Genomic DNA, 288,358 nt, shown 5'->3' with positions numbered 1-288,358 from the left:
TGTTTCGTAACCCTGGGCGTGAACTCCGCTCTGCTCGCGGAGTTTGCAGAGTTTTCCGCACTCCGCGTTACGCGGAAATCGCGGAGTTCCAACAAACTCTGCTGAACGTTGCGGAGCAGAGTTTTTTTCCTTGCTTGCGTTCGCCAATGTCATGTTACGAGCAAGGAAAATCCACCTCCTGGCGAGATTGTTCCTCATTTGCGATCGTCAACATCAAGTAGGGGAGCGCAAGCGTGGAAAAAAAAACTCCCGGCGAGATTTCTCAACGCGGGGGGTCAGATTTCTCATTGCGAGTGGTCGCGTATGTTCACAACCGCTCGCGTTGAGAAACTGTCCATTCGCATTGGGAAAGCTGCAGCTTGAGTAAAAATCTACTCAAGTGACACAAAGGAAAGCAGCGCCCGCTTGCGCTGTGCATGGTGCTGTTCGCAATGATTGCACAGTGATTGCACAGTGCGGACAAGCATCCGGCACCACAAATCACTGGAAACAGCATTTGTCTATCGCACTCTGCCGCTTGCGGAGTTCCGCGTAGCGCAGCAGAGTTTTTTTTCCACTTCGAGGAGTTCTGCATAGCAGAACTCTGCGAACTCCACCCAGGGTTAGTGTTTAGTTAATAGATGTTTTATTGGCTCTGGTAAATAGAAAGAAATGTAAACAGAGTTTTATATGCTTTGCAATATGTGCAGTAAACCACACCTGCTGTAGTTCATTTTGTAACTAGTATGGTCCTTCTGGAATGTGTTGTGAAGTTGTGACCTACTGGTTCTAGTGGGCTTCTATGGAGAATCTGCAAAAGGTGTATGGCTGTTAAAGAAACAGTAATTCATTTTTATAAATTGGAGAGGTTCAGGTTCATGTTTTTATAAGGTAGGTAAGATTCACTAGTGTAGTATAGTGATAGAAATATAAAAGTATTAAGGGAAGTAGGTTTTTTGACACCTGGCTTTTTTCTCGCAAATTAATTGCGATCATCGCAATTACGTCGTGATTATTGACACAAAGGCTTGAATTTTGGGCTACCTCTAGTGCTTTAAATGAAAGGGGTGGAGCTATGGGCAGCACAAAGGGATCTGGCCAGAGGCACACATTTAATATGATTGAGATTTAATTGGTGTGCAGATGTGCAGAATGATTCGAAAGCGTTTCTGGTATTTTGATTATTCCATTTCCCTTATATGTAAAAAAGGGTACATTTATTATTAAAGCGGGGTTCTCATGGTGCAACACCCAGATCACATATGACTTTTGCAGAAGATATTTTCCTCAAAATATTTTGGAAAGGTTTAACTATGGTTAACCCTCTTATCTCATTGCCACTTAGCAGACATCACCAAGCGCCTCCTAGATGGCATAGCTTTGCCTCAAAGCTCCTTACCTGCTGTAAAGTCGGATTCCCTCTTTCTGGAGTCGGGCAAGCTGCTGAAAGCTTGAGCCAGGATGCCTGGCTCTGGCTCAGTTCCTGGTCCTCTTGCACCCCTCAAGACAAAAATGAACTAAACTGTGATAGTGCATGTGCCTGCTAACCAAACTCTCATCTCATGTGCAAATAATAATAACAAAATAGTGACCTTAATTGCAATACAGAAGAGAAAGAAAGATGAAGCCTTCTAGAGGCTAAATCACACAATGTGAAAGCAGAAATTCTGGGATCAATCACAGCTTCCCCAAAAGACCAAATTGTGTGATCGCAGACAAATATTTTATCTTACCAACCTCCTTTTTCTTCATTAGCACATATGATAGTATATTCAAATTCTCAAGTTCAAGTTGTGTGTTGTACAATCACATCTTGTTTTAGATTTAATATACTATAATGTTGCTTCATTCATGAAAAGAAAATAGGCTATATACGATATACACCTGAAAAGTGACTTGCCTCCTAGATCACTAATGGCATTGTCCTCATGGAGGCAGCACAAACTCCTCTCAAAGCTGTGATATAAGCTTATGCACCAAGGTGAAAGGCTTCCACTTGAAAAAAATACACTTTTATTTCAATGGTAATGTTTTATGGGCTTGATTTATGTATGAGCTCTTAAGGCCAAGCCAGACTTCCTGGTTCGGCTCTGACTGGGCTCCCCTTGTTAATTTGTTGGTTCACCCACCTCTAACCCTCCCAGAGCCCCTCCTTTAACCCAAGAGAAAACGGCCTGTAAAAAACAAAATACAATCGTGTTGAAACACTGCGGAGAGAGTAGATCCACACTGCAGAGAGTGTGGCCTTGTACTTGCCACAAGCGCACTCTTTCAAGTGCGCTTCAAGTGCAGAGTGTGGTAATACAGGGTTTGTCAGGCTTGCAACTATACAACTGCTATGTTGGACACTGCAGACAATAGTCACTCATGCAAGAACAGGCACAGGGTCACAGAAGCATTCTTGCACGCAGACATTCACTACATGTATTTTAGAAGGGCTTGCATTTGCTGCTGCCCACATTACTTAACCTTGATTCTCACGTGCTGTGCTACAGCATCACTATTGCAACCTTCCGCCTCAGTCTGGTTGCAAACAAGTGCTGCTGTACTCTGCTGTGCCGGCAGAAAGCCTTCTCTTCGATTTCACAAGAGTCACAAGATCTGTCTTTTAGCAGGCCCTGCTCAAACAGCTACAGTGCTATGGACTCCACAGAGCCTGAGTGGACACTGTGTCAGTAATCACAGTGTGAGTCGGTCCCCTCCCAAACTTCCTGCCAGCTCTGGTTGAATGCCTTCTGAAAGCCACTCAATTAGCACATTGTGAGATTAGCACTCGATCAGAGTGCTTCACGAAAACGGATCCACTAGTTGTCATCTGTGTTGCACTTCTTTTTATAAATGTCAATTTCACTGAACTTGGCTTAGTGCCCCATGAGTACCGGTACTCTTTTTGGACAAAGAGAAGATCCGGCACTCAAGCACCGAAAATTTAGAAGTGCCGGTACACAGTACCGGTGAGTAACGGCCCGTTTAAAGCACTGGCTACCTCCAAACAGGAGTGAAAGAGTTAATAGGCAGTAACCATTCAGAAATGCAGTTACAAGACTGAAATATGAAAGCAATATCTATAAATGCTGACTTTAGTAGTATCAGACAATCCAAAGTTCAGAAGGTTACCATCTATGGTTGCTATGTATGAGAGTGGCGTGCCATTCTTAAGCTAAGATTTTACAAACACTAAAAATATTGGGCCCGATTCACAGAACTAACTTAAGACAAAATCCTAAACTTACTACCATTTTGGTATTCACAGAAGGCACTTACTCATTTTGGTATTCACAGAAGGCACTTACTCATTTCGGTATTCACAGAAGTTAGGAGTCCTAACTTTAGGACTCCTAAATGCCTTCTGTGAATACCGAAAGTCTTAAAATTAGGATTTTTCTCAGTTTAGTAGTAGTATAGTTAGGACTCCTAACTTTAGGACTCCTAAATGCCTTCTGTGAATACCGAAAGTCTTAAAATTAGGATTTTTCTGAATTTAGTAGTCCTAAGTTTAGACTTATATATATAAAATCCAATGCTCACTCGTCACTACAAATGAGCCCGACATATGCTGGGGTTGACAACAGGATTTATTCCACAATTAACAGCACGGGTTATGCCTTCAAACTGGAAACGTTTTGGCAGACGCGTTTCAGCGGTAGTGCTTTCCTCAGTGCCGGTTCCCAAGTCGAATCTCTCACCTGGCGGTCGTTAATAAATCTTGTGACGCTCTCATGGCCACACCCAATGAAATGCTGGTGCCCCGCCTCGACTTGTAGTCTGCAGTTCCCTCGTGTTCACCGGGGCCAATTGCATGCTGGTCGTTGGAGTTCGCTGCGAAGACCCGTAAAGTGAAGGGCCTCCAAACACCAGGTGGTGTCCCAACAATGTGGCTTACCGAGCTCCAAAAACTTGCAGCTTCTGGTCCCAATGTTGAATTAATGGTGTTGCTGGAACCTGGTGTAACTCCTGTAGCAAATGCTACATCCTCACTCCCGATGTGGTCACAGTCAGTACTGATGATCCTCAAAGGGGGGCACCGCGCTGTACTTGAAAATACGAAATCCAAAGTTTTTGCTGAATGCGCGATGCACCTGACCGTGAGGGCATGCCGGTAGCCAGTGTCAGCAATACTGGCTTCACATAAAATCCAATGCTCACTCGTCACTACAAATGAGCCCGACATATGCTGGGGTTGACAACAGGATTTATTCCACAATTAACAGCACGGGTTATGCCTTCAAACTGGAAACGTTTTGGCAGACGCGTTTCAGCGGTAGTGCTTTCCTCAGTGCCGGTTCCCAAGTCGAATCTCTCACCTGGCGGTCGTTAATAAATCTTGTGACGCTCTCATGGCCACACCCAATGAAATGCTGGTGCCCCGCCTCGACTTGTAGTCTGCAGTTCCCTCGTGTTCACCGGGGCCAATTGCATGCTGGTCGTTGGAGTTCGCTGCGAAGACCCGTAAAGTGAAGGGCCTCCAAACACCAGGTGGTGTCCCAACAATGTGGCTTACCGAGCTCCAAAAACTTGACTGGGCTCTGTGCAATAATCATTTTATGTTCGGCAATGACCTATATTCCCAAAAGAGAGGAGTCGCCATGGGAGCTTGCATCTCCCCCAGTTATGCCTGTCTTCATGTTGGCTGGTGGGAGGAGCAGGTTCTCATGGGGACACATGCGGAAATATTCAATTCACAGATTGTCACATGGCTCAGGTTCATTGATGATGTTTTTATGGTCTGGAATGGGGATCTTTCTAGTGTAATGAATTTTATTGAGATTTTAAACAGTAATATTTTTAATCTCAAATTCACGTCGCACGTAGATCACAATTCAGTTGAGTTTCTTGATACTAGAGTCATGATTGTTAACAACAAAATTGAGACAACCCTGTATAGGAAACCCACTGCTGGCAATTCCATTCTGCACGCCAGCAGTGCCCATCCGCAGCATCTGATAAGAAGTATCCCCTATGGGGAACTCCTCCGCATAAAGCGTATCTGTAGTACATCTGAGGAGAGAACTAGATGCTCGGAGGAGGCTATAACAAGGATGAAGGAAAGAGGGTACACTGAAAGAATTCTGAGGGAGGCCTATGATAAAGTACAATCCATGCCCAGAGATACTTTACTAATTGATAAGTCCAGCATCCCCATTATCAATGTACCTGATCTGGTGGTGGATGATCCCATTTTGGACGTACCACGTTTAATTACTACTTACAGTAGGCAACACATTAGAATAAGGTCTATTGTTTCAAAAAATTGGCCCATTCTACTTACTGATGGTGTACTGGCCCCAATATTACCTTCTAAACCTGTGATCACATACAGAAGGGCTAAAAAAATGAAGGGGAAACTTATGGGATCCAATAGGGACAAACCTGCTAACAGCACATGGCTTAAACCTAAAAATGGATTCTTTAAATGTACAAGCTGCAGGGCATGCAAATTCGGTCAAAACACCACCGAATATCGTGTACCCTTTAGCCCCACTGTAAGACAAATCAAGGGCCACTACACATGCAAGTCAGAATTCGTGGTTTACGTCCTAAACTGCACATGTGGGTTAAACTATATTGGCAGTACAAAACTCCAAGCCCACACCAGAATCCTTCAGCACCTAAGAGCAATTGTCAACAATGACTCAAGCTACCCCGTAGCGCGACATTTTAAAAAGTATCACAACAATGACCTGAATTGTCTCAAGTACTTTGTTATTGACCATATTCCTGCACAACGCAGAGGGGGCAATAGAGAAAAATCGTTAAGACAGCTCGAAACAAGGTACATCCTTGAGTTCGACAGTAAGGCCCCCACAGGACTCAACAATTCTGAGGACTTGTACAATTGTATATGATAGTATCAGATTATCTTTACGTGAATATACACATATACATCCTTTCAGACCAAAATCTGAATGAGTCAAATGAGACATCCATCGACATCTGTTTTGTGTTTGGTCACCTGTTCCTTGATTTTAGTCTCCTTTATGCTATTTCAAATTTTAACCATATATAGTTGGCAAAACAAGGAAGTAACATTACTTATTACTGTCCAAACATTACAATGAGGGTTTATAATTGATGAACCATTTACTAATTTTAAATGCGTATTTGTTTCTTGTTTTTTGGTTCTTTTTCTCCTGCCTCTTCCCGCCTTCTGTTTGGTTACTTTTGTCAGTCTACTGCCATCTCAACTGTCGCCCATATTCTTGCTGGAACCGATGTTTGCAACATCTTCAATGGGAAATACACCCAATGTAGCCTCTACAAAGTCCATAAGCCATCATATGTTTGGGAACGTCGCGACTGAAGAAATTCACATCACAATTTTGATGCAGACGCCAATTAACCAATCCCTACAATTTGAAATTGGACTTTGATTTTGGACTCATTTGATATCGAGGCCGGGACATTCCATGAATTTCCATTGCCAGACACATGTAGGTTCCTTTGTCGTGTTCTCCTATTCTATCACTTTGACACATTTTGCACTTGTTTTAAAAATCAGGATTCACATGAACGATATATTGTCATTAGGCTTTGAATTTCTATTTTTTGCTTGTCAATTATTGAACCTTGTACCCATGATCATTTGTAAATTAGGTTGAGAGTTCTTTCTTTGCTGATCAGTGTGGATATAATCATTGCGTATTTTGCACATAAACATCTTGATATTTGTTTTATAAGCGATTAAATTCGAGGGCTTTTATTAAATGTATTTTATACTTTTAAATAGTTTTATAGCTACCCTCTATTTATAATTAAATATCCTATGCAACTATTTGCAGTTTACACTTTTCAGCATATTTTGCACATAATTTGCATTTTGCACTTCGACCTATGCACTTTAAATACCCAGTATTTGCACCTTATTACCGATCATGTATTTGTACACCTCCATCAGGCTATATTATGACAAACAAATCACGAGTATCTCTTCCATATCGTTCAACACCAATCATCACGTGACTTTAAAATGCTGTATAAAAGGATGTTCAGTATGGTTGTTACTTTATGTGATCAAGGCCACCTGGTGGCCGAAACGCGTAATGACATGCCTCGCCGTTACTAACCTTGAATAAATCTTTATGAAGCACGTCTGGTGTCCGTGTGCTTTTCCTCCTCGCCCGCTGGGAAGTGGAAGGATGCGCTTGATATTCATATATATATATATATATTACCTACTGGCGGTCGCCAGTAGGTAGTTATAGTTAGGACCACGTTTCCATAGGAAAACCTCAACATTCTATTTTGAATAACTTTGGCGCCGGTCGACGAATCCTCGCGAATTTCTCAAAATAGGTGGGGCGCTACGCTCCGCTCCTACCCTGAAAGTCTCGGGGGGATTCGTCAAGCGGGGGCTGAGATAAAAGGGGGGTCCCAAAACGCGTTTTTCCCATGCATTTTTCCATAGGACCTTTAGAACGAGCTACAGCCCGAACGGCTGAACAGAATTACTAGAAATTTGGCAGAGAGGTAGTCCCTAGGTCAAGGAAGTGCCTTTTGTAGGTTTGGTGTAAATCTGTTCAGTAGATTCTGAGAAAATAGCCTTTAAATCAATATATATATCTGAGCCCGCTTACGGTACGCTTACCGTACGCTTACCGTACGCTTACCGTAAGCTTACGGTGGCGTGCGCGAGCGCGATTCTGATTGGCTCTTAGATCTTAGTAAACATTCGAATCGGCCGAAACCAGGAAGCGGCGTCCGCCATTTTGTCTCTCGCACTGAGTGTTGTTTATCAAACATGATGGCCAAAAACATGTTACGGGGCTGTTTTGACAACTCCCTCCCACATAGTCATGTTGAGGGAGTCCCCAAACATCCCCCAAGAGCAAAAACGGTTTTATTTTTTTTTCGGCAATTTCGCGGGGTACGCTTACCGTAAGCTTACCGTACGCTTACGGTAAAAAAATAAAAATAAAAAAAACACTATCCACACTTACCCCACCCCCTGTGCTTTTGGTGGCCGCAGGCCACCAAATGTGCAGGGCTTATTAATAGAGAAAAAAAACGTAATTTTGGCAACATGAAATTATAAAATCGAAATAAAAAAACCACTATCCACATTGACCTCACCCCCTGTGCTTTTGGTGGCCGAAGGCCACCAAATGTACAGGGCTTATTAAAGTTGATAAAAACCGTGCACGGAACGAACTGCGTTAAGTGGGCGCGCACGCCACAAATGGCGTAAAGTAACTTAGCATTTAAAAAACCGTACAAATTCACTGAAAAAACCATAGGTTTCACACACGTTATAGTTAGGAAATAGCATTTAAAAAACCTTGCTAATTCACTGAAAAAACCATAGGTTTCACACATGTTATAGTTAGCTGGACATTTTACTGATAAAAAACCAATGAAATTCCCCCGTTATAGTTACTGTAGGCAACTATAACTCACGCGACCGTAATCCTCTGCTGATGACATATGTGTCTTTATGAAAAAAAAATATTTGTAATATATGTATAGCTAAAATTTAATGGAAGAAGATATGGGCAAATAAGTGTCTAAATACAGTATTAGCATCAGCAGAGGATTGCGGTCGCGTGAGTTATAGTTGCCTACAGTAACTATAACGGGGGAATTTCATTGGTTTTTTATCAGTAAAATGTCCAGCTAACTATAACATGTGTGAAACCTATGGTTTTTTCAGTGAATATATATATATATATATATATATATATATATATATGATTAATGCTAACCTGCAAAATACTTACGTTTTCGTGGTATAGGCATGCGTGGTAAAGGTATATGTGTGACAACATTTTGCTTGGTAAAGTCATATGCCTTGTTAGGAATGCATGGTAATATTATTGCTTGGTAATGGCCACATTGTAAAGGCTGGTTCCCATTTAAAGGGCTACTTAAGTGGGTGGCATAATCACTCCTGCAGACCCACTAATAGCATTTAATTAGAGGTCATGGGTACAGGCAATGCCACGTTGCTAGAAGTTTATAAATAAATTAGATATGCCATTTGGGTATAAGCCAATGTTACCATGTTTAGAGGAAACAGCGCAAGCACTTTAGCAGTGGTTAGCAGTGGTAAAGTGTATAGAGTCCCAGGGCCAGTGAAAACAAAGTCAGTAAAAATGGAGGGTGAAGGCAAAATGTTTGGGGTAAGACCTCCCTAAGGCTTACAGGTCAAACAGTTACAATAGGTCTTTGTTTGTTGCTGAGAACTTTTAGATTAGCTAGCCAAATTGAATTTTGGCTGTGGATATGCAGTGTATGATAATGGGACATTGTCTATCTAACTGTTGCTAACTTCAAAGTCACATGGCTGTGTAATTCATTGTCCAACCATGGGAAACTAGGAAGTCTATCTGCTCCCAGAGAACCTCGTCTTCAAATTGGACACAACCAGGGAATTGTTGGGGAAAAGCTTCCAGAATTTTGAATTACTTATTAATTGCATGTTCCTTAGAATAGGTAAATAGATCCTCTCTTGAGTTTGAGGAGAGAAGACCTTTCTCTAACTCTGCTAATTTCATCTGCCTGGGGCATTGAGCTTTATGCTTGAGTTCTCGTTTCCTTGCACTGAACCTTAATTTGGTTCTCCAGCGCTGAGACCTTCTCTTTTGAACTCCCCCTTTCCATTTTCAATTCTTTAATTAGAATTGGGAAATTCCTTTATGGAACCAAGTTGCATTATATTTTGTGTACTCTACATAGTTATATTTTTCAATATGCAAATTCAGATTGCGCAATTTTATATTTCTTCATGCTTTTTGGATAAATAGATTTACTAATTGGTTGATTATTAAATTTACTAATATGTGCTAATTAAACCTTCATGCTTTGGACACCATCCTCTCTGTCATTATTGTGGAGCTGAATTGGTTTCACTGTCATTGAAATGTGTTGCTGATGCTCTATCCTTTCATATGCTTCATGTTGACAACCAAATGTACATACGACCAGTGGAGACTCCTTTACAATGACTGCACTAGAACTATGAGATACAAGGAGATCTACCACGTCATGTAGATGCCATCAGACTCGATTCAGACAGGAGACGTCTGATTTTTAAAGCCAAAAATAGTTTTAATTTAGCTTTGTACTGCCACACACTATGCCCCATTCAATTCAAGTCAGTGGGGAATATAAATCTTAACCTCTTGATTACTTTTTCAAAATCTCCATCATTCCTTTTTCCAAATGGTAGCACATATGTGTATGCGGTGTTTGTATAGTGCAAATCAAGCTGAAAGGCAGCGGAGGGTTGTGTACGGTCAAGAGAAAGAAACAGTCACTATTGTTCACAACTTTTCCAAAAATGATATTCATCAGGAGAGTCATTTCCATCTCTGTAAAGGGAACTTTCTGCCATACCAGAGCTGGTCAAAGTTACTGAGACTTTGGGCTTTAAATATTTAGAATGTCCCACAATGTGCTATACATTTCCAAGATTGGAAATGACTATCCTGAAAAATGGATCTTAAACTACCACTAGTTCTGTGACCTATGGACACATTGTATCCAGCCCTGGACATGTATTTAAGAAGGCAGTGCATTCTTGTAGTTGCAGTAGTGTTACTTCAAATGAACAACACTGTACTGGCTACTATTCCCATAGAAACCAGCACTTCAGGTGATGGTCCTCTGGGAGTTGTCATCATTTTTTATTAGTATTCTTGTTAAATATATCAACACAATAAGAAGTTATGGATTTTTTTCTGTAAAGAGGTGCTGCGCGCAGCCTCCACATCAGTCCTAGAGAGCATATCTGCCTTCACATGCGTTTCTACACCATCCAAGCACATGCTACTTAGGCATTCTGTGGGACTTTACACACACATATAAAGCCCAGGACTAAATATCATGTGTTCACTTTGCATGGTGCCACTTGGTAACTCTACCTAAAGTAAACCAATGATCCAAATTGTCCACCACAGGTTCACTCCTGGTACATCTGTGACCAACTGATGGTGTTTGAAGAGTCTCACAAATATCACCCTCAATTTTGTGTTGAAAGGTTGACAGAAATATTTATTTCATTATAAAATCAAGAATGTAAAGACTAAAGTGTAAAACTTGAAATGGGTGAGTTTCTCATGCATGGACCTGGGAAACTTGACAGCTGCACTTCATTGGTTTCTTACATGAATAACCAGGGTTCAAAGTGTTTGAGACTCCTGCTGACGAGTCACCTGCTTCCCCAACAGTAATGTCTATCATTTAGTTTTAAAAGGACAAGACCTTTCAACTAAGAAAAAAGTGAGGTAATTAAACATCTAAGTGCAGACTCTAAATATTCAAAAATGTAGGTTTCAGGATCTTAAAAACACTTAAGGCCCGATTAAGGTTAGGCCTGGAAAAAGTTGCGCTATTTACTGTACCCAGGGCTCCAGTCGGGGTACCACGCGGGTGGACGGCGCCCCCCCACTTATTTTACCAGGAGCTCGATAACCGGGGCAAATGGAGCCACACATTCACACTTTGGCCTCTCTGGGGCGAGATCGGAGCTCATTCAGAACGCTGCTCACGCGCTGGCTTCTCTGATGCAATCGCATCTAAGGGGTGAGCGAGGGGAGGCAATGAGTCTGATGGTGCAAGCCACCTTTTGTAACGTCTCTTCTTGTCGTGAGGTCAGAGTCCCCCCATTTCTTTTTTTAGGACTTGTGCCCTAACTGTACCCAATATAATTGTGATTCTCATATTACCATGACTAGAGAATCTTGATTTCATTATAGACATGGAGGCTGACATTATGCATTATTCCTTTAATGCAGTCCAAGCAGCCGCTTACATCACAATATTAAAAGGTTCCAGAATAGAACAATAGCAACACATGAAAGGCATGAGCCATCAACAATCTGACTCTTTTAAATGTGGAGGAAAATAAGTTGATGAAACTTAAAACATCAAAACGATCTTCTGATGAGCAGGATGAAGGAGAAGGAAGAATGAAGGTAAAACCAAAGGCCAGATGACACAAAGTTAAGGAGCGTTACCTGAAAAGAGAAAGAAGTAAATATCTCTTGAATGTAAAAAATAGTGTCAAGCTTATCAAGCTAAAAGGAACAAGATATGAAACAAGTACTGTCAATAAAAAAGTACAGTAATAAACTAACAAAAACAGCATTAAATCATTGTTAAACCACCAATGGGTGGGATAGGAGGGATAATGTCAGCCTCCGTGTCTTTAATGAAATCCAGATTCTCTAGTCATGGTAATATGAGAATCGCAATTTCATTGCAAGAACGGAGGCTACATTATGCATGTTGGCAGCTTTGTAAAACAACATCAGACATATGTTCAATAGGCTCGCAATAATAACGAGCAAAGGTGCTAGCATTTGACCAGTCCGTAGCTTTGAGAATGTCGTCCAACTTACCTCCAGACCAGAGAGATTGACTGGCCATAGCACCCCTCTAAGGGAGTGAGTTTGAAATTCTTTAAGTCAATACCTGCTAAACTCATAACAGTCTTAACCCATCTAGCAATAGAGGTCGAGGTTATGCCTTTGTGGGGATTAACAAAGGAAAGTAATTGGTTAACATCCTGAGGGCGAAGAGCAAACATTCTGCGATCATACTTTCTCATGCAGTCCACAACGCAAAGTTTTGGACATAAATCAAAACGTGGGTAAAAGATTGAATCAGACATAGTCTTTGTTCTTCTATAAATCTCAAATTTGACTCCGAACATGTTATAAGATCTATTCGTAATCTCCAGGGCTTTGACATCAGAGACCCTTCTGCATGAGATTAGGCATAGTAGAGTAGCCACCTTAACGGAAAGGTTTTTTTCTATTGAGGAGAGTATTAACAGGCCAGTTGTTGAAAAGATCAAGGATTAGTTTGACATCCCAAAGACTTTCATATTTAGGTTTAGGAGGTCTTCTTAAACGAATGCTTTTCATCACTCTACAAACAGTGACATTTTTACCTACCGTTTTACCATTGACAAGGACATGACCAGCAGAAATAGCCGATCAATAGCAATTGATAGTTCTATAACTGAGGCCTTTATCAAATTGTTTAACAAGGAAGTTAACTATGTCAACGATAGGAGCTTCCCAGGAATCCAGGTTCCTTTCCAGGCACCAAGGTACCCACATTCTCCATATGTTGTTATATCTGTAGTGAGTGCCTGGGGCCCAAGACTCTCTGAGGAGAGTTGCAGCCGTCGCCGAAAGTCCTGAGATGTCATTGGATCTCCTGACACTCCCCAGGCAAGAAGGGATAAATTCCCACTCAGAATTAGGGGCTGGACTCCTCCGTCTACGTCTGCAAGAAGATTCTCTAGGGTAGGAATTAAGAGGGGGGGTGTTGCAAGCTAGTTCTAGAGTGGTGGGGAACCATGCTTGGGATGGCCAAAAGGGAGTTTTTAGGACAAGGAAGCACTGATCCTGTCTCACTATCTGAAGAACTCTCTGAATCATTGCAAAGAGAGGGAATGCGTATACCTTGTCTCCTTTCCAAGATTATGGTAAGGCGTTGACTGCTAGAGCACCCGGGTCGGGCATCCAGCTGAAGTTGTTCTCCAGTTAATAGGTTAGTCTGCTCACAAATAAGTCTATCTCTAGAGGGCCCCAGATCATGTTTATGGTACTGAACACGGAAACATTCAGTTTCTAATTGCTGTGATCTAACAGGAATCTTGAGTTCCAGTCTGCAGAGAAGTTCGATTTCCCCGGAAGGTATTCCGTTTTGAGAGCGATCTTGTGTTCCAGACAGAACATCCAAAGTTTCTTTGTTAGATTCGAGAGGTCCGCAGATTTGGTGCCTCCCAGACGATTTATATAGGCTACCGCTGACATGTTGTCCATCTTTAGAATGACGGACCGCCCCTGGAGAGTGTTTGAAGCTCATGAGGGCGTAAAGCCCAGCTGTTAGTTCTAAATAATTTATGAGGTGAGATGATTTCTCTTGTGACCAGATACCACCAGTGTTCTGATTGAGAAGGCAAGCTCCCCAGCCATGAAGGCTCGCATCTGATTCTAAAACAAACTCTGGTTTTGAACCAAAGATTGCTTTTCCGTTCCACGTGTCTAGGTTCTCGAGCCACCAGGCTAGTTCCGATTGGCTTCTTGATCCAGACAGATCCGATCTCCGTACCATAGGCCAGAACTTAGGGCTCTCGCCTTTACCCTTTGTAGGGCCCGATAATTGAGGGAACCGGGAAAGATGGCTTAGATGGAGGAGGAGAGGAGACCCAGAAGTCTGGCTAGCTCTCTCAGAGATAAGTCTTGCTGTTTCAGGACGTGTCTTATTTCCTTCCTGATTTTGCTAATCTTTTTGAAAGGTAGTAAAAGGAGACATTTCAATGTGTCTACTGTGAAACCTAGGAACTCCAGAGATCTGGAAGGGGACAGAATTGATTTTTCTTTGTTTATGATGAATCCTAAACTTTCTAGGAGATCTATCACAGTCTTCAGGTCTTTGGCTAGTTGTGAAGGATCTTGAGACATTATAAGAATGTCGTCTAAGTAAATGATTAAACGAATGCCCCTTATTCTTAGAGATGAGACAACAGCTCTCATGACCTTGGTGAAGCACCAAGGGGCAGAGGAGAGTCCGAAGGGGAGAACCTGAAATTGGTAAAGGTGATTTTCCAGACAAATTGAAGAAAGGGTTGGTGGGATTTGGCCATAGGAATGGTGAAGTAAGCATCCTTTAGGTCCACTTTGACTAGCCAGTCTCCCTCTAGAAGCAAATCCCTCAAGAGATGGATGCCCTCCATCTTGAAGTGTCTGTAAACCAAATATTTGTTTAGTTCTCTTAAGTTTATGACAGGCCTCCAACCTTTGTCTTTCTTTTTTACAAGAAAGAGTGTGCTTATAAATCTTAAAGTTTCTAATGGTACCTCTATTATAGCTCCTTTCTGAAGCATAGAGGAGATCTCCTCCTCTATTATTTTTTGTTGCTCTGGAGAGAGAGGCATGTCTCTCGGGAAAGAAGTTTGTAAAGGTATGTGAGTCAAATCTATCCTAAACCCATTGACAGTGTTTAAGAACCAAGGATCTTGAGTGATCAATCTCCAATTGTGAAGGAAGTATTTGAGTCTGCCACCCACTTTTTGGGGGAAAGAAGGAGAAGAGAGAGGGGAGAGGGGAGAGAGTTCTCACTTGCAGGGTTGTTTGAGATGAAGGTTCCACGGGATCTAAATCCTATGATGCGTTGGCCTCTAATTCTCAGGGGTAAAATTGAGGCACGTTGTACTGCTGATACCCTCTTCCAAAACCACAGAATCTTGGAAATGGCCTTTGATTGAAGTGGCCGGAAGAGAGGCCACGTCTTCTGGCACGCCCAAAAAGGTTAGGATTGAAAACTCTGCGCATATTTTGCTGGGCCTTGTCCAGGGCGGTGAAAGTGGAGACATATTTCCCCAAGGATTTAATGAGGTCTTCTCCAAAGAGTAAACCTTTTGGGTTTTGCGAGGGTTCTTTATCCGCCATGTCAGTTAGTTTTGGATTTATTTTAGTCAAAACGACTCTTTGTCTTTCTGCGTTAATGCTAGCGTTGGCATTACCCAGTAGAATTAATGCTCTCTGGCTCCACCCCCTGATGAGATTGGTGTTGAGAGGGGTGCCATTGATGTGGCTGTCTTCTGCGGAATATAGGATTCTGACTAATGGTCCCAGTACGTCGAGAAGACAGTCTTGGCACCCTTTCAGGGATTTTTCCATCCCTTTTCTTGTATCACTTCCAAGTTTTTATAGGAATTTAATGAGTTCAGGGTCCAAATTGGGGGTATAGCAGCTTTTATCCTCAGTAGAAGGTCTAGAGCATTCAGCTCTAAGGATGTTACGAGTGTCCCTTTCTAAGAGGTTTCTTATCCATTTTTTAATGAATTTTGCGACGTGGTCCTGAGGGAACCACACGGAACTGGGTTTTCATATTTAATGGGGAAAACATTTCTTCTCCTAAGGGGGCAAGGATAATGTCCTTAGAGGATGATGGGAGTTCCTCTTATGGATTGTAAAATTCTTGATCATCTTCATCAAGATCAAGGACATACTCATCAGGTGTGTCTGAGGATTCTATATCATTAGATTAGTTCTCTCCCATATTGTAAAGAGCATTATGATATTTTGCGCCGCTAGGGACACCCAGATGTTTCGTGCCGCTAAGGACACCCAGATAAGTCGTGCCGCTAGGGACACCTTGGGAGTTCGAAGTGCGGGGACCTCCATTAGTAGTTGAAGAGCTAAGACCTCCCTGAATTGATGAGGTGCTTGGACCTCGTATATTGCTCTTATCAATGTTTTTACTTTTCTTAAGTCTTTTACCCCTTAATTCAGTGATCTTGTCAGAGTAGGGGTTTGGGATTTCTGAGATTTCGTCCTCCTCAGGGAGTGGCCTTTTGGAGGACATGATCTGAATAAAGGTCTCAAACATGCAGGACCTCAATTCCTTATAAAGGATTTTTTGCAGGGCTTCGTTGTCTATGTTAGGAGTAGTGGCAGAAGACTTGTCTGAGTCAGAGTCAGACATGGTATATAGGAAATGTTAACTTGTAAAAAGTGGTAAAGCCCTTTAATGAAAGATAATTAGGGAGGATTTCCCTTAATAGTGACAAGGTTTATGGATGAAGGAAAGTCAAGAGAATAATTCCTCTCTTATTTTAATGAATTTTGTTATAGAATGTTGAAAAGGCCAGTTATATGAGGATTTCCTGCTAAAACCCCTTTTTTTTTTGATGAATAAGTTTGTAAAATAATAACTACTTACGGATGAAATCCGAAATAATAAAAGGTAGCGATGCACAGCCGTGTTGGAGTGCGCAGCCTGCATCGGTGGAAAGAGGTGAAAAACTGGAGTTAAATGAAGACATTAGGTAAGCTCATAATGGTATGAGGAAGTAGAAAAAGGATGAAATTGAAGAATAATCGTTTACACAAAAAACAAAATATTAAGGTTCGATTAAACATCTAAAAATCTTGAAATATATTCAAACATTAGAAATAGACATAAGCTGAAAGAAAAGGCAGGTTAATCTGGTCAGTCACGCAAGGATGGGACTTGGGAAGGGGGTGCAGGTAGATCTCCGTAAATTGGAGATCATTATAGAGGCAGAAGGAAGGGGGGGTGGGGTTAAGCCACACACAAGGGAACTTGAAAATAGAAATAAAAATGAATAATGATAATGAAGGAAAATGAACTTATCTGCTTGGAGCCGCATTTAAAAAAGGCAGATTGTTGATGGCTCATGCCTTTCATGTGTTGCTATTGTTCTATTCTGGAACCTTTTAATATTGTGATGTAAGCGGCTGCTTAGACTGCATTAAAGGAAAAATGCATAATGTAGTCTCCGTTCTTGTAATGAAATCTGCCACAGCTGGGATGACTATATCGGTTGCAATAAATAGCATCTTATTACTGCCCTAGAAATGGGACAGAACATTCAAATGTTTATGCTTATTGCACCAAAATTCGCATATCCTGTTTTTATCAGGTATGTTTTCTCCAGCATATTTCAGTAGGTTTTGCCTGCCGAAATTTAGGCAAGGGGCCAGGCTTATCACACGGCTTGCATTGCGATACCAAGGGCTACCATTCAGATTGCACTTGGTCAAGCCAACTGTAATGTGGGTCTACAACTCACATACACTAACTGTTTCTGCATACCTTTTCCAGGCAAACATAAGGGTGATATTTGCAAATGTCGCGCGAACACCATCGACAGAAAGTAAAAGTACCAGAGTTTCCTCCCATAGTGGGAATTTTGGCAAAATCATGCATTTTAAACTAGGATTTGTTTGTAAATATTAAATATTAAGAAATGGATGGCCTTGATCAACATGTGTCCATCAATTACAGTCTACAATGTACATAGCATACAATTTATTTATCCTTTATATGTAGCATGTCCAACAGAAAGGGACATCATTTGGGGGTCACCAGGGGTTGCAGCTGCAACTGTTGGTTGCTCCCTTGCGACTCCTGGCAATGATCTTGGGACTGTTGGCAACCTGAGGGGGAAAAGACAGTACCAGGAAGAGGAATAGGGACATTTTACTGAGAAAAATGTCAATGAGGTACAGAAGAACAAGTTAGTTAACTTCGGTAACGCCTTATCTGGTAGAGACTATATCTAGCCGCGGATTCCTTACCTTTGAATTTCCCAGGCGTCAGACTAGATCTAGAAGATTTTTTATGACCAGTACCCCTGTGCGCCAATAGGCGCACCAAATAAGGCATTATGGAAGATAAGTAACTTGTTCATCTGATAGAGACTTCTAGCAGTGGATTTCTTAACTTTGAATAGATACTTAAGCAATACCATCCCCTGTGGTGGGTCTGCGGACCAATTCCACAGAAGGAAGTACTGTAGGACCGAACTGACAAAGTGCACATCCCTACCGACCTGACTGTCCAGATAGTAATGTTTGGTAAAATTGTGCAGCCCACGCTGCTGACTGGCAGATGTCCAGGACCAGAACTCCACATGCTAACGCAGTGGTCGCAGCTTTAGCTCTGGTGAAATGAGCTCGCTTGGAGGAATTCCTATAAGTTGCTATCAGGACTCTCATGCGCCATTGTGAATTCTCACGTGGAAATGACATTGTAGTTCCTTGGGCTCATGGACAGATATACTTGGCTTGGAGGTTCTCACCTGACCTACTTTTGATTACAAATTGATTTTGCTTGTCGCTCCCAACAATTGTCTTTTGTCCTGATGATGACTTAATGAATCAATAAGGTCATAACGCAGTTGACGTCTTCCTTTGGCAAATTAAAGAAGAAGTATATGCAGAATTTTGTTCTTATTATCAACCAGACTTATTTTTGTATTTGTTTTACCTCTGCCATTGTCTTTCATTTACACTGTGAATTGTATTTTTAATTGTTTTGTGCAACTCTGTAAGGGATGTATGATGCGAGATCGCAAACGTTTACATCGCATCCCTTTACATCGGTGTCTTCATATCGCATGCACACGTACAACGCAGTCTTTCACCACGCAAACCATTACTTAGCGTACGCATTCAAAGATATGCAAAACACATTTACAACGCACACAAACACTCCGCATGGTTTAGCATTGCGATTTTTCCCCAAATACCCCCCAACATAAAACACACTCGCCTAAAGCCTAAAAAAGTACCCTACACTTCCCTAAACCCTAAGGCCTAACCCCTAATACACTACGCAAGACACACTGCCCTAAACCCTAAGCACTACACTGTCAGCACAATCCCCAGCCACTGCCCTAAACCCTAAACACTAATCTCCAGACACTGCCCTAATCCCTAAACACTACACTGTCTTCACAATCCCCAGCCACTGCCCTAAACCCTAAACACTGCTCTAAACCCTAATGTCCAGACACTGCCCTAAACCCTAATCTCCACACACTGCCCTAAACCCTAAACTTTAAGCCCCCTTACCTTTTTCTCCTCACGTCGACCCGGTGCTCTTCCACCTCTTCCCCGGTGCTTGTCCGTGCCGCCTGCCTCGTGTCCATTACACCACATACGATCTAAAAGCGTATGCGTGGTGAATGCGCATGCGGTGTAATGGTGCGCGGCGTAATGGTCTGCGTCCTTACGTCGCTTGCGTTGTAACGCTTGCAGCGTAAATGCATGCGACCTAACGCATGCGTTGCAATGGATGTCTCCCCTCTGTGAGCACTAATTATATATTGTATGTTGTATTTTTGTATTATTTATGTTTTTATGAACATTTTGCAATGACAAATGATTTTTCAAACAACTGTTGTAGGTATCATTTCATCATTATCTTTTTTTGTCTTAACTTTTTGTCTAATTTGTATGTGGTGACAGTGTGTTTTTGTTCTTTTATACAAATAAATTCGCTGAACCATGGCAGCTGTTATATTGTTTATTGGCCCCAGGCTCTGGGAACAGGGCTGTCCCTGTTTGATGTAATCATGATCGTAAAGGGCCAGATTAGGAGGGCTGGGAGGCTGCAGTTGCCAGGGAGGTGATGGTGGGTGGACCAGACCATTGGCTACCTGACCCATGAGGTCTGTGGGCACTATGCCCTCATCCACACAAAGGCTGGGGAACATGCAGGGTTCCATGGCTGGGAGGAAATTGGCACAGCTGGAAGCCTCTTCTGTATCCTCGAAAGGAGCGAAAGGCAGATTGGTGGTGACGTGGGGATTCCAGGAGGCCCAAGTACATGGCTGTAGCCCACGAATCCTTAAAGAGTTGAAACTGACTTGTCTCTAAAGAGATGGGTGCCATCGAAGGGCATGGCCATAAGGGAAGTTTAAACTTTCCCCCAAAAGCTAGTCATCCTCAAGCAAGAGTGGCACTTCAGGTCCACTGTAGATCAAATGTCTCTGCCCAGTGAGTCAGTCATGTCCAATCCACGGTGAATTGTGAACTTTGCTGCGTCTCTCCCATCAGTAACAGCCTGGGAGAGGATGGCACGTGACTCCTCAGGGGTCTGTGGCAGCACTTGTGCAACCGTGTCCCACAGAGTGTTGGCGTACTGGCCCAAAAGACATGTGGTGTTTACAGACCACAATGCTAGGCTGGCAGAAGAAAACATTTTCTTCCCCAAAGTGTCCAGCCCTTTGGATTCCTTGTCCAGGAGTGTGGTAGGGAAAGTACCCTGGGTAGTTGAGACTTGGACCACTAAGCTCTCTGGGGTAGGGTGTTGGATGAGGAATTTTGGATCCCCTGGTGCAGAGCAATGGCGGCGGAAGATCATGCTATTCACTGCAGTGCCTGTGTTGGGTTTGGACCAGATCCCCAACAGGACATCAGTGAGGGCGTCATTGAATGGGAGTAAGGGTTCTGATGAGGAGACTCCTGGTTGCACCTCAGTCAAGATGTTGGCCTTGACTGCCACTGAGGGTAACTGAAGATCAAGGGCCTCAGCAGCCCTCGACACCACTATTGCATATCTGGCTCCCTCTTCCATAGCCACGGTAGGGTGAGCAAGCATACCAGTATCTGAAGAAGTATCCAGTCCACTGGCTTCACCCAGTTCCTCACACCAGTCCATATCAGGGTTCTCTTCATATGGCTGGTATTCTAGAGGGTCGAGCGACCCCTCCCATTCCTCCCTGAGTCCTAGCCCATGGGAATAGGGCTCAGGCTCTGATCTAGGAAGAAATGGTCCTGTCAGCATTGGAGCCGGCATTGGGCGACACCCATCTGGCTCCGAGTTGAAAATCCCAATGGGGATGATCCTGCCAGTGGGCGCTAGCGCCGCTTGATCATTGGGACCAGTGCTGGGGAAGGTTGAGATGGTACGACTGATGGCGGTCTGGATCCTAGATTGAATCCATGGGGGCCCACTGGAGCCACCGGCATAGAAGTGGATGGGGCCCCCTCCAACCCTACAGGGCCCGAAGGCTCATCAACAGGGTTGGGCCGCCCCAATATGAATATGAATATGAGCCTTATAAAGCTCTTTGAGTAGGGCAGGGATTGCTACTGCTCCTGGAAATTATGGGAGACGCAAAGTCCAACCAGGCGCAGGCCTCAAGGAACCAGCCCTTGAAAGCCAATGCTCCCTTGTCGCGTCGGCTGACAGACTAGGAGAAGGGGAAGAACACTTCAACTTCATGCTCTTCTTCTTGTACCTCTTACCTGTATGTCCCGAGGACTTGGAGTGGGACGATGTCAACTTCAGATTCCGCTAAGGATCCCGGGACCTTACCCTCCACCGGACCTCGATGGGCTGCCATGAGCTTCAGGGACCACTCCCTCAAAGCCTTTGGGTTCATGGCCTGGCAATCGGAGCATGACTTTGTGTTGTGGTCGTGCTCGAAACACCACAGACAGAAGAGGTGCGGGGCCATCACCAACATAGGCCAGTGACAGGTTCCCCGGGGCTTAAAACCTGTCTTCCTGGTTGACATATCCTACCACACTAGGAGAAATTTCTCAACAAAACGTCGAACAAATTCATTAAAGAAATGATTGAGGGGTAGCTCTTCTCCGGTTCAGCGCTGGCTGGCACAGAAAGGAATGAACTGATGTCAGGGCGCCTGTTTAGTGACTATATAGGTGCCGTGGACGTCATTTACGGCGCAGACGGCGATGCACGCGGAGCCGATTGACTCCACCTTCTGGTGCTGCTCACAAAAATCTTCCAGATCCAGTCTGACACCTGGAAAATTCAAAGGTAAGGAATCTGCAGCGAGAAGTCTCTATCAGATAACACAGGTACTGCCTTGGAAGCGGGATACTGAGATTATAGCAATTCCAACTTCCAACTATTACAATTCAGCCTGAACAGTGGAGGCATCACCTAGCAACACCCTCCTGTAGAGTTGGGGAAAAATGCTTGGATTGAGATGTACGGATGCATATGGGTCCCTATAATCAAAGCACAATGGGCGGGTGTTGTAAGTCATGACTGAAGTATTTGGCCGTGGGCCCTTATGTCAGAAGTAGTAGTGGTGAGTGCTACAGGCCAGAATTAAGGTCCCAGTATTAAAAGAATAGGGATGGATGTTCCATATGAAGCTTGAGTTGTAATAGCAGAGCTGCGTGTCAATGTATATATTGTTATAGCAGGACCAGGGCAAATTGGAGAATTGCTTGTGAGGCGCAGTGCTAACAGATCGGTGGTTATTGCTTCATGTCATGAGGCACGTGGAAGAGCTGCATATACGTTCCAATGCTCGAATAGCAGTAGGTGGGGATCAGAAGGTAAAGAGGTGTATGACAAAGCTAAATGTGGATCCCACTATTAAAGTAGTTTCTGTTTGAGGATATGGAATAACAAAGACAACCACAAGTTTATTTAATTTCAAGAAATTCCTATGGATTAACATCTGTCTGAAGCCAGCTCTTATCCATTTTATTTCTTAAAGCAGCGGTTCTTAACCTGTGGTCCGGGTACCCCTTGGAGTCAGTGACACCTGCTATGGGGTCCACAGCAGCTTAGAAAATTTAATAATATTAACAGTTTAATAAAGTAAAGAAACAAAATGTAAAATTCCCAAACCTTCTGTAAATTTCAAGGAATTTGAAATTGGGGGCTAAAAATTAAGTTGGTATCATCAGCTGATTTGTGGGAACAGTGCAAGTGCATCGAACATATTGCAGTATGGACAATAGGTGGCCTCAATTCAATTTAGAAAAACTCCAAACTTCCAATTAAAATAAAAAGGTAGACTTTTTTTTATATTTGATTGTGCATTAGATATACTATTTCATAATGTGGGTACTTGTTGAATGAATGCTTGTTTCTGTATTTTTGTATATTGTTTTGTGGTTCAAATACTAACTTAGTAGGAGTCCCTGGATCCCAATAATGATTCTGAGGGGGGTCGGTGGGGGGTCTGGTGGTTTCCAGTAATAAGATCCACTGGGATCCACAGAAGTCAAAAGATTAAGAACCACTGACTCAAAGTATATCTCTCTGGAGAGGCTGAATGGACATTAAGAGCCTAATTACGATGCGGTCGGAAACGGCTCAGACCATCAGTCAGAGCCGTTCCGACCACATTATAATATACTGGTTGGATTCCTTTCTGACTGACCCATTATGATGTAGTTGGTCGGAAAGGAATCTGAACAGGCTTTCCTACTGGCTTCCTTTGGGCTCGGAGAGCCAGTCTGCCATTTGGAAAAGGGCCAGTAATCCCAAGTGCGGCTCTTTCCGCCCTTGGGATTACGATGTCAGGTGGTGACAGCCTTTCTGTGTTGGCCTTTCCGACACAGAAAGGCTGTCGGAACTTGACTTTGGGGGCCCCTTTTTGTGCACAGCCTTCGGTTGGAGGCAAAGAGGACACCTATGGTGCCCACCTGTTGATCCCTGCACCTTGTGGCAGGCACCTTGAGGTGCCTGATACGGGGTGCAGGGATGAACTGCACCTCGCATTTTTACAATCAGAGCATGCGTTCCGGTCGGAAGGAGGCAGGGGGCATTATATTTAAGGTGTGATCATGTAAATGCAAGCCTATATGTCCCTATATTGGCATTCCCAATTGTAAACCACTATATATATTAGTGGTCAATAACATAACATGCGACCCTTGACCCTGTTATCAGGCCAGGTCACCCCCCCCACCGCGCTAGCACACCCTGCTAGTGCTGTGTCCTTGCGCCCCTGTGCCTCGCTGCTGTTGCCGCCGGTTCGATCCCTGGTGGCCCAGTGATCGTAAGCTTTGCCTCCTTCTATCTCTTTACTGTATCTACTGCTGATTGTACTGATTTATTGTATTTCCTTTTGCGTTCTGTGCCCTGCTGCGTCTGGTGTATTTATTGTATTTCCCTTTCGCGTCCTGTGCCCGTCCCACTGTAGTTTTCCCCCCGCCGTTGCTCCTTCGTTCCCACTGCTGCATCCCCTGCGGCCCCGCCCCCTGACCCCCGATTGGTCCCCGCTCCCCCTCCCAGCTGCTCCTCCCTCCCTCAACCCCTACATAATGCAGGTCGCTGCGCGCTAAGGGAGGGACCCTTGACCCTGTTTTCAGGCCAGGTCGCCCCCCCACCGCGCTAGCACACCCTGTTAGTGCTGTGTCCTTGTGCCCCTGTGCCTCGCTGCTGTTGCCGCCGGTTCGATCCCTGGTGGTCCAGTGATCGTAAGCTTTACCTCCTTCTATCTCTTTACTGTATCTACTGCTGATTGTACTGATTTATTGTATTTCCTTTTGCGTTCTGTGCCCTGCTGCGTCTGTTGTATTCATTGTATTTCCCTTTCACGTCCTGTGCCCGTCCCACTGTAGTTTTCCCCGTGCCGTTGCTCCTTCCTTCCCACCACTGCGTCCCCGCCCCCTGACCCCCGATTGGTCCCCCCTCCCCCTCCCAGCTGCTCCTCCTTTTCTCGACCCCTACATAATGCAGGCCGCTGCGCGCTAAGGAAGCGACCCTTGACCCTGTTTTCAGGCCAGGTTGCCCCCCATCGCGCTAGCACACCCTGCTAGTGCTGTGTCCTTGTGCCCCTGTGCCTCGCTGCTGCTGCCGCCGGTTCGATACCTGGTGGTCCAGTGATCGTAAGCTTTGCCTCCTTCTATCTCTTTACTGTATCTACTGCTGATTGTACTGATTTATTGTATTTCCTTTTGCGTTCTGTGCCCTGCTGCGTCTGTTGTATTTATTGTATTTCCCTTTCGCGTCCTGTGCCCGTCCCACTGTAGTTTTCCCCCCGCCGTTGCTCCTTCGTTCCCACCGCTGGGTCCCCTGCGGCCCCGCCCCCTGACCCCCGATTGGTCCCCGCTCCCCCTCCCAGCTGCTCCTCCCTCCCTCGACCCCTACATAATGCAGGCCGCTATGCGGCCGAAGGCATGCCTAAGGCAAGCCCGTCTGCGACCGTCCGCGCCCGGACCGCGCCCAGGGCCAGAACCCCAGGCCCCCACCGGAACCAAGGAACCCGACTGAAATACGACACCGCCGCCCTCAACGCACTCAACACCAGACGACCACCGGCCTGCTAACGAGCCACCCCGAAGCGCACACACGGACCCTTCACCTGCCTCACCTGCAGATTCACCTGCCTCGAACCTGCACACCACCCGCCAGACTTAACATCAGCAACAACAACCTCAAGTGCATCCTCCTCAACACACGCCCCGTCCACAAGCACACCATCGAACTCTGGGACCTCCTCGACTCAACGGCACCAGACGTCGCCTTTCTCACAGAGACCTGGATGAACGCATCCTCAGCCCCAGATATCGCCATAGCCATCCCGGACGGTTACAAGATCACCTGAAAGGACCGCACCAACCAAAACGGAGGAGGAATCGCCATCATCTACAAAAACACCATCAACATCACGACCAACGCCGAAGACACACTCTCCGCCGCTGAACACTTACATTTCCAAATTCACACTGACCCCAAGAGCACCCTAAGAGGAACACTCATCTACAGACCCGCAGGCCCGCGCACTCAATTCAGCGAAACCATCGCCGACTTCATCAGCCCACACGCCCTAGCCTCACCAGAATACATCCTCCTAGGGGACCTGAACTTCTACCTAGAAAAAAACAACGACAACAACACCACCACCCTGCTCGACAACCTGGCCAACCTTGGACTCAGGCAACTGGTGGACACACCCACCCACCTCGCCAGCCACACGCTCGACCCCATCTTCTCCACCAGCAACCACGTCGCCTTCAGCCACTCCACAGAACTACACTGGACCGGCCACAGATGCATCCACTTCACCTTCAAAAAGAATACACCCCACCGCCGCACACAACAAATCCCCCGCAGATGCTGGAGCAAAATCACCACAGACCAGCTCCTCTCATCACTGAGCCAGAACCCGCCAGCCGACCCCTCTGACCCCAACGACGCAGCCAACAACCTCGCTCAATGGATCACTAACTGCGCCGACGACCTCGCTCCACTGAAGAACCCCTCAGGCAAGACCGACAACAGAAAAACCTCATGGTTCACAGACGCCCTCAAAGAATCAAAGAAATCCTGCCAGACCCTCGAAAAAACCTGGCGCCACGATCGGACCACAGGAAACATGACAGCCCTCAAAAACGCCACCTGCAAACACCACTAGCTGATCCGCACCACCAAAAGGACATCATTCAAAGAGCGACTAGACAACAAGACCCACAACAGCAAGGAACTCTTCAGCATCGTCAAAGAGCTCTCCAACCCCAGCAACAATGACATCACACCGTCACAAGACCTCTGCAACTCCCTCGCCACATTCTTCCACCGTAAGATCGCAGATATACATGACAGCTTCGGACCCCATTCTCCGCCTCCAGCCACCGAACCAACGACCCCCACCACCACCATCAGCGCTTGGACCCCCATCAGTACTGAAGACACCACGCACGTCATGAACACCATCCACTCCGGATCCCCCTCGGACCCATGCCCCCATCACACATTCAACAAAGCCGACAACATCATCGCACCCCACCTCCGGAACGTCATAAACAACTCCTTCACGTCAGCCACCTTCCCTGAAAGCTGGAAGCACGCCGAAATCAACGCCCTTCTGAAAAAACCCACAGCGGACCCCAAAGACCTCAAGACCTTCCGCCCCATCTCTCTTCTTCCCTTCCCGGATAAAGTAATCGAGAAAACCGTCAATAAACAGCGGACTGCTTTCCTCGAGACAAACAACTCACTCGACCCATCACAGTCCGGATTTCGAGCCAACCACAGCACCGAGACCGCCCTCATCGCAGCCACCGACGACATCAGGACCCTGATGGATAACGGAGAAACAACCGCCCTCATTCTCCTAGACCTCTCGGCAGCTTTTGACACCGTCTGCCACCGCACCCTGATAACCCGCCTCTTCCACACCGGGATCCAAGGAAAGGCCCTGGAATGGATCACCTCCTTCCTCTCCGACAGAACCCAGAGAGTCCGCCTCCCTCCCTTCCGCTCAATGGCCACCAAGATCATCTGCGGCGTACCCCAAGGCTCCTCACTCAGCCCAACACTCTTCAATATCTACATGAGCCCCCTCACCGCCATCGCACGCAAACACAACATCAACATCCTCTCCTACGCCAACGACACCCAACTGATACTCTCCCTCACCAAGGACCCAGCCACCGCCAAAACCAACCTCCAGGAAGGAATGAAAGACGTCGCAGAATGGATGAAGCTCAGTCGCCTGAAGCTGAACTCAGACAAGACGGAGATCCTCATCCTCGGACATTCCCCCTCCGCCTGGGACGACTCCTGGTGGCCCACAGCACTGGGCTCCGCACCTACTCCCACTGACCACACACGTAACCTGGGATTCATCCTGGACTCCTCCCTCTCGATGACCAAGCAAGTCAACGCCGTCTCATCATCCTGCGTCAACACCCTACGCATGCTCCGAAAAATCTTCCGATGGATCCCCACCGAAACCAGAAAAATCGTCACCCAGGCCCTCGTCACCACCTTGTCACCAGCCGACTGGACTACGGAAACGCCCTCTACGCAGGAACCACAGCCAAACTTCAGAAACGACTCCAGCGCATACAGAACGCTTCCGACTCATCCACCGACATCCCCCGCCACAGCCACATATCCGCCCACCTGAGAAACCTGCACTGGCTCCCCGTCAGCAAGAGGATCACATTCAGGCTCCTCACCCACGCAAACAAAGCGCTCCATGACAAAGGACCAGAATACCTCAACAACCGCCTCTCGTTCTACACTCCCACCCGCCAGCTCCGATCAGCCGGCCTCGCCCTCGCCGACGTCCCACGGATCCAGAGAACCACCGCCAGAGGAAGATCGTTCTCCTACCTGGCCGCCAAGACATGGAACTCACTCCCCACACACCTACGAATGACCCAGGACCACCTCACCTTCAGGAAACACCTCAAGACCTGGCTATTCGAGCAGTGACAGCACCCCTCCCCTTAGCGCCTTGAGACCCTCACAGGTGAGTAGCGCGCTCTATAAATGTTTTGATTGATTGATTGATTAACATGGGCTGCCAACAGGGTACCCTCGAGATTAGATGCTCCATGATGGTACCAATAAAATAAGTCATGTTTGGTATCAAACAACATGCCTTCTCACCCCGACATGATTCTCGTGTGCTGGGTGATGTGGCATGCACCCAGAGGGCACCTTAGAGGCTATCCCCTCAAGCCCCCAGCTTTACTGCATTCTGGCTGACCAGCCTGCACTTTCCCGAGCCTGCTGTGGCCAACACAAGCTTCTGACATCCTGCCAGGCAGTGAGATCACTCCGAAGAGTCAGAGACAAAGGCTGGCAGGAAGGAGGTCACACCTCCCTTCTCCCAAAATGGCTAGTGAATTAGCATATCAGAGCATTGAGGTTCAAAGGGTACGCCGCCTCTGATATGCATCTTGGCTATCCCCCTGAGGAGAAAACAGCCCTCCCCCTGCTCCAGGCACACTTGCATGTGGGTAAGGTAGGAAATTAGCTATGCAGGAGGTGTACACCCCAGGCAGGCCGGTCACGCCTCTATCTTGGACAGTCTGGGCTGTACACCTAGAAGTGAATTCTGCCATCTTTAGGAGAGCAGAAATAGTGTGATCTGGGTAAAAGAAATGAACTACACCAGGGGCTGCTGAGACCAGAAAGCAGAGGAGATCCGAGGCGCGAAGCGCAGAAGCAGCTGCAGGTACCCCACCACTGTTTATATTCGTCGGCTGCCACTGATGATAATATTACATGGTAAGGCCACCCAGTCATACCACATAATGTTCAACTTTCCTACAGAACCTTTTTAGTTGACTGCGAGGCCAAGGGAGTCAGAATTTATAAAACAATCCAACATCTATGTAATCCATTTGGTTACACAGAGACATTTGCAAATCAAGAACATATTATAAAGGTACAGGATTACAACTAGCAAGCTGAAACATTGAAAGAGAATCAGATTCAATAGCATAAGACATGCAATGAACGCAATCACAGCAATACAGATGCTGAGAAATAGAAATTAGCGTTCATTAAAGAAACTCTGATATTCCTTCCTATACATGAATAGATTCTAAAGTTATCTAACCCAAGTACTGAATCTAAGATACAAATGAGTCATTGGTAAAAAAAAAGTCTTAAGGGAATTCAGAAATGCTGGAAGGTGTCAGCATAGTGAAAACTCCAGTAGAAGTCTTCTAAAAATGAGAATAAGTGTTCAGCATAAAGCTACATACTTGTAAGGAGCAAAGAGGTATGTACCCCTCAGAGAGAAAATAGGATCAGAATCTAAACTAACTGTGTGAGACTAATCAAACCAAGAAGTTTCAAGAACAATCCGATCTTTCCCATCATCACCAGAAACCCAATTATTCCTCCTCCCCACTCTAGGTTTTGGCAACATCCTTCGACTTTACCATCCCAACAAACTTGGACAGTCACTGCAACCTTGAGCATCTCCTTGTTTCTGATACGCAATATATAGGAGGCTTCTTCTGCTCGTTAGTTCTTCATATCCTTGCCAAGTTGTCTCTTCTCAGTCTCACTATCAATAATACAACAATACTCCTTTCTCTAGCTATGAAATCATGAAAAGACATCTGTAAATGGAAGAACACGCAAGGCAAGCATAAGTGCATTTCAAAATTAAGGCCTTTAGTCAAGGGAACTTTTGTTTGGTATTTCAATGTGCATTTTGAATATATTATTAGATATGCACATGTAACTTTACAATAAATGCAAACATGAATAAATGGGTTCAAGATTACAAATGCAATGTGCTTTAATAAATGCAGTATAACTTGAAAGACAATTGTAAATGTAAATGAGAATTACATGTTTTCACAATTAAACTAAAATGTAACCTACACACATTTATGTGTCTCTAGTTTCTATGGTGAATACATATCAATAATGCATTTAGTTCCTTAATTTCATGTTAATAAATTCAAAGCACACAATTTATATAGTGTCAGGTGAACGCGTGACGTCTAAGGGTGGAGCCTAAATTGCGCTTCTCCATTATCCACCCACTCTTGGCCTTGTTGGCATGTACTGCGATTCACCAAAATGGCACAGGCAGTGGAAGTAGAATAATGTGCCCATTTACTTTCTGTGATATCACAGGAAGTGATGTCACTTGACACTAATGGTACCTCAAGAAGTGACATCATATGACTGTTGTCTTTGATGTGATATCACAAGAAATGTCATCATGCTGCACTGAAAAACGGGACATTATAAGAGGTGACTTCATTGATCAAATACTATGTTTAATTAAGTACAACACTTAGAAATTAACTCCATTAAATATAATTAACACAAATCTAATAAAATTGTTACCAGATAATGCCAGGATTGGTGTCTTAAAAAACATTGATGAGATAAAAATGCACATGCAACTCAAGATTAAAATGCAAAGATGTTGATAAATATGGTTCTAATATGTAAAATATGTGGCAGCATCTGCTGCTACAACATGTGGTGGATCATGATCATAGTAGAATTAGACACTCTTTGCCTTTGGTGATCATATAAAGTGGTGGCACTGATGCTTTGCAGTATGCATGTATTAATTTATTTATATGTAGGGTCCAGGTTGTATACTGAGGTGAAACAGGTGGTAGCAGAAAAGGCCATGTTTTCCTGTGTCAGAGGGCTCATAAAATAAACATTATTTAGGGCCTCATTACGAGGTCAGGCGGATTTTTCTCCTCCCGACATCGTCTCGGTCAAGGGACCGACTGATACCTGGTTGTTGGTCCTGACCGACTAATTTTAGATGTGACCGAACAGTCATAGGCTGAGGAGGCCTTCGTTAGGGGTGCCTTATATATATTAAAGGCAGTGTATGTGACTGTGCAACACATGGCAAGGGCACCACAGAGTTAGAGTAGTTTGCACTGCTTCCGCAGTCTGCAATGACAGGTCTGCTGTGAGCAGGTTGCATGGGTTGCCCAGCATGGCACAAACTCTTGCTGCAGCCCTGGGGATCCCTTTGGCATCAATGCCCTGTGCACTATCAGAGTCATAACCATCAGCATTTAGAGCAAAAAGTGGGGATGAGCAAACAGAAAGGGGCACTTTCCTACAGATTAATCAGGTGAGAAATGGTAATCACTTTCCTGCATGAGCATGTCAGATGGTTAGTTACTGAAGTAAAACGGAGTTAGAGGAGCCCATTCTGAACTTGCCCATACCCAGTCTGAACCCATAAAGCCGATTTCGCGATCTGGAGGACCAACGGATTCCTCCAGTAGTTCAGGGAAGAAGTTGTGAATCAATAGGGTCACGCATTGCAATTGCTTATGTCTAGCTTGCGGTGTTTAGAGGAAGTTGTGTAGTGCGATGCTGTAATCTTTGAGTTGTTGTGTGAGTGTGGCACTCAATGCAGAGAAGTTGATGTTGTTATTGAGCTGGTCATCGCCCAAGATACTGGGATACTAATACGTTACTAGTCTAGATAACACTGGGTTGTAATTATCTACTGATTTTAGTGGCGTTAGTCGTGCGATGTCAATAGCAACACCCTTGAGATTGGGTCATATACTTTGTGTGAGTTGAAGATTTGTGGTTGGTGTAGTAGATCCTAGTGCGCAGGGAGAAGCTTCACTGATCCAGGTGATTCCTCGCTGGCTGAGGTTTCATTCATGTGTGAATTAGATAGAATAGACCAGAAAGTGTCATTTTGGACCATTTCTTATGTGGTTGAATACTATTGATGTTTTAATGGAGCAGACAAGGTTTGTTAAATTTGTGTTATTAAGCTTGCATTGCAAAATTCATGAGAATAGTAAAGGAGGGTGAGCCGCTGCAAGGAGTGAGAAAGGCTTCACAGTGTGCTGCACTGAGATTGGTCCGTTGGTGTTGATCAACTTTGCTATTGGTTGACTACGTCATAGAGTGCTGCACTGCTATTGGTTGTTGGAGCCAAATGAGAATTGTGGGTGAAGAATTATTTCCTGGTTTGAAATAAAATTCTATGTGTGATTGTTGATATTATTATCACAAAATGAAACTCCTTAAAGCTATATGGGATCTAATTAGTGGAGATGCGAGAATACCTATTCGAGAGAGAGAAAAGACATCACCCGAAGATAGACCACGTAAATATATGGCCATAAATGTGGGTCTTCTTATATGTTTTTAGATAAACCAATGGCATAAGATCAAATAGAAAGAAGGTACATTGATGTTCCCATGCTATGGTACATTCAATTTGAGAATCATTGAAAACTTAAGAAGGGTATTATATGAAATGGAGCGGCCTCCTAGACCTGCACAATGCAAAGCACTTAATGCTTGGGAGCGTGCAGCTCATGTTAGTCAAAAGGAAAATTAGCAGGGAAGAGTCGAGTGGCAGTGCGCACTTGTGCCGATGCTAGGTGGGTAGCAGAACAACAGAGGTGGGGGACTGACGTGATAAAGGGATCTAGACTATACCCTGCATTGACAGGTGAAGAATATGAGAAAGGGAAAGAAAAGAAAAAGAAGAAGGCGGAAAGGATAGGAGACACAGAGAGTGCAGATGAAGCTAGTGCTAGTGCTAGTAGCGATTATCTCTTGGATGTGTTGTTATCGGCATGACCACCACCATATAATGAGGCTCAACTCGAGGGAATGAGTGGTGAATATACCAGTGGGAACTCTGGAGTAGCTACAGCACCAGTGAATATGAGTCCTAACTTGATGGGAGAGAGTTCAGGGATTGGTATTCCTGTTAACCCCACTGTTCTGAATGCCCCGGATGTATTAACTGTTCCGGTCACTATTGGTCTCGTAGTTATTTTGTAAGAGTCTGAGTCAGCAGGAAATGTGACACTTACCTTTGACATTCTCTACTGGAATAGGTACATAAGTTAACGCTACTGGGGACAAAGGATGGGAGGAATTCCTTTAGTCTCGACTCGGGGGAATGCCCCTTGTGCTGCGAGTGCAGGTCCAACTATTAACCAGACAGGATTTATCCTCATAGGAGGGTTCACTCACAGACCAGCAAATTCTGACACTTATATTTGGAATTCAATTCCTAGTGCTAACCATGGTACAACCAGAGAAGGGATAGTGCCTAATACCCCTTTTAGGAAGCTAGCTCATATAGTATACCAAAAAGAGGTATGCTGTGAATCTAGGTATTCCTTATGAGTGGAAAGGGGCTTGCTCTAGCAATCCCAAGGTGTTCTATCTAGGGTAGTGTGGTGGAGCCGCCTTAGGCTTATCAGAGAGGAGCATTAGGCATTTGTTGTACACACAGAGTCAATAAATATTGCACACACTCAAAAAGGAGATCCATACCAATTTGAAAAAATAACAGGTATCGTGATATATATTTTGAACCCAAGAACTTCAATAAGGTAAGTACTTTTTCTTAATAGGCTTTTTACAGTTTTAGCACAGTTAACAACAGTGTATTTTTACGCGTAATGCTTTCCTATTGGAGAAAGAATATTTACTGCATACATATACCTGCAAGGTGTTTCAGTAGGACCCCTTTCGGTCATGAGAGGGTAAAGGGACAAGGACCAAAGTTCCACCAGCAGATTGGTTGTATCTGCCCTGGTGAGCACAGGTGCAGATGTGCTGGATGAGTGGGAGCGTTGCAGGCTACACTGAATGAAGAAAGGGGGGCCACCTGGAAATAGGCTGCAAGGCTAGGGACATGGGGACAAGTCCGGGAGCTCCATATATAGTGAGGGTTGCGAGGGTCCTGGGAACACGGGGGAGCACTCAGAATCTTTAGGCCCGGGCTGGGAGGCTCGGTGGAGAGTGCTTGTGGTTGGCTGGCTCTCGTGCATCGAAACACTCACTGATGTCAATCAGGACCAGTAGAGGGGACAAAAACAGGGTAGCTGGGCCACTCTTGGTGCTGGCCTCTGAAGTGCTGACGTTCCTCAGTGGCTGGTCACTGGTGACGTCTTTAGAGTCTGAACTGTACTTTCAGCAAGTGTTGGTCGCGGCATGGGTCCGGTACTCCGAGTACTGGTGCAGGAGGTTTTGTGGAGGTCCTGGTGTCCTTAGGCTTGGCAGGAAGATGGATCTGACCTCCTTGAGTGTGCTGCCCTTCTCCTGGGTGGCAAGTGCTCGGCGGACCCACTGGACAGCAATGTTTTTAAACTGGACGTTGCGGTCGGGCCTGCAGGAGAGATGCTTACTGCTGGGTGCAGTGCTGGCAACCCTCCTGGGCTTGTGGAGGATGCACAGCTGCAGGACGAGTTGAGTCTTCATAATTGTCGAGTCTGTGTGCAGGAGGCTGGATTTGGTGCTAAAATTCAACAGCAGTCTTCAGTTCTTGCAGGTTCGGCTCTTCAGTGCCCTCTTCTTCCTAGTAGTCAGTGGAATCTAAAGTTCTGGATTCAGAGAGCCCCCTAAATACTAAATTTAATGACGTTCGAATATCACTGATATATTTTAAAGTGTTGTGAATGATGTGAAGATAATTGGCATCATATCCTCGTGCCACCCCATCTGGTCAAGCCAACCCATTACCTATGGTTGTCACTGGAGGCAACTTACTGTGGTTAAACACAATAGTGGGGATCTATAGTTCTACAAACATGGTGGTAGTTATCTATAAGAATAAACACTGGGACAGTGGTGCAATATTCATCTATTGACCCGCTCCTCAAAGCCCTGGGTGAAAAAGTCAGAAATCTGCTCCTGTAAGATTACCACTACTTTTAGAGTTGAAATCTACCTTATTTTGTCTTCACAAAGAGTCCAAAAAAGACTTTGTGATAACTATGACAGTTGTAGATTTCTAATCTCAATTTAGAATTCTCACCATAATTCTGCATGTTTAAATGAAACAAAAACCTGCCTTCATGCAGGTCCATTTTTTTCTCCACGGCGGAAAAAAGCTTTCCCCGTGGAGAACCCATTTTCATTGCACACCCATGTAAATAAAAGTGTATCTGTCCAAATTCACAGCCGTAAAGGTGGTTATTCCTTCTTTTGACACAAGGGAATTAGGGTATGGTTCAGAATAGGAAACTACCCGATGTATGTGAATGTCCTCAAATGTAGAAGTTTTTCAGATGTTTATCAGGCTACGCAGGTGTCAGAGCGACTGTCAATAGTTCCCATAATTCTTAACAGGAGCAGAAGGAAGCCTTTTTACAATGCCTCTCAGAGATCCCCTCCACAACCCCTAAATAGAATTATAGGGAAGTGAAGGGCCTCTTGGGGGGGAAAGGGGATAGCGATTGAGAAGAGACTGCCTCATCTTCTTCAAAGGGTGTCTTCTACTTCTACTGCTAAATGCCTTTGCGTAGAATATTTACATAACACTGCAAAACAAATTACTTAAGGTTTAAATAAATCCCATTCTATTTTACTAGGTATTTTACTCTTCTATCTGAAACATACCCTTTAAGAGACAGGCTATTGCTCCTTTTCTGTATCTTTTATTTATATCTTTCTTTCTTTTTTGAATTGGTAATTTTCAAATAATAAGAATAATAGTACTACCTTTATTTAGCAGTAAGAAAGTCCTATTTCTTGTTCACATAAACTTCACAACTAGCAATAGCGGAATTTCTTATTTCTATGGGTATTTTAACATACTTGTAGTAAGCCTTAATTTGTAGAAACATATACCATAATTTATTCTAATTTCTTTCTTTTCTTAGGTACTTGCGCGGCTGTTCCAGATACACTGAAGGTAAGGCTTTTAGCAGAGCTTCTTTGAATTTCCCTGGAGAAGTGTGTAGCAAACTGGTAACTTCTTCTTTTCTTTAAAATTCTCCTTACTTTTACCTCACGGAAACTTCCATGTGAACCGATTCACTCCCGAGGAGTCAGAACACCACACTTCCGACAGGTGACGAAACGCAACACTATCTCTCTAACCCTGACTCTTATGCACACAAACAAGAAAACACCGCTCCTCTCCTGCCTAGACTTGGTGAAGTGCGCAGTTAGGAGGGTGTGCACAAGACTCACACTATTCTCCTGACCTCACACTCTCAGCAGGAAGGCTGGAGCGCTGGCTCTTGAACACAAGCGGTGGCCATCTTGGAAAACCGCGATCTCACTAATGCGGTCCAAGAAAGATTTTTGAACTCCTCCTGACAACGATACACACAAGGGCTTTTCCTTCTGTTCTGCGCCACTGCCCCTACTAATTGGTAAGTGCGGTCTTGTCTTTTGCCCAGATTCCTGACAGAAGGCCAACCCACCATGAAACACCAACATTTCCACCCAGAACTTTAAACTTTCCATGGCCAAAGATATTCCACACTCTTATTTGAACTGTATGAATCTTAAATTCCACAGATCTTGGGTGTATGAATCAAATGTAGAATTGAAGTTATTAAATTGATTTTTTTGCACCCCCGAGTTACATTCGGATGTGCAAAACCACTTATGAATCGGGCAACAATCAGCTATCTTCTTGTACGATGAATTGTGTACAGAAGGCAGAACTAGGTGCAAGGCACTGGATACTAATATCAATCAACAGGGGATTACATTTTTCACATTTATTGAAATAATTATGTCATGAACAAAGGTCTTGGTATTCCTGGTATATTCGCAGACACTAAAGGGTCCACATTTAATATTCAAAATTGACATTAGCCCACAATGATGGATTTGATAGTGATTATGCCAGTAAACATTTAGTACATGGTCCCTAATGTTGCCAAAAAAAAGGGCTTCTCTAAAGTGGTGCAGAACGAGGATAGTACATTCAAGTGACTGAATATCATCTGCGGTTGTTGTGTGGTTCACAAGTGGTAACACTGCTCGACCTTTCTTTGGATTGGGATTTAGTAATGATTGCCATGGGCTGAACTGAACACACTTTCTAATTCGGTTGTTAAACTGTTTCATTCAATACATTTATCACAAAGGATATTTCATTTGGTGAAAAAATCTTCCTTATCTTAGGCATTAAAATTGTCAATGTGGAAGGCTAACTGTTAGTCCATGGGGTTGATAGCTAAGGTATAGAAGAGATTTGTTTTTTCTCTGGGGCTTTCTGTAGAGAGTGGCATTAATCTACCTCTAACTTGATCTTTAAATTAGGCAGGTTGAATGCTTCATGGTTGATGATAAAAGTGAAGGTTTTATTAGAGTTTTTGGTTTTGTAGAGCGCTCAAATGCCCTAAGACGTCTTGGTGCTGCCTCGGTCTATGGATAGAACACTACACTAATTGCTGAAAAGGCAGGTTTTAAGAAAGGTTCGGAAGGTCAGGAGGTTCAGGCTGTCCTACAGCTGCAAGGGGAGAAAGTTCCACAGTTTGGCAGTTCCCAAGATAAAGCTTCTGCTTCCCTAAAAGGCTCGTTTGATCATGAGAACCACTAAATATTTAGCTGTGGAGGATCTAAGCTTTCTGGGTGTGGAATACCAGATGAATCTCTTCCTCAAATAATCAGGCCCAGAGTTGTGTAATGTCTAGCTGTGCATAAGGACTTGAATTTCATTCTTTTTTATGGGGAGCCAGTGACAACTGAAGGAAGTCAATCAAGAATTCAAATCAGCCAGAAACAAAGTGCATACACCAAAAGCTGCGCCCTTGATTTGTAAATAGAAACACCTTTGAGGATGACATGGTTTCTAGTTAAAGCCAATAACACGGGATACTATATACGCCTTTGATTCTGTAGTAGGTTGCATGCATGAATCCAGTGTAGAAGAGAAAACATGAAATGCTCACTATTGGGTATGGTGGCATAGTGTGACACTATATCAAGGGTGTCAAGCAGTGCGGTCTTGGGTCAATTATGTTAATTTTTCATGTTCCCATACAAATGAAACCATATAGAGGACAAATGGTTTAATTGAAAAGTAAAAGACAAATACTCAGCTACACCCAGAAACAATAGGTTCCACTGGTTGGTTGGGAATTTTTCTCTATATTTGCTGATGTAGTGCTTCTTCATTGAGGAGGCATCTTCAAGTATTATATTAGTCATGGCTGGATATTTTCAATTCTGTATCTAAATTATAAGCAATGGCATCCTCTATCACAATTTATTACCATTTGGCAGCAAGTTTAATAGTGGCCTGAAAGTTGCTTTTAAGTGCCAAAGGTTCATCTATCCTTGCTTTAGATTTGGTGACTGGCACATATGCAGTGCTTGGAAAATTTTCAATAAGCTTCCTAAAAGTGAGGATCTTGTTTGGAATAGCTTAAGTTTGAGGACTGAACATGACAATGGATGTAAGATGAAGGAATCTATGTTCAAAATGTAATTCATTTGTATTTAAAAAATGCACGTTGTGTATTAGTTATTTATCTTTAATGTTGTTAGGTTGAAACAGAAGCAGTTTTGGAGAGGAAAGTATACCCATAGTACCTAACCTATGTTCATTAAGTGGGTTGGTGAAGAAGGCAACTGAAGAAGAGACATCAGGCAGAGTAGTCCAGGCTGAGAAGGAAATGATGGCCTAGGGAAGCAAAGAAGAGGATCACTTGCTGGGGCACAGAAACAGGAAGTCAGTAAGGCAAGCTCCACAAAGAGGACGTGATGGAAACGATGAGTGAATCTTGAGAAATAAAGACTCTTGCGATGCAAGTGGGCAAAAATGAAGGCAACTAAATTGCAATCTCAAGCACAAAAGATCTACTCAGACAATATTTCTGCACCAGGTTAACATGGGAACATTCTTCTCCAAAATAAAGTGTGCTCAACTTACTAGCACATATAGACGAAAGAGGCGAATTAAGGGTTGTTTCTCCATTTGCATTGTATGTCAATCATTCTGCAATGTATTTCCTTATTATTACCATATAATTATCATTGGTGCTTATTTCCTTCTTCCATGCCTGTTTCACTCCTTCTCTCTTTTCTCGCCTTCTTCATTCTTTCCTTTGATGTTATCGTCTCTTTATCCATATGGTTCCTTCCATTAAACATTGCACTGTGAATCTGCCACTGAGCCATTAGGGCAGCAACTATCTGTGATGCTGATCTTGTTTGAAATGTGAGATAAAGAAGCTCCTGTTTTGCATGTACCTCATGTCTTGTGGTGCGTGATAACAGTTGGCGACCAGGAACAGAATTAAGAGACTGTTCATCATTGTAAATCCTTAGATTGGGCTGCAACAGTCTGACTCCTTTGCAAGTCCTGTGATGAAGTGGTTCCGGAGATGAGCGCCTCCCCTTCTGGGCCTGTAACTCCCTTCCCTATGATTGTTCATGTACGGTGGTGCTAGACCTGTCAGCCTTAGGGCGGTCTACCCACAAATGTTTTAGTTTCACCCCTCCTAATTTTTGCTGATTTTGTTTTTGTTGGCGTTAAAACTCTATGCACTTTACAACTGCTAACCAATGCAAAGGTGCGTGTGCTCACTCCATAAAACATGGTAAGATTGGCTTACACCTGATTGGCATATTTAATTTACTTATAAGTTCCTAGTACAATTGTAGTCCATATACACAGGGCCTGTAAATTAAATGCTACCAGTAGGCCTGCACCACTTATTGTGCCACCAACTTAAGTAGCCCCTCAAACATGTTTCAGGCCTGCCACTGCAGCCTGCTAGCAGTTTTAAACTGCCAATACGACTTGTCAAAAAGAACCCATTTGCCAGGCATAAAGCTCACTTTTTTCTACATATATGTCTCCCCTAATGTAGGCCCTAGACAGCCCCTAGGACAGGGTGCACTGTAATTAAAAAGTGGGACATGTACTTTTAAGTTTTCCATGTCCTGGTAGTGAAAAAAATCCTAAATTCATTTTTCACTACTGTGAGGACTCCTTCTCCTATAGGATAACATTGGGTTGCCATATTACATGTAATATGTGATAACTTTCAGTTGGGAGAAGGTATGAATTTCAAGTTTGGTGTCTAAAGAATTGTAATTTAAAACCCTCATTAATGTTAAAGTTGGATTTGAAGTCACAATTCTGAATATGACACTTTAGAAAGTTAGCATTTTCTTGTCCTAACCATTTGGTGCCTACAGTCTGTATTCTGGGTCACATGACTAGGTATAGCTGGCTTTTGGTCGTTGTGTATTACTTTCAGACAGTCAGACAAAGGGGGAATCGGTGATAGCAGGATGGCCCATCTCTGACTGGATAGGGGCGGTGATGTCACCTACCACACTTACACATGACAAAGACTCTATCTCACCATACCCACAAAGAGTTTTACACTAGTCTGTTGTCCCCACAGATAAAGTGGGGCCAGGGCAGGGAGTCAGGAAACACCAAACACCTCTGTAGGGGGAAAACTCTAGAATATTCTCCAACTTCAAAGTGGGTACCAGGTATAAATACTTGATTCTCAAACCCAACTCTTCAGTACACTTCTGGACCAGTGGAAGACTCACAAGAAGGACTGCTGTGAGGCTGCAAGAAGGACTCCCCTGCTACTCTGATGCCCTGGTGAATAGGACTGGACATGCATCTTGAACCAAGAACCACAAAGTGACTCCAATGGCTAGCTGACTGGCCATCTGATCAGACCCTCTGGGACAGTAAAGGCTCCAACCAACATAAACACTGCACATGGACTCTGTCTGGTGTGAGTCCTAACCTTATCCTGCCCCCACCCCCTCCCAAGTTTTGCTCCTCTAGTCCTAGACCCTTTGCAGTGGGAATAAAGGTGCTCTTCCCATCCTGCTCCTGGTGTGTTCTCATCAGAACCAACACAGCACAACGCAAACCTGACACAGCACTTTGCAGTGCCTCATCGGAACCGATGCAGTGTGATACTGCCCCGAATCAAGCTCACATTGCAGCCTGCACTGCTCATCGAAACCGACACTGTGCGATGCATCCTCGACGCGTACCTGGTAGCTTCTCATCAGAACTGACGCAGTGTGACACAGCCTTGATGTAAGCCCACATCACAGCCAACGCCGCTCATCTGAACCACCGATGTGCGATGCATCTTCGAGGAGGCCCTCACATCACTTATTGGGGCTGCTGCTGCATGGCGCAACACACCACAACTTGGATTTAAGGTACATTTCTCAGCAGGATTAGCTTGAACCATGTATCCGACTCATGCGCCATCATGGATCGGCCTGAACTTGTGACTTTGTCCAGGCCTGGCGTGACCAGTTAAACACAGTTGGCGCTTTGTGTTTTTAAGTACTATTTTAACTAAATCTTTATATTTGCATATCTCCAGTTCTACTAATTGAATTTTCGTTGGTTTGGTATCAAATCATTTATTATATTTTACTCTATTTTTCTAAATTTGTTTGGGTTTTTTTGTGCTGCGTTTTCACTTTATTACTGTTTGCGTGCTACATAAATACTTTACACATAGCCCTTAGATGAAAGTTAAGCCTGATTTCTTTTGTGGCAACCTACCAGAGGGTTAAGCTCAGGCCAATTTAGTGGTTCACCCTGATGGGGGCTGTTGCTTAAAGAGGGTGCACACAATTTCTCACAAGTGGCATCTTGAGGAGTGTTAGGAACCGCCCTATTACCACCCATTAGCATGGCATCGGATTTTCACTTAAAGGCATTGCCATTGTTTCACATTAAACTGCACAAGTCTCCATTTCATACAGAATTCCATTTTGAATTGGAACACCGTATAAGGAGAGTAGCAATTTAACAAAAACATGCATACTGTGTTGACTGACCATTTATCTCCACAGTCTGTGATCTATAACAGTTTTATTCCAAACCCCCTTGACCATCCATATGTTTTAACGATGGAGCATATTTGTTGGCACATATTGTGTAGGAGGCTGTTCCATAAGTACCATAGAGGTGCGTTCACCAAGACAGTTGCTTATACCCATTTGGAATATATTCAATTACTATTATTGCCCATATATCTTACATTCCATCAGAAATTGTGTAGCACATCTTAATGTTTCCTCTTCCTCCCATTTACTCTGTTGCCATGCAGTTTGATCAGCCAAACACATTTTTACAACATAAAGGTGTACCACCTCTCAAAAGGAAAGAATGGAAGGATGAATTTCTCATCTATTTAACTGCAATCAATGCCAATCGCATGGAATTAGGAAGAAAAAAATATCTTTTATATCTCCTGGGGTTTGAAGAGCAGGAAGTGTTCAGATCACAACCAAAGTTTGAAACTACTAGAAGAGAGAGTGATTTGGATGAGTTTGAGAAGGCAATGTTAAGATTAGAGGAACAATTCAAGCCCACTGTCAGTAAGACTCTTGAAAGGTATAATTTCTACACTAGACGCCAAAGAACAAGAGTTATGGTGAGTTTTTAACTGCCCAGACGTCTTTCTAGCTTGTGCAATTTTGGAGCCATGTCTGATGTGATGATCAGGAACCAGTTGATGGTCAATACCAACTGTAAATGTATTAAAGAACATCCATGGGCAATGTGTAACTCGCCATTAGATGAAGTGATCAAAGTCATAGAGCAATCTATGTCTTTGGTCAAAGAAGTGAAAGCGGACAGACAAAATAAGAAGACTGGTGAACTGTGATTTTACCAGTGGGAAGTCATACAAAGGAAATGCAGATAAGCAAAGGAAAAATGATGCAAAAGATTTTCGCTATAGGTGTGGAAGCAGTTGACCCGTGGTGAACTCTAAGGTTTGTCCCGCAGTCAATAAAAAAATGCAGTGTCTGCGCACGTCAGGGGCATTTCACAAAATTTTGCACAGAAATGAATAAAAATGGAAGGGGACATTTGCCCCAAGTTTCACAGAAAACACAACAGACTTGACTACTGATAAATAAAAGTTGTCCGATAATAAAATCATAGTACCAAGGGTACACATAGAGGGAGTGCAACTAACACCACACCATACCATACAATCCATATCCTGATAGTAATTGGAGTGAATGTGACATTTCTGGCAGACACAGGTATGCCCTTCAAAATCATTTTCTAAAGCAATCTTAATAACTTTTCTCGAAAAAGGTTAGAAATTTAATTAAGGGCTCTTGATGTTAGAGCATTGTCACATAATGGGTACTTACTGACAAGGACTCATTTCAAGAGCAGATCTGCCAAAATCAAGTTTTATGTAAACAAGAAAGGAGTGTGCATACTTGGTTGGAATGACTAAAGATCTCTTGAAATGACCCTAAATAAATGTGCAGCAGATCCCACGGTGGTAGTCACGGGAGAAAGTCTGTATAAGAAAATTAAAGCAAATTTCACGAAATGTTCAACAACGGTATTAGCAAATTGAGAGGGTTCACTCCACGCATAAAAATTAAAGAAAAATACAGTTCCTGTGGGACAAAAGTTGAGAATGTACCATTCAGTATCTGTAAAGAACTTCAGCTAGTCTTGGACAGTATTCAAAGTGAGGGTATCTTCAAATAGACCGAGCCTTCTGACTAGATTACACTGGTTGACTTCCAAAGAAAAGCAATGTACTTGTACGCAGTATCAGAGGTAAAAGGACCGCAGTGATCTAAATAAACACACGCTAGTGGTTGATTAGATATATGCAGCTGCGTTGGAGGTGGACGCGCAACAGAAGAAGGTTTGATCTGCTGGCAAATGTCACAATTAAGTACATAAGCCCGCGCTTGTTTATACAAACCGTACCACCAGTAACGTTGCTGCAAAAGAGAGACAGTTGCTGACACTCCAGCATGCGCAGACGCAACACCTTCGTGGGCAGCTGTTATCAGATTTGGTCTGCAGTCCGCGTTGGGAATCAATCTATCACCAACGTCGTTAATCCTCACTAATGGGACGTTATCAGGACTTAAGTGATAATGGTATCGAGAAGGGAAACCTCTAGGGAAGTTTGTCCCTGTCTCAGAAGCAGCTATAGCTGCTAAGATGTCTGCATCTATCTCAGATTTTGATCTTGTAACTGCTGCTACTAAATATGTCGCCACTGCTGTTTTAGCTGCCTCGTCAGCCAAACTGTTACCGACAGCATGGACACCAACTCGTTGGTGACCAAGAGTGTGAATTACATCCACAAGTGGCAGACTCCCTTTGAGTTCTGACACTGGAGCCCAAATCGTTTTATGCTTTACTGAGCAACCTTTGGAGTCACGAAAACCATTCATAATCCAAAAAAGTATATTGTCGTTTTAAGATTGAACACAGTAGTAAGAGTCACTCACTATAAGAGTAGTGACTCTGTGATCAGCAAACTCAAGTGCAAGCACCAGAGCACGTAGCTCCGCCAGTTGCGCGGTACAATCACCCAATGACTGCGTATGCACTGCATCAGATTTGAACTCTCCATTCACGAAAGTACCGACTACAATTGCGCAAGCCGCTGAATAAGCGTGCCTCGATCCAGTTGCGGGTTGCGCCGACCCGTCAGTGTATATGACACAATGGTATTCCTCGATAGGGCGCAATGACTGTGGAGCTGGATGAACGAATTCATACTCCAAACTCTCTTGAGTCTGCAATGCCGCGTCAAAGATGTATTCGACGTCAGGCGAAGCTAAGGAGGTCGCCCATTGTATCCACCTTGGATGCAAAGCCTTAGAATTTGGTACACTAGCTTTAGTGACTGCTTCAAGAGCAGGAAACGGTGTTACCACCAGCATGCGCTTTCCTTGTGATAGCGCTCGTTCTTTCAGGATCGCCATCTGAACTGCTGTCAAAACTTTTTCAACAGTGGAAAATCGCAGCTCAGCCGAAGTGTACAGATGAGATTTGTAAGCAATGGGGACTGTGTCACCCTCATTGAACGTTAAGTACGTGAAACCTTCCGCGCCTGGAACAATTCTAATGACCAGGTTGGTGTGGTTGTCACGAGTTTTTAGATATTTAGCTGTAAGAAGATCAGTTTGCAAAGTATATAATGCCAACGAGTGCTCTGGCAGCCAGCAAGATCTGGTATAAGTTGGTTGTATCAAGGCATAAAGGGTCTTGATACGCTGGACATAATCAGGAATGTAGGATCGACTGAAATTCAGAAAACCCAGCAAGGATTGAAGTTTTTTCAGTGTCGTAGGGATACGAAGGTTTGCGCATTTCCCAAGGAACTGCGGTGCCAAGCCTCGACCTTCATTATTGAGTTCGTACCCCAAGAACAACACTGTAAATTCAGCAATGTGCGACTTCTTAAAGTTAAACTTGTAACCGAAGTCTGCAAACATAGTCACTATGTTATCCACACGAGCAAGGTATGGAAGCAACTCGTCGTCTGTCAGATAGATGTCGTCGACATACGAGTATGCTTCCGGGTCTACCATCTCTAAGAGAGAGACCACGCGAGCGGCAAAAACTCCAGGGCTGTTTTTATAGCCCATCGGGAGCCTCTTGAACAATTTTTGTTTGCCACCCGAGGTGAATGCTGTCCACTCATAACTAAGAGGGGCCAGATTATGGCAATAAAAGCCATTGGATAAGTCGAGCGTAGTTTTGAAACGTTTTCTCACAAGACTATCTACGAGAGCCGAACTATGAGTATTTTGTACCGCACACGTCCGGCAATGTGAGTTTAAATGCCAGTAATCCAAAACTAGGCGGTACGATCCGTCAGGCTTCGTTACAGTGAATAAAGGATTATTCATGGGTGACACACATGTCTCAATCACTCCCTGATATTCCAATTGTTCAAGGATGGACGCTACGTGAGGTCTAGCCTCGCGACGCATGGGATATTGGGGTTGAGGCTGGGGATCGGATCGCAATGGAATCTCGTGATTGGGAGAACATTTATCCCAACCAACCTGATTACGATATAACGCAGGTGCAAGCACCTGTGCCCACTCCCCGGCTAACCTAGTAGACTCCTCCGTGGGCACTGCGTGCCCAAAGGAAGGAAGAATAACTTCCTCTCCCCTAGGGGCGTCCAAAATGAAAGCCGGAGGCCAATCTTTCTCCGCCAAAAGAATATCATATGTGGTGGTAAGATTATCCCAAAAAACCACTTTAATTTTGCGTTGTATGTCACCCTCAATATTAAGGACTATTTCAAATAACCTTTCTGGGGGGGCTACGCGAGTATCAGCAGTTTCAACTGTCACATAAATGTCAGTTGCTGTCGCCTCCAGAAATGGACGCAATGCTTCCCGCACTACTGTAACTTCCGCCGCGCTGTCTAGCAGCGTTAGTGCCCATGTCAGGTTCCGAAGCTGTGTCCTGACCATCTGAGGCATATCTCGCTGAGATCGCAGCAACTTTCTTTTTCTGAAACGGTGGACACGGTCTGGCAGCGTCTTCTTGCTTGCCTTTACCGTCAGTCTGGCGGGGCTGGTCTCAACCTTGAGTGCCCCGTCCTCTTCCTCGATCTCCACCACCAGAGTGCGAAGTCGATGTTTCCTGTGAAGAACGAGGAGAGCGTTGTTCAGAAACCTGAAACCTATCAGGTGACTTAATACGAGTACGATCGCGCAAATCATAAGTGTGTTCACTATACGACTGAACTGGTGAGGCAGGACGGGAAACCTGTTTCTGTTGCTGCTTCTCTTGTTTTTTGGCTCGACAACTTTGTTTAGGAAAGTTGGGCTTTTCGTCTTTTGTAGACGAACTCACCTTAGTTTGTTGCACTACATCGGGGATTTTGATGGTGGGTTTCACACCAAGGCACTATGTCCTACCATCCTATAGGCTTTTGCAATAATTTTTGCGAACTGCCTAGGCTTATCGGCATCAGCCAGAAGCTCCAGCATATTGCCAATTTGGAACTGCATGGCATCCCCTTTGAGGTTGCCCATTACCATGGAACAAACCACATCAAAACTGTCGACAAGCCTCATTCCCAACTCAATAGCTGCCTCCGCACCATGACTTTCTTGAACTTGCTTGATGACGGAGGGTAGTACAGCCATAGACGGAGTGCCGTAGCACTTCGAATATGTTGCAGCAAAGACCTTGCCCCAATTGTCGCAATCAACAAGTTCAGGGACTAGGTCTTTCGGCAAAGTAATGGTGAGTATCCTGTGTTTATCCACAGGTGTAGTGTTTGGAAACACGGCTTCTAATTGATCAAATTTTTCCGCAAGCCAGTAAGGAAATTCATCCTTACTGAGGGGGCGCTTGCCGACAACCGCGTTGACCATAACAGGGCTAATCACCACCGCGTGATGGTGATCCGCCCCGTGTCCAGCAACCGCCCCGTGTCCAGCAACCGCAGGTGCTCCCACCTGAACTGTGCATGACACATACTGCACTAAAGCCCTATGGACCGTAATCAGGGCTGTGTGTAGTGTTCGTAAATCACCCACGCCTATCGTCATGTAGCGTGGGTGTGGAGTATATCCGGCCAGTACCGGCCATGTAGCCCCTGCAATTGACAACGGGCCCATTCTCGCCGATACGACCTCATGGGGGAGGGCGCCATTAAACCAAATTGTATGCTGCCAGGCAGAAATAGGAATTTCCAGAGTCCGATATGGGGCATAAGCCGCAGGAACAGCCGAGGCTGTATATTCGTGAAACAAATTATCGTCTGTATCCACCTCCGCAAAGGTCACCCATGAGTAAAACAACTCATACGGGTAGGTGGTATCAGCACTGACCACAAAAACAACGGACATCCCGTCATCAGGTACCCCATACGCCCTCAAATGAGCGCGCAGAGGAACCCTACTATGAGCGGGAATATTAACCGCAATAAGGACTCCTTAAAGAATAACAACGATTTACACAGTAGCACTTGGGCTCAAAAATGTTAACCTTTTTAATTTTCAAGCTTGATAGAACCTTTAGTCGAAACCTAGATAGGTTAAACCGTCACTCAAGTTTTCCGGAAACGAGAGTGAGGGTAGTTGTGGACTAAAACTAGTACTACTAAAGCGTCTCAGACGTTAAGACCAAACGTTAGGTGCGCCATGTTGCAGGGATTCTGCTTTTGCACAGAACTATGCGCAGGAGACCAGGACCTCAGAGAATTGTGGTGTACCAGAAAACTCCCCTCAGAACCCAGAACCCCTTATCCGACTAGCTTAGTATCTCATTCGTTAACCTAGATCTAGCTAGGTGGTCCCAATGTATAGACAAACCAGAACAAGCGATATTTCTCAGGAGTGGTGGGAATCCGAAATACCTGTTCGTACTTATTTATTAGTCCACAACATAATAATACAGACACGGTAAAGTTAAAAGAGTTTATTTTATAAACCTCGCGTCCTAAGATGCAGTACTTTGGCTAACACTAGCAGACTAACAATACAGATCAGAATCATGAGCATTATTACAATACCATATAGAATGAAAGGAGCAATCATACTATTAATGACAGTGGTATACGGCCACACTCCTTTCACTATAATCTAATACATTATTATTATTAGACTATTAGAAGGTCTCTTAGGCTAACAGGGGGGACCCTATGCCGTCTAGATCAGCTTAGTAGAATCACATCAAAGGATCAGCTCTCACAGCATGCATCAGCTCTTCTTGTTCGAATGAATGTAAAACCAAACTGTTCTGCAATATTAAAGACGCTTGTCCTTCAAACATTGGCAGCTGTATGCATGATATGTCTAACAAGTGTCTACGATCAATCTAAACACAACACTCTGTACCTTCTAGTGACCCAGACGCGTTCTTTGCATGATGTACCGACCAAGGGCACATTTCACGGTTAAGAATGAGCAACAACAGTTTGTTATCCTGTAAGGCAAAGTCGAGTCAGCATTTTACAAAATGAATAACACATAACAACAGTGTCATGTGCAGCGCAGTAGAAACGACAAGCTTGCTTGTTAACTATGATCTTGGTTATGCTAACTTAGTGTTGTAAATAAGGCGTGGCTTAGTCCATCTCACAAGGCTATGTGTAAACCGCCGTGCCTTGAATGCTTGTATCACTGTAGACAGTCAACCATTACCCAAGGAAATGACCTCTTAACCATGTTGGATGGGGCCTCAGTTTTTTCTGTATTGGATCTGTGCAGTGCCTATCAACAGATCGAACTTGCAGAACAGTTTAGATTACTCACAGCTTGTATCACTTCATTTCGTGTGTTTCAGTACCATAGAATGCCGTTTGGCCGGGCTTCAGTGGCACCGGTATTCTAATGTGTGATGAATCACATTTTAAAAGCTTGGATGCCCACATATGCTGTTCCAAAGATGATGTGTTGGTTTTGACCAAAAACATGTAGGATTATTATGACATTCTACAAGAGGTCTGTAAGAGGCTGTCGAAATAAATGCAAATTCTTCAAGAAACAGGTTGACTATCTGTAGCATACTATATCATAGAAGTTTGTTACGCTCAAAGAGTTATCGGTGGTACCATAAAGAATGCAAGAGCTCCTGATCTCCTTTACTGAGTTATGCAAAAATTGTGGAAAAGTCATCAAACATTTTGCCATATTAATGCAACCATCTAGGAACTTCTCATAAAAGGACAATAAATTTGCATGAGGGAACTAGGAACTTCTCATGAAAGGACAATGAATTTGCATCGGGGAAAGAAGAATATGAAGTTTTTAAGTCATAAAGTATCAAAACGTCAGTGGCTCTACTCTACAACCTTTTGTATGTAGAAAACTGTGCACAATCACTGTAGATGCTAGCTCATATAGATTTAGAGCAGTACTAAGTCAAAGATCTGGTTAAAGTCAATGGACAGTAGTGTCTGCCTCAAAGACATTAAATTACATGGAGAAGCAATATTCTGTGATTGAATGCAAACTTTTGGTAGGTGTGGACAGAACCATTTTTGACATTTTATCTGGAGTAACAGAATCTCCCTTCATACCGATCACAAGTCTCTTACCCATACTTGTTCCAAGAGTATAATTTTGATGTCATGCATATACCAGGGTACACCAACCAACCAGTTGATTGTTTATCCAGATTACCACGGTGAATGTGGGATGAAAAAGTCTGAGGAAGATGAGATGCAAATGGTCATGTATATCAGTGATGCCTGTGCCGTAAGTGGAGAAGGAGTGAATGAGGTCAAGTGGCATATGGAAAACGAGAACAATGTCTGTAAATCTGTATGTGTGCAAGATGGCCTGAAATCAAAAGTTTGAGAGGCCCTCTCCATTCTTTCACAAAAGGTAGCACATGAACTTACTATTCCAATTTGTGTTTCATAATGAAAAATGTATTCTCCCAGAAGACATAAGAAATGACCTTATCAATGAAGGTCACCGTGATTTATCTGGTGGTCAGGTAAGGACATCAAGGCTGAACGTCATGCGAAAAATTGTGCCACCTGTTTGTCCACTGACAAGTCATGTAAAACCAGCATTTCTCTCATGCACAATGCTCCATGGCCCACCACACTGTGGCAGAAGATTGGGTTGGCAACATTCTTCGACTTTACCATCCAAACAAACTTGGACAGTCACTGCAACCTTGAGCATCTCCTTGTTTCTGATACGCAATATATAGGAGGCTTCTTCTGCTCGTTAGTTCTTCATATCCTTGCCAAGTTGTCTCTTCTCAGTCTCACTATCAATAATACAACAATACTCCTTTCTCTAGCTATGAAATCATGAAAAGACATCTGTAAATGGAAGAACACGCAAGGCAAGCATAAGTGCATTTCAAAATTAAGGCCTTTAGTCAAGGTAACTTTTGTTTGGTATTTCAATGTGCATTTTGAATATATTATTAGATATGCACATGTAACTTTACAATAAATGCAAACATGAATAAATGGGTTCAAGATTACAAATGCAATGTGCTTTAATAAATGCAGTATAACTTGAAACACAATTGTAAATGTAAATGAGAATTACATGTTTTCACAATTAAACTAAAATGTAACCTACACACATTTATGTGTCTCTAGTTTCTATGGTGAATACATATCAATAATGCATTTAGTTCCTTAATTTCATGTTAATAAATTCAAAGCACACAATTTATATAGTGTCAGGTGAACGCGTGACGTCTAAGGGTGGAGCCTAAATTGCGCTTCTCCATTATCCACCCACTCTTGGCCTTGTTGGCATGTACTGCGATTCACCAAAATGGCACAGGCAGTGGAAGTAGAATAATGTGCCCATTTACTTTCTGTGATATCACAGGAAGTGATGTCACTTGACACTAATGGTACCTCAAGAAGTGACATCATATGACTGTTGTCTTTGATGTGATATCACAAGAAATGTCATCATGCTGCACTGAAAAACGGGACATTATAAGAGGTGACTTCATTGATCAAATACTATGTTTAATTATGTACAACACTTAGAAATTAACTCCATTAAATATAATTAACACAAATCTAATAAAATTGTTACCAGATAATGCCAGGATTGGTGTCTTAAAAAACATTGATGAGATAAAAATGCACATGCAACTCAAGATTAAAATGCAAAGATGTTGATAAATATGGTTCTAATATGTAAAATATGTGGCAGCATCTGCTGCTACAACATGTGGTGGATCATGATCATAGTAGAATTAGACACTCTTTGCCTTTGGTGATCATATAAAGTGGTGGCACTGATGCTTTGCAGTATGCATGTATTAATTTATTTATATGTAGGGTCCAGGTTATATACTGAGGTGAAACAGGTGGTAGCAGAAAAGGCCATGTTTTCCTGTGTCAGAGGGCTCATAAAATAAACAATATTTAGGGCCTCATTACGAGGTCAGGCGGATTTTTCTCCTCCCGACATCGTCTCGGTCAAGGGACCGACCGATACCTGGTTGTTGGTCCTGACCGACTCATTTTAGATGTGACCGAACACTCATAGGCTGAGGAGGCCTTCGTTAGGGGTGCCTTATATATATTAAAGGCAATAAACCAAAAGGAACGTACGGCTGACCACTGTTAAGCACACCAGATCCAAAATCAATACACAATTTCTTAATAGGTGCAAAGACACGTCCAGAGCATGCCGTACTTGTGCTCTACTGGAAAACCAGATATACAAACTCTTTTACAAAAAGACGGTGCACCAAGGGAAAAGTCTTTTCAATAGTTCCAATTGTTGTTCTTTTATTTTCATTCAATTTTCAGAAAAATCAGACTCAGCCAACGCGTTTCGTTCTCTACGAACTTCGTCAGGGCATAGATTGTTTCTATCTCGAGTCGCCAGTGACTCGAGATAGCGCCCGTTTTTGAAAGAATGATGGAGCCTACACATTGGGCCTAAATACACAACAACAAGGTTGTTTTACTCCTACTTGCGATACATAGAAACTGAACTAAGGGTTCGAATAATATTTGGACTAGCCGGTGATACATTTACGAGAGCTTCTATATTTGGAGAGGTCACATACAATTCTATATACCACTTGGAAGACGGCTATTTTTGAAATTATGGTGGCCGTTCCTTAGAAACAATCTATGCCCTGACGAAGTTCGTAGAGAACGAAACGCGTTGGCTGAGTCTGATTTTTCTGAAAATTGAATGAAAATAAAAGAACAACAATTGGAACTATTGAAAAGACTTTTCCCTTGGTGCACCGTCTTTTTGTAAAAGAATATATTAAAGGCAGTGTATGTGACTGTGCAACACATGGCAAGGGCACCACAGAGTTAGAGTAGTTTGCACTGCTTCCGCAGTCTGCAATGACAGGTCTGCTGTGAGCAGGTTGCATGGGTTGCCCAGCATGGCACAAACTCTTGCTGCAGCCCTGGGGATCCCTTTAGCATCAATGCCCTGTGCACTATCAGAGTCATAACCATCAGCATTTGGAGCAAAAAGTGGGGATGAGCAAACAGAAAGGGGCACTTTCCTACAGATTAATCAGGTGAGAAATGGTAATCACTTTCCTGCATGAGCTTGTCAGATGGTTAGTTACTGAAGTAAAACGGAGTTAGAGGAGCCCATTCTGAACTTGCCCATACCCAGTCTGAACCCATAAAGCCGATTTCTCGATCTGGAGGACCAACGGATTTCTCCAGTAGTTCAGGGAAGAAGTTGTGAATCAATAGGGTCACGCATTGCAATTGCTTATGTCTAGCTTGCGGTGTTTAGTGGAAGTTGTGTAGTGCGATGCTGTAATCTTTGAGTTGTTGTGTGAGGGTGGCACTCAATGCAGAGAAGTTGATGTTGTTATTGAGCTGGTCATCGCCCAAGATACTGGGATACTAATAAGTTACTAGTCTAGATAACACTGGGTTGTAATTATCTACTGATTTTAGTGGCGTTAGTCGTGCGATGTCAATAGCAACACCCTTGAGATTGGGTCATATACTTTGTGTGAGTTGAAGATTTGTGGTTGGTGTAGTAGATCCTAGTGCACAGGGAGAAGCTTCACTGATCCAGGTGATTCCTCGCTGGCTGAGGTTTCATTCATGTGTGAATTAGATAGAATAGACCAGAAAGTGTCATTTTGGACCATTTCTTAAGTGCTTGAATACTATTGATGTTTTAATGGAGCAGACAAGGTTTGTTAAATTTGTGTTATTAAGCTTGCATTGCAAAATTCATGAGAATAGTAAAGGAGGGTGAGCCGCTGCAAGGAGTGAGAAAGGCTTCACAGTGTGCTGCACTGAGATTGGTCCGTTGGTGTTGATCAACTTTGCTATTGGTTGACTACGTCATAGAGTGCTGCACTGCTATTGGTTGTTGGAGCCAAATGAGAATTGTGGGTGAAGAATTATTTCCTGGTTTGAAATAAAATTCTATGTGTGATTGTTGATATTATTATCACAAAATGAAACTCCTTAAAGCTATACGGGATCTAATTAGTGGAGATGCGAGAATACCTATTCGAGAGAGAGAAAAGACATCACCCGAAGATACACCACATAAATATATGGCCATAAATGTGGGTCTTCTTATATGTTTTTAGATAAACCAATGGCATAAGATCAAATAGAAAGAAGGTATATTGATGTTCCCATGCTATGGTACATTCAATTTGAGAATCATTGAAAACTTAAGAAGGGTATTATATGAAATGGAGCGGCCTCCTAGACCTGCACAATGCAAAGCACTTAATGCTTGGGAGCGTGCAGCTCATGTTAGTCAAAAGGAAAATTATCAGGGAAGAGTCGAGTGGCAGTGCGCACTTGTGCCGATGCTAGGTGGGTAGCAGAACAACAGAGGTGGGGGACTGACGTGATAAAGGGATCTAGACTATACCATGCATTGACAGGTGAAGAATATGAGAAAGGGAAAGAAAAGAAAAAGAAGAAGGCGGAAAGGATAGGAGACACAGAGAGTGCAGATGAAGCTAGTGCTAGTGGCGATTATCTCTTGGATGTGTTGTTATCGGCATGACCACCACCATATAATGAGGCTCAACTCGAGGGAATGAGTGGTGAATATACCAGTGGGAACTCTGGAGTAGCTACAGCACCAGTGAATATGAGTCCTAACTTGATGGGAGAGAGTTCAGGGATTGGTATTCCTGTTAACCCCACTGTTCTGAATGCCCCGGATGTATCAACTGTTCCGGTCACTATTGGTCTCGTAGTTATTTTGTAAGAGTCTGAGTCAGCAGGAAATGTGACACTTACCTTTGACCTTCTCTACTGGAATAGGTACATAAGTTAACGCTACTGGGGGACAAAGGATGGGAGGAATTCCTTTAGTCTCGACTCGGGGGAATGCCCCTTGTGCTGCGAGTGCAGGTCCAACTATTAACCAGACAGGATTTATCCTCATAGGAGGGTTCACTCACAGACCAGCAAATTCTGACACTTATATTTGGAATTCAATTCCTAGTGCTAACCATGGTACAACCAGAGAAGGGATAGTGCCTAATACCCCTTTTAGGAAGCTGGCTCATATAGTATACCAAAAAGAGGTATGCTGTGAATCCAGGTATTCCTTATGAGTGGAAAGGGGCTTGCTCTAGCAATCCCAAGGTGTTCTATCTAGGGTAGTGTGGTGAAGCCGCCTTAGGCTTATCAGAGAGGAGCATTAGGCATTTGTTGTACACACAGAGTCAATAAATATTGCACACACTCAAAAAGGAGATCCATACCAATTTGAAAAAATAACAGGTATCGTAATATATATTTTGAACCCAAGAACTTCAATAAGGTAAGTACTTTTTCTTAATAGGCTTTTTACAGTTTTAGCACAGTTAACAACAGTGTATTTTTACGCGTAATGCTTTCCTATTGGAGAAAGAATATTTACTGCATACATATACCTGCAAGGTGTTTCAGTAGGACCCCTTTCGGTCATGAGAGGGTAAAGGGACAAGGACCAAAGTTCCACCAGCAGATTGGTTGTATCTGCCCTGGTGAGCACAGGTGCAGAGGTGCTGGATGAGTGAGAGCGTTGCAGGCTACACTGAATGAAGAAAGGGGGGCCACCTGGAAATAGGCTGCAAGGCTAGGGACATGGGGACAAGTCCGGGAGCTCCAAATATAGTGAGGGTTGTGAGGGTCCTGGGAACACGGTGGAGCACTCAGAATCTTTAGGCCCGGGCTGGGAGGCTCGGGTGGAGAGTGCTTGTGGTTGGCTGGCTCTCATGCATCGAAACACTCACTGATGTCAATCAGGACCAGCAGAGGGGACAAAAATAGGGTAGCTGGGCCACTCTTGGTGCTGGCCTCTGAAGTGCTGACGTTCCTCAGTGGCTGGTCACTGGTGACGTCTTTAGAGTCTGAACTGTACTTTCAACAAGTGTTAGTCGCGGCATGGGTCCGGTACTCCAAGTACTGGTGCAGGAGGTTTTGTGGAGGTCCTGGTGTCCTTAGGCTTGGCAGGAAGATGGATCTGACCTCCTTGAGTGTGCTGCCCTTCTCCTGGGTGGCAAGTGCTCGGCGGACCCACTAGACAGCAATGTTTTTAAACTGGACGTTGCGGTCGGGCCTGCAGGAGAGATGCTTACTGCTGGGTGCAGTGCTGGCAACCCTCCTGGGCTTGTGGAGGATGCACAGCTGCAGGACGAGTTGAGTCTTCATAATTGTCGAGTCTGTGTGCAGGAGGCTGGATTTGGTGCTAAAATTCAACAGCAGTCTTCAGTTCTTGCAGGTTCGCCTCTTCAGTGCCCTCTTCTTCCTAGTAGTCAGTGGAATCTAAAGTTCTGGATTCAGAGAGCCCCCTAAATACTAAATTTAATGACGTTCGAATATCACTGATATATTTTAAAGTGTTGTGAATGATGTGAAGATAATTGGCATCATATCCTCGTGCCACCCTGTTAGACCTGTCAGCCCTTTGGGTGGTCCCTCCTCATCATTATTTATTTTGTCCCACTTTTGCCTCAAACCCTGTTTGAATTTTTCCTTTTTGGGAACCACCAGACTTTTTAGTGTTGCTACAGATTCAGGGAGCCATTTTAGCTACCCCTGAAATTTCTGTCTGAGGGCCTGAAGCACAAAATGGTGGCCTCCTATGACATCACCAGCATCCACTGGAACCTACCAGCACCTTCCAGAACCTTCCAGGAGATTCCAGAACTGTGTGACAGTTGGAAACCGTTTGGAATGTTGGGAGGATAAGAGAAGCAGTTGGCAGTTGGAGCTGGCAGTTGGCACCTGACTGGTGAAGAGAGAGGAGCACAAGAGTGAAGGAGGAAGGAGTGAAGCAGCAGGGGTGGAAACTTGTGCCTGGAGTGGGGTCCATAAACCCACCCTTGATACTTGTCCCAGCTGATGGATCCCAGCCTATAGCCCTGTGTGGGAAGAAGAAAGAAGAAAACCATCCTAAGGACCTGGACAGCAGGAACAGGCCTTAGAACCAAGAAGATAACAAGATTCTGACCTGAGAGTTGGTTTCCCTGGAGCCTGGCGTCGAGTAGCCGAAGACCTGGAGCCCGAGGTGGAGAAGCGGCGCTGACTGAGGTAGCAGACGTCGTACCCGGAGCCGCCTGAGGTCATAAGAGGGCGCCGGCGGAGGTCGAGTGGAATACCAAGGGTCGAGAAGGAGGTGAACCGAGGTCGAGCGAGCGGCGTCATCGGAAGGGTGAAGTCTGCCCTCCGGAGTCGTCGGAGACCGAGGTAGAGGAGCACCGGAGGTCGGGAGTGAGGATCGCACTCCGGAGTCGCCCGGAACCTGTGAGGAGGAACACCGGAGGTCGGGGGTGAGGATCGCACCCCGGAGTCGCCGGAAGTCGACAGCGAGGTCAGACCGGCCGACGTCAACGGAGCCGAGTGCGCCATCGGACCGGAGCCGCCCGAAGTCGACATCGTGTGGAGACTGCCCGACGCCGTCGAATCGAAGGTAGAGGTCGAACCGAGGCCACCGACATCGGACCGGAACCGCCTACCGGCGCCGTCATAGAACTGACATTGTGCCGAGGCCGCCGAGACCGAACCGGAACCGCCTCACGGCGTCGACACGACTCCAGCGGCGTCGGAGCATCAGAAAAGGGCAGTAAGTGGAGTAGAGGGCGCCTTAGGCCCGGTGGAGACCTGAGAGACTACTCTAAGGGGCTAGGGAGGAGCTGAAACCCACCTGACTGTGCCTGGGGTGAACTGGGACTAACCTAGAGAGGTTCTGTGGAGAGGGAAGCCAGGGCATTGGAATTTCCCCCCTTTTTGATCTACCTCAGTTTAGGCCTCAGCCTTTGCCTCAGCCAGGGAGTAGTACCCCTCAAGCCTTTCACACCCTACAAGCTGTGCCTGGGCCAATTCAGCCCTTCAGTAGTGAAGTGTCATCTGATTCACAAAGTGTACTGTATACTTCTAATTATTTATTGGGGTTACCGTATTTATTAAGTTCTCATCTATTTATTGCTGCACTGAATTTCTAGGTCCACAGGACTTGTTGGTGTACAGTATTTATTGGGACAGTATTTATTGATACAGTATTTATTACCTCAAAGTATTTAATTGACTGTATATATTGCACTTGTATTTATGCCCTGTTATTTATAATCACCCCTATTTATTTCAGCAAACAGCCAATATTTATTTGACCTGCTATATTTAAAAATGTATATATTGTGATTGTTATTTATTTTCCCAATCAGCAACTAAGAGAAGAAAGATAAAGAAACATATTTTCATAATTTTTACGGTGTAGAGTCGTTTTTGGAACGGATGCACGCATGGTTATTGTATGGGTATATTGTATGCTTAGCACTGCGCCTGTTTCCTGACCACTCGAGCCAAGCTACCCCGTTGTGTCGGGAAGGTCCACCACCACCCTGCGGAGTGGGAGTGGGCTGTTTCCAACATAAATTGGTGTTCAGCGGTGGGATAGAGCTGTGCCTACATATACTCAACAATAACTGTGGGTAGTCCATAGGCCTACACCGGGAGTTTTCTCACAGCGGCCTTCCTAATTGTGGGTTTTTGTTTTTTCCAAATTTACTCTGGTGGTGGGAGGAGGTATTACTAAAGGTATCCCCCTGCATTGTTACTGCACAAAACCTGTCCTCTAACCTGAGTGGGCAAGATGGAGTTTGTTCTTGAAGATTTAGAAACATACACTGTGGCCCAACTCAGGGAGTTTTGCCAGCGAGAGGGGGTGTACTGTCCCCCAGGAGCAAAGAAGGGTGCACTTCAAACCAGCTTAAGGGCTTGGGGGGAGGCACGCAGGGAAGGCAAGGCTGAGGAGGAAGACAGGGATGGAGAGCCTGACCCCGAGGGGGCTGAGATGTACCAACCTGAGGTGGGGAACCTGTCAGCAGGGCCCAGGACACTTTCTAGGGGGGGCAGCCGTGCCTCTAGTGGGGGCTTATCCAGCGTGGAGTTAGCAGATCGGAGAGAGAAAAGACAGCTCACATTGGATTTAGCAAAGCTGGAGAAGGAGAAGGAGGAACAGAGGTTGGCTCATGAGACGGAGAAAGAGAGGATGGCTCATGAGATAAGACTGAAGGAGATAGAGCTTCAGATCCTCAGAATTGGGGCACCAACTGTTCCTAATGGTGGCAGCCAAATCCAAGAGTCCACCAGGGAATCCAAACCTTACCTGCCAAAGGACATTGTAGCAAGCTATGGGGCAGGTGATGACATCGCCAAATGGCTAGCAGCCTATGAGGTCTCATTGAGGGCCCATGGGGTTCCAGTGAAGTATTGGGGAGGGGGATTGTACAAATACATGCCTCCAGCTGGTAGGGATGCTTTATTGGCCCTCGAAGAGGAGGAGCAAACCCACTACCCCACCATGAAACTGGCGCTCATCAGGAAGTTTGGACTAACTCCGGAAAAGTACAGGCAGAAGTTCAGGGGTAGTCACAAACTGGGCACACAGAATTGGGTGGACTTCCTGGACTATGCAAAGAAGGCACTGGAAGGTTGGATTCAGGGCAGTGAAGTCAGGAACTACGAGGAGCTGTTTGACCTGGTATTGAAGGAACACCTACTCGAGAAATGTTTCCCTGAACTGCGGCAACACCTGGTGGATAGCAAGCTGACCAGCCCCCGGAAGCTTGCTGAGGAGGCGGACATTTGGGCTAGTACCCGGGTGTCCACAAGGGGGACTGGAGGGGATACTCAAAAGGCCGGACAGGGCGCCCCCCAAAAGAAAGAAGGAGGGGAAAAGAAAAAGGAGTTCTCCAAAGGTCCCCAAAATAACTTCCAAGGGAAGGGAACAGGATTCACCTCTAAGGCTAACCCACCCAGAAACCCTAATCCTGGCCAGAGTCAGCAGCCAAGGGTTGTCCATTGCTACGAGTGCGGTGGCGTTGGACACTATAAAGGAGATCCGAAGTGTCAGAAACGATCACCCCCTCCCACTGGAGGAAAGCCCCCCGGAGTAGCTAGTGTAGTGCTCGGGGAGGAGATGCCCTTAACTAAGGGAAGGGAGTGGGCGGGTGTCACTTTAGTGTCCCTGGGAGAACGGGAGATGGTTCCTAAGATCCAGGTGCCCGCAAATACCGCAAAGTATGGGCAGTGGATCACCATCAACGGCCAAAGAGGGGAGGCTCTGAGAGACACAGGAGCCAGTATGACTATGGTGCGTAGCCAGCTGGTGTCTCCAGAGCAGGTAATTCCCGATGTACTCCACCCAGCCGCGATGGCTGACGGCAGAACAGGTCACTATCCCGTGGCCGAGGTTCCCTTTGAATGGGGGGGGGGTTGCAGGTTCACTTCGAGTTGCCGTAAGCCCTGCCGTGCCAGTCGATTGTCTGCTGGGCAATGACATGGAGCACAACGCTTGGAAGGAGGTGGAATACCGGACTCATACCGAGATGCTGGGTACACCTGACTGGGCCTGTGTTAGCACAAGGTCCGAGACTACCCGAAGAGGGAGTTCATTCCGGCTGGAGCCTGGAACAAAGGCCCAGCCAGCTGCCAGTCAAGGGAAGAACCGAGGACAGGAGGAGCCTGCCTCGGCGTCTCCACCCCGTAGGACGGATAGGCCACCGGAGGTGGTGGACCAGGAGTCTGCGGAGGGGGACGTTACCAACCTGGAGGACTTACCCACCCCGGCCGAGTGGCACGTGGAGGGAGGCCCGTCCAGGGAGGAATTCTGCCAGGGCCAGAGGGAGTGCCCTACCCTTGAGGGGCTGAGGCGACAGGCCGAAGCCCAGGCAGCAGGGAACGTTGAAGGGAACTACAGTGTTTACTGGGAGGATGGCCTCCTCTACAGTGAACCCAAGGCACCCCTACATGGATCGTCACGAGCCTTGGTAGTCCCTCAACGTTATCGAGCCTTCCTTTTAGAGTTGGCTCACGAGATCCCCTTGGCAGGACACCTGGGGCAAGACAAGACCTTCGCCCGTCTTGTCCCACACTTTTATTGGCCTCAGATGAAAGTGTCGTCCGATACCTACTGCCGGACATGTGTGTCTTGCCAAGCCAGTGGGAAAACAGGGGTGAAGCTGAAAGCTCCCCTGGAACCACTTCCTGTCGTTAGCACCCCCTTTGAAAGGGTGGGCATCGACATTGTGGGTCCGTTAGATCCGCCAACATCAGCTGGTCACAGGTTTATCCTGGTTCTGGTGGATCATGCCACACGGTACCCAGAGGCAATACCTCTGAGGACCATAACAGCACCTGTTGTGGCAAGGGCCCTGATGGGAATCTTTACCCGAGTGGGTTTTCCCAAGGAAGTTGTGTCCGACAGGGGGACCAACTTCATGTCAGCATATATGCGGGCAATGTGGAAGGAGTGTGGAGTGACCTACCGGTTCACAACTCCTTACCACCCCCAGACCAATGGTCTGGTGGAGAGGTTTAATAAAACCTTAAAAGGCATGATCAGAAGTCTGCCTGAAAGCCTGCGGAGGAAATGGGACGTCCTCCTACCCTGTTTGCTCTTTTCTTACAGGGAAGTGCCACAGAAGGGAGTGGGCTTCAGCCCCTTCGAGCTTCTGTATGGGCACCCTGTACGCGGACCTCTTAACCTGGTGAGAGACGGATGGGAAAGAACTCCCAGGAAGCTCCCCCAGGATGTGGTGAGCTACATGCTGGCCTTCCGGAGCCAAATGGCTAAGTTGTGGAAGCAAGCTTCTGACAACTTGGAAGCCAGCCAAGCAGTAATGAAGGCGTGGTATGACCACAACGCTCACCCGGTGGAGTTGGAGCCTGGCCAGAAGGTGTGGGTGATCGAACCTGGAGAGCTTAGTGCCCTCCAGGATCGCTGGTCAGGACCCTTTGAGGTGTTGGAGAAGAAGGGTAAGGCTACCTACTTGGTGGACCTGAAGACCCCTCGTCAGCCCCTGCGGGTGCTGCATGCCAACCGCCTCAAACCCCACCACGAGAGGCCCGAAGTCATCTTGATGATGGTGACTGACGGAGGAGAGGACGTGGAAAGCGAGCCTCTCCCTGATCTGTTTGCGTCTCAGGAAAAGGATGGGTCGGTGGAGGGAGTGATTCTCTCCCCATCTCTAACTCCTGAACAGCAGGAGGACTGTCGCCAGGTCCTGGGGCAGTACTCCTCGTTGTTCTCCCTTGTCCCGGGTAGGACTCACCTGTGCGTCCATGACGTGGACACAGGAGACAGCCCACCTGTGAAGTCCAAGATCTACCGGATGTCAGACAAGGTGAAGGCCAGCATTCATAGTGAAGTCACTAAGATGCTGGAGCTAGGAGTGGTTGAACCTTCTAGCAGCCCCTGGTCCAGTCCGGTGGTGTTAGTGCCAAAAGCTGCACCACCGGGTGCCCAACCAGAACTGAGGTTCTGTGTGGACTACCGGGGACTGAATTCAGTGACAAAGACTGATGCTCATCCGATCCCTAGGGCGGATGAATTGATTGACCGGCTGGGAGCTGCCCAATATCTAAGTACCTTTGACCTTACCTCTGGGTACTGGCAGATCTCTTTGACTGATGGAGCAAGGGAAAGGTCAGCCTTCTCCACGCCCAATGGCCACTACCAGTTCTGTGTGATGCCCTTTGGGCTCAAGAACGCACCTGCCACGTTTCAGCGCCTGGTAAACCAGATCCTCACCGGAATGGAGAGTTTCTCTGCTGCTTATCTGGATGACATAGCCGTCTTCAGTAACAGCTGGGAGGATCACTTGCGTCACCTGCAAGCTGTTCTCCAGGCCCTGAGACAAGCTGGATTGACGATCAAGGCCAGCAAGTGCCAGATCGGGCAGGGGTCGGTAGTGTACCTTGGACACTTGGTGGGTAGGGGAACGGTGCAACCCCTCCAGGCGAAGATCGAGGCCATCATGGCCTGGGAACCCCCCAAGACACAGACTGAGGTCCGAGCATTTTTGGGCCTCACGGGATACTATCGCCGCTTCGTGAAGGGGTACGGTACCATCGTAGCCCCTCTCACGGAGCTTACGTCCAAGAAACAACCTCGACGGGTAGTCTGGACGGAGGCTTGTCAGCAAGCCTTTGAGAAATTGAAGAAAGCCATGTGCGAGGCCCCGGTCTTAAGGGCCCCAGACTTTTCCAAGAAGTTCATTGTCCAGACAGATGCATCAGAACATGGCATTGGGGCAGTGTTATCGCAACTCAACGAAGAGGGTCTGGATCAACCCGTGGTCTTCCTATCCAGGAGACTACTTCCCAGGGAACAGAAGTGGAGTGCAATAGAGCGTGAAGCCTTTGCAGTGGTATGGGCTCTGAAGAAGTTGCGGCCATACCTGTTTGGCTCGCACTTCCTGGTTCAGACCGACCACCGACCCCTTCGTTGGCTGATGCAAATGAAGGGGGAGAATCCCAAGTTGTTGAGGTGGTCTATTTCCCTACAGGGGATGGACTTTCAGGTGGAACATCGGCCTGGAGTGGACCACGCCAATGCAGACGGTCTCTCAAGGTATTTCCGCCTTAGTGATGAGGACTCCCAAGGGGTTGGGTAGCTCTCCCCACTTTCAGCTGGGGGGGACGCGTGTTAGACCTGTCAGCCCTTTGGGTGGTCCCTCCTCATCATTATTTATTTTGTCCCACTTTTGCCTCAAACCCTGTTTGAATTTTTCCTTTTTGGGAACCACCAGACTTTTTAGTGTTGCTACAGATTCAGGGAGCCATTTTAGCTACCCCTGAAATTTCTGTCTGAGGGCCTGAAGCACAAAATGGTGGCCTCCTATGACATCACCAGCATCCACTGGAACCTACCAGCACCTTCCAGAACCTTCCAGGAGATTCCAGAACTGTGTGACAGTTGGAAACCGTTTGGAATGTTGGGAGGATAAGAGAAGCAGTTGGCAGTTGGAGCTGGCAGTTGGCACCTGACTGGTGAAGAGAGAGGAGCACAAGAGTGAAGGAGGAAGGAGTGAAGCAGCAGGGGTGGAAACTTGTGCCTGGAGTGGGGTCCATAAACCCACCCTTGATACTTGTCCCAGCTGATGGATCCCAGCCTATAGCCCTGTGTGGGAAGAAGAAAGAAGAAAACCATCCTAAGGACCTGGACAGCAGGAACAGGCCTTAGAACCAAGAAGATAACAAGATTCTGACCTGAGAGTTGGTTTCCCTGGAGCCTGGCGTCGAGTAGCCGAAGACCTGGAGCCCGAGGTGGAGAAGCGGCGCTGACTGAGGTAGCAGACGTCGTACCCGGAGCCGCCTGAGGTCATAAGAGGGCGCCGGCGGAGGTCGAGTGGAATACCAAGGGTCGAGAAGGAGGTGAACCGAGGTCGAGCGAGCGGCGTCATCGGAAGGGTGAAGTCTGCCCTCCGGAGTCGTCGGAGACCGAGGTAGAGGAGCACCGGAGGTCGGGAGTGAGGATCGCACTCCGGAGTCGCCCGGAACCTGTGAGGAGGAACACCGGAGGTCGGGGGTGAGGATCGCACCCCGGAGTCGCCGGAAGTCGACAGCGAGGTCAGACCGGCCGACGTCAACGGAGCCGAGTGCGCCATCGGACCGGAGCCGCCCGAAGTCGACATCGTGTGGAGACTGCCCGACGCCGTCGAATCGAAGGTAGAGGTCGAACCGAGGCCACCGACATCGGACCGGAACCGCCTACCGGCGCCGTCATAGAACTGACATTGTGCCGAGGCCGCCGAGACCGAACCGGAACCGCCTCACGGCGTCGACACGACTCCAGCGGCGTCGGAGCATCAGAAAAGGGCAGTAAGTGGAGTAGAGGGCGCCTTAGGCCCGGTGGAGACCTGAGAGACTACTCTAAGGGGCTAGGGAGGAGCTGAAACCCACCTGACTGTGCCTGGGGTGAACTGGGACTAACCTAGAGAGGTTCTGTGGAGAGGGAAGCCAGGGCATTGGAATTTCCCCCCTTTTTGATCTACCTCAGTTTAGGCCTCAGCCTTTGCCTCAGCCAGGGAGTAGTACCCCTCAAGCCTTTCACACCCTACAAGCTGTGCCTGGGCCAATTCAGCCCTTCAGTAGTGAAGTGTCATCTGATTCACAAAGTGTACTGTATACTTCTAATTATTTATTGGGGTTACTGTATTTATTAAGTTCTCATCTATTTATTGCTGCACTGAATTTCTAGGTCCACAGGACTTGTTGGTGTACAGTATTTATTGGGACAGTATTTATTGATACAGTATTTATTACCTCAAAGTATTTAATTGACTGTATATATTGCACTTGTATTTATGCCCTGTTATTTATAATCACCCCTATTTATTTCAGCAAACAGCCAATATTTATTTGACCTGCTATATTTAAAAATGTATATATTGTGATTGTTATTTATTTTCCCAATCAGCAACTAAGAGAAGAAAGATAAAGAAACATATTTTCATAATTTTTACGGTGTAGAGTCGTTTTTGGAACGGATGCACGCATGGTTATTGTATGGGTATATTGTATGCTTAGCACTGCGCCTGTTTCCTGACCACTCGAGCCAAGCTACCCCGTTGTGTCGGGAAGGTCCACCACCACCCTGCGGAGTGGGAGTGGGCTGTTTCCAACACACCCCATCTGGTCAAGCCAACCCATTACCTATGGTTGTCACTGAAGGCAACTTACTGTGGTTAAACACAATAGTGGGGATCTATAGTACTACAAACATGGTGGTAGTTATCTATAAGAATAAACACTGGGACAGTGGTGCAATATTCATCTATTGACCCGCTCCTCAAAGCCCTGGGTAAAAAAGTCAGAAATCTGCTCCTGTAAGATTACCACTACTTTTAGAGTTGAAATCTACCTTATTTTGTCTTCACAAAGAGTCCAAGAAAGACTTTGTGATAACTATGACAGTTGTAGATTTCTAATCTCAATTTAGAATTCTCACCATAATTCTGCATGTTTAAATGAAACAAAAACCTGCCTTCATGCAGGTCCATTTTTTTCTCCACGGCGGAAAAAAGCTTTCCCCGTGGAGAACCCATTTTCATTGCACACCCATGTAAATAAAAGTGTATCTGTCCAAATTCACAGCCGTAAAGGTGGTTATTCCTTCTTTTGACACAAGGGAATTAGGGTATGGTTCAGAATAGGAAACTACCCGATGTATGTGAATGTCCTCAAATGTAGACGTTTTTCAGATGTTTATCAGGCTACGCAGGTGTCAGAGCGACTGTCAATAGTTCCCATAATTCTTAACAGGAGCAGAATGAAGCCTTTTTACAATGCCTCTCAGAGATCCCCTCCACAACCCCTAAATAGAATTATAGGGAAGTGAAGGGCCTCTTGGGGGGGAAAGGGGATGGGGATTGAGAAGAGACTGCCTCGTCTTCTTCAAAGGGTGTCTTCTACTTCTACTGCTAAATGCCTTTGCGTAGAATATTTACATAACACTGCAAAACAAATTACTTAAGGTTTAAATAAATCCCATTCTATTTTACTCTTCTATCTGAAACATACCCTTTAAGAGACAGGCTATTGCTCCTTTTCTGTATCTTTTATTTATATCTTTCTTTCTTTTTAGAATTGGTATTTTTCAAATAATAGGCATAATAGTACTACCTTTATTGAGCAGTAAGAAAGTCCTATTTCTTGTTCACATAAACTTCACACCACTAGCAATAGCGGAATTTCTTATTTCTATGGTTATTTTAACATACTTGTAGTAAGCCTTAATTTGTAGAAACATATACCATCATTTATTCTAATTTCTTTCTTTTCTTAGGTACTTGCGCGGCTGTTCCAGATACACTGAAGGTAAGGCTTTTAGCAGAGCTTGTTTGAATTTCCATGGAGAAGTGTGTAGCAAACTGGTAACTTCTTCTTTTCTTTAAAATTCTCCTTACTTTTACCTCACGGAAACTTCCATGTGAACTGATTCACTCCCGAGGAGTCAGAACACCACGCTTCCGACGGGTGACGAAACGCAACACTATCTCTCTAACCCTGACTCTTATGCACACAAACAAGAAAACACCGCTCCTCTCCTGCCTAGACTTGGTGAAGTGCGCAGTTAGGAGGGGGTGCACAAGACTCACACTATTCTCCTGACCTCACACTCTCAGCAGGAAGGCTGGAGCGCTGACTCAAGCGGTGGCCATCTTGGAAAACCACGATCTCACTAATGCGGTCCAAGAAAGGTTTTTGAACTCCTCCTGACAACGATACACACAAGGGCTTTTCCTTCTGTTCTGCGCCACTGCCCCTACTAATTGGTAAGTGCGGTCTTGTCTTTTGCCCCGATTCCTGACAGAAGGCCAACCCACCATGAAACACCAACATTTCCACCCGGAACTTTAAACTTTCCATGGCCAAAGACATTCCACACTCTTATTTGAACTGTATGAATCTTAAATTCCACAGATCTTGGGTGTATGAATCAAATGTAGAATTTAAGTTAATAAATTGATTTTTTTGCAGCCCCGAGTTACATTCGGATGTGCAAAACCACTTATGAATCGGGCAACAATCAGCTATCTTCTTGTACGATGAATTGTGTACAGAAGGCAAAACTAGGTGCAACGCACTGGATACTAATATCAATCAACAGGGGATTACATTTTTCACATTTATTGAAATAATTATGTCATGAACAAAGGTCTTGGTATTCCTGGTATATTCGCAGACACTAAAGGGTCCACATTTAATATTCAAAATTGACATTAGCCCACAATGATGGATTTGATAGTGATTATGCCAGTAAACATTTAGTACATGGTCCCTAATGTTGCCAAAAAAAAGGGCTTCTCTAAAGTGGTGCAGAACGAGGATAGTACATTCAAGTGACTGAATATCATCTGCGGTTGCTGTGTGGTTCACAAGTGGTAACACTGCTCGACCTTTCTTTGGATTGGGATTTAGTAATGATTGCCATGGGCTGAACTGAACACACTTTCTAATTCGGTTGTTAAACTGTTTCATTTAATACATTTATCACAAAGGATATTTCATTTGGTGAAAAAATCTTCCTTATCTTAGGCATTAAAATTGTCAATGTGGAAGGCTAACTGTTAGTCCATGGGGTTGATAGCTAAGGTATAGAAGAGATTTGTTTTTTCTCTGGGGCTTTCTGTAGAGAGTGGCATTAGTCTACCTCTAACTTGATCTTTAAATTAGGCAGGTTGAATGCTTCATGGTTGATGATAAAAGTGAAGGTTTTATTAGAGTTTTTGGTTTTGTAGAGCGCTCAAATGCCCTAAGACGTCTTGGTGCTGCCTCGGTCTATGGATAGAACACTACACTAATTGCTGAAAAGGCAGGTTTAAAGAAAGGTTCGGAAGGACAGGAGGTTCAGGCTGTCCAACAGCTGCAAGGGGAGAAAGTTCCACAGTTTGGCAGTTCCCAAGATAAAGCTTCTGCTTCCCTAAAAGGCTCGTTTGATCATGAGAACCACTAAATATTTAGCTGTGGAGGATCTAAGCTTTCTGGGTGTGGAATACCAGATGAATCTCTTCCTCAAATAATCAGGCCCAGAGTTGTGTAATGTCTAGCTGTGCATAAGGACTTGAATTTCATTCTTTTTTATGGGGAGCCAGTGACAACTGAAGGAAGTCAATCAAGAATTCAAATCAGCCAGAAACAAAGTGCATACACCAAAAGCTGCGCCCTTGATTTGTAAATAGAAACACCTTTGAGGATGACATGGTTTCTAGTTAAAGCCAATAACACCGGATACTATATACGCCTTTGATACTGTAGTAGGTTGCATGCATGAATCCAGTGTAGAAGAGAAAACATGAAATGCTCACTATTGGGTATGGTGGCATAGTGTGACACTATATCAAGGGTGTCAAGCAGTGCGGTTTTGGGTCAATTATGTTAATTTTTCATGTTCCCATACAAATGAAACCATGTAGAGGACAAATGGTTTAATTCAAAAGTTAAAGACAAATACTCAGCTACACCCAGAAACAATAGGTTCCACTGGTTGGTTGGGAATTTTTCTCTGTATTTGCTGATGTAGTGCTTCTTCATTGAGGAGGCATCTTCAAGTATTATATTAGTCATGGCTGGATATTTTCAATTCTGTATCTAAATTATAAGCAATGGCATCCTTTATCACAATTTATTACCATTTGGCAGCAAGTTTAATAGTAGCCTGAAAGTTGCTTTTAAGTGCCAAAGATTCATCTATCCTTGCTTTAGATTTGGTGACTGGCACATATGCAGTGCTTGGAAAATTTTCAATAAGCTTCCTAAAAGTGAGGATCTTGTTTGGAATAGCTTAAGTTTGAGGACTGAACATGACAATGGATGTAAGATGAAGGAATCTATGTTCAAAATGTAATTCATTTGTATTTAAAAAATGCACGTTGTGTATTAGTTATTTATCTTTAATGTTGTTAGGTTGAAACAGAAGCAGTTTTGGAGAGGAAAGTATACCCATAGTACCTAACCTATGTTCATTAAGTGGGTTGGTGAAGTAGGCAACTGAAGAAGAGACATCAGGCAGAGTAGTCCGGGCTGAGAAGGAAATGATGGCCTAGGGAAGCAAAGAAGAGGATCACTTGCTGGGGCACAGAAACAGGAAGTCAGTAAGGCAAGCTCCACAAAGAGGACGTGATGGAAACGATGAGTGATTCTTGAGAAATAAAGACTCTTGCAATGCAAGTGGGCAAAAATTAAGGCAACTAAATTGCAATCTCAAGCACAAAAGATCTACTCAGACAATATTTCTGCACCAGGTTAACATGGGAACATTCTTCTCCAAAATAAAGTGTGCTCAACTTTCTGGCACATATAGACGAAAGAGGCGAATTAAGGGTTGTTTCTCCATTTGCATTGTATGTCAATCATTCTGCAATGTATTTCCTTATTATTACCATATAATTATCATTGGTGCTTATTTCCTTCTTCCATGCCTGTTTCACTCCTTCTCTCTTTTCTCGCCTTCTTCATTCTTTCCTTTGATTTTATCCTCTCTTTATCCATATGGTTCCTTCCATTAAACATTGTACTGTGAATCTGCCACTGAGCCATTAGGGCAGCAACTATCTGTGATGCTGATCTTGTTTGAAATGTGAGATAAAGAAGCTCCTGTTTTGCATGCACCTCATGTCTTGTGGTGCGTTATAACAGTTGGCGACCAGGAACAGAATTAAGAGACTGTTCATCATTGTAAATCCTTAGATTGGGCTGCAACAGTCTGACTCCTTTGCAAGTCCTGTGATGAAGTGGTTCCGGAGATGAGCGCCTCCCCTTCTGGGCCTGTAACTCCCTTCCCTATGATTGTTCATGTACGGTGGTGCTAGACCTGTCAGCCTTAGGGCGGTCTACCCACAAATGTTTTAATTTCACCCCTCCTAATTTTTGCTGATTTCGTTTTTGTTGGCGTTAAAACTCTATGCACTTTACAACTGCTAACCAATGCAAAGGTGCTTGTGCTCACTCCATAAAACATGGTAAGATTGGCTTACACCTGATTGGCATATTTAATTTACTTATAAGTTCCTAGTACAATTGTAGTCCATATACACAGGGCCTGTAAATTAAATGCTACCAGTAGGCCTGCACCACTTATTGTGCCACCAACTTAAGTAGCCCCTCAAACATGTTTCAGGCCTGCCACTGCAGCCTGCTAGCAGTTTTAAACTGCCAATGTGACTTGTCAAAAAGAACCCATTTGCCAGGCATAAAGCTCACTGTTTTCTACATATATGTCTCCCCTAATGTAGGCCCTAGACAGCCCCTAGGACAGGGTGCACTGTAATTAAAAAGTGGGACATGTACTTTTAAGTTTTCCATGTCCTGGTAGTGAAAAAAATCCTAAATTCATTTTTCACTACTGTGAGGACTCCTTCTCCTATAGGATAACATTGGGTTGCCATATTACATGTAATATGTGATAACTTTCAGTTGGGAGAAGGTATGAATTTCAAGTTTGGTGTCTAAAGAATTGTAATTTAAAAACCTCATTAATGTTAAAGTTGGATTTGAAGTCACAATTCTGAATATGACACTTTAGAAAGTTAGCATTTTCTTGTCCTAACCATTTGGTGCCTACAGTCTGTATTCTGGGTCACATGACTAGGTATAGCTGGCTTTTGGTCGTTGTGTATTACTTTCAGACAGTCAGACAAAGGGGGAATCGGTGATAGCAGGATGGCCCATCTCTGACTGGATAGGGGCGGTGATGTCACCTACCACACTTACACATGACAAAGACTCTATCTCACCATACCCACAAAGAGTTTTACACTAGTCTGTTGTCCCCACAGATAAACTGGGGCCAGGGCAGGGAGTCAGGAAACACCAGACACCTCTGTAGGGGGAGAACTCTAGAATATTCTCCAACTTCAAAGTGGGTACCAGGTATAAATACTTGATTCTCAAACCCAACTCTTCAGTACACTTCTGGACCAGTGGAAGACTCACAAGAAGGACTGCTGTGAGGCTGCAAGAAGGACTCCCCTGCTACTCTGATGCCCTGGTGAATAGGACTGGACATGCATCTTGAACCAAGAACCACAAAGTGACTCCAATGGCTAGCAAAACAAAATTTTGCACAGAAATGAATAAAAATGGAAGGGGACATTTGCCCCAAGTTTCACAGAAAACACAACAGACTTGACTACTGATAAATAAAAGTTGTCCGATAATAAAATCATAGTACCAAGGGTACACATAGAGGGAGTACAACTAACACCACACCATACCATACCATACCATACAATCCATATCCTGATAGTAATTGGAGTGAATGTGACATTTCTGGCAGACACAGGTATGCCCTTCAAAATCATTTTCTAAAGCAATCTTAATAACTTTTCTCGAAAAAGGTTAGAAATTTAATTAAGGGCTCTTGATGTTAGAGCATTGTCACATAGTGGGTACTTACTGACAAGGACTAATTTCAAGAGCAGATCTGCCAAAATCAAGTTTTATGTAAACAAGAAAGGAGTGTGCATACTTGGTTGGAATGACTAAAGATCTCTTGAAATGACCCTAAATAAATGTGCAGCAGATCCCACGGTGGTAGTCACGGGAGAAAGTCTGTATAAGAATATTAAAGCAAATTTCATGAAATGTTCAACAACGGTATTAGCAAATTGAGAGGGTTCACTCCACGCATAAAAATTAAAGAAAAATACAGTTCCTGTGGGACAAAAGTTGAGAATGTACCATTCAGTATCTGTAAAGAACTTCAGCTAGTCTTGGACAGTATTCTAAGTGAGGGTATCTTCAAATAGACCGAGCCTTCTGACTAGATTACACTGGTTGACTTCCAAAGAAAAGCAATGGGAATTTGAGGCTATGTGTAAACCGCCGTGCCTTGAATGCTTGTATCACTGTAGACAGTCAACCATTACCCAAGGAAATGACCTCTTAATCATGTTGGATGGGACCTCAGTTTTTTCTGTATTGGATCTGTGCAGTGCCTATCAACAGATCGAACTTGCAGAACAGTTTAGATTACTCACAGCTTGTATCACTTCATTTCGTGTGTTTCAGTACCATAGAATGCAGTTTGGCCGGGCTTCAGTGGCACCGGTATTCTAATGTGTGATGAATCACATTTTAAAAGCTTGGATGCCCACATATGCTGTTCCAAAGATGATGTGTTGGTTTTGACCAAAAACATGTAGGATTATTATGACATTCTACAAGAGGTCTGTAAGAGGCTGTCGAAATAAATGCAAATTATTCAAGAAACAGGTTGACTATCTGTAGCATACTATATCATAGAAGTTTGTTACGCTCAAAGAGTTATCGGTGGTGCCATAAAGAATGCAAGAGCTCCTGATCTCCTTTACTGAGTTATGCAAAAATTGTGGAAAAGTCATCAAACATTTTGCCATATTAATGCAACCATCTAGGAACTTCTCATAAAAGGACAATAAATTTGCATGAGGGAACTAGGAACTTCTCATGAAAGGACAATGAATTTGCATCGGGGAAAGAAGAATATGAAGCTTTTTAAGTCATAAAGTATCAAAACGTCAGTGGCTCTACTCTACAACCTTTTGTATGTAGAAAACTGTGCACAATCACTGTAGATGCTAGCTCATATAGATTTAGAGCAGTACTAACTCAAAGATCTGGTTAAAGTCAATGGACAGTAGTGTCTGCTTCAAAGACATTAAATTACACGGAGAAGCAATATTCTGTGATTGAACGCAAACTTTTGGTAGGTGTGGCCAGAACCATTTTTGACATTTTATCTGGAGTAACAGAGTCTCCCTTCATACCGATCACAAGTCTCTTACCCGGAGTTGTTCCAAGAGTATAATTTTGATGTCATGCATATACCAGGGTACACCAACCAACCAGTTGATTGTTTATCCAGACTACCACGGTGAATGTGGGATGAAAAAGTCTGAGGAAGATGAGATGCAAATGGTCATGCATATCAGTGATGCCTGTGCCGTAAGTGGAGAAGGTGTGAATGAGGTCAAGTGGCATATGGAAAACAAGAACAATGTCTGTAAATCTGTATGTGTGCAAGATGGCCTGAAATCAAAAGTTTGAGAGGCCCTCTCCATTCTTTCACAAAAGGTAGCACTTGAACTTACTATTCCAATTTGTGTTTCATAATGAAAAATGTATTCTTCCAGAAGACATAAGAAATGACCTTATCAATGAAGGTCACCAAAGGCACCAAGGCATGTCATAACAGAAAACGTGATTTATCTGGTGGTCAGGTAAGGACATCAAGGCTGAACGTCATGCGAAAAATTGTGCCACCTGTTTGTCCACTGACAAGTCATGTAAAACCAGCATTTCTCTCATGCACAATGCTCCAGGGCCCACCACACTGTGGCAGAAGATTGGGTTAGACATATCCGGCACCATCAGAAATCTGCCTGTTGACATGCAATATGCTGGTGTCTTGATAGATTACAATTGTGATTGGCCAGAAGTATTGTTAACAGAAAAAGTTTCCACTAAACTTGTTATTGTGTGTCTGATGGGCATTTTCAGTTGTGAGGCATATGCAGAGTGCCTCGTGACTGATAATGAAATACAGTTTGTGTCATCAAGAATGACAGAATTTCTCACCACAAGATAAAACATCTCAGAACAGCACTGTAAGAACCCCAATGTAATGGAATGGTTGAGGAATTAAATAGGTTTCTCAAAGACAGTGTGGACATGGCTTTAAATAAAGTAGCTATCAGAAAGAGAATATGGACGTACAGAATGTCTTCCCACTCAGTCACAGCAGGTCCCTATCTTCCTATGGAGAGGCAGAAACCTATATTATCCATTTGTCCCTGGTAACTCAAATCATAATATCCTCCTTCTGGCATTAACAGTTCTAAAGAGCATACTGGAGGGGTTCTGAAGAGGGTACAACATAATCAGGGAAAATCCAAAACGGAGGTATGACGAAACACTGCAAGGTGGTAATTGGGGATTTGGTTCACATCCACACAACTAGATCAGTAAAGAAGGGAAGTAATAAGTACTACAATCCCGTCAAAGTGGTAAAGGGTAATAAGAGAAGTGTTGTCACTCAAGATGGCAAATGCAGGAATCCTAAAAGGGTGTCCAAAGTAGTCTACAACTTGTCTCCATGGTGTGATAACGCACTTACAGGAGAAGCAACTAGCGAGGAGCCAGATTAAGTGGTACCTAAGTTAAAGACTTTATCAGTCATTGAAAAGAGTTACTCAACATAATCTGAAATTTCCACTTTCTCTGACTCTACTTTTATAACCCCCAGTATGAATGAGATGGACAGTTTGCATTCAGAGACCCTTGGGTCCACAGTGCCGGCATCAGAACAGTCAGAAAAGTCCAAATCTGGAATTCCTCACTTTGAGCGACAAACGGTGGCTGAACGCACAACGTTTTCACCCCAAGCAAGACTGACATCTTCGAGGGTTGTCCAAAATGACTGATAACTTTTGTTTGATGAAGGGAAATTTGTAGTATAATTTGCATTGCATGCGGATAGTTCTGGAATGCATTTCCTTCATTCTCCCCTTTTACCTCGCCTTCTTCGTTCTTTCCTTTCCCCCTCTCTTTACCCATACAGTTCCTTTCATGGAGCTTTGTAATGTGAATCAACTGTGTAGCCGTTACAGCGGCCATTACCTGCAATACCAATCAATGAAGAAGAAGCTCCTGTTTTTCACCTCCCCCGTGTCTTGTGGTGCGTAGCAACAAGGGTCTAATGTATGACTAAGTAATTCATGTAAGTACCCGAAAAGGGTGTGGTGATAAGTATAGGTGTGTTGTAGTTAGTGTCTAGTGTATTATGCCTGCATGTTATAAGGAACCATGACACCATGGGTTCAAGGTTCTGCTGTTGGGGTTTTAAAGTCAGTTGAAAAACTGCTGGATTGCGAGGAGCTTCTCTACAGTTTTTCCAGCGCACATTACACTTTTTAATAACAACAGAGCATCTGGAGTGATCACATTACTACAAGGCACATCCAGGAACATTTTACCAGTCAACAAGGATCATATGTTGGCATATCTTTGCCCAAACACAGGATCCTGCAACAGAGGAGACAGGCAATGAGTGTCTTTTTGGGGGGGGAAGAAGGGGGGGGGAGGAGTTTGAATTTCAGGGGCTGGAAAGTGGGCAAGCTTGACATATTAGAATAACTATGTTATCAACCCGAAGTACAGGAAGTGAAGGCATGAAAATGTGGACATTTTGTTGGCTTGACAATGTGTACCTCTGAGTGGCAGAGGAATACTGTTTGGCTTTTCCATCCTTTGGAAGGCCACCCTACGCTTGGATCAGGAATGTTATGTTGGAGTGGAGGTTGAAAAAAGGTTTCTGAAGGTTAAGGGTCTCATTGATTCTAGGCTCTTCTTCAATTGCTGTTGTGTTGACTTCACCAAAATACAGAACACAAAGGCAAGTCTACTATTTATTCAGTCCTGGACAGAAGCCATTAACAATTCCTCTGCCCGGCTGCTTCTCTCCAGATGTCTCATTCTAAGAATCTATCAATACAAATACATTCTGACTACATTACATAATAATTTCTTACACTAACAGATGGAATGTGACACATAGAACATGGAACAAGAAGAGAATGGAACATCAACGTTCTTAATTATTTTTGGCAATAAGCACCTTCTGGACCGGTGTCTGTGATGTTCCATTAACAAAATGTGTTTGATTTTGGTTTCTCCCATATTCTGACTAGTGTAGTCCTCAGCAACCAGCATTTCTGTAAATGATTTATGAGTGACAAATTGGGGTCTCTTCTTTGCAGTCAACATTTTTGCAGATGGAGTAATGATGACGTAGAGCTCTCAGGAACATCGCTCCAGAGCTGGAGGATATGCCCCCAACTTTTATAATAGAACGGTCCATAGCATTTATTTGCTAATACTATTCATGAAAGTTGGACAATGAATGGTCAGGAGAGTCATGGCCATGTAGCAGGTGTACAGGCAAAGGTTTGGCAAGTATTCCCATCATTAACAATACATTGTGTTGTGTAATGGATCTTAGGACCCCGGTTCCAACTCTGCTATCATTTCGTAACAGATAGAACAATGTTTTTTGCAGGAAAAACATTTTTGAACACGTATGTAAGGTGGATGTCTACTTGAAATGGCTGGACGGCTATTTCAACAAGGTGGCTGCAGTAGTGGTGAAGCACAGAACAGGTCTGTCAAATTTTACACCTTTAGATTCTTGAACTGTAAATAAATATTGGGGAGATAGATGCATTCTGTTGGTATTTAAGCAGGAAGTCGGCATGTAGCACAAACCCTTTGTACTTTCAAAGATTGTCAACTTAGCAGAACTTGACTCTCAACAGTCAATGCACAAAACGTTCAAATTCTCAATATGACTGCCAGTGAGATTTTCTTTGCGGGAGAAGTGTGCAGAAAGTGTGCCAAAATAAGCAGAACCCAATATGGCCAGCAAAGATTCATACACTGGCTTTGGTGGCAGCCCGGTTACCACTTCCTTAAAGAAGGGAAGAGAGGTTTTTACATTGACGACATATCATAAGCGATGGGACTTGACCACAGAACAAGGGAGAGGCTGCAGGGATAAAACAGCTTCCACTCCATCCTAACCTTCATCTCAAACAACACAGAGGTTACCCATCTACCTTCTTAGCAACTATTCTGGTTCTGGACACCAGTGACCACCCCTTGCACTCCAGAACTCGTTGGGCTCGTTGACCAGAACAGCACATGTGCTTCTGAAATCTGGTTGGGAAGAGTCTGTGCCACTTGAGCACAAATTACCTTTGCTTCTCCAGCCAGAGTGAATTTGGCTCCTGACAGACCACTGTAGTGAGAATGATGCAGACTTCTCAGGTAGTGACCATGGATATAGGTAACTGCTAGTAAAGTGTGCCCTGGAAAATATTTAGGGCAGAGGGGGGCTCCTGGACTTTGGAATCATATGTCATGAAGACCTCCTTGGGAGATCTCCTACGCTTCGACCATCATGCCACGTGAATAGGTAATTATACAGTCCAATATGTCTGCGTTACTTCCATTTAGATTTTAGCATCTGAAAACATTTTTAGAAACAGGTACTTCTTTATTCGCATATAAAAAATGTTATGCGAAGTTGACCTTTTAGTTTAAAACATCTATATATATATATACAAAAGTCAGTTTTGATCTATGCTCGGTACTTAAAGACATCCTATTGCTAGAGATGTTTTATTTTCAAATTCGTCAACTGCATCGATTACATCTGGGACTGAAGAAAAGCAAGAAAATTAACAACTTTTTTAAGAAGGATAACAATGTCTCTTTCCTGATGAGGCTAGCACTTTGGGAAATACACGTTTCTTCAATTTGTTGAAGCAAGGTGATATGATTAGGTCATAGAACAGAACTTCGATAAGACTGTTGGAACGGTCCTAAAAAGTTAGGTTAAAATTTCATCTCTCTCGATCTCTGGATGCATTTGAAAACCTTTCTGCAAATAGAGGAAGCACAAGATCTACCCAGTGCAGACAGTAGTCATTGTTGGAATTCCATGAAAAATTAGCTGCAATGCAACTATGAAGTGACTTCATGAAAATATTCATCCCAATATTAGCTGAACCTCTCCACGGCCATATTAGTCAGTCCACTCTCCTTTAACCACTAGATTCTCACCATCACATCTATATGCTCCAGGCTTCACAAAAATGCTCTGCAGTCTATTAGATTTTCTGTCTCTTATAGCTAGGAAAACTGTGATCGATGCTTTTATAACTTCTAGGCTGAATTACTCAAATTCCCTTTACCTAAGACTTCCCCATAAACTCATAAGCAAACTTCAATTGGTACAGAAATAGACAGCATGACTACTACTAGCTTTCATGGGCACTGTTCAAGTTCAGCTAAATTGAAGGACTTGCACTGGTTACCAATAGGGAAGAGGATTCACATCAAAACTCTGGCTCCTATTCACAGAGCCGTCTATCTTTCTGGTCCACATTGTCTTCAAAAACTATTTAAGGTCCTCTTGCCAGCCAGACCACTGAGATGTTTCAAGACCTTCTCTATTCTTCTTCCAAACATCCATACAATACAGAGAGGAGGGTGCTCTGCAGCAGTTGCAGGAGCAAACAATATGTAACACTCATCCTATAAACTCTTCACCCACAATTTAAATAAATAAAAAAATCTTAAAACATTGATTTGTATTATTAACTAACTTCCTCAGTGTTATTGTTCTCACTCAGTTCGGCTACTTTCACCCTTCCAACCTGCTTTCTTTTTGTTAGACTATAGCGCCTTGGTGCTCTTCCTTGAGCATAAACCACTATCTACAATTCATAAATCAAATGATAGCTGAACAGGCCCTCTGAATTAAATATCTTGATTGCCTAAGGGGGAGGCTCCTCTTAAAGATCACTCTAAGCACATTCCTGACACAACTGATGCTTCATGGTCAGAGAAAAATGTGGGAAAGCTGTAAAATTCCAATATTTTAGAAAACCATTTAACTACACAGAAGAACAAGTTACTTACCTTCGGTAACGATGTATCTGGTAGAGACACAGTCTAGCTGCAGATACCCCCAGGTGCCAGTCTGGATCCGGAAATTTTTACAGCAGTACCTCTGCGCACCGGGGGACGGCGTTTGCATGGCTACGCCGGGACGTTGTCCACGGATATGATGTCAGTGGAGCCATACAAGTCCCTCCCGGCGTGCTGACGTCAGTTTTCTACTGTGAAACATTTCCACACCACAACCCGGTGCCACTGCAAAAACTATGTGAGTGTGGGAACAGTGTGCCAAAAAAGATTACAAATCTTTGAAACAACAATGGCAATAAATAATAAAGTGATGAGAAACATCTCAATGCATGTTCGAGAAAAACACTTCATACTGTAAGGGACTGGAAGGGGAGAGCAGAATACTCGCCCCTCGAACCAATCTCGCACAAGTGAAGAACCATAACGTCCTACAAGGCAAAACAGCAATGGAAATGAATGTTATGGTAAACAATAAACAGTCTGCAGCCATATAAATGTTATTACAATGGACAACAAGACTGTAGCAACATGACTTATATGGCAAGTGACAACATTTCTACAACAACAGAGAATGTGCAACAATATGCGCCATACATGACCAATTAACTATAGCACAGTCAAATAGACCCCAAACTAATGGAGAAAAAGAATCGGGGGGGGGGGGAAGGGGGAAGGACGAAAGACAGTTGAAAGAGCCAGGTCTTGAGGCTCTTCCTGAAGGTGTGCAGAGTAGGGGAGCACCTGATGTTGACTGGGAGCTTGTTCCAGGTCTTTTCTGCGACGTAGGAGAAGGCTCTTCTGCTTGCTCTGGTTCTGCGGATGCGTGGGGTCTCTGTCAGGGTGAGGTTGGTGGAGCGGAGGTTCTTTTTGGGTAAATGGAAGGAGACTCTCTCGTTTAGGTATTTGGGTCTGATGTTGTGGAGGGATTTGTAGGCATGGGTGAGTAGCTTGAAGGTTACGCTCTTCTCGATGGGGAGCCAGTGGAAGTCTCTTAGGTGCTGGGTCATGTGCTCGTGTCGAGCGGTTCGGAGGACGAGTCTGGCTGCGGTGTTTTGGATGGTCTGGAGATTGTGTAGCAAAATCTTGTTGAGTCCGGTGTAGAGGGCATTGCCGTAGTCCAGTCTGCTGGTTATGAGTGCGTGAGTGACGGTCTCTCTGCAGTCGGGGCGATCCACTTGAAGGTCTTGCAGAGGATGTGGAGGGTGTTGAAGTAGGTAGAGGCGTCGGCGTTGATCTGGTGAGTCATGGTGAGGGAGGAGTCTAGGATGATGCTGAGGTTTCAGGCGTGGTCTGATGGAGTGGGTGGGTTTTCAAGGGCGAAGGCCACCAGGTGTTGTCCCAGGTGGTTGAAGAGGGCCAAGGGACGAGGACCTCTGTCTTCTCTGAGTTGAGATTCATGGAGCAGTTGTTCATCCAGGCTGCAACGTCCTTCATTCCTTCCTGGAAGCAGAGTCTGGTGTCTTCGGGGTTCTTTGTGAGAGAGAGGATGAGATGGGTGTCGTCAGCGTAGAATACTATACTGAGTCCATGCTGTCTGACAATGGCGGCAAGCGGGCCATGTAGATCTTGAAGAGCGTGGGGCTGAGTGAGGACCCTTGGGGTACTCCGCAGTTGATCACTGTGGGTTCGGAGAGGAAGGGTGGGAGTCTGATCCTTTGGGTTCTGCTGGAGATAAAGGAGCGGATCCATTCAAGGGCGGTTCCTCGCATACCGGCGTCATGGAGTCTGGCTGCGAGGGTGAGGTGTGAAATGGTGTCGAAAGCTGTGGAGAGATCTAGTAAGATGAGGGCCGCAGTATGGCCCTGGTCGAATAGCATGCAGATGTCATCGGTGGCGGCAAGAAGGATGGTCTCGGTGATGGGGTTCCTACGAAATTCGGACTGGGAGGAGACGATGATGGTGTTCTCTTCGATTAAGGCGGTCAGCTGGGTGTTGACGAATCTCTGTGACTTTGGCTGCGAAGGGAAAGAGGGAGATGGGCCGATAGTTTTTCAGGTCCGTTGGGTCGGCCTATGGCTTCTTGAGGAGGGGCTTGACCTCTGGCCGTTTTCAGTCGTCGGGGAAGATGCTGGATTCGAAGGAGGTGTTAATGGTCCAGCCTAGTTCGGGTGCTATGGCGGTGGCGGCTCTGTGGTAGATGTGCGGTGGGCAGGGGTCCGTGGGGGCTCCTGAGTGGGTGTTCTTCATGGTTGTGGCAGTGGCTTCAGTGGTCGTGGGTTTACAGGTGAGGAGGGTGGTGTCTGGAGTTTGGTCACTGAAGTTGTCGTAGAGGGCTTTGATTTTCAGGGGGAAGTAGGAGCTGAGCTTGTTGCAGAGGTCCTGGGAAGGTGTGACGTCCGTGGCTTCGCCGGGGGGTTTGGTAAACTGCTGTATGACGTTGAAGAGTTCTTTTGCGTTACTGCCGTTGGTGTGGATTTTGTTCTTGATAAAGGTCCGCTTGGTGGCTCTTATGCGCTGGTGATATTCAGTCATGGCGTTCCTGTAGGTGTTCTGGTCTTCGGTGGTCTACCTGTTCCTCCAGAGTTTCTCGAGGCGTCTGCAGGAGCACCTGGCTTCTTGGAGGTCGGTGGTGAACCAGGCGGCCTTCTGGGGACGTTGTTTGACGGGGTGGCGGGGGGTGCGAGCTGGTTTGCGCAGCTGGAAATCCAGTGGTGTAATTCTTTGGCTGTGGAGTTGATGTCGGTCGTGGAGGAGGGGGAGTCACAGAGGAGGGTGGTGTTGAGGTGTTCCTCTGTGATATTACTCCAGTACCTTTGTGGTGGGCGCGGGCAGGTTTGGGTGCGGTGGTGGTGTTGAAGGTGAAGTGTACACAGTAGTGGTCTGCACAGAGGGGCTGCGTGGTGTGGCTGAAGTGGGTGTTTCTCCCTCCTGCGAAGATGGGGTCAGGGTGTGTCCGGCTCTGTGGGTGGTGGGGAGAGGCGCTGCTTTAGTCCGAGGTTGGCTAGGTTGTCAATACGGGTGGTGGTGTCAGGGTCACTGCAGTGGTCGAGGTGGAAGTTCTGGTCTCCGATGATAATGTAGTCCGTGGAGGCGATGGCGTGGGGTGCGACGAAGTCGGCAATGGTGGTGGCGGAAGAGGCACGAGGCCTGGGAAGTCTGTAGACGCAGGAACCACACAGCACGGTTCTGGGCCTGGTCTGGATCTGGAAGTGGAGGTTCTCTGTGTTGGAGAGGGTGTCGCTTGTGCTAGAGGTGGAGAGTCGGAGGGAGCTCTTGTGTGCGATGGCAAGTCCTCCTGGGCGGTGGGTGCAGTCGTTTCTTCGGATCTTGTATCTGTCGGGGATGGCGGTGGCGATGTCAGGGGCGGGAGGTGGTATTGGTCCAGGTTTCCATGTAGAAGGCGACATTGGCCAGACGATGTCAAGCAGGTCCCAGATCTCCATGGCGTGTTTGTGCAGGGAGCGCACGTTGAGGAGGATGCACGTCAGGGCTTCGGTGGCACTGGCGTCCGGCCACGCAGCGGCCGCCATTAAGTAGGGGAGGGGAGGGAAGCGCAGATTGGAGGTGGGAAACGGGAGCCGGCAGAGGAGAGAGGCCTCGGGGGCTGCAGCAGTGGGAGGGGTACAGAGACAGAAAACGGGCTCAAGAGAGTCAGAAAAAACACAATAACACAGCAAAGAGGCACAAAGACAGACACGGGCACAGAGAAAGAAAACAGCAAGTGGCACAAAGACAGACACAGACAACAGCGGCCAGCAGAAGAGCAAGGTTCTCCCACTGGACCACCAGGGACGAGGCGCACGCAGGAGCCTGCGGGGGGAGAGCAGATCCCTGACCAGGAGGTCAGAGGTTTTGCAGGGGGCCCACCACCCAATTATGAGAAAGGGTGGAGAAGCAACAGGTAAAACAGAATAAGACATCCTGACCTGGGGAGGATGTGAAGTAGATTAACACGCATGAAGGCAGAGACCACTGGGAGAAATACCAGTGGGTAAGAACCCAACCTAAAAAGGTCCTCGCAGAGCGGGGAGGATGGGTGGGCATCAAGGAATCTGCGGCTAGACTGTCTCTACCAGATACATCTTTACCGAAGGTAATTAACTTGTTCATCTAATAGAGACATCTAGCTGCAGATTCCTTAACTTAGAATAGATACCAAAGCTATACCCTCTTGGAGGAGGAACTGCGACTGAAACCCACCAAGTTCCAAAGAGCAGGTCAGCCCGAGGGCCTTCTGGAAGAGATGGGAGGAGGCGCTCAACCGAGTCCCAGAGGACGAAAGTAGCTCATGCATACATGCAGGACGTGTTCAAAGATTGGAGGCCCACACTTGTGGACGCAAAAACATGTCGGCCACACAACTCCAACCATCAAGACTCCCTAGTGGGTGGAAGTAACAGAGAAGAGGAGGAGAAGGGTAGGGAGGTTGAGGCTGCCTGGCGACCAGCCCTTGAGCCCTACGGTGGAGGGACAAACAGACTGGTTCATCAGGAGCCAGGCGATGTGCTATAGCACGATTCACAGGGTCCCCTGATTAGGGCCTCGCCCAAGTCCCGAAAAGGATGTCGTACAACGACTTGCCAAAAGGCAGCAAGGGCTCCACATCCATGTTGCCCCAGTGGAGCAGATCCAATAAGGGATCAGAAGAGAGACTGATGGATGCTGGACCTGTAAGATGCCACAGCTGTGCGAACAGCTCTCACAAACGCCGACTAGCCTCCGTGGCCATCCTAGGTGGCGACAATAGGTCATCAGTAGGGGACGGCAGCAGGCTAACACGTCCACCTAACGGCAGAGACTCTGTAGCCCGAGAAGGGCCAAGGGACTGCCAGCGCTCCACAAGCAGGCTAAGGAACATGTAAACATCCCGGGGGGGCCCCACAGGGGCCTCATCCTCCACAAGCAAAGGAGTAAAGGACATCATCGGCATTGATCGACGTCGAGACAGCGTCGCATCGGCTCCATGGATCGGCGCCGGACTGGCATCGACTTGACATCCACAGCGATGGGGGACTGCAGTGTGGAACGGTGTCGACTCGGGTCAAGCTTCGCAGGGAGCCCCACAGGGCTGCACTCTGACGTAGCATGTGGACTGCAGCCCTACGTCTGACCAGGAAGCACCTCTGAGCCATTTCGAATGTTGCAGCGACTCCGGAACCGGAGTCAGGGTACTCGATGGGCGCCGTACCCGCCAGCGACTTCCCAAGTTGAGTACCTACCCCTCTGTGGAGCCCGAGTGTGCGCCAGGGAGAGGGGGACGGCACAAAGATGGCCTGCAAAGCCTGAAAATAGGCATCCATCTGGGTCCTATAGTCCCAGGCCAAGGAAATGGTGGGTAGGTGGGGCTCGACTTCAGAGGGGCTGTGTCCAGTGAAGACCGGGAGCAGCGGGCCCGGACTGTGGGGGGTCAATTTCGGAGGGCCGTGTCTGGTGAAGACCAGGAACAGTGGGCCCTGACGTTACGACCACGGGAGGCCATGAATTCAGTGACTTTTTCTTGCGCTTACCTGCGGAAGATGAGGACGTCCGCAGGAACGACTCCATGACCTGCCCCGAACAGGAGGCCCAGCTGGAGATGGAGACCGGCGATGCTTGGACATCGAGCGGGAAATCCAGGCAGCCAACAATTTCATCCTATGTTCACGCAGGGACTTTGGCTTCAGCTCCACCACAGACAGATCGCGTGCGGATCCGTCGCCGACATATGCCATGTACAGGTCTATAACAACTTGAAGCCCGAAGGCATCGCACATTGTTCCCAGATGCAAAAAGGCGTAGGAAAAGGCCTGAAAAGAAAAAACGGCCAGAGGAACCGCTTCTCCTGGATCCACGTTGTAGACGCGGTAAAGAAGGAAACTGACGTCAGCGGGCCAGGAGGGACTCATATGGCTCCACTGACGTCATAGCCGTGGACCACATCGGGGCAGAGCCATGCAACGTCATCCCTCGGCACGCAGAGGTACTGCTGGAAAAATCTCCGGATCCAGACTGGCGCCTGGGAGATATTCTAAGTTAAAGAATCTGAGGCTAGATGTCTCTATCAGATAATGATAATATGGTTTGTGATGTGTTAAATAGAAAAATAAGTCCTGTGTACGAAATTGAAATGAGAAGGGGAAAAAAACAGATGAAATGCCGGAGACCTATGTTCCTGGAACCTACTCAGGCAGCTGTAAAAAGGAACTCGCAGGCTTTCTATCACCTCAATACATGTTAAGAATACACACGCAATTAAATGCTTAATGTGACGTATGCTTATGGAAGCAATTTCCTTCCATTTTATTGTTCTTGTAAATAGAGTAATTGAAGAACAATTTATTTAACTTCTGCAACTCTTTATCCGGTGGATTCTCCAGCTAACGGCAGATTACTCACATTAGAATACTTCCCAGGTGCCACACTAGGTCTGGAAAACTGTTCCATAAAGGTGCTTCGCTAGGTGAGGCTGTGTGGTTCCATAATTCTCAAGGAAGTGATGAAGCTGAGACATATACAAGCGCCACCCCGTGAACTGACATTAGTTTCTTGTCTTTTCCCTTTCAGAATAAAGGGGAATGTGCATGAACAATTGTTGGCAACAGTATGATGAAGACAAACTTGGGATCTTTTCAGTTGTTAAAAAGAACCACCCCACAGAATAGGAAGGTTGGAAGGGCGGTGAAGAATCTACAGTTAGATAGCTACCCACCAGAAAAAGCGTTACCAAAAGTATGTAACGTTCTTCTGATGGATACCTCTAACCGCAGATTACTCACCTTAGAATAGTTGCCAAAGTAATAACTCCTGAGGTGGAGGACCTGTGGACTGAGTTCAGACCACCTCACTGGACTTGGCTGTCAAGGCAGCAGTGATGGTGAACTTATGCACTGACGCCCACATCTCAGCCTGGCAGATGTCAAGAACAGGTACTACATGTTCCATTGAAATGGCATCAGCCTTAATGCTTTTGGAATGAGCTTCCAGACTTTCTGGAAGTGGTTTCTTGTTTAGTACATAGCAGATCTCTTAATGCAGAGGACTATCGACCTTGACAAGGTCCTCTTCTGCATAGGTTCCCTTGTTTTGCTCCAGATAACCCCACATAGGAGGACCTTAACTTGGTTTTTACGTTTCTCATGTGTACGATGCATGGCTGCTCGCTGCATCTACTGACCTTGAAGACAGTCTTCCTCATTGCAATTACATCAGCTCATTGCATTAGTGAACTTCAAGCCCTCAGATGCAGAGCAGATTTGCATGATCAGTATATGCCAGACCAATTATCACTGAAGTTAAGTAACTTGTTCTTCTGCTAGATCATTCTAACGGCAGATTATTTACCTTGTGAACAGATATCAAAGCAATACCTTCCCAGCTGAACTGGCTAAGATCAAAGAGTCCACAGGGCTGAGCGGGCAAAATGAACCTCTCAACAGACCTGACTGCTGAGACAGTAGTGCCTTCGGAACATTTTACCAATGGCCATGGAGCCACCTGAATAATGTCCCAAACAATTACTTTGCACCAGTGCAGTGGTAGCACTCTTAGCTCTGGTAAAATGAGCACATGATCCTTCTGGATGCCGCTTCATCTCTAGTGCGTAGAAGATCTTTAAGCAGAGCAAAGTCCATCTGCGATGGTCCGTTTTTTTAACTGATTTTCCCTTCTTTACCCCCAAGAACCCCACAAAGCGCTTTGGTGCAATCTACATGAAAGCTTAGTTCCCTCTTAGGGTACAAATGATGGAGTCTTCGACTCCTAGATGAATGAACTGGGCAAAGAATGGCAGAAGCGGGATAGCCTGCTTGACATGAAATGGAATGACCACTTTAGACAGAAAGGAAGCTCAGGTACTCCCACCAACTTGTTTGCGAAGAATGTTGTACAAGGTTGGTTGACCGTAAGATCCTTCTGCTGGCTCACATGCCTAGCTGATGTTAGTGTAATGAAAAAGAGCATTTTTAGTGCTAGAAGCCTAATGGACAACTGCATAGCTACTCGTAAAAAGGGGCCCATAAAAAAAAAAAGTTTAAACTATTTTCAAGTCTCGCTGTTGTATCACAAAGAGTGTTGGCAGGAACAAGGGTTGCAAAACGTTCAAAAATCTCATTGTAACAGGAGATTTAAATAAATACGTCTGATCCTGCAACCACAAAAAAGTCGCACAAGCTGTACCCAAAGCAAGTCCTTGCTGGGCCTGGCATAAAGCAAACAATAGATCTTTAGATAACTTGGCTTGCACTGGGTCTGTGTGGCGGCTGCCATGCAAAGCTACAAAATTGTCCCAATGACTAGTTTACCCCAATTTTGTGGAGGAATGCCTCGCCACCAACTTGACATGACAACCTCATGAGACAGGTCATATGAAGTCACCTGCCTCTGCTCAATTGCAAAGCACAGAGCTGCAGATTGAGCTGGCCCGGGTGCCACAACCTGCCTACTGATGTCACAGAAGATGCCTCCAAAGCATCAGCTTGATAGAAGGACAGATGCTCATGCCCAGGAGTCCCAGGTACCACACACTCTTGGCCCAGTTCTGTGCAGCCAGGATAATGTGGACGCGATATTTCCAGATCTTCTGAACTCAGGAGAGGCAGCGACAGGAACACATACAGGAGTTTGGAACTCGGCCCTAGGCGGAATGAGTCAAGACCTTAGCTAGAATCTAAGCATCTAGAATGTGTTCTTCCACAGGAATGCCCAGAGAAGGAAGAGATCTAAAATAGGATAAAAAAATATGAGTAGTTTCTTTTCTGTAACTCCAGTTCTGTAGTAGGGGTATCTCTGTTATAGTCATAATCTAGTGAATAGTCCCGCCCATGTGCGTGGACCCCGGAGCAATAAAAAATAATCTCTAAAAGGTGACAAATCATGCAGACCTGCATACACCTTTAAGAGAGAATTTAATTTAAAGACAGATAATGCAGCCTATACCCACAGGCTACACTGTCCAGTACTTCAACTAGAATTCCACCAACATCCACAAACAGCACTGCCTGTCTAGTTTTTCTCCCCATAGGAAAAAACCATGCCTCTACCAGCAAAAGCCTCTGGAATAATAGAGAGGAAGGAATGGACAGACAAGCCCCATAGGCTGCCATTATGTGGCTTAGAACAGGATACTGTGCCTTTAAGAAAACTTTCCAGATTTCCAGAACTTTCCCCAGTATCCCTGAATGCCCAGCAGGTCCCATTTACTTTCAGTTCTTTTTGAAGGCGTAGCACGCCAGACCTGTAGCATTCTACATATGAAAAAATATATCTCTCCACCGGGGAGGAGGGCAGGCGCTTATGACTATAACAGAGATACCCCTACTACAGAACTGGATTTACAGAAAAGAAACTACTCCTTCTGTAGTAGGGGATCTCTGTGTATAGTCATAATTTAGTGAATAGAATGGCAAGCCCATCCCCACACAACAGCAGCGGTGGAGAGCAAACAAGACAAACCCACTACTGTGCGAACAAATTTCGCAGCGAAGCCTACCCAAACTGAGCATCTGCCCTGGCATCCGAGTCCAGACAGTAATGCGCAGCAAAAGTATGGACCGACTTCCAAGTGGCCACCTTGCAGATTTCCGCAATAGGAACATTACGCAGCAAAGCCGTTGTGGCAGCTTTGCCCCTGGTGGAATGAGCCTTAGGTTTACCCCCTAAGGTCTTATTAGCCTTTTGATAACACAATTGTATGCAGGACACAATCCACCTAGAAATGGACTGCTTAGAGGTCGCAAGACCAGTCCTGACTGATCCATAATTAACAAACAATTGGTCAGACCTACGAATATCCTTGGTCTTATCCAGATAAAATTTCAACACCCTCCGAAAATCCAGGGAATGGAGAGACCTTTCCGCTGGCGAAGAGGGATTCTGAAAGAACGTAGGTAAAGTTATGGTCTGGTTGACATGAAAATCAGAGATAACCTTAAGAAGAAATTTAGGGTGAGTACGTATCACAACCTTAGCAGCATGAAATACAGTATAAGGTTCTTGACAACATAATGCCTGAAGTTCACTCACCCTGCGGGCCGATGTAATGGCCACTAGGAACGCCGCCTTCCAGGATAGGTGCTGCAATGAAGCCTTGTGAATGGGTTCAAAAGGCTCCTTCATCAGTCTGGACAGCACCACATTCAAGTCCCAGGAAGGCGAGGGAAGTCTGACGGGAGGAAACACTTTCTTCAAGCCTTCCAAAAAATCCTTGACCACAGGGATCTGAAAGAAGGAAGTCTGTGAAGGGCATTTCCTGTAAGCAGTCAAAGCAGCCAGATGAACCTTAATGGAATGGAAATTAAGGCCAGACTGCGCCAGATGTAAAAGGTATGGAAGGATGACATCTTCCTTACATGTTGTCGGATCAAAGTTCCTGGATTTACACCAGATACAGAACCTCTTCCACTTGTAAGCATAGGATGTCCTAGTGGAAGGTCGTTTAGACTCCTTCAGTATGTCCATACAATCGTCTGGTAGATTCGGATGGCCATATTGCACTATTTCAGGAGCCATGCCGCCAAACTCAAAGACGAGAGGTTGGAGTGCACCATCCGCCCCCCGAACTTCGTGAGAAGGTCCGGCCTGCACGGCAACCGCATGTGAGGAAGGAGAGACCGGTGAAGAAGGTCCGTGAACCACCACTGCCTGGGCCACTCCGGGGCGATCAGGATCATCCGCGCCCTGGACTGGGACAGCTTGATGAGCACCGCCGGAATCAGGGGAATGGGTGGAAAAGCGTACAGAAAGCTGTTCGACCAATCGATCCATAGCGCATTCCCCAGCGTCCCCCGCTGGTAGTACCTGGATGCGAAGTCTCGGCATTTGCTGTTTTCGGCGGTGGCGAACAGATCTACGTCTGGAGTCCCCCACCTTGCGAAGACTTCTCCTAGTACTTCGTCGTTTATGACCCATTCGCGGTTTTCCTGAATCAACCTGCTCAAGGCGTCCGCCTGAGCATTCTGCACCCCTGTCAGATGCGTGGCCGTAATAGTCAGCCCTCGGGCCAGCAGCCAGCGCCAGATCGCCTGCGCCTCCTGCGACAGAGTGCGCGATCTCGACCCCCCCTGCTTGTTGAGGTAATGCATCGTGGTTGTATTGTCCGTCTGTATCAGCAGCGAGTTGGTCTGGAAGGACGGAAGGAAGGCCTTCAGTGCCAGAAAGACAGATCTGAGTTCCAGGAAATTGATGTGGTATGTCGATTCCAAAGGAGACCACTTTCCTTGAATCTGCAAGTCCCCGGAATGCGATCCCCAGCCCTGGAGAGAAGCATCCGTCACTACACTCGTCGTGGGAATGTCCTTGTGGAAGGGAACCCCCTTGAGGAGGTTTTCCGCCGAACACCACCACTTCAGAGACTGAAGAGCATGCAGAGACAGTCGTATCTTGTCGTCCCAAGAGCCTGTCCTCTGATCCCACTGATCCTCCAAGCACTCCTGCAGTGGTCTCATGTGTAGCCGTGCGTGAGGCGTGAGGAAGATACAGGAGGCCATCGATCCCAGTAGAGAAGACACCTTCCTCACTGTCGTCGATGGAGCAGTCCTGAGGTCCTGAGCCTTCCGAAGGAGTGATAACCGTCTCTCCTCCGAAGGAGACACGCTTGCTGACCGCGTATCGATGGAGGCCCCCAGGTACTGTATGCACTGGACCGGAGTCGTGACCGATTTGGACATGTTGACGTGTAACCCCAGCTTGTGTAAGAGAGCGCACGTCCATCGGAAGTGAGCTTGTGCTTCCGAGAAGGATGAAGCCTTGATCAGCCAATCGTCCAGATACGGGTAGACAAACACCTTGTTCCTCCGCAGGTGTGCCCCACCACCGCCATGCACTTCGAGAAGGTCCTGGGCGCAGACTTTAGCCCGAATGGCAGTACTGTGTATTGATAGTGATTGGCGCCGACTTGGAATCGCAGGAACTTCCTGTGCTTCCGTGCTATGGGCACATGGAAGTACGCATCCTGTAGATCTATGGCACAGAGCCAGTCTCCCCGTTGCAGCTGAGGGTAAATCTGGTGCAACGATAGCATGCGAAACTTCTCTCTGCGAATCCATTTGATTGCCTGTCGCAAATCCAGGATGGGCCTGAACTCGTTCTTGTCCTTCTTGCGAACGAGGAAGAACCGAGAGTACAGACCTCTTCCCCTTTGAGACAGAGGTACCTCTTCTACCGCCTTTTTTCTCAACAAGATGTCTGCCTCCGCCTGGAGCTCTCTCAGCTGGAATCGAGAGCTGACCGGCGGAATCGCTGGAGGCGGGCTGATAAACCGAAGACTGTATCCATTGCAAACAATATTCAGCACCCACTTGTCCTGAGTAATTTTTCTCCACTCTGCCGGAAAAAATTGAATGCTTCCCCCCACTGGAGTGGGTAACGGTTGAGGGGGAAGTAGCCGCTCAGGGCCGAGACCCGGCCGGGCCCTTGGTAGTGGTAGTAGCCTGCTGGCCTCCTCTACCTCTCTGGCGCTTCTGGAAGGGCTTGCGGAACTGCTGCTGCTGTCCCGAGCCCTGCCCACGTCCTCTGCCCGAATACCCGAACCGCCTCTGGAACGGGCGCTTCTTCTTCTCGGCCTTCTCCAACCCGACGGCCGTCAGGGTTTCCGCCTCCGCCTTCATGCGGGCCATCTCATCATCCGCATGTTTCCCGAACAGGGTCTCCCCCGAGAAGGGCAGGTTGGCCACTCTTTGCTGCGCCTCTGGCTTGAGGGACGTCAGGCGCAGCCATGAATGCCGCCTCTGGTGGACGCCATGACAGTAGGCGTGGGCGGCCAGCAAGGATACATCCGCCGCTGCGCCGATCACCTGATTAGAGACCAGCATGCCTTCGCGCACTGTCTCCAAGAAGTCCTCCTTCTTGTCCCGGGGCAGCAGGTCCGCATACTGCTGCAGGGACTCCCACAGGGCCCGGTCGTAACGGCCCAACAAAGCCCCTGCACTCGCCGCCTTCATGGTGGTGGCGGCGGTCCCACACACCTTCCTGCCCGCGGAATCCAGCCAGCGGCTTTCCTTGTCAGGCGGGACCGTCGATGAAGGGGCGGTCGCATGTTGTTTCCTCGCCGCCGTCACGATGACCGAATCCGGCTTCGGGTCCACCCTCAAAAAGGTAGGGTCCGACTCCGGGGCCCTATACTTTTTCATGATCCTGGAGGGGGCGGCCTTCGTCACCGCGGGAGTGAGGAACAGCTCCAACGCGGGTTCCACCAGTCCTGGTACAAGAGGCAGTAGAGGGCGAGACAGATGTTTCTTATGAAGTGTCTCGAATATCACGGACGTCGTGGGTGTTGGAACCGTCACCGTGATACCCAATTTTGCTGCCCCTCTCAACAGCACCTCTTGGAAAGAGACCAAATCGTCCACCTGAGACACCCTAGTTCCCGGCGAGTCCGACAGCGTCGGGGAAAAGTCTCTGGTCGAGGAGCGCGTGTGCGACCTGGACCTGTGCCTCCTACGGCGTCGTCCTGAGTCCGACGACGACCGTCCACGGCTCCGTGATCTTCTCCTCCTGAGAGAGCGGGAGCGTGACTTCTTCGGCTTCGGTCTGCCCGCCGGTCTAGCCGGTCCCGGCGACCGCGGGCGTCGTGGCTTCGGAGTCCCCTGCGGCGGAGTCGGGTACCTCGGAAGAGAAACCGACCGCGGGGGAACCGCCGGCGGCCCCACTGGAGTGCGTGGCAACGACTGAGGTGGGGGCGGCGGAGGCAGTGTCCGCGGCTGTGGAGGCGGTTGAGGTGGTGGAGGAGGCGGTGACGTAGGCATCCGAGGAGGCATATACACCACAGAGTACACCGATCCCGGTGACTCTCTCTTCCTCGACGTCGACCTTCGCCTCGACGTCGACCTTCGCCTCGACGTCGACCTTCGCCTCGACGTCGACCTTCGCCTCGACGGCGATCTTCGCCTCGACGTCGACCTTCGCCTCGACGGCGATCTTCGCCTCGACGGCGACCTGTGCCTCGACGGCGACCTGCGCCTCGACGGCGATCTGCGCCTCGACGGCGATCTCCTTGACCTCGAGCGTCTCGACGTCGAACTCCTCTTCGGCGGCGACGTCGACCGTCTCCTCTTCAGCGACGGCGATCTCCCCTCGACGGCGAGCGCAGACGCCGGGTCCGATCTCGACGCCGACTGCTGGACGGCGCCGTAGACGGTGGCGTCGCCGACGATGCCGATGTAGTCGACGGCGGCCTATTCAGGTCCCTCGACGTCGATCGTCGACGCCGCTTCTCCCCAGAGCCCTGGGGAGATGGCGAACAGATGGTGGTCATCCTCCTCGACGTCGACGCCCTCGACGTCGACGGGGAGTGGGAGCGCTTACTGGTCTTCCTGCCCCTGGGGAGCCCCCCAGAGGCCTAAGTATGGGCCAAATCAGCCCCTCCAGACCCACCTGGTGCTGTCAGTCTTCTCTCCTCCAGAACTTGAAGCCTGATTTTCATTCTGTCCCTCAGGGTCCTGGCTGAGAACGAGTGGCAGATATCACAGTCTTCAGGCACGTGGGACTGGGGAAGGCAACCTATACACACCTTGTGTGGATCAGTTTTAGCCTTCTTTCTACCACATTCCGGGCACTTGTCGAACAAGCCAGGCATGTTGACAGTACCAGCTACTAAGCACTTGAAAAAGTGACAAAAATTGACAAAATCTCCAATAAACCCTTGAAAAGGGGAGAGCTCAATGCTCCAGGGTCCTGCTAGCAGGAGCCGGAAAAAAGAACTGAAAGTAAATGGGACCTGCTGGGCATTCTGGGATACTGGGGAAAGTTCTGGAAATCTGGAAAGTTTTCTTAAAGGCACAGTATCCTGTTCTAAGCCACATAATGGCAGCCTATGGGGCTTGTCTGTCCATTCCTTCCTCTCTATTATTCCAGAGGCTTTTGCTGGTAGAGGCAGGGTTTTTTCCTATGGGGAGAAAAACTAGACAGGCAGTGCTGTTTGTGGATGTTGGTGGAATTCTAGTTGAAGTACTGGACAGTGTAGCCTGTGGGTATAGGCTGCATTATCTGTCTTTAAATTAAATTCTCTCTTAAAGGTGTATGCAGGTCTGCATGATTTGTCACCTTTTAGAGATTATTTTTTATTACTCCGGGGTCCACGCACATGGGCAGGACTATTCACTAGATTATGACTATACACAGAGATCCCCTACTACAGAATTACCTTCTTCAGCACCAGTATTGTTCAGCTCCTACTTCAGATGCCAGAATCCTCTCTGTCCTCATAGGCCAAAGGGTCTGCATGACCAGCTACAAGGGGACAGGTGGCCCTCAGTCAGCTACCCTGATGGTGGTGGAAGGTGCAGCAGGGTGAAAAGAAATGGGAGGGCATAGCCCTGATGTACAATTTTGGGACCCCCTTGTCTGAAGCAACCGCTTGTCCCCCTTGGAGAAAGTATCTGATCCTGCCTCCAAATGGGTGGCTATGTATCGGAAAGGACACATTAAAGCAATTTGGTGACTGCAGATGCTGCAGTGAAAGGCGACTGAGCTGCACATTGTCCCGGATGGCCAGGGCATTGCCTTTGCAAACCAGGCTGAGACCTATTGGGCTGTTGGCTGTGTCTGAACTCAGCGGTATTCGAAACCCCTACTGTAGCTCCAAACAGGGCACAATTACTGATTAAACTGTCTGGGTGGGGCAGACAGGTTCAAGGAATGTGCTGTTGCACTGTTTTCTTGAAAATGTTCAGGGCAAAGACCACTTTCTTTCCACAAAGGCAAAACCCATCAAATGGCATGTCCAACAGGTTGCTTGGACATCCCTGGAGAAGCCCAAAGACCACATCCAGGCATGGCCACTCTATACCCATCGCCCGACCGAAGCAGTCGTTCATCTCCAAGTCTGAGTGAATACAAATATAGTTGCTTAACGGCCATCCTGAATAGCTTGAGTCAGTGATGCCCAGAGGTGATCCGAAACTCCCTGTAAGACTTGGGCCACCATGTCCCTTAGGGTCTGAGAGTAGTCAGCCTAGGAGGCAGCTGGTGTTCAGGGATAGCAGAGCAAGTCTTGTGAAGGAAAAGATGGGCTTGCCAACTGTATCTTATCTTAGACTCCCGATAAGGCAGGGTGATGAGGAAGGCATTGGGATTAACCTTACTGGTCAATGCTTGCACCACAATATCTACTGTGGGATGTTGTGCAACAAAGTCAGGGTTTCCTGGGTCTTGTCTATGGTGCTGTGTGACCTGCCTAACTGGTGGTCCTGAACATGGTTTGGCCCAAGTGCCCAAAAGGGTGTCCATGAGGGACTCATTAGATGGTATTAGAGATTCTACAGGCGAAACAAGATCAGTATCTGGCTAAGTATTCAGGCCACTGGCACCGTGCAGTCCATTACAACACTTTTCCTTATCCTATTGGGGGACACAATCATACCCTTCATCAAAATTGTCATTGTCGGAGTTATTGCTAAAAAGATCGGGTAACCACGTGGTAAGGGCATGTTATCTGATTCAGAAGGGTTACGGCCAGCTGTGCTCTGGGGGGGGGGGGGGGGGGTGGAGTGAGTAGGGTGCAGACTCGGTTGAGGTGGATTCTGCTCTAAATCAGCAAACACAAAGGGCTACAAATCCTCCTCTGGTGTGGACACCAGAATCAATGCAAAGGGACCAGGGCACTGTGGTGGCACCAGAAGCAAAGTCAGTAGTGGAGCTGGTGCAGAACCAAAAGTGGGTCCAAGGGGCACAGAAGGCATGGAGGGAGAACCCGCTGGCAGAAGTCCAAGTGGAGGACCTGCAGGGACTGGCGTGCCAGAAAGAGCCAGTAAAGTGCCAAAAATGTACAGCATGACCTCCCTGAAGACTTGCTTGAATCCCCAATGAACCTGTTAATTCAGGGTGCATAGGCACTAGACTCAGAATCGACTCAGACTGTGATCGAGAGCAAGATAGCGTGGTATGTTGAAGCCCTTGCCTCCTCTCAAGAGTTTGAGAGTTGTGAGAAGTGGTTGATTCTCACTTCATCTTCTTGAGACTGCGAAAATGATCTGCCTCGGGAACAACTTTGGGAGTGGGAGCCTTCTTTCATCTTCTGCAGGTCACTGCATGGAGCCTTCCCATGTTAGGGAACCTAAAGATACACTTCATGATCCCATTTAGTTTACGTATTAAGTTGAGGGCAGTTGTGGTTCGAACCTAGGCACCATAGTGATACTCTTTGTGGTCTGTCACATCTGTCCCTACGCAGCTGGAACAGAACAATAAAAAAAAAGTACACTCTGCCTAAAAGTTATTTATATAGTGCGGTAAGTCACTGATATATGCAAAACAGTCCTAGGTGGGGTACCTTTCACATTGCTAGTACAGAGACCATTAGCGTTCGGGATATCATATTGCTTTTAACTTATTTAGTCAACATAGTGCAAAACACATAACAGACTAAAATGATTCACACAAAAATATACAAACATCCTGAGCTGCACACACACACTTTCAGGCAAACAAGCAAACACTGACTCATACATACTCATTCCACCCAATAACAAAGCATTAAAATGTACCAAACATAATCTTATGGTATAGAACAAAATTTCCATCACATAAGAACATTTAGACAATAATTAATGCTAGGGAGCTTCCAGAATTGGTTGCTTTTCATTATATGATACTGATAGGGTCCATAATTAAGTTGATTCTCCAGAAGACAATTGCAAACAAAGGGAGCACAGTGGCCCCAGTGCCGACGCGCGTTTCGGTGTCAGACCCCAGGTACAGGTCACACCTTCTTCAGGGTGACAGTTCGTGTGCATGCAAAGGAGATAAATGGAGCCTGAATAACAATGCCCGGACGACAGACAGACTCAAGAGCATATACAGGATATGCAAAATAATGACCGAGGGCTTCAGAGGGGCAGTCAGCACTGTCAGTAAAATCCAGGATGAAATCAGCCCAGTCGTGTCTTCAAGATGCCTGAAACCTTCCCGAGAGGGGTTATTTTTAGTGGTATACACAGGGCCAGGTAGGAGTCCCGATGTGGCGATGTATAAAGACTTAGAAAAGATGTTCACTGGTCGAAGGGACCTCTGGACGAGGGAACAGCAATCTGGCGGGAATCCAGAAGCTCCATAGTGATACTCCTTGGGGTCTGTCACATACATCTGTCCCTACACAGCTGGAACCCTGTTGTTCATTGGAGGTAACATTTTACCTAGCACAATGGTGGAAATTTTTAAAAAGGGGTCTTGAAAAGACCAAAGAGTAGATCGGATCAGCATCATAAGATGTGAAAAGAAAAAACTGATGTCAGCATGCATGGCTGGTGATTATAAGCAAATCCACTCCCTTCCGGAGCAGAACAGCGTTGCAGTGGCGCCACTTGAGGCCACGTACTAGAGCGCAGGAGTACTGTTTTAAAGTTTCCGGACCAGTTTGACACCTGGGTAATGTTCACAAGGTGATGAATCTGTGGTTAGAAGCATCAAATCAGAAGAAAAGATCTAGCGAGGGTTCTCCTAGGTGCTGGAAGATGGACACCCTGAGGTGGCGAAGGGCTTCCAGCAGTGGGGGAGATCATTGGCTTGATCTTTTTGCTACTGCTGAGAACATACAATGTCAGCATTTTTGCACGTTGGAGTACCCAAGAAGGTTCTCTGAAACTCAATCCATATAGAGTGGACCTCCGGCCGGACCCCTGTATGCGTTCCTGCTGCTGCCTTCGAATTCTGAAGAAGATTTAGCATGGTCATGTCCAAGTTATACTAGTGATGAGCCACTTGTCGCCTACTTAGTTTGTCCGCTGTAGCTTTCAGGAGACCTTGCTCAGTGGTTCGCAATCAGGAAAACGCAGTGGTGCTCCAGTCACCGCCAGAGGTGTAGATAAAACACTAAGCATCCCACTCTGCCTTGTTGTCCTTAAAAACCTACACCAGCTTCTCCTTGATGAAGAGAAACAAGGCCCTGACTCCAGCATATTGCTTTGGAGCCGCCCTCCACAGTCCCCTGATATCGACCTACATAAACTTGCAGGTACAAGTCTGTCACCACTGTCAGATCTGGGTGGGGAAGAGAGAGGGCCTGCGTCTGGACCAATTGTGTTTGAGCAGCCACCATTTCAAATCTTGCGGTGTCTCCACCAAGACCTGGATGACAATAGCCAGACTACCTTGATGTTGGGTCCATTGAAACCTCAAATTTCATAGCAGAGCTTGCATGTGCCATCAGGCTGAGCTGATGGAAGCAGATGCAGGAGGCTAAGAGACCAAGAAGCCTCTGGGGTGCTCTCACTGGGATCCAGGTTCAAACCTGAAGCATCAGGCTCATGCTCAAAATGTCCTGGACTCGTTGCTGCGGAGGGAAAGCTCTGAACTCCACTGTGTTCAGGAGTGCTCCAATGCATTGAAGGTACTGCAAAGGAGTGAGATGGGACTACAATTCATTGATAGTAAGCAGCACGATGTCCAGCAGTTTGCTGTTTTCCGGAGGTGGTCCACGACTGATTGTGGTGAGGACGCTTTTAGTGTGTTGTCAAGGTACTAGAATACTTTTTTTTTTTTTTTTTTAGGAGTTTTATATAGCGCAAACTTGACCGGAATCGGGTATCAGAGTGCTTTACATAGCACCAGTTACGTTACACGAGGACACACATTAATTTTGGTTAGGCCCAGGGAGATTGTGAGATTTGCCCAGAATCACAGGATGTTCAGCGTCATTGCGAGACTCAAACCCAATTCCATAGATTCGAGGTCAACCGCCCTAGCCGTTAGGCCAACTCCTCTCCCCCGACCTCCAAGGATGGACAGGGCCCACTGGTTGGGCATGCACTGTTAAAGGCAAACTTTAGTAGCCTAGTGGCTATTGTAGCAGGGAAAGAGGTATTGGAGGACTGATGCCCCTGCTGGCCTACATACGGTCAGCCTGATTCATGACATTCAAAGGACTGGGGTGTCTGCTGCATAACTGGTTGTAAATGCTGCCTATAAACAGTCCACTGGAATAGTATCTAAGCATTCTGAATTGATGAGGGAATTGTTTGGCAGGGGTTATTAGCCCCATGCAGTCTACTATAGCCCTGCTGTCCTCAAATGGCTCCAATTCAGAGTACACCTTTGCACCCAAAAGGCAAGGCCCATCAAAATGTATATGTGGGAGGGAGGCCTGTACATTGCTGAAAACATATTTGGTCATGTCCAGTCTATCGTGGGTCGTCTTGGCCAATGAGGCCCTAAGGTCTTTTGGGACTGCTGGCATTATCTCGCTGGCCATGTCCCAAAGGGCATGTGTGTAGCATTCCAGCTAACAAACCGCATTGACGGGGTGCAGGGCTTAACTGGCTTAAGAAAACATGTGCTTTCTAAAAGCATCTTTACCCTTGGATTCACTATCAGGAGAAGTGATAGGAAATGAGCTAGAGTTCAACTCACTGGTTGAGGCCTTTACAATAAGACTCTCTGGAGTGGGGTGTCGGGTGAGGAAATCTGGGTTTCCAGGCACTGCCTATTCACAGACGAGCAAAAACAAGCAGCCAACAATGTAGAAGTTAGAGCATCATTAAAAGGTAAAATGGGCACAGGGGTTGCTGAACCAGACAGCAAAATCTCCAATTGAATATTTGTTTTGGTCTCAACTGACTGTAGCTGTATTTCTAGTGCCTCAGCTGGCCTCGCGACCACAACTGCAAATGAGGCACTCTTTAGTTGGTAGACCAAATGTCTCAAGTGAGGTGTCAAACCCACTGACATAAATCAATATAAAAGGCATCATCAGTATATTGAGAGGGAAGCAAACCACCTTGATTATCAACATCATCTCAGGGCGTGCCTTTCTCTGGCAGAGGATCAGAGTCAGAATCAAAGAGGGAATGGAGCCCATGCTGGTAGGTGTGATGGGGCAGAGGAACTTTATTAGAGTCAGGTTGCATGACAAGTAGTTGCACTACTTCATATTTCGTAGTGCGATATTGGTTAGGCCTAAGCCAAAGCCAGGTTTGGGGGTCAGGCACTGGAGTTGGCAGGGGGTCATCCTCCGGCGCCAGTTACGTCAGCACTGCCATGAGGTTATACTGGGACTGCTGTGGATCCCGGGCCAGATTAGTAGTCTGTACTGACATTGGTAAGTGCCTACTAATGAGTCTAAAGCGTCAGGGATGGTTCTTCCACCAGTTATCCAACTGAAGACCCCTGTGATTCCATGGGGGCTTTAGGCACACCAGTGGGTGATAAGCACACCTTAAATGTGCAGCACAACCCCCCTGAAGGCCTCGAACAGCTTCTTTTGTCAAAGAGGGTCTGGGAAAGTTGGGGAATGTCAGGACCAGCTGAGCAATTGGTTCTATGGGAGAGACCTTGTTGTGGGTGCAAATGAGATTATGACGCACTTGTGCCATCTCTTTGGAGTCGGAGTGGAGGGATATGGTGGAATCCTGCTTGTTTCCTATGTTTGCATTTAGACTTTGACTGAGCTCAGCTGGCGACAGAATGGCCTCAGGATTGAGTCCGGGATTTGGAGCATGAGTGAGGCCTACAAAAAGGTCATGACTTACAACATGAGTGAGACCTAAGCAAAGGCCACAGCTTTTTCTTGTGCTCACGACATACAGTTTCCCCTCCTGGTCTCAGTTCACCTTCAGGTGCTTGAAGGGCCGCTTATCACATGACTTAGAGTCTTGTCATGAGCCCAGCCACCAAATACACTTTGTGTGGTTCTGTGAACATCATCGGACATCTGCAGAGTAGCATGGATTGATGTCTGTTATTTTGGGTGCAGACATCGTCCCTAGCACACTGGTGAAACTGTTTTAGAAGCGGTGAGAAAACAGTCAGCGTTGGAAACTGAATTCCGGATCCTCTTCGGAAGGTGCATAAAGAAGGAACGAATGTCAGTGCGCAACGGTCCCGCTAATATGCAACTCTACTCCATCACTTCAGAGGCGGTGTGGAGTCAGCACAGAAGCATACGGCACAACTTGTGGGGCGCAGGAGCACTGCTATGGAAAGGTTTTCTGGTTTCAGTCTGGCGCTTAGGGATTATTTGAAGGTGAGGAATCAGCAGTTATAAATGTCCATCAGCAAAAAAGGATGCAGGCAAGAACTCTCAATGTTATTTTGATATGATATTTTTATGCATGCGCAGACAACACTGCGTTTGTATTTTTCCTGATTTACTAGGAGATAGTTTTGCTCTCTATATTATAAGTGATTTTTTTATATCACATTTGGGTGGAGACATTTCATTTTCATTACTATTAAGAAATATTCCATGCTATAAATTGTGACTTTTCAAACACAAACCCTTGCACAACTCAAAGTTAGCAATCACTGCAGCAGGGAGGATATGAAATCAAACACACCAAATATTTGTCTGCAAAATATTAAACTTTATATATTTGATTAACATCTGTTGTACAAATGAAATACATTTTTACATCTTTTAATTTACCCACTTGCTTTTTCAAAATGTACATTTCAGGTGCTCCACAGAACAAAGGGACTTAGCATTCCCCAATAAATTATACAATGTAACGATTGTCCAGAATACGAGTACATACTCACTGCAAAAGTAATAAGTGGTTTCTACAGTTTTCCTTTTTGTATCATTGTTCCTAATCCACACAATTTTTCTTGCGTGCATGTTGGGCTCAACTGACATTCAAATTCTGAAATGGTCTTTGTTAACCCCTGCTTTCCGACAATGAAACACTGTGGCAGTATTCCAAAGACTATTTCATAGGATGGAGTAACAAGGCAACTGCCTAGCCCTGCCTTATAACAAGCTCTGTCAATTATAAGATCAATTTGGTAAAAGAATTGCTAATACACACACTTGCAATATAAAAGTTTTTTTAAAAGAGTGCACAAATACTCCAGGTTTAAAAATCTATGACCAAATATGTGCATCACATGGGCCAGATTTTAAAACCACTCGTTCTACTTTACCTTAAAGTACATTACACTTTAAACCTAAGTAGGCAAACCTGTTCCGACAGGGAATTATTTTAACACCAATAAATTTGACATGTACAGGTGTGGTGCAGTCACAACAAAAAACAAAATCGGATTTATCTTGGTTCCTGAAAGTCACAGATCGAACACAAGGATGGTGAGCCACGTTCAATAACAAAATTATATGCTCGGACTAGTACCATACATATTATGAGAATAAATCATGAGACCTGTAAACACCACTGCTGTGGTATGAGTAAGAGGTAAAAACCTTTAACAAGCAAACGGTTACATTAAGGTGTTTCATCAAACTGAAAAAGTTTACCAAGATCAAATGAAGGAAAAATAAATGCCTATGATATGGTTTACAAAAAAACAATCAGTCTCAACTTTTCTGGGAGGCAAGGTAAGAAGAGGTACAAGCAGTGACGCGAAAGTACCAATTGTGAATTCACAGTGTTCTGTCTAAAACATATCATTTGGCCGACATATGGACCAAAGTATCAGGTGTCTTTGAAATACAAGTGTCATTTATAGAATTCGTTCATATGGACTTCCTCAGCATCAGTGTGCTTTTGCTAAAGTAGTGTTTGCGAACCATGAGCAACATACACAGTTGTTGAAAACTAAGACAGCCAGATTATCAGAAAGACATACAACATAACTTGGGCATTGAAGAGTAAGAATATTGATAAGCATGTTTTAATGTTGCTTGCAGGATGATTCAGACATGAAGAAAAGTTTCACTGCAGCATCTATAATTATATGTTAAGAAAGGTTTCTTCAATTCATTTGGTGCATTTGCGCAACTCAAGAGTACAGTACTCCACAGTAATCCTTTAAGACAATGAAAATGAGGGGATATTTCTCTTTGCAGCTGAATGGAGATGGCTAGTTAAACATTAAGTACCCATAACGGTGGCACAAAGAAATTGATTACAAATAAGTAGGATCATGCACAAAAGTGTGTGAGAGAGAGAAAGATATGGAATGGCATACAGTAATTTAAGACTGAGGTATTTATACGTTTAGACCGAAACCAGATGATGATCACAAAGAGGTCAAGGACAAAGTCATACATTAATAGTCTGTTGGAGTGGTTAGTGCTGCCTGGACTTCAGTAGACACAGGGCGTCTCCAATGCTAAGTTATTACGTTTAAATTTTAAATATGAATAGAGACACTCAGTAAATACCTTGTTTAATACAAAAAATAACTTGCTTTTTTTGGAGGTTTGCTTATTTTGACCCGACATTTATAGACCTTCAGCAGGTATGCTTTAGTACAGGAATAGTGACCTAAACCAGCACACAACATGAAGTCCTTCTTCGTCATTACTGTCAAATACTATAACTAACGAACCTGATGTCTCAACCAGTGCCAACCAGTACTAGAGAGAGCAGCTTCTGGAAAAACATGTAGTGTTCCATGAACTGAAATGGTCAATGATGTAGGCTGGGTCTTCCTTCTTTTCACTGGACTTTACAGCCTACTTAGGCTACTTACCAAAGCTAACAAATATACAGCTGTGTTTTGCTGTACAAGATACAAATGTAAAAATCTGACTTGGCATGCTAAATGTTGATGTATTTCATGGGTGGTATCTTTCACATGAACAATTTGTAGTTTGGCAGTGGAGGTGACAGAGGACGAAACCTTTGATTCAACTGCTTACGTTCTTTACTGTGAGATAATCAAAGCAGGATTGAAGAACATCCATGGCAGTATCTCTAAACAATAACATTTTATTTTTATTTCAACTTGAATTAATAGACAACAGATTGGATTACTTCCCAAATCAATGATAAACAGTTCTTGTAAGGATGAAAGCCAAAGTCTATTTGCTAGCATCTGATTTTCTATTATTCAGATTACAACCAAAAGCATTTAGAAGTTTCAGTAAAAAATGCAGCAGTCTAATTTGAAAGGCAGTTAGAGGAGTGGATTTCAAAAGAAAAAAATGGCATTCTTCATCCACATGCCTTTAAGAGATTGCAAAATGAATGTGTAATATCCGACATCTTAACAGTGTGTGCTCAGAAGGGCTTTATAATTTGTTACTCAAATATGTCACTAGGTCAAGTCACTGGGCTACTGCCTTACTACCCTGGAGCAGCGCACTGTGCAAAATGCACTTTGATAAAGCTAACCTGTTTGAATAGTTCAAATCAGCTTGTGACACCCTTTCACTATATGCAGTAAAGGTCTGCCAATGGGGTTTTCAGTTCCATAATGTTATATTCAACTAGAAATTAAGTAAGCATTTAGAAGCTATATAAAATACATAACTGCACATAAAGGATTCGTAAACTCATTCTTTCATACTGATGTGTTGTTAAGTACACAAAATACTGAGTAATCCAAGTTAAGTTTCCAGTCCTCTTGAATCTTAAAAACTGAAAGCCATAATTTCGCTTTAGTTACTCATATTAGGCGAATATACACTACACGTGTTAATAGCACTGCTGGCTAGAGAAGCAGGCTGGAATTATTTATTCTTACAAGACAACGTACAAATCTGGACCTAAACGAAGCAGACCATCTGCTCATATTCTCAGCCGCATACGTATGCGGACAACAGTATGCAACTTTTTGAGGAATGGAATACTGTATAGCTACCACACTAAGCAAGTATTAAACTGTAGGTCAATTTAAATATCTGCTCCATCACTGAAACAAATTACCTTCTACTGAACTGTATTTCTCCTACTGGACAGTATTGTATTTCAGCAACGGAAAGTTAATGCGGAAAGTAATATGTTAGAATTCAGCTTTATGACTTGTCCTTTAAAGTCTGGGCTGCCATCTAACTTATTTCTTGACCAACAAAAAAAGATTTACAGTTACCATGTCAACATAAAATGCCATTCTGTAAGCCTCTTTGGTATATGGTTACATAAAAACACATTACATTGTACCAGGCATCTATTTGTATTATAGTGCAAGTTGTCATGGTCGTCCACGCTTAACCTATAGCCTTGTATTGAGGTTTGTCATTAAAAGAAATCCTAGTTCTGACTCATAAGGCCATGCCGGATTTTCATCAATTGAAAGTGATGCAACAAGATCCCTGAAAAAGTACTGCATTCTAAGAAATTGCAATTTGTCGCATAAAGGGAACACTTGAAATAGCGTGTGAAAGTGTTAGCATACATAATGTACATGGCTGGTTCGGATCTAGCTTTTGCTATTACAATAAAACAAACGAAATCACTTTTTGAAGGAAAAGAAACTCAGGAAAATGCATTCTAATACACTCAAATTCATTTTTAGCTGATTCAGATCTTTGAAAAATGCTTTCTGGCTCCATTTTTAAGCACACTTAATTTAGGCATTTAGCAACACCTGAAGCGAACAGATTAACAGAGGCTACACACAAGGTTGATCTTCGTTAGATTTGGGGAGTGTGAAGCAGAGATCTCCCAAACATCATAGGGAGTAGGCATTGAAAAAAAGGTGTGCCCAGCGGTGGTGTATGGGTAGGTGATTGAAACTCAGTATCGGGGTCAAGAAATGTAAGGGATGCCATTAGACGGATTATCAGCCTTGTGAAAAGTAACCAACATGCTTGAGGCCATTCAAATCTCTTCAAACATTTAGGAAGGTCATGCTTGTTATTTAAATGTATACGGTTGAACTAAAGTTAGAGCGCCTTGGCACTAAACAAAGATGCAATCCTGAAACTATACACCTCCTGTTGAGTAAACAAGCATGTTTTAATGCACAAGGAGAGGGGTATTGTCTTGTCGGGGTATTTTCCTTCCAAATTATTTTTAAAAAATCAGCTTATCTAGTGTACTTAAAATCTGACAATGTGTACATATTACATAACCCTTCAATAGCACTTATCACAGGAATGTTGGTAAGTGATGACATATTTCAGTATGTATTTAAATAACCTACCAATATTGCATTCAATAGATTTAAAGTTTCTATGCCTGAACTTCGTGATAAGATACATATGAGTAAGGGGTAGCTTCCTTGTTTGTTGGATTCCAAATGCACTTTAACCCATGTTAATTGAGTGTTTATTGTTCAAGGATACCTGGAAAAAAAATGTTAAATCTTTTTAAAATACACCATCTTCTTTACGTTTTAACAAATATGTATTTTTTTTTTTTTAAAGAAGAGACTATTGCACTAGGTTGATTTTAGATGTTGATAAATATATTTAAATAATTTTGATATAAATGTTATTGCATTTTAAGTGAGGTGTGTATGTATTGTGAATATATGTCCCTATTGGTGTTTATGGATAATAAACTTTGTTTGCGACCTGACCTGAACCATGTTTTATTTTTTTTTCAAAATGGTAGGAGGCATTACTAGGAATTCAATTTAAGGTGCAAGGTGCTCTATAGTCTAACTGCAGCACTTGGGAAACCTCTAACCTCTATTTCTATATATCTGAATTGGGAAGAGGACTACGAGCAGGCTCCAATATAGGGATCTATAGGGATCCTAAAAGTGTAAATCATGAAAAAAGGTGAGTTGGAGAAAAGACGAGAGCCAATGACAAGAGATTTAAAGAGGATTAGTTTCCTATTATGCAGTCCGTGTTAGGCTCTGACTATGCCTGTTACACGTCCACACTTAAGCAGTCCTTCTAGGATTCTGGCTGTGACTAATTGTACATAACACCTGAGCTTTTTGGGGCTGCCAGGTACATGCTATTTCCCCGGGTGAAGCAAAGACTGGATAAATGCATTCACCACTGTCGCATGTAGATGGGCTGTTCATTCAAAATTCAAAAGTGTCTTAATGTGGTAGTAACAAGTGCTGGTGAAAGCAGTCGGATTAAGTTATCCCAAAAAGGAGATAGACAGACTGTAAGCAAAACCTGTTTTAAATAAGCTAATTTTAAGCATTCTGTTGGTATTCCTCACTGAACAGTAGCCTAATATAAATTTGATAAGTAGCCTAAAACGTATTGACAGCACCTGAAAGCCTGCTTGTCAAATACAAATTTGTGTTATCTGGGTAAGAGCAAAATGGTGTGCCTACCTTTACCCTGTATAACAGGGAGGCTTAAAGATGACAACTAGATCACAAAATTAGGACAAAACAAATTCTATCAGAGAGACCTCAATTTAAAAAGAATTTGAGCAGTTCAGAGGTAAAGCTACTCTCTTACAATGGTCCATAAAAAATGTCTTAAACAATTCTAGAGGCCTTCATCTCAATTAAGCATGGTGTAGCTGGTTACGGAGAAGGGCACAAGCAATTGTATCAAAGGTTGTTAATGAATCTAACAGGACTCTGATACCACTACAGTTAACCTCCTTCTCAGATAATCTAGAACAGGTTGACAATGAGTTGAGAAACATTTACAGGGTGAAAGCTTGACTAGGCAGGATCAAGTAACTGGTTAGATTTGGCAATTACTGAACCAGTCTTACTACTACTTTCTCCTAAAGTATAACAATGCACAGTAATAGGGAGATGGGTCTGGAGTTTAACTCGGACATGAAATGTTTTTGTTAAGATAGGTCTTTCTAGTGTGGCTTTCCATTTCACAAGGATGCATCCCCTTTCAGCAAACCATTGAATACTTTTGTAAGTCCAATTCAACAGTGATCCAGCCAAGAATCTGAAAACGCTAACTGGATGCAATTGCCTGGGAGATCCAAATAAAAAACATCTTACAGAATCGACTCCAAAGGTAACTCAAAGAGTTTCCAGAACAGAACTATCATCACTCTAGCTGAGGTTGTTAGGTTTGGTAACAGACTGTAGAGTAATGTCTTGTCATGTTTAGGGGACTTATGATATATATATAAAAAAAAAATACCTCATGTAGAGTTCCTCAAATGGAAGAACATTGCAAAATGGCCTGGGAGCATTTTAGCCCTGCAACAATGTCAAACAGTTAATTAGGATGCCCAACTCATCTGAATGGAGTAGTGCCCAATTTTTGCAGACCTATTTTTAGCCTTGTATACCATTGCTGTTGATGACCAGCCTTGTCAATGAAGACATAGGCGTGTCCTCATTATTGCTCAACTGGACACACTTCTTGTCTATTTCGACCAAGTGCAAGGGACAAACATGTTTTCTTCTGACTGTCTGCTAAGAATCTATGGAGACGTCGGTGAAATAGATAACAGGATTATGAGACAAGCTTGCAATACATTAGTGAGATGAGCACATGACATTGAAAGTGTGTTACATGCAGGTTACAAGCTCCAGTTCCAATGAGTATTGGAAGTTGACTCTTCTGCTGAAACATATATGAGACTTGGAAGCGATAACAGTGGTAATAAGATAGCTTTTTAGGTTATGCACCTGCGATGTGCATTTGTGTTTTCATGTGAGGAACCTCAAAGTCACCGCTATTTCATTATAAGTATATGACTTATATTGTGTGAACCTAACTCAGAAGAGCTGCAGAGCACAACAGAAAATACATTCTCTACCAAAAATGTTAGGTGACGTTCCTAGGACAGAATTCTGCATGTGGTGTGTTTTTTAAAACCAGGATACAAAAAAGACAGAACGTAATGATAATTTGGGTCGGATTTCAGTGTCACATTGGGACGGTAGGACACAGGAGCCTGTGGCAAATTCACAAGCTACCTGGTCGACTGTTTCGATCTACAACAAAATAAAAAGGTGACTTCCCACTTTTGGCAAATGTAATTCTGAAAGTTAGGACTGTCTTGCTGAAATGCAAAGCTGTGAAATATGAATATATATATAAAGAATTCAAAGTCAACAGCATTCCCGACTTTTCCACTATAAAATATATAAATACAAGTCAGCATGTTGTGCACTCTTGTCTTGATCTACCTCTCCATCTGCCTCAGAAGATAACAGTAGAGCTATTAAACAGTTACAATTGTTAATTACCCATCTCTCCTCTTTTCCATCACATTAAATATACTACTAGCTCTGCCGAGTCCCCAAGCACCTGAAGAAAAATGAAGTGAACACTTTTTGTAGAGCACAACCAATCAGAAGAGTAGTTTTGAAATGGATAGGTGAGGCTGTGCCACACCAAATAAGAGCCATCAATTCCCACTGTGTGTAAATCATTTCAAATAATTTCCTCTATTTATTCCGGACTTCTTCTTTGCGAAAGGGAGAAGTAACTGGTGTTTACAATCTCTTGCAAGGAGGTGTGTGTCTTTGCTCAGAGGGGGGGGGGGGGGGGGTTAGTGGAGGGGTCACATCACTAACACTCGACCCCAGATTAGCCGCTGAGGAAATGAAGTTGGCCTGACAAGGAAACACATTCTTTGGTTAACAGCCTGCTCTTATTCCGAAACAAAAATATAACCAAGATTATTCAACAGACGAAAATGCCATACATTTCAAAAAACCTAAATTAAAATGGTAGACTGATAGTCTATTACCTTGACAAGGTAATGCTGAACACATTGTCGTTACGGGTAAAATAATACCAACTTTGAAAAAAAGACAACACATTCAATGTTTAAAAAAAAAATTCAAAAAATACTGCTCAAACTTTTCTGTCAAGTTGTGACTATACACATCAGACAAAGTGCTTAGACACCTTTGGTCACATCTCCATGTCATTTTTATGTATAGAAGAAAACTACACCTCAGATGTGGAAGCTCTTTGCAATTCTGTCTGAAATCGTTAAAAGAATCATACAATCCATGAAATGCAAAAGTGTGCACAAGGGCACAATAATTAACCATCCCCAAATAAAACTTCTAGCCTTACACAGTAAAAGCATATTACTTTGGTGCAATGTATAAAAATGTGTCATAGTGATTACAAGGACAGATTTTTACAGTGGCCGGTTTGCAATCTTAGGGAAACCAACTCATTCCTTTAAAACTGCCACTCAGTCAATATCCCGAGATCGTGGTTAACAAAAAAAATCTGTCAAAAGCTGGGAAGAGTGTCCTTGAAAAGTGGAGTTCTGCTATTCGGTGTAACAAAGGAAGATTACAATCACGCTGGAATAAGGAATGTTCCGCAGATCTTTCTTTAAATGTTGAATTAACATCGAGGAAACTTTTCTCAAATCAAATCGAAAAAAATCTTTCAAGCAACATTTACATTTGTCTACAACCTTTGTTGCACTTAGCAGGAATACCACAGAATAAATGTGCAAGATGCATTTGGATTTCGGTCTGAAGTGTAAATACATGTGATATTTTCCCTTATATCCGTCCACTAGTTTAAGAACCACTCCAACTCTTTCGGGTTGGATAATTCCTCAAGGGCTTCAAGGGTAAAGACCCATACACAAGAATTAAACTTGTTGTGAATGCCCACAGAAGTGCACGAGCACGGCCATTAAATGATCAAGACATGCCAGTGGTTCGGTTTAGAAATGGTTTCAGACCATTCTGCTTTTTCAGTAACCAGCTGCATGCTCAATCCTTTTAATTCCCTTAACCACAGAGATAAGTCACTACTTAATAAATTTCTCACATTCGGAACTCAATATTTTGGAGCCAAATGTATTTTGCTTGTGTTTAATTCCTTTTCTTCGTTTTCTCAGTGTAAAGCTGTAGTGGTAGGATTGTAAGATAATGCCGGATCGAACAGTTGGGTTTTCTGTATTCTTATATTTTTATACTTTGCACTTAAAAGACCCTTTCGCAAAGCATGATTTGTTGCCAAGAACACTATTTTCAAGTCTGTCTTTGTGGCGTTCATTGCATAATGTGATTTCTATGAGCAAAACTGTTCTTTGTGTCCAATCTGATGTTGTCTCCTTGAGGAACCACGTGGTTGACATTTCCTAGCCTACTGCGCTCCAAAACAGATATCACTGTAAAGGGAACTTGGCTACTAAAGTCCTTGGGTGTCACAACTGTGTGTACGATCTTAGTTGGACTGCCACTAAACATGGAGCCAGCCCGCTCAGGATGACTTCCGACTAGAGGAGCCTGTTAATGTTCCTCATTATTTACAGCTCCACTTTAAATCCTTTAATGAAAGGTAGTCCTGTCGGCACCTTACGTTTATAATCCAAGTATTGCTCTCCGAAGAAGTGAATCAGCGTGAATTCCTCCTCTTCTATTCGCTCTTTGAAAAATCGCCATGATGCCACTGCATAACCAATTGTGCAGACTGGGTTGCAGAGTAAAACCTTAAAAACAAATACATTTTCAGAATTAGATCACTTGATATCTCAACATCACATTTAAATATATATGTACACACGTATGATTGATAGTTTTATTTAAATGCAACTAGCACGCATCAGAGCGCTGTACAGGGTGAGGCAAGCAAGAGGTACACAGCTATCTCAAAACAAGTCTCGTCAATAAAACAAACAGTACATTAAAACATAGTTGAAATAAATGAGTATTATCATTTTCTTGAATCAAAAGTGTTGGTAAGGTGTTAAGTATGTAGGCCCAATGGAAGATTACTTCCAATTAGATTGGGGGCCCGTGGGCATAAAATTAACCTATTTATGGATGGCATCCTTACACTAACTAACCTCCCGGACTCCATACCGGGGTTAGTTGCTGCACTTGACCAGTTTGAACTAATGTCCGGCTTTAAAATAAACAAAGACAAGTCATATATTCTTAACCTTCCAGTAAGCTAGCGGGACATCCCTTCCCTGCAAATGCAAGCCTCTTTTCAATGGGCTGCCTCCTCGATCCGCTACCTCATCTTCGCATTACCAACCAACTGGAGGAGTGGTCGAGGGTAAACTAGGTGGGATATTTTAAAGCCATATTCTGAAGACCTCAGGAGATGGTGACACCGAGACACACAGAGACACACACAGAGACACACAGAGACACACAGAGACACACACAGAGACACACAGAGACACACACAGAGACACACAGAGACACACAGAGACACACACACACCGAGACACACACACACCGAGACACACACACACCGAGACACACACACACCGAGACAGAGACACACACACAGACACACACACAGACACACATATATACACACACACACATGCATACATCTTGGATGCATTAACAACATTAAGACGAACGTCCTTCCCAGACTCCACTTCTAATTTTTAGTCCCTACCAACACCCATCTCCGCAGCAGACATCTCCCAACTTCAATCTGACATAAGCTTGTTCGTATGGAACAGGAAACAACCCTGAATATCGAACAAGCCTTTTATGCTTCCCAGAGATAAAGGAGGATTGGTCCGTCCGAACCTCTTAGATTACTACTGGACAATTTACCTCTGATACATTTTGGAATGGGTAGTGAGACAGAGTGAGAGGCATTGGTTCTGCATGGACCACACAGTAGCCTGCTACCCTCACTGGGACCTCACCTGGCTTCAGCGTCGTTTGCGAGCGAAGAGCGTCTACACTGCCATGGCTACAAAAATGGTCCTTGAAATATGGGAACAAATCGTGGTCAGGAGAAGCCTCACATCCTTCTCATTCCCAAATACACCGGCAGCTAGAAATCCTGACTTCTCTAGCTTAGGACTTCAATCATTTTCCAGATTGGATAAAGAGTGAATGCAAGACCCTAAAAGGCCTCTTAAGGACAACCTATTAAACCGTTTGATGAGTGCAAACAAGAGATTCACATCACGGAGAAATCCCAACTCAAATATTGCCAGTTCCGACACTGGGCACTACACCCATCCAACTCCTCTGCTGCCGCAAGGTCTCTCGCCCTTTGAGATCCTAATAAGCACATGCTCAGGCATGAAAGGTTTAATTTTTGATGGGAGAGGAACTTGCATAAAGAAATATCAACCAAAGACTGGAACAACTCTGGTGCAACATACCCAGGACCCTACGCAGTATTCCCCAGAAAGAATAGGCCTTAACCATCGCAAAATGTTCCCCCATGGCATCAACCCTATGATGGCATTGTGAGTTGGAGAAAGGGACCTTTCTGCATATATAGTGGTCCTGTGCGATATTTCAGACATTTTTTGGAGGAGATCCTGGGCCCTATCAATCAAACCCCAATCCCAGCTGATACAAGCACAGTGAGTCCAGGCATAATATTATCAAACATGAGAAACATAACTGACCCACACAGGATGCTCATCCGTCATATGACAGCAGCTTGGTAGCAAATTATAGCTCTTTTCTGGAGGTAAAAATACCCCCACATAGCACTATGGTTCATAAACTATGGCAGGTCCTTGCCACGGATCCGATTACTATTTCATTCAGAAAAGAAATTCTCCCGTACATGGCAACCTTTGATAGACCACATGTCCAGACTAAAATACCAGTAACTTCACTCCTCAGCGACTCGACGCACAACTTTTAGAGTGATATATGGGTCCAAGATAACTACCTGATGTGAGAAAGTGCCATCTTTCTTGCATGGTATGCCCCCACTTTTTGCTAAATTGCTGAATGTACTTCGATTGAGTGTACCCTGGGTTCCTGCCAATCAGGTGCCCAGGGCCTATGTTCCTTCCTTAAACCACACAAACTCCAAATTGGCAAACCCTAGCCACATGTCAGCCCCTAGTAAATGGTACCCTAGGTACCCAGGGCCTTGTGACCAGGGAAGGCCTCTAAGGGCTGCAGCACTCATTGTGCCACCCTCAGAGGCCCTGTACCCTTACACACACACACTGCCCTTGCAGGCTGAGTGTCTGGGTGCAGGACAAAACAAAGAGTCGACATGGCACACATCACTGTGTACCATGCCCATCACCTACACTGCCAAGGCATATGTCAGCCACCCCTCTAGCTGGGTGCATTACGCCTATGGTGTGGGCACAGGAGCAGGAGCCCTGTGCCCCTACAGTACCCGGGTCCATTCCTGGGCACTGTAAGTGCAGTGCTGTCATTTAAGAATACATGGTGCTGAGAGCTTGTCAAACACGAGCTCCACAGCACCATATTGGCAACACTGAAGCCTGGGAAGTTTGGTATCAAACTTCTCAGCACATTGAACCCACACTGATGCCAGTGTAGGATTTAATGTACTAAGCACCCCAGAGGGCATCTTAGAAGATGCCCCCTTACAGCTAACTTGCAATCCACGTCTGCTCTGAGGCTGCCCAGGCTGCCACACAGCAGACACGTTGCTGGACCCCTGGGTGGGAGAGCCCCTGCTCTCCCGGGCCTGCAACAATGCACATCCTGGGTGAGGGGAGAAATCTCCTCCCCCAGGATGAGCAAAGGGAAGCTTCAAAGGCATGCCGCCAGTTGGAGTTTCCCCAGGCCACTGCAACCCCCCACTCTGGCGGGAAGCTTGGCCGGAAACCCCATACAAGGACAGGGGATGTGCCAGCCTGCCCACCCCACCCCTCAGGTGGGGGAGGCGAGGTGAAGCACATCTCCGGGCTCTCGCCATCTTGAAGATGGGAGGCCCTACCCTATCAGGATTAGGCTACTGCCCCCCTCCCACAGGAGAGAGGCAGGATAGGGGGTGTACCCACCCCAGGACAAGGACCCATTGGTCCCTGGCCTTCACCTACCTGTAACGCCCCTAAATCTAGTATTTAGGGGCCCCCTGAACCTTCCTTCCTCAGATTCCAGATAGAAAAACGACAAGAAGAGCAAGAAGAACAAAGACCTGCCCTGCAGCTGCTAAAAAGAGAAGAAGACACCAACTGCTTTGGCCCCAGCCCTACCGGCCTGTCGACTCTCGAACCTGCACCAGCGCGGCCTCCCACGTGGCCAGCAACCTCACCAACCCCGGAGGACCTGGCTACCTTTTAGCTCTAAGCCCCTGGGACTCCCACGAGTAGAGGCTCTACTCAAGAAACCTACTTGCTATCCCTGGCACCAGCCCGGGACCGCGGACCCAACACACTCTGCACCAGCCAAGCCTGGCCAGTGCCGGAGTGGACAAAGACCCAGAGGACGACCCCACGGCGACTGTGACCCAGAGTCCGGCACCCAAGGACCCCCCTCGACATCCCGGAAGAAGCCTGCAGCCTCAGAACCAAGTGCCACCCCAGCCGCGATCAACCAGAGGGTAAGATTCCCGACGTCAAAAGGCACCCCTGCACCCGGCGCCCTGCGACCCCCTGTGCCCAATCCTGGGGTACCCACCTAACCTACAACTACCCAACTTACCTCTCGAAGTGGTGGTGGCACCTGAAACCTCCTCGTCCCCGAGCCTGCAGCCTCTTTCCAAACCGGAACATTCCCATTGATTTCCATTGAGCGCCCTAAGGCTCAAAAGCACCCTGCACCCAGCCGCCCGAGTGGCCCTGGCAGTGCCCTCTCTACTCTAACCTACTTCCCCACTTGCCCTGAGTAAGTGACCAGGAGCCCAGCTCCCACAGCCGCGTGGCTTGCCAGACAGCAGCCACCAACCAAGGCCCCCCTATCCCTCATAGGATAACATTGGGCCCAACTCTCTCTGCACCCGGCCGTCCTGAAACCGCTGAGGGTGAACCAACTGTACCTACCTGACACTGGGGGACCCCTGAGTCCATGCCCGGAATTTCAACACTACCAGTCGAGTACTTACCCTTAAACCGCTAACTTCATTTTCCTCATAGGGTAACATTGACTGGCTTTTTCTTCAAAAATCTTCTAAGTGTGAACTTTTCAAAACTGCAAAAATTCACCAAAAATCAGCCAAGTGACAAAAACGAATTTACTCACCTGCTCCTAGGTGAGCTCCCAGTGCTGGATCTTGGTGCCCAGCCCTGACTCTGAAAAGTGTTCACAACTATACTTACTTCTAACTCATTTTTCTCCCATAGGAAACCATTGCCTGCTTTTCTGTGAAATTTCTTCTAAGTGTCTACTTTTGCAAATTTGAAATATTCTTTTAAAATCGTACCATTTCTGCAAACGAAATTACTTACCTGCTTTTGATAAGGACCCCAGTCCTGGGTCTAGGCACCCAGTCCTGGATTACTAAAGTAACGATAAAGTACTCTACCTGCAATTTGAATTTCTTGCCATAGAGATCCATTGAATGTTTTCTGTGAAATATTTTCTAAGTGCTAACTTTTGAAATAGCTAAATATTATCTAAAAATCATTACAGTTATTAAGTCGACTTTCTTCACTTGATTCTGAATACTGACCCCAGGCTGGTTCTAGGATCCAGACCTGGAATTCCAAAAGTAATCTGAAAAGTAATTTATTACAAATAACCTGAATTTACCATTGAGCTCAATGCATTGTTATGTTTAGGAAATAGGATTGTTTATTGCAACCAACTGTGACTGTTTACACAAATTTATTGCTTGAAACAAAAGTATTTATATTCAACCTCTCATTCTGAGAAAGTATATTTTTACCCCCTTGTGGTTCTAAAAATAAAACAAGCATATATTTTATATATACAAATCATTGGCCTAGAGTTCAGTTATTGAGTGTGTGAAACCATTTGCTGACTGAGTGTGTACAATAAATGCTTTACACTGTCCTCTGGTACTGCCTTACTGCTCGACCAAGCTACCACTTTTGAGAGTAAGGTCATACCTAACTTTGACCTCTATCAGCCTCTGGGGGACTGTGGACTCTGTACACCCTGTACCTATTAGGGAACAGTATATACAGAGCCACTTTCTCACATTGGTGGATCAGCGGTGGGATACAAACTTGCATTTGTTGGACTACTTGGTTACCATCTGATCACACGACAGAACTCTTAAAAATTGCCTTTAGAATTCTGATTGGTTTTTCCAAAATTACTAAAAGTCTTGCTAGGGCCTTGCTTAAGTCCCATTAGAATTTTAGAAAAATAAAAGTCACTATAGTCAGGGTAGAGGGTTAGAACTGTCAGGTTAGAATGTCTCAAACAAACCCAGCTATTAGTGATAATAATAACATGGACCTGGTGGAGGAGCTCGACCTCACACCTTACTTACACTTGTCTTTCAAGGAATTGAGGTCCTTATGTAAACTCAAAAATTTACAAATGGGTCAGCATCCATCCAAACAAGGGCTCCAGGAGCTCCTGGCTGAGTATGCTAAAGACCACCCATCTGAACATGGTGATGGCCAGTCAGATGAGGAAAGGGAAACAGGGGAGGAGGACAGCAACCTCCCCATACTATTCCCTAGGGAGGAGATGGCACCCATACCCTCCAACTCAAGACATAGCATCTGGGCACCTAGAGACCACACAGGTGGCTCTGGTCCCAGAGACAACACTGGGGGACCCCCCAGTGAAGAGGACAGCCTTGTGAGGCTGGCCAAAAGAATAGATCTAGAGTCCAGGCTCCTGGCTCTAGAAAAGGAAAGGAGAGAGATGGGTTTAGCACCCATCAATGGTGGCAGCAATAATAAAAACAAGGATAGGGAGGAAACTTCTGACCTTAAAATCCCCAAAGGGATTGTCCCTAAATTTGAGGAAGGTGATGATATCACCAAATGGTTCACAGCCTTTGAGAGGGCTTGTGATATCAGGAAAGTAAAGAAACCTCTCTGGGGGGCACTCCTGTGGGAACTGTTCTCTGGTAACTGCAGGGACAGGCTTCTGACTCTCTCTGGGCCAGAAGCAGGATCCTATGACCTCATGAAGAAAGCTCTGATTGAGGGATTTGGATTCACCACTGAGGAGTATAGAATTAGATTCAGGGGGGCTCACAAAACCCAGACCCAGTCCTGGATTGATTTTGTAGATTTCTCAGTGAAGACACTGGATGGTTGGTTAGCTGGACATGGTGTGCAGGATTTTACTGGATTGTACAATTTATTCATGAAGGAACATATTTTGAGTAACTGCACAAATGAAAAGTTGCATCAGCATTTGGTAGACCTAGGTCTAATTTCTCCCCAAGAATTGGGAAAGAAGGCGGACCACTGGGTCAAGACTAGGGTGACCAAGACAACCACTGGGGGTGACCAAAAGAAGGTGGTCACAAAACCTCCCCAGGGGAAAGGTGGTGAGAATCCCCAAGATAAAAAGTCTGAGTCTTCCAAAGGGCCCCAAAAACCTGTTCAGGTGGGTGGGACCCAAACTACTCCCTATGTGCCCCAACCATATAGGGGGAAGAACTTTGATCCCTTAAAGGCCTTTTGTAATACCTGTAAGAAGCAGGGACACCTAACTGTATCTTGCCCCCAAAACAAAGCCCCTAAGGCACCCAGTACAGCCACTCCTGGGACAGCAAGTATACAAATGGGATCAGAGGTGTACCCTGAGCAAATCTGGGAACACACTGAAGCAAGTTTAGTCTCCTTGGGAGAAGTGGAGTTTGCCACTGTGGCTGTGTGGCCCCCCAACTTGAAGAAATACTTACAGTACCCCTGGGTGAATGGAACTAGGGTAGAAGCTCTGAGGGATACAGGTGCCAGTGTCACTATGGTGAAAGACACACTGGTTTCCCCTGAGCAATACTTGATTGGGAAGTCTTACCCAGTCACCAACGCTGACAGTGTCACCACTAGTCATCCCATGGCCATGGTAACATTAGGCTGGGGGGGGGTTACTGGCCTGAAACAGGTAGTGGTCTCTCCAAAGTTGCCAGCTGCATGTCTGCTTGGAAATGATCTGGAAACCTCAGCCTGGGCTGAGGTTGAGTTAAAGGCCCATGCAGCCATGCTGGGCATCCCTGAATTGGTGTGTGTGCAAACCAGAGCACAGAGCAAGAGGAAGGGTGAAAAAGTAGGTTTGGAGCCTGGAATAATGGCCCAACCAACCAAGAGGAAGGGCAAGAAGACTGGGGGACCAGCTTCTGTACAGCCAAACACTCAGAACCCCTCTCCCCCTGGAGAGGATGTAGATACCTCTGAGGGAACTGAGTCCATGGAGCTTGACCCTTACCAGGTTGAACTCTTGGGCCCAGGGGGACCCTCTAGGGAAGAGCTGTGCCAGGGTCAGCAAGACTGTCCCACTCTTGAAAGCCTGAGACAACAAGCTGCTTCAGAAGCCAGGGGAGATGTCAGTGGTACCCATAGAGCTTATTGGGAAGAGGGATTACTGTATGCTGAGGCAAGAGACCCCACTCCTGGAGCCACCAGGAGGGTGGTAGTGCCACAGAAGTACAGGGAGTTCCTCCTAACTTTGGCTCATGACATCCCCCTAGCTGGACATCTGGGGCAATCCAAAACTTGGGAAAGGTTAGTGAGTCACTTTTACTGGCCCCAGATGCACCAAAAGGTGAAGGAGTTTGTCAGCTCCTGTGTTACCTGTCAGGCCAGTGGCAAGACAGGTGGCCACCCAAAGGCCCCCCTCATTCCACTACCAGTGGTGGGGGTCCCCTTTGAAAGGGTAGGTGTGGACATTGTGGGTCCACTCGAACCTCCCACAGCCTCAGGGAACAAATTCATTCTAGTAGTAGTGGATCATGCTACTAGGTACCCTGAAGCAATTCCACTTAGGACTACTACAGCTCCTGCAGTAGCCAAGGCCCTCCTGGGTGTCTTCACCAGGGTGGGTTTTCCTAAGGAGGTGGTTTCAGACAGAGGTTCCAACTTCATGTCTGCTTACCTAACACACATGTGGAAAGAGTGTGGAGTGCAGTACAAGTTTACTACACCCTACCACCCACAAACCAATGGCCTTGTTGAGAGGTTCAACAAGACATTGAAAGGTATGATCATGGGACTCCCTGAGAAACTCAAAAGGAGGTGGGATGTCCTATTACCATGCTTGCTTTTCGCCTACAGGGAAGTGCCACAGAAGGGAGTAGGTTTCTCACCCTTTGAACTTCTGTTTGGTCATCCTGTAAGGGGACCACTGTGTCTTGTAAAGGAGGGCTGGGAGAGGCCTCTTCAAGAACCCAAACAGGACATAGTGGACTATGTGCTTGGCCTAAGGTCCAGAATGGCTGAGTATATGGAAAAAGCATCCAAGAACCTTGAGGCCAGCCAGGAGCTCCAGAAGCACTGGTATGACCAAAAAGCTGCACTGGTTGAATTTCAACCAGGGCAACAGGTGTGGGTTTTGGAGCCAGTGGCACCAAGGGCTCTCCAAGACAAATGGAGTGGCCCTTACCCTATCCTAGAGAGAAAGAGTGAGGTCACCTATCTAGTTGACCTGGGCACTAGCAGGACACCCAAAAGGGTCATCCATGTGAACCGCCTTAAACTCTACAATGATAGGGCTGACATCACCATGCTGATGGTGACTGATGAAGAACAGGAAGCAGAGAGTGAGCCACTCCCTGACCTCCTATCCTACAGCCCAAAAGATGGGTCAGTAGATGGTGTGATTTTCTCAGACACCCTCTCTGCCCAACAACAGACTGACTGCAAGCAAGTCTTGCAACAATATGCTAGCCTCTTTTCCCTGACCCCTGGTCTGACAAGCTGGTGTACCCATGATGTGGACACTGGTGACAGTGCACCTGTCAAGAACAAAATCTATCGACAGTCAGATCAAGTCAAGGAAAGCATCAAAGCTGAGGTCAGCAAGATGCTGGAGTTAGGGGTCATTGAGCCTTCAGAGAGCCCCTGGGCTAGCCCAGTAGTTCTGGTCCCCAAACCTCATCAACAGGGTGAAAAGAGAGAGATGAGGTTCTGTGTGGACTATAGAGGGCTCAACTCTGTCACCAAGACAGATGCTCACCCTATCCCAAGAGCAGATGAACTGATAGACAAATTGGGGGCTGCCAAATTTCTCAGTACCTTTGACTTAACTGCAGGGTACTGGCAGATTGGCATGGCCCCAGGAGCAAAAGAAAAGACAGCATTCTCCACCCCTGATGGGCATTATCAGTTTACTGTGATGCCCTTTGGGTTAAAGAATGCCCCTGCCACCTTCCAGAGGTTGGTGAACCATGTCCTGGCTGGGTTGGAGTCCTTTAGTGCAGCTTATCTTGATGATATTGCTGTCTTTAGCTCCACCTGGCAGGACCACCTGATCCACCTTGGGAAGGTTTTAGAGGCTCTGCAGAGTGCAGGTCTCACTATCAAAGCATCCAAATGCCAGATAGGGCAGGGCACTGTGGTGTACTTGGGCCACCTTGTAGGTGGAGGCCAGGTACAGCCCTTACAACCCAAAATCCAGGCCATCATGGACTGGATAGCTCCAACAACCCAGACCCAAGTCAGGGCATTCCTTGGCTTGACTGGGTACTACAGGAGGTTTGTGAAGGGGTATGGGTCCATTGTGACCCCCCTCACAGAACTCACCTCCAAGAAAATGCCCAAGAAAGTTAACTGGACAGTTAGTTGTCAAAAGGCTTTTGACACCCTAAAAGAAGCAATGTGCTCAGCACCAATTCTAAAAGCTCCAGATTATGCCAAGCAGTTCATAGTGCAGACTGATGCCTCTGAGCTAGGGATAGGAGCGGTCCTATCCCAGACCAATGATGAAGGCCAAGACCAACCTGTTGCTTTTATAAGCAGAAGACTACTCCCTAGAGAGCAGCGTTGGAGTGCCATTGAGAGGGAGGCCTTTGCTGTGGTTTGGTCCCTGAAGAAGCTGAGGCCATACTTGTTTGGCACTCACTTCCTAGTTCAAACTGACCACAGACCTCTCAGATGGCTAATGCAGATGAAAGGGGAAAATCCAAAACTACTGAGGTGGTCCATCTCCCTACAGGGAATGGACTTTGAAGTGGAACACAGACCAGGGACTGCCCATGCCAATGCAGATGGACTTTCCAGGTTCTTCCACTTAGACAATGAAGACTCCATAGGACAAGGTTAGTCTCATCACCTTTCGTTTGGGGGGGGGTTGTGTGAGAAAGTGCCATCTTTCTTGCATGGTATGCCCCCACTTTTTGCTAAATTGCTGAATGTACTTCGATTGAGTGTACCCTGGGTTCCTGCCAATCAGGTGCCCAGGGCCTATGTTCCTTCCTTAAACCACACAAACTCCAAATTGGCAAACCCTAGCCACATGTCAGCCCCTAGTAAATGGTACCCTAGGTACCCAGGGCCTTGTGACCAGGGAAGGCCTCTAAGGGCTGCAGCACTCATTGTGCCACCCTCAGAGGCCCTGTACCCTTACACACACACACTGCCCTTGCAGGCTGAGTGTCTGGGTGCAGGACAAAACAAAGAGTCGACATGGCACACATCACTGTGTACCATGCCCATCACCTACACTGCCAAGGCATATGTCAGCCACCCCTCTAGCTGGGTGCATTACGCCTATGGTGTGGGCACAGGAGCAGGAGCCCTGTGCCCCTACAGTACCCGGGTCCATTCCTGGGCACTGTAAGTGCAGTGCTGTCATTTAAGAATACATGGTGCTGAGAGCTTGTCAAACACGAGCTCCACAGCACCATATTGGCAACACTGAAGCCTGGGAAGTTTGGTATCAAACTTCTCAGCACATTGAACCCACACTGATGCCAGTGTAGGATTTAATGTACTAAGCACCCCAGAGGGCATCTTAGAAGATGCCCCCTTACAGCTAACTTGCAATCCACGTCTGCTCTGAGGCTGCCCAGGCTGCCACACAGCAGACACGTTGCTGGACCCCTGGGTGGGAGAGCCCCTGCTCTCCCGGGCCTGCAACAATGCACATCCTGGGTGAGGGGAGAAATCTCCTCCCCCAGGATGAGCAAAGGGAAGCTTCAAAGGCATGCCGCCAGTTGGAGTTTCCCCAGGCCACTGCAACCCCCCACTCTGGCGGGAAGCTTGGCCGGAAACCCCATACAAGGACAGGGGATGTGCCAGCCTGCCCACCCCACCCCTCAGGTGGGGGAGGCGAGGTGAAGCACATCTCCGGGCTCTCGCCATCTTGAAGATGGGAGGCCCTACCCTATCAGGATTAGGCTACTGCCCCCCTCCCACAGGAGAGAGGCAGGATAGGGGGTGTACCCACCCCAGGACAAGGACCCATTGGTCCCTGGCCTTCACCTACCTGTAACGCCCCTAAATCTAGTATTTAGGGGCCCCCTGAACCTTCCTTCCTCAGATTCCAGATAGAAAAACGACAAGAAGAGCAAGAAGAACAAAGACCTGCCCTGCAGCTGCTAAAAAGAGAAGAAGACACCAACTGCTTTGGCCCCAGCCCTACCGGCCTGTCGACTCTCGAACCTGCACCAGCGCGGCCTCCCACGTGGCCAGCAACCTCACCAACCCCGGAGGACCTGGCTACCTTTTAGCTCTAAGCCCCTGGGACTCCCACGAGTAGAGGCTCTACTCAAGAAACCTACTTGCTATCCCTGGCACCAGCCCGGGACCGCGGACCCAACACACTCTGCACCAGCCAAGCCTGGCCAGTGCCGGAGTGGACAAAGACCCAGAGGACGACCCCACGGCGACTGTGACCCAGAGTCCGGCACCCAAGGACCCCCCTCGACATCCCGGAAGAAGCCTGCAGCCTCAGAACCAAGTGCCACCCCAGCCGCGATCAACCAGAGGGTAAGATTCCCGACGTCAAAAGGCACCCCTGCACCCGGCGCCCTGCGACCCCCTGTGCCCAATCCTGGGGTACCCACCTAACCTACAACTACCCAACTTACCTCTCGAAGTGGTGGTGGCACCTGAAACCTCCTCGTCCCCGAGCCTGCAGCCTCTTTCCAAACCGGAACATTCCCATTGATTTCCATTGAGCGCCCTAAGGCTCAAAAGCACCCTGCACCCAGCCGCCCGAGTGGCCCTGGCAGTGCCCTCTCTACTCTAACCTACTTCCCCACTTGCCCTGAGTAAGTGACCAGGAGCCCAGCTCCCACAGCCGCGTGGCTTGCCAGACAGCAGCCACCAACCAAGGCCCCCCTATCCCTCATAGGATAACATTGGGCCCAACTCTCTCTGCACCCGGCCGTCCTGAAACCGCTGAGGGTGAACCAACTGTACCTACCTGACACTGGGGGACCCCTGAGTCCATGCCCGGAATTTCAACACTACCAGTCGAGTACTTACCCTTAAACCGCTAACTTCATTTTCCTCATAGGGTAACATTGACTGGCTTTTTCTTCAAAAATCTTCTAAGTGTGAACTTTTCAAAACTGCAAAAATTCACCAAAAATCAGCCAAGTGACAAAAACGAATTTACTCACCTGCTCCTAGGTGAGCTCCCAGTGCTGGATCTTGGTGCCCAGCCCTGACTCTGAAAAGTGTTCACAACTATACTTACTTCTAACTCATTTTTCTCCCATAGGAAACCATTGCCTGCTTTTCTGTGAAATTTCTTCTAAGTGTCTACTTTTGCAAATTTGAAATATTCTTTTAAAATCGTACCATTTCTGCAAACGAAATTACTTACCTGCTTTTGATAAGGACCCCAGTCCTGGGTCTAGGCACCCAGTCCTGGATTACTAAAGTAACGATAAAGTACTCTACCTGCAATTTGAATTTCTTGCCATAGAGATCCATTGAATGTTTTCTGTGAAATATTTTCTAAGTGCTAACTTTTGAAATAGCTAAATATTATCTAAAAATCATTACAGTTATTAAGTCGACTTTCTTCACTTGATTCTGAATACTGACCCCAGGCTGGTTCTAGGATCCAGACCTGGAATTCCAAAAGTAATCTGAAAAGTAATTTATTACAAATAACCTGAATTTACCATTGAGCTCAATGCATTGTTATGTTTAGGAAATAGGATTGTTTATTGCAACCAACTGTGACTGTTTACACAAATTTATTGCTTGAAACAAAAGTATTTATATTCAACCTCTCATTCTGAGAAAGTATATTTTTACCCCCTTGTGGTTCTAAAAATAAAACAAGCATATATTTTATATATACAAATCATTGGCCTAGAGTTCAGTTATTGAGTGTGTGAAACCATTTGCTGACTGAGTGTGTACAATAAATGCTTTACACTGTCCTCTGGTACTGCCTTACTGCTCGACCAAGCTACCACTTTTGAGAGTAAGGTCATACCTAACTTTGACCTCTATCAGCCTCTGGGGGACTGTGGACTCTGTACACCCTGTACCTATTAGGGAACAGTATATACAGAGCCACTTTCTCACACCTGATAACTACCTATAATCCATCCTTTAAGATCCACGAAGTGCTACCCGTCCAATGGTCAGATCACAAAGCTATAATGCTTAAATTAAGTACGGATCAGCATATCCCAAGACCTTATAATCCACTGGTTTCAGTCAAAACTCAGGACTGGGGAAATATCAACCCCGCTACTCTACAATCATCCCTACTCCGTACAAAGCCAGACCTTACCACCAACGCCAACACTGTTGTCCGCAGGCTTTCCACTTGGATTAAAACCTCAGTTGATCCCTTAGCTCCAGTGAAGTCCTTCCTCTCCAGGCGGAATAATCCATCAGAACAATGGTTTTCTGACAAACTTAGAGAACAAAAACAAATCTGTAGAAGGGTTGAAAGTCGAAGAGCAAACCACGACCCCATAGAAAAAACAAAATTGCACGAGCACTGGCAGACTATAAGAAACTGATATTGGAAGAAAAAAGTAATTACTTTTCTTCAAATATTTTACTGGCAAGAAACTCTAGCAAGGAGCTCTTTTCAACGGTTAAAAGATTAGTCAAACTACCAGAACCACCCAGGATGGAAAACCGTGTTGAATTTTGCAACATACTGGCACAGTCGTTTAGAGATAAAGTAGAAACTGTGCACAAATCCTTTAGGGATTGTGTTGACATAATTCCTAAGAACACTACAGCAGTCACACATCCCACTCCTTCCTATCTGCTTCCCTCCTTTCCTCCCCTTACATTAGATCACTCGGGTGGTAAAATCATCTAAATCTGGGGCCCCTGTGGACCCCTGTCCTCCTAAAGTACTGCACCTGTTTCCCAAAATGTTTTGCGACCATCTAGGTGTAGTATTTAATTAGATAATTCGATCAAGCATTTTTTCTAATGCTTGGAAAACTGCATCAATCCCACCACTCTTAAAAAAAACTGAATCGCGATCCTGATGATCCAAGCAGCTATCGACCCATCTCCAGACTACCTTTTCCGGCTAAGGTGCTGGAGAAAATACTAAATGCTCAGCTCATTGCATTCATCACTTTCGGGGACCTCTTAGATCCCTCACAATATGGGGTCCAGGAGGGGCATGGAAAGGAGACAGCCCTCATCATGGCTGCAGAAGAACTAAGAGCAAAATTGGACACAGGAGGTAAGGCTGCCCTGATTTTGTTAGATCTATCGACTACCTTCGACACAGTAAACCACAAAATGTTAGCCACCAGGGTATTTGAGCTGGGGGTCAGAGACAACGCTCTTATGTTGTTGACATCTTTTCTTTATAACAGGACCCTTTCATTAGAATCTGGAGTCTTTCAATTCAAGCCCTTTACACTCCCCTGTGGCATGCCACAGGGTTCATCTTTTAGTCCCACGCTTTTTAATGTATATGTGACCACGCTGGCTTCAATCATCAGACAGTTTGGCTTCTCAGTGGTTTCATACGCTGACGATAAACAGTTAGTGGTGTCATTCTGAAGTAACATTGATGAGACAGCTGATCACTTTAACAGCTGCATGACGCAGGTTAATCAGTGGATGCAGTCTAACACCCTAAAATTGAACGGTGGAAAGACGGAGATCTTGCTGCTGGGCTCTGATGCATCTTTTTGGTCTCCTAAATGGTGGCCCTCCAGTCAGGGCAACTTCCCAGCTTCAATGCATAAAGTAAAAAACTTAGGGTTCATTTTGACGACAAGCTGACATTCGGACATTCGGATTCAGAGCAATACCCTCACCTCATCCATTTGGTTCATCCAAAAAATGATCAGGAAAGTTTGCCCTTTCATCCCGCCAGACTACATAAAAACACTGGTTACAGCATTAGCCTTGTCCATGTTGGACTATGGTAATGCCCTGTACATGGGATCCAAGCACAGCACCTACAAAGGTAGCATCATCTTCAACACGTGGCAGCCAGATTACTATTGGATATCCCTAGGTTCCAGCCTGTTTCCCATGGCCTAAGAGCCCTTCACAGGCTACCAGTGGACAGAAGGATTAGGTTTAAATCCCAATGCCAAGCCTTCAAAGCAGTACACGGTGCTGGGCCTCTATTCTTGAGGGCTCATTTGAATTGGCATGACCGGGCGAGAAGTTGAAGATCTGCACAAAGTAAACTCCTACAAACACCCAGGTTCAAGAAAGCATGCTGGGGCGGAAGAAGCTTTCTGTTAGTGACTGTCAAGACATGGAACCTTCTACTGGTCGCTGTAAAGAACAGCCCTACGCTGCTATCCTTCATGAAGGTGCTAAAAATTTGGCTCATCACCAACTAAGATGTTCTCTACAACCACCTCAACAACCTTATCTGGTCCACATAACCTCAGCGCCTACACGCCCCGGGCATTCTTGCGCTTTATAAATGCATAAATCAAATCAAATCTAATTTGAAGGTTCATGAGGGCCTCCATATGTCACGAACATCCCCATGTTATACAACAAGTAAACGCTGCCACAATCTCTAGATCTTCACGGTTCCCACATATCAACATGCTGCAGTCTTCTACAGGTCACACTGCTCACTCCCCTAATGGGATCTTAACATTCACATGCTAGCACTCAGTGTATCATGCACATAATCTTGACCAAACTATGCTTTTTCACAGCAGTAAATGCGCTCACCCAGATCCCTTCTAATCCTTGTCTCCCCAACCCATCTCTCCCCCAGTTTTGCAATACAAGCTACTGGCCGTGTGGGCAATATGGTCAGAACGATTGGAATTTCTCCATATAGCACGTCCACTTGTTTGGTCTTTTTATGCATACTGACTTGAACCTAGTTGTATTTTTGAAAACTAATAAGATTTGACACAAATTGAATTGGCCATTATTAAGAACATTTGGTCATCTCCAAAGTAGGGGATTTCTATGTAGTAAAGCCTAAACAAACTAGGATTTCTCCATTTCATTGCCTGATACAGTGGCGACCTCAAGCTTGTCTCATTGTAGACCAGACACAGTACACTAAAGAACAGCCACAGCTCATGGAGTTGCCATTGAACCATAATGATTGGGAACTATATGCCCTTTTTACAGGAGTCTGTACATACCTCCGTCTGAATACAAGGTTTTTGATAGTTAGCTAATTTTACCAAGTTGTTCAAACTATTAACATGAGCATGCATTGGCAATGCCAAATGTTTTGGCTTCAGAAAATTATAGTACATGGGATAAAGTACCACCTCGAGGCAAACAGCACATGGAGAGAGAGGTCAGCCGGAGTGGACGGGTGGGAAAAGCCACGTTTTGAGCTTTTTCCGAAAAGCAATCTCTGATGATTCCAACCGGAGCTCTTTAGGGAGCATATTCCAGTGGGTGGCTGCTAGAAAGCTAAAAGAGCGTCCGCCCATCCTAGCTCTTCTAATCTTTGGGATACTGACCAGATCCGTCCCACTGGATCTAAGGTCCCGAGTGGGAACATACAGAGTAAGGAGGTCATGCAGATAAGAAGGTCCCTTCTTCTGTATGATACGATGGCGGATACACATGGCTTTAAACAAGACCCGTTCCCTCACCGGGAGCCAATGCAGGGAGGTCAGAGCCCTGCTAGATGACGCTCTCCTAGGGAGCATAAGTACGAGGCGTGCAGCCGCATTCTGAATGCGCTGGAGTCTCTGAACATATTTAAAATTAGCCCCCAAGTACAGAACATTACCGTAGTCAAGACGGGACATCACAAGGGCATGAAGCATCGTTTTTCTAGCTGACACGGGGAGTATATCTAATGTCTTCCGAAGGGTGCGCAGGATCCCCACACAATTTCCTGCCACTCGCCTGGTGTGAGTCTCAAAAAGACAAGGTAGTATCCAACCACATCCCCAGGTTCTTTACCGGATCCTTGTGAGATGGGGTCAGTCCCAAGGTTTGGGGCCACCAGGCAGAGGACCAGATCGAGGGGGCCTACCCACCACTAAAACCTCAGTTTTGTTGCCATTCAATTTAAGGCCATCCAGGACGCCAATTCCTGAAGACACATTGAGAAATTCAGTGCTGCCACCTCTGAATCTTGAGTAAGAGTCACCACAAGCCGAGTGTCATCAGCATATGACACCATACGGACTCCAAACTTCCCCACAATGTCAGCCAAAGGAGCAATGTAGAGATTGAAAAGAGTTGGGCTCAGCATAGAGCCCTGAGGCACCCCTTGGTCCAACTTGACGCTTTTAGAAAGGCAAGGTTTCAGTGCCACCTGAAAACTGCGATCACATAGAAAGGAACAGAACCACTCCAGCGCCCTGCCCCCTACGCCACCTTCTCTCAGACGTTGTAACAGTGTGTGATGGGCAACAGTGTCAAAAGCGGCACTGAGATCCAAAAGGACCAGAGCAGCTGTCTGTCCTGCATCAACCTGCTTATGGATCGCTTCTGTAGATAAAAACAGAGCCGATTCGGTAGAATAGGTGGCACGGAAGCCAGATTGGGTAGGATGGAGAAGGTCCTGATAATTAATGTGAGCAGTCAGTTGGATGTTAACCACCTTCTCTGCTACTTTCGCGAAGTAGGGCAAGAGAGAGATGGGACGGAGATTATCCAATTGACTTATACAGATGTTAGGTTTCTTTTTTAAGAGGAATAACAGTGGCCACTTTCCATCTTTTAGGGACAACTCCTGATGAGAAAGAGAGCTCAAGAAGATGTCTAATGTAGGGCTCTATAACATCTAAACTCTCACTAAGAATCTTGGGGGTGGGGGATCACTAGGTGAGCCGGACTTTATACCATGGGATATTTTGTTAAGTATATCCCTACTGGGGACTACAAGGTCACAGAGGCAATCCGCCTCTGCAACCCGGCGTACCCCATTACTGTTTATACCACCCTGTTGAGCAGAATCTGGGAAAGTGGTGTAAATCTTTCTTACCTTCTCCGCAAAGAAATCCGCTATCCTATCACAGAAGTCAGCAGAACTGACATCAGGAGCGGTTACTCTTGCCAATGATGTGATCTCTTTAAAAATAGTAGATAGTTCTTTCGAGGAGTTCTCGGCTGTCTCAATCCTCGTACTATAATAGGTGGCCCGCGCTTTTCTAATCATGGCATGATATTTTTGTAAGCTACATTTATATTCAGTTTTAGCAGATCCATCATAGTTTTTTCTCCAGGCTCTCTCGAGGTGCTTACAAGCTGTTTTAGCAGTTCTAAGTTCATTGCTAAACTAGGGGGTAGTTTTACGCAGCCTACCAGGTGCTTTCAGAGACCAAGGAGCCGTACTATCCAGTGCCACCCGGATGCATTTATCAAGTGCCTCACATGCAGACTCGATATCAGTACCCCCAGGCGGCCCACACCTTAGTAGGGCTATATTGAAGCTGGATGTAGAAAACTTGGCCCAATTCCTTGCCAATTTGGGGGTACCCTTATTATACAACACAGCGGACTGTGGCAACAATATCCCAAAAGGGATCAAAAAGTGGTCAGACCATGTAACTGGGATTGGGTCTTGAATTTGTAGAGCACCCCAGTTAGCAAAGATCGGATCCAATAAGTGGCCAAGTTGGTGAGTAGGAAGATTGGATTTGAGTGTCAAATGGAGGTCAGCCAATGCCTGGCAGACCTCCTGCGCACCTTTGTTAGATGGGTCATCAAAATGCAGATTCAAATCCCCCACCAACAGCAACTTGGCATATCGTAGAGCAGGCTGCATTATTTGCTCTATAAGGCTGGGCGCGAAGCGTGTGTGAGGCCCCGGAGGGCGATATATCAGGAACGCCTTAATACAACATTTTAAGGGCAACGTGATGGAAAAGTGCCCTGCTTCACATTCCTCAATCTCTATGCGTTCCAGGGTGCATTGGATAGCTAGCCTATAAACAATGGCAATTCCTCCACCTCTGTTAGGCATGCGATCAATTCTAGTAATACCATAGTTCTGAGGGAGGGCTTCCAAAATATCAGGAGCCGAGTCCTCGTTTAACCAGGTCTCTGTAAGGAATAATACGTCTGGTTGGGCGTCTCTCAAATAATCGCAAATTTCGTATTTATGTTTCCGTAGGGACCTACAATTAATCAAAGAGCAGTTCAGGGCATGGTTGCTATCTCTGGTTCTGAGGCTAGTTGCAGACATAAAGGGGAAATAGCTACACTTATGCCATTTGTTCCCTGCCAGGATGCTATGTTTACACTGCTCCAGGATAGGGGGGCGTAAGGCCATAAGTTGCTTGAAAGGTATACCTACAGATGGCTTTCAATTGGGCAGGGTTTCTGGCCCCGGCTCCTGACCGGTCGCTGACGGGCGCAGACGGGCGCAGACGGGCTTGCCTTGGGCGCGTCTGCCCAGGCATGCGCATCTCTCCAATTGGACGCTAGCCCAGCCCCCCAGGAAGCGGAAGTGCAGCTCAAGCCTAACCCGCCCTCCGCGCAATGGCACTAATTGCCGCGTCGGACCTGGGCGGGAAGGCAGAAATGATAGAGCAAGCACCCGCAGGTAAGAGCAACAACAGTGCTCAACAATGTTTAAAATATTAAAAGGAAATAAAATCAGAGGTGGCTAAACGAAATACCGTGCTGGGAGTGAGGTAGAACAAACGGGAGTGACTGCCTCTCACACAGGCCGTCCTTGCCGCTGCGCGTCCGCCCAGGCATGCGCAATATATGTTTCTCCAATTGGACGCTAGACCAGCCCCCCAAGGAAGTGGAAGTGCAGCTCAAAAATATAGTTGCTCAGAATGTGTGACAAAAAAATGCAGAGATCATATCTTTCCTGTAATTAACTATAGTATTCAAAAATTAACGTTACAATAAAGATCTGTTCTTCTAATCAGTTATTCTAACATAAACCACGATCAGAAGAAAGAAAAGCCAGTTCTCGTTTTCTTGTGCAAACTGCAGCTGTAATTAATCTTTGAACTGTCGCTCACTTTGGATGGTGGCTTTGGGAGAAGGCATTACAACGTCACAACTCAAATATAATACATCATTGAGCAGCTAGATCATTTTATTATGAGTGCTGACTACAGATGTCACAACTCAGCTGTAATATATGGGATAAAGTACCCCCGACATACATTATAAGGATATTTCAATTCAAAAAAGGAGTTTGGGGACCACGTAGAGGAGTGCGGCCAAAGGTGGAGTTTCCATATAAAGGTCATGGTCATCCGAGGTGACTTGTAATATGCTTTTAACGTATGGAAGAGAGCATGTTATTCCTTATAACTGTCAAGAATTCCTGTCATGCGAGGGGAAGAAAACGGTAACCAGCGAAAACGGACTACATCTCCCAGGATGCTTAGCGGTTGAGAGGTTATGTAAACAGGAGAGCTGTTACATAACTCCAGGAAAACACGCCCTTATGTAAACAGGAGAGCTGTTACATAACTCCAGGAAAACACGCCCTTATGTAAACAGGAGAGCTGTTACATAACTCAAGGAAATCACGCCCTTATGTAAACAGGAGAGCTGTTACATAACTCAAGGAAAACACGCCCTATAAAGGGAGGAACCGGGAGGTACAACGCTGTCGGATATTGTGTTTACACCGACGTACCTGCTTCGTGAAGAGCAGTGTTCCCGAGTGGTGCTCCAGTAAGGCAAGAACGGAGGTAGGTCGAGTCGTTACTCCCTGGGCCGTGTCTTGCCCCATCGTCACCTGTGAAGGACCCGGAAACTCTACCGGTCCACCATTGAGCTTCGCTTCTTGACTCGGCTGAGTCAAAGCGCAGTGGCGCTTTTGCTGGTTGGAGTCGTAACTCCCAGCCAGACCAGAGATACAGGGACTGCCAGCTGTAACGCACACCAGGAGGTGTTTGCCGCGTTACAGACTCGGAAGTCCACAGGATCGATCGAGCGGCTGCTCTCGGTTCAGTCTTCTTGCTATTTGATTGGGGTATCGGTGACGCATCACCAGGAGGTGACTCCGCGTCCCGGTGCAGTCTGAGGAAGAGGTTGAGCGGCTGCTCCCTTCAGGTAGAGACCCCGGCTGGGTGTTTCCCTGACTCCTCGATTCTCCCCAACACTCTTCGTGCCCCTCACAGCCTACCGATTGGCATTGTCGGCCATTTCATTTCTGCCCTCTGTTGGCATACGCCGGGATCGGCGTATATGCAGAGGACGGTTAGGACCATCCGTGCGGTGGGCTGGTAACGTACTTAGCCTGGAGGATTCCAGTGACTATAACTTTTGTTTATCTTTGTATTATTTTTGCCTTCATTAAAATAACTAACCCTTCACAAGTGGTTGCGTCCTCATTATCGTGTCTGTTAAACGATCCTGAGGCGTTCAGGGCGTTACAATAACACATGATTACACCTTTGCCATTCCCCACAAACCGATTGAATCACTAGTGTCTTGCTCTTTCATATGAAAGAGATGGTATGGTCGCAGGCAAGAAGAATTAAGGCGGAATGTGTAGTGCTAAATTAACAAAATTAAACACAACAAAAAGTAGTTTGTAATTTGTTGCAATGCAGTTTAATGTAAATCTATAGTGCAGAACAATTCTGTACATCCTACAATGACTTATAGTGTGCACAAAATGAACATGATACCATAAATATCCCCTTCTGGATGATCACTGTTCATTTTAGAAAAATAGATCATAACATTTAAAAGCTGGTTCTTGTTTTGTTATGTAAACTCAAGCTGTAATTCTGCTTTTTAGCCTGGCTCTTAAATTGGCTGGTGGTCTATACAGAAGGCATTATGAAGTCATATTGCTTTTGCAGGTGAGCAGAACCATCCCCAACTTGACTGTTGTGAGAAGCTGGCCTGGTATATGATGTCCACTAATGTAAGTGGGCAACTTGCACCAATCGAGACAACCCTCATGGTGATTTAGGAGGTCTCAGACAACCTTATAAAGCTATTCAAGTGGTAGCTGTGGAGAGCAGCCTTCAGTCTTAGTCTTGGAGTGTAAAGCAGCTTGTTTCACCAGAATGCAATCTTACAGTATAGATTAAATGAAAAAGAACCACACCAAGTATTTATAAAAATATGTACTTAGTATATAACACTATCTAGTTCGTTAAAGTATCTCCTACACGGAGATAAGACACAAAGCACACAATACTTCAGCAAAGAAATCACAGTAAATAGCACTAATGCACAGTGGGCCTGGGGGGTGGGGGGGATAACCATATACTAAGAAAGTGGCATAAGATCCATCCACAACTAGAGTCAGGACAATGTCGAGAGGATGTAGAATCGCTGGGACCCCAAGGAACCACCCAAGGTGAGTAGATTTTGACCCCACGGAGCGTGCGTGTGGTGTGGAAACACGACCGCGGGCTCTGTGCAACTCTACGTGTAAGTCAAGATTGGAGTTTTAAAGATGAAGGACCCTTTCCAGTGCACCCTGAAGAAACCCTGTGAAAGACAGAAGGTTGGAGAGCCACCCCATCCGTGCATACCATGCTACCCAAGTTACCTATCCCAGGGAAGCTGGGTGCATGGGTGTGAAGTGGCGTCGGAAACCGCAGTCGAATCCAATGGAGGACTTCAGGAAAGTGCCGCTGCTGGAAGAGGCGAAAGTGTCCGTGGGAATCCAAACGTGGATACTTGAAGAGTACCTGAAAGCAGCGGGTACAGAGTCTATGTCACTCAGGGGTGACCAGGAGACTTGGAAGACGAATGCCCTCCGATGTCGGGTGCTTCAGGAATGATGTTGATGACCTTGACTCTGCAGTTATGGGAACCAGGCGATGTGGAGGACAATCAGGACCCAGATATGAGCTGTCCCACGAAGGATGTCGAGTGCTGAAGGGTCAGTGTCCGTCGGGGGCACCAATAAGCCTTGGCAAATGAAAGCCAAGCAGGAAGTCAAGAAAGTACAAAGGTGGGACAAGCAAGGTCCAGGTGACTCACCACAAGCAGGGGAGTCAGGGCAGGCCCTGAGCAATCAGGGGAACCCAAAGGAAACAAATGCGACCCTCAAGAGGACCCACAGGCTGAAGGCACTGGAGTCGCGAGAGGACCTCCAGCAGCTCACCAAAAGATACAGGCCACGAGGCACACGATGCGGTGTGGCCGAAGATTCTGGTCACTGAAGGTGCTCGAGGTTAGGGCTACTTGAAGCCCAAAAATCTTCTTGCAAGTATGCCTCTTTGCAACAGTAAAGGGGACGTGGTCCCCAGGGGTTCAGTAACTGCAACCCCCACGAGAACTACTGACCTAAAACTTGGTGAGAGGGTAGAGCAGGCCTAGGGAGCTGTGGAAAACCACCACCTGGATTGCAGAGCCCACAGAGTCCGGAGGAGCTCAGGATCTGCAGACCGATTGTCTTAGTCACGTGCCTGCGAATGCAGGGCAGTGACTACTTCACTTCAAGGGAGATTACTTTGGTTGTCCTTGATGCTTTACAGGTCTTAGAAGGTTCCTGTATGATGCACAGGCACAGACGATGCAGCAGACTGGAAGGGAGACGAAGTCAGGCCCAAACAAAGTCCAGCGAAGTCCAGAGTGCCCAGACAGCAGAAGTGCAATGGTGTCGGATATGAATCCCACGACAAATCTAGGGACCTACACCCAGGTAAGCTCTTAAGTACCCTTAGAAAGGGTTGGGAAGATTCAGGGGACCCTCCCAGGGGTGAAATTACTCCCATGTCCCATGTCTTTTGTCCAGTTTTGCGCCAGAGCAGGAGCCAGCGGCTCCCAGGACATGTCTGAACTGGACTATGCACAGGGACACCAAATATGCCCCTCATGCAGACTTTCTGGTGCTGGAAAGCGCACCCACCCAGCCCTAATACATTAAATCCTGTCTGGGAGGTGGACACACTTCCCTATGACATGAGCCCTATTGTTCCACCTTCCTGTGCTCAAGCTTGGCCCAGCAGCAGGAGGGCAGAAATGCGTCTCTGGTCAGCAGCAACCACTTTGTGCTGTCCAGGTCAAGAAGGCTGATAGGATTCGCTGCAGCCGTTTTCGAGATGGTCATCGCATAATTATGCAGTGCCTCTCTATATAGTACATGGCTGCTTTACTGACAACCCGGGAGAATTGACTCCATAGGCTACAGGGGTGTACTGCTCATGCAGGGGCCCCCTCTCATTTAGAACCAAGCACCTTGCCCTCAGGATTGTAAAGGCCTGCTATAGGGGTGACTTATAGGCTTTAAGTACAGTGACCCTTAGACATAGTAAACCTATATCATTAGTAAGTGGTGCATGCACCAACGTACACAGGCTTCAATGGCAGGTCTGAAGTTCCATTATGCATGGTCTCTCATGGGTAGCATAATGCATGCTTTAGCCCATGGGAGACCTCTGGGGTACCTATGCCCTGGGTACATGTGTACCACATACTAGGGACAGTATCTAATCTGTGATTGTATCTAGGTACTAACACAACAGTTTAGGGAGAAAGCAGACAGACGGGGGTCCTGATTAGCAGGATCCCAGTCAGACTAGTAAAAAAACAGCATCACATAAAACAAAACAAAAAGGGGGGGGGGGTGTTGACCATAAGAAGCAGATCCTACTTTCCTACAACTGTAATACGGAAAATGGAGACAGGCATTTATTCACGGATTGCAAGATCACACGTATTCTATATGGCATAAAGTACCCTCTGTTGTACATTTTAAGGATATTGCAAACCACTGAGAAGGTCAGTGACCATATAGGGGAATGAGATCTAAGGCAGAGTTCCATTATAAGGAGATGGAACTGTGGGGTGACTTGCAATATCCTTTTAATGTATGGTAAGGTGAATTTCATTCCTTATAATACATGTCACACCATCACCCTTCCGGCAAATCACTTGAATCCATAGTATCTTGCTCCTTTATTCGGGATACTATAGATGCAGACATGAATAATAAAAGCAGAATGCAGGGGTACATGAATAGTAGTTTGTTGCACAACATATTAGAATCGGATTCATGTAAGCCCAATTTAAAAAACGTTGAGCTTTCCAGTGCGTACATAAATGCAGCGATGTATTTTAGTGTGCAGAAAATAAAAGTTCCCATAAATATCTCCTTTGTGCTCATCACAGTTCTTTTGAGAAAAAAGGATTAAAACAATCAAACGTCAGTTTTCGTTTCTTTGTTTTAACTGCCGCCATAATGATGCTCTGTGACCTGCCTTTCACCTTTGCTGCTGTCTCGGACAGCAGGCATTATGATGACACGACTCAACTAAAATTATCCATTACACTCGGGCAGGTACGTCTTCTTTACTACAGATGACTTGTGAGATCATAAGTCGCACAAAATAAGAAAATTAGAGAGGGATAGATGGATATAATGTGTTACCTGTAACAAACTTCACTGAAACCTACAGCATAAACATCAGAAAACTCAGTGCTGCTTTCTGTAATCAGTAGAAGAGCTCCAGCACAGATTGCTCTCTCGCAAGCAGAATAGTTACAGCACAGTCGACATCAGGGCAAGAATCCCTTACACAGCAGTCACAGCACAGGCAAGATCAGTGTAAACTTCACAAACATGTTACAGTATCAACCAAAAGCCCCTATGCTGTATAGACTCGAAATTCTCCACTTTAATCGAGACATATTTGCTATGGAAGCTGATTTTGTATGTTCACAATGCTTCTGCATCAGTAAGCAGGTCATTTAAATTACAACTACCCGACCCAGAACCTCGGATATCAGTAAAGAGTAAGCAACAAAAGATTAGAAATGGGAAAACGGATTGAAATTATGGCATGAAATGTTAATGGTCTGAGGGATAGAATATTTGAAAGATGTGAAAGTAAAGGCAATTATACTCCAAGAAACACATTTAGAAAGGAGAGAATGCAGACGGTGTTCCCAGATGTTCTCGTGGTTTCAGGATATAATTTGTTCAGACCAAACTTGAGTAACAAAGAGAGTAGCAGTATATCACAAATCATGCAGTTAGACTAGAAGATTATAAAACAGAATATTCTGGTAGATGGATAATAGCTACTTTAGGAATTGGCTGGTTACGTCTTGCGCGCACTGGTTATTACAGCCCAAACTGCGATTACCCTTCCTATCTCAATGCTTTAGAATGCTATCTACTAGAATACAATATTCCAATTTCTATTGGTGGAGACTTTAATATTGTAACGAATAAGCAGTTAGACAAAACATCAAAACCAAAATATACAAATGTGTCACAAATGAGTAGGAAAATAAATAATATTATGAAACAAGTTAGGTTTAATATATTTCTAGTGCGCTGGATTACACAAAGGTCTCCTAGCGCTAGCTCAAAGTTGTACAGAAACCAAAGAGAAGCCTGGGTCTAGTTGTTAAAAAGCCTCATTTTCAGCTCCTTTCTTAAGGCAAGCAGATTGGGGCATGAGCTAATAAAAAAAAAACGTAGTGAATTCCATGCCTTGGTAGTGCAGGTGATAAAACGTCTGCCAACCCAGTTAGTTCTTTTTAATTTGGAAACCACAAGGGTTTTTGCTCACAAAGAACGAAGTGTTCTGTTGGGTTCATATCATTTAAAATTCTGCCCAAGGTGGTAGGGGCCTGAATTGCGAAATGCCTTAAAAGCTGAACAAAGGGCCTTACATTTCATGCGGTGCCCCACCAGCAGCCAATTAAGTTTCTGAATTTGGATTGTGACTGACTTAAATTTGGGTTTACCAGACACAAGCCTGGCCGAATGGTTTTGTAGCATTTGTAATTTGTTGAGATGTTGCTGTATGTTTAAGTGGTGTCCACCACAATAATCTAATTTTGACAGGACCAGTGAGGTGACAACAGTTTTTTGTTACTTATAAGGGATGAACTGAAGAATCATTTTAACCATACTCAGGGTGCGGAAGGTGAACATCCAGGTTTTTGGCTTTCCTCACCAGGGTGGGCAGTGACCCTAATTGATCTGGTCACCAGTATGGTAAGCAGAAGGAAGTCCTATTTCCAAAAAGAATGATTTTCGTATTTCCCTCGTTCAATTTTAAGCAGTTATTACTCATCCAAAAGCTGATGGCCCACATACAGTCGTGAAATCTATTACCTGTGCCCTTGTCCTGGTTGGATAATGTGTGACTATTTGTGTGTCACCAACATAAGATGCAAGTGAGAAACTGAATGATCTTAGAGGAGCCAGGGATGACACATACAAATTAAACGGTATGGGGCTGAGCGAGGACCCCTGTGGGACCCCGCATTGGAGTGAAAAATGCTCCAAGACAAATTAGTCTAGGGCTACCAATTGTTTTCTTTATGAAAGAAAAAATTGCAACAGGGTCAGTGCTGTTCCCCACACTCCGATCATAACAAGATGGTCCATTCAAAGATCATGATGGACCATATCAAATGCTGCAGAGAGATCTAACAATACGTAGGCTGCATTTCCCCCAGCATCTACAGCCTCACCGATTTCCTCTGTGGATTTGATCAGAGCAGATTCTGTACTGTGGCCACTTCTACGACCATACTGTGTGGCGCCTAGCAGCCGATTTCTCTGGATAAAGTCCGATAGTTGGTTGTTCATGGTCTTTTCAACTAACTTAGCAGGCAGTGGGAGCCGTGAGATGGGGTGAAATTTGTTAGGATCATTTGGAATTAGACTCTTTTTTTTAGGTTTTTTTTTTTATTAAAGGCAGTATGGAAGCCACCTTGAATGCTTTGGGGAAATGACCAGTTTTAAACATCAAATTAAATAAAGTGGTTAGGTTTTTAGCCCTTAAGTCTGGAACCATTTTAACAACCGCTTGGGTGGCACGAATCCAGACACTTGGCAGCATGGTTTAGATCAAGAACTAGGTTGGGCGAGAGAAGAGCAAATTCAGAGAGCAGTCAGTAATGACTGTGCAGCAGCATCTGGCACTGATCAGGGGTGGGGGGAAAATAAATATATAGTATACAAGGAGTGGCAATTTCTAAATCTTCTAGAAGGGTCGGCTGAGGTAAAGTGAGCTGTTGCACAAGCTGGTCAGAATTTATTCGGTTCCAGGCACAAGCTTTAAGTGGCCTGGGAGCAATATTGGCGTCCTGGATGCTCGGCAGGAAGGTTAATTCAAAGATAACAGCACAATGCTCAGACCAAGTTATAGGCAGAGAGGCTTGATGTTTAAGAAGAGTGTGCTGGAAAAAATACTGTCCAGCGTATGACTAGCATCATGTGTGGGCCCTTGAACCAGTTGTCCAAGGCCAGCACTAGCCATAATATCTATAAGGCATTCAGTGTCAGGGTCTGTAGTGGATTCGAGGCGAAAGTTAATATCACCTAGCACGGTGAAATTGTTAGAGCCGAGCCCTTTTTCCAGTAGGGATCCCATATTAGCTATATAAAAAAATCCCAGACCCGGGCGGAGGGGGGGTTGGAGGGTATTAGTTAGTTGTATGCAAAAGTAAAGTTGCCACAATGCTAAAGGAGGCTGAAATGGATTCACAGTGTATTATAGCTAAGCCTCGTCCCCTCTTTAGGGGTCTGTCTAGTGTGTGGCAGGCAAATCCGGAAGGGACGGCCTCTGTAATCATTTAGCAGAAGAGCTAAAATGTAAGCAAAGAAAATGCATCTTCTAACCCTTGGCGTTACAGGCATGGAGCTACCGGCTAGAGTACAGTGTAATACATGCCAGATCTGTTGTGAAACATGGGGCGGCTGGCGCTGAGTGTGGTCCGAGCACTAACGGACTTGGCTGAGGCACGCCTGCTGCATAGACGTGCTCTAAATGTGTTTAAATAACTCTCCATGCGAGAAGGGGCGGGATATCCAATTAGCACTTCGTAAAGCAAGGCAAGAACAGGTGGAAGGCATAAAAAAAAAAAATAAATAAAATAAAAAAATAAAAAATAAAAAAAAATCAATAAGGCTACACTTTTACAGTTAAAAAAAAATACGCCCATCTTTCCTGTATAGATTTTTTGGCTGATAAGCATATCACTGAAATGATGCAATCAGTAAGTTACGTATCAGCACAGTTGTCAGATCATTCGGCGATTAAACTTACTATTGATCTGCCAATTAATAAAACTATAACAAGATGAACCCTGAAATAACTTTCCTACTTGATGATAAAGTCATTCAGGAATTGAGACAATTAACTAAAGATTTTATTCAGAATAGCATAGGCTCCACTGGAAAGGTCATGGTTTGGGATAAAACACAGATCAGAGGTTGTATGCTTAAAAGTTCTGCAGAAAGAGCAAGAAAATTAGGAGGACAAAAGGATATACTTATTGAGCAGATTGCAGATAAGGAAAGAGAGCAGCAATTTAATGTGCAAAAAGATCTTACCATAACTTCTAGATTAAGACTAGTGTTAGAAAGCCTTCAAACTAAATAGAAGGCACTCCTCAATAAGAGAATATAAAAGAAATGGAAAGCTAGTAAAAGCCAGCACTCTGAATAAGGGGAAAAGAGTGGAGCACTACTAGCTTGGAGAACAAGAACAGATTTAAACCAAGCATTGAAAATACAATAGGTCTCGCCTTTTATGAAGTTAAAGCCATTTGCTTTGCTAATGGTATTGTATTCTAGCTTTACATTATTTAGGACAAAAAACCTCAAATGAAGCAGCACGGAAAAAGCCTGATTGATTTCGAATTTAATGTCAATACAGCCATCCTTCAGTCTATTGGCTGATACCTGCCAGCTTGGAGTCCTTTTCACTGTGTGTGTCTGTGAGGAGATAAGCCGTCGCAAAGACGGAGCATGTAGATGGGGTGTGGCTTTCTGCCCATTGCAGCCTGAGCAGCAGAGCGACCCTTGACCCTTCTACAGGCAGGTCGCTCCCCACGCCGCACCATCACCACCTGTCTGCCCGTGTCTCCCAGCTCGCTGCTGCTAACTCTGACGTGAGTTCGAGGTCTTCCTCCACCCACAGGCTACCACCTGCGCCTCATCCCTGGTGGCCAGTGGTAGGCCGTAGGTTGCTTAGTGTAATTGTATTGCTTTCGTTGTATTGTTTATTTTGTTTTTGTTTTCATTCCTCCTGTTGCCTCTTGTGCTATTCAGCCCTTCTCTGCCTTCTCGCCGTTCCTCCAGGGGCGCAACACAGGCCCCCGCATCCCCTGCAGTGCGGGGGGCCCCCAAGCTCCAGGGGGCCCCCTCAGCACTGCACTTCGGCCAGGGAGCTCGTGATAGAGACCGGAGGGGGCCCTTTCACATACCTTGCAGGGGGGCCCCCTCAATTATCGTTACGCCACTGCATTCCTCCCATGGTTTCTGCCACTGCGTCCCCGCCCGCTACACTTCGCCTTAGTGTAATTGTATTGCACTTTGTTGTATTTGCCTAGTTGTTTTCGCTTCATCCCTCCTTTTTCCTCTTGTGCTATTCTGTGCCCTGTGCCCTTTTTTGCCTTCTGTACCCCCCCCCGTTTTTCCCGCCGCTGCGCCCCCCTGCGGCCCCGCCCCCCCACTCGCCCATTCGTCCGCCCCCACCTCCCAGCTGCTCCTCCCTCCCACCTTCCCTTCTTATGGCGGCACTGTACGGCCGCGCGCAGCAGGTGCGCCGCTGGCGCGCCTAAGGCATGCCCGTCTGCGCCTGGACAGCACCCAGCGCCAGAACGCCTGCCCCCCGCGAACTCCACGACACCCGACGCCGCTACGATGCCAGCACCCTGCACGCACTCAACATCGGACGATCACACACCTGCTTCCTGGCCGCCCCGAAACGCACACAAGGATCCTTCTCCTGCCGGAACTGCAACTTCACCAGCATCCGATCCGCAAATCCACCCACCGGGAAAGACTCCAACTACCTCAGATGCATGCTTCTCAACACCCGCTCCGCCCACAAACACGCCGTTGAACTCTGGGACCTACTCGACTTAACCTCCCCAGACGTTGCCTTCCTGACGGAGACCTGGCTGAGCCCCTCCTCGGCACCAGACATCGCCATAGCCAGACCGGACAGCTACAAGATCACCCGCAGGGACCGCACCAACAGAGCAGGAGGAGGAATTGCCATCGTCCACAGGAACACTCTCAGAGTCTCGACCAACACCGACGACACCCTCAGCACCGCCAGACACCTGCACTTCCAGATCCACACCTATCCCAACACCACCCTCAGAGGAACCCTTATCTACAGACCCCCCCAGACCCCGACCACAGTTCAGCAACTCCATCGCCGACTTCGTAAGTACACACACATCCTTCTCGGGGACCTTAACTTCCACCGCAACTCCACCACCCTGATCGACAACCTCGGACTCCGACAACTCGTCACAACACCCACCCACTCCGCCGGCCACACGTTTGACCCCATCTTCTCCGCAAGCTCCCACGTCTCCTTCAACCACACCACCGAACTCCACTGGACCGACCGTCGCTGCATCCACTTCACCTTCCGGAAACCCACCACGCACCACCGCACCCAACAGATCCCCCGCCGCTGCTGGAGCAAAGTCACCGAAGACCAGCTAACCACCACCTTCGCCCGGAGCCCACCCGCCGACCCAGACACCGCCGCCCACAACCTCAGACAATGGATTGACGACTGCGCCAACACCCTCGCCCCGATCAAGAAACCCTCCAACAGACACACCAGCAAGAAAGCCAGCTGGTTCACTGAAGAACTCCAGGCCTCCAAGCAAACCTGCCGAAAGCTAGAGAAGAAATGGCACCGTGTACAGACACCGGACAGCTACGCAGCCCACAGGAACGCCACCTGCAGACACCATCACCTCATCAGATCCGCCAAAAGGGCCTCCTTCAAAGACCGCCTAGACAACAACGTACACAACACCAAAGAGCTCTTCAACATCGTGAAGGAACTCTCCAACCCCAGCTCCAACACTAACGACATCCCACCTGCGCAAGACCTGTGCGACTCCCTTGCCACCTTCTTCCATCGCAAGATCGCAGACATCCACAACAGCTTCAACGTAACGACCGCCCCAACAACCACTGAGACCTCCGTCCCCACGGCCACCATCCGCACTGACCCCCTGCTCTCCTGGACCAACATAAACGACGACGACACCATCAAAATCATGAACACCATCCACTCCGGATCTCCGTCAGACCCATGCCCACACCACATCTTCAACAAAGCCAGCACCACCATTGCACCCCATCTCCGGAAAGCCATCAACATCTTCGAGACAGCAACCTTCCCGGAGAGCTGGAAGCACGCCGAGATCAACGCCTTACTCAAAAAACCCCTAGGGTGACCCCAAGGACCTCAAGAACTTCCGGCCCATCTCACTGCTCCCGTTCCCGGTGAAGGTCATCGAGAAGACCGTCAACAGACAACTGACCCGCTACCTCGAGGAGAACAGCATCCAGGACCCGTCTCAGTCTGGGTTCCACAGCAACCACAGCACCGAAACTGCCCTCATCGCAGCCACCAATGACATCAGGGCCCTGCTAGGCAACGGAGAAACCGCAGCCCTCATCCTCCTGGACCTGTCAGCCGCCTTGGACATGGTCTGCCACCGCACCCTACGCACACGCCTACACAACGCTGGGATCCAAGACAAGGCTCTGGACTGGACCACCTACTTCCTCTCCGGCAGAACCCAGAGCGTCCGCCTCCCCCCCTTTCCGCTCTGAAGCCACCAAGATCATCTGCGGCGTACCCCAGGGCTCATCCCTCAGCCCAACAATGTTCAACATCTACATGGCACCGCTCGCCCACGTCGCCCGACTGCACGACCTCAACATCATCTCCTGCACTGACGACACCCAGCTGATCCTCTCCCTCACCAAGGACCCCCTCACCGCCAAAAACCAACCTCCACGAAGGAATGAAAGCGGTCACAGAGTGGATGAAGAACAGCTGACTGAAGCTAAACTCATACAAGACGGAAGTCCTCATCCTCGGCTCCACCCCCTCGGCCTGGGAGGGCTCCTGGTGGCCTACCACACTGGGAACAGCTCCAACACCCACCGACCACGCACGCAACCTAGGGGTCATCCTCGACTCTACTCTCTCCATGACAAAGCAGGTCAACGCCGTCTCGTCCTCCTGCTTCAACACCCTCTGCAAGATCTACAGGTGGATCCCCACAGAAACAAGAAGAACGGTCACCCAGGCCCTAGTCAGCAGCAGGTTGGACTACGGAAAGCCCTCTACGCAGGAGCCTCGGCCAAACTCCTGAAACGACTTCAACGCATTCAAAACGCCTCCGCACGCCTGATCCTCGACATCCCTCGCCGCAGCCACATCACATCCCACCTGAGAGACCTGCACTGGCTCCCCGTCAACAAGAGGATCACCTTCAAGCTCCTCACCCACGCACACAAGGCACTCCACAACACCGGACCAGCATACCTCAACAGAAGACTCAGCTTCTACACCCCCAACCGCCAGCTCCGCTCCGCGGACCTCGCCTTCGACACAGTTCCCCGCATCCAAAGAGCGACCTCCGGCGGCTGCTCGTTCTCCCACCTCGCCGCCAAGACCTGGAACACCCTCCCACGGCAGACTCAGGACCTGCTAACCTTCAGAAGTCTCCTCAAGACCTGGCTATTGGGGCAGTAGCAGCATTCCCCCCCCCTCCAGCGCCTTGAGACCCTCACGAGTAAGTAGTGCGTTTTACAAATGTTCTGATTGATTGATTGATTGACCTGCCATAGCTGGACACTAGAGTGGGTCAGGACCTGAAGAGGGGTGTGGTCACACGTCTCCTAGCCAAAAACACAAAGGTTTCTGAAACTACCTTGTGTGTATTTACGGGTGAAGTTACAAAATTTGGAAAAAATTCGCATTATGCCGAGCCTCCACCTATGAGGCGGAAACTCATTCGGAGTACGGGGTTTCCAGCTCACATGGTGCTTGCCAGGTGACCATGTGAAGAGAGCCAACATCTTGTGACACACTGGTGCACCCTGTGAGTTGACAAGAAGGGGTCAGAAAAGTTACCACAGAGATAACCGACTTGTGACTATGCGTCCAGAAGGATACCCTTTAGTCTGCTCTTCCTATCAAAAATTAACTTTGAACGAGTAAATTGGAGTGCTTGTAACGCTAGACCTATAGGAAGAGGTCAGTTTTGTTCACAATGATGTAAAAGTTAGTGGACAAAAGAGGAAATTTAGTTTCCCATTTACCAGCCCTGTCCTCACTGCACATATATTACACTAATAAATGTAAAGTTACTGACTGGATTATCACTTCCGTGACACTATTTTATGCTCACATGGAACCAAATTACCTTCCCAGACCTGCCAAAATCAGCTGGAAGGAGGGAGGTAATCTTTATTTACACGTGTGTGCAGAGAATAGGCTCTTGGGCATTTAAATGCATAGTTGCCTTAATGAAACAATCAGACGCGAAGACACCTCGAAGAATCCTCAACAGCCTTCTAAAGCGTTAAAAACTGGATGCTTTCAAAGAAAACTTAGGAAGTGCCCTAGTCCTTGAAAGAGGGGGCAGCTGGGGTGAGGGGGGAGGCAGTGAGACACAGCGCTCCATTATGCTGCACTCGCCTCACCTTTATCACGGTCTCTGCATTTCTTAAAATGGCTACTGCTGTGAATTAGCCCAGGGCACAACATGGATATCTCAGAATTGCTGCCACCTACCGGCACGCCCATTCCTTTCATTTCAAAGACATTTTCATGGCTTTCAGAATAGAACGAAAAAGAACGGCATTTTTTTCTACCACATGCCCTTGAAAAATAACGCTGCGCGTTTTAACTTTACGTGCACGATAAACTAAAATATATATATATGGAATTAACAATATCCCGATCCCTTCCAGACAGACGTAGTAGTGTCAGCGACGCCGGTCACTGAAAATACACATTTGAGGGTAAGAAATTTCACATTTTCACATTACCACCTCGTGTGTGCGAGCACCGGGGACAGAGAAAAGCAAGGGGCGCTGCCAGCAACTCCATGATGAAAGCCCATGAACAGCGCAACTCTGGAGAGTTTGCTTTAGAATGGGAGAGAAGGGGAGGGAGGAGCTGGTAGAATTCCCAATGAGGAGCCAGTGTTTCCGCTAGCAGCACACCCTCCTACATCACGCCAAATAAAGATGGCGTCGACCTGTCCACATGTGCCATCCTAAAAGTGGACTAGGCGGTAACGCAAAAGCCCGATTTTCAATCACGCACCAGCGTTTAACATTAAAGATGACGCCAGCCAATTGAAAACAAGGGCGTGGCTTAAAGTCCCCTTCCGAAGCTGTATCGATTCCAAAAGGCCCTCGCAGAGCGAGCACCGCTTGTGCGCTGCATCGCCAGGCGAGACCTAAAAAGATGACATTATTGTATTGGAAGAGAGAGGGACAGGCAGAAATCACACTACAACGGGGCAAATAAAAACTGAAATGTTAGAATGTTTGATCATAGTGTATAAGGAACAACTGAACCCAGAGCAAAGTCAAATAAGAGAACGGATAAAGGGGGAGGTGTGAGAGGCTGGCCTATTCTGTGAAGTCCACTAATGTAAGTGGGCACCTAGCACCACTCCAGACAACCCTTATGGACAACCTTAGAAAGCTATCCAAGTGGTAGCTGTGGAGAGCACAGGCTTAGTCTTCAATGAGTGTAAATTAGCTTGTTTTACCAGAATGCAATAAGTAGACAGGGACCCAACGGAGGATGCGTGCAGTGTGGGAACATGACCGCGGGCTCCGTAAACTCTACCTGTAAGTTGCGGTTGAAGTTTTAAAGTTTAAGGACCATTTCCAGTGTACGCCAAAGAAAACCCATGGAAGACAGAAGGTTGGAGAGCCACCTCACCCGTGGATACCAAGGTACCCACATTACCTAGCCCAGGGAAGCAAGGTACAGGAGACTCGCCACAAGCAGGGGAGTCAGGGCAAGCCCAGAGCAATCAGGAGAGCCCAAGAAAGTTGAAGATGAGGTCAAAGACACCGGAGTCACAGGAGGACCTAGTGCAACATTTCAACACAACAGGCCACGGAGCCCACAGTGCAAGGTGGTTGCAGATTTCTGCAGGAGATGTTGCCAGAGGTTGGGGCTACTTTGATCCCAATGCACTTGTTGCAGAATTGCCAACAAGCATTTGAACTTGCAAAAGTATGCGGTGCACAGGGGTACGGGTATTGCAGCCTCCACGAGGCATAGTGGCCTCAAACTCAGTGAGAGGACAGCGCAGGCCTCCAGGAACGTATAAAACCCACCTCCTGTGTTGTTGAACCCTACGGAGTCCGTAGGAGCTCAGGATCCGCAGAACGGTCAGAATGTGTGGCGGTGCCTGCAAATGCAGTGGAGTGACTCCTTCAGTCCAAGGGAGATTACTTCAATAGTCCTTGATTCTTCACAGGGCCTTGAAGGTTCCTGTATGATGCACAGGCACAGACCATGTAGCAGACTGAAAGGGAGACGACATCCAGCCCAAATGAAGTCCAGAGTGCCCAGACGGTAGAAGTGCAGTGGTTTCAGTTCTGAATCTTATCCCACAACAAATCTAGGGACCTACACCCAGGTAAGCCCTTAAATACCCTAGGGAGAGGGTTGGGAAGATTCAGGGGACCCTTCCAGAGGAGGGTCTGGACTGGGGGGGAAGTTACTCCCATGTCCTTTGTCCAGTTTCGAACCAGAGCGAGAGCCACTGAACTGGACTATGCACAGGAACACCAAGTGTGCCCCTCATGCAGAGTTTATGGCGGCGGCAAGTGCACCCACCCAGCCCCAATACACTAAATCCTGTCTGGGAGGTGGTCACACCTCCCTGTGACAGGATACCTATAGTTCTGACTTCCCTTGCTCGAGCTTGGCTGAGCAGCAGGAGGGCAGAATTGTGTCTCTGGTCGCCAGCAACCATTTTGTGCTGTCTGGATCAAGAAGGCTGGTACCGGGAGCACTGAGAGCCTAACGGAGGACTTTTCTGGTGCTTGGAATCATACCTCCCACACCGTTTACCGTGTGAGTGTATGATTCCAACATGTTTGATACCAAACATGATAGGATTCGTTTCAGCCGTTTGAGATGATCATCGCGTAATTACACAGTGCCCCTCTATATGGTATATGGCTGGTTCACTGACAACCCGGGAGAATGGACTCAATAGGCTGCAGGAGTGCCCTGCTCATGCAGGGGCACCCCCCTGACTTAGAACTAAGCACACTGCCTTCTGGATTGTTAAGGCCTGCTATTGGGGTGGCTTATAGGTTAACTGCAGTGACCCTAAGATGTAGTAAACCTATATCTTCCGTAAGTGGTGCAAGCACCAGCTTACACAGGCTTCAATGGCAGGCCTGTAGTTCCATTTTGAATGGTCTCTCATGGGTGGCATAATACATGCTTCAGCCCATGGGAGACCTCTGGGGTACCTATGCTCTGGGTACATGGGTACCATATACTAGGGACTGACAAGGGTACCCCAGTATCCAATCTAGGGGGTATCCAAGTAAATTTCATAGCAGTTTAGGGAGAAAGGAGATAGACTGGGATCCTGATTAGCAGGATCTCAGACTAATCAAAAACAGCATTACTTCAAGCAAAAAGCGGGGGTAACAATAACAAGCAGATCCTACTTTCCTACAGAAGGAATTACCCGCTCTCCCTGAATTTCATAAGCAAGCATTTGAACACGAGATTACAGAAGACAAGATTTTTGCCCAAAAAAAAGATGAAAAATGGGAAAGACCCCGGTCCGGACAGAATACCCGGTGAACTCTATATAAGCTTACTAGCTGATCTTGTGCCTTTTAGGAAGGATATATTTACTCAGATATACTTTAATCATAACGCGGTCCCCCATTACCTGGTGTGAGGCTACAATTGTCACAATTCTTCTATTTTTATTTTTTACTTTTTTTTATTGGAACCTTGCTCATCAAACAGTACAGACAATCAAAACATCTCTTTTCTCATGATACATACATGGCGTGTACAAAGCACACATCTCAGCTTGCCGTATCTTGAATATAATTGACAGGGGTGCTTTTACGGCCCATCTTCAGTCTACCTGTAATTCAACAATTATCCCCAGGAACAAACCAGTGGCTGGTCCCCTAATAGGTGTACAATGTTTCTCAAAATCCCCTGGATTCCTACCAGGCGCGCCACATCTTCTTTAATTTTCTCTAAAGCCCCTACTCTGGTAAACCACTTTTTCTGCCTTTTGGCACCAATCTAAGTCAGACATTCATTCCCTCAGTCTTGGAGGTTCATTACTCCACCATGCTTTAGCTATATTCCTTTTTGCCACTCCTGCAGCCAGCCGTAACCAAAGTTTTGGATATTTTGGCCAGGATTCCTCCCCCATCACAGTCAGCGATAGCCATTTATCATTTAATGGAATGACAATCAACAGCACAGGGGACATGGCCATGGTGGAAGCCTTCCAATACTCCTGAATTTATGGGCATTCCCACAGAATGTGGAAATATGTACCTTCCTGTCAACAACCCAGCTAACAGGTAGATGAGGGCGCCCTCCCAATTTTACCCAGCTAGGTCTGCGAATAATAAGAGCAGAGCAGGATTCCAAGTTGGACAAGGCAGAATCCAGCTCGAACGACTACCTCATGCAGACTTTGGATTGACTCCCCCCCCCCCCCCCTCCCCCCCAATCTTCATCATCTAAGTCCCCAAGATCCCCTTTCCAAGCCTTCCCCAACTTCACCAACGGATCAGGGGAGTTGTTAAACAGCTTACTGTATTCAAATGAAATCACCCGGTCAGGGATGCCCTCCACGAGGAGACGATTCTCCAGAAGAGAGGCCTCTGTTAGCTGTCCCCCATCCAGTATGTTTCTCCGTAGTGCATGCCCCAGCTGTAGGTGTTTATACCTCTCCGTTTCTCTCAGCTTAAATTCTCTACTAAGGGTCTCAAAAGATACATAAGCTTGATCCCGCCAAACATCACCCAGATGTTCTATTCCTATGAGTCCCCATGCCGAGAAACCCTTTAACCTCCCCACCTCATAGAGCAGATCGCAATCCCAGAGTGGGGTCATGTTGGTTAGCCTGCCTTTCCATCCCAGGAACCTCATTGCCTCTCCATATTAGAACCACTGTTTAGGTATGTGGCGGTAATTCTTGCTCTTTCCTTCTTCGATATTGGATCTTCTCATGCCCCTTCGCCATCCAATCTACTCTATACGCAGGTTCCTGTCGGTCCCAATCATTAAATACTACTGGGCCACCTAGCTGCTAGTAATTAGTTATGTCTGGCACTGCGAACCCCCCCCCCCCCCCCCCCATTTTGAAACACGTATATCAGACGTGGGAGAGTCATCATTTTCTACGACACTGCCCTTCCCACCAGGGACAGCGGGAAAGTACCCCAATGCATGGCAACCCTTATCAGTCTTTCTATTTGTGGGCTAAGATTTTTGTGTGTAAATTCCTCAGGATCGGGGTGATGTGTCTTCCTCTGAGAATACACATCACCCCGATCCTCAGGAATCCTATCTGATAGGAAGCTGCCACTCACTATAGAAGCTGCACAAGATCTGTGGAGCCTCAGTTCACTGGGAAAACCAATGATTTGGTCCAGTTGATATGGTAGCCAGAGTAGCTACTGTGGGTCCTACCTCACCCATGCCGCAAGTAGCTCAAGAGCCAGAGCAAATAGCATAGGAGAGGGGGGCATCCCAGCCTCATGTCTTTATGCAGGGAAAAAACTAGGGAGACCGCACCATTAACTACCACTCTGGCCAATGGTTCCTTATATAGGAGCCCAACCCAATCACAGAACACCCAGACCCAGCCTCGCCAGCGCGGCAAACATAGTTCCACTCTATGCTTTCAAATGTGATTTTTGGCATCAAGGGACATTACAAACGCTGGGTCTGCCAGAGGCTTCTTGGTTTTATTCAGGTGGGTGCTCCGATGAGGCATTAAACCCGATCAGGGTGGATTATGGACATGACACTGCGTAGTCTAGTCACCAAGAGTTTGACGAGTACCTTAGTCTCCACATTCAGTAGAGATATAGGCCTATAGGAGCTACAGTCCATTGGTGGCTTGCCTTTCTAGTGTATTAGGATTACTGTGGCTATTTGTTGGTCTGTCGGCAGTAGCACCTGGTCTTGCGCTTCTTGGAACATGGTGAGCATGTGTGTGGCCACCTTGTCCAACCTCCCTTTATAAAAATCCACTAGTAAGCCATTCAGCTTTCCCAGACTGTAATTCTCGCAATGCTGTAGTAAGTTCTTCAGTTAGGTCGGCATTTAATGCTGCTCTGTTTTCAGTGGGAAGTGTCCACTGTGGTAGGTTCCTCAAGAAATCGGTGCAATCGGCCACCGTTCTAGTCATTGTGGACTTGTGGACTACAATCCCTCATAATAGGTGGCGAATGCATCTGTAAATGGAGGGGCTCATTGTCTGGACTGCCCCCATCTCTTACCTCTACGAACTAGGACCTGTCTCTGTGTCTTTGTCAAGCCAGGCCAATCATTTGTTGGCCTTGTCTCACACATTGTATAGCCGGGGTTGTGTAGCCAGTACATCGCTATGTGCCCCGTGTTCCGTCAGGTCTCTAAGATCCTGTTGCCGGAGGTGCAGCCGATATCTAAGCTCTTCCATCCCCTCAGCTAGTACCCGAGCCTCCAAAGTCATAATATTGTTTTCAATCTCAGAGCACTCGAGTCGATGTTCTTATTTAATCCCCCTCTCCTCCAATCAATGCATGGGCCTCCCCTTAACAACTGTACTGAATGCCTCCCACAGGACATACATCGAGTCTACGGGCTCGAGATTCTCCACAAACTACAGATCCGCATTCTCCCTAGTCTTGTCTTTGAAGCCCCTGTGTTTCAGAAACCAATGATCAATCAAAGGCAACACAAATTCCCTTGTTGTACCCCCTAGGTCCCCCCCCCCCCACCAGGGAGTGAAATACCCCTTGCATAGTGTATCGCTGTTCTGAATCTGCCAGCATGCAAGTGGTGCGTGTAGATGTGGTCTAGGCGGGAGAAGCTTCCATGTGGTGCTGAATAGTATGTCTATTGTTTAGTTTGTGGGTGTTGTAGCCTCTAGAGGTCAACCATCCTTAGTGCGTCCACAAAGGGCCCTAAGGGTCCACATTCGGTCTTTGGGTGAGCACTAGGTTCCCTGTTGAGTCTCGGCTCTACCACTGTGTTCATGTCTCCACCCAGTACCAGGATCATGTCTGGCTTATCTAACAGCATGGTGCTCACCAGCGGGAGAGCCCCCACGTGTAGGCGCGGAGGAACATATAGACCCAACAACTGTCACCTTCCCATGTCCCTGACCTTGCAACAGATCTACCCTGGGGATCGTGGCACGTGCACCTTACTGTAAGTGTATAGACTGCTTGAGCAGCTGCAGTATTCCTACCCCTTGAGAGTCTGTGGTATACCCTGCGTGAACCCCAAATTTATAGCCAAATCTATCAAAGGCTTTATAGTGGTTACCCCCAAAGGGGAGTCTCCTGGAGTAACAACAGGTCTGGGGCACATCTGCGTAAATGTTGGAGACCCAGGTCCTCGTTATTCTGTTGCCCAGATTGTTTATGTTTCAGGTCCAAATATTCGGCTCTTTTTTAACCGGGCACTTCATTAAATTGAGGTGGTCTCAGCATCAAGGCAACCGCCGTCCCCTAAACCCGGTCCCGCTCGATGTATCCGAAAGATGTCTCAAATGTCGTGACCTTTCTATCGATGAGCAGTGTTGTAAACCAAACAATATAACAATGAACAATAACATAAGGAATAAACCCCACAGCTCCCCCTCGCCCCCCAAAACTCCTTCCCAGCATCATAAATGACCTCTAGTCCCAATATTGGGGGTCTTAGTCGTCTGTCAGCCTTCTGAGAGGATAGAAAATAATCCCCAGAACACCACCTCCCCCCTCCCGGCAGCAGAGCGTTGTGAGGCTAAAACTGCCCAACATCCCCACCCAAACATGCAGAGTGCCTCTCGCCCCATTGATAACATTTTATAACGTGGGTAGGCTGCTCTCCTCACCTAGCAACATGTGCAGATGGTTGCTTTCATTCTAAAATATTCATCCCATTGTGTCTTTATGTCTAGTATCTACATCTTCAGGTCTTGCTGCCAAAGCCAATAACAGGGCCACTGGTCCAAAATTAAATCATAACAATTTAGCCTGAAACCCCTCCCATGCCCTCCCGAGGAATGGTACTGATTAACCTCTCATCACCACCACAATCAAAAGCTGTACAAGTCCCAAAGCCTCAAGTCTCATGCAGTCGAATGCTCAGGTGGCCTTATGAGATGTGGTCGGGTCCTGTCAAACTGCGAGGCTGGTTCGTCGAGTTCTTGACCAGGTTCTGGAGGTTCTCTGTTCCCATCTTTCACCCCTCGTCGTTTCACCACTTGCATTTCATCCATCAATGATCATGCCTCTCCAGGGTTGCAAAGTGCCAGGTCTTACCATCCTCAATCACACGCAGTTTGGCAGGGTACATCATCATGTATTTTATCAGTTTGTCCCGTGGGGCCCGCTTAACCTCCACAAAACTTCGCCGTTGCCTCTATACCTGGAGAGTAAAGCCAGGAAAAGATCTGATAATTGCATTATCAATTTGGAGGCCTCAGTGAACTCAAGCCGCTTGGTGGATTGCATTGTGGTCTCTATAGTTAAAAATCCTGGCTATGGTCGTTTGTGGTGGAGTACCCAGTTTCAGCAGCGGGCCCCAATGCTCGATGGGCCCTCTCGGTTGAAAAGAAATTGGATAATCTCTTGGGGCAGAGGGAGTTCAGTATCAAGTCTTCCAGAAAGAGGTCAACTCTAGGCCCTTCTGCCCATCTGGGACCCATCAACATGAGGACTGTATTTTATTTAGTCAGAGTACAGACCTGTTCTTCCAGTCTTTTCACAGTAGATTGCAACCTTGTGATTTGCAACTCTGCCGTTTTTATCTTTATCTGACATGTAGTGTAGGTTTGCCCGTAGGAGATGTACATCAATTGTGACTGCATAAAGTTTTGGTTCCAGCGTACTGCGCAGAGATTGAATGGTTGCCATTATTTGCTTTAGGGAGGGTACCTCCATAGGTTCAGAATCCAGCTGTCGCCATCGACACTTCGAGGGGTCGCTCCGAGAGTGGCCATCACCACAGTGTATTTGTCTAGGTTATTCGCCTGCTCCACTTTGCTTCCACGCTTTCTAACCATTTCTCCACAGTACTCAATATCGTGTTGTCGCCTGGCAGCAGACTCTTACCTAGCATGTGCTTGCACGTCCCAGGGCGGTGTTTTTCTGTCTGGTGTGTTAGCTGAGGTTTTACATGGATTTCTCTGCATGTGTTATCTGGGGCCATCAATTGGCTGCCCTCCTCCTTCGTGGCAGAGCCCCAGTGTCCTCAAGCCAAAGCCGTTAGTTCTATAAAAGGGGAGGGGAGGCCCTCTCTTAATGCCGCCGCATTCTCAATCTTGGTAGGGTAATGGGGCAATTCACAGGCATACTCTATCCATGACTCCGCCACGGTTCCCCTGCGGGCCAGCTCATGCCTCGCCTCACACCTTCTCAGCGACTATCAGGACAGGCTCGACACCACTCCTCCCACTGAAGCTTGAGGGAGCAAGGAGGTGGATAGGCAGGCGAGCCTTCTATAGTCTCAGCTCGATTCACCTCTCTCGGTCCAAGCAGACGGACTCCCGGCTGTCCAGGCAGAGGAGCACTGGACCGGAGTTGCTCTTCCGGCCTGCACGCACAGCCAAAACTAGCCCACAAGTACTTACTTCAAGTCCTCTGACACAGCACCCAGTGCACCAGGATGGTCAGCGCTCGGAACTGTGCTCCACGAGCAGTCCCCACAGACCTTGCTTTGGTGCTAGCCGCTTTCCCTCACTGCCTCAGCCAGGTCCACTCTCGCTGTTCCTCGCACCGGGTTCAGTACAGCTTTAGCCCATTCACAGCTCCTCCTCCAGCTATGCTCCTCTCGAATCAGGAGCAGGGGGCAGCTCTGTTCGTCTCCGACAGGGCCTTTCCCTTGCCGTCCACCATCTACATCCCTCTCCTCGAGGCCCACGGGTGAAGTGTAATTTCAGCCCTCAAAGCTGCAGCGACTCCTCCGTTATGGTGGAGGAGCTCGTCCAGCCTGCTGCGAGTGCAGCAGGCAAACACATTAGCAAAATCGTAAGAAATACCATTTTATTAATAAGTACCAGGCTTGCGCTGTTACAGCACAATGGCAGGGGGCGGGGCTGATTAGTGCAATTGCACTATTAATGGAGCACCCTGCGAGTGTGCATATCAGATTGGCAGGCTGCCTACAGAAGATATTTTAAAGAAAGTAGATGCCTTCAGAAGTCCACAGATTCCTTATTGTCAATTTCAAAGTCCTTCAGACTCTAATAACGTATCGATTTCAGCACGGATATAGATATGGTGGGGGGGCAGCTAGACTACAGTAATCTGACCGTACATGTAAACAAAAAAAGGATATGTGATGGTGTACCTTTACATTATCATGCATTTTTTAGACTTGAAAAATTATTATTATTTGCAACACTGAGAAAGAATAAGTTTGGAATTACAGTGTGCAGTAAATCATGCGTGCCATGTAGGTGTAACCAGGCTATGGTAACTAATGGTAAATTCTTCTCTGTTCCTTAGAAATGCTGAATTCAGGAAGTACCCAACAACAAAAGATCTAGTATTCTAGATGTACGAGTGAGTGCATGGGAGGATTGTGGTGGAGTTAACGTTGTAGAAGTAAGTAAAATATTGGTGACCTGGAATGTCCTGATGAAAGCAGATTGACCTGTTTGCGCATTAACTACCAGCTGAAATATGTCTACCTATGGATGACTTCTTCCACATCTGATCTTCTGCTTTTAATTTAACCCTTGGAGCAAATTATTAAAATTGTTTGGCAAAGGGGACATCCAGAGGCTTTTTGACTCTAATTTGTTTAGGTCCCAGTAACGCATCCCTTAATAAAATTAACGTACTCCATCCCACACCCATGGGGTTGAGCCCCAGGCAGTATATGGTTTAGTTTATGTGGCAAGGACTCTATTATGTAGTATGCAACATAGAAATTGGGGGGGGGGGGGGGGGGGAGAGTATATATCCAATAATAAAAATAAAAACATAAAAATAAAAAAAAATAAAGGTTTCTATACCTCATCCCCATTCTTCCATCTAGGAGGCTACCTCTCCTTTTGGTCCGATTTATTCACTACAGGGGAACTGAAGTTTCCCTCTTGAAAATATATCCTCCTCCCCTCCTTATTGATTGAATTGATCCTGGCACAATTAGCCAAATTACACCCCAAATCCCTTGAATAATTTTGGAAATGTAAGAAAGATTATAAAAGCCTTAAACACATGCTTTTTAGATGCAACAAATCATACGGAATTAAATTCATACTCTCCTCGAGGAGATATTTATGATGAATATCACTATCTGTTGCAAAAGCACAGTGGATCAATGCAGCCCCCATGGACCAAAATTATCATTACCCAATCTTAAGATTATTACGTTGTGGATATGGCTCATATAGCTTCGAGGTTCTTGAAAGCCCATATAATATCTCCACTCCATCACAAATCATTATTTACCTTTTTGTGACAGACTAGATAAATACCTCCAAAACCCTTAGACTTCACAGAAACACTGTAATCCAACAACATAAATTCCTAAAATCAAACTATATTCCTACCTGCGGCAAACCAACACATATGTTCGCACGTGATTCAAACTCTCAGAATAGACCACAGATCAATTCGTGGGCGTCTATACAACCGCTTAAACTCCTGATTATATGACTGCGATATAGTGGGACAGTAATAAATTGATGACTATACGTCTTACGATATTGTCCACTGTTTAAAGAAACAAAACGTTTGTTGAGACCAACATTACAATATTTTTGGACGATCTAAGCCATTAGTTCAACTTATTTATTTGGCATAGAGTCAAGATATAAAGGGGTCAACCTTTTAAATAATATTGTCCTGAGGATGGTCTTGTTAAAGAAAGCTTAAAGACCGAAACGTCGACTCTCACACTGTTTTCCATCGAAAAATTATTTTATTGTTGTGAAAAAGTGTTTGACAAATTTGAAAGTGATGGCATGAAGAATTGATTTATTTCCTTCCTTTGTATGAATAATTGTTGTTATTTGAAGTACCCTTTTGTACTGTGAATATAAATTCAATTTTTACGTATACACCCGACTTTATCTTTTCCTTTCTCTCCTCCTTTTTATTCATTCATTGTATTTAGGTTGATATGTGATGATACATTCGCACTATCTTTAACCTTCTGTCAGGAGCGGTTTATGGTGCTTACGGTGCGTTGGAGTGTCCCGGTGATAGACCTTTTTGCGAGTCTTCTCTATGCCACGGTGCCGCCGTTTTGCTCTTGGACCCGTGAGGGGCTAGCTTGGGCTGTAGGCGTTCTCTCCTGCTAGTGGCCCCAGGGGCTTCCAAATGGCTTTCCTCCCTTTCCGCTGCTTCCCAGGTTTTTTCTCAGGGTCCGGGGGTTGGGGCGTCAGCCATTCTTGTTGCTCTGGTTTGGCCCCGGGTCTCTTGGTTTCCTCTTCTTGTGGATATGAGGAGGGAGGTGGAGTGGATATTGCCTCCGACTCCCTCCCTCTTGATATTCCCTGTGATACAGCAGGATATTCTGTACAGGATGCAGTTAGCGGCCTGGAGGCTGAACGGCTAAGTCTGCTGCATAAGGGGGTTCTGGCTAGTTTGGCTTCGACTCTGCAGGCTGGTAGGCGCTCCTCTACCAATATGTCTTACTTGCGCCACTGGCTTTCTTTCAGTAGGTGGTGTCAGGGTAGTGGTTTGGACCCTACTTCTGCCTTGTTTGATGGGATACTCTTTCTGCAGGAGGGGGATTCTTTAAGGCTGAAGGGTACCTCCCTTAAACTTCAATGGGCTGCTATTAAGGCTTTTCGGAGTTCTTTGAACACTGTCCGATACAGATGGTTTGGTGGGGCGTCTTTTCAAGGGGTTGAGTAATGTTCTTCCTTCTGCTCGAAGCACTTCCCTTTGTGGGATCTCTCTTTGATTTTGAGGGCATTGATGCCTCCTACGTTTCAGCCCCTGGACTCTGTGGATTTGCGTTTGTCGTCCCGTAAGACTTTCTTTTTGTTGGCTATTTCCTCCACTCGGCATTTGTGCGAGCTGGGCGCTTTGTCTTTTAAGCATCCTTTTTGTAGGGCTTTTGAAGATCAAATCATTTTGAGGACTGTCCTTTCTTTTTGTTCGAAGGTTGATTCCCAATTTAAAAGGGACCAGAAATGGATTTGGCTCTCCTTTTTGATGGAGAGTGTTTAAGTCATTTAATGATGTCAGTGTGCACCTTGCGCGGACGTCTTTAGATGATACCGGACGCGCTGGAAACAATTTGCTTCCAGCTCGTCAGAGGGAGAGGATGTAAGTTTCTCCTTGGGCGGGGGCAAGGGGGTGGTGATGGGGGTTAAAAAAGAGGCATAGGAGGAAAGGGTTTTCCTTCCGATGTCTCTTTTGAGCATTCATGCTACACGATAGTGCTTGGGGCGCAATCGTGCAGCAGGAATGCCCACTAGACACCAGGGATTTTTTTTTTTTTTTTTTAAAGGTCTTATGTTTGCGGGGAGCGGGTCCTTGGGCAAGGGTCGCTACCCTTTGGGGAGCAATGATTTTGGCTGTTTCTGCCCCCTGTGGGGCAGATCGGCAAATTTCTTTTTTAGGTTTGCTTGCCCTACTAGGCCACGAGGGACTTCTGTTTTTTTATGTTGGGGAGCGGCCCCTAGGGCAAGGGTCGCCCCCCTGTATGGGGTTAATATGTTGGCCATTTCTGCCCCCCTTGGAGGCAGTTAGGCCTTATGTTTTTAGGCACATCAGCCCCCAAGGGGTGCAGGAGCCATTAGACACCAGGGATTTATTTTTATGTTGCTGGGGAGTGGCCCCTTGGGCAGGGGTTGCTCCCCTTTATGGGGTGATTATTGTGGCTCGTTTTTGCCCCCTTTGGGGGAAGTTCGACCATTTGTTTTTAGGTCCATCTATCCCCAAGAGGGTTAGAAGCCTCTAGACACCAGGGTTTTTTAAATGTTGGTGTTGGGGAGTGAGTGGCCCCTTAGGCAAGGGTCACCCCCCTTTTACTGGGGTAAATATTTTAGGCCCACCTGCCCCCCAGCTTGGCTGGTGGATTGTGTGTGGACTGGTGCATTATTGGTATATGTGATTGTAATGTTGTATTTCTCCTTTTTATTCTAGTGCAAAGCTTTTGATTCTTGTTTGCATTTTCGGCAGTGGTTGATCGGCAGTTTGCGTAGGTGCATGTATTTGGTAAAAAAACAGTTTTGTCGTGTTTACTCCAAATGAGTATTATTGTCATGCATGAATGGATTTTTTGTAAGGGGTGTCATAATAGCAGCATATTTAGCTTGCTTTTAGAGTGAAATTCTTTTTGGATTTGTGCACGATGTGTTTTGCGTTGTCTAATGTGTAATTTTCTTTTCTTTTTTAGTGAGATATTATTGATCCTTGCTGTGTCTGTGCAGAGTAGGTGGTGAGTCTAGCGGTTTCTGGCAAGTGAGTGGTATCATTTGGGAGTATATAGGTCTTTGTGATGAAGACACATTTGTTTATTACTTATTTTACAAAGTGTTTGTTGTTGATGACTTGTTTGACAAGTTACCTTTATTAGAAAGGATTATGGCTAGCAACAGAATTACTGCTCAGCAGGTGGTTGGTATGCTTTTTGAATCTTCCTCCGACCCTGATTATGGGACTGACAGTGCATCTGAGTGAGTTGAGGAAGTGCAAGATTCTGGCAGTGAATTTTCTGTCCAAGAGGAATTATCTGATGATGAAGCTACTCTCAGTGCAAATGAAGTGCCTGTTTTAGAGGAGGTGGTGCAGCAAGAGGCATCTGGATTGCAGCTTGGGGCAGCAAGGCTTCTCATTGGAAGTGCTGGAATCAGGGTTGATCCAAACATGGTGCAGCCGGTGTTGCCAGGTGATGTAGGGTGTACAGTGAATTGTCAATTATTTTTGATTATACAGTTTTTTCAGTTGTTTATGGATGATGTATTTGTGGCAAAGATTGTTGAGCAGACTACTTTGTATGCTGAACAGTATTTGAGGGACAAAAGTGCCGGACTTAGAAGCTGTTCTAGAGCTATCCGGTGGAGTTTTTGAGTTTAACTTTTTTGATGTGCTTGATAAGGGAGCCGTCCCTAGCTTCATATTGGTCAACCAGTCCCTTGATGGCAACTGCCATATTTCCTGCAATTATGAGTCGGGATGGGTATTTACTTTTGCTTCGGATGTTGCATTTTGTTGATAATGCTTCGGCGTTGCCAAAAGATAACACTGACTGTGACCATCTTTTTAAGATTCGGCCTGTCCTTGAAGTTATGTTATAAAGTATTTGTATAACGCAGCTTTCACTACGAGGTGCATCATGGCGCTAAGCGAGTTTCACTGACTAATAGGGGTGGCTAAGACTGGAAGGAGTTAAATGAGTTCACTGCATAGGCCGTTATGTGCCGTAAAGGTCCAGGTTTTCAAGGACTTCCTGAATAAGGTTTGACTGAATGAAACGGAGGTGAGTGGGCAATTTGTTCCAGGCATTAGTCCCCAACGCAGCGAATGATTTCCTTCCATTTGAGACATATCTGAAGGCAGGGGGGTTTAGCAGGTTAGCGTTAGACGATCTGAAGATACGACGTGGTATATAGCATGAAAATCTAGATTGGAGGTAGTGTGGTACTAAGGAATGAAAGATATGGAAGGTAATGATTAGGATCTTAAACAAGATTCTTTTATGGATGGGTAGCCAGTGCAGAGCTTCCAGTGCGGGGGATGCCGATGAGCTCCTGGGCCATTTAAGTACAAGCCGGGCTGCCGCATGCTGTACCATCTGCAGTTTGTGTAAGACTGACTTATTGGTTCCAGCATAGAGGCTATTGCAATATTTCAATCTGGAGACGATTAGGGCCCCCGCAATGGTCTGTCTCGCTGTACCTGGAAGTAGGTCAAAGAACTTTGAGAGACTTTATCAAATGGAAGCAGGTGCCAGCCACTGCTAAGGATTCCTGGTGGAAAGATAGTGCTGAGTCAAATTTGACCCCAAGGCTCCTGGCTACTGTTACTGTGTGCGGAGGGAGGGGGGATGTTGGAGGGCCACCATAGGCTAGGGATAAAGGTGTTTGCTTTTCCTACTTTTAAGATTTCGTTTTTTTCTGAGTTGCATTTTAAGTGATCGGTTCTCATCCAGTGGAAGACTGCTGTGAGACATTGGCAGGGGTTTTCCTCAGCCAGTGTGGTGTTTCTGTGCAAGACCAAGATTAGCTGCGTGTCGTCCACATATGAGATGATCGAGGTTAAAGGACAATATCAGACTAATCAAAGGGGCCATATAGATGTTGAAGTGTACTGGACTGAGGATGGACCCTTGTGGGACCCCGGAAAGCAGGGGTTTATCTGCTGACATATTGCCTGAGAGTGATCACTTGTTTTCTATTTTATAGAAACGATTTAAGCCAGACCAGGGCAAGATGCCACATAACGTAAGACGGTCCAGGAGGATGACATGGAAGACCGTGTTGTATGCGGCTGATCGATCTAATAGGACCAGCACAGCATTTTGTTCCCTGATCCAAGGCGGCTTTCAGGGATTCAGTAGCTGATTCTATAGAGTGTTGAGGTCTGAAACCTGATTGTTGGGATGTAGGACATTGGCTCCTTCCAGATAGGTCATGAGTTGTAAATTAACTAGCTTTTCAGTAATCTTACTGAGGCAAGGAAGTAAGAGATCGGTCGAAGATTGGTAAGGGTAGTGGGATCCACAAATTGTTTATTTTGGAGAGGTTTAACTGCTGCCCATTCCAATTCATTGGAGACTTTGGCTAGTGATAGAGAGGTATTATGTCATTGATCACAGGGTTCACGGTATCAATGATAGCATGTAGAATTAGGGGAGGGACAAGGGTCAAAAGGAGAGCCTGATTTTACAGCAAGAATAGCCTGACGAGACTCATCTAGGGTAATGGTATGACAAGCACTAAAAGATGGTTAGTTTTCCTCTGGATCGGAAGTTGTGGTGGCCGGTGGGGGAAGGGGCCGGTGCAGGGAAATCTTGTTGCAATGACTGGACCTTCTGTTCGAAGTAGTCGGCTATATGGTCGCAAAGGGACTGTGACTGAGTGATATCTTGTTTAAGGGATGTGGGGTTAGTGAAAGAGTTTACTATCTTAAAAGATCGTTTTTTGGTTTGAGTTAGCTGATTTAAGCATCTCAGTGAAATAAGATTTCTTGGCGGCTTTGATTTGCTGGTGATCGTTTTTGAGTGCAGTTTTGTACTTGGCTAGTTCTTCCTGTTGATAAGCTTGTCGCCAGCTGCGTTCTAGCTTCCTGTAGAGGCTGTGTAGTACTTTCAAGTTTTGGGTCTACCATGGGGCAGAAAGTTTTTTGAACAGTCATTTATTCAGTTGGGCAGGGGGTGGAAAGCGATACCTCAGAGTGGTCATCAATTGTGTGAACCATTTGTTGTCTATTGCTGGATCACCCAACAGCCTGGGCCCACAAATTGAGGCTTCTACACTGAGGTCAGGAAGGGCTGCCATCTAATTCCACCTTGGTCTGGTGTTTTGAGTGATAGGACAGTGGGCCTTGGGTTTTTTCGCATGATGGTATATAATTTCTAGAGGTATAAGCTTATGGTCAGACCACGTTAAGCTAACTGGGGGCTTGACATTAAGTGTCATGAGATTAGAGCAGATACCATCAAGAGTGTGGCCAGCATTGTGAGTGGGGGTGACTGTCCGCTGCTCTAGGCCAAGATAAGCAAAGATTTCCAAGAAGTTCATTGCACCTGCTTCACTATGATCATCTAGATGGGTGTTGAAGTCTCCTAATAGGGTGAAATTGGCAAATCTAAGAGTTAGTGAGCTTAAGATCTCTCCAATGCTATCCAAAAGAGTTTTATAGGGACCAGGAGGTAGTAGAGCAAACCCCCTGAGAAAGCAAAAGTCCTCTACTGAAAGCAGAAGCCAATGTTTTCTGCCCCTTTGAGGTCAGGTATTTCAAACACTGAACATTTCAGTGAGTTGTGATATATAAATCCCCAGCCCTCCTCCCCGTTGCTCTGGTCTATCCTGTCTATGGATGAGGTAGCCCGGAGGTAGTGCGCAGACTATGTCTGGAATACACCAGGCTTTAAGCCAGGTTTCAGTTATGAAGGGGTATCATCTATAATGCGATTGTAAATACTTTGCGCATGTTTGCATAAAGAGCGGGCATTAAAGAGACCTCCTCGTAGGAAGGTGGTATTGGGACTGTTTCCCAATTATGTAATCTGAGGGGGGCTGGGGGTGTTTTACAGTTTTTACAGCAGATGGGGCGCTTCCATTTAGTGACATTGAGCTGGTTTTTACAAATATGCGAACTGCCGTTAAAGGGCCAGACGGAAGCCTCTAGTAAAATGTCTTACTGGTAGGAATTGGACAGCACTTCAGGCGCTGGTTGCGTTCCGGGCGCAGACAGGCTTGCCTTTGGCACACCTTCAGCGTGCCGGCAGCGCGCCCACTGCGCGTCGGCGCATCATCTGTTTAAGTATGCGGGGATGGAAAACTCGGAAGAAGACTAGAACATCTTCTTCCTAAGATGGCCACCATAGAAGGGCAAACTGGAAGTTGGAAAAGTATGAACCAGACCTGCCTCCACTCAAACAGCCAAAGTTGCTGAGGTGGACCGGGGAGGATATGGCGGGAGAGAGACAGAAAGCTATCAGAAGTATAGCGAGTGCCAGAGGTAAAGACAGTAAGCGCACAAATTCGAAGGACGGCTTTGCTATAGTCCCCCCAAAGACAATCTAGCACCAAGAAGTACCTGTGGTGGTTTAGCTTTGTAGATCGATTTTCAGAGTTTTATACTCGGGGGGGGGGGGGGGGGGGGGGGGGGAAAGAAACAGCTGTTAATGATGTTTTCTGAGAGTAGGACAGGTTATGTCTATAATTTCCGGGTGTACATTAGTAGGGATTCCACGATTGACCCCCTGGTTGTGCATCCACTTTAGGAGTTTGAGAAAATTGTGTGGGAACTTGCTGTAGGACTTTTTAACAAAGGTCACCATTTGTACCCAGATAACTTCTACACTGCTGTGCAATTGTTTAAGGAATTGTTCAAAGTGGACACTCTTGCTAGTGGCACACTGCGCTCTAACCGTAAAGGTTACCCAAAAGAGCCTGTTAGCAAAAAAGCTTCAGAGGGGACAGTGCAGTGCCTTACGTAGCGACGACCTGCTAGCTGTGAAATTTGTGGACAGGAGGGATGTGTGAATGCTGACTACCATCCATGATGAAAGTACTTTATATGTGACTGGGGTCAGGTTGCTGAAGTGCGCAAAACCGTGTGCATTGTAAACTAAAACAAGCACATGGGTGGTGTCGATAGAGTAGATCAGAGGTTGGAACCTTACACTGCTGTTCGTAAGGCTTACATTTGGTTTAAGAAGTTGGCCATCCAACTCTTCAATTTAGCAACTTTTAATGCTTTTGTTGTGTTCAAGGAGTGTTCTCCAGCACCAAGGATGACTTTTGTTTAGAATCAGGAGTCTGTGATAGGCAGTCCTGTTGTAGTGAAACAGGGAAGTGTTCCTAGAGTTCAAGTGGTGGAGGATGTGGCTAGATTGAAAGATCGCCACTTTCCCGATTTAATTCCTCCCAAGCCCCCAAAAAACAATCCCTGTAAGAGATGTAGAGTCCGTTTGCAAAGAGGTATGTGCAAGGAGAGTCGTATGCACTGTGCAGATTGTCCTAATTCTGTGCTGTGGGTGCCCACGTTTCAGATTGAATCACACTCAAAATAGTTTGGAGGAGAAACAGTCAGTCTAATAGTGTACTGCCTGGTCCGTATGGTTTTATATTTGTTTCACGGTTGGCATTAGAATTATGTCTTTAGTTACCGCTGCTGTGTTTGTAGTTACAGTTTTGTATCTAGTTCCAATGAATTTGTGTTTTCTTTCTTGTTAAAAAAAAATAAAATTGATGACGGTGAGCAAGGACTGGCGCTTGGGTGGCGGTGTGCGTGGACTGGCGCTTGGCTGGAGGTGTGCGTGGACTGGCGCTTGGCTGGCAGTGTGCGTGGACTGGCACTTGGCTGGCAGTGTGCGTGGACTGGCGCTTGGCTGGCAGTGTGCGTGGGCTGGCGCTTGGCTGGCAGTGTGCGTGGGCTGGCGCTTGGCTGGCAGTGTGCGTGGGCTGGCGCTTGGCTGGCAGTGTGCGTGGGCTGGCGCTTGGCTGGCAGTGTGCGTGGGCTGGCGCTTGGCTGGCAGTGTGCGTGGGCTGGCGCTTGGCTGGCAGTGTGCGTGGGCTGGCGCTTGGCTGCGGGTGTGCGAATAGTGACTTGCTGCTGGTCTTTACACACACTGCTAGCCAAACGCCACTGTTAACACTATGTCAATCACCAGCCGGTGTGATTGCTGTGTCAGTCATGTGGGCATAAGAAAGTGAAGGGCACTTGAAACGGGCGTGGTCTGTTGATGCAAATGTTGTACTGTGCTGGGCCCGCGGCTGGCAGTGTAAATGGTCTTGTGCGAGTCACAAAATGTTTCATAAACCAAGGGACTCTGGGACAGGGGGAGGGAGGGGGGGGGGGGGTCGGGGTAATTGTCAAAGAAGAGGAATATGCTACTTACCAGTATGCATCTGTTCTTGGCATGTAGAGCTGCAGATCTACACACTGTGCATAGATCGCCATCTGGTGTTGGGGCCAGATGTTTGCACTTGTTTTGGTCTTAGAAAGTCTTTGGAAGTCACAAGGTATGTGACTGTTCCTTTGGATCATAGTGCGCATGGGCATCGGCTCCATCCTCAGATTGTTTTTCACCAGCAGGGAAATGATGGAGCTTAGTAAGAAACAGGAAAGATGCCCATGTGTGGTGTATCTAAGTAAGATAATACTGGAACAGATAAAGGTAGCCGGGGAGGCGGGTGGGCATGTGTAGATCTGTAGCTCTACATGCCAAGAACAGATGCATACTGGTAAGTAGCATATTCTGTTCGAGGCATATGAGCTCCAGATTACACACTGTGCATAGATTGTAAAGCAGTATCCCCTCCTAGCGGCGACCACCAGTATCTGTTGCAGTAGTTTGAAATAGTGTTTTGAGTACAGCCTGGCCCACACTGGCCTGTTTAGTTTGCACATCGACACAATAGTGTTTTGTGAATGTGTGCGGTGTAGACCATGTAGCTGCTCTGCAGAGATCATCTAAAGGAATGTTTCCTAAAAATGCCATTGAAGCCCCTATCTTTCGTGTAGAGTGGGCTTTAGGAGGAACAGATAATGTATGTTTTGCTTTGTGGTAACAAATCTGTATGCATTTGACAATCCACCTAGCTATCCCAGATTTTGATATGGGGTTGCCTTTGTGTGGTTGTGAGAAAGACACGAATAGTTGTTTGGTCTTGCGTGGATCCCCCAACGTTTTCCTACCCATTTTTATCAGGAGACTTTGGGGAATGTGGGGTGGGTGGAATTTTGTGGATCCACACAGATTTTACACCGTTCCTTCACAAAAATGTAAGGATTTCTTTTTTTTTTTAAACAAAATTTGAGATTTGCAAGGGATTCTGGGTAACAGAACATGGGGAGAGCCACACAAGTCACCCCATCCTGGATTCCCCTGGGTGTCTAGTTTTCAAAGATGTATAGATTTGCTAATATGCCGGCTGAGCTAGGGTTCAAAATACACAGCTACACGGTCAGTTTTCACTGTAAAAATGGGGTGTGTCCACGTTGCATTTTGGGCCGTTTCTTGTCACGGGCACTAGGCCTACCCACACAAGTGAGGTAGCATTTTTATCAGGAAACTTAGGGGGAACACAGAATAGTAGAACAAGTGTTAATACCAATTGACTTTCTTTGCATTTCTGCCTTCCAAATGTAAGACAATTAGTAAAAAATAAATGTAAAAAAGTCATTTTGAAAAATGACCTCTAATTCACATGCTTGTATGGGTACCCACAATTTTGGAGATGTGCAAAAAACCACTGCTTATAAACTCTAGATTTTGTTCCAATTTTGGAAATATATTGGTTTCCTTAGTACCAATTTTTTACTCTATATTTTACCAAATGAACTGCTATATAACCAGTACACAATGAAAAACCATTGCAAGACGGAGCTCAGTTATTAGCTCTGGGTTCCTCGGGTTCTTTGTGACCCTACAAGTCCTACTTCGAAGAAGTTACAGGTGAAACGTTTGCACAAATGGCTGTTTTTTAACTCAATTTCAATATTTTCAACTATTAGTTTCTATAGAAAAATCTTGAAGGATCTACAAAAATGACCCCGTTCTGAATTCAGAATTTTGTCTAGTTTTCAGAATTGTATAGCTTTCTGGGATCCATTACTGGGTTCACACCCACTTCTACCACTAACTGGAAGGTGGTTGAAAACACACAGCCTATTTTTCATATATTTTGTGTGTCCCAGAAAAATGCCAAAACTGTGTAGAAAAGTTTAGTTTTCTGAAAAAAGTCTGTGTCGCTAAAAGCTGATAAAAAGGTGATTTCAGCACCACAACCACTTTGTTGATGCCATTTGCATGGAAAAAACTTTCTTCTGCAGAAATCCTTTCTCATTCTTTCAAAATAAACAAAATTTAGCTGTGGTATGGCTAATTTCTGGGTCCTCTCCAGGGGAATTCACCAACCCTGGGTACCTTTAGAATCCTCAGGGTGTTGAAAAAAAAAAAAGGGCGCAAATTGGACGTGGATACCTTATGTGGATAAAAAGTTACAAGCGCCTAAGTGCGAACTACCCCAAATAGCCAAAAAAAGGCTTAGCACAGGAGAGGAAAAGGCCTAACAGCGAAAGGGTTAGAGATAGGGGGTGCAAGCCAGTTACAGTGGACTCATACAGCTTGATTTGTCAAACAGGATCATATCTGTTCACACTTTTAGACACCGAATTTCAAAGCGCGTTTGATGAAAGATTTGGCTGTACCACATCTCAGACAAGGATCTTAAACTTTGAAAGGTATAGGGCTCACTTGTCTCTGCAAACTCGCACACAAAAATACATCTGCAGAAGCACATTATTGTGGTGTACGAGGCAAATATTTAGGACATATATTTAGCACAATGGCAAAGTCTCCCGTACCAACTAAAACGTTCAGTAACAGTAGTGTGTAAAATATTGAGGAAGCAATACAATTTAATGGCTCCCACATTTTGTTTAGACTAGCAAAACCTATCCCAAACTCTGAACAGATATCAAGCATGACTTACCTGTGTCCCAATACTCCAGTAAAACCAGCCTACATAAGAAGGATGCCTGAACCAGGAGTAGACTCCAGCTGTCACAAGAATATGAGTATTTGACTTCTCATTCTGGACAATATGATTGAAGTTTGAACCAGCAGTGAGCATTGCAGCTTTTCTCAGAGACTCCCCAATTATCACCATCATTAATCCAATTACAGCAAGCCATGTGATTTGCTTCATATCTGTAAATGGGAAAAAAATGACAATTCTAGAAATTTAACATGGATGAAAAGTTCTCTACTGTGTACTGTTGGGTGAAAAACAAAAAAAATTGTCTGAAAATTAAGTTAAGTCACCTTTGTGGTGACCACCAAGATAAAAGCATTTATTTTTCCTGGCACATTTATCACAAATTAAGGTAATCTGCTAAACATAGCTTATAAATGGGTTCTAAACCATTCTGGCGGATTGTGCATGATCAGTAATATCAAGATCTGGAAAACATTGCCAGCCAGTGCTCGTGGCCTGCACGCAGTCGTGTATCACTGTCTTCTGTTGTAGACAGTAGACCATGCTTATGCTTGGGAGAGGTAGTTGGCCCAACGGCTAGGGCGCTCGACCTCGGACCTGCGTAACTGGGTTTGAGTCTTGGTAATGACGCTGAACATCCTGTGATTCTGGGCAAATCACTTAATCTCCCCATGCCTAACAAAAAATGAATAGCTGTCCTCATGTAACGTAACTGGTGCTATGTAAAGCGCTCTGATACAGGATTGGATTCGGGTCAAGTTTGCGCTATATAAAACTCTGCAAAATTTTTTAAAAAAACAGGATCAATGGCTTTTTGGTATGACAAACTAGCTGTGGGGTAGGAAGGAAGATTGATAAGATTAGATTGATAAGATTAGGATAGATAGATAGATTGATAAGATTAGATTGATAAGATTAGGATAGATAGATAGATTGATAAGATTAGATTGATAAGATTAGGATAGATAGATAGATTGATAAGATTAGGATAGATAGATAGATTGATTAGATAGATTGATAAGATTAGGATAGATAGATAGATTGATTAGATAGATTGATAAGATTAGGATAGATAGATAGATTGATAAGATTAGGATAGATAGATAGATTGATAAGATTAGGATAGATAGATAGATTGATAAGATTAGGATAGATAGATAGATTGATAAGATTAGGATAGATAGATAGATTGATAAGATTAGGATAGATAGATAGATTGATAAGATTAGGATAGATAGATAGATTGATAAGATTAGGATAGATAGATAGATTGATAAGATTAGGATAGATAGATAGATTGATAAGATTAGGATAGATAGATAGATTGATAAGATTAGGATAGATAGATAGATAGATAGATAGATAGATAGATAGATAGATAGATAGATAGATAGATAGATAGATAGATAGATAGATAGATAGATAGATAGATAGATAGATAGATAGATAGATAGATAGATAGATAGATAGATAGATAGATAGATAGATAGATAGATAGATAGATAGATAATCTTCACTGAAAAAAAAATCACAGGTTTCAGGGACGTTATAGTCAGTTGGACATTTCACCCGCAGAAATCCAGAGAAATACGGCTGTTATAGTTAGTTGAGCTAACTATAACTCGCGTCCCCAAAATGCACTGCTGATGACGTCACATATTACATCATTCATGACATGGTCAGTGACATCACTGATGACATCTCAAGAGATATGCAGAGAGAACCAACAGAGGTGAAGAAAGAGGCCTTCTTGCAAAGTAATCCTGTGCCCCCAACGTTTTTCTGACAGGTACTGGTGGTAACTGAGTGACTAACCAGGCCTAGAGCCAGTGCTATGCTAAAAGACACTTAGAATACAGTGAAAAAACCTACAAACACTAGTGTACACTATAGGTTGGGCTACCCCTGTGATTGGCATGACCTCCCCTATAAGGCCCTAGTACATATTAGGGCTGGGGGGATTAAAACTACCTCCAATTCAGAGTTGCAGAAACATGCTTCTTTAACTAGTAGTCGCGTTTGCAGAGTGGTAGAGAAAGGGTGCTGGGCCTCCGACCAGTGCTCAGGAATTATGCAGCATAAGTCTTACAGGAGGTACCAGGAGGGCTTCTTGGCCCCCAAAGTCCCCCAGGAGTAAAGTGGACTCCATCCCCCATCCCGTAGTCTGCCAGGAGGCGCGTTTGCAGAGTGGTGAAGAAAGGGGGCATGGCCTCCGAAGAAGTCTTAGCAATCCTACTGTGTGGGACTTACTGAAGGTAACAAGAGGGTAATTCACCCCCAAGGACATCCTAGAGGGCCAACTACTCCTCTTATTACCTCCAGTAAGTACCACACAGCAGGATTGCTAAATTCCCATAACAGGCAACGCCCCCTTTGCCCACCACTCTGCAAACACGCTCCCTGGCACGCTCTTGGATGGGGATTGAAGTCCCCTCCACTGCTGGGGGTCCTTAGAGCCCAACTAGCCTACCTCTTACCTCCAGTAAGCCCCACACAGGGGGACTGCTGGGAGTGGTCCGAGGCCACCCTCCTTTTTACACCACCCTGCAAACGCGATTCCTGGTGCACTGCTGCTCGGAGGATGAAGTCCACTTGCGTCCTGAGGTCCTCAGGACACAGGAGGAACTCATCTCCCCACCAGCAGTGTGCCAAGAGGCAGGTTTTGAGAGTGGTGTAAAAAGGGGCTTGGCATCAGACCACCTCTCTGCAAACCACGCGTTTGCAGAGTGGTGCAGGAAAGGAACAGGGCCTCCAGCGAGATGCAGAATTTTTATTTTTATTTCTTTTTAGAAGGGGATCTGGGTGGCCCTCCTTAAGTCTTTTTTAGGCCCTGGGGATCCCATCCCCCAGGGCCTCCCACATTTAAAAAAACAACAACAAAAAAATGGTAAGGGGCTCGCGTGGCCCCCCCTTCCTGAGGCAATTTTTTTCCCCGGGGCCTGGCCTCCTTGATGGGATCTGTGGGGGGTGCCTTAATGCCACCACGGTCCCTGCTGGCTTCCCGCCTCCTGCGGAAGCCGGCATTGCTTTTGGGCAAGGGGAGCTGCTGATATGCAGCTGCCCTTGCCCAAAAGCAATCTGCTTTGCTTCGTTGAAGCAAGAGCAGGTTTCCTGCTCTCGCTTCAATGAAGCAAAGCAGGAGTTTGTTAGGACAGGGCGGGAGCCGTGCTCCCGCCCTGTCATAGCAAACAGCAATGTCCAGGGGGTGGGCACCCTGGGACATTGCAGTAGCCAGGAAGGTGATGGTCCCCGGGGTCCGAAACGGACCCCCATATTTAAATATTTAGTGCCCCGGGGAAGTGCTGGTCCCCGGGGAAGTGTGGGAGGGGGGATGCAGGTGCCACCCCCAAAGCATTTTTTAGAAGTCCTGGGGAGGTGGCGGTTCTCGGGGCTGCATGCCCCCGCACCTAATGAATAAAGCCCCGGGGAGGTGATGGTCCCCGGGGCAGCGGGTGACCTGCTAATTAACTGCACATTGCTCCCAGGACCTGGTCCACCCGGGGGCTTATAGAAAACGAAGCACAGGAGCCCGCGCTTCCTTTTTTTGTTTTAATCAGCCTGATTCGTGCACCCAGTGCAAATTCAGCTGATCTGTTGTTTTTTTAAATGCTTTTTTTGGCCCTGGGGGTCACTGTGGGACCCCCTGAGCAGGCCTAAGGGGTCAGGGTGTTTCTACCCTGCCCCCTTTTTGTGTTTTTGAACCTTTTTAACCCACTGTTTTCTTGTGACTCTGTAACCTAGTCACAAGATGGCTGCCAACACATTCTGGTTTGGAGTGTTGGCAGCCAATTAGAATTGAGCTAGTGCTCGAGAGGGTTCGAGAACCCTCCTCGGTGCTTAGATATCAATATTTTTTTTAATTTCTCAGCAACTACTGAATGGATTCACACCATTTAAAACAAGCATTGGCATAGCCAATAGGTCTCACTTTTGGGATCTTTTAAGCGTTTAGTCATGCAACACTGGATGTTGTTTAATGAAGGATATGGTGCTGGATAACTAAACACTCGCAATGTCCCAAAGGCTATTGGCTATGCATTGGGGCACCTTATAAGTGTTTGGGTAGAAGCTATTGACTTTGCTAATGTTTCTAAGCTGTGCTGTAAAGAAGAGTGGCTGCTGTGCAGCATGCTGAGAAGTTGTAATGAAAAAGTGTAAGAAGCACTGAGTAATGATGTGGTGTCGTTGAGTGATGCTGTGCTGGCCCCGAGTGATGCTGTGCTGGTGCTGGCCCCGAGTGATGCTGTGCTGGCCCCGAGTGATGCTGTGCTGGCCCCGAGTGATGCTGTGCTGGTGCTGGCCCCGAGTGATGCTGTGCTGGTGCTGGCCCCGAGTGATTCTGTGCTGGTGCTGGCCCCGAGTGATGCTGTGCTGGTGCTGGCCCCGAGTGATGCTGTGCTGGTGCTGGCCCCGAGTGATGCTGTGCTGGTGCTGGCCCCGAGTGATGCTGTGCTGGCCGCAGAATGATGCTGTGCTGGCCGCAGAGTGATGCTGTGCTGGCCGCAGAGTGATGCTGTGCTGGCCGCAGAGTGATGCTGTGCTGGCCGCAGAGTGATGCTGTGCTGGCCGCAGAGTGATGCTGTGGTGGCCGCAGAGTGATGCTGTGGTGGCCGCAGAGTGATGCTGCGGTGCTGCACACTGATACGCATAGTAATGCTGTGGTGTTCCTGAGTGATGCTGTGGTGTTCCTGAGTGATGCTGCGGTGTTGCTGAGTGAAGCTGTGGTGGTGCTGAGTGAAGCTGTGGTGGTGCTGAGTGAAGCTGTGGTGGTGCTGAGTGAAGCTGTGGTGGTGCTGAGTGATGATGTGGTGGTGCTGAGTGATGATGTGGTGGTGCTGAGTGATGATGTGGTGGTGCTGAGTGATGATGTGGTGGTGCTGAGTGATGATGTGGTGGTGCTGAGTGATGTTGTGGTGAAGGTGAGTGATACTGTAGTGGCCCTGAGTGATGCTGTGGTGGTGCTGAGTGATGATGCTGACTGATGCTGTGGTGGTGCTGAGCGATGCTGTGGTGGCCCTGAGTGACGCTGTGGTGGTGCTGAGTGACCCTGTGCTGGCCCTGAGTGATGCTGTGGTGGTGCTGAGTGATGCTGTGGTGGAAACACGAGTCCTTGCAATTTTAGCAACTTTTGATCAGTTTGAGCTAGAAACATTTTTGGGGTAAATTCTGAAGATTATGTAGAAAATAATGGATTATGTGGCATATGCAGCAAGCGCAAAATTACTCGGTGCAGACTTCTTATTAACAGTTTTATTTTCACTTGTCTGTGGAACGCACTTCATCGACCTCTAAAGGATGAATGGCTAAGTCGGCCATGCCAGGTTAGAATGTGAATGATATGGTGTTTAAGCTGGGCCCACGCCCACTGTTAGAATGGGGAACCTCTGGTTGGCACAGGTAGGTACTTGTGACAAGCAGTGGTCCCTTCTTCTATTCAGGGCGAGAGAGTTACCCCTTCAGAACAACCCCTGCTCACCCTATAGGTAGTGTGGCGCGAGCAGTCAGGGCTAAACTTCAGGGCGCTAGTCAGTTAAGCATTTATGATCACACACAGTAAACCACAATGATCCCCCACAAACGGACACCAGGCGTAAGTTGTATCAAAAATACGGATGCTTTATATAAAAGATTCTTTGTTACGCAGGCATGTACAAGACCATCAATAACGGTTGCGAAATGGAAGCCACAAGATGATAATTAGGCACTGTTCTTGTCTGTGGTAACTTATTCGATCACGAGCGCTTCACAGGGCTCGGTTGAGTCGGCCCAGTCACGATGATGCGCAGGGCACCCAGGGTACAGTGATACGGGGAAATCAGAACGTTGCGGACCCCGAGTCCGATAGAGAGTTCACTGTACCTGGGAACGTGCGGTGTGGTTGGACGAGTCTTCAGGAGAGATGCAGGTTCTGCACCTCGTGGGTCTTCCGGATCAAGAATTCAGCGGGCGGCTCTCGGTAGACAGGTGCGGCCCAGGGCCTCCGACACGGACTGTGCGGGAGGTCACTGCGGAGGGCGGCACGGTCAGACTCAGGCTGGGAGGTGAAGCGGGGCGGCCGGATACGTTACGACGTACGGGCGGCCGTCCGAGGCTGGATTTCACTTCCCCACTAGAAATCCGGCGGGAGGGCGAGAGGGCACCAAGCGCGCTCCAGTAGCAGGCAGGTGACAGGGAAGCGGGACGGCCAGACTCGATGGGTCCAGAGCGACTCAGGTAGAGCGGGGCTCTCGGCGAGTGGAGGCGGCCAGGCTTCTGGGTGTCACGGCCCTAGGAGGGATGCGAAGGTGCGCAGGGCACTCCGGCGGGAGAAAGCACACGGCTCGAATTCTCAGACGAGCGGAGACACGGTGAACCCACTGGTCCTGGGGTTCAGTTCAGGGGGCAAGCTCTTCTTCCAAGCCCTTGGAGATAGTTGAAGAACAAAGTGCAAAAGTCTCTTTCAGTCTTTTTCCTCTCCTTCCTTAGCAAGGCACCTACTGCAGGCCAGTCCCTCAGGTCAGGGAAAGTTACTCCTCCTTCAGCTTCTTCCAGGTCCTTCTAGTCGGGCAGAGTTCCTTCGTGGTTCAATCTGGATCTGATTTCTTAGGAGCCAGGCTCCTACTTTTATACAGGGATTCTTTTGTTCTGTAGCGCCAGGGGGCCTGGGCCTGGCTCAGTCCAGTTTTGGAGCACTCTGTTGTGGTGACTCGGCTTGTTCCTTTCAGCAGCAGGGCAGAGACATCAGCCGCTCCACAGGGGGCGGCGCCGGCTTTGTGGTGGCAGAGCACAGGTCTATTCAAGAGTCAGGGTGCACTCCTCCCACCCATCCTGGGGTAATCTCCCTACCCACCACCTGGCAGCCAACCTGTCTCCTGGAATCCCCCAGCCCTGCTCCTGTACTGTTGCTAGGCAGAACACACACACACAGCAGAGGCAGACTGAGATGGTTAGGCACGCAAAGGCTAACTTTCTAAAAGTAGCATTTGCAAACCCAGGATATTAAAATAACCTTTACTAAAAGACGTATTTTATTATCCTGAGTTTAGGCATACTAAACATGACTTTCTACCCTGCTCTCTGAGTCCACTGGGGTCACAGCGTGTAGCGATCCCAGCAGCCCATTCTGGCCTATGGAGAGCAGGTAGCCTTCAATAGTGAAAAACGAAAATGGCGGTAATTCACTATTAAGACATGCCACACACATCAGGGCATGTCCTACCTTACACCTACAATGCACCCTGCGCTCAGGCCTACCAGAGGGGTGACTAACATGTAGTTAAGGGAAGGTTTAGGGACTGGTAAGTGGGGACACTTGCTCAGTCAGCGCGACGGTACCAGACCGCGCGCAGGTTCTGCAGTGGCAGACCCTAGACACATTTTACCCCGCTGCTTCGGTGGGTGGCACAACCAGTGCTGCAAGCCCACTAGCAGCATTTGGATATACGAGCCCTTGGCACCCCTGGTGCACTCTACTAGGGACTGATAGTAAACCAAATAACCCAAACGTGGAAGTCAATTCACATAATACATTTTACCATAGGGAGCACTTGCACTGTGGCACTGGATGGCAGTGGCACAGTGCCCTGAGCAGCTAACATCAACACAAAAACACATTGAGGCACAGACAAAAATGGAAGGGTGACCCACGCCAATGGTGCCAGGTCTAACACGTGTCCCCTCCAGCTGAAAAGTGGGGAGAACTACCCTACCCCAGGGAGTTCTGCATCACTAAGGCGGAAAAACCTGGACAGACCGTCAGCATTGGCGTGATCTGTGCCAGGGCGATGCTCCACCGTAAAGTCCATACCCTGTAGGGAGATGGACCACCTCAACAGTTTTGGGTTCTCACCCCTCATTTGCATCAACCATCTGAGGGGCCTGTGGTCGGTCTGAACCCGGAAGTGAGACCCAAACAAGTAGGGTCTTAGCTTCTTCAGCGCCCAGACCACAGCAAATGCTTCTCGTTCTATCGCACTCCACCTTTGTTCCCGGGGAAGTAGCCTCCTGCTAATAAAGGCTACGGGTTGGTCAAAGCCCTCCTCAGTGATCTGTGAGAGAACAGCCCCTACACCATGCTCTGATGCATCCGTCTGCACCAGGAACTCTTTGGAGAAGTCAGGAGCCAAGAGCACGGGCGCCGTGCACATGGCAGTTTTCAGGGTGTCGAAGGCTTTCTGACAGGTGTCAGTCCATATCACTTTTCTGGGCTGCTTCTTCGAAGTCAGCTCTGTCAAGGGGGCAACGATGCTGCCATACCCCTTGACAAACCTCCTGTAGTACCCGGTGAGTCCTAAAAAGGCCCTCACCTCCGTCTGGGTCTTTGGGGGCTCCCAAGCCAGGATGGTTTCAACTTTGGGTTGGAGGGGCGCCACCTGGCCGCTCCCCACTTGGTGTCCCAAGTACACCACTGAACCCTGCCCGATCTGACACTTGCTTGCCTTGATCGTGAGGCCTGCCTTGCGCAGCGCCATCAACACTTCCCAGAGATGTTGCAGGTGTTCTTCCCATGTGCCGCTGAACACTGCGATGTCGTCCAGGTAGGCGGCGCTGAACTCGGTCAGCCCAGCCAACACCTGGTTGACCAACCTCTGGAAGGTGGCAGGGGCATTCTTCATCCCAAAGGGCATCACCCGGAACTGGTAATGCCCATCTGGCGTAGAGAATGCGGACCTCTCTTTGGCCCCATCAGTCAAGGCGATCTGCCAGTACCCAGACGTTAAGTCAAACGTGCTAAGGTACCGTGCAGCCCCTAACCGATCGATGAGCTCATCAGCTCTGGGGATGGGGTGCGCGTCAGTCTTCGTGACTGAGTTGAGTCCTCGGTAGTCCACACAGAACCGGAGTTCGGGCGTGGCACCCGGCGCTGCAGCCTTTGGGACCAAGACCACTGGGCTGGCCCAAGGACTGCTGGAGGACTCAACCACCCCTAGAGCAAGCATCTTCGAGACCTCCTCTTTGATGCAGGCCCTGACCCTGTCAGTTACCCGGTAGGCCTTGTGCTTCACAGGTAAGCTGTCTCCCGTATCCACATCATGGACGCACCAAGTTGTGATACCAGGAACCAGGGAGAACAGGTCAGGGAACTGCCCCAGCAGCTGGCGACAGTCACCCTGTTGCTCAGGGGTCAGGGTGGGTGAGAGGTTTACCCCATCCACTGACCCGTCTCGCTCTGAGGCTACCAAGAGGTCAGGAAGAGGCTCGGACTTCTCTTCCGTCCCATCATCGGTGGCCAAGAGCATGCCCACTTCGGACCTCTCCAAGTGGGGTTTCAGTCGATTGACATGTAGGACCCTTAAGGGGTTCCTAGGAGACCGCAAGTCCACCAAGTAGGTGACAGAACTCTTGCGCTCCACAATCTCAAAGGGTCCTGTCCACTTGTCCTGGAGTGCACAAGGCTCCACAGGGGCCAGGACCCACACTTTTTGGCCAGGTTGAAGCTCAACCAGAGTGGCATTCTGGTCGTACCACCGCTTCATTTCCTCCTGGCTGGCTTCCAGGTTTGCCTCAGCAAGTTGCCTGAAACGCCTAGTCTGGTTCCGGAAAGCCAGCATGTAACTGTATACATTCTGGGGAGGTTTCCTGGGAGATTGCTCCCAGCCTTCCTTGACCAGACTAAGAGGTCCTCGTACTGGGTGGCCATACAAAAGCTCAAAGGGACTGAACCCTAGAGACTTTTGTGGCACCTCGCGGTACGCAAAGAGAAGGCATGGTAAGAGGACGTCCCACTTACGCCTCATGGGTTCCTCGAGACCCATAATCATGCCCTTCAGGGTTCGGTTGAAGCGCTCAACCAACCAGTTTCCTTGGGGATGGTAAGGTGTGGTGAACTTGTAGGTTACACCACACTCTTGCCAAAGGGACTTCATATATTTCGATATGAAGTTGGTCCCCCTGTCAGACACCACCTCTAGAGGGAATCCTACTCGTGAGAAAATTCCCATCAGTGCCCGTCCCACCACGGGGGCCGTCACTGTCCTCAGAGGGATGGCTTCAGGGTACCGGGTGGCATGGTCCACCAAGACCAGGATAAACCTGTTGCCCATGGCTGTCTTGGGGTCCAGTGGCCCCACAATGTCAATCCCCACCCGCTGGAATGGGGTACTGACCACAGGGAAAGGTTGGAGTGGAGCTCTCAGCTTCCTTCCACTCTTGCCACTTGCCTGGCAAGTCTGGCATGTCCTGCAGTGAGTGTCAGAACTCCTGCGCATTTGGGGCCAATAAAAGTGGGTGACAAGCCTTTCAAAGGTCTTGTCCTGCCCCAAATGTCCTGCTAACGGTACGTCGTGAGCCAGCCCCAGTAGGAAGGCTCTGAACTTCTGGGGTACCACCAGCGCACGGGCTGACCCAGGTTCAGCAACCTTAGGCTCGGAGTATAGGAGGTCGCTCTCCCAGTAGATCAAGTGAGTTCCGGACTGATCACCATTGGCCTGGGCTGCAGCCTGCTGCCGCATACCCTCTAGAGAGGGGCACTCTTTCTGCTCCCTGCAGAATTCCTCCCTGGTGGGGCCTCCTTCTTGCTGCCAATGGGTCAGCTCAGGCAGGTCCCCCAGTTCGGCTATCTGTTCCCCGGTAGGCTCCAGGGCATCCCCCTCAAGGTCTGCTTCCTCCTGGGCGGTGGGAACGTCAGGAGCCGGATTCCCGTGCCTCCCTTGCCCTCTCTCTAAGGCCGGTTCCTGGGCCTCTCCCTCAGGCTCCAGGGTTCCTTCAACACCCCTACTGGCTGCCATCGACCGGGTGGTCACGCACGCCCAATCAGGCAAGCCCACCATCCGCAGGTGAGTTGTCTTCTCCACCTTTTCCCAAGGGGAGCTCTCCAAATCGTTACCTAGGAGACAATCAACAGGCATGGCCTCTCTCACAGCCACTTGCAGAGTACCAGAGACCCCCCCCCACTCAAAGGGAACCTGAGCCATTGGACACTGACTCTCTGTGTTGTCAGCGTTGACAACACGGCAGAATGCGTGCGGGACAACCTGCTCTTGAGACACCAGGTGTTGCTTGACAGCAGTCACACTGGCTCCAGTATCTCTAAGAGCCCCCACCCTCTTGCCATTTATGGTCACCCACTGCCCATACTTTTGAGTATTGGGGGGCAGCTGGGCCTCAGCGACCATCTCACTGTCTCCTAATGAGACTAGGGTCATCTGTACGGGATCCCCCGCCCCTTGGACGTCTATCTCCCTCCCCAAGGCTACACTATTCACCTGCTTGGGGGGTGGAGCACCAGAGGGTGCTGGTTTACCATACAGTGGGCACTTGGGATCCACGGAAATGTGCCCCAGGTTGTTACACTTGTAACATCTGAGGGGCCCTCTTTGAACAGGGTTACCTGTCGGGGCCCCGGTCTGCTTCAGGGGTGGGGGTGGCTGAGAACCTTTCCCTTGGTTCCCTTGGGAATTACTTTGGGGCCCTTTGTAGAACTCCCTCTGTTTACCCTTGTCCCCCCCACTCTTCTGCTGGGGACCCTGAACACCCTTGGCGGGGCCTCCCACGGGACCCTTGTGGACCCTGGTGCTGATCCAGCGGTCCGCCTCCTCAGCAAGCTTCCTCGGGTTGGACAGCTTGCTATCGATCAGGTGTTGGCGTAGCTCAGGAAAACAATTATCCGACAAGTGCTCCCATGCGATTAAATCAAACAGCCCTTGGTAATCATCCACCTTGCTACCCTTCACCCAACCATCCAGCGCTCTGCAAAAAAAGGTCACATATTCTACATAAGTGGTACCAGGTTTCTTGGTGCAATCCCTAAATCTCTGTCTGTACAATTCAGGAGTCAACCCATACCTTGTCATAAGAGCCTCCTTCATGTGTGGATAGGATGTGTGGACATCAGAGGGGAGGTCTAGCAGTGTGTCCCGCCCCTCACTCAGGAACCTTCCCCACAACCCCGCTCCCCAATCCTTCTCAGGGACCCGGTGGGAGGACATGGCTACTTCATAGGCCCTAAACCACTGCCCAATATCATCCTGCTTATAATATTCTTTGACTACATCTTTAGGAATGTGCACCCTTGACTCTGTTAAATTGCTGCCACCAGAGGGTGAGTTGTCTAAACTCCTGGCCTTGAGATCCAACTCCCTCATTTTTACCTCATGCTCCATGGCCAGTTTCTGCCTTTCTCTCTCCATTTGTAGTTTTGCCATCTCCACCTCATGTGCTCGGGCGGCACTCCTGTCGGCCAACTCCTCTGGCGACAGGCCTCTGCTAGGCTCAGGAACACCTTCTGGGGGTATCACCTCCCGGGCATTCTCTGGGAACTTTGATTCGTACCAGGCTCTCAGCGCTTTCACGTACTGATCCTTGTTGCCAAGTCCACTCTGCTTGATTCTGTACTTGGAGAGATATCCTTTCAAGATATCATTGTTGCACTTCCGCAGTGCGTCTTCCTCCCAATCGATGTCATCAACTCCAGAGAATACGGAGGACGCTCTGCTCCCACTGACTGAGCTAGGCATGGTTTCGTAAGGTGGAGATTCTTCTTTAGCAACAACTGTCAATCAATCTGTGGCTGCGTTATAGGTCTGCTCTACGTGGTGATCAATAATTCACTGTATGTAAATCATAAATGCAAATTCGAAATCCCACCGCTGCCACCAATGTTAGAATGGGGAACCTCTGGTTGGCACAGGTAGGTACTTGTGACAAGCAGTGGTCCCTTCTTCTATTCAGGGCGAGAGAGTTACCCCTTCAGAACAACCCCTGCTCACCCTATAGGTAGTGTGGCGCGAGCAGTCAGGGCTAAACTTCAGGGCGCTAGTCAGTTAAGCATTTATGATCACACACAGTAAACCACAATGATCCCCCACAAACGGACACCAGGCGTAAGTTGTATCAAAAATACGGATGCTTTATATAAAAGATTCTTTGTTACGCAGGCATGTACAAGACCATCAATAACGGTTGCGAAATGGAAGCCACAAGATGATAATTAGGCACTGTTCTTGTCTGTGGTAACTTATTCGATCACGAGCGCTTCACAGGGCTCGGTTGAGTCGGCCCAGTCACGATGATGCGCAGGGCACCCAGGGTACAGTGATACGGGGAAATCAGAACGTTGCGGACCCCGAGTCCGATAGAGAGTTCACTGTACCTGGGAACGTGCGGTGTGGTTGGACGAGTCTTCAGGAGAGATGCAGGTTCTGCACCTCGTGGGTCTTCCGGATCAAGAATTCAGCGGGCGGCTCTCGGTAGACAGGTGCGGCCCAGGGCCTCCGACACGGACTGTGCGGGAGGTCACTGCGGAGGGCGGCACGGTCAGACTCAGGCTGGGAGGTGAAGCGGGGCGGCCGGATACGTTACGACGTACGGGCGGCCGTCCGAGGCTGGATTTCACTTCCCCACTAGAAATCCGGCGGGAGGGCGAGAGGGCACCAAGCGCGCTCAAGTAGCAGGCAGGTGACAGGGAAGCGGGACGGCCAGACTCGATGGGTCCAGAGCGACTCAGGTAGAGCGGGGCTCTCGGCGAGTGGAGGCGGCCAGGCTTCTGGGTGTCACGGCCCTAGGAGGGATGCGAAGGTGCGCAGGGCACTCCGGCGGGAGAAAGCACACGGCTCGAATTCTCAGACGAGCGGAGACACGGTGAACCCACTGGTCCTGGGGTTCAGTTCAGGGGGCAAGCTCTTCTTCCAAGCCCTTGGAGATAGTTGAAGAACAAAGTGCAAAAGTCTCTTTCAGTCTTTTTCCTCTCCTTCCTTAGCAAGGCACCTACTGCAGGCCAGTCCCTCAGGTCAGGGAAAGTTACTCCTCCTTCAGCTTCTTCCAGGTCCTTCTAGTCGGGCAGAGTTCCTTCGTGGTTCAATCTGGATCTGATTTCTTAGGAGCCAGGCTCCTACTTTTATACAGGGATTCTTTTGTTCTGTAGCGCCAGGGGGCCTGGGCCTGGCTCAGTCCAGTTTTGGAGCACTCTGTTGTGGTGACTCGGCTTGTTCCTTTCAGCAGCAGGGCAGAGACATCAGCCGCTCCACAGGGGGCGGCGCCGGCTTTGTGGTGGCAGAGCACAGGTCTATTCAAGAGTCAGGGTGCACTCCTCCCACCCATCCTGGGGTAATCTCCCTACCCACCACCTGGCAGCCAACCTGTCTCCTGGAATCCCCCAGCCCTGCTCCTGTACTGTTGCTAGGCAGAACACACACACACACAGCAGAGGCAGACTGAGATGGTTAGGCACGCAAAGGCTAACTTTCTAAAAGTAGCATTTGCAAACCCAGGATATTAAAATAACCTTTACTAAAAGACGTATTTTATTATCCTGAGTTCAGGCATACTAAACATGACTTTCTACCCTGCTCTCTGAGTCCACTGGGGTCACAGCGTGTAGCGATCCCAGCAGCCCATTCTGGCCTATGGAGAGCAGGTAGCCTTCAATAGTGAAAAACGAAAATGGCGGTAATTCACTATTAAGACATGCCACACACATCAGGGCATGTCCTACCTTACACCTACAATGCACCCTGCGCTCAGGCCTACCAGAGGGGTGACTAACATATAGTTAAGGGAAGGTTTAGGGACTGGTAAGTGGGGACACTTGCTCAGTCAGCGCGACGGTACCAGACCGCGCGCAGGTTCTGCAGTGGCAGACCCTAGACACATTTTACCCCGCTGCTTCGGTGGGTGGCACAACCAGTGCTGCAAGCCCACTAGCAGCATTTGGATATACGAGCCCTTGGCACCCCTGGTGCACTCTACTAGGGACTGATAGTAAACCAAATAACCCAAACGTGGAAGTCAATTCACATAATACATTTTACCATAGGGAGCACTTGCACTGTGGCACTGGATGGCAGTGGCACAGTGCCCTGAGCAGCTAACATCAACACAAAAACACATTGAGGCACAGACAAAAATGGAAGGGTGACCCACGCCAATGGTGCCAGGTCTAACACCCACCATATTTTTTTGTTAGCATATTTGCAGAGAACAAAGCACAATAAAAGTGCTTGAGGAGAGAGAGCTTGGAGCGAAGTCGCATCTATGGTACCATCTATAGCAGCACAGTTGTCGACGATGGCTTTGTGGTCACTGTCTGCAGCAAGAGGAAGAATCTGTTCTAGCAATCCCAAGGGCACCCTATTATTCACCAAATATGAGCTTAAGATAGGTCATGCTGCCAAGAGCCAGTCAGGGGTGCAAAATAACAAAGTACCCACTTAAAAAGGAGAGCACACTCCCAAATCAGTGTCTCAACATGCGTGTAGACTTAAAGCATGCACATTTCTAAGTATGAGCAAGTGTAAATGTAAGACATTTCTGTATCTAAGCCTGACAGCAAAGTACAGCAAGTCCAGAACCTTTTGTAAAGAACCATTTCCCAGAGATACAGAACCAAAGATTCATTGAATAAACAAGCAGTGAAAATGTAATAGGTCTCGCCTTTGATTAAGTTGCTTTGCTAATGGTATTGTATAGCAAAGCAAATGGCTTTAACTTAATGAAAGGCGAGACATATTGCATTTTTAATGCTTGTGTTTTTGTTAGGCACGGGGAGATTAAGTGATTTGCCCAGAATCACAGGATGTTGAGCTCAAACCCGGTTCCCCAGCTTTGAGGTCGACCGCTCTAGCCGTAAGGCTACATACAGTGAAAGAACTTCTCCCTTCAAGGCCGCCCTTGGCAACAGAAACTGGTGTGTAAAATGTCATTTTGTCATTATGTCATGTGAAGGGCGCGAAGCTCTTGTGCTGTGTGAAAGTCAGCAACAAAATGGCCCTTGAATAAAATGCATTGATCCTGATGCGCAGTAGGAAATCATCGGCCCATTACTGTGAAAACCTCAGAAATGATCATTCAATATTTATCAGTGCGTGCTCGGGGTCACCACTGCGCGCATCCGCCCCGCTGCAAGTTCGAGAATCATCTTAGATCTTATCAGGTGGAAACAGGCACGCGCATTGATCGGAATATTACAGGCCTTTTTTTGTGTGGGCGTCGCTCATATTTACGACGTGTCTGAAAATGGCCCAGCAAAACTATTGACTGGTCTTCTTACCCGTTGGTGTTGGGAGCCCGACGACAGAGCACAGCACAATTACAATCATACATACGATGAAGTCGTGTACACACTACACAGCATATTCTGGCCGTCGGCGTCATCTTCAGGAATTCTGGGGCCCCGGGCAAGACACACTTTGCCCCCCCCCAAATGAAGTTTGAATTTATTACCCATTATCGGACCATGAGACACAAACAGTATAAATTACACATGAAACATTCAGAACTGCGGGCATCAAAACAGGTGAAAGTTGAAGCTGCCCGGTGTGAGCGAGAGGTGAACAGAGAGGGGGTAGGCACAGAAAGACTTAGAGAAAGGCAGAGAATGTAGAGACTAGGTTGTGATGAAATAAGGAGAAAGTGACACTCAAAAGATAATTTTTTAATTCAATGTTTACATCTGTCTGAGAGTGTGAGAGTTGAGAACTGCCTCATTCTCACACTGGAAAACATCTACGCACTTTGCCCACACGTTAGCCGAGCATGTATTTTAAAATGACTGTCAAACTTCGAAGCATACAGAACCATTGGCGCGGTCCCGGTTTCCTTAGAGGGTAATAAAGTCTGCCGGGGAAATAATGTGGTAATGTTTTGTCTTTCACTACAGAGAAAGAGGGTTCCAGTACTGTAATTACGAGCCACTCGCCCTTCACCAGCATGGGAAAACAAAACAAGCATTTGCAATGTAATTGGTCCGATTGCATTGCAAATGCTTAAGTTTAAAACTGAGCGTTGCGCCGCTTCACGGACATTGCGCTCGGTTTCTTTATATATTTCTTAACTTTAACACTGAGCGCGGTGTCCTTGAAGCGGGCGCTGCGCTCAGTGCTAAAGTTAAGAAATACATAAATGAACCAAGCGCGGTGTCCGTGAAGTGGCGCCACGCTCAGTTTCAAAGTTTAAAAAAAACAGCAGCTCTGTCTCAGAGAGACAGAGGGAAGGGTCTGCTTGGGGAGAATGAGAGGGAAGGAGAAAACAAATAGTGCTCACCCAGTATCAATCAATCGAAATTACTTTATTCGGTTACATCTTAATAACCATAAAAGCAGAGTAAAAATTCTTATAAAACATTCTGTACAGGATAAAAATTACAATAAATTCCATTTTTATATACAACTATTCATTATCAAGATATCATGAAATAATCGTTTTCCTATGCTTAAAAACACTTTTTTAAAAAGCGGTAACAGAGGCAACAGCAAATACTGCGTCTAGCTGTTGTAAAGCCAAAAAAGCTGGACGACATAGCCTCAATCCAAATGTTTTTACAACTGGGATTATCCACCTTTTCCTTTGTAGAGAATAAAATTTACAGAAAAATAGGACATGAATAGTCGACTGATCATAGGTGTTGTCACACAGGCATTTACATAACAACTTTGACCAATCATTAATAATAGGAAAACTTAATCTATACAGGGTCCCCAGTCGAAAACGGATCAATAAGAATCTATCATACTCATTGGTTATCAGGCGTAAATATGGCTACATTAAGAAAGTCGTTAGAGTAAGGTTATGGGCTTGTACTGTTACCTTACTCGACTCTGCACTAAGTCTCCTTTCAACCAGATATTGCAGGCAATCATTCTTAAGTTCTTTCCTGGTATATCCTATCATAGTGAGTGGTTCATCGTAAAATCTTCGGTGTCCTATATTGCATTAAAACATTTTGACATAAGAGAGCCATCTAATATTTAGCACTCCATCTAGGCCAGCACAGTCAACTAGGATTTTACGATTAAAATGTGTTTCTTCTGTAATCCATATTCTGTGCCACAACAGAACTGGTTGAATTTTTATAATATCCTCCAAATAGAGGAGACCTAATTCTGTGTGGCAAACAAACGAAGAAGTACTCTTTGGAACTATTAGTAAGAATCTCAAGAATATATTTTCAGCTGCCTGTAGAGAAGTTACATCTACGTAGCCCCATATACCTGCTCCGTATGTGGCTACAGTAACACTTTTTGCTTTGTAAATGTTCAGTAACTCCGTCGTGGGGCGTTTACCTAATTTCCTGCTAAAATACGTGCACGCAGACAGTGTTTTAATGTACAACAATCTTCTTGATTTTACTGCCTGCACCCATGACCCAGATTGATCAAATAAAATTCCTAAGTAGGGAAAAACCTTAGTACTTTCAATCCTCTTCCCCTCTATAAAAATAGTTCTTGTTCTAATACTACCCACTCCACAATTCATAACAAAAGTTTTCGTTGAATTAATGGAGAGTCCCCTTTCCTTCATAAATTTCGCAAAGCTAGTCACTGCTCTTTGTAATCCTATTGGTGTGCGGGCCATAAGGACCGCATCAACAGCGTATAGTAATGCGGGGATTGGTCGTTTGCCTACCGCTGGAAAGTCTATATGTTCTTTGTCTAGTACTTTTTCAAGATCATTTATATAAAGTGTAAAGAGGAAAGGGTCAAGGACGCAACCCTGACGCACGCCCCGACGAACTTTAAAATACCCTGTACATCCCCTACCCATACCATATCGCACACTAGCGTTTGCCCCCAAATATAATTCTCTTAAAAAGGAAATCATAGCTGGTTTGAGACCCAGCTCCTCTAAAATCAGCCATAAATTATTGTGCCTCACGCAATCAAATGCCGATGATAAATCGACAAACGCCACATATAAGGCTCCCTTTTTAGATTTTATATATTTATTCATGATTATATCTAAATTAAGACCTTGCTCTATTGTGCCAAGCTTCTTGTGAAAGCCATACTACAAGTCGCTAATTACTGATCTTTCTTCTGCCCAACCCTGCAATCTATTTAATATTACATGATTTTCATAGTTGAGTTCAACAAAGATATCGGACGATAGCATGCCGGGTCCGATCTATTTCCCTTTTTAAAAATTGGTACCAAAATTGATTCGTACCATGATGGGACAAATCCAGATATGATAGTTGCATTAAGCACTTGTGTCAGTAACGGTCCCCATAAGGTGGCATTAGATTTAAAAATATCAACAGGAACACCATCTGGGCCTGCTCCCTTCCCACCCACACTAGATGCAATAGCTACATTTACCTCGCTCAGATCAGAATAGAGCAGGGTATTATGATCCTTCATAAGGTTGCATTGTTGCACCTTTGAGCCTGTATTTTTATTTGTCTCAAAGCACGTTTCCTCATATAACTTAGAGAAATGCTCAATCCACTGTTGCTCTGGGATTGCAACCTCCATTTTTGCTAGTTCTTTATCTCTAAGGAATGGTGCATTAACTGCCTTCCAGAAGGCACTAGAATCTTTTGATTCCACGGCATCGCGCAGAGAGATCCAGGATTCTAATCTTAACATATCTCTTCTCTCTTTTAGGGCACTCTTATATTCTTTTCGGGCATCTCGAACCATATTTCTGTCCTTTACTTCTATGTGTATGATTTTCTTGAGCTTTCTATAGGCCTTCGTACATTTAGAGTCAAACCACCCTTTAGTTTTGATCATTTTCCTTTTACTTGTGTGAACAGTAAGTTTAAATTTAAATGCTGATCTCGTGGCAACACCTTTAGAAGTGTTACATTCTATACCTTCATTAATAGCCTCCGTAACCTGCGGACTAGTTGTAGTCTCAGTTATTATAGATAAGTCCAAAGGAATCAAAGGAGACAGAGACAATTGAGTCTCACCTATTACAGGTTCATGATGATCAGTATCGATAGTCGATACATGCGCTGGTTCTGGTGTTTGTACAAACTTTAGCCCTCCCAATGAAGATCGTTTGCCTTGTGGGAAATCAAGGGAAAGACGTCGTTCAGTCAGAGCTATTTCGTGTGTTAAAGCCGAATCGGCTCTAGTAATGAATTTATCTAAAGTACCCATGATTCCCCCACAGGGATGCATTGTTTTGCTCCCTCCCTCACGTGAGCTCATTTTAGCAAATCCAACCAGGAGCAATATCTTTTAATTAATAACAATCAGTGTATCACCAGCTAATATATATATTCACTGAAAAAACCATAGGTTTCACACATGTTATAGTTAGCGGAAATTTTACTGATAAAAAACCAATGAAATTCCCCCGTTATAGTTAGTGCAGGCAACTATAACTCACGCGACCGCAATCCTCTGCTGATGCTAATACTGTATTTAGACACTTATTTGCCCATGTCTTCTTCCATACATTTTTAGCTATACATATATTACAAATATTTTTTTTTCATAAAGACACATATGTCATCAGCAGAAGATTGCGGTCGCGTGAGTTATAGTTGCCTGCACTAACTATAACGGGGGAATTTCATTGGTTTTTTATCAGTAAAATTTCCGCTAACTATAACATGTGTGAAACCTATGGTTTTTTCAGTGAATTTGCAAGGTTTTTTAAATGCTAATTCCTAACTATAACGTGTGTGAAACCTATGTTTTTTTCAGTGAATTTGTACGGTTTTTTAAATGCTAAGTTACTTTACGCCATTGGTGGCGTGCGCGCCCACTTAACGCAGTTCGCAGGCACCAATTGCACACGGGGTGGAGAGAGTGTGCATAATTATTTTTTTTAATTTTTACCGTACGCGTACGGTAAGCGTAATCGGCGAAATTACCGAAAAAATAAAAATTCCGTTTTTGGCCTTGGGGGATCTTTGGGGACTCCCTCAACATGGCTATGTGTGTGGGAGCTGTCTAAACAGCCCCTTTACATGTTTTTGGGCTTTATATTTTAGAAATCACTCTCAGTGCGAGAGAGAAAATGGCGGCCGCCGCTTCATGGTTTCGGCCGATTCGAATGTTTACTAAGATCTAAGAGCCAATCAGAATCGCGCTCGCGCACGCCACCGTACGCGTACGGTAAGCGCACCGTAAGCTGGCTCAGATATATATATTGATTTAAAGGCTATTTTCTCAGAATCTACTGAACAGATTTACACCAAACCTACAAAAGGCACTTCCTTGACCTGAGGACTACCTCTCTGCCAAATTTCTAGTAATTCTGTTCAGCCGTTCGGGCTGTAGCCCTGTCTAAAGGTCCTATGGAAAAATGCATGGGAAAAACGCGTTTTGGGACCCCCCTTTTATCTCAGCCCCCGAGACTTTCAGGGTAGGAGCGGAGCGTAGCGCCCCACCTATTTTGAAAAATTCGCGAGGATTCGTCGACCGGCGCCAAAGTTATTCAAAATAGAATGTTGCGGATTTCCTATGGAAACGTGGTCCTAACTATAACTACCTACTGGCAACCGCCAGTAGGTAATATATATATATATATATATATATATATATATATATATATATATATATATATATATAGATAAGGCTCAAATACTTAAATAGTCACCAGTCTTCAAATGTAAGAGAGGCGGTCCAGCCCCGCCTCTTCCGGGCTCAAACGGGCCCGCCCTTGGCCCGGGCTTCGCCCGCGCGCGTCCCGTGCCGCGGGCTCTCCCATCATCTTATGAAGGATGCCTGACGTTAGTTCAACTCCCGCGAGACCGCGCTGCCTTCTGGGTACTGAGGTCCTGGCAGTCAGCGGTCCGCGAGGAGGTCAGCACAGGTCCCCAGCTCTCCAACGGGGAAAAAGCAACAGCAGCAAGGACAGGACAACTAGGCGGGAAACGGGTAAAAATTTAAATCCTTCAGGCTGCATTAAGAGAAAGCGTCCCGCGCCGCGGGAGCTCCCGTCGTCTTATGAAGGATGCCTGACGTTAGCTCAACTCCTGCGAGACCGCGCTGCCTTCTGGGTACTGAGGTCCTGGCAGTCAGCGGTCCGCGAGGAGGTCAGCACAGGTCCCCAGCTCTCCAACGGGGAAAAAGCAACAGCAGCGGGGACAGGACAACATGCCAGCATTTGAGGGTCCTTCCAGCATCTGACACCCGGTGGCAGGGGCTCACCCAGTAATTAAAGGCCATAGTCTAACGCCGCCAGTAAAAGATCAAATCCTGGTGGGCGGGGCCAAAAGTGGACAGGGCGGTAACAAGGAGGGACTAAAAAGCCTCCTTAACAATAGAATGTCAGCGTTTAGCCTAAGCTATGACGCGAGCCAATGGGAAGAGGGGGCGGGGCTTCAAGTCCCCTTCCTCAACCGTATTGATTTCAAGAAGCTCTCTAATGCCAAGAGCATCGCATGCGCTGCTATCGCCAGCTGAGACCTAAATAGGGGAACAAAAGTACCCTCCAACGTCGGATTAGACGTCGGGCGACATCGATCCGGCTCCGGTTCCATCATGGGGGTGAGGTTGGGGACAGTGTTGGTTGGGGGCAGGACAAACGCGGGATCGGCACGGGGAAAGTTGAGTAAGGTTGAGCGGTGTCGATCCAGATCCAGGTGTGGGTCCACCGTAGTCAGAGCTGCCGGCATCGAAGATCCAGGACCCCCCACAGCTCCGCGGGGCCTGAAGGCGCACTGGCGTAATCAGGCTGCCCAAAGATGGAATGCAGGGCTCCGTAAAAAGCACGAAGCTGGGTAGGGGACGCTCTGGCTCCCGAAAAGGGAGGGAGGCGTGGAGTCATCCCAGAAAGTAGGCACAGAAGGCGAAGCCTTAGAGTTACGACGCTCCGTGTCCCGCATCGCATCAGCCGACCGATGGGAAGAAGGCAAACAGCGCCTGTGCTTCTTCTCCTTCTTCTTGTGCTTCGACTTATCCGAAGACTTGGAGGACTTTGAGTCAGACTAGGAATGGGAGATCCGTGACCGGTCTCGAGACCTTCCTCTTGAGTGAGACCGGCAACGACGCGGAGCTGACGGCCAGGCCTCCAAGAGCTTTTGGGACCGCTCCCGCAAAGACTTTAGATTCATGGCCCGGCAGTCAGAGCACAACTTTGTATCGTGGTTGCGCTCCAGGAACCAGAGGCACATGAGGTGCGGGTCCATCACAGGCATCAGTTTGTGACAGGCCTCGCAGGGCTTGAAGCCAGTCTGACGATGGGACATCCCTCATGCACCAGGAGTCGAAGACTCAAAAAAGAAGTCAACAAAAGTTTTTTTTAAACGTAGTCAAAAAGTGACTGAAGGGGTAGCTTTCTTTGGATCTGTGCTAGGCTAGCACGGAAAAAGAACGGATGTCAGCATGCAGTGGCAGCATTCTAGCTATTGCATGTCTCTAAAAGACAGCGCATTCGCTGCCTAGGCGAGACCTAAAAAGGAGAATGAAAGCATTTGTTGTACTGCAAGGGGAGCAGTGGAAGGAAAAGCTACAGAGGGACAGGTAGGTCTTTGAAGGGGTTGAGGAAGTAGAATACAACAGAGCAACATAACACATACATTCCTATGGGGTGCTTACTGAAAGAAAATAGTACCTGAAATGTAAACCGTGAAGGATGCACATTATCCTATCAAAAGGACTCTAAAAAAGGCTATGGTCCCAGGGAAGGTCATACAAGAACAAGCATCCATCAGATAACAAGCATTAAAAATGCAATAGGTCTCGCCTTTCATTAAGTTAAAGCCATTTGCTTTGCTATGTAATACCATTAGCCAAGCAAATAGCTTTAACTTAATCAAAGGCGAGACCTATTGCATTTTCAATGCTTGTTAATGGTATAAGCAGCGACCGAGGGGGGAACCATTGGGCAACAGGTGCCTCCCTCTGGGGGATAATTGTGCTACTCTATGGAACAAAAGATTGTGTTCATTGCATGTATGTTATCTCATGTATGTTATCGCTGTATCGGCGCTGGACGTAGGACACAGAATCCCTGCTATGTAGGATAATGCAACGCAACCGTGAGCCAGGGCTGCTCCTAGAGCTCTTCATAGGCAGCTGGGCGCAGATCCTGAGCGCTGCCCTCTTCAATGCTTGGGCCGTGGTTCTGCCACTCGAAAAGGCTCAAGAGCTCCAGGCCAGAAGATAGCTACAGTGTAAGGGCACATACTCCTGTAGAGGGGAATGTTTCCCTTATCTAGACCTTACGAAATACATGTGGCAATGAAAATAAATGGGAGGGTGGATGGATGGATGGATGGATGGATGGATGGATGGATGGATGGATGGATGGATTGACAGGTAGATATATGGATGGAGTAACAGGTGGATGGACTGCCAAATGGATGAGTGGATGGATGGACTGACGGGTGGATGGATGGATAGATAGATGGATTAATGAATGACTGGATGGGTGGATGGATGGATAAGTCGATGGGTAGATAGGTGGATGGATGGATAGATGTGGGTGGGTTTATGGATGGATGGTAGGACTGACAGGTGGATGGATATACTGACAGATGTATGGATAATTGAATGGTGGATTGATAGATGGGTGGATGGACGTAGGTGGCTTGATGGATGGATGGACGGAGGGACAGACGGATGGATGGATGAGGTCGGATGAATGTTTTTAGCTTAATTTATTAATTTATAATGCAGACATAAGCAGCAGGAGAACCTAGCTTCAACGCACAGAACAAATAAAGCCTAAATAACAACGACAACAACTCACAATATAAGCATCAAGCAGAATGCCACCAAGAATGTAGCGTTGATTCATTGCGGAGTCAGCCCTCACTCTGGCAACCTTGGCTCCCCGCGGAGATTTTTTTTTTTGTGTCCGTAACTAAACATGAACATTCATCTTTGCTGCCAGAAAGCAGCTGTCCTTGTCGCAAAATGACAAGGAGGAACACAGCGCACTATTCCAGTATTGCAAGGGGTGATCTGGTACAAATGAACATTCAGCGCAGTTTTCCACTACTCTAGCGTTTAATCCAGTCTCTGTACTTTTGTAGATTTGATCTGAAAATTTATAATTCTCTTATTGCTTTTGGGAAATAGCCGAAGCTAGGTCTTCCTGAAGGTGACAGCATGAAATGGGGCAATGTGAGGGATATTTTAATCTCTCTTTGCCGAGGTATTCAATAAATGTCATATAATTTGGGTAAAACTGTAAATAAGCGTAACCAGTCTGTAGGGATGGCGGTAACCTTCTGGGGAGACTCCAACATAAAGAGAGAGGTGGTGGAAAGCATGCAGAATACTGTGGCAGTGATGTTGTGATAGTATGGAATAGATTTCTAGGTGGGAGGCTGACATAATGACATTTTGTCTGTGTGTGGGGGGGGTGAAGGCTGAGTGGGCATGCCACACTGGATCGCAACACCACCCAAGCTCTGCTGAGCATGGTCTTCCTGAGAAAGCTCTTCTACGTCATCTCAGCCCCCTAACCCTGTGCAAACCCGGTAGATGTTAGCAATCTTTGACAAAAATAAAATAGAAGCAGCTCCACACGTGCAGTACATCTGCTCGCCACGCCTGCAGCCACCAGTGAACATTTCGCACGGGAAAGGGGGGAGCCAGACAGCAGCAATTGCAAGCCTTCTTACTAAACGGCTCCCAGCCTCAAAAGGGTTCAGACGCCTCAGCGAGGAAGGGAAACACCCGCTCACAAAAAATATAAATAAATAAACCTGTCAGAGTGGAGGTGGAGGGGTCCTGGATAAAATCACCCTATATATTGTAGGAAACCCGGTCTGGAAGATGATGACGTATGCGCAAATATGGCAGATTTCGCATGATTCCCAATCCCTGCAGGAAGTGGACACAGTTTTGGTCTCCTGTCTAGTCTATCCAGGACATTTACGTGTGTGTTGGAGCTGTGTCCATGCAGCGCGGCTGTGTACGTGTAGTGCATTGCAGTGGGACTGTCGTGGTGGAGCAATGTTAGCTGCCCGCGAGCACTGGGGAACTGGGGCTATTTGAGTTAGGCGTATGTGTCAAAGCAGGGAAGTGCAGCAGGTGTTCGGGCTCGGAGTGTGATGGCTGCGCGTACACGGACCAGGCCCGGTTCTAGAGGGTGGGCTGGGTGGGCCAGGTCCACCCAAACATGAGCCTGGCCCACCCAAACATGAACCTTGGCCCTGGCAGTGACGTCAGCAAAACCAACAGAAAATGGCCGCTGCAATTTAAAACGTTCTCTGAACGTTATTTTTCTTCTTTCCTTAGGAGTTGCGTGATTGGGCCTGGGCTCGCACCCTCAATCACGCATCATCTCCATTTAGAAAGGTGGGCTGTGTCCCCGCCCACTCTTGCCGGTACAATAGGGGCAAGGCGAAGGCGACAAATCCTTTCGTTGGCACTGGATTTGTGTACCGCCCTGCTGCGTGGATATTTCATTCTTTTCAGCTGGTGAAGAGGAGTTTGTTTTTGCCGATTCATTTTCCTGGCCTTCCTGACCCCTTGAGCTGTTTATCAGATCGGGCTGTGACTAAGGGGCATATTAACAAGCCAAGCGATAAAATTATCGCCGCTTTAGTGGCAGAAAACTGCCGCTAAAACGGCGATAATGGGCTTGATAATATGCTCTATGGAATTCCAATTGAAGCCATGTTAGATGTCCTTCACATTTAACATGGGCTTCAATTGGAATTCCATAGAGCATATTATCAAGCCCATTATCGCCATTTTAGCGGCAGTTTTCTGCCGCTAAAGCGGCGATAATTTTATCGCCTGGCTTGTTAATATGCCCCAGAGTTCGTAAGGAGCAGGCAAGAAAATGTGTGGCTATTGTTGCGTTTTTTTTCTTCATCTGTGAGCAAGACACATACTTTGTGTGCTGTGTATATTTTATTTAAATCGTTTGTTTAAATCGTTTGTATCATCATCATGACTGGCTCTGCTAAGGATGCACAACAACTATTAAAATGTCCAGATATCTCTGGGGATTAATGATCCTGCTGGAGAGCAATCTTTTGTCTGTTTGTAGTTTTTAAATGCAGAAAAACTATAGTTAACGTGGATAGCTCAGTGGGTTACTGCCTTTGTCACAGAGTTCCTTTGATTACTTGCAGTTCAGAATTTACAATCCTAACATAGGACTGTGACCTATGGACTGTCATCAAAGACCTGCATTCGAACCAGAGTAGAATAATTAGATATTTTTTTTTTGTATTGCTAGTTAGTTCAAATTTTCCCAGTCTTTCATAATTCTAATGTTGCAATAAAGAGTTTGTTGGGCAGATATACATTCTAATCAGTAAAGCCAACCCCCAACCACTGGGGTATGCTTTAAATCCTGTGTTTGTGCTTCTCTAGACCTAACCCTCTTAAAACATACTGCCCAGCAGTATGGATGACATGTGATTCCTACACCTGGTAATCCTCATTTGCTTATGTGACATTCCCTATAGGCTGATTTACATACTTGTATGATTGTAGCGTTATACAACAAATAAAATGCATACGAGAGAGGGGCTACGGAGAGTTGATGGGCACTGTTGGAGGGTGGCAATGAGGGAATCCGAGGGGGGACATCATGGGGGGAGGGGCTATGGAGCACTGAGGGGCACTGGTGGAGGTTGTTTGTGAGGGAGTCTGAGGAGGAAGTCATGGGGAGGGGCTTTGGAGTGATGAGGGGCACTGGTGGAGGGTGGTAGGGAGGGAGTCTGAGGAGGAGGTCATGGGGAGGGGCTTTGGAGTGATGAGGGGCACTGGTGGAGGGTGGTAGGGAGGGAGTATGAGGGGGAGGTCATGGGGAGGAGCTACAGAGAGATGAGGGGCACTGGTGGAGGGTGGTAGGGAGGGAGTGAGGAGGAGGTCATGGGGAGGGGCTATGGAGCGATGAGGGGCACTGGTGGAGGGTGGTAGGGAGGGAGTATGAGGGGGAGGTCATGGGGAGGAGCTACAGAGAGATGAGGGGCACTGGTTGAGGGTGGTAGGGAGGGAGTATGAGGGGGAGGTCATGGGGGAGGGGCTATGGAGCGATGAGGGGCACTGGTGGAGGGTGGTAGGGAGGGAGTCCGAGGAGGAGGTCATGAGGGGAAGAGTATACAGAGAGATGAAGGGCAGTGTTGGAGGATGGCAATGAGGGAATCCGAGGAGGAGGTTATGAGGGGGAGGTACTTTGGAGCGATGAGGGGCACTGGTGTCATGGCTTTCCTTTAGTAATAGGGCCTTCCTTAATCTTGAACGCTTTATTTTATGCTTTGCATTGAAGTACTTGTGTCAAAGCCTGGCCAGCTGGAATTCGAGGGTTTGCAGTTAGGTCCAAACCTTGGTCTTACTTTCAAATAACTCTCCACATGCTCTGTGAACACACAGAAGCAATCCATTGTATCATGCTGCCTGTTTGCAAGTACATATGATGTAATCAGGGCTTGTAGGCTATCTCCAGAAGCGACAAATTGGGCCTTCAGTGGCCCACCCGAATGCGCCCTTGGCCCACCCAAATAAAAATTCCTGGAGCCGGGCCTGGCACGGACTGCAATGCAGCATCCCTGACACTTGTTCTGCGTGCAAAGACGGAAGTGCACATGGCTGCTTCCGGGCCCGCATGCTGGGAGTGTGCGGCTCTGTGTGCTTTTATGGGCTGTGCCTTGGTTCTGTAGTGGGTCTGTGTGCAGGGGTCTGCATAAAAAGCAGATCCGTGACCGGGTCAGTACTCAAGGAGAGCAGGGCACGGCACCGCGCGCCTGGAGAGGTTTGTTTGCACGGTGGAGGATAGTGTTGCACGGCTGGCAACCAGCCTGTCCTGAACTTTGTAGCTTGTTTACTGGCTGTAGAGAATCTGTGTTCTTGGCTAACCTCCTTCTCTCCTATAAAGTTGGGGGAGGCGGCAGGAGGATTTACATAAGCACGCTGACGTGTTTTCCAACATGAACTGCATGGCGGGGAGGCAGCGGGCGCTGCTAGGCCTGGCCACACACGGCGGGGTTGGTACCGAGCTCGGCCCATCGTGGACTTGTCCTACTCTCGTCACTTCATAGACTTCCAGGGCTCTTCTATCCCCAGCGTCATGAGAAGCTGCAGATCACCAAGCTGAGTTTCGACTTCCGCCAGGCAGCCACCCTGCTGACAGATGCCCCCGTGCCCATCCCTGGGGACGCGGAGCTGCTTGTCAGAATCCGGTGAGTCATTGACACCGCCCCCCAGTTTTTCTAGTGGCCCCTTGCGCTCGCATAAGTACACTATTTGCAGCCCTCACACATTCAAGCATTCGCACACACCAGGCGTTCACGCCCCCTCCCACCGTATATGCGTATGTCAGGTTCCCCCTATCTAAAGGCCATGTGTACCTCCGCCCAAGTTGAAGTGCATTAAACTATGGGAACTGCGCTCGGGGGTGCATAGTGATAATGCTTACCTTAAGTATTGCACTAACAGTTCGGAACGGTCATTTTTATTAACAAACGTATGGTAACTGCTGCTGTAAAAATTGAAACAAGTCCGCTTTCACTTTCGTGCGTCGCAAAAGCTTTCTTGTCTTTATGGGGCCATGTGTTGAAACATGGCCCCATAATGATAAGAAACCTTTTACTTCAGCCGGAAAGCGGACGAGCCCGTCCAAGTGGGCCAGCCAAAAAGAAGAAATGTCTACTTTCCCAATGGCAGCCCACCGTTTAGCATAAACGGTGACGCCGGCCAATGGGAAAGAGGGGCAGGGCTTGAAGTCCTTTACAGAATTCCCTCTAAATCATGAAATCTCGCCAGCAGCCCACGCCAGCCGAGACCTAAAAACCCTCCTTCGGATGGGGCTCTCAGAGCTACACACTGAAATCCCAAAGCAAGGCTTTCTGAAAGCACTGGAGTAAACTTACTCCAGACTGCTTAGAAATGGGCTTCAGGGGAATAAGCACTAAGCAAACAATGGGACTTTTTCAGCGAGATTACTTCTGAAGCAAATTAGTCATGCCAGATTCTCACCAAACGCTTTGGGCGGCATTAAGAAAGATTCCTTGTGGAAACGTGCAGTCACACGGGCCATCTTTAATATCCATTTAGCAAAGCATAAACTCGGTTTGTCCAAATGCACCTTAAAAATTCTGAGCACCTCCAGGCTTGCTCCAGTGCCAAACTTTGCAAAGTTAGTGTAAAACAGTTGGTGTAAATCTGCAATGTTTCTAGCAGCTCCTTATTAGCTCTATGGCAAATTGGTTACACATATACCTCTGCATTGTCACTGGGGCGTTAGACAACTGGTAAGGTGGCTGTGAATGCCTGGCTGATGCTCTGTGGAATCTGATACCTTTGAGCAGAAGAAACACAAGGTTGCAGCAAGAATCTGTTATAGATTCACATGTCACACATATACCATGTACAGTTTGGCTGGCAAAGTGTCACATGTATTTCTCTAAAAATGTTGTTGTGATTCTCGACAGTGTTTTTCAATAACAATACGGATATAGGATGCCGAATCTCACATGTTTAGATTTGGTTTTCAGTCTATCTAAACTAGTATAGAATATATTTGTTGACGAAATCACTCAAGGCCTCAACATCGTGATTTGGGATTCCGTTTTTTCAGCCAACGACAGAGGACAGTTCATGCAATACAATGTAAGACCTCATATTTTCTGTTGATTTGGTTGGTTGGGTGAAAGAGTTTCTGCCTCTAAACACAATTTTGTTTTAAATTGTGCTTAGTTTGCATTTGCAAATTACATTTTCCAGTTTGTAGATAAGTGCAGATAACAAAGTGCACTTAATTTAATTTTGGAGTAGCCCTTGCTTACCTTAAAGGAAGTTCACGGTAAGAGCTCGTAAGCTTCGGCAGCAGTGTCGTTGGGCGCTCTATGCTGTGTCTTCGTAGAGGTGCTTCGAGTTTGAAACCTTCAAGGAGACAGATGCGGCCAGGCACTAAAGTGAGAACGAGTTGGAAAGTTTGACCAGGGTGAACTTGTTGGACCCAGTTGAATAAGGCTATAAAACAGATACATTTTTGCACTGCCTCAGATGGCGGAAACAGCCAAGTCTCCCCACGGTGAAAATCCCCATTTTTGTGACAGAAAAGCCCTTCAAGCTCACAAGAAGGCACCATCTTCAGATCTGGAGCACACATGCAACTAGTAAAGCCCTTTGGTCACTGAAAGATCGGAGTGTTAGGCACAAGAGGGCCCCATATGTGTTGTCAGTCTCTGGACTGTGAAGCTATGCAGATGCATACTAGCACCTGCGTTGCCTGTATTGCAGGGACCCCCTCAGTTCAGAGCATCTTCCGATTGACCTAAATATGTTGTGCACATGACAGAGGTGCCTTACACATTGCTCCGTTGCACCATCAAAATCACAGGGAGTCCATGACAACGTGTTTTCACCGGTTATTGTGGTGTTATTGTGCAGTACGCTTGGGAAAGTACAGCGTTTGCCTGTACCAGAGGAAGATGGCTTTTCGAACTGGGATTTCTTCTCAGTGTCCCATACAGGCTTTCCACACAGTATAGGACATTCTGAACGTTGCGGTAGAGAGCTCTTATATATTTGAGTGACCTTATGTACCCAGGGAGACATCATGGTCCTTGCAACTTTATTCTAGGCCAGCTGACTGCAACTTTGTGCCAGTCACGTGGCACTGACTCGGAGCAAGGTGATATATTTTCAGTAGACTTGCATGTTTTACTCTCTTTTCTAGCAAGGGGTCAGCTGAAAGGAGCGTTGTGGCGTTATACGCTCCTATACAGTTTTGTGTGCTGTCAGTAGTGGGATCAAAGCTGATGGCACACCCTCCAGAAAGGAGGTGTGTGCTCTCGAGTGGAAAACATCAGCCACCTGACACCAAGGCGAAAAGTCTTAAATCCCCCTTGTCATGTCCAGTCAGCGTTGCGAGGCTCAATATAGTCCCTGAAGCAGCCAAGGCGTAAAACAACCTTTCATCGTCTACGGATCTGAAGAGGGCACTGGGCTCTGTTTTTGATAATGTACATGGTGACATTGCTAAGATATTTGACAGTGCAGGCTGGGCGTCGTTTCATTGGAAGCTGAGCCTCCTTCACAAACGTATCTCTTTGAGGATGAGCGCACTATTGATAAAAATTATATAAATATAGAAGCTTGTCACCTCGTGGCGAACCCGGATCATCCAGAGACGGAAACGTTCTGGCTGCGTTTGCTTGTTCCTGGACCTTGGCCAGTCAGTGACCCTGGAGAGTGTGCCCCGGTGCCCGCCATTTCTTAATAATGTGCTTCGTGCTCACTTCTGCGTGCGTGCAAATGCGCAGATGTTCAAGCGCGTCAGACGGACTGAAATGCGAGCTCAGGAGAGGCCGGGCATACACGCATGCCATCTGCTGCCTGTTGTTTTGGACAGGGGCTTGTTTATCATCTCAGACTGAGCCCTTCCATGACCAGTGATGCAACACGTTTCCCTTTTTGCTTTGTGGACATCTTAGTGCGTCATTGGAGAGCTGGTACATTGTCACAGTAAAATGTTTTTAAGGTTCTTGAGAATAGCGACACTGGCACAAAGTCTGTGATTAAACTGTAATGTCTTAAATGCACAGTTCTCTTCCCTTGGGATGACGACGTTATGGTCATAAAATATCTACTACAGTCAATGAAAACAAGCATTGGCCGCGCAGCCGTGAAAGTGACACGGCCCGTGAAAGTGATCGCGATCAAAGACAGATGGCGGCTGCACGAGCGCACGCTCGCGTGAATGCGAGCGCTAGGCCACCAAAAGCCTGTGGCAGCCCTTTGAAAACCCACACACAAAGTCTCGCCAGACCAGCGCATGCGCTGGGTCAGGCGAGACCTAAAAAAGCACGGTTTCTGGACCAAGACCTACCTTTTCGCCAAATTTGGTGTAATTGGTTCAGCAGTTTGAGCTGTAGCCGGTTTCAAAATTCCTATGGAAATAACATGGAGAAAACGCATTTAGGACCCCCCTTTTTTCTCGGCTCCCGCTTGACAAATCGCCCCCAAACTGTCAAGACAGAAGTTGACCTTCGTGAACCATTAGTTTTGAAAATTTTGCCAAGATTCGTCAAACGGCGCTAAAGATATTGGCAAATCAAAAAACACTTTTCCTATGGAAACTAGGTCCTAACTATAACTACCTACTGGCGAGAAGAAAAAAAAATAATTATATATATATATATATATATATATATATATATACACACACACACATATACATATACACTTTTAACTGATGCTTATGATACAAAGACTGGTTCGTCTGAGAAGGGGGATGGGGGGCACGTCAAAGACAAGCTAGGGTTGTGTAGGAAGCTGGCCCTTTATATGATATATCAAAATGAGATATCAGGCAAAGGGCCTAGGGGTTCCCTTATGCGTGGACAGCGGCTTGCTCTAGCAATTCCAAGTTGCTCTTCTAGGGGGTAGTGTGGTCGAACAGCCTTAGGATTATCAGGGGGTAATGTAAGACATTTGAAAATTCACACAATAGTAAATAATAATGCACAAGACTCAGTGGGGAGATCGACAACAATTTATAAAAATAACATGCATCTTTAGATATATTTAGGCACCAGACCCAAGTCATTCAGGTAAGTATTTGCAACAGAAATTCTTTTGTATGCAAAAAGTCAACACTTTGTGCAATTTTTAGAAGCTGCACTGTTATCCTATGGCACTGAGGTACAGTACAACAACTTACGGGACCAATCTCCAGGAGTTAAAGTGAATGGTGGGCAAGGTCCAAGGCAGCACCAGCAGAACACCAACAGCGGCACTAGGGCAACCGGATGCAGGGGTGCAAAACAGCGTTGGGTGTCCAAGGCAAGTTTATAGATAAAGGTCTTCGTGTAAAGCGGCTGCAGGCTTAGACTGGGGTGGGCAGTCAGGCTGAACCAACAGGGCTTAGGCCTCACGATGCTTATGGACGTAGAGACACCTTTGATCCTCTTCTCCACAGCCTAGCGGCGATGGGTGCAGAGGTGTCTTTAGTCGTCTGGTATTCCTTACTGGGATCAGTCGCGGTATAGGGTCCTGCATGCAGTGGCTGCAGGCGACATCTAGGAGGGAGGTGGGGGGGTCAACGAGAGGCAACACCACAGTAGACTCAGTCTCTAAAGGGCTAGGAAACCACACTAACACAGTTGTCTCACTTTAACTAGGGCTTGGATCGACGGGTGCAGTGGTGTATTTTGGAGTCAGGATTTGGCAGTCTTTAAGTCCTATCTGGTCTCTTGGGTTGCCTGCAGAGTGCAGGAAAGCTGGTCTACTGTTTCATGGGAGTGTTGGTTCCTGGGCGAAGTACTGGCAGGTCTCCCGGGCCTTGGGGACACAGCAGCTGCAGGACAAGTCATCTTTTGGCACAATTGTTTTAGTCAGCAGGGAGGACGAAAAAGCAGCGCCAAATCAGTTGCTGGGTCTTCAGTTCTTGCTCTTTGTGTCTCTTCACGTCAATCTTTTTTCAGGTCGGCAGGATCTGCTTTTCTGGTGCCAGGAGCTCCCCTAAATACTGAATTTAAGGGTGTTAGGGGAGTGTAGAGAAGCAGCCAATGGGCTACTGACCCTTGGGGTCACTACGCCCGCTATATGACCACTTCCTGTGCAAAGTGGGCATAACCCTGTCCCAGAATTCCTAAATTTGCAAACACAAAGATGGCTGATTTTGAAAAATTGTGTTCACCTCAGATTAGGCCCCATTAGGGTGGTACTAGCCTGGGGGTGGGCATGCCTACCCGACTAGCTCATTTTCCCACATGTCCAGGTACCAAAGGGCTCTGGACAAAGGATATTGGCTTCCTCTCCTGTGATGGAAACCAGACAGGCGATAGCTTCTTTGAAGCTCCCCAGCCTTGGAATGTTAATCAGCAAGTCACCCTGGGGGAAGGGGGGAGGGGGGGGGCTCTCATCCTCTTCCCAAGTAGGTTTGGTTTCTAACCTTCTGAGAGCAAAGGCTCTCACCCTTGGGGGTCAGACACTCGAGCCTGGTGGCAGGATGGCCGAAACCAGTCAGTCAACACCACAGGAGCTGGTAGGTTTTTAGAGGGCACCTCTAAGGTGCCCTCTGGGTGCATGTATTAATAAATCAAACACTGGAATCAGTGTGGATGCATTAATACGAGATTTTTGATACCAAACATCCCTATTTTCAGTGAAGCTGTCATGTAGCTTGGGAACTCGTTTTCATCAGTGTCCAGCACATGTTTTAACAAGCATTGGCATAGCCAATATGTCTCGCCTTTGGGACTTTATAAGTGTTTATCCAGAGATATTTGGAAATAAATTGTGTGTGTGCTTGAGTGAGAGATAGAGGAAGCGAGAGAGAGGAGGAGTGAAACAGAGAGGGGAACAGATAGTGCGTGTTACGAAGAGAGTGACCACGGGAGGGATGAAAAGAAATGGAGGATGAGTGCCTGGGTGATGGCTACATAGAAAGAGAGAGCCGGCAGAAGACTAGATAAAGAGATAAAAAACAAAAAACAAAAAAAAAAGCAGCAGCAAAGAGACGAGGGGAAATGGTGAGAGGAAGAGTGGAAAGAGATAAACGGAGGAGCAGAGAAATAAGAAGAAAAAGGGTGACAGAGGAAGTGCGAAAAGGAGAGAAATTAATATATAGGAAAGGGGAAATGAGTAGAAAATACATGAAAACTAGCGCCCATAAATCAGCTGAAAGCCTCGTGGCCTTTCAGACGCAACACAACCATCCCATGGGCGTGTCATAATCCCACTGTGCTCCGCAAGTAAATGGATATAGTGTGAGGGGAGCATGATGTGCAGCAGAGAAATGACTTACCACCCCCCGTCCCACTGGAACCTCCGGCTGAACCGGTCTGCGCCGTTGTAATGTGCCCCCCAATTACATTTTAAAACACGTACACCAGCCACAGACAGCTGTACGCAGAGCACCGGTTTCACCAGGTAAAGGGCCAGTGGGGGTCTTACTGAGTAAGATGCAGCCCCCACTTGCTACCCGTGAACGTGTTCTTCCCCAACAAATGGCCATGTGTGAGAAACAGTTACCAGAGGGAGTGGGGGCGTAAGAGGGGCAGGGAGGTGCGATGAAGGCGAAGCAGGCATAGTGAGGGTGGGGGAGAATTCACTGAGTGTTGGATTGATGCACCGAGGGTCAGAGAGGGAATATAGTGGCCTGGGGGGTGGGGTAGAGAAAGGGTCGGACACGGGCAATGGAGGGTGAAGGTTTAGGGTCAAGGAAGTAGTGTGCAGTGAGCTGGAGTATGAAGTTCAAACCAGGTAGAGTTAGGGCGGTGGAGGTGAGTGTTTTGCAGAGAGAGGTTTAGTGAATGCTGGAGAGTGGGTGTGTTGCAGTGAGTGCTGTAGTGAATGCTAGAGTGGTAGGTGTCGCAGTGAGGGTTTTAGTGAGTGGTAGAGTGGGAGTGAGTTGCAGTGAGTGGTTTAGGGAGTGCGTTGTAGTGAGGGTTTAGTGAGTGCTGGAATGGCAGGGTGTTGCAGTGAGGGTTTTAGAGTGCTGGTGGGTGAGTGCGTTGCAGTGAGGGTGGTAGTAAGTTCTGGTGCAGGAGTGTGTTTCAGTGGAGGGTCTTAGTGAATGCTGGAGTGGGAGGGCGTTGCAGTGAGGCTGTAGTGAGTACTTTAGTGGGAGTGTGCCGCAGTGAGGGAGTTAGTGAGTGCTGGATTGGTAGGGTATTGCGGTGAGGCTGTAATTAGCACTGGGGGGTTAGTGAGTTATGGTGGTTACTGACTTGACCACGATCGGCTGATTTTGGGGGTGCAGGTCTGGCACTCACTGCTGGCGCAGGCCCAGAAACACTTCTGTGTTATGCACAGAACATGTACGAACAGTGCATGTTTTACACTTAAGCACACATGGTGTTGGCTGTAGGTACATTCTGGTACGCAGAATATTTGATACACTAGGGGTAGCCTGTGCTTGCGCTTCCCAATGCTGCTTCGTGGGAGTCTGCATTGTGTATGTGTGGTGTTAGCTCCGTGTCTGCATTTTGTCTGCGATCCACAAGCCTCATGAAGATGGACAAGTTTTTTGCAGTGGTTTGATCTTCACTGCTGCAGTTCTTTTTCTTTATTTCAAAGAGTGAGCATGCGCAGTTCTATATTTAGGACTGGTGTTCTGATACACGGTTTTTGTAGTTTGCACGGCTTGACACACAGCTTCAAACATGGAGTCAATGTGGGCGTTGACCAATCTATAATGTTATTTATCGCTATGTCTGTGCTATGTGGGCATGGGCACCGGTACACCACCGTTCTACACAACAACTCTTTTCAACAATAGGCGTCAACATGTGAAATTTCAGTAATAAGGAAGAAGTAAGCCATCATTAGCAGCATTGCCTTATTTGCTTGCGTGTTTCATAATTTGAACACGTAAAAATAAGCTGTATTTACAGGAATTGGGTTTACATCATCTCAGTTGTGCATTTACTCCAGAGTTCCTGGATACATCTTTTCTATAAAATGCCTGTCCTTCCTACACTCTCTCTCTGATACCTGTGATTTTAAGATTGATTTACTTTGGCACAAGTCCTGCAGCAGCACTCACTACCTCTGCCATTCAGGGAGGACAGGAAAGCATTGCAATTTTGTATGGATAGTCCATTTAAAACAAGGGCCTTAAAAGTGACGTTTCTAGCTTAGTGAGTTCCGAAAGAGCTAGGCATTCAGAATGGAGCGCTTTTCCCCAGAGTAAGTCACACAATGTTTGTATTATGCTTTTTAACGCGGGTCCTATTACACTTCCATGGGTGTGACAAATTAATGGAAATAGAAGACCGAATAAAAAAAAAAAAAAGGAACGGATAATCATATGGCACAGTGGCATCGATATATAGCTGATGTGTGGTGCATTTGGACAGGCACCGAGGATGATCTCCACAGTTTCCACTCATGTCTTAATGACCGGAATCCCCAGAAGAAAACTGAATCTATACATCCCTTCTTTAATCTCCAACCAGTTTCAGGATACCACAAATGCAGTAACTGCCATGCGTGCAGTTCTACCTTGGAGGGTACTGAGTTCATCAATGGACGCGAAAGATGGAAACATAACAAATTTTCTACCTGCAAGACCAAGAACGTGGTCTATGCGATTATCTGCCCTTGCCAACTGGTTTATATCGGCAAAACATCACACGAAATCAGACAGCAGATAACTCAACATCGCTCTAGAATCAAGTACCCAACGTACCCCTGGTCATGCTTTTTCAAGATCTGGGTCATACAGAAAAAGATTACCACAGGACAGTTCTTAGTGTAATCAAACTCAATCATCGGGGTGGCGATCCTGAAAGAACACTTCTCCAAAGAGAGGCTTATCTAATTATGAGATTTTATACCGCCTCCTTTGGCCTCAACGAGATGGCTGCAATAAACACATTGTAAACTTCTCATGTGCTACTTTGAAAACCTTTATTATGCAGCTCTAACGCTATGCCATATGTCGTCAGACTACAAGCACCATCATACATTGCGCCCAATACGCCATCAGAATCTACAAGTTAGGTCCGCTGCGGGCCTCGTCAAGCTTCCGCATTCCTGGGATGCTTGGATTCGTGGATGCCGGAGGGACGTTGGATTCGCTTTAGCTGCGAGAACCAGGCAAGTTCTTGGAGCTCGATTGACAGTGTTAGAAAGAGCGCATTCCAAACTCACATAAACGCTTACATTTCACTTTTAATCATCACAGGAACCGACCCAACGACCGGTACCCAACATGCTACGAATAGAGCCATGGCGCGCTGCAGAACGAAGTGAGTTCCAATCGATGCAGCCTGTTACGTTTCAAGCTGTTCCTTTAAAATACTTGCAAGTCGCCACCCCTAAATGGTCTTATGAGTGCATTTGTTATTATAATATAGGGGCACCACATCGTGAAAATTATCTACAGTTTCCCTCCCTTTGAAACGCTCAGTAATCATACCAAACCAGTGAGTTTAAGCTTTTAACTTTCATACAACTGTGAAATTCTTTAATGTCCAGATTGCACAAGCGTAGTGTAACACACTGTTTTATCACTCAGGTCGAACACAGCTGCACACTTTCATTACCCGTGAGGTCACAACAAGTATCCAACAAGTGAGTTACCGGCTCGCACGCGCGGTTAGGCATCATTTTTGTACCATATTAGCGCTCACACATTTTTCAATATACAGGTCACGCCTTGATAGAAATCGAGCACGCCCGGAGTCGCACTCCGCTCTATTGGAGACAAGTTGAAGCACTTTTTTGCAGTGACACTGGTAATAACATGCGTAGTTTCTCGATCAAGGCGTTAAGTCCACGTAAACAGCGCTGCAATGTAATATTGCCATCTTTGATTAAAAGCTGCTAAACGGGCATAATCAAGCCCAGATAGAGTTTTTAATTTTCTTTAGAAGGCTTTATTGCCTTTCGCATTCACCAGCGCGCTACTAACAGAAATTTGCAAGTTACGTGCCGTCTCAATAGAGTCTACCTCAATTAACAGCTGTGAACTATACAGATTCGCTAAGTCCATAATCTGCTCTCTACTTTTTCTAGAAATTTGTATTAAAAAAGAGGGTATATATGCTACACTGGGGTCCACAATGCCGTGTCCACCTTACAATTTCTAATGGTAAGGACTCACTCATTAGTCTTATGACAAGTAAAGATATTTCAAAATTTGGGACACAAATTTAATCAATCCTTTTGTGATTTTATGTATATTGCAGTTCCCGACCTAGTCCCGGTCCTGAGGAAGAACCCTCAAAGAAATCAGGGGTTCTGAAACGCATTGACCCTACTCAGCTAGTCAAAATCCTTACTTCAATCACAGAATCACACAGTGCGCAAACAGGGCAAGCTGATTGTTGAGATGGTTACATATGACTAGCTGGTGTTGGCAGGTTACAGCCTTTGAAGTTGAAAATTGTCTGTACCGCCACACTTCTCTGTACAACTGAAGGACTGGTCACCTTATTTTGATTGATTGTATTTTTGTAATTCATTGTGCTGTATATTTTTGCATTTTCATTCGTCTCAATGTTAATTGTGCTATTGTTATTTATGTTGTGTGCATTGTTTCAAATTTGTTGTTTTTCTAGGTGCTTGACATGATTTAAAAGTTGAATGTTTATGTCAAAATTTGACCCACTCATGAAGGTGTAATAAAAACACGAAACCACTCCAGTAGTTTAGGTGGTTTTTGTACAAATGTCTCTAATTGGAAAGCATACCCAGACACTTTGTTGTTTGTAACTATAGAAGAGGCCCAGTTTGGGTGCAGTTTAGGGCCCAACCCCCCTTTTTGTAAAAAAGTGTTAGGATACATGGCAGACAGGAATGTGTGTGATGTCGTGTTTTCACTTTGGTCTGCACCAAAACACACAGCCTGCAATGGCAATGTTGCATGTGTTTAGTGAGGGTCTCTTAGGGTGGTACAATTTGTGCTGTAACAGCTCCGAGAGAACCTTCTTTAGCACCTCATGCCTTAAGTACCAGGGACTTAGAGTGTGCTAAAGGTATTGCCAATTGAGGGGGAAACAATTGTACAGTTCTAGGAAAGAGATCTGGCAATGGGGACCTGGTTAGCAGGAACCCAGTGTACTTCCAGTCGAAATAACATCAAATATCAGGCAAAAAGTGGAGATGACCATGTCAAAAAGTGGCACTTTCCTACAGTTTGGCTTAATGAGACTCATAGTTGGATATGAGAGTAAGCTAGATGTTAATGAAGGCAAAACAGAAATCTTACATCTTGAAGCAGGTAGATACTTTACACTTCTGTTTGCCTGGCCAGAAGCTCCAAGACCATCACTGTTAAAAATGTGAGAGACTGTCAACCGGTAGTGTTAACAGATTACCAAAGTGAACATTTTTTTAGCAATTTAAAACTTAGACTTGGAAATAACATCCTTCCTTTTTTTTGATTCGTAGAATGGGGTTTAATTGATTCAAGCAATTTTTCCCTCGCCTGGATTATGGCGATGATCTATGTGCTGGAGTCTAAGCAACTCATTTATTTAGACAGCAGATGTTTATCTTTAGACTGAACAAAAATGCCAATATCACTCTTTTACACTAATTTTGCACTGGATCCCTCTGAAGAAGCGGGGGGAATTTAAAAAAAATTCTTTGTATGCATCTGATAAATGAGTAGTTTGAATTTAGCTTAGAGGCATCTCTCCGGGTCTCACAGAACAACCGGATGTCAAGGTCAAATATACCTAAAAAGGTATTGAGAAAACAACAGCCCAGTGAACTACCGAGATCCAGTGACCTGATAGGGCCAATAATGGCAAAACTCTTTAAATGTGTTCTGAGAATTAAAATAGGACCAGGGTGAACTAGTATGGAATCCCTTTCATCTGTCTATCTGGGACTCTGAAATTCAGCTTTGCTTCAGAAAAACCACATGATTTACTGCCTAAGATTGCAATTAAAAGGAAAAACTCCTGATGTTGAAGTTAACCCTGTGGCTGTTTCCCACACTTCATTGTGATCCCCAAAGTGAATAAAACAAGGTGTATATATGCATCCAATAACAAAATAACTTGACATAACACAGTTGAAGAATAAGCACTAACAATGTAAATAATGCTTTACATTTTCCAGCATTCAATTTCAGGTATACTCCTTCAATTTATAAACTTTCGTACAGCTCTGCCTATGTGAGGAATCCTGGAACAAATTCACAGGTAACATAGTAATTTTTGAAAGTGTCAAACATTTTCTTTTAACTATGATAGAATTATACCTAAATATTCTTTGCTGAAACAACTGTAATGTCATTTAAGAAAATGAAATAAAATCCTGTACTTGGGCATTTTCCTTGCAAATAAGTCACTTCTTCTTTACTGGATATTCACTAACATTAGAACAGAGCAGCAAGGGCATCTCAAACGAGGATCTCTTTTACTCTGAACGAGGTGAAAAATAAGAGCTTTGAAGAAATGAAAAATATCTGTGAGAATGCCACCAGGCAAACACGTTGCACATTGATATCTGGTACAACCGTGTGCCAGTTTTAATGTCAGATTTCATTAAAAAAATCTCCAAGCAGCCACTCTACACAAAACACGTTGTAACTATTGCAACTGGCTAGGCTTGGTCTGCTTTTCCTTTAGTGGGACGGGCCCTACAGTTTGCAGGACATTACATCTAGAATTTACAAACAGCTAGACCTGAGCAAATCATTACTTTTGTCGATGTAGCATCTTAGGGCTCTTGAAGAGACCTTTCAGCTGGTGAGGTTACAATCGGGAAGAAAGATGGCAAAGAAATGATAAGAGTAATATGAGAAGACAAATGTGGGTGTTAATGTAACGATGGCAATACACTGTGGTACACATATTTTAGATCCCACTCTTTTCCTGGGTACTAAAACGGCTATTAATCCCTAAACAAGCATTGGAAAAGCCAAAAGGTCTCACATTGGAGACTTAGTGGCTTCACCAATGCCTTTTGGCTGTAGGTCATCTGCAATATGCTGTGCAGCATGGCCAAAAGGATAAAAACACAAAAATCAAAAAGGAACAATGATGCAGCAGTGTCATTTTGCAGAAATGTTCCAAGCGTAATGAGGTGCATGAGTCATTATGCTTGTAAACCTAAAAAACGATGTGGCTGAAATTATTTTTATTACCCGATCCGAGCCGATTTAGTAAATCATAAAAAAAACGTTTTAAAGTACAGCAAAATACCTGCTGCTTTTTGTAAGGCAGATAAGCTGGCAGCAATTTATTGTTGGCCCCTTAACAAAAAATGTATTTAATAACGGTAAAATACAGAACAAGATGGAACAAAAACAAGAAGCGTCAACGAATAAGATGCAAGTAAATGAGAGAGACAATAAAGCTTACGATAGGTAAATGAAGGGTGGGATGGAAGCCCACTAAGTTCTTGGTAAGCCTACAACAGGTCTTTTTCATTCAGACAGCTTGCACATAATAAAAATAAATCCGAAAAATACGAAGGATCTCACTTATGCATGGGCTAGAATATAGGTCCCATCATTTTGGAGTACTATATTGAATTAATAAGGCTGAGGGCATTCTAAGAAGATCAATGAACATTTGAATTGCAAGTAAAATCATAAATGCACGTGACAATACACAATTTTATGCAATTTATACATATGTTAATCAAGCGTCTGCACTCAGTTAATGCAAAAAAAGGAAATAAAACGTACACTAAATCGTATTGATTTTGCAATGCAGCTTAAAGTTGGTGACTGAGGTTGTGGGATTAAATATGTGTTATGGTACTCAATTTTGTTGTATTCTTTACAATTCAGATCTCTTACAACTCATAAGCATTAACCTAAAGTCTCGGACTCATAGTGTGACTGAAACATGAGGAGGACCCACGAACTTCATTCTCACAAAAGCCACTCCAAACGGTGTGAGAAAAACTAACACCTGCTATCCAGATGCATGTATGTATGTATGTATGTATGCATTTGGATTTTTATAGTGGCAATCTAGTATTGACTAACAGAGCACTGTACATTATGGGGTGTGTTGGCACAATTCGTGTAATACAATCAAATACATTTCATTTTCAGGCAGAGGAGACTAGGTGATCTGGCAAAAATCATAATGTTGGGTGAAACTCCAAGTCCGGGATTTGAACCTAAGTCTCCAGCTTCCAGAGTCAGGTGCTCTAACCACTAGACCACATCGGAGTCAACTCCGCGCTAATCTGCTTGTAGAACATCCCCTCAAAGAAGAATTAGCATGGTAATACTTCATAAGGATAGCCCTTCTTTACTCACTTCAGCTAACAGGAGTCATGCTTAACACAAAATAGTTTTGCTTTGCTGGAATTATAGAGGTTTTCTCAATGTAATTTAGATCGATGTATATAATATCCCTTCCAGCTGTTTTAGACCATGTTTCCATGTAAGATTAGATGATGCTTTATTATGAACACTGTGATCATTTGTTTAATGTGACTTCCTGTGTTGTCACTCAAGTCATGCGACGTCATAATAAAATCTGCACCTTCAGCTTGCACTGCTGCATGAGTGCATGTGAGTGAATGATATGCCTGCTGTTTTGGACCTGGAAATTCAGCTAGGGCTGCTCTGGCTGGCAACTGTATACAGGAGATTAAAAAAAAGGTGCATCACAGTGATTGGCAGCAGTGTTCAGTATCCCTTTTTTCAATGTTTTGCCAATTTCGAGAATAGAAAAACAGCAGTTGCAGTACAACATTGGACAATTGTGTCTAACTTATTTGGATGCAAGAAGAAGTTCTAATTAGTCTTGCCTTGTTCAATGCTGTCACTTCCTTCTTTGCTTCCACCATCAGTGTAAAGGATGAGATAAGAAATGTGCAGGTGCAATTGGAGAATTATTTTGTTCAAAGGACTGGTAGGGCCGATCATCAAACTAGCCAATTTCACAACTTCACTCTTTAAAGCAGGTTCTGTAATTCTGAAAGTTGTGTATGCCCTCGTAATAAGAGCAATTACGAATATGGTACAATGCTACTTCTATACTTTTATGCTGGTATTTTGGCCTAGTTAATTCATTAGCTTCAGCAGCCCCAAAATGTGTTAACCTGTGGAGAAGCTTTTGTAAACGGAGTCACATCTCATGGATAAGCAGCAGACTCTACTGGCTCCCAGTATGCACATGAATGAAATTAAAATCCTGGTGTTTAATCCATTTGGCTATCCAAGTGTTGGCACAGAATGGCCCCAGAAAGATATGAGATCTACAGACCAAGACCTGCTAGTGACCTCAACATTTCATAAAAACATTTGAATAAAAGGGGACATTGCATCAAAAGGCTCTTCATATACAGCCCTCTACCAGAGGTCCAGAGAGGACGTGTTCAGGTGTCCTTGACTTTTTCTACACAACACCCATATGAGCACTATATAAACAGTCAGATTGACATGGACCCCAGGAATTTTAATGAACTTCTACATTCAATTTTTTAATTGAATGATTTACCTGGGTAAATGAACTCCTCCACTGTGAACTCCAACCATGACGAAATAGCAGCTAGTGAATATTCCATACTGTGATTCAGCAGAAAGGAGTCCAGGGACAAGCTTTTGGGGTTTGTGATTGCTGTAATCAAATACTCGGAGTAGTGGAAAAACGATAGTGAACAAACATACCTACAGACGAGATAAAATAAAATACCATATCACCAATATGACAAGCATAATAACCAATTGTAGCACACATTTTCTGGTGCCTGTTTGCATTGTACTTTAAATAGGATTGTGGCAAGATAGCCCTCAAACACACACTACACAGCAGGCAATTGCCAATACCTCGCCTCCCATTCCTTCCCCTTCCAAACATACATCTATATTACAAATTGGAAAGAAATACAAAACAACGTTCAATCTTTGATAAGATATCTTCTTTCAGCTAAACCCAGGGAAAGCAGAGATTGTTCTGTTTGGGAAGGACCAAACCCTGTGGTCTCCAGATTGGCAGCCGCCTGAGTTAAGCAAGGCCTCCATCCCTAGAAAGGTAGCACAAAAGAAAATCTAGGGGTCGAGATGGATCAGGAATTCAAAATGAAAGACCAAGTTCTATCTAGTAAGTTCCACATACTAAGCTTACTCAGGAAGGCATTACCATTTCTTCCATTACCTGACGGGATGACCTTGGTGCAGGCTCTTGTTATAAGCCGGCTGGACTAGGGCAACGTGCTATTGGCTTCCGTCAAAAAGTAGCTATTGTCGAAATTGCAGGTCGTGCAAAATACAGCAGCATGGCTGATTTGCAATTGGCTGCCTAGAACGGCATCTGCTCCCCTTCTATAATCTCTTCACTGGTTGCCAAAAGAAACAAGCATTGGCATAGCCAATAGGTCTCGCCTTTGGGACCATATAAGTGTTTAGCCATGCAACAGTTGAGTAACTAAATACTTATAAGGTCCCAAAAGCGAGACCTATTGGCAATGCCAAGCGGCCATGCGGCCGCGAAAGTGATCGCGATCAAACATCAAAGCGGCCGTGCGGCCGAAAGTGAAAGTAATCTCAGTAATGTGCGGCGCGCGCGCCCGTGCACATGCACTGTAGCTCTAGGCAGGCCTGATAGCACTTTTTGAAGCCCTCTCAATAAGTCTCGCCAGACCAGCGCATGCGCTGGGTCAGGCGAGACCTTAAAAAAAAAGGATAACATTCAAAATGTGCTGCTGTCAGAGGCTCAAAAATGATCACCCTGCTAGGAATCTGTATTCCAGTGAGAAAGAGCTATAGTCAGTCCCTTGTATTTGATCTAAATGCAGTGGAAGGTTTTTCTTTTATTTTACCCCACCCTTTGCGACAAACTGCCATTTTCTGTCAGAACCTGTCCGGACTATAACACATTTAGGAAAGCACTAAAAACGGCATTGTTTTAGATCTGATTTTACCTTTCTGTACTGATGGTGCGCCGAGATACCCCGGTTGGAGTTATTTCTGCGCCTTACCAGATAAAATCATTCATTCATTCAAACACCAGATTTGAGTGCAACTTTTCCCATATAAACTTAGGATAGTTTGCTTGGAAACGACTGCTCCTGCAGATTTACCTATAAAGCATAGGCCAAAATCCCAACAAGTTGCCCTCACTCATCAGGCAAGGGCAGTGGTGTCGCTATTATCTACAAAGACCACATGACCTGCCGCCTGCTGGGCAGTCTCCTACTAGACTGCAAGAATGCACATTTTTCAATTGAATTTACCCACTCACTTACACTCTCAGGTGTTCTTATATATCATCCTCCTGGGGTGCAGGGTCAATTCTGTAAATCCCTGCTGGAAACAGTCACCAATCTTGCTAGCATTTCTGCTAATTTTACTCTCCTTGGAGTTTTTAAACTTGCATTTTGATGACCCCACGGATCGGGCCACTACCAACCTAGCTCAAGACCTCACGGAATACGAACTGCACCAGAAGGTCCATCAAGCAACTCATATTAAAGGACACCTCCTCGATCCTATTTTCTCTAGTCTGGGTGAATTAAAAGGGAAAGCTCCCATCCTACTTCCATAGTCGGACCATTTCTTAGTCCCTTTTTTCTGGTCTCCACAAATCACGGGCTCACACACCCAGTTGACACGAACTTGAATTCGTCCTTGGCCCAAACTCCCCTTGAAGGATTGGACCCGTGAACTCGAAAAGACCAAACCAAGACTCCAACCCGGTCGCAGCTAATAGTAGCTTTTCCACCTGGATTGACAGCTCACTCAATATGGTGCTACCTATGAAAACAATACAGAAGAAAGCTGGGCCTAGTAAGTCCGCATGGTTTTCCCCCAAATTACATCTCCTAAAACAACAATGTAAAAAAACTGGAGAGGACTTGAAGGAAAGATTTCTCATCCAATAAGAAACTACAATACAGGGCGGCCATTGCAACATACAAAGCAGAACTAAAAAGAGCCCAGGCCTCCTACTATGAGAACAAGCATTTGCAATGCAATAGGTCTCGCATTAGGAAAGTTTGAGCTATTGGTATTGTAAATGCCAAATTTTGTATTTATGTGTTGGTTTTGAAAATAGCTAAATTAATAGCTTTGTCATTTAGAATTCCAATAGTTTTAACTTTCGCACCAAATACATAGCACCGACAAACATTGACCGAAAACAAAATAAAATGCTTAAAATTCGATTTGGAAACGTTTTGTTCCTGTAACGTTTGTGACTTTAAAAAAAAAGTGAAAATGCACCTACTGACATCGTACAAAATAGGGGGCAGTATGTAAGAGGGCAGTGTGTGAGGGGGCATTGTATGAGGGCAAAGTGTGAGTGTGTAAGGGTGCGGGCTGTGTGTGTGCGGGGTGTAAGGGTGCAGTGTGTGTGGCCTAAAGTAGTGTAAGTGGGTAATGTGTGAGGGTGCAGAGTGTATAGGGACGAGGGGGCGCAGAGTGCGAGGGGGGTGCAGAGTGCGAGGGGGGTGCAGAGTGCGAGGGGGGTGCAGAGTGCGAGGGGGGTGCAGAGTGCGAGGGGGTGCAGAGTGCGAGGGGGTGCAGAGTGCGAGGGGGTGCAGAGTGTGAGGGGGTGCAGAGTGTGAGAGTGGGGCAGTGTGAGAGTGGGGCAGTGTGAGAGTGGGGCAGTGTGAGAGTGGGGCAGTGTGAGAGTGGGGCAGTGTGAGAGTGGGGCAGTGTGAGAGTGGGGCAGTGTGAGAGTGGGGCAGTGTGAGAGTGGGGCAGTGTGAGAGTGGGGCAGTGTGTGTGGTCTGTGTGCGAGGGGGGCAGTGTGTGTGGTCTGCGTGAGAGGGGGCAGTGTGTGTGGTCTATGTGCGAGGGGGCAGTGTATGTGAAGGACCAGTTGCAGGCGACTTGCGAGGGCAGACCTCAAGACACAGCGAGGCGCAACATAATAAAAGTGCTGTTAGTGGAGAGAGTGATCATCAGAATGTAAGCATGAAAGCAAGAATGAAAGTCATACAAAAGCATACGTGTTTGGGTGCGTAAAGTAAAATAATGAAACACACATTCAAAAGTAAATAAATATAAGAGATGAATGCAAAGCACAGAGGCAGGAGGTCAAGTAGTAAGTCACACAGAGCCGAGATTCCGGAAAAGGTGCGAGAAAGAGAAGTCGGGGCGGAACTACACGGAAGGGGAGAGAGGCGTGGGCAGAGAGGAGCCTGTGAGAACGCGCGGCTGTGATCAAAGAAAAGGCGTGCGACCATATGGAGAGTGAGGGGGTGTGCAGCTTGGTGAGCTGAATGCGTGTGGCAACAGAGGGAGAGCGCGGTGCGCACGCGCGAAGTGTCTGGTAGAAAATGGAAGCTGTAAAGAATGCGCGTGGTTGTGGCAGTTGTTGAAAATGCGCGTGATTATGTTCACATGAACTGTACGCGATCCTCAGCTAGGTAGACTTTGACTGCTTACTATAATCTCGCCTATCCATCCCTGCGGGATAGAATAGGCGAGACCTAAAAAGATCTTATTAACAGCCAATTCCTCTAGAGAAACCTTTCTTATCGCGAAAAAGCGACTCAAAGTCCTCGACCCGCCGGCGGTACCAGACATGTCTGGACGCCGGTGTAATTAACTCGTAGAATACTTTTCCACCAAAGTTCAAAATATCCTCAGGCATATCCCCCAAACAGACAGTGATTCAATAACCAAGTCTATTAGCTAGGATCGGCACAAGAGTTAACATCATCTGGAGACCTATACCCAGCTTACCCAGGAACCACTCCTACCTATCCTATCCTCAGTCAAGAGTGGGTCGCCTCTAGACCCTGCACCACCCAATATTCTGAAACTGGTAGCATCTACAGTTGCCCCTTCTATTACCAACCTGATCAATGCCTCACTCGCATCGGGTATAGTCCCCCCCCCCCCTCCAGAGTGGAAAAAAACAACAGTAAAAGCATTGCTAAAAAAAACTAATTTGGACCCGGCTGAATTGGGTAATTACCGCCCTATCTCGCTCCTCCTCGGAATTAGTAAAATTGCGGAAAAATATGTCAACTATACACTCTCTGCGTTCAAGTCCCATAATCTGCTCCACCCCTCACAAACAAGCGTTCGCCTTGTCAAGGCACTGAAACCGCTTTGCCAGCTAGCGGTGGTGGAAGAATCGAGAAAGAGCCTCGACTCCGGAGGATCATCTACCATAATCCTCCTTGACCTGAGCGCAGCCTTCGATACGGTTAACCATCGCATCCCGGTTCACCGTCTCAGGAATGTAGGAGTGACAGGAACTGCCCTACTATGGCTTCAATCCTTCTTAGAAGAAAGATACCCTCTCAAAACCCATTCCTCTGCAGTGTGGAGTTCCTCAGGGTTCATTCCTGAGTCCCACTCTTTTTAATGTATATATGGCCCCATTGGCGGATATTGTATCCCCCTTTGGGATCCATATAGTAACATATGCCGACGACATTCAGCTGGTCGTAGCACTAAACCAGGCTGACCAGTCGCCTACTGACCTTCATTCCTGTCTCGAGAAAGTTGCCAAGTGGATGACTTTATTTCATCTAAAACTCAAAGCTGATAAAACTGAGCTTATGCTGCTTGGCAACCACTTAAGCTTCAAATCAATTCTATGTGGCCAGTTTGCATGGGCCCAGTACCGGTCCCAAAAACAGAGATAAAAAGCTTGGGCATATGGTTAAATCAAGACCTCACCTTCAAAGCCAAAGCTAGGAAGACCGCTGCCTCGTGTTATGGCCTGCTCAGAATGCTCCGCAAAGTTCTCCCCCCACCATTACCATGTCAAGCAAAAAAGTTGCTGATCCAGGCTCAAATTCTTTCCAGGATAGACTATGGCAACGCCCTATACCAAGGCGCCCCAAACTCAGGGGTCACGAAACTGCAGATTGTTCAAAATTCTGCAGCAAGATTGCTCACGGGCACCAACAATAGTTTCTCAGCAAACCCTGCCCTACGCTCCCTTCACTGGCTCCCGGTGCAGGAGAGAATCCATTTCAAGGCTCTCTATGTTGCCCACTAGTCTCTAGAAGGGAACGGACCACCTATCATCAAAGCCTTGATTCGACCATACAGGGATAAGAGAAGACTTCGCTCAGTAGAGCTCCACTTGGCAAAAGTACCCAGAATTAAGAGGGTCAGAACTGGCGGCCGTCTTTTTTCATATAATGCCTCTAAACTCTGGAACTCCCTCCCGCTGTCCCTCCGTAGGGAATCTAACCATCTTATATTCTGAATACAGACCTGGCTCTTCTTATAAAGGGGCTGCCCACTCTAGTTTCTGCTGTAGCGCTGGGATGCCTTCGGGTAGTTATGGGCTATATAAAAGCCTATTTCATTTTATCAGTACCATGAATAACATTAATCCAGTAACCAATGGTGATAACCTGCATCACTCTTTACATGGAATAAACATTGTGACGGCTTCGGTATAGCAAACATCATCTCAGCAAGTTTCAATGCAATGCTATCTCTGGTCTTAATGAAGCATAACCTACTTACATAAAATTTCTATTTTAGGTGATTTTAATAAGCTAAACGGAGAGTTTTTTCCACACAATTGAAATTGTTTGCTGTTAAAGCTCTTCTCTGTGAGTGTTTAGGATTAAAATCAGATTCATTAGCAGTGGAACAAGGTACCAGGTATGCCAAATGAGATGTCCTTTCTGGTTTTTCTGAGCATGTGACTTACAAGAAATGGTCAAAGACAAGCTACAAAAGTGGGGGTCTCACCAGAAAGTTGCCCTGCAAAGAGGTTTTAGGTACATCACTAGGGCATCCGAAAAGAAAAAGTTACTTACTTTTGCTAATGCTCTTTCTGGTGGATACACTAACCGCAGTGTCTTCACCTTTTGAATATACCCAGAGGCCAGCCTAGAACAAAAGTATTTTGTTAACAATTCCCTTGCATGTGAGTAGGTCAAGTTGAACGGCTCCATGTCGGGTCTATCCCAGCCCCGGAAGTGACATCACGTCCCCTACAAATCCTCATGCTTAGGTGGCGACTATCAGTTTCTTTCTGTTCTGTCAGCACAATCGGACAGAGGAGCCCTTAGAAATCGGATTGTGACAGTGTGCAGATCTCTAGAGTGGAATAATAATATGGACTCAAAGAATCCATTAAACAGAACGGGGAGGAAGGTGGGTCGGTGAAGAATCTGAAGTTAGAGTATCCACCAGAAAGAGTGTTACTAAAGGAACACAGCTTTATCTTGTGATGGATTCCTCCTCTTGTGAATACATTCCAAAGCTGTAGCTCCCTAGGTGGTGGGTCTGAGAAATGATTCAGATCAGGAAATCCTGCAGGACAGACAGGGCAAAATGCCGCTCCTGCCAGGCATGGCTATCTAGGAGGTAGTGGTTTTTGAACTGAAGCCATGTAGCTGCCTGACAGATGTCAAATACTGGAATACTATGCGTCTGACCACTGCTCCAAGCTTTCGCTCTAGTAGAATGAGTGTGTATGCCTTCCAGAGTCCATTTCCATACCAGCCCATAACAGATTTTGATTCACAAAACTATCCACCTGGAAATGGTCCTCTTCTGTACCACTTTTCCCTTTTTTGCCCCAGATATTAACCACAAAGAGTTGTTTGTCTACCCAATATTCTATGAGGCGCTCATTAAAGAAGCATGGGCCTCTTGGGGTCTAGACTATGGAGTCATTATTCCTCTTTGGAGGGCTGTGGAGGGGTGAAGAAAGCTGGCATAGAGATGGACTGCTCTATGTGGAAGGGCAGAACAACCTTCGGTTCAGAAGGCAGCTTTTGTTCGAAGAACTAGTTTGTCCAGAAAAAAGTTGGTCAGCATCTGTTGGACTGACAGGACTTGTAATTCAATCAGGCAACAAAGCTGGAATAATCGCAATGAGGAATGCCGTTTGCAAATTCAGGAGACATATGGAACAACTGCTAATCAGCTCAAATGGGGCAGCACATGAGAAAGGTGAGAACAAAATGAAGGTCCCATGGAGGCATCAGAAATAGTGTAGGCGGGAACATATGGACCAATCCTTTCAAGAAACGCATTACAAAAAGGTGATTTAAAAACAGATATCAGATCAGGGAGACTTAAAAAGTCAGAAACGACAGACCAGTAACCTTTAACAGTTAACACACCAAGCACTTAGTAGGCTAAAGAAGGACAATATAACATTACGTCAGCAACTCGTGTCTGTACAGGCTTGATTTGCATAAGGAAAACTGTTGGAATGTGGTTAGGAGTAGGTAGGAACCTACCACTAGGAATGAGGCCACAATCACAATATAAGGTCTAGTCAGGGTCTCAAAAAAGGATTCCATTGCTCAACCCTTGGTAGTTGGCTACAAGCAGGCAGGCTTAACATAGGAGGCAGGTGTGTAAACCATTAAAAAAAACACCAATACTTTAAGTAAGACACAACAAAAATCCAACATCAATTTATAAAAATAGAAAATATGACGACATAACGCTCCAGAGCTTCAGAGGGGCACACCTGAATCTCAGGCCGCGTCGCGATTCAATGTCACCGGCTTGACTTTCGTTGATGGGACAGTCACCTTATGGAACTTTTCAGAAGGTTTTTTGGGGATTCCAAAGTGTCCACAACACCAATTCAAGGTTCCAGAAGCTCTGAGTTGCTACTTGAGATGTTGAGACTATGTACTATTCACCTGGCCAAATCATTTAAAGTCCAGCTGGTTTCCTCTTGCAGGAAATGATGCAGGTGGAGCTCTTTTAACTTGTGGTGTTCAGGGAGTTCACTCCTTCACTTTCCAAAGCAAGGCCCTTAGGGCTGTGGTTTCCAAAGTGTGCAGTAGGTGCAGTCATTCAGAGCGCAGTCCCTTGGTGCTGGACAGTAATTCACCAGAGCAGTCGTCCTTCTTGTAGTTTCAAGCAGGGATATCAGTTGCTGGGCAGCTTTCCCATTATTATCCAGTGCTCCTGGGTGGCAAGCGGGGGGGCACCCCTGACCAATGGGTTACAGGGTGCCACCCAGACGATCGCTTCCTCCAAAGTATTGTATATTCTTCTCCCAGAAAGCACTATTCCTTTAAAATCCAAAATGAACAAACTCTTCTGGAGGTTAAGATATAGCTAAGCCAACCCATAGGCGTGGCTAAGTGTCCCTAACACTTCCCTTCCAGCACATCTACTAATTCAATTACTGGAGCTCCTGTCTGGCTGGGGGTGCAAAATGTGGGGGCGAGCTTGTGTTCTGTGTAAAAGGTATATGGTAGTTAGGTGTAATTACAATTGGTATGCCAACCTACCTGTAAGCCCCTAGTATAGAGCATGTAGGTTTAGAGGCCCAGACAATTTAACACACTTGGGTGAGCACTGCTGTGTTGCCTGCTGTCATTTTAAATGCAGCGCTGCTCTGCAGGCTGCTTTTAAAAGTAAATGATATGCTAATGCGACTTTGGAATAAAAGGTACTTCCAAAGTCTTGAACTACCTTAGTTGTCCCAGGGGTAGGGTGCCTTGTAACTATAAGCAGGGACATTTTAAAAGATATTTTATATGCCCTGGTGAGGGAAAAACAGCCAATTTCAATTTTCCCCATTGTAACACACTGGCTCCATAATCTAACATGGAAATACTTCAATAAAGTACAAATATGGAGAGAAGCCAGCTAAAAATATACTTCAAAGTATTAAAAATGATAGAATAAATCCAACAACTTGCCAATGGTGGACTACCTCAAAGCAACAGGTTAAAAGAGTTTCACATGCATCATCTCCAGTGAGAGGAAGCCACCTGACCACCTTTAACTGGACTGAGATTTAGGTTTGCCATATTGAAGCTCTGGAGCTTTGTGTCGTCGCTAAGACTTCCAGGAGTTGACCGAGGCATGAAACTTTAACTTTGTCCAGGGCAACCATGACCAGATGTCCCAAAGTGGCGCTTTAGACACTAGAAAGTGTTTATTCTTTAAAAATAAATATCTCCGTTTCCCTGCATTGGATTTTTATAATTTTTTGGTGTCATGTTAATCTTAAAAATATTTCCTATTTTTATAAATTGGTGTTGGATTTTTATTGTGTGTTGAGTCTTATTTATTTAGTATATTGGTGTTTTTAAATGTTTCACACATCTGTCTCCTACGTTAAGATTGCCTGCTCAGAGCCAGCTACCAAGGGTTGAGCAAAGGGAAGAATTTATTGAGACCTTATATTGTGATTGTGGCCTTATTACTAGTGGTAGGTCCCTACCTGCATCTACTAATAAACCACATTCCAACAAAAACCATACAACAAACATTTCCCAGCAATCCGCTGGGAAACGTCCTGCATAAACAATTTTGGTGGAGGAACGTCCGACTGCTAGTATGAAATTAACTACTATGGAAAGAGGATCAAAAGCCAGCAACTGTTGCCGGTCAATCTCTCCATTGCTGCAAGATGACTTACGCCACCTCTGATAGCAGTCGCCATTTGTGACCCCACTAGGCAACGATGGCTGAAGGAATCCACACTGTTGTTAATTAACCGCAAGATGTTCGTCCAATCAAGGAGATGGCTTGACTCAGCCACTTTCAAAAGGCACAGAGCCTACTGTCATAGGACCCACAATCCTATTCTGCCCTATGTGGTGCAGTAACGCATAGCAGTAGTGTTGCGTTTGAGAACCGGTAGCCGTTTCCTCTTGATGGACAGGAGAAATGCTTTCAGTGCAAGCATATTGCCAGCAACTCCGACAAGTTGATGTGGAGATGAGCTTCAGCTGAAGACTAGAGTCCTGTGATCTTTACCTCCCTCAAATGTCCCCCCTTAACCCACCAACAATGCAACCAGCTCAGTTTGGGGTAAGGAGAGCACTCCGCCACTGGTACTATCTTGGATTTTCCGAACTTACCTGAAGAACAGAGCTTCGCGGATGAATAGTTCAGAGATAGACCTTGTGAGCGAGTCGACACCCTCTACCTGGACTTTCTAATATGCCCATGTTCTGCAACAGTTGCGCTTTGTGGTCCTGAATGGCCTTTGGGTTCATCTTCACATAGAACTTCAAACAATGTTTTGGAGCTCATGCACCAGAGACAAACCTCATGAGGGTCCATCATCTACATGTTTGAGGCAATCCTTACATGGGTTGAAACTTCCAATTTTCGGAGAAGACATCTCCCGTGCACACTGGAAAAAGTGTTTTGAAAATGTCGATCAGGCCTGGCAGAATTTTTGGGCACAAGCACTGGATCTGCATCAGAAGATACGGAACGGACATCCTAACAGGTTGCCCATACTCATCAGGAACATGAATAATATTAATCCAGTAACCAATTATGCTAATCTGCATCACTCTGAACAAGGAATAATCGGAAATAAGTGTGTGGAGGTGGCGACTATATAGGGGCCCTGACATCACTTCAGGGGCAGGACGAATCCAGCACGGAGCCACACAACTCGACCTACTGATGCGCGAGGGAAATTGCTGAGAAAATTCTTCAAGTCAACCTGGACCTATTCACAAGGTGAGTAATCTGCGGATAGACGTACCCATTAGAAATGGAGGAGCAGAAACATTGTTGAATATCCAGAAACGCATTAGGTCTACTATTACAAAGTTTAAGGACTTTAAATGTACTCTTACATTGGGCAAGAATTTCATTTTGTCCTGGAAGCCAAAGTATGATGTTTGAAAAGGGCAAAGGGATTTGTGCATTTATGTATATTCCCATTAATGGACCTACATCTCAATTATTCAACACAAGCTAACCTTTCACATTACAAAATTAGGGAACAGGGATATTGCTGCTCTTATGCTGAAGCAGATGAGAGTTGATGAACATGTAGTATGGTCCAGCATTTTGATCTGGAACCTGCACACCACCTTATACCTAAAAATCTGTGAAACAAGCAATGTTGATGACAAAAGGCCTGTCATTAAAATGCAAAAGCTAGCATGCACAAATACTTCTAGCTGTAACCGCAAAAAAAACAAGAAAAAAAAAAACACAAATGCACACCAGCCACTTTTTCTATTTTGTTTCTTTTACATCATTGTGAATAGTGTGTGTTGTGGAGACTTCCGGGTCCAGCCATAAAGCTAAAGGGATTGTTAGACCTAGCATATCTTGGCATGATTACCCCAGACTTTTTGCCTTTACCTCCTTTGCTTTTAGATGCTTTGGGTGCTTTGCCACTGCTTATCAGTGACAAAATACCAGGGTTCCCTGTGTAAACAGTAATGGAAATGTGCACAGAGAAGGGAACTCAGGCCTGCAGTGTAGGGCCTGCGCGCAGTTTGCTAAGTTAGCATGTTGTCCTGACAAGTGCAACCACTTGTCAGGCCTTACTTTCCCTTTTGCGTACACAGTGGGCACCCCTGTGGTAGGTCCCAGGTAACCCGGGCAGGGTGCAGTGTAGGTAAAAGGCAGGACATAGGCTGAGGTGTGTGCTATGTTCTGACAGTGAAAAGTACTCCATTTCGTTTTCACTGGTGAAAGGCCATTCTGCCTGTCGGACAGAATGGGGGAGCTGGGTATTGGGTTTGTTAGCCTAGTTTCTCATAGGATTAAAACGGAGAGGTGAAGTTTAGTATGTATGAACTCACAGTATCATAACACATCTATGTGTGTTCAGAAACAACTCTTTTAGAAAGTGGCTGAGTTTTGTGCTTTAAGCATTTCTGTGTGTCTCTGCTGAATGTGGATTCACTGTCTGTATCTGTGAGGTGCGATGAGCTGGATGAGGTCTTGACCCTGGGAGGGGGTTGAGATGGCACCAGGCTACCCTGCAGCTGGAGAGAAAGGGGAGAAGCCCGGGAAGTGAAGAGTTCCAAGGTTGCTGCTATAAACCAATTGACCCGTCTTCTGCTAAGTGATTAAGGATCCAGACCCCCAGTATCAAAGAAAGGTGACACTGGGAGGGAGACACCCAGAACAGATTTAGGCAGGGTTCAGGGCTCCCTGAGCACAAGGAACTTCAAAGACAAGAAGGGGTATATCTAAGAGAACTGAAGCCCCTAGAATTTGGAGTCATTTTGAATGGCGAAATGGACAGGTCGAGTCTGCAAAGGCTTTGACCCTTTTCATGGGCAAGAAGAACCTCTGCCAAGGAAGAACTATTGGATAGGACTGACCCTTGCTTCGTGATCTGGGGCTGGCCTGCAGTTTGTAGCTTTTACTAAGGAAGAGACTGAAGGGACATTGCCAGTGGGTGGTGCCCCCCCCGCCTTCTTGAACAGAATTGTGCTTTGTCCTGAACCCCAAGGGCCCAAGGTGAGCTGGATCCCCGTTTGGAAACACAGGAAAATAAAAGTTTCTGGCGAGGTCCCAAGCAACGCGGTGTGCGCGTGCTTTTGCTGCTTGAGACCCTCAGAAGTTGTTCCTTGTGATTGTGGGCACCCCGGTGTAAACTGAGTCTTGGACGCACAGAGTGCGTGTTGTGGTGCAGCCGAGGCATTGGTGAAGAGCGCCTGGTCGCTGTGTGCACCGGGAAAGGATGTGAGTCTCGGACGTGCAGGGTGCGTGTCGTGGTGCAAGCCGAGGAGCGGGTGAGGAGCACCTGCTCATCGTGTGCACCAAGGAAGAGGAGTGTCTCGGACGCGCGGAGTGCGTGTCGAGGTGGAACCCGAGGCGCAACCCGAGGCGCTGGTGAGGAGTGCCTGGGTAGTGTGTGCACCGAAACCGAAGCAAGTCTCCACAGTGCTGAGGGCGGGTCTCGGTGTCCACTGAGTCTGCCGGAAGGAGGGCCAGGTCATTGGGCCCTCGGAGTTATACAGTAGCGGCCCGGACCGGCAGCCCGGAGGAGCCGAGCTCGCTGTGCCCATCGATGAAGTTCTGGAGCAAGGTCCAAGCCACTGAAGGAGGAGAGGAGAGTGGGGTCACGCCCCCCCCCCCCCAGGTAACGTGGACCGCCACCTGGGGGTGGCGTGTGAGCTCGGAGGAACACTCTCTCGGCCTTTCGCTTCTGTCAGCTGCGTGAGCTTGTTGCTTCGACTTAGATAGAGGCCCGTGCTGGCCCATGGAGCGGCATTACTGGAGACGCGGTACTTATTTGTCATCATTGATCCGTGTTGGGGCCAACTGTTAACGGAGCACTAAGACTGTCGTATTACGCTTTGCATTACCGCTGCTAACGAACTATCAAACTGTCGTATGACTCCTGACTATATTTGTGCCTGACGACCTACATGCTTGGTGCGCTATGCACTGCATTATTTTTCCCTTGCAGAGTACATGATCATAGTTTGGCGCATTGCATTGTTTCTTCATTGCACAGTACAGAATTATAACGTGGCGCACTGCATTATTTTCCCCTTGCAGAGTACATGATCGTAGCGTGACACGTTGCTTTGTTTCTTCCTTGCACAGGGCATGCTTGTAGTGATAGGCATTGCATTATTCCTTCTATTGCAAAGTACATGATTGTTGCGCTATGTAGTGCATGGTTTCTCTCTTGCACAGTACAGGAGTATATTGTTACACATTGCAGTATTTCTTTTGCAATGTGTGAGTGGCCATCGACAACTTCAATCACTGGATCACAAGTTCTCTTGATTTAGTCCTCCCTAAAAGATACACTCATACGAAATGTAAACCAAAGGTGGCACCCTGGTTCTCTTCTAAATTAAGAGAGCTAAAACAAATATGTAGAAGGTTAGAGAGAAGATGGAGGCAGAACTACTCAGACTCTAGGAAATTAGATTATAGTAAATCAATTAGAACGTACAAAACCGAAATCAAAACTGCCCAAGCTATTTACTACGAGGAGAAAATTATTTCAGCTTCAAACTCTCCTAAAGAGATCTTCCAAATTGCTAAAACTTTAGTAACCCTACCTCAGAAAGATCCAATCCCAGGAGGGGGCACAAACCCGCTGTAACAATCTTGCGGAATTTTTCCATCAAAAAATCCTAAATATTCATCTATCCTTTCCAGCTTCTCGAAATGATTCAAGTGTCTGTCAAACGGCAGAATTGGTCAAGGAACCCCAGTTCTCATTAGAGCAATTTCCTCTCTTAGATTTTACTTCACTTGATCTGATTATGTCTAAGGTAACTTCAGGCTCTCCCACTGATCCTGCTTCCCCTCAGTCACTTGCCCTGGTCACCAACATCATTCGTCCCGTTATCCTCGACATATTAAATTCATCCATCTCTTGTGGTGTGGTCCTCCTGCTTGGAAATGTGCCCGGGTGAAGGCTCTTTTAAAAAAAACCTTCTCTTGACCAGTCCAATCTGACTAACTACCGTCCCATTGGTCTCCTTCCTTGGTTGAGCAAGTTGCTTGAGAAACATGTGAATACCATGTTAGTAGTGTACTTGGAGTCCAATCATCTGCTCCACTGCTCCCAAACTGGTTTTCGTCCTCAGTTGGGGACAGAGACTGCCCTTTTGGCAGTAACTGAGGAGGCGAGGAAGATTGTAGATCGGGCGGCACAGCAGCAATCCTCCTTCTCGACCTTAGTGCCGCATTCAACACCGTCAATCATAATATTCTGATGTGCCGCCTCAAAAGCCTCGGAGTGTCTGGCACGGCCTTAGCCTGGTTCCGGTCCTTTCTCACTGATCGTTTTTTCCAGGTGTTCGAAGGAGACGTGGTGTCCATCCACCTGCCGCTCAGCTGTGGAGTACCTCAGGGCTCGTCCCGGAGCCCCACGTTATTTAATGTCTATATGAGCCCCCCTGGCTGAGATTGTCCATCCTTTCGGCATAAAAATTGTCACCTATGCAGATGACACTCAGCTCGTGGTGGCATTAAACCACCCCGAGAGGTCATCTTGCTCCCTGTGTCCATGCCTAGAGGCAGTTGCCGGATGGATGGAACTTTCATACCTCAAGCTCAACAGGGATAAGACCGAGCTCATGTTTCTCGGCAACTCCCCCTCCATCAACCCTGCTTCTCTCTGGCCGGACTGCCTTGGTCCCATCCCAGACCCAAAACCCCAGATCAAGAGCCTGGGGATGTGGCTTGATAGTGCTCTCAGTTTTGATTTCCACGCCACTAAGCTTTCAGCCACCTGTTAAGGCCTAATGAGGCTACTGCGCAAGATCCTTCCCCTTCTTCCCTTCCACGCGAGAAGGATTATGGTTCAGGCTCTTATTCTCTCTCGCCTGGACTATGGTAATGCCCTATACCTGGGATCTCCTCATTTTACCTCACATAAGCTCCAGGTGATCCAGAATTGTGCGGCCCGCCTGCTCCTCCAGAGCCCTCGCAGGCAATCGGCTGAGCCTGCATTGAGGAGCCTCCACTGGCTCCCCGTTAGGGCAAGAATACAATTTAAGGCCATGTGCCTGGCCCATAAAGCCTTTTGGCGGAAGGGCCCAGCCATCATCCATTCCCTCATCACTCCCTACCATCCTTCGCGGAATCTTCGCTCTAGTTCCTCCTTGTTGGCGGTCTCTGTTAATATACGAAGATCAAGAGGGGGGGGGTTGTTCTTTCTCTTTCAATGCTTCTAATCTTTGGAATGCCCTTCCGCTAAATCTTCGGATGGAGCCAAACTTGTTGACATTCCGGAAACTTCTGAAAACCTACCTCTTTAAGGACTCCTCCTAAGCTCTTTGTTCATTATCCATATACGCGGGTCCGCAGCGCTGGGAGGCCTCAGGGTAGCCATGCGCTATATAAATACAAATTCATTCTAGCACTACGACTTGCCTAACCTTTTGGAAACGGTTAGAAGTAAGTTTAACTGTTGGTTAGAAGCGGTGGTTGGAATTAGAACCTACCAATGCACCGGAAGGAATACTACCCATTCTTATATGTTGGTTTTGTATTGTCTGTTCATATCGTATATCTTCTTATATAAAGATTATACTAATTTTATAAAAACTTATGTGGAGTCTATTCGTGGTGACATCATTGGGTTGCTCTGAGTGTGGTTTGCACATACTGAACACTCGTGCCTTGGAGATGAGCCTGGCTGCTCGTGACAAGCTACTAAGGGGGTGAGCAGAGCTATCTCAGACAGTGTCTTTACTTAGCCTAACGTTGAAACGAGGGGTCCGGATCTCACACCCGGTGACAGCGGTTTGGGACAGGGACTCCCGCCTCCAGCATTTGGTGGTGGCGGTGAGGGATAAGGACCCCTACTTCCAACATTTGGCGGCAGAGCGGTGGGATTCGATCCGAATGTAAATTAAACGCGTATGTGCAAAATCACTCACAGTAATTGGTGTACATCATAAATTGACCACAGACCACGACGCAACCACGTTTTGTGAAATTGTTGGTTCTGGTGTTGAGTAACCTTTAATCCACACATCATGTCTCAAGGGAAGAGCCAGATAGCCGCTGAGGCTGCAGAATTAGAGTTTAACATTGAGGCACTGTTTACCTACGAGGTTGATCAGTTGAGGAAATTCTGCAGTGCTTTGGGATGTCCCATGAAGGGGAGCACCAAGAAGGAGGAGCTGCAAGTGGCCTTGAGGGCCGGGTGGGAAGCCAAAAGGCTCAGGAGACAAGTGATGTTGAGCTGGATGAGGAGGACCCAGGAAATGGATTTAGTCCACAGGATTTGCCAGTGGAGGGACCAGCCGCAGGGGCTGGTGGTAGCCATTCAGTAAATGTATTCAAGAGAACCTGGAGCCTGAAACAGTGGCACAGGAACCTGCCAGTAAGAGGAAAGGCAGGGGGTGCGGGAAACCGCCCCCACAGTTCCCACGGTCACGGAGGAGGCACCCTTTGAGGGGGTTGCCATGGAGCCTAAGGGGGAACAAGTGGCTGAACTGGGGGACCTACCCGGGCTGACAGAATGGCAGCAGGAAGGGGGGCCCTTCCAGGGAGGAATTCTGTGAGGAGCAGAATAAGTGCCCTTCTCTTGTAGGCTTGTGGCAGCAAACCACCAGGCAGCAGGTGATCAGTAGGGATCACACTTGATTTACTGGGAAAACGATCTCCTGTATAGTGAGCCAAGGGTGGCTGAGCCTGGGTCAGCCCAGGCGCTGGTGGTGCCCCAGCGCTTCAGAGCCTTCCTATTGGGGTTGGCTCAGGATGTACCTTTGGCGGGACATTTGGGGCAGAACAAGACCTTTGAGCAGCTTGTCACCCACTTCTACTGGCCCCAGATGTGCAAGAGTTCTGATACTCAGTGCAGGACCTGTCAGACTTGTCAGGCGAATGGTAAGAGTGGAAGGAAGCGAAAGGCTCCACTCCAACCTTTCCAGTTTGTCAGCACACCCTTTGAGAGGGTCGGCATTGACATTGTGGGGCCTCTGGATCCCAAGACGGCCATGGGCAACAGGTTCATCCTGGTCTTGGTGGACCATGCCACCCGGTACCCGGAAGCCATCCCTCTCCAGAAGGTGACAGCCCAGTTGGTGGGCCGTGCACTGATGGGGATTTTCTCCCATGTGAGGTTCCCCAGAGAGGTGATGTCCGACAGGGGTACTAATTTCATATCGAGGTATATGAAATCTCTGTGGAAGGAGTGTGGTGCAACTTAGAAATTCACCACACCTTACCACCCCCAGGGTAATGGTCTGGTTGAGAGGTTTAACCGGACCTTAAAGGGCATAATTATGGGTCTGGAGGAACCCATGAGGCATAAGTGGGACGTCCTCTTGCCATGCCTGCTGTTTGCATACAGAGAGGTGCCACAGAAGTCATTGGGGTTCAGTCCCTTTGAGCTCCTGTATGGGCGCCCGGTCAGAAGACCCTTGAGTTTGGTGAAGGAGGGCTGGGAGAAGGTTCCTAGTAAACCCCCCAGGATGTATACAGCTACATGCTGTCCTTCAGGAACCAAACTCAGCGTTTCAGGCAGCTCGCTCAGGCAAGCCTGAAAGCCAGCCAGGAGGATATGAAACGGTGGTACGAACAGAATGCCACTCTGGTCGAGTTTCAACCTGGGCAGAAGTTGTGGGTGATGTCGCCAGTGGAGCCTTGTGCGCTCCAGGATAAGTGGACTGGGTCTTATGAGGTGGTGGAGCGCCGGAGCGAAGTGACCTACCTGGTGGACTTACAGTCTCCTAGGAGTACTTTGAGGGTTCTCAATGTTAACCGCCTCAAACCACACTTTGAGAGGCCTGAGGTGGCCATCCTCTTGGCTACAGATGATGGGGCCTAAGACCACAGGCCCCTTGGACGCACATAGTGCGTGTTGTGGTGCAGCCGAGGCGATGGTGAGGAGCGCCTGGTCGTTGTGTGCACTGGGAGAAGAGGTGAGGCTCGGACGCGCAGGGTGCGTGTCGTGGAGCAAGCCGAGGCGTTGGTGAGGTGTGCCTGGTCATCGTGTGCACCAAGAAAGAAGTGAGTCTCGGACGCGCAGGGTGCATGTCGTGGCGCAAGCCGAGGCATTGTTGAGGAGCGCCTGGTCATCGTGTGCACCAAGGAAGAGGCGAGTCTGGGACACGCGGAGTGCGTGTCTAGGTGCAACCCGAGGCACTGGTGAGGAGTGACCTGGGTAGTGTCTGCACCAAAATCGAAGCAAGTCTCCACAATGCTGAGGGCGGGTCTCGGTGTCCACCGAGTCTGCCGGAAGGAGGGCCAGGTCACCTGGCCCTCGGAGTTATACAGTAGCGGCGCGGACCGGCATCCCCGGAGGAGCCGGGCTGCCGGCCCGAGCTCACCATGCCCATCGACTGAGTTCTGGAGCAAGACCCAAGCCGCTGAAGGAGAGGAGAGTGGGGTTGCGTCCCCCCAGGTAACGTGGATCGCCACCTGGGGGTGGGGTGCGAGCACGGAGGGACACTCTCTCGGCCTTTCGCTTCTGTCAGCTCCGTAAGCTTGTTGCTTCGGCTCAGATCGAGGCCCGTAATGGCCTAAGGAGGGGCAGTACTGGGGCCAGATTGAGAAGCGGTACTTTTGTGTCATCACTGATCCGTGTTGGGGCAACTGTTAACAGAGCACCTAGACTGTTGTATTACACTTTGCATTACCGCTGCTAACAAACTATGAAACTGTCCTATGACTCCTGAATATATTTGTGCCTGACGACCTATATGCTTGGTGCGCTACGCACTGCATTATTTTTCCCTTGCAGAGTACATGATCGTATCGTGGGGCATTGCATGGTTTCTTCCTTGAACAGGGCATTAGGGTAGTGATACGCATTGCATTATTCCTTCTATTGCAAAGTACATGATTGTGGCGCTACGTAGTGCATTGTTTCTCTCTTGCACAGTACAGGAGTATATCGTTACGCATTGCAGCATTTCTTTTGTTTTGCAACCTGTGTGATTCTAGCACTACAACTTGCCTAACCTTTTGGAAACGGTTAGAAGTAAGTTTAACTGTTGGTTAGAAGCTGTGGTTGGAATTAGAACCTACCAATCCACCGGAAGTAATACTACCTATTCTTATATGTTGGTTTTGTATCGTGTGGTCATATCGTATATCGTCTTACATAAAGATCATACTTGTTTTATAAAAACTCATGTGGAGTCTATTTGTGGTGACATCATTGGGTTGCTGGGAGTGTGGTTGCATATACTGAACACTCGTGCCTTGGAGATGAGCCTGGCTGCTCGTGCCAAGCTATAAGGGGGTGAGCAGGGCTCTCTCAGATGGTGTCCCTACTTAGCCTAACGTTGAAACGATGGATCCGGATCTCACACCCGGTGACAGCGGTGTGGGACAGGGACTCCTGCCTCCAGCATTTGGTGGCGGCGGTGAGGGATAAAGCCCCCTACTTCCAACAGGGATCAATAGCCAGACCCTAAAAAATACCATGCACCACACTACCTAGTTTCATGGCTGCTACAACAGTCAGCATTTGCACATCGTGCAAGTGTGTATTAGGAAGCCAGCCAACCACTTAATAGAAACTAGTACATCAATTCAACCAGCAGTTTTTTAAAATTCCAAATAAGAGAGTTGCTTGCAGGGCTATACACACACACACACACACCCGATACTGCAAGAAATGGGTACTTTGCAGCTTCTTATGACATGCACATGGTAAGTGGAAAATCCAAACATTAGAATCGACTGCTACATGTTTCACAATTTTGTCCATTCATTAACTCAATTAGGTTTCCTTAAGTAGGATTGGCTCCTTGCACTTTGCTAATATTATGGGCTGCCACATGGCAGTACAGGCATTAGCAGGCAGCCTTTCAAGATCCCCAAGTCCAATACAGTCTACTCGCTAACCAGGTTCTTTTGTGGCAACACAACTGACAGTGGCAGACCATTTTGTTTAGAGAAAAACATTAGAAGCCATTGAACTACCAAGCAGAACTTTTTGTGGCGTGATTACCACAGAGGTTTTTTGAGTGCCGTCTTGGGTCATTCTCTCATCTGAACAGACTTATGCTGAATCAATGGCAAGATGGACTTGAATGGCAAAAGACACTGCCACTTCTGTTATATCAGGCTGACCTAATTGAACCACAAGAATCTCCTCAACTGCTCGCGGGAGGGACTGATTCAAATCTGAACGCATGAGAAGGTCTTGAAAACACCTAGCTTTTATGAAAACCACAAACAGCAGCATTTTGAATGTCCCAGACATCTGAAATTTTGTTGCGCAATTAGTATATGTCAGTTCTTTGGAAGTGGGATTCAAATTCTTAATATTTACGCAGCATATTTTTTTGAATCTGAGGGCAACTATGGGTTTCTTACATTTCCTGCTAAAGAACTGCATTACCCTCTAATAAGACATATTACTGTCTTCAATTTAGTTGCCATAGAGTCGTAAAAACCGCTTCCACACAGCTTGGTAATATATTTATCATGGGATTTCTGGTTAACCTGATCTATTAATTCAGATCTGTAGGCAATAAACATCTTATCTATGCAGTATATTGACATGCACAGACAATAACTCATTATGCGTTGGTCTACACCCAACATTAGTTTGTTGTTCCTAGCAGATGTTTTGCTTATTCGCCACCCAAAGACTTGTCACTGTTGAATCTTGGAAGTCAATGCCTAGTAGAGATGGAAACTTCTCATCTAGCACATCAGCTTCCAAAAAACATGCCATGCCAAGCCATGACAGCAAAAGCATCGCCTTTGGCGTTATCAGTACCTGGCCCTACTATATGGTAAACTAATGATTTACACAGAGCTCTATTGCTTGATCCCATAAAAGTTAGAGATATTCCTGTGGGCACCCTGTACCCCTAAAATCTTCCAGCTCGATGACGAGGCCAGTAAAGGGGTGGATCGGTGATGAGGTTAACCTTAATTACCAGAGGCAATGTGGTCCAGAGATCAGGTCCAAAACAGCATTTCCAAAAGACAGTCAAATAAGTAAAGACTGACTCAAAAATGAATTCTAGAATGGAATTTAAGAAAACCATGTAGGTTTATTTCAAAATTCAAAGAAATACAATACCGAAATAGTAAAGCACAGATGTGGTAAATCTCCGTTAAAAGTATACGTCATTGCCATGAAGGCTTTCAGTAACAGAAATAAACGATAGGAAAATCAGGATAGTCGAAGTCTCGAGTGTTGGCATTAAATCAGTAAGAAATTAGACAGCATACCTAGCAGCACAGGAAGAGTGCCAAAGGAGTTCTGGCCCACCCCTAAATTTAAGGGATTTATAAACAGTTTTCTTGCATAGAAAAGTACACATTATGAAAAATCAGCATCTTATGATAATTTCTCTAATAAATCACAGTCTTGAATGAGAACATGTCACACAATCCTACCAATTTAGCACTAACCCACTATGAATATCAAATATTTAAAAAACATTGCAGTATGTGATTTATTCAAGAGCAACGTCATTCAAACATACACAAAACCACATCTTGCTCTCCCACGTACAGCAGAAAATAAAGAAAAAACATGATGCAGGACAACCATTTTGAACAAGATAGCTTCAAGATCTAATGGGGGCATAGTCAGCATAAGACACTGTTTTCCTGGCTTTAACAGGCCATAGCAAAATAGTTTTAACTACAATCGCTTCATGCCAGTATAGATTAATTGCTCTGCACACTATTAATAATGCACATTTTGAATAAATGCATAAAAGCTTCATCACTTCTCAATGTAATATTCTGTATAAGTCTTAAATGTTTCATTTTAGCAAAAGAAGTGAGAAACCATGAAAATGTTCCTGCAAGACATTTTTTTTTGCTGACATGTACAATCCACAAACACCAAAACAGTCATTTAATTACACAAAGTTTAGATCACTACTCACCAGCCAAAATGTTTCCAAGGAGATTGCGTAAAGCTGATCAGCAAACCACAGCCAAAGGCAAAACCAAGAAAACAAGCTCGCACAGCAACCTGGATGAAAAAAACATGTTCAAATTTAAAAACACATTAATTATATTTTTTGATGTCCCATGTTACTGTAGATTGTTTTGCTTTGCCCTCTTGTGCTTTCAATAAAAGATGTGATGAGGAACATTAAGGACTCTTGTAGATCTTTGGACAATTAGATTTTCAAAATGGCACGGCTTGACTGCTGCAGGGCTGTTCCCAGCTCTCTCCACAAGGTCCCACAATGTGGAAAAATAACAGCTAAAAATACATTATGTTCTTTTTCACTACTGGGCAAAGGACTTTTTTTCTTAACTTGAAAGTTATATGGAGAGTAAAAAGTGACCCGTAATGTCCTATAGACAACCCTGGAAGCTTGGCTGATTTACAAACATTTGAGCATAAGGGAAGCAAAGATTGGTGATGCCAATAGACCTGGCTTATGAATGAATGTGCCTTTTGTGTCAATTATGAATGCAGACACTCAATAAGTTAGTAAAAATGTGGTCTGCCACTCATTTTTACTATCGTGCATCAATTCCTTAATCTGTTAACTCATTCTTCTATCCACCCACTGAGACGACCTGCAATAAATGCACACAAACTCAACAACATATGCAAGATAAATTCAAAGAATATTAGTATAAAAAAAGAAAATATGCTGCCTTCTGAACACGGTGGGCATATGTATGCAATAACATAGCTAAACATAGTAGCGGGTGTCTGTCTTGCTAAGGTATTGTAAATAGACTAATCGTTGTTTTAAAGTTAAAGCATGGCTGCCACATGTAGAACCAGTGTGTTGGCCATCTTGGTATGGTATAACAATGCACTATGGACAACAGCATTCCATAATGATCTCAGAGTTTAGAGAAGTGGCCATGTTGCTCCATCAATTCCAAAACTCCTGAGGCTTTAGTGCAGGTATCTCCAACCAGTCGATCTCGCAGAAGCCTTCAGAGTAGATTCCAGCCGTGAGTTTATTTTTTAACTAAGAAACTGTAATAAATAATTGTTGTGTTTTTCTTTTCAAGTTAAGGAAAGGTAATGTTTAATTTACATTACTATCAGGCTGCAGATAACAGAGCCCGATAATGAGCAGTGTTCCGCTCAGATTTACGACCCACGTGGGTCACATAAGTTCAGAACTAAAGCGCCTAGGTATTTAACTCTTAAATAAAAGGCATTCTCAACTCAATATTGGAGCACAATAACAAAATTAAAATTCTGAATGCTTTTAAATGAGAGAAAATATGAAGAGTTAACATAATGATTAAGTTAACTCTTCATTTTAATCTTCTCCCATTTCAAAGAATTGCGTTTACACACAGTAGGAATCTTAAATGGGAGAAATTCAAAGTACATAAAAATGTTACATGAAGTGCAGAAAATGTTCCTTATTAAGAACATTTTAGAAGAACATTTTTTCTGCACTTTAATATTCTCCAATTTAGAAAAAAAGGTTGTATGTTTGTTTTGTACATGTAATGATGCCTCATATGGCGAAAGGTTATGTCCTGTGCCACAAGCACATTTGTTTGCATATCACTTTTCACCCTAAGTGGGATGGGTATGCCCAGACGTGGGTCCCTTGCTCACTGTGCCACTGGATTCAAGCTAGCCTGGCTGATCAAGGGTAATACCCAGAAACCGGTCCCAGGATGCTTGTTTCCGGTCCAGGGAGGACCTGGCTTGGCAGTTCAGTCTGGACTGTTCCCAAGAGGCACAGGGTCAAGACTGATTTGCATAGAGCTGGGTCTAACGTGGGGTGGAAAAGTGAGCAAATGAACGATGGATTTAACCCAGATCTCTTGACTGGGGGTGAATGTATGATTCATTCAGCATTCCGTCCATCATTTGTTTGCGTAACACAAGTACAGTTATGACACACGCTCAGTCACCCATACACATATATCCCATTAATTCACACACATGTTCATACAACCCTATAGACCATGCACTCACTGACGCACATGGCAGCCCTATCATAGTACCCCTAGTCATAGCATTTTGTTCAAACCAGGCTCACTGGATATTACGTTTAAAGTCAATGAAGCTGAGCGAGGCGGGGGGGGGGGGGGGGGGGAGGGGTCTGGTAACTATGAGCGAGTTGCTTGGCCGTCAGTTGCTCAACACAATTTTCACTGATCAGAAGTAGCTCTTATTATAGAAAATGCTGGCGATCCCTGGTGTAGAGCAATTCACTGCACCCATTCAGTGCAAAACTGACGTAAATAAAAAAGATTTAAGGCTGGTTTTGACTTGAAGTCCTGCTCAGGACCCATCCTAACTTTAAGAGTTTCACTATTGCAATTGGATTTATATAGCGCTTACTACCCCTGATGAGGCATTGAACCACTATACGGGGAGTAGCACGCTACTCTGGATCCCAAGGTTATTGGATTGTCCAGCAGTTATTGTGATTAGTGATCTGCTGTTAAGAAAAATTGCATGTATTTACTTAGTGGTATATTAATACCAGGTAGATGTAATCATTAGTGGGGCTATATGGTTTCAGGAGAATGGTTGGCGAGATCGATAGGCTGGCGGAGATTAGGTAATGTTAGATTACAAGGATAGGGTTTTAAAGATGAGAGGTTGTGATTTATGAAATTAGGTATCAGACAACTGAAGAATTACAATACGAAGGACTGAGGCAGGCAGGCTCGAAACTGATAGGAGGTTATTTCTCAGAATTGAAAGTATGCAGTGGATGAAGGTAAAAAGAGGGTCACGGAAGAAAGAAAATTAGAGGACTGAAGTGGAAGTAGGTCAAGGTCAATTTTTCATGCAGGTTTTAGGATTATAGTAGGAGAAAGCTTTCTGAGTCTGAGAAACAACATTATACAAAGTGCTCCATATCCACGACAGAGAACTTGTGGTTCCGAGTGTACACATCATTTAAATATTAAGAGCCCTAATCTGTTCTGAGCCATACTTAGGGCAGCCCTTTTAAGAACTGTCTGAAGTATCCAACCATGGTACAGGGTCTGTACACTGCACAAGTGGAGATGGCACACAAAAAGAGGTCTCATGTAAAGATCTTCCCTCACCATTATGTAAATAGAAGGTTTTTTCACTCACTCACCCAACATTAGTTATTCGGCACTTGATGAGAGTGGCCAATGCACTAACAGATTTCTACCCCATTTTGTCACCTAATCCCGTCCAAGTGTATGTTGTGTATGAGATTGTTGTAGTATATGTGTAAGTAAAGCAGATATCTAATCAGTATTCGCTGGCACTGAAGCTAGATCCGAATGCAGTAGGAGTGATGTAGGCTCTTGGATTACACAAGCTGAAACAAAAGTCCGTAAAAGAGCAGTTTACAGAACTGAATATGGTATCTGTAGGGAATAGTTCAGCCTTGTTATCTGTCAGCATTGATTTTCCCTCACATGGCCTTGTACAGAGTCTAACATAGGATTAAGTGTCAGGGACATTTTGAGAATTGTTGGTGGCATGTGATGGAGGGGTGGGCCAGATCATGGCCCATGAGAGGCTTTACCTCACTACACTGAACAATCGCTATAAAAAAGCGTATTATACGCCAATGCCTTCTAATAACCTCTGACAATTGAGTTTTGCTTGTGCCTTGCTCAGTTACCCACAGACATGATAATGCACCTGTGAGAAAGTATGTGTTTTTGTGTGTGTTTAGAACTGCAGATGGACAAGAATAGAGGCATGAAGACTCATGCTGTTCCATGTCGGACAGATGTAGTTCTTCATAAAGGGTGCACTTTCTTGACAGAATATGCTGCCACATCCCTCTGAACTTTTGAAGAGTTTGTTTAGACACACTTCTATTCCTATATCAAAAGACACCAGGTAGGAGAGATATGATTAACAAGCATAAAGAATAGATGGTTCTTAAGCATGCAGATGCACACAAATGTTTACAAATATGCGTCTAACCGTGTATGTCAAAAAGAGAAAGATCACTTTTTTATTTTTTTATTGCTACTTGGAAGCTACACAGTGCCAAAATATCTTTGCTGGGATGACGATGGCAATGGCAGGATCAGTAGAAATGCCAATGGTTCCATTAGGCAGCTCATCTGTTTTTGGATGGGGCACAAAGGTTGAGTGGAAGAGCAAGTCAAAAGTATACAGCATAACTCCTCGTAGGTCTATGTTTCACAGATGGCCAGGAAATACGGAAAGCGTTTATAACCGTCCATATATTGGTTCAACCCGTATCTTGTTAACCTGACAAAACTGACTTTCAGAGCTATATTTGATAAATATAATAAATATTATATATCAGTCAGTCAAAAATCTTTATTCAGCTGAGTACCAGCCATAAAAGAATACATCTTAAAAACAACATTTCCAAGGAATTGACATATTAAAATTTAACCAACATAATCGGTGCACAAAGAATCATTTCCCAACGATATTCCGGAGCCGTACAGCAGTAGAAATATACTTATAAATCATCAGACCGGTAAGTTCATTGTTTAAAAGGAGTAAATAATGTAATGCAGGCCGACACTTTCTTCTATTACATTTTTTTAGCAGTGGTATTAAAAAAACACTTCTTGGGTTGGTATAAAGTTTGCAAAAAAATATGAAGTGCAGAGTGCTCTGTGTAGACTCTGAATCGCATGAGAACAATTCTAATTATAGCACGGTTGAGAACTGTTTCCTCTTTTACCCAAATATTGTACCTTAGCATCAAGGGTGCTAATTGTATGCGAAAAGACAATGGGGTTACACCCAATTCATTACGACAAATGGTAGCAGCGGTGCTTTTAGGGACTGTCAGTCAGCACTTGTTTCAAGAAGATGTTCTCAGCTATCTGTAAGCCCAGGGTATGTGAACAACTCAAAACTCGGACACCATACAGAGTAGCAGCGTATGTACGTGCTTTATGGATGTCTATAACGGCTTTTATGGGCCTAGAGCCTAATTTTTGGGTGAATCTAAAAATGGCCTCAACATTTTGATTAAAACCTTCAATTCTTGCCAACTAAATTCGACCAGGAGCTTTTCTGATTAAAGAGGATGCCTAAATAAGAAAAAGTTGGCACATGAAGCAATTTTTCATTATTTATGTAAAAAGATTTTGTTTTCGTGGGAGATTTGCCCACGGTCATAACATGTGATTTTGAAACATTTGGTTTTAGTCCAAGGTCACTCATAAAATTGTTAAAACTAGTTAAAAGCCTTTGCAACCCCACCCCGGTTCTGAACATTAAAACACAATCAAATGCGTATAGTAATGCTGGAAGGGACCTACGGCCTATTAGGGGTGCGTCAACATTTCCAATTCAGATGTGACTTTCTAAGTCATTTATATATAAACAAAATGAAAAAGGGGCAAGAACGCATCCTTGGCGGACCCCGCTATCCATCTTTATAGGAGAGGCGAGTTCACCACCTACTCCATATCGCACTCTCCCCGTTACTCCCTTGTGCATTGCTACTAGAAAATGGACAATAGGTGGATCAATGCCCATGGACAGCATTTTCTCCCAGAGCCTCCCCCTCTGCACCCAGTCAAAGGTCAGGTCCATGAACCCAAGGGGTAATGTAAAATATATATGTGTGTGTATATATATATATATATATATATATATATATATATATATATATATATTCACTGAAAAAACCATAGGTTTCACACATGTTATAGTTAGTGGAAATTTTACTGATAAAAAACCAATGAAATTGCCCCGTTATAGTTAGTGCTGGCAACTATAACTCACGCGACCGCAATCCTCTGCTGATGCTAATACTGTATTTAGACACTTATTTGCCCATGTCTTCTTCCATACATTTTTAGCTATACATATATTACAAATATTTTTTTTTATAAAGACACATATGTCATCAGCAGAAGATTGCGGTCGCGTGAGTTATAGTTGCCAGCACTAACTATAACGGGGCAATTTCATTGGTTTTTTATCAGTAAAATTTCCACTAACTATAACATGTGTGAAACCTATGGTTTTTTCAGTGAATTTGCAAGGTTTTTTAAATGCTAATTCCTAACTATAACGTGTGTGAAACCTATGGTTTTTTCAGTGAATTTGTACGGTTTTTTAAATGCTAAGTTACTTTACGCCATTCGAGGCGTGCGCGCCCACTTAACGCAGTGCGTTCCGTGCACGGTTTTTATCAACTTTAATAAGCCCTGTACATTTGGTGGCCTTCGGCCACCAAAAGCACAGGGGGTGGGGTCAATGTGGATAGTGTTTTTTTTATTTCGATTTTATAATTTCATGTTGCCAAAATATAGTTTTTTTACTGATGTAATAAGCCCTGTACAATTGGTGGCCTACGGCCACCAAAAGCACAGGGGGTGGGGTAAGTGTGGATAGTGTTTTTTTTATTTCTATTTTTTACCGTACGCTTACGGTAAGCGTACGGTAAGCGTACTCGGCGAAATTGCCGAAAAAAAAATAAAACCGTTTTTGATCTTGGGGGATGTTTGGGGACTCCCTCAACATGACTATGTGGGAGGGAGTTGTCAAAACAGCCCCGTAACATGTTTTTGGGCATCATGTTTGATAAATAACACTCAGTGCGAGAGACAAAATGGCGGACGCCGCTTCCTGGTTTCGGCCGATTCGAATGTTTACTAAGATCTAAGAGCCAATCAGAATCGCGCTCGCGCACGCCACCGTACGCGTACGGTAAGCGTACCGTAAGCGGGCTCAGATATATATATTGATTTAAAGGCTATTTTCTCAGAATCTACTGAACAGATTTACACCAAACCTACAAAAGGCACTTCCTTGACATAGGGACTACCTCTCTGCCAAATTTCTAGTAATTTTGGGACCCCCCTTTTATCTCAGCCCCCGCTTGACGAATCCCCCCGAGACTTTCAGGGTAGGAGCGGAGCGTAGCGCCCCACCTATTTTGAGAAATTCGCGAGGATTCATCGACCGGCGCCAAAGTTATTCAAAATAGAATGTTGCGGATTTCCTATGGAAAAGGGGTCCTAACTATAACTACCTACTGGCGACCGCCAGTAGGTAATATATATATATATACACACATACACACATATACATAAACATACATACAGCCCGTAGAGAGAATTTTTAAAAGAATATATATATATATATATATATATATATATATATATATATATATTACGCCTTTTAAAAATTCTCTCTAGGGACTGTTGACAGGCATTTCCTGTTGTGGTACGGCATAGTGAAACAATCAACTTTTTTTTTTTTTTTTTAAATCTTTTTATTTTATCAAACGTAACATGCATAGTATTAAGCAGTAGATCACAATCCCAGTACTTTGCTGTGTTGAGGCGCAATATAACAAATTCATACCCAGCAGTTCTCATTGTACATTCTCCTCCCTCCTTATTGGTCCCCATCAAAGCTCCCATCCACCTGTTCTCTTGGCGGGTCACAGATGTTGCCCCTATATTTATTCCACGCCCCCCAGATCCTGTTCCATTTTTGGGGGCAGCCGCGGTTAATGAACACTGTTCTCTCTGCTACCATAGCCGTGTCCATATCTTTACACCATGCGCTAAGCGACGGTACTTCCACCGCCCCCCACTTCTGCGCTATGTTGCGTTTAGCCATCATTATCCCCAGTGTTGCCCAGTCTTGCGCCGACTGTGTTAGCTCATTTGGTTCCCATACATTTAGCAGACAACTCTTGGGCTCTGGTAAACGGGACACCCCCTCTGTCTGCGAAATCGTCCTCATCACTTTCACCCAATAGACCCTAATCTTCGGGCACTGCCCACAATCAACTTTTTAACTTCCTCCAGCCGCCATCCCATACCGATCAGATAGAGCACATAATGTGCCTAACATCATAAAAGTGTTATTTGTGCAAGGTGTTCCATTGCTCCTGGAGTTATAATCATGCAATGTAAAATACCCAATATAAAGTACCAGGTCTGGGTTTGCTAATGCTTGCTGAACTAGCTTGTTTGAAAGAATTGCCCTTAACTCCAGATCAGTACAATAAAATAAAAATGAGAGTGCACGGGGTGTGTGGAGCGGCCAGATAGATTTCGCAGAACAAGGACAAACAGCGTCAATTGTGAGAAGAGTCATTTTCCTTGATAGACGAACTTTTTGTGCGCAGGATTTTCGCATTATGCAACTGCTGATTTTGCAGGTACTCTCATACGAAAGCTGGAGCGTTGCCGCACATGAGCAGGAGGATAACCACACCCAGTGCTCTGAAGTTCAGAGAAGCACCCGAGGAACTCCTACGTGCAAGTCAGAGGCTTGAGTAAAATAAGAGCCTCTAGGCAAGGGAGATGAGCCACACCCCGTACTCTGAGGATCACAAGAGCAGACAGGTAGTTGCACTGCTGTATTCAGATTACTATGACACACTGCTGCTATGTTGACTTATGCTACCTGCAGCAGCAAGTAGCAAACTAAATGAATACAGTTAGTTACCCAATCATCAATGAACCTGCATAAAATGTTCATGTTCACGAAATTCTGTGGTCTGGTCCTAAAATGTCATGGTCAACCCAGTAAACAAATGACTGAATGAGGCTTGCCCATTTGTCCTCTCTGTATGCGCATTGTACTGTTGAGGTTTAAGCAGCCACCTGACACGGTCTATGCAATAATTGGCAACAATCCTAATTTAGGGAGAGAGGCTTCTGATTTTGCAGACAAAATGGCTTCATTTCAGCTGTCTAACAACTAGAAAATCGCCCGCTTCAGTGCAAGTCAACGTGGAAATTAATTTCCACTGACTTTTTCAATGTCTCCCACTTCTCTGTTCCCAAACGTTGGCATGCTACAAGAGCCAGACTCAACAACAGTGAGTTACACAATTGAGTGACGTGCATTAACGCACAACTCTATCTAACTGGCACGTATAAACTTCAAATTACATACAGATCAATTCAACAGACAACCTCCCAAGCCATCTCATCAGGATGGGTGACTAAATTGCAGATGGAGATCTCTATCGTTTGAACTCATTTCAATGATCTATCATTCTTTATTTAATTGTCCTTAAACATCAGAGTGCCTTAAATGTTTGAAAATATTTCTGCAGGGCTTCATGAATATCGTTTGCTTTTCATAATCTCGTTCAACCCTCCCCTCCAGAACCCTGCATTCTAAATGCCGGACTACAAGTGAAATAAGACAATATGAGAAACACCAATTTCTGGGACAGCAGGAGCTTTCTGGGTATACAGAGGAATCTCTATGACAAGGTTACTCTTTACAACCTTATGCAGACTGCTCACTGTCATTTCAAGTCAGCCAGACATGTATTGCGTAGCTGAATAACAACCGATAACAATAAATACAACGTAGGTAATCTTAAAACAAAATAAAGGTGAAATTGCATAAACAACCGCCAATAATTACTGTACAGTAATTTTAAAGTTTTAAAATAACATTTGGGCATTTAATAGAAACTGTACATTGTTAGCCACAGGGTACTGTACCATATAATGATAAAAAGATAACAGCAAGGTAGGCATACACAATTTAAAAAGTTATAAAAGTGATCTGGCTACGGAAATGAATTTCACAAAACCAGACAAAAGAAGCGAATCTTTGCATCAAGATAAGTAAACTTAACAGATAAACAATCGCGCATCTTCAGTCTCATAAAAGACGGAATTAAACAGTGTTCTTGCATTTAAACATAATTTCAAGTAAGTGTGTGTGATAAGTAGCCTTCAGTAAAGGAGTGTCACACTATACATTTTGTTCAAAAGCCTCAACCTACTCTATTTGCCCACTAGCACAACTTGACACTAAGGATCCGCACCCAGTAAGTTGGCCAATGGCTTGGGTAGGAAAGCAACTCTACTCTAATGCCAGCTGACTGCCAGTTTGTATTCTTATCGTGGCAAATAAAAAACGGAGTCATGGGGAGCATGAAGGAAGGAGGCATTAGAGTGCCTTCTCAAGTGTTAAGAGTTGGGTATATGGGAGAGGGGAGCGGGATAGTTGCAGTCTATATTTAGAAATTGAGTACCTGGTAAAGCAGCGCACGATAGAGCACCAACAGAAGCCCATTCAGTCCCGCGATGTATACAGCTAGCGCTAACCGTCCTGGTGTCCCACCTAACAGCGGCTCCAGTCCAGGGAGCAGCGACAGTAAGAGAACAGACAGACCGAGCAAGAAACTGAGCAGGCTAACCCGTCCCTCCGGCGGTAACCGCATCAAAGCCATGTCGGAGGCGGTAAATTGTGAATAGTATCACAACTCTTGCCAAATGGGAAAATGAAAGAACAAATTGGATAGCACAGTCCACGACCACAGACAGACCATAGACATAGAGGATATACGCCCATTGCAAGCGTCAATGTGTTGAAACAGAAAAAGGACAAACATGTTTTAACTACCCACTTGTGAAGCACTATTTTTCCGCCATCTTTTAAACGGCAAAGAAACTGTTTCAAAAGGGAAAAACAGTGAACATTGTTCATCTTACATTAATTAAAGGGTATATGGGATTTGACTAAAGTAATGTTAATAGTTTCAGTAATATAACACGTCCTTGGATATATTAAATACATTATTTTATCTGAAATAGACTGCAAAGTGATTGGTGCAGACAACAACGCCGGTTTAAATGAGAAGAAGTAACGAATTGTACTGAGAATATCCTCGCTCAATCGAGGAAAGATTTTACAAAATGATCGCAATTTAAGCTACTGCCAGGCGCCCGTCACTGAAGCAAACCTGCTGTCAAACGAGACACTATATTTCCAACCTATTTCTTTGAGCTTGCTCGGCTCCGTCACAGTTTGTGGATAGGTTACATATTTTTAGGTCTCGCCTGACCCACCACTGAGCTGTTCTGTGTCGTACTGGAAAGAGCAGTGGCGGCGAGGTGGTTGAGTGGCACCAGTAGTGGTGTGGAAATACAGGGACAAAGACAAGCATTGGCATAACCAATAGGTCTCGCCTTTGGGACCTTATAAGTGTTTAACCATGCAACAGTTGATGTTGTTGCAGGAAGGATATTGTGCTGCATAACTAAATACTTATAAGGCTCCAAAGGCGAGACCTATTGGCTATGCCAATGCTTGTTTTCCAAAGAGTTGCCGTAGGGTGCAGGGACAGTCACTCAATGTACAACTGTATGTACAAAATGTAAACTGTTCTCAAATTGTGTGATCCTAGGGCACATATTTTATTTTAAGGAGGCTCCTTTTCTTCATTATCACATATGAGAGCACCTTCAAGTATGCAAGTTGAGCATTTCTGTAAAGTCGAGCCAGACAGAGGTGGAGTAAGAAACACTGTAGCAAGAAGGGGAAACCCTTCTACCTTTGTCCAGCTCCTAGCGTCCACTGTCAGAGATCTGGGATAGAATCTCTGACGTGGACCCAGCGTTGGACATCGTGCACAGAACATAAAACATACTGTGTAACAAAAGGTAAACACAACACATCTTCCCCTGATCCAGCGAAAGGACAGGATGAACATTTCACAATCAACAAATTACTCAAAAATGGGCCTATATACACATTCAAGTTTCCTGACTGTTTCGCTGGGGGTCAAGTTTTATTTTCACCTTGATCTGAATTAGTCAATGCCTAATTAACCTTCACAGATCAACACTCTTCTTTTGGTCAATGGACCATTAGTCGAGTAGTTGATGGTGATATTAACAAATTCATTAATTTTTCTTATAACTCTCAATAAAATAATCCAGGTAACATTCAATGAATTTTTATCTAATAACTCAGTCAAAATGAACGCTCATTTTTTCAGATTTCCTGTGCAAACTCCATCAACTTTCATGGGAGAGAAACATTCATTTATCAAACTACATTCAATTTATTGACTCATTCAACAAATTAATCATTAGGAGTGATAGATGAAGAGACAAAAGACATAACTCATACATTTGCAAAAGATATGCAAATTTAAGACAGAATAATATTTACCAAATGGTGAAACGGGAAAACTCAACCCTCTGGCCAAAGGACTGGTGGGGTCTCCTGACTTAAGAAGCAGGTGACAAAGACTATAGGACAGGAGCAGGATAGGATAATACTTACTACACTTCTCTAGACCCCGACGTACTGGAACGCATCCCTCTCTTACACTCTCTCCCTCCTCCTCTCTCCCTCCTCACTCTCTCCCTCCTCCTCTCCCTTCAATCTAATCAGGCTGTCTTTCAGGAATGAATCTTCCCAGTGTTATCTTCTTTCCAGCAGCAGCTCTCGCCCACACTTCACTCGGCATCAACGTCAACAACCACTTTCTTAACTTAAATCACTCTAGTTATACTCTTTAATTCTGCATGTCCCACCCTCAAAAGTTGGAAATATCAATGGATCATGGACTGTGATTGGGCAGGGGAGTTGTCATCACCTCATGCTGTCATGTTTAATTTCTTAACTAATTCTTTGCAAAACCCTTCCCCCTTTAGCTCATTTATTATTCTGCCTTATTATTTTCCCATGCGTCTGTTGTATCAACTTTAACAATTTTTTCAATAGGATTCTACAGTCGTTGACCACGTTCCCACAATGACTTGTCCTTGGCAGCCTGTCAACGATCCGTTCAGCGGGTCACAATTATACCACACCGCGCATGTCTCAACTGTCGTACATCTTCACCGCCATCTTTTTCATTGGCTTAACGTATTAGGTCCAAACATACACTATTAATAAAAGAAACATAGATGTTAATTTCTTAGATATGCGATTGTCACTGTTCACCACCCACTTCTACTCTATCCCATGTTAAATTCTCTTTCTTTAAGCAAAAGCATTAGCAGAAACGTCTTCTTTTGAAGTTAAGGCAAGCATATGCCAAGCACACGGTGCCGCAAGACCTAAGATTAGTAATCTTTGCCCATGCGTGAGAGTTTCCCTCTCAAACGAGTTAGTCACATGGTTATTTGCGCGGTACTGGTTTGCACATGCGCAAAGCGTTTTTCTGTTTCAAGCGGGATTTCATTTACGTAGAAAATTATTTGTTATTCAAGTGTGCATAAAGCTCTTCCCCCATATGTAAATGTCAGGTGCATGTTAGTTTTATCTTATTTATTATTTCTAGTTATTAGTACCTGTTAATGAGAGATTGATCCGAGCAAGTTTCTTTTCCTTGAATCCTTGCTCCATCAATCCCCCCTCTGATGGCATTTTAGAGCCATCATAAAATACCCTTCATTACCAATTGCCAACATTATCATTTAATCTTGGTTCCTACGTTGTTTTTGACACATTCTGTATCCCTCTCTTTTATGTTTATTTCTTTCATCTTACCATACAGATTGTCTCTCATTTCCTCTAATTCTATTTCTTTCCTTTTTCTCTTTCTTCCCATCCTTCTATTCTTTATATCAATCATTGACCCAGTTCTAATTTTTCCCTTGCAACATTTATAGGTCATTACTATCATTAATATCACTAATGCTATTGAAATCACGGGGATTAATATTTTTCCTAGTAAACTACTTCCAAAAGTGGAAAACCAGATACCTATTTTAGAAAGACTGTTACAAAATGTTTTCCATACACCATAAACCTCCTGTTGGGTCAAATCTTTATGAATCTTGTTATATTCTTAATATATCCCTCAATACCTTTATTTTTGTCTGGGATATATGTACACCAGTGTTGAACATTCAACATGCCACAGACTCCTCCTTCTTTTGCCAATAGGATATCAAGGGCAAGTCTATTTTGCAAAACCATAGATCTGATCGCAACCATTTCAGTATTGATCATTAAGAATCCTCAAGCAGTATCTGTTGATAAACGATCAACTACAGTCCATAAATGACGAATCTTATGTGAATTCAATATGACTCCAACAGACGGTATCAGTGCACCAAATATATCACCTACTACTTCTGAAATACTTGCTCTTTTATTTCTTGTTAGTCCTTTACTTATGTCATATATTTCTTGCTCTTAGTGATGTGGTACACCTTCGGAAATACAATGGCAATGTAACAACTGCCATACCATCGTGCAGGTAACCTATAATAGGCATTTTTACCACACACATAATACATTCCTGGTAATACAGGATCAGTTCCCCCTTTTAGTCCCAATCCCCCCATTATTAGGAAGGTGTGTTCACATTCGCTAGTACCAATGAAAATACTATTATATTCAGCTTTTAATCTATGTAGACAGAATTTCCCCAATTTTGACAAGTGTAGGGACATTGCAGCATGAGTCTCGCCCTTCTTATAATCCCCTTCTAAAGCAGCCCATGGAGGTATATTGACTTTTGCTTAACCGTTTTCTTTTGGAAATCCTGCCTTCTTTCTTCTACTAAATTTAGAAAATCTTTTTCTTCATCACGCAAAAGGCACGTTAGATTATGTCTATGTGCATGTGTTATGTCTATGGGATTCGTTGTTAGAAAGAATTCTCCCATGAACTCTGCATTTTTACCACTAAGTACTGGATTCATATTTCTTCTAATAGGGATTTCTGAAAATACTAAATCCATGTTGCTATAATAATATTGCAACTTACCAGTAACATATAACAAACTAGTTACAACACTACAAGACACACCATAAGTTAATGGAAGATGGTAATATATCACACCTTCTGAGGACAGAAGTAGGTAGTTTCATGCAAACATAACAGTCACTCACATCCATTGTGTTAACATATTGGTAAAGGAGTTTACTAAATACATTTAATGACAAATCACTATTTGATTTATCATGATAATACATGCTTTTATCCATTTGTTCTAAATCTGTAGTAGTTGTTTTGTTAGTAACCCCACTCACTCTTTCACTAGTATTTGTGTTATCCTGATTATTAGTTACCATTAGGACAGGTATCACAACGGTTTATAATAACCACATCAAAATTAATATTGTAATACTACATATACAAAATTTAACACATCGTCGATTTAAGTTAGATTTTGGATGTTTAGTCACTTTTACTTCGGCCATTTTAGTATCTAAATTTTATTTCTAAAATTTAATTTTCTAAAAAAAACAATTTAAAATTGTAAAAAGTAAAAACCTTGTGTGATCCCACACTTCAAAGGCTTTCAGCTTTTAGTCAGTCCATCTTCCTTTTCGATCTTCTCTTCTTTTGATAATGTCTCAATGGATCCACCCTTTGTACAAGTGTCTATTCTTTAAGGTTGCGTCAAATCTCTTTAATCAGATCCTTCAACAATGTTATTTTCTGGTTTTCCGTTTAGATCAAGATTTTCAAAATCCTCTAATATAATATAGGTCCACTCTGGAGCCTCATATTTTCTATTTGATACTCTCGTTCTTTTTGGCAATCTTAATGATCTTCTTCTTGTTTGTTCTTTCTCATCCTGACTTGATACCTCGTTTACTTGCTCTAGTTCTTTCCCTGTTTTTAGGTCTCGCCTAGCGTTGCTGCGCACAAGCGCAGCTCGCTCAGCGAGATTTAATGCAGATGAGTACTTTTACATAAGGGCCTTATGCCCCGCCCCTCATTTTCATTGGCTGGCGTCACCGTTTATGCTAAACATTGGCCTGCCATTGGAAACGAGCTATGTATGTTGCCTCCTTTTGGCTTTTTATGCTGGCCCACCTGGACTGGCTTGCCTGCATTACGGCTGTCATGATGAACTTTCGTATCAGAAACATCGTCACGCTGCCTTGCACGCACCAGTCCGGCTGTGTCATTGGGCGCTCTGAGAACACTCTTCCTGTGTTAACAGGCTTGTTTTAGTAGGACTCCCGCATTTTTGGGCGTCTTTCCAATGTGTGCATTGCTTTGACTGCGTGGCTTCCCCCACGCGATCATTAGGCTTTACGCTTTGCCAAAGGCAGCCACGTGTAGTGTAAAGTGGCGCCCAGGGCTGCGTCTGCTTGGGCTGTGAAAGCGCTGCTTTGCAAGCAGTTCCCAGGCTATAATACAGAGAATGTGCCCGGTGGGGGCTCTGGCATCCATCCATCAACCCGGCCGCCAACAGCTGCATGTGGAGCGGCTCTTGTGAGCTCTGTCCTGTCTCTGACAACTTTGCTGTCAGCTGTGGTAACCTCATCAATAAATGTGGTGCATGTGTGGTGAATGACTGCTGCTCTGAGGGACCACTGCCACTTCCCTCTGGAGGCGCTTTAAAAACGTGGGGACCATCTAGAGTCATTACGCTGCTGCGGGTGCTAACTGCATGGTATCACACTGTACGCCCAGCAGGGCACCAAGACTTCGCATATGCGTCTGGGTAGACCCCAGATCCCAAAATTTGAATGGCCGTAATCACCCATTTCATTTTTTTCCTGCATTTTATTGTTTTTTGTCACATGCGATATATACCAAGCTACTAGACTTCTGCTGCACAAGAAAAATGATATCCTACTTTACTAACGAGTCGCACACGGGAAAACATTTTTTTTTAGCACCACGGATCACTAAGTAATAGTAACATGTAGTTTGTAAAACTACCAATGTAAGAGGGTAAATCCCGTTGCTGGGTTGAAGGGTTATTTGCGGAAATGCTGCGGCCTTGGATGTTATGTTTTGTACCCCCTCCAAGTAAAGTGCCGGCTGCACAAGGACACCAAAGCACCGAGCTCGGGGCTATGCTTCAGGTCACCCAGCCCAGGTGTAATCGCCGAACCTAGGCCCTTCCTTTAACTTCTGGGCTGGCCTCTCGAATGGTGCCTGATATAAACCGTGCACATCAGCCGAGCAAGGGCAGGACACACAAGTCAAGCGGATAATGGGTTCATTTTACAGCAGGAGTTGTGTGAAAGCCATTTTTAATTATACGTAACCTAGAGAAGTGAAATTTTACTCTGCTTCGCACATGGGGTAGTTAAACATCTTTCTCTCCGGTCTCTCACCCGTCTTATTGTGTCACCTGTTTCTCTCCAATCTGCCTCACGTTCTCGCTTCTGCTTCTCTTGTTTTTCCCTCCCTCTGCTTCTGTAACCTCGTCACTACCCCTGCCCCTCTCACACACACAGGCTTGTCTCTAGCTTTCCTTTTTTTCTCACACTCATGTGATGTGACCCCTTTTGCACTCTCGGGCCCTGCAGTTCACTTCCCTCCCCCTGCCTGTGTTGCCCATAACTTATCACCAGCAATGCTTCTCACTCCTTATCCTCTTGGGTCTCTCCTTTTCTCACGCTCCCTTCTCCACTATCCCATAGATCTGACGCCCCCCTCTTACTCCATACTTCTCTCTCCCCTTCAATCCCCTCCTGCATACACACAGCTATGCAGTTTCAACTTTACGCCCTAGGGACCCCTCATCCCCGGATATCTCCAGAACACCCTGCAACCCTAGCCCCTTCTTTTGTTTTTCCGCTTCTTCAGGGGTTCACACCTCTCTCATGTAATTTTCAACCTCACTCCTAACACCCCCACCCCCCTGATTCTCTGGCTATCTCCACTCTCTTTCTGCCCGCTGTCTCGTTCTCTCTCAGTCTCCCTCACAGAGGGTCTCTGCAATTCTCCCCCCCTGTTCCCTAACACTCTCAAGATGGCGCTGTGCTGCTCGCCACCCTATCTGGGAGTTGTTCTTCGCAGCAGCTCAATTGCAGGAATACTTTCCTTTATTTAGGAGCAGCCAGGGTTTGGGAGCGCAGCTTCTAACATCTGGATCTCATTGGCACCCATTTGGACAAAATGTGTTGCCCTTGCAGCTATATTTTTAAATCCTTTTAACTCTTTATCTGCCACAGGCTAAGAACAGGAAGCCAAGAGCTACGTGTCCCGAGCAGGAAAGGGGGTGCGAGGGTCCGAGATCAGGCCGTCTGTTATTTAATGCATTTTTATAAAGCGCAGACATTACCCGAAGTTGTCAGAGCGCTGTACAATAGAACCAGTCATGTTAAAAGAGAAAGTGTTACACAATAGAATATTACAGAGATAAACAGGAGACTTAAAAGGAAGGGTACACAAAGACTGAAAGACGCCATACATATATTTACTTGTTTAATTTTTGGCAACTTAATCGTAATATTGTGGTACATTTGGAAATTTAGTGATCCAGGTGTACAACTTTTCCTTTGGAGCAACAGGGAAGTGGGGAGTCTTAAACCCGAACTGAACAACGGGTCCCTCGGCCCTCATCTGTCATTTTAAAAGCTGGTCCAGGGTCTGTGCCATCTTATTTCACTGCGGCCCACTACCAGCATCCTGCCATGTCATATTATTCTCACTAGTTTTTACTTCATTGAGCGTGGCGCTGTCTTCACGGACACCGCGCTATGCAAAGCAATAGATGTTGCTTTTGATATTGTAAATAACAATGCCAAAAGTCATTTCCATTTACAATAGCTCCAAAACTTGCAGTTGCGAGACCTATTGCATTGTAAATGCTTGTTCTTCTTAGAAAGTATCTCAGTCTTTTCACTCCACTCGGCCAGTGATCTCCCCATTTAACTCTCTTTGTCTGTACTGCCCTTTCACTGTCTTCGCCTATTGCAAGTGTCTTTTTATTTTCTCTTACTTTTAGTTGGACTTGTTCTGAATTTTCAGCTTCGTTTTCTTCGGTTGTTTTTACTCGCTCTGAACCCTCTGGTCTTTCTTTTTCTTCTGACTGAGCTTGATCTGGATTTTCAATAGAAGATCGTTCTATTCTTTGTTTACTTTGTTCTGGTCTTTCAAGCTCTAACTCTTTCTCAGTCTCTACAGCAGTCTCTTCAGTCCCAGTAACTGGTGCCCACTCTACTTGACTTGTACCTGGTTGTTCTAAGACTCTGAAGAAAGCATTGACGGTCTCTCTGATTTCTGCGACTTCACAACTCTCAGATTCTGGTTCTTGTCTTTATTCTACCAGCTGCTGCTATTGTCGTTCAGGTGGAATTAGGACTCTTTGGGTATGACTGGCATGGATCTAATTCAGTAAGCCAGCACACTACACTGCTGTTGTCGTAACCAATAGGACTTGATGAGGTCCTTTCCACCTGGGTTCCAAACACGACTTCCTCGTGTGCTTCTTTATCACGTCTCAGTCCCCAGGACACAAATCATGAGCTTGGTTTGGCTGTACTGTGTTTGCATCTTCTCCAACCTGGTGAGACACAGAACTTACCAGATCAGCTAGTCCTTTACAAAAGTCCAACACTAAATCATCAGTTATATTCATTAAATTGTTTCCGGGTACAAATTGCTGTCTCATCACTCTTCCCATGAGAATTTCATGTGGACTTAATCCTGTTCTTCGGTCAGGAATGCTTCTAAGGCTCATCAATACAATGGGCAAAGCATCAGGCCATTTCAGTGAAGTGGGTGCACACACCTTTCCTAACCTGGATTTTATTGTACCATTAAGCTGCTCAACCACTCTAGAGGCTTCTGGTCGGTAGACACAATGTAACTTCTGTTCAATTTTGAAAGCTTCACAAATTAGTTTAATTATCTCATTATTAAAATGAGGTCCTCTATCTGATTCCAAAGAGACTGGAAATCCAAATTGCGGAATGAGCTCTCTCAACAGTAATTTGGCAACTATGAGGCTGTCATTCCTCCTCGTGGGATAGGGTTCCACCTATTGAGAAAACAGACACACAATGACAAGGACATACTTCAAACCGTTGCATGGTGGCAACTCAATGAAGTCTAGTTGCAATCTTGTGGATGGTCCTTCTGCCTTTCCAATTTATCCCCAACTGACCACTGTCTTCCTCCCTGGGTTTTGCAATTGGCAGGGCAACCTCTTTGGTAAAGACTCTCTGCAACTACCCTAAACTTGGGATTAAACCAGGTCTGTCTGAAAGGTCTAATCATGGCATCCCTCCCAACGGTTGTAGTTACATGATATACCCTAGCCATTTGTGACAACAAACTGTCTGGTATTATTGGTCTACCGTCTGGAAACACCCACACTTCATCGTCCGCCCTTCTTGTACAACCTGTTTTGATACTGTATTCCTTTTCTTTCATGTCTGCCTCATCCTGTAATTGTCTAACTTCATCCCATGTTTCAAAAGCAGAGAAAACATTTGTTGGCAATGGGTAACTTCTTTTTCCATCCCTCTGTTGAAAGACATTGTATTTCTTGCACAAAATTGTGCCACTTGGTCTGCGTACCGATTACCCAGTATCACATAATCATTTGCTAACTTATGTGCGGCACCTTTGACTACTGCAATTTCTTTTGGTAATTGCAATGCTTCCAATAGTTCTTTAACATCGTTGCCATTTCTATGGGAGATCCTAAGGAAGTCAGAAATCCCCTCTGTAGCCACAATTGGCCAAAGTCGTGCACAACCCCAAAACCATATTGACTGTCCGTAAATATGGTTACTCTCAATTTCTTTCCAATTTTACAAGCCTCTGTCAATGCGAACAATTCGGCTATTTGTGCAGACTTGACTCCTCTTAGACAGGACGCTTCTATAATACCGGACACTGTGCATACAGCATAAACAGACATTAATTCTCCATTTTCTCCTCTCAAACATGACCCATCAACAAGCAGTACAAAGTCTGATTCTTCTTTTCAACGTCAAGGAGATTAGGTCTTGGCTTTGTACACATTTCTGTCACATCCAAACAATCATGATCAACTTCCTCTTCCACTTCCTCACAATAAGAATCGGGCAACAATGTTGCTGGATTCATCATGGTGCATCTTGTCACACTTACATTCTCAGCACCCAAGATTACTCTTTCATACTTAGTCAACCGACTAGGGGTCAAATGTTGAGTACCAGTTTTTGTTAAAAGGATCTCAACTGAATGCGGAACATATACTTTTACAGAATGTCCCATCACAATCGATTCACTCTGCTCCAGACTCACACAAGTAGCAGATACTGCTTTTAAGCACCCAGGTAATGCTGCAGCCACTGGATCAAGAGTAGCAGAAAAGTATGCTACCGGACGTCGAGACAATCCATGTCTCTGGGTTAACACCGAAAGTGCACAGCTTTCCCTTTCACAACAGAACAAAGCAAATTCTTTTGTATAGTCTGGATCCCTAATGCTGGTGCTTGACACAAACAACTTTTCAATTTTATGAATGCTTCTTCACTTTCATCATCCCACTCAATCGGATCCGTCATCTCTTTTCATGTCAACCTTATTAAAGGTTTTGCAAGTAGTGAAAATCCACTTATCCATTGACAACAGTATCCAATCACTCCCAAAAACATTTGCACTTCCTTTTTTTAGACTACTGGTGCTCATAGAATGTGTACGTGTCCGTTTTTACTTGATATGGACCTTTGGTCGAGTGTCATTTAATTGTGACTTGGGGGCAGACAGCCGTTGCGAGGCTGAATTCTGAAATTGGATTGTCTTTAAACCATTTAACGTTACTTCTTGGGATCCATTATGGGTTGTGTTTTCTGGTGCCCGTAAAATGTGTACATGGCACTTTTACCTAGATAAGGACCTTTTGGTCAGGGTGTTACTCAACTCTACCGAGAATTAACAGGCAGGTGTCACATGAGTACAGGTTACGTTTAGAAAATCGGGAAATGTAATAATCCAATTGGATTGACCTTAGTTGCTGCTGAGATTGGGGCTGTTTTAAACTATTTACCCTGGCAGACCTGTTATACAGGGATTGACAGCTGCCCTGTGATGTATTTAGAGATGGAATATTTAAACTCATGCGACTGAGTTAAATGGAGGGCTTTGGGTTTGCGCATGATGCGCTTAGGGGTCCGCTCAGATTTGCATTAATGGCCACCCGGCCCCCTTTTCTTTTTCTTTTTTTACATTTTCCTTTGCAGGAATGATCATACCTGCTATTTCTCTGTTTGGCTCCAGTGCAATTCACTGAACCACTTCGTACGACATTTAAAGGAAAGCAATTGCTATAACACCACTTTTCCGAAAGGTACGGCGTTTGAGTGCTCTATACCTCATTATTGGGTTATCTAGACCAGTATTGGGGGGGTTATATTTGTGCTTTTTACAAGGGTCCCCCTGGAAGGTCTTCACATTTTGGTTACATACATCACTTATCGCGGCATGTGTACCACATTGTACTGATCTTAAAACATTGTTTTTTAAACGTGAGTCAGGACACCACTCGCACATCAAATGTGGTCTTGGAGCATTTCTATCGCTCATTAATGCACTTCCAACATATTACTCAGGTATACATCTTCAATCTCACCACGGGTCCTCGCGCAGTTTATTTCTGTCTCCCTGTATCTATCTTACAAATCTGGCACTTAGACAGTGCATAACATGTCATTGACAATATCATGTGACGGAGCAGTTTTGTGTCATTTGAAGCTCCCCCCTTGTCTTTTCCCTTTCCCTCCCCCTTTTTTGTCAACACCTGTTGCCTTTTAGTGTTGTTTCTATAAGATATAACACATATCCACTTAGCCTCGTTTGAATCTTGGATATTTAATTCTCCGGGTTGATATATGGTCGCTCATTGATTTTGGGAGCACCCATAGATCATGGTATTCCGGAACGCCTATATGGCCATTGTGAGTGGGTACATTCCAGTCTTCACTTTCATTGGTAAGGAATGCAGCACTGCCTCTTTTACTCCCCTTTCTCCTCCAGTGATTATTCCGGATTTACCGGTTATCCAGTTCCTCCACCTGTACGTGCAAAATACACAACACAACCCACCCACTTTTTGTGTTAGAACTAGGGGTGTGTTATAATTTGCAATTATATTTGCTATAAGTATATGCAGTAGATGTGCCTTGAATGCTAGACAACGTTTCGCCTCACTACCATGTCTGTTTGAACACTATGCACACTCTTAATCTACTATGCAAATAATGTTTTGGGATTTAGTGTCTTTTGTCCTGGTCATTTAAATGATCAGTTTATACATGTTATGTGGTGATTTATGTGTTTGTATATTTTTGTATTATTACTATATCGTTATGTGTATATATATAATTACAGTCCTGTGTCCTAGTATCCAAATGTAATATTTGTGTTGTTTGTCATCTTTTCAGCCCTGATGAGGTTCCCAGTTTGGTAATGAAATGCGTTGGGTGAGTGTCTCAGTTTGCTGCATTTTAAAAATTTGGAATAAAGAAATTGATTTTGTACCTCACTATTCGACTATTGGACTTTATGATCTGCGCACCCCCATTTAATAAAAAACACTTCTTTTTTAGTTTTAGACGTGCTCATTTGTCGAATCACTTTTATTCTTTCGGGTGTCACCTTTCTAAAAGATATTGAACTTATTGTTCACAAAACTGTAATTTCTCTGGGGACACCTTGTGTCCTTCTTCTGCCAAATTATTCAGTAAAGCTATTGGGTCAGTGACACAAGCTTCTCGTGTCTTTGATGCCACAAATAGGTCATCAATTTACTGAACTAAGACTGAGTTTCCTGGCATAACCAAGGTATTTAAACATTTTTTCAAAATCTGATTGAATATTGACGGACTTTCTTTGTACCCTTGAGGAACTCAGCACCATGCCAAAACACGGTCTCCGAACCGGAAAGCAAAAAGATATTGGCTATCCGGATGTAGTGGAATCGAAAAGAATGCTTTGCACAAATCAATCACAGTATACCAATGAGCGTCCCATGGTATCTGATAGAGAATCACTGCAGGATTTGGTACTACAGGACAACAGGGTACTACTATTTTATTCATTTATTCCTCAAATCTTGCACTATTCTGTATTTTCCACGAGGCTTTTTAAGTCTCATGATTGGCTAATTACAAGGACTGCTCAATATTTCTTTCAACATTCCCTGTGCAATCATCTGGTCAATTACTGGGGCAACTCCTGCTTTTACTTTCTCATTGTATTGTGGTGTATTTGGATATATTGCACCTTCCTTTACCACAATTTTGACGGGGTCTACCTTTGCCATTAGACCAATTTCTTTTCCTGTAAAATCCCAGACATCCGACCTCACTGTATTCCTTAATTCGTCATGCAAATCACTTTCAGTAAGAAGTGAAAACATCTCACCCACTTCTGTTCCCTGTTTAGCTAGCATAATTTTGAAAGCTACATCTTCATCCGGTGTTTGGAAAGCTACATCATCAGGAGTAAAAAAAAAGATGATACAGTTCATTTTGCACAACAAGTCCCTACCTAATAGGTTCACTGGACTTGAGTCGAATACCACAAATTGATGAATGTCTCTGAAATTTCCAATATTCACTTCTATCGGTTTTGTGATTGGGCTCCTAATCTGCTTATATGAGACTCCTACAACTTGGATAGTTTCTCCCTAGAGGGGTAGGTTTGAGATTTCTGCTGTTCATACACTAGAACGGGCAGCGCCAGGTTCCACTAGGAAAGTGATGTTGTTTCCTTCAATCTTTCTATCAACAAATGGACCTGGCTGATCTACCACCAAAGATGCGCCAAGCATGCACTCTCCCTCCCCCCTCAGGCACCGTCATTGCGACATCCCCAATTCACTTGCATTACTTTGCATCCAATATTGTTGAACGGTCTGTGTATTCTAACCACTTTATCCACGGAATCCGGTGTACAGAGTAACTATCTGTTGCTATTGATTCACAACCACCTCATTCTCCATCTGTGGACTTAAAATTTGATTTACCCCATTATTCTGTTGAATATTTCTACACTCGTTCTTCCAATGTCCAAGCTTTCCACACCCATGACAAGGATATTTCTTTTTTGCTTCTTCTCTACTCATTCGTCCCTTTCCCTTGCTTTCATTCGACACTTGACTATTCTGATTCTGTCCATTCATCTGATTATCATATTGAGAACCAGAATTTGCTTCTTGGCGTTCTGCTATCTTCACTTGTGCCCACATCATTTTCTCTTTTAACTTTTTATGCTTTGCATCAATGTCATCACTGCAGTATTTTGAATACTTCAGAATATCATCGATCAGCTTACTTTGCCAAAAAAGCATATGCTGCTGAATCATCTGGCTAATTTTGGATCTTAGCCCATAGACACACCAATATACAAAATGTCCCATTCCTTTATCACCAATGTTCTCAAATACACTATACTGTTTAAACACCTGCCGCAGCCTTTCACAGTACACATGAACTGACTCCTTAGGTTCTTGGGTTGTTCTATCTATTTTAACCCAATCTGTTTCTTTAGGGGGAATTTTCCCTTTTGAAAAAGTAATTACTTGATTATATTCCTTCATTACTTCCTCTAAAGGCGCACCTGTCTTTGCGTCTCTAGGAAACTCTCCAGTTGGCCAATCAACTGTAAATTTAAATTCTGTCCACCAATCGGTTGGTACCACTATGTCAAACAGGCCATCCAAATACTTCAACAAAACTTTTGAAACTTTGACAAACCTCTCTACCTGCTTGTACCATTCAATTGTTTTTTCTCTCAATCTAGGGAAGTCATTTGTAAAGGACAAAATATCCTGTCTGCTCCATGGAACATGAACATAACCACCACCTTGAACTTCTCTCATCGGACACATCCTTTCAAACTTTTCTACTTCTCTCAATGTAAATGTAGATACCTCTTTTGTAGCTGCTTCATCTCTTTTCTTTGTCCATCTACTTTACCATCGATCTACATCTCCTCATTTATTCAAAAGGTGCATCAATTCCCTTATTTGTAATCTCCTTCCTGATGCATTCAAGCTTTCTATGTCCTTCTTAGTAAATTCTGATCAATAGGGTTTTTGTAGTACTTTTGACCTTTCTATATCTATTCCAAATTCTAATGCTACTTCCGCTATTTTCTCATGTAAATTCTTTGTCCTCCAAGTTATACTTTTACACAGAAACAACAACTCTTCATCTCCATATGAACCTAGTTTGTCAAGACCTATTGCACTAATGATCATTTCTTCTAAATCCACCCTTAACTTGCTTACATCTATAGTTTTTGGTGGCATTTTCTGTTTTCCCAATCCTTTTGCCCATTCCTCCAGATCTTCAGGAGAAAATCCAGCAGAACTTCCTGCCACTGGAGTGACAGTTGACACTCTCCTCCTTGCATCTATGGGTGAAATTCTCTTTGGGGTTTCAGTCACAGTCTCAATATTTGGGAGATCCAATTATGAAACATTCAAATCACTTTCACTAGTTTGATCTTCTAACATGACTATCTCCTTTCTAGCACTATTGTGTGAGACTACCACATTTTGTGATTTTGGCGTACCTCGTTTATCACCATACAATGGAATAACAGGACCAATCGCTACTGGTACTGTCAGTGCTTGCGCATTTAAGCTTAACTGATTTATTTTCTGAATTATCTCTTCTTTGGTTTTATTCAATGCATCCCTGTCTTTTTTTCTTGTGATGCTCGAATGACTGTTGGACCATATAGAACTTGTGGAACCAATGGAGTTCCCATCATGGGGGCACTTGGAGTTGTATCTCTAGCACTTTCCTGATAAGGCGGAGGCCTTTTTACAAAAAAATCCTCCAACAACTCATCATCAGATTCATCACGCCCTATTCCTGTCACACCTAGGTGTTTTGATTTTTTCTTTACATTTGCTCCCTTCTTGATCTTCAGCCACCAATACCGGATACAAACCCTCTGTTACTACAGCCCTTCTCCATCTTTTCATTTGATCCCCCCCGAGTGTCAAATGGGTATCTGAGTAAAAATCCTCTATTAATTCTCATACCTCCTCTGTATTTCTCACGCTCAAATGCCTCAACTTCCAATTCTTCCAAAGCCTCATACTGTGTTAATCTAGGATTTGGTTCTAACAAATTCATCCTATTTCTCAAATTCTGACGAATTCTTACATTAAATTTACCATGTTCAGGGAAAGTTAAAACACCATCATATTTCGCATACTCCACCCAATTTTCACTTGATAAATTCCCCAAAACTCTTCTGGGTTCTCACAAAGCTTGTTAGCCAACACTCGTCCAAACCTGCGCGACTCACACCAACAATACAATTAGGGTTCACTACGTATTCCCTTCTTCCATCACGTTACCGGTTTACTAACCAATCAGAGCTTACAACGCACCCACTTGTCTGACCAATGCCATCGCGGCTCTTGTGACGTGAGTATTTCTACTACTGACCCTCTCTTTACAATCTGCAGTTTTCTCACGCCCACTGCTTCAACCAATACCAGCGCGGCTCTCTGTGACGTCAGTATGGCTCCTGCTACTGACCCTCCTTTCACAAGGTAATACAACAATGTCTTTTCTAGTTTTTTTAATAAAAATTCTTGTTAATAACAACGTAAAAACAGCGCTACTCTGTCTGCTCCGCTAAACCAAAGATAATTTCTTCACTCGCTACAAAGAGAAAAATTCCTTCCTGTCACTACGAGTAAAAACCACTGTTTACCCTTCACTTAAGCTCGGGGAGGACCTGCTACTCCCCTAGAGATACTCCTCCTTTGGGTAAGGCCAAAGTTTCACAGGCAGGCCCTCTGTTGTCATTCACACTCTACTCTTATACGATATAGTCCCTAATATAATACTTCCAGCCCTGTGTAACTTCTCAGTATTATGACAACTGATGAGTAACCTTCTGCAGTGTGATTTCCATTTACCACACTCTTCTAAATTCCATTACCGGGTATCTCTGTACCTGTGCTTCCAGAAGAACATAGAACAGGACACTAACTCTTAGTGTTAAACATATAGTCAATTGGTCAAAACAATAATCAATAAATCACCAAAGTAATCAATAATAACCATCACTCTGCTACCAGAAAAATTGATCCAGCGAAATACCAGGATGAACATTTCACAAGCAAAAAAAATTACTAAAAAATGGGCCCATATACACATTCAAGTTTCCTGACTGTTTAGCTGGGGGTCAAGTTTTATTTTCACCTTGATCTGAATTAGTCAATGCCTAATTAACCTTCACAGATCAACACTCTTCTTTTGGTCAATGGACCATTAGTCGAGTAGTTGATGGTGATATTAACAAATTCATTAATTTTTCTTATAACTCTCAATAAAATAATCACAGATTCTGGGTAAGATTCAATTAATTTTTATCTCATAACTCAGTCAAAATGAACGCTCATTTGTACATTTTCACAGTGCAAACTCCATCAACTTTCATGGGAGAAAAATATTCATTTATCAAAGTACATTCAATTTATAGACTCATTCAACAAATTAATCATTAGGAGTGATAGATGAAGAGACAAAAGTCATAATAACTCATACATTTGCAAGATATGCAAATTTAAGACCGATTAATATTTACCAAATTGTGAAACGGGGAAACCCAAACCTCTGGGCGAAGGACTGGTGGGGTCTCCTGACTTAAGAATCAGGTGACAAAGATTATAGGACAGGAGCAGGATAGGATAATACTTACTACACTTCTCAAGTGCCAGAACGCATCCCTCTCTTACACTCTCTCCCTCCTCGGTATTCTTCCGCAAATCTTCAATCTAATCAGGCTATCTTTCAGGAATGAATCTTCCCAGTCTGTTATCTTCTTTCCAGCAGCAGCTCTTGCCCACACTTCACTCAGCATCGACGTCAACAACCACTTTCTTAACTTAAATCACTCTAGTTATACTCTTTAATTCTGCATGTCCCACCCTCAAAAGTTGCAAATATCAATGAATCATGGACTGTAATTGGGCAGGGGAGTTGTCATCACCCCATGCGGTCATGTTTAATTTTTTAACTAATTCTTTGTTTAGCAAAATCCTTCCCCTTTAGTTCATTTATTATTCTGCCTTATTATGTTCCCATGCGTCTGTTGTATCAACTTTAACAATTTTTTCAATAGGATTCTACAGTCGATGACCACGTTCCCACAACGACTTGTCCTTGGCTTTTGGCAGCCCGTCAAAGATCCGGTCACAATTTTACCACACCGTGCATGTCTCAACTGACGTACATCTTCACCGCCATCTTTTTCATTGGCTTAGCGTATTAGGCCCAAACATACACTATTAATAAAGAAACATAAACATATGTTAATTTCTTAGATATGTGATTGTCACTGTTCACCACCCACTTCTACTCTATCCCATGTTAAATTCTCTTTCTTTAAGTAAAAGCATTAGCAGAAACATCTTCTTTTGATGTTCAAGCAAGCATATGCCAAGCACACGGTGCCTCAAGACCTAAGATTAGTAATCTTTGCGCATGTGTGAGAGTTTCCCTCTCAAACGAGTTAGTCACATGGTTATTTACACGGTACTGGTTTGAACAGGCGCAGAGCGTTTTTCGGTTTCAAGTGGGATTTCAGTTACGTAGCAAATTATTTTTTGTTATTCAAGCGTGTATAAAGCTCTTTTTCCCATATGTAAATGTCGGGTGCATGTTAGTTTCCCCTTATTTATTATTTCTAGTTATTAGTACCTGTTAATGAGAGATTGATCCTAGCAAGTTTCTTTTCCTTGAATCCCTGCTCCATCACCCCTCGAAACATTTTTTTTTAATTAAAAAAACTATAAGAGACCCATCTAAAAACACGTTTATCACAACCTTCTTTATACTTGTGATGGAGCAGGGTTTTGAGAAAATAAAACCTGCTCAGATTAACTACTCAGTAACATTTACTAACAGTGTGCTGTGAAAATAATGTGCAAACACACGGAGAAATGCTTTAGCGCATGCGTGCACTAACGCGTGGACTAATGCATGGAAACTAGGCCGCATTTTTGTTTTGCTTTGCTCTTGCTAGGAATACAACGTGGGATAGTGAAATGATGGGTGATAAACAGTAAGAATTATATTTCATGAAATTAATAATGTCTGTGTTTTGTTCATTGTTAGAAATGAGATCTCTGGTTGGCTAAGGCTTGCGTCAAAGCCAGGCAGAGACCACCACTCCAGTCAGGGCAAGGGAGTTACACGCCAAAGATAACCCCTGCTCACCCCCTTGGTAGATTGGCACGAGAAGTGAGGATTATCCCAGTGGCCATGTGTAAAGCGTTTGCGCACGCACACAGCAACAACACACCAGGAACACCACAAAAGGAACTACGCACAAGTTTATATAAAAAAAAGCCTTTGTATTCTCAGAACACATTAGAATAGTAATCACATAATATACATTGTGCCACCTGGCACTAGGTAATTTCTACAAGGAATTATATACACCTGACAGGGCCAACTGGACCACTTTCAGTACCATCACAAAGTGAACTTAGTAAATGTAGGACATATCATAAACGTACAACCAGTAATCACTGGTAACCACTGTACTCAGCAACATCCTGTAACATAAACCATATTATGCACAGTTTCACATTTAGACGTGAAATACATTCTGCGCCAACCTCACCAGCATAAACACATTATGCAATCATGTCATAAGTCTAAACGCATTAGACCCTAACCTCCTAAGCATCACACACATTAGGGGTATAACTCACAGTAGGAAATAATCTCACCAGCATAATCACAGTATGCAAATTACATCATCCCCAAACACATTTAGAGCATGAATCACAGTAGAGAATCACATTTCCTAACTTTACATAAATCACTGACCCCCCTGGCCAACTGACCTTCTCTAGGGCTCAAATGCCCTATGTCCAAAGTGTCAGGGCGTGCTGCCAGTGCAGCAGAATCCAGACTGCGCCATCGCGCTGGGGCAAAGAAGTGCATCTCACTCCTTTCTCTCAAGCATGCCCCCAAAGAACTGTGGCCTAAATGTAGCAGCTGGCACTAAGTGTTGCGCAGCTGTGAATCAAGTGAAGGCCCTGGCACCACTGTGCCTCCTGTCCCACTCAGGGACTCTCTACGATAAAACTGACCAAAACGATGCAGCTGCCTGCTCTCTCGCAGGGCAGCTGGGATCAGCATAAACACACGGGCACCACTGTGCCTCTGTATCCCCACTGGGGCCCTTCGCAAAGATCATGCCCAACGTTGGGGTGGCCCGCCCTCTGCGAGGCCTCTCAGGCACCAACCAGGTGCCTTGGGGAAACAACCATGGGGCAGACACCGATAGCGCGCCTCGATATACGGATGTATGTCGTTACAACGCACACTTTTACAACGCATGCACTTACAACGCATTTTTTACAACGCAACATCCATTACAACGCATTCCATTACACAGCATGACACTACAACGCATTTTAAAAAACTACCTTTACAACGCATTCCATTACATCGCATACTACCTTTACAACGCATACCATTACAACGCATAATATTAAATTGCATTTAAAGTAAGTATTAGATAGTATAGGGGTAAAAATTACTTTTCTAACTCCAGGGGGTGCAACAGTAGGGTAAGTGTTGGATAGTATAGGGGTAAAAATTACTATTCTAACTCCAGGGGGTGCAACAGTAGGGTAAGTGTTGGATAGTATAGGGGTAAAAATTACTATTCTAACTCCAGGGGGTGCAACAGTAGGGAAAGTGTTGGATAGTATAGGGGTAAAAATTACTCTTCTAACTCCAGGGGGTGCAACAGTAGGGTAAGTGTTGGATAGTATAGGGGTAAAAATTACTATTCTAACTCCAGGGGGTGCAACAGTAGGGTAAGTGTTGGATAGTATAGGGGTAAAAATTACTATTCTAACTCCAGGGGGTGCAACAGTAGGGAAAGTGTTGGATAGTATAGGGGTAAAAATTACTATTCTAACTCCAGGGGGTGCAACAGTAGGGTAAGTGTTGGATAGTGTAGTGTAATATTATGTGTTGTAATGGTATGCGTTGTTAAAGGTAGTATGTGATGTAATGGAATGTGTTGTAAAGGTAGTTTTTAAAAATGCGTTGTAGTGTCATGCTATGTAATGGAATGCGTTGTAATGGATGTTGCGTTGTAAAAAATGCGTTGTAAGTGTAGTGCGTTGTAAAAGTTGCGTTGTAAATGTTGTTCCCCTCGATATACACCCCCTTCCCACCAGCTCCACTCACCGGACTCCTTTTCTCCCAGGGATCCCTGCGGCGTGCACCAGGAGAGCCCCCTCCTGCTCGGGGGCTCTCTCCTCACTTGTGGCATCGCTCTTCTCTGGCGGCGCGGGGCTTCCCTCCTCTCACGGGAGCCCCCGCCGATCAGCTGCCACACTTCTCGTCTGCTGCGCGGGGCTCTCTCAGCTCACAGGAGCCCCGCCTGGCTGCAGACGTTCACTAGGCCGCCTCTTCTCCTTCTCTTGGCAGCAATGAGGGGTGGGCTCCCTCGCAATTTAAGTTATAGAGCGGGGTGGGCACCCGCATTAATAATGCACACATAAGCGGGGTGGGCACCCGCATATAAGATTCCAAAACGCTGGGTGGGCACCCGCTCCTCCGCAACTCGGGGGAATCCCTACGCCGGGGATTCTCTCTCCCTCCTCATGCAGCGCTTCACTGCAAAAGCCCACATGCTCCTCCTAATTAGGAAAATAGTGCTCACGAGGCGCTAGGGCAACAGACAGTCCTTCAGGTCCTTAGGTATCAAGGGGGCCATGCTGGGCCCAGGGAGGCAGCCCTCCTGGCAGGTCCTCCTGGGCCCCAGCAGCAGTACACCCCCGCAGGTGTAGGAACAGGTACAGACTGAAGATTTTCATGGGGTCACAGCCCCTATATTTATATTAACATTTCCTTTGTCTAAAGTGCAGGGCATGGGGAAACCACATGCAACTGGTGCAGGGGGGGAATTGGAGCACTTTGTTTTGCAAGCTCCTCTTCCCCTTTGTCAGGTTGGGGCTAGGTGATCAGACACACCACAGGGGGCGGAGCCAGCAGTCTGGGGATTACCCCTCCCACTACTCTCAGTCCAGATGTCCTATTCAGCCCAGCGCTGATTCACCCTGCCCCTCCTGGAGCCACACACACCTCCCAGCCCCTGTCACTCACAGACATGCAATTCACATCAGGCAGGCAGACACATATGTACGCGAGTAGGATCTGCACTTATGTTGCCCTCACTTTTTTTCTGATGTTAACACTGGTTTCTGGCTATAGTCTGGCTGGGTCCCTGCTAATCAGGGCCCCAGTCTCTCTGTTCTATATAAACAACTTGGAGTGCATATTAGATGCACTAGTGATTGGATACTGTGGTAACTTATGAGTCCCTAGTATATGGTACCTTAGGTACCAAGGGCATAGGTACTTCACAGGCCTACCAGGGGCTGAAGCATGTATTATGCCACCCCTGGGAAGCAGACTAAATCTGACACCACAGGCCTGCTACTGCAGCCTGGGTGAGGTAGTGTTAGAACTCCTCACTGAGGTATAGGTTCCTATATCTCACCATATAAACCTATCAGTCACCCCCAAGACAGGCCCTATCAATCCTGAGGGCAGGGTGCTTGGTTTACAATGTTAGGGGGTGCCTCTGCATGAGCAGGGCCCCTCTGCAGCTGGCAGAGTCTATTCTCTGTGGCTGTTTGTGGATGCGGTTAAACCATATACTCTTAAGTGCATTATAACCTACCAATAAATGCTAACTTTGCAATGAATGCATCAAATCTTGTCATGTTTGGTGTCAAACAACTTGGGATCATACCCCCCACACCAGTAACTGGTGTGGGAGTATGATCCCACCCTTCTAGAGGGGACGACATGTACCGACTGTCGAAACACGGTAGAAATCTGAAAGAGCCCTGGCATCACAAAATGGATGCCACCAGCACAGACAATGGGCTGCCCTCCTGCTGCTGACTGAAACTCGCAGTGGAGGAGGCCCAACAATAGGCATCCTGTCACAGGGAGGTGTCACCACCTTCCAGACAGGATTTAGTGTATTGGGGCTGGGTGGGTGCACTCCTAGAGTGCTTTGAAGTCCTGCAATGGGGGAGCAGTAGGCTCCTCTGTGCATATGCCAGCTCAAACCGGTTCAGGGGCTACCTGTCCCTACTCTGGCAAGAAACTGGACAAAGGGAAGTGGGTGTAACCACCCCCTACCCTGACCCTCCCAGAGGAGTGGTCTTAGAGCTAGTCCCTCCCTTTCTTTTAGTATAAGATAGGGAACCCTTGCCATTGCAAGTTAGATATCCCTGGACGACGCTTTACAAGAAGAATCCTGGCCCTTCGACGTTCCACTACCTTTGGAAGACAGAAGAATCTCCTTTCCAAAACTTTGCATCAACGGTCGCACCTCCTGACTTCTCGACGGCCATTGTGAGTCCCCAGCAAAGCTGAGGCAAGTGGACCCCACGAGTGACGAGGAACAGCAATACCTGGGTACCGTGCACTATTGTCGAGTGCAACCCCTTCACGATGTTCTACGAACCTGTGCATTGGACCACGTGTGGTCCAAGCCTCCAGCTGGATTTCCCTCGAAAATCAGTGGCCTACCTCGTCCCGAGTGACTGCGGGCTCCTGTGAAGCGAATCCTCACGAGGCGTCTTCGCGATCCCTTACCGGCTGGCATGTGGGTCCCCTGAAGACCTTCTCATCAAACCAAAGGGCTCCCCTGGTTGCTCCAGGCCTGCCCTGACTTACCTTCGCTGGGTGAGTCCATCAGACCTTGCTAGTCTACACCGCTTTCTTCACTTTCCACAAGACTTGCTGTTGCCAAGGCTTGTTGGATCCAATCCTGTTGCCTACACCTCAGTAAGCATCAGACTTTGTGGGGCACTCCGAATCGAGCTCCTGGTCATCCTCGACGCCTCCTGGACCTCGTGGCTGAAAAGTCAAAACACCATTTATCACCTGAAATCACCCGACTTCCGTGGGCATTCATTTTCCTGGCCCCGGGTCACTGGCAAGTGACTGAACACTGTCCCTTCTGCTTCCAGGTCTTCTTCATCCTGAATCCAGCCTTGGATTCCACCGGACACTTCTCCAGTCTTCACAAGCAGCAAAACTTCTTCGGCTACCATTGAAAACGACGACGCGACCCGACACCAAAAGACACCAATGCACCCGGCTTCCCTGGGTGAGGTAACTCGTGCACTCCAGTGCTTCTGTGGGTGTTGGCCCTCGAACTACTTACCATGTAAGTGGCTTGCTTGTAGACTCTGTAGAAGTACCCTAAAACTTTAAAACTCCACCCGCGACTTGCTCCACTGAAATCAATAGGGGTGACCTAGTCTAGGACACCCCCGCGCCGCACGGCCACCAGCTGCTGCTGCGTGCTCCTCCCGCCTGCCTGCCTCGTTGCTCCAGCTACCGCCGTCTGACCACGCCCCCTACCACCGATCGGCGTGGTCTGTGCTCCTGTGCCCCGCTGTCCTGCCGTGTGCCCCTCTGCATTATTGTGTACTGTTGTTAAATTGTTCTTAACCTGTAATAGTATTTTTGTCCCTGTTTGCCTGTTTCTCGCTCCCCCGTATAATCCCTGCCCGCTTCCCGCCACCGCCGCTGACCACGCCCCCTTTTTCTTTGTGTACCCTCCCCGCTCCCGCCTCCCAGCTGCTCCGCCCTCCCTCGCACTTGGCCATATATGGCGACCGTGCGACGCAGGTGAGTGTGACCTAGTCTAGGACACCCCGTGCCGCACGGCCACCAGCTGCTGCTGCGTGCTCCTCCCGCCTGCCTGCCTCGTTGCTCCAGCTACCGCCGTCTGACCACGCCCCCTACCGCCGATCGGCGTGGTCTGTGCTCCTGTGCCCCGTTGTCCTGCCGTGTGCCCCTCTGCATTATTCTGTACTGTTGTTAAATTGTTCTTAACCTGTAATAATATTTTTGTCCCTGTTTGCCTGTTTCTCGCTCCCCCGTATAATCCCTGCCCGCTTCCCGCCACCGCCACTGACCACGCCCCCTTTTTCTTTGTGTACCCTCCCCGCTCCCGCCTCCCAGCTGCTCCGCCCTCCCTCGCACTTCGCCATATATGGCGACCGTGTGAACGCGCAGCGGTCACGCGCAGCGGGCGAGCCGATTGTGCGCCGAAGGTGCGCCAAAGGTAAGCCCGTCTGCGCCCGTCCGCGACCGGACCGCGCCCAGCGCCAGAACCCCTGGCCCTCGAGGACCCCAGCCCACCCGCCGGACGTACACCGCCGCCACCCTCAACGCACTCAACACCGGCCGAATCCCAGGATGCTACCGAGCCACCCCGCAACGCACCCACGGACCCTTCAGCTGCCACGCCTGCAAATTCACCTGCATCCGGACCTGCCCTGCACCAGCACCCGCCAAGCCAAACACCAGCAGCAACCACCTCAAGTGCATCCTGCTCAACACCCGCTCCGTCCACAGACACGCCACCGAACTCTGGAACCTCCTCGACACCACAGTCCCTGACGTTGCCTTCCTCACGGAGACCTGGATGAACGCCTCTTCAGCGCCCGACATCGCCATCGCCATCCCAGAGGGCTACAAGATCACCCGGAGGGACCGCACCGCCAACCAGATGGGAGGAGGCATCGCCGTCATCCACAGGGACACCATCCGCATCACGACCAACACCGACGACACCCTAACCACCGCCGAACACCTGCACTTCCAGATCCACACCGACCCGAAGACCACCCTCAGAGGAACCCTGATCTACCGACCCCCGGGACCACGCACACAATTCAGCGAGGACATCGCCGACTTCATCAGCCCGCATGCCCTCCCCTCCGCTGACTACATCCTCCTGGGGGACCTCAACTTCCACCTGGAGAACAACAGCGACCGCAACACCATCACCCTGCTCGACAGCCTCGCCAACCTCGGACTCAAGCAGCTGGTGTCCACCCCCACCCACCTCGCCGGACACACACTCGACGCCATCTTCTCATCCAGCAAAGACATCGCCTTCAGCCACGCCACAGGACTCTACTGGACGGACCACAGCTGCGTCCACTTCTCCTTCAAAAGAGCGACGATCCACCACCACCAGCAACAGGTTGCCCGAAGAAGCTGGAACAAGATCACAGCCGACCAGCTCGCCGCTTCCCTGAGCCAGCACCCTCCGGCCAGCTCAGCGAACCCCAGCCAGGCCGCCGACAACCTCACGAAGTGGATCAGCAACTGCGCGGACGAACTCGCCCCTCTGAGGACCCCGCCCAGCAGACCCGGCAGCAAGAAAGCCCCATGGTTCACCGACAAACTCAAGAGCTCCAAGAAGAACTGCCGAGCCCTCGAGAAAGTCTGGAAAAGGGAACCAACACCGGGCAACATGACCACCCTCAAGCTTGCCACCCGGAAGCACCACCAACTGATCCGCGCCGCCAAGAAAACTGCATTCAAGGACCGGCTGGACAACAACGCACACAACAGCAAGGAACTCTTCAACATCGTGAAAGAGCTCTCCAACCCCAATGCCGGAAACAACGACATCACCCCATCGCAAGACCTCTGCAACTCCCTCGCCTCCTACTTCCACAACAAGATCGCGGACATACACAACAGCTTCACCACTCAACCGACGCACGCCACGACCGCAGCAACGCCGCCCACCACCACCCTCCGCGCCTGGACTCCGATCAGCACCGAAGACACCGCCCGCATGATGAACTCCGTCCACTCCGGATCTCCGACCGACCCCTGCCCTCACCACGTCTTCAACAAGGCCGACGCTGTCATCGCACCCCACCTGCGAGACATCATCAACACCTCCTTCGACACCGCCACCTTCCCTGAGAGCTGGAAGCACGCCGAACTCAGCGCTCTACTCAAGAAACCCACAGCGGACCCCACCGAACTCAAGAATTACCGCCCCATCTCTCTCCTCCCGTTTCCAGCCAAAGTCATCGAGAAGACAGTCAACAAACAGCTGGCCGCCTTCCTCGAGACGAATGGATCCCTCGACCCCTCACAATCTGGCTTCCGAGCCAACCACAGCACCGAGACCGCCCTCATCGCTGCCACCGACGACATCCGAGCCCTGATGGACAACGGAGAAACAGCGGCCCTCATCCTCCTAGACCTCTCCGCGGCATTCAACACTGTCTTCCACCGCACCCTAGTGCAGCGCCTCAGCAACGTCGGAATCCAGGAGAAGGCACTGGAATGGATCATCTCCTTCCTCGACGGAAGAACACAGAGAGTCCGCCTACCACCGTACAAGTCTGAGGCCACCGGAGTCATCTGCGGCGTCCCTCAAGGATCCTCGCTGAGCCCCACCCTCTTCAATGTCTACATGAGCCCCCTCACGGCCATCGCACGCCAACACAACCTCAACATAATCTCCTACGCCGACGACACCCAGCTGATCCTCTCCCTGACCAACGACCCCGCCGCCGCCAGAGCCAACCTGCACGAAGGGATGAAAGATGTAGCCGAGTGGATGACGACCAGCCGCCTGAAACTGAACTCAGACAAGACGGAGGTCCTCATCCTGGGCCCCTCGCCCTCCGCCTGGGACGACTCCTGGTGGCCCCCCGCCCTGGGCACCGCACCCAAACCGACGGACCACGTACGCAACCTGGGCTTCATCCTGGACTCCTCCCTCTCCATGACCAGACAAGTCAACGCCGTCTCCTCGTCGTGCTTCAACACCCTGCGCATGCTACGGAAGATCTTCTGGTGGATCCCCACCGAGACCAGGAAAACTGTCACCCAGGCCCTCGTCACCAGCCGACTGGACTACGGCAACGCCCTCTACGCCGGAACCACCGCCAAGCTCCAGAAGAGACTCCAGCGGATCCAGAACGCCTCAGCCAGACTCATCCTCGACATCCCACGAAACAGCCACATCTCCGGACATCTGAGAGACCTGCATTGGCTCCCCGTCAACAAAAGAATCACCTTCCGTCTCCTCACCCACGCACACAAAGCCCTACACGATCAAGGCCCGAGCTACCTCAACAACCGAATCAACTTCTACGCTCCCAAACGCCACCTCCGATCAGCCAGCCACGCCCTCGCCGCCGTTCCCCGCATCCGAAGAGCGACAACAGGAGGAAGGTCCTTCTCCTACCTGGCCGCCAAGACCTGGAACTCCCTCCCTCCCGACCTGCGCCTGACCCAAGACCACCTCTCCTTCAGGAAGAAGCTCAAGACCTGGCTGTTCGAGCAGTAACGGCTGTTCGAGCAGTAACGGCACCCCCCCCCCCAAGCGCCTTGAGACCCTACGGGTGAGGAGTGCGCTCTATAAATGTCTTTGATTGATTGATTGATTGAACCCGTGGCTGTGTTCTCACACTGCACACGTCTCCCGTGGGTCCTTTACTTACCTGCCTTGGGTGGATTAGTGAGGCCCCAGCGATTCTACAGGCCCTAGGCCTTGTCTCCTTGCAAGTCGACATTCCTAAACCTCTTTTTTAGTATATAGTCTGGTACACCCCTAGGGCCCCAGCCATATTTGTGCTTAACTTATTGTGAAACGTTGATATTTGCATATGTTCCTGACTTCTAATCTCATAAAGAGATTAGTAGAGTGTGTCTAGTAATAAATACATATATATTTGATGTATATACCTGTGTGGTGTCCTTTCATTTGGTACTTCAAGAGATTATAAGGTAAAATAAGCTGCTTTACATTCCTCTGAGACTTAGCCTGAAGGCTGCTCTCCACAGCTACCACTAGGATAGCTTTCTTTAAAAGGTTGTCTTAAACCTATCTACCATAAGAGTCGAATTGGACTGGTGCAAGGTGGCCACTATAACTAGTGACCAGCATATGCCAGGCCAACTTCTCACAGATAGTCAGTCCTAATTATTACTATCAACTTTCAACTTTCGGTTCAGCGACTAGAGGAAAGAGAGTTGATATGCAGGTTCAGTTATGTGTCTAGTATGTTAGGTATGAGCCTGTAAAAATGAACAACTGATTTTAGTCAAACTAGAAACAGCGCTCGCAGGAATTTTATGAGTTGGGTGAATGAGTATGGGCCAGTGTTTGTGTTATTATTGATTATTGATCCCTGTTTGGCGCTGGATCACTTGCACTTTTCAACAATCCCACTTCCAGAGCACCCTTCCATACCTAGATCCTCCACTGCTCCAACATCAACAATGGTACCACCCTCTACATCTTCACTTCTGGCTCTCACCAAATCTTCATTATTATTATTGTTGGCACAATCAACCAAACCTGACTGCACATTATTACCATCTTCAACACCACCCGCTCACTCATCCCAATCCAAGTTCAGACTCTTATTAACATTACTGCAATCACCTCTGGACGCAACCCTTTGTGAAAAATAGCTACGCGCCACAAATTCCAGACCTTGCCATCACTTAACTGAACAGCATTTCTCAGCACTTTCGTCACTTTCAGGGGTTCTGAGAATTGACTTTCACCTTTCTTTACTTTCCAAGGTTCTTAACCCAACATCCCAGATTGATAACTGCTCCCTTTGAGCCATGTTTTAAATCAAACATCTCCTTATATTTCTTGTGCTTCTGTATCTAACAACCTCCACAGGAACTGTGCTAATGGCAGTTTCTAACATCCACTCAGGGTTACACTTGGTCATCCCACCCCAACCTCTCATGACCTCAAACGGGATACTTCTATGGCATCACGGGGCGTAGTTCTGTACATCCAAAAGGGACTGAAAACCTGAACTTCCCAATAACTGCCATTCTCAACAGCCATTTGTATAGCCTTCTTCAACACTCTGTTGAATCTTTCAATCATGCCATTACCTCTTGGGTTATATAAAGAAGTCGTCCTGTGTTTGATCTCCACTCCATCAAAATACTCCTCAGAGGCATTTGACAAGAATTGAATTCCATTATCAGATACAATTTGTACAGGTAATACCTCCTCGACGAACACCCCGTCAAGAAATTTCAAAACTTCTTCTGAGGCTTTCTTGATCACTATTTTCAAAACGGGCCACCTTGAAAACACACCAATGAGAGCAATGATAAACTTCGCTTCATCTCCAATGGACCCCATAATGTCTAGAGCCACGGTGTGCCATGGCTTGGTGGGAACAATGGATTCACACATGTTTGGCCTTAGGGTGACTAATGACGTATCTGAATTAGTGCACCATACACAATGCCTCACAATTCTTTCAATATACACATCCATATCTGGACACCAATACCATTGTTTCACTCTTTGTTTGGTCTTGACAATCCCACAATGTTCATCATGACACAGTTTTACTATGTCAAAAAATTAGGGGGTACTATCCTGTCACCCCTTTGGATAGAACCTTATCACAGAGAGTTCATGGCAAATTTCCCAAAAGGATTTTAAAGCTTCCGAGGCTCCTGATTTCTTTGGCAAACCACATTCAACAAACACCAACATTGTTTGTAAATCTTTGTCCAAAACGTATAATCTTTTCCACTCTATCTCATTATTATTATTCAACCATTGACCATGATTTAACGCAATATGCTTATCATTCGAGTAGTGAGCATCACATTCTTTTAAATTAATTGGCAACCATGACAAAAAACAGCAATGACGCTTTTCCTCCCTGGAACATATACAACCTTATAGATAAAGACTTGCAAATGCATTGACATTCTCGCAATCCTAGCATAAGAATTGAAAAGTCCTTCTGTAGTCAGAAGTTTGACCAAGGGTTTGTGTTCGCTACGTACCACGCAAGGTTTCCCCATACGAATGCGTGGAAATGCTCCAAAGCCCAAACGCATGCTAGAGTTTCTTTCTCTACAACAGAGAATTTCTCTTCAGAGGGGGATAAAGCACGAGAAGAGCAGTGCTTAATTTGTGCCGGAGCTTTCAGGTGCTTAGCACCGGCACTTATTTGTCAGGGCCGGGTCTACACTCTAGTCTCTACTGTACAAGCAATATGAGTAAAAGTTGGCTGCACGCTGTTCATTAAGCTAAGAGTAGGATCCCAGCCTCCCCGGTAAAGAGCTGATATCAAACGTGACTGCGTGCTGGAAATATTTCAATCACGCCGTTTTACAAGCCACACAATTACCGCCAGAAAGTGAAACTGCCTGCATCCCTGCCTCAGCGTAGGTCACCGTCACTGTCACACCCCATTTTACATTCGTTCATGCGCTACCAATGAACGATCACAAAATGTATTAATAGCCCGCCCCCATCCCTCCGTGGCGAATCTTCCAGTGTGTGCCCATATTCGGACTAAAATTCATTGTTTTCAACCGCGCCCACCAAGCATACTGCGCAGCTGCAGGCCAATCATCAGCTGGCGACAGAAGCAAGGAGCGTGTGGCGCAGCAGGCCTCTATCTCAGATTAATTAAGGCTGTCCCGGTAAGTAATTACTTTCACTTTAGATTCTAATAATCATGACATATTTGTCTCCAAAGTATTGACATGGCTCAATATGCTAAATAAATAATATTTTATAATGTGTCGGGCCCCGCGGCTGTAGCTCTTCCTCCACTGCTGGCTTTTCACTTTTGCTGCAAAATAAATCTTTTGTTAAGTTAAAAGCCAGCAGCAGCTGAGGAAGAGCTGCAGCCGTGGGCCGTTTTCTGTACACTGAACCTGGATCTTCGGGGCGCAAGAAGATAAAGAAGGCACAAGAAAGAAGAGTACATTATTTGAGTTACAGACTGGACTAGATTCATAAACCACTACTTGCTCTTTTTCACGTATCGTCTTGAGCCTTTAGCCTGCACCGAGCTCAACCGTCCGAAGTATATTACTTGGAGTCCACACTGCCTTGTCCGCTGCTATCACTGCCTTAGTCAAAGGCGGGGAAGTTTGAGGAGCGCAGATCTGCTCTTGCAAGCTTATCGGTTTCGCTGATTCTTCTACCATTCCCGGGTTGCAAATAAACGTAGAGTAGTTATAATACCCCAACATTTGTCTAGAAGAAGTCATTCTAAAATAGCCGCATCCACTCATCCTATGAGCGGCACAGGCCCGCGTGCTCCCTTCCATATTCCCAGATTGGTATATTTGAAATTAACTCCGATCCCGCCCTGTCTCTACTACCTCCATACCCACAACAAGATGCACCCTCCTTACAAGTAATATTTTCAATACCAGTGGGGTACCCTATCGTAGTGGGCATTCCAGTTCTCATAATTTTGTACTTAAATAAATCCCAAACGTTTACACGTGTACCATTGTCTACTGGCCGTTTAGGTTATATTTGTATGTAAACTAGGGTAGTAGTCTATCTAGGTTGAGACCAGGGGGCATATGTATGAACCAAAATTTTAGTCGCAAACGCTGCGAATTGCAAAAAACAGCGTTTGCGACTACATTTTTGCAATTTCATATGTAGGACACACATTCCCAGTGCAAAATAAGAAATCGCTAAATTAGCGATTTCTTAGGCTGCGAAACTCCAAAATTGCGATAAAGCTTCCGATTTCTTAAATTGTGATATTCTCAATTTGCGAAAATCGCAAAAAGGATATCGCAAAATAAGAAATCGCAAGCAAATGTATGAAAAACTCGCTAATTGCGAAATCACGAAATTCGCTAATTAAGAAATCGCAATTAACACCAAGTGCATGCAGGTGGTAAACAGGTGCAAGGTACTTAGACCACCCCACAATGCAACAGAACCTACCACAATGGCAGCACTGTTTGTGATAGCCAGAAGGCTGCGTATTCGGGCTCTTGCACGGAGGAGAATGAGACAGGAACGTATATTCAGGCTGCGCATCACTCTGCTCCAGCACACTGAAGAGGACATCCATGACAAGTACAGACTGCACCCACAGACCATATTGGACCTGATTAAGGAGCTGAAACCCTATTTGGAACACCCTACACGCAGGGCACAAACAATTCCCACACATGTGCAGGTCCTGTGCTCCCTGCACCTCCTGGCATCAGGGAGTTTTCAACGGGTCATAGCGGAGGTTGGTGGGGTGTCACAGAGTGCACTTTCGTGCTTTTTCCATGCCTTCCTCGATGCAATGCTACAGAGGCTAGCACATCACATATACTTCCCCACCACCCAACAGGCATTACAGCAAACCAAACTTGACTTCTACCAGATTGCACGTTTCCCCCACGTCATTGGCTGCATCGATGGGACCCATGTGGCCATCACACCCCCATCAGCAACTGCATATGTCTACAGAAACCGTAAATGCTACCATTCCCTCAATATACAGATTGTGTGCAACGCAAAGTATATCATCAATGACATTGTACCCAAATACCCTGGCAGTACACATGACTCTTTCATCTTTAGACACAGTGGAATACACAGACGTCTGAGTGCTGGAGAGTTTGGGGAGGGATACCTGCTAAGTAAATACATGACACACATCTATACATCCACTACATCACTGGAGGGTGTGGACACTGACTTACCTATTGTGTGTATCCCTGCAGGTGACAGTGCCTATGCAGTGCGGGACTTCATCCTGACCTTGTATCTGGATCCAGCCAATGCAAGTGAGAGGAGATACAACAGGGCACACAGATCTACACGCTGCGTCATCGAGCGTACGTTTGGAATCCTAAAGAGTCGGTTCCGGTGCCTGCATAAAAGTGGAGGCTCACTGCAATACAGCCCTGAGACCTGCTGTAAAACCGTGGCAAGCTGTGCAATGCTCCATAACATGGCTATGAGGAAAGGCACCACAATTGATGTGACCGATACAGACACATCGGATGACGATTGCCCTGCTCCCCCTGGCAGACCAGCATCAGGAGTCGGGGCAGCTGCTGGACGCCAGAGACGGACTGAGATCACACAAAACTACTTCTAGGTGAGTAATGATGACATGAGACAAAAAATGATTATAATGTGTGCTGTGTTTATTCACACTTCACAATCATTAAGTGTTGCTGTACCCAGCACATGTTATGCACACAGTGCAGGTACGGCACAAGTAACTGTGCAATCTGCATAGTTGGGTTACATCACCCTTTTTTGCTCAATTGTCACTGGACAGTTCACCTCCTTCGGTGATGCATTGGTGGTGTTTGGCGTCCAGGCTGAGTGCCCTCTGTGGTGTTCCTGGGTCCTGCACCCTGTCTGGAACTGCGCCATCTTGCTCCAGGCAATGTAGGAGTGATGCATGTGTGACACATCCTAACTCCCCTCTCTTCTGTCACTGTCCTCCCCTGTGGCCTGTATGTCATCTCAAATAGAGGCAGTGGGGGCACATGTGTGCGCTTCCTGCGCAGGATTGGTGTGTGCTCCGTATCATCACTGGAGTCCCCATCGTCATGATGCTCCTCAGGATGTTCTGGCTCCTCTCCCTCTGCACTGTCATCACGTGCCCTTGATTGTGCTGTGGATGTAAAGGGGACTACATGAGTTTGTGTCTTTGTCTGCAATTTGCACTCAATAAAGTTTCTACAGTTTGTCTCGGCTAACTTCTGACCCTGTGTCATTCACTTATCCCCAACCCACATGTTGCATTAGATTTCCTATGTCTCATGGACACACTGTCAGACATATTACTACAAGTTCCATGATACATTGCTGGGTGTGCTGCAAGACTTGGACTGGAATTACATTTTTGTGTATATTTTGCGCATTTGGGGAAGTGTGCATGGGATGGGGATCAGTGCAGATTGATTTGGCATGCATCTTACCTTGGCTGCTGGATGCAGGGTCGGAGCTGTCAATGTCAGCCACTCCACCGACGCTCTCAGGCAGGAGAGTGGACTCAACAAGCTCCTCGTGGGGTGTTGGCTGTGCTGCTGTGGATGGTCCTCCCCGGTCTTGTTTGCATCCTTTAGTCTGGCTGCCACCCTCTCCTTCGACTTCTGCCGCATATCGTACCATCGCTTGCGCAATTCCTCGATAGTGCGATTCGTCACACCCACAGCATTCACCTTCTGTTGAATCTCCAGCCAGATTTTGCGTTTCCTTGCTTCTGGGACTCGCAGTGCCTTTTTCCCAAATAGGAGCTCATGGCTGCAAACCATCTCCTCTATGAGGACCTCCTGCTCCTTGTCAGAGAACTTGTGCTTTCTCTTTCTCTTCTCTGCCTCCTTTCCCTCATGTTGCTTGTGGGACTCCATTTGGGTTTGTTCTCTCCTGGGATGCCTCCTCACACTCTCCAAACAGCCTCTGGGTGTGGCTCAGGTAAGCAGGTGCAGGAAATCACTCCCACTTCCTGGTTGTGATGTCATCAGGCTGCACCTGTATTGCAGATTCCCGTTTTTGCGATTTCTTAATTTGCGAATTTCGCAATTAAGGAATCGCAAATTATGTTTCTGAGACTTTTTTGCGATTATTAAGAAATCGCTAATCATTTGTGATTTTTTTTTTACATACCGATTTGCGAATCTCAAAATGCTAATCGCAAAATATCGCAATTTGAGATTCGCAAAACGGGACTTTCATACATATGCCCCTAGGAGATTTGCTTATGCAAAATCTTGGAGGGATGCTTGGTGCACCCCGAGGCTTGTTTTAGAGACATGCAAGTTCAGTAGAGCAAAGTGAGAACCTGGTTATCGTCATGGATAATACCATCAAATGAGTGGATAATGTGGTTTTATTGCAGAGAGGCTTACAGTGATTTAAGTATGTCTTATGTAGGTTTATTGCAAATACTAGCAGAACCAGAATTGTGTAATCCATATGTATACATTTTGGTTATGTATATTATCTAGCATTTGAAATGAATATGAAACAAGGGAAATCACAAATCGCATTTAGTTAAGTATCTTACCAAGCAATCTGGGGATGTTTGACTACCAATGTTCATTGTAATGCCTCAGGTGAAGGTTTGATAATGCTAGAAATGTAAATGCACAACAACAGTGTCTTCCCTCTTAAAAGCATTGAAATAGGACAGGGGGAACGTACACACGTTCTTGTTTCTGTTGTAAATTTCCCAGTGGAAAGCCAGGTGTCTCCCAGGCTTGACACTATTCTGTTGATGGTAGCCTCCACATTAGCTCTTGCATGGTGATTCACGAAGTTAGATACTGCTTTGAGGAGCACTTATTGTGAGTTGGACCCCACATACAGAAAGAGGTCTGGTCAGATCACTCACATGTTTCTCTGGCGGTAGTGCCCTTTCGAAGTCTAGCATACATTATGCAATATGCTTAATTTGCTGATTTTTGCAATTTTTAAAAATGAATGGTGCATTTTTATTGCATGTTTACCAAAAAGGGAAACATAGTTTCCCTTTTTGCTGTGGTATCATCATGTCTGAGCTTGGCAGAGCTTTGTCCAAATGGAGAGTAAGGTGAATTATGCTCAAATCTAAGATGCATACCCTCATTTTTTTAACAATGGGTGGGACAAAGATGATTACCCTTTAGTTAGTAATAGTGATTGCATTTGGTGGCCTTTTGAGAGTGTGTCTGTTATAAAGAATGAAAATAATGTTGTGTGATTTAACTGGTCAAAAAGGGTGCAGGCTACAAATGTAGTTATCAGTAATGGGTTGAGGTGCTGGAGCCTGTGACACAGTTGGACATATGTGCCATTGCTGGTAGTCCCTCTTGTTACTTCATGTCTTCTGTTGATCTCAGGATGATGATAGAGTATGCTGCGTGGTCATGGTCACTGGCAGGTGGTTGTGCACTGCCCGGTTGACCAGATTGATGCCTGTGTGCTTAGCATGTATTCACTGCAGTGGCGCAATCCCTGGCGCTCCGGTGCAATGAGTTGTGTGATAGGAGAGGGGCCGCCTTTGTGTACCAGTGCAGTTGCTTGTGACCAGGTTAGCAGTTTTACCACTTCCATCAGTGACAGCATTATGTACCTAAACTAACTCACCATTAATGTATCTTTTGACCTATACTGACTAGCTGCTCTGCAGCCACTGGTTTTACGCTCTTCCACTCCTGTGCTAGGTACTTACGGCCATGTCATTGCACTGCAGAGCATATACTTGTATAGACTTTGCTTCTGCTGTCACAAACTGCTTGAGTTTTTCAGTGGACTTCAATATATTGTTGTTTTGCTTTTTATAGGGCAGTGTGTTGTAGGTTTCAGTGTTTTCTTCTTCCTCATATTTAAAATAATAATAATTCATAAATTACTCGCTATCTTTGACACTAGTGCTTAAAGTCGGCAGCAACTCCATGATTGACTCAGATGAGAATCTAATGTTGATCACGTTAATCAGAAGTCCTTGACAGTGCTGGAAAGTATGCTGGTGAAGTCTTATTTGCACTCTAGGAAATCTGGTTTCTTCCAGGGTTATATCTTCCTAAAGCTGCATTTTGAGATTTACACACATTCTCTAATTTGAGTTAACTTTTAAGTTATTGTCATAGGCTTTCCATATTTTATATTAAGTTATGTTATATTGATTTGTATAGCGCACTAAAGACCCAAGAGGATATTAAGGAACTTTGGCAGGTATGTAGATGTGAGGCCCTGAGGTGCTTATGTGAAGAGCCAGGTCTTCAGCTTCTTGTGGAACTCAAGGAGTGAGGAAGCAGCTCTGAGGTGTTGAGGCTTGTGGATGTGGGTGGAGCCAATAAAGGAAGTGGGTGGGGTCACAGGATGAAGTGGGCAGGCCGGGGAAGAGGGTGTTTCCTCCTAAAAAAAAATAGAGTACCTGCACTTCATATTTTACAAATTAAGCACTGGAGAAGAGTAAGCTATTATGTTCTCCTTATCATCAACATTCATTTGAGATAAGACACCCACAAGCCCCTTATTGCGAGCATCTACTGTAACCATGTTATCTAACTCAGGATCAAATCCTTTAAGCACAGGGGCTTGAACAATAGCTTTCTTAATGTCTTCAAATTCTCGTCGGCACTCCTCACTCCATAAAAATCGTACTCTGCTCTTGAGAAATTGCCTAGTGCAAAAAAACTTGCTAGAAAAATCCTTAACAAATTTGGAATAAAATTCCACAAGTCCAAGAAAAGACCTTACTTCCTCTCTATTTTCAGGCACGATGCAACCTGAAGTGCATCTAATAACGAGAGCTTAGGAGAAACACCATCTGCACTAAGTTCATGACCTAAATATGTGATAGATGTCACTGCAAACTTGCACTTCAAATGTTCTGCTGCCAAACCCTTCGCTTCCAAAACTCCCAAAACCTGTTCCAAAATCCTATTATGTTCCTGCCTGTCTTCTCCAAATATAAGGATATCATCCTGGAAACACCTCACATTCTTACGCTTACCAAATAATTCATACAAAAGCCTTTGAAAAATTGCAGTAGCAGAGGCTAAACCGAAAGGACGGCTCACTCCCCTCACTTAATGAAATCGGGTGATAAGCAGCAGATAAACTGATGGATGAAAACCATTTGGCATTCTTGACAAGAGATAACATCTCTGAGATTTTAGGAAGAGGAAATTTGTCCACCACAATGGTGTTATTGAGATGCCTTAAGTCGATACACAATCTCAGCTTTCTGTTGCTACGTCGGGCTACGACAATCGGAGAAATCAATTCAGCAGATTGAATGGTTTCAATAAAGTCTGCTCCAACTAAACTTTCTAACTCCTTCTCAACATCCTCTCTAAGTAAAATGGAAATGTGTCTCACCTTATGTACCTTGGGGAGTGCGTTGTGTTTTAAAACTATGAAATGCTCAGTCATTTAAGATTGCCAATACTTCCACTAAATACTTTGGGAAACTTCCTCAAAATCTCATTGCAAAGCAACTCACTGTCATTTAAAACCATGACAGGATAAGAGTTATTAGGGTTTAGAATTACGTCTAAATTCCCTTGATCCTTCCAACCCAGCAGTGCAGGTCCTCTTTTAGCACCTGTCGACTCTCTGCTGGTTTTAAATCTGAAGACCAATGATCTGTAACCCACCATTTCTATCTCTCTCCAGAAAAACCTTCTGGATGAATATCAGGATCAAACAATCTGTCACCTAAATGTTTGACAAAGAAAGAATTCCATGTTTCCTCATCAACAATAGTATATGGAGAACTAGAGTCTGCATACATTTGCACAACATCCCCACCAATAGACAAGGAACATAATGGCTTTTTCCTTTGCATGTCACCTTTGTTACTAATGTTTAGAATGAAATATTATTTGGAATCAAAGTTCTATGTTTCCACACTACGACCACTTAGACTACGTTTTTTAATCCTAAATCCTCATCACACAAACTAGTGCTACTTTATGCATCATCCACACACTTCACTCTCCTGCCCCCTTCCTTCTGCAAACTTTGGCAAAATGACCAACCACTCCGCAACTAGAACGCTTTTTTTGATAGCAGGACAGGATTTACTGGAAGCTAAGTGTGACACACTATCACAACGGAAACATCTCAAATTCCCTCTTCTGATGAATGTCTGGTTCTTAACTGTCTCTTTCTTGGACTTGGTCGTACCTTTAGGTTAATTTTACTAACAACCTCATCGGAGATTGCTTTGGCTTCTTGCTTGAGTAATTTAACACTGTGGCTAGACATTTCAGCCATCCTAACAATGTTTAAAATGTCTTTTTAATCTGTGGCACCATTTATCCATAACCTCTCCTGGGTAGCAGGATCTTTAGCATGCATCACCATCTGGTCTCTGATAAACTGATCCTGTAAATGATCAAACTTACAATCAGCAGCTAACTTCCTCAGAGCCGACACATACTTATCTACAGTTTCATTCACCTCTTATTTTCTATGAAAGAATTTGTACCTGAAGATACCAATGCACACTTTAGTTGCAAAATAGTTATCAAAATTGGCATCACCTCCCCTTAAAGCTTTAGTAATTTCCTCATATGCTTTCAATCCACCGGGACCAACAGAATGTAATAAAATCCTTTTTTCCCTTTCAGATGTCATCTTCATCAAAGTTGTATATAAAATTAAAAAATAAGCCTTCCACTCAGTCCACTTCTTGCAAGGATTACCTCCAACTGGCAAGAAGGTTTGAGGCTGTTGCAGTGAAAAAAAAGCAAGAAAACCAAGGGGAATAGTGAAGGATCAATAACAAATACAATGTCTTTTCTTCACCTTAAGTAGGACTAGTACACTGTAAAATGCACCAAGGAAAGTCTGCAGTGTTCTATCTAAATGAATTAAAGAGAGCTACTTGCGAAGTGAGCCCAACACAAATCCATGCATGTTTGACGTCATGCTAATTAGTGAAAAGACATACTTCATCTGCACAGCACAACAAGTTGTTACTGGAACCATAAGGACTGTAAACCACAGGTAAGATTTGCTTATCACCACGTGTTGCTGTTAGTTCACTCACCAACTGGAACATTGAGGACCGTAACCACGGTAAGATGTACGCGTAACCGCACGCTGCAGTTTTCGCACCGGCGAGGAAAGCAACAGCGCAACAGCACAGTGAATAAACCTCCAATGTGATCACCCAAGATGGCGGCACGTAAGGTAGGGTGACCAGATTCTCAAAACAAAAAACGGGGACAGGTCATAGACATAGAAGTAGGACTACGGTTTGCAGTAACCATCGACATAAAAGTAGGACTATTTGACAGCTGTCATAGACATAGAAAAGGGACTAAAATGACAGCTCCCTCCACAGACCGAGATGAAGCATTACAGACAACAAATCTGCAGTCTTTTATTGGCACCCCTCTACTTTACACAGCAGCATTAGAACTTTTTATTACATTTACACTTTTAAGGACTACAGCATATATTTGCCAAAAATCAATAAAACATCACAGGCTAGCAAAGGCCAGATTTACTAGCTTTATCAATGCTCGTTTCTATAGCTGCGCGTCAGCACCACGTAAAGTACAACTCACTAATGTTGCTTAGTTGCTCCTGACAGAAAAGCATGGGCGGTAAACTGCAGAATGCTAAATTGCCAAAGGGCAGCCATGGACCAATGTAAGAAAAACACTTCTCTCCAGGTATTACTGCCTTAGGGTCTTAAGGTCTTAAGGGTTGCACAGGCTGGCCGACCACACAGTCCTCCCACATTTGCGTGGTCACTGCTGGGATGTCATGTTACCTTACTGGGGTATGTATAGTGCGCTCTAGCCATTGGTATCATCTCATAGCGCAATAGTGTGAAGACCTGAGCAAAAAGCTCTAGCAGCGATGCTCGCCTCTTCCACAGGCAATAATACTGCTCCTTTAAGTCCTTTCCAGCTAAACAGTTTGCCATGATCTGAAAGGTCAGTCAAAAGGTCAAGTCATACCTTTGATATGGAGAACACAGAGCATGCATCAATTGGTTATGAATGAAACATGCAATGAGCAATGCATTAATCCTTGCACGGTATGCACAAGGGCTACTGAAAAGTTTGTATGGCTATGAATACAAGCTATAGGACGAAGAAATATTGTTTTATCCAAAGTAGAATATGTGGCTGGCACGATGACGTAGGTGGCGCTGCGTGTAAAATGTCTCTCTTCAAAGGATTTCCCTTCTTGCTACAGCGCTCACCTCAGTGACGACACATGCCGTAAACAGTGCAAAGAGAGCATGCGCGTGCATGCTCAACCGGAACAATGAAAAACAGGGACATTTCTGTGTTTAACCTGGAGACTGTTTGAAAACAGGGACATTTGAGTCACTTGGAGAAAAGTGTCGGGACACGGGGATACTTCTCCAAAAACGGGGACCGTCCTGGGAAAACGGGGACGTCTGGTCACCCTAACGTAAGGTCACGCTGCGTGACCTCAAGCAGGATGAACATGCCCAACAATGCACCACGGAAAAAACAGCCGGGAAGAGGATAGCAGCGTTCGACGGCTCAAAGATTCCACTGATCACGGATACAAAATGCCAGCATGCTGAAGAACCTTACGGTGGGCATGAGCTCATGCGACATTTGAACTCAAACGGCTTCATGCACAACGGTGTGGTATAACGTAAAGACAGTATATTGTGATACGACCTGCAAATGAACTCCTGAGGTTCAGTTCAGCACTTAGGGATGTAGGAGCAGCCTTGTAGTAACACTGCAGCGCAAAGTCTTGATGATTTAAATTGCTCAGTCACCCTAAGCAATCCTCTTCATAACTCCTTAAACAACGTAGGAAATCTGAACCAAATCACGTGGAGGTTCACCAGTGTTTCACTCGTCGCCACTTGTAAAGTAAGATAAGCACAACAATTTCTGCTGTACAATTTTTTTTATATAATAGACTAAATATTTGCTCCATGTATAATACGAATTGAGCCCTCATAAAGGGTACACATGACACTTGACTTGTCTCTTAGTTCACTTATAGAATTGTCATCAGTGCAAGGGCAGGAATATTTCTCAGTACATCTTTAGAAATTCACTGTTAATAAATAGATCACTAAAGCATGATGTCGTAGTGCACTGTAATTTACATACAGCACATTTTCCATTGAAATCGCCACAAACTTTCCCTCTAGCATGCAGTTTTACAGATAAAACTATATAGAACACAAAAATTATCTGGAAATTGGGATTCAGCAAAAATATTTATCATTTACACATCATGAAGCAAAGTGCTCTGATTTGTTTTCATCCTATACAAATCTTTTTACCACACAAAAGTACAAAAACGTGCCTTCATAACTACTAAAATATATTTTGAAATGTTTGTACGGATCAATTATTAACTATTTCAATGTTGTGTTAGGAACAAAGTCTGACATCTTACAGCCTTTCATTTCACACACTTTGCAAAGCAAGATTGTCACACAGTTCACTTTACAAAATCCTCTTAACTTCATGGTCAGGGATAGAAAAATAAATGCAAGAAGACAAACTGTCTTTTGACCTTTGTTTGTGTTTGTAGAGCAAATGTGACAAGATAAAAAGATTTAAACACATCTTTATTGCTCATTTCCTTTGTGAGTGAACAGAACACCTGTGATTTGTCAACTTGTCAGAAAGAGCTAGTATGCTCTAAAAATAGCTCCCCCTGATAAAATAGGACTCGCCATAATGTTGTCAGCGAGTAGATTTCTTAAGGCCTGTAGTCTACTCTCTAGGAGTAGTGAGAGTGACTGACTCAAACGACGGCAAGTTCAGCAACTGACTCCCCACCGGGCCGTGAGTGACTTCACTACTGTCAGACCTCGGAGAGAGTGAGTAGTCACATCGATTCAACAACTGGTCTCTCAACTCTCCGACACCCCTTTTGGTGGTGCCTGCCCAGTGGCCATCATGACAAGTAAGTGCTTGTCCTTAAGTTCAAACTGCATGCATCATGTGGATCGTCCTTAG

General features: G+C 45.7%; 1 protein-coding gene across 1 annotated transcript; it reads right to left on the bottom strand.

The window, feature by feature from the left end:
* Positions 1 to 108,776: 108,776 nt before the first annotated feature.
* On the bottom strand, positions 108,777 to 245,176 carry ICMT (isoprenylcysteine carboxyl methyltransferase). The gene is made up of 5 exons (XM_085608886.1): positions 244,840 to 245,176; positions 234,817 to 234,905; positions 212,340 to 212,509; positions 167,885 to 168,102; positions 108,777 to 110,326 (listed from the first exon to the last, which is right to left on the bottom strand). Exons 1-5 carry the CDS (start codon positions 245,035 to 245,037, stop codon positions 110,144 to 110,146), a joined length of 858 nt encoding a protein of 285 aa, XP_085465012.1. The 5' UTR covers positions 245,038 to 245,176; the 3' UTR covers positions 108,777 to 110,143.
* Between the last annotated feature and the right edge of the window lie 43,182 nt (positions 245,177 to 288,358).

This window comes from Triturus cristatus, chromosome 1_2 (genome assembly GCF_964204655.1).
Source record: "Triturus cristatus chromosome 1_2, aTriCri1.1, whole genome shotgun sequence".
In the NCBI taxonomy this organism is placed as follows: Eukaryota; Metazoa; Chordata; class Amphibia; order Caudata; family Salamandridae; genus Triturus; species Triturus cristatus.
Note: the sequence above shows the minus strand (reverse complement) of the source record. Positions and strands in the feature narration are given on the sequence as shown.

Coding starts and splice junctions, on each gene's coding strand:
- ICMT (XM_085608886.1), bottom strand. CDS start 245,037: ATGGCTTTGATGCGGTTACCGCCGGAGGGACGGGTTAGCCTGCTCAGT. Junction 212,510..234,816: donor CCTTGGAAACATTTTGGCTG/GTGAGTAGTGAT, acceptor TCTCGTCTGTAG/GTATGTTTGTTCACTATCGT. Junction 168,103..212,339: donor GGAGGAGTTCATTTACCCAG/GTAAATCATTCA, acceptor TCCCATTTACAG/ATATGAAGCAAATCACATGG.